At 45.4% G+C, this 285,223-nt stretch overlaps 10 protein-coding genes, 2 long non-coding RNA genes and 2 pseudogenes across 20 annotated transcripts; 10 read left to right on the forward strand and 4 right to left on the reverse strand.

Moving 5' to 3' along the window:
• Window positions 1-6,460: 6,460 nt before the first annotated feature.
• LOC117657220 (erythroblast NAD(P)(+)--arginine ADP-ribosyltransferase-like) lies at window positions 6,461-20,702 on the reverse strand. Of its 2 annotated transcripts, XM_060683260.2 has the most exons (4): window positions 20,413-20,702; window positions 19,351-19,421; window positions 7,477-8,152; window positions 6,461-7,174 (listed from the first exon to the last, which is right to left on the reverse strand). In XM_060683260.2, the coding sequence occupies exons 2-4, from the start codon at window positions 19,411-19,413 to the stop codon at window positions 7,161-7,163; spliced, it is 753 nt and encodes a 250-aa protein (XP_060539243.1). In that variant the 5' UTR covers window positions 19,414-19,421; window positions 20,413-20,702; the 3' UTR covers window positions 6,461-7,160. The 2 variants fall into 2 exon arrangements, with proteins under 2 accessions (XP_060539243.1, XP_060539242.1); XM_060683259.2 differs by lacking the exon at window positions 20,413-20,702 and having other exon boundaries at window positions 6,467-7,174; window positions 19,351-19,552.
• A 13,574-nt stretch (window positions 20,703-34,276) lies between these two features.
• Window positions 34,277-76,762, forward strand: LOC148114429 (stonustoxin subunit beta-like; annotated as a pseudogene).
• On the reverse strand, window positions 51,159-56,550 carry LOC148114430 (GTPase IMAP family member 9-like). 2 transcript variants are annotated; one of them, XM_087894317.1, is made up of 4 exons: window positions 56,454-56,550; window positions 55,676-55,812; window positions 51,911-51,965; window positions 51,159-51,784 (listed from the first exon to the last, which is right to left on the reverse strand). In XM_087894317.1, exons 1-4 carry the CDS (start codon window positions 56,548-56,550, stop codon window positions 51,159-51,161), a joined length of 915 nt encoding a protein of 304 aa, XP_087750443.1. The 2 variants fall into 2 exon arrangements, with proteins under 2 accessions (XP_087750443.1, XP_087750442.1); XM_087894316.1 differs by having other exon boundaries at window positions 52,601-55,812.
• Window positions 76,763-80,950: 4,188 nt separating the features above from the next.
• On the forward strand, window positions 80,951-95,843 carry LOC148114431 (neoverrucotoxin subunit beta-like). Its single transcript, XM_087893702.1, has 5 exons — window positions 80,951-81,214; window positions 90,119-90,251; window positions 90,706-92,123; window positions 92,647-92,826; window positions 95,691-95,843. The coding sequence occupies exons 2-5, from the start codon at window positions 90,155-90,157 to the stop codon at window positions 95,841-95,843; spliced, it is 1,848 nt and encodes a 615-aa protein (XP_087749828.1). The 5' UTR covers window positions 80,951-81,214; window positions 90,119-90,154.
• On the forward strand, window positions 94,549-101,330 carry LOC148114432 (uncharacterized). The gene is made up of 3 exons (XM_087893703.1): window positions 94,549-94,720; window positions 97,637-97,769; window positions 98,224-101,330. Exons 2-3 carry the CDS (start codon window positions 97,673-97,675, stop codon window positions 101,328-101,330), a joined length of 3,204 nt encoding a protein of 1,067 aa, XP_087749829.1. The 5' UTR covers window positions 94,549-94,720; window positions 97,637-97,672.
• A 76-nt stretch (window positions 101,331-101,406) lies between these two features.
• LOC148114433 (GTPase IMAP family member 9-like) lies at window positions 101,407-102,817 on the forward strand. Its single transcript, XM_087894338.1, has 2 exons — window positions 101,407-101,458; window positions 101,584-102,817. Exons 1-2 carry the CDS (start codon window positions 101,440-101,442, stop codon window positions 102,207-102,209), a joined length of 645 nt encoding a protein of 214 aa, XP_087750464.1. The 5' UTR covers window positions 101,407-101,439; the 3' UTR covers window positions 102,210-102,817.
• Window positions 102,818-130,622: 27,805 nt separating this feature from the next.
• Window positions 130,623-146,258, forward strand: LOC132709482 (uncharacterized). Its single transcript, XM_060683253.2, has 5 exons — window positions 130,623-130,794; window positions 139,379-139,511; window positions 139,965-143,182; window positions 143,810-143,864; window positions 143,993-146,258. The coding sequence occupies exons 2-5, from the start codon at window positions 139,415-139,417 to the stop codon at window positions 144,616-144,618; spliced, it is 3,996 nt and encodes a 1,331-aa protein (XP_060539236.2). The 5' UTR covers window positions 130,623-130,794; window positions 139,379-139,414; the 3' UTR covers window positions 144,619-146,258.
• Window positions 146,259-169,504: 23,246 nt separating this feature from the next.
• Window positions 169,505-175,156, forward strand: LOC117656363 (uncharacterized). Its single transcript, XM_087893704.1, has 5 exons — window positions 169,505-169,574; window positions 170,402-173,619; window positions 174,261-174,315; window positions 174,437-174,660; window positions 174,739-175,156. The coding sequence occupies exons 1-5, from the start codon at window positions 169,505-169,507 to the stop codon at window positions 175,060-175,062; spliced, it is 3,891 nt and encodes a 1,296-aa protein (XP_087749830.1). The 3' UTR covers window positions 175,063-175,156.
• A 17,038-nt stretch (window positions 175,157-192,194) lies between these two features.
• Window positions 192,195-201,862, forward strand: LOC117660117 (uncharacterized). Its single transcript, XM_060683238.2, has 5 exons — window positions 192,195-194,111; window positions 195,864-195,996; window positions 196,866-200,086; window positions 200,930-200,984; window positions 201,109-201,862. The coding sequence occupies exons 2-5, from the start codon at window positions 195,900-195,902 to the stop codon at window positions 201,723-201,725; spliced, it is 3,990 nt and encodes a 1,329-aa protein (XP_060539221.2). The 5' UTR covers window positions 192,195-194,111; window positions 195,864-195,899; the 3' UTR covers window positions 201,726-201,862.
• A 3,867-nt stretch (window positions 201,863-205,729) lies between these two features.
• Window positions 205,730-211,814, forward strand: LOC148114434 (uncharacterized). The gene is made up of 3 exons (XR_015734298.1): window positions 205,730-205,880; window positions 208,469-208,838; window positions 211,424-211,814. It is a non-coding gene; the product is annotated as an uncharacterized LOC148114434 (long non-coding RNA).
• On the reverse strand, window positions 205,915-233,015 carry LOC132709480 (uncharacterized). Its single transcript, XR_009620517.2, has 3 exons — window positions 232,892-233,015; window positions 208,664-208,930; window positions 205,915-206,695 (listed from the first exon to the last, which is right to left on the reverse strand). It is a non-coding gene; the product is annotated as an uncharacterized LOC132709480 (long non-coding RNA).
• LOC117658337 (GTPase IMAP family member 3-like) lies at window positions 212,592-239,889 on the forward strand. Of its 6 annotated transcripts, none has more exons than XM_060683248.2 (6): window positions 232,079-232,222; window positions 232,934-232,996; window positions 234,610-234,679; window positions 235,247-235,274; window positions 235,967-236,008; window positions 238,076-239,889. In XM_060683248.2, the coding sequence occupies exons 3-6, from the start codon at window positions 234,647-234,649 to the stop codon at window positions 238,912-238,914; spliced, it is 942 nt and encodes a 313-aa protein (XP_060539231.2). In that variant the 5' UTR covers window positions 232,079-232,222; window positions 232,934-232,996; window positions 234,610-234,646; the 3' UTR covers window positions 238,915-239,889. The 6 variants fall into 6 exon arrangements, with proteins under 6 accessions (XP_060539230.2, XP_060539234.2, XP_060539231.2 ...); XM_060683249.2 differs by having other exon boundaries at window positions 232,083-232,222; window positions 232,960-232,996; XM_087894324.1 differs by having other exon boundaries at window positions 232,107-232,222; window positions 232,960-232,996; window positions 234,569-234,679.
• A 5,593-nt stretch (window positions 239,890-245,482) lies between these two features.
• LOC132709484 (GTPase IMAP family member 7-like) lies at window positions 245,483-246,724 on the forward strand (annotated as a pseudogene). The gene is made up of 2 exons (XR_015734296.1): window positions 245,483-245,564; window positions 245,694-246,724. The product of XR_015734296.1 is annotated as a GTPase IMAP family member 7-like (transcript).
• A 22,152-nt stretch (window positions 246,725-268,876) lies between these two features.
• On the reverse strand, window positions 268,877-279,951 carry LOC148114435 (uncharacterized). Its single transcript, XM_087894318.1, has 4 exons — window positions 279,833-279,951; window positions 275,962-279,176; window positions 270,090-270,144; window positions 268,877-269,969 (listed from the first exon to the last, which is right to left on the reverse strand). The coding sequence occupies exons 1-4, from the start codon at window positions 279,927-279,929 to the stop codon at window positions 269,305-269,307; spliced, it is 4,032 nt and encodes a 1,343-aa protein (XP_087750444.1). The 5' UTR covers window positions 279,930-279,951; the 3' UTR covers window positions 268,877-269,304.
• Window positions 279,952-285,223: the final 5,272 nt, after the last annotated feature.

Below are 285,223 nucleotides of genomic sequence, written 5' to 3' on the forward strand. Positions count from 1 at the left end.
TCTTGCACTTCGCCTTGTCGGTGGGGCAAAAAAGCCAGTTTCTTGCAAAGGTATTTTGCATGTCGTGCCTGGCCTCCTTCCTAGAGACTCTCTTCCTAGATGGCCCAGTTGTCCTAGAGGAGTCCTAGAGACCTGAGGGGGCTTCGGTTCAGAAGGAGACCCCACAGAAGGAAGGGCATCCCCATAGGAGTTAAGAGGCCTGCAGTTGTGGAGACAAAAAGGGGAGTGAGAGACAGACAGGTTAATGTGGCAGCGAGTGAAATATTAATTCATTCTTATTTGATTGATAGATTGATCTGTCAAGCAAATATGACACATTTGAACGAATTTGAATCGGAAATGGAAAAAAAAATTAAAATTGACGATAGACACGTTAATGCACTTATGCACATCTCCCCATACAAACTTTTTAAATAAGGGATGAGATTCATGGAAGTTACCATATTTTTTGCACTATAAGATGCTCTGGAATTTAAGATGTACCTACCTTTTTTGGGGAGGAAAACAAGAAAAAAAATCTGCCTCTGCCTCCCAGAAATTTGCCTCCATGCAGCAAACAGCAAATAGCCTGCTTAGCTTCGGCACAGCCTGATTGAGCATGAGCAGCTGATTGGCGGTTGGATTGGCCTCTCGGAATACCGCCAATCAGCTGTTCCAGGCTGCAGGGATTGCCACTGCCCATCGCCACCTATTGCCACCTATCCATGTGCCCCATTTTCAGCCTCTGTGTGCCCTATTTTTGGCCTCCAGGCATCCCATTTTTGGCCCCTTTTTTTGGTCCTTTTTTTGCCCTTTCTTTGGTCCATTTTTCGGCCCATTTTTTGGCCCACTGTTTGACCGCTGTTTGCCCACTTTTTGCCGCTTTTCTGGCCCTTTTCCCAGCCTGTTTTAGGCCCATTTTGGACCTGTCTTTGGTCCTTTATTTGGCCCTTTGACCCTAAAGCCATTTATTCAGGGAGGGCGCAGTCTTTCTCTAGGAGAATGCTTCCTTTTGAAGTTTGGGAAAATAATTGTAGGGGGTAGCTCAGGGTAGAGGGATAGGATCCAGCTGCAGTGAGAGGAAGAGGATTTTCCTTTTTGCAAATACACACACACACACACACACACACACACACACACACATACACACAGAGTGTGTTCCCCTCACTTCCCTGAATGTAGATTATCAAAATTTGGAGGTACTCACCTCCTTTCCCAATGACCATTGAGCGCAAGACTCAAAACTTTCTTTACTACTTTTCCTCTGAATGGGCAATGTCGCGAAAACCCACCCACAGACAAAAATGGTTTGTCACCTTATCAAGATATTCCAATAAGTCTATTACTTGCCTTACATTGTCCTTCATATATCTGCCCTCAATAAATCCCGCTTGGTCCGCATGAATCACCTTTTGGATTACTGGCATCAACCTGTTGGCTAATACCTTCGCATAAATTTTATAGTCTGTGTTCAAAAGAGATATTGGTCTGTAGTTCTCTGGTTTTTTAGGACCAACTTGTTCTTTTGGTATCAAAGATATATAAGCAGTTGTCCAAGATGGGGGTATTTTACCCCCTTGTTGAATATTGCAAAATAAATCTCTAAGTTGTCCCACCATTTCAGCTTGTAAAGTTTTGTAATACACTGCAGGCAAACCATCCGTGCCAGGAGCTTTGGCTGTTTTTAGCTGTTTTATTGCTGCTGTTATCTCCTCCTCTGTTATAGGATAATTCATTCTTTCCTTTTGTTGATCAGTAATTTTTGTGACTCTCTTATCCTTTAAATATTTTTCTATAAGTCCATTCTGCACCTCTTCTTTGGCATATAGTTTAGTATAATAATCCACAAAAGCTTCTTTAATTAGTTTTTGTTGAAAGATTTCTTTCCCTCCAATATCAATACTATCAATAGTCCGTATACTTTGTTTTTTCCTCAATGTGTAAGCCAACCATCTGCCCGGTTTGTTAGCGTTGCAAAATGTATTATGCTTCGCGTATTGTAAGCTTGTTGCAACTTGTTCCGCCATAAGCATTTGAAATTGGTCTTTCAAAAGTTTTATAGCACTTCGTATTCTTTCATCTGTTGGGTTTTTAATAAGTAACTGTTCTTTATTCTTTATTTCCATTTCCAACTCAGATCTTTTCTTTTGTCGGAACAGTCTATGTTTAGAATTCATGTAGATAAGTACCCCTCTCATATAAGCTTTACTTGCGTCCCAAACAATTTCAATTGGGGTACCTTTATTCAAATTTATTTCAAAAAATTCTTTCAAATGCTTTTTAAGTTCTATTGTATTTTTTTCATATCTAAACAAGTTCTAAACATTTAATCTCCAAGAACGTCTCTCAACCTTATCCATCTCAATTTCTATCCATACAGGGCTATGGTCAGTCAGAGTTCTTGGAAAAATCTTTGTTCTTTTTGTCTTAACAAGTAGATCATTTGACAACAGGATAAAATCAATCCTAGAAAAGGATCTATGTCTATCAGAAAAGAAAGTGTAATCCAGTTCATTTGGATTATGTATTCTCCAAACATCTTTTAATTCCATATCTTCTTTCATATCAAAAAAAGTCTGTGGTAGTCTAATTCTAGACTTTGCCAAGCTCTTTTTATCTAGTTTAGAATCAATTACTCCATTCCAGTCTCCCATAATTAAAATAGATCTGTAATCCCATTGCAATATTTTAGTATGTAACATCTTATAAAAATAATCCTGTTGTTGGTTGGGAGCATAAATTCCAATCAAAAGAATTTGGCCATTTGCTGTGAGCAATTCAATTGCTACAAACCTACCATCTTCATCTGCTTCTATAACTTTCGCTGTTAATTTTTTATTTACATAAATAACCACACCATTCTTTTTCTGCGAAGTTGAAGATATATAATGTGCTCCTAGTTTTGAGTTTATCAAATATTTTTGATCTTGAGTTGTGATATGCGTTTCTTGTAAACATATTATATCATTATTAAATTGTTTCAAATATGTAAATAATTTCTTCCTTTTCTGTGCTGAATTCAACCCATTGACATTCCAAGATAGACACTTAAACATCATCAGCCTCTTTCTGGAGCGCAGAGCAAAATATTTGAAGTTCATCCGAGAGCTTCGATCTCGCTCCTCCCATAGCTCCACTCTCTTGTACGGTACTCTTAACTGCCTTCTTGTCTTGTCTTTCCTGTTGTTGTTGTTGCTTTTGTTTAAGTAGCTTGGATTGAGCTCTAGTTATACGTTGATCTTTAACTTCAGTCAACTGAATCAAATCCAAAATTGGAGAAGAATCCAACAAGGGCTCACTCAGAAAACCTCCTTCTGCACCTTGCATGTTTTCTAATTCCTGCTTAGACTGTTCTTTCAATTGCCTCTCTTCACTCTCCTTAATCTCCAAAACTGTAGATGTACGTGGAGATGGTGTTCTTTCCTTAAGAATAGTACTGTAAAAGTGTTGTGCCTTCTCCACGGTATTCAACCGATATCCTTCTCCCTTATATCTAAAAATTATCCCAGCTGGTGCGTCCCACCGGAAGGGTATCTGTAAATTTCTCAATTCCTTAACAAGAAAACCAAATTCTTTTCTAGCTTTCAGCATTTTAGGAGGTAATTCTTTAAAAATTTCAAGTCGTGAGCCCCCCACTTGTACAGAAGTGTGAAAAGATTTTTGCAGGATATCATTTCTAATTTCTCTCTCAGTAAAGTATATGACCACATCTCTAGGCAGTTGTCTTTGTCTGGCCACCCAAGAGTTCACTCTGTAAATTTTATCTATTTTATGAAATACCAAATCAGGATTAGCTTGTAAAATCTTAGCCAAGGCTTCAGAGCAAACCTGTCTCAAGTCCTGTCTCTCCTCCTCTCGAATTCCCCGAAGCCGTATGGCAAATTCCATCGCCCGGAATTGTATCATAACAATCTCATCTTCAATTCTCTGCATTTTATTGTCAACTTCATCAATTTTATAATCATTGTCTTTCATCTTAACATTAACTTCTGATTTGAATTCTTCAACTTTAAAATCAACTTTCCCAATAAATTCTGCCAGGCCAGACGCCACTTCTGATATTTTTTTGGTCACCTTATTTTGATTCTGTTTCACCATGTCTTTAACTTCATTAATTTCCTGCATAAATTCCTGATGTGATTTTTGAAGTTTATCATCTATCTCCTGTTGAGATTTTTGAAATTTCTCATCCAGAGTTTTAGAAATAAATTCTTTTAAATCTCCCACATCAAATTCTTTTTTCTGAGTTTGTAGCTGTTGAGCAGGGGGAAGTTGCGTTTGATGTTTGTGTGTGGGGGATCCCCCCCCTAATGCCTTCCCTTCCTGCTTCTTTGAAGCCATCCTGGCTCGTGATCTAGTTTTTCTAAAGAGGGAAGTTCCTTTTTCCTTTCCCTCCTGCACAAAGACTTCTAAAAAAGTCCCCCAGATTTGATCAAATAAGGGTTAAAATAAAGCAAAGTCCAATATTGAAAAGGGAAAAAATTTCCCAGTTGTTTCTCTTATAACAAGCAAGGCAGCTTAGTAGCAACTTGGAAACTTTGTAACAAAACAAAGTAACTTCACCAATCCACACTCGCTGGCTCGTTAACTCTGAAGCTAGGCGCCATGTTTTTTCAAAGCACTTTCACTCACTCGCATTTTCTCAGATTGAAAAGTCAACAAAGTGCTAATACTTGCGTTTCCAAATTTCAGGATTCAGGTAGTTTCGCTGTTTATTAAAACTGGTTCTTTCGCTTTAAGTTTCCTGCAGCCGGCTTGTTCTGCAAAAGCAGAATCGTCCCACGTCGCCCGGAGTTCCAGCAGGTTGGGAGGGAGCCACGCCTGTTCTCTCCCCAGAAACTTCCCTGGGGGGTTACAGGGGCTCAACCTGTGCCCTGCGATCTCTCCTTCTTCAATCCTGTGGATTTAGAAGTTTTCGAGCCGCTTCTTCGTTTCGAAGCGGCTCTACAGGCGGCGGGGCTGGCGGAGCTTCAAAGAGCGCCGCCGTCGCCGAAGACAAGGAAACCGGAAGTCCCTATTTAAGGAGGAATGCCGACTGAAGCAATTTGCAGGAAACAACTTCGTTCACATACCTTCGTGTCTTGTCTAGCTTATTTTATCAGCTTCCTGCAAATTGCTTCTGGGCATTCTGCCAACCATAGGAAGTTTTCAGTTATTCTTCTTTGAATTCTTGGTGGCTGTTAATGCACTTAATTAACAGCTGTTGTTATAAAAGACTGATTTAATTTATTAAACTAAGGTTTGAATGGACTTTGTGTGTGCTGCGTTCTTTGGGGTCCGTAGCTGGGGCAGAACACCATAGTTGGGGCACCCAGGTGGAACTGGGTGAGGGTGGGGGCTCTTCCTGGGCATGAGGTGTGTCAGAAGGAAAATCCATCTGGTTTGGTTCCAGGCTGGGAGAAAGATGTCGGAAACAACAGGGAGGCCGATTGGAAAGAAGGTCTGTTGATTGACGAAGAAGAATAAATTGATAAGTTTATCAGTTGATAAACTGATAAATTGAAGGTTTACCTGGGTCAGGTCTGTAACTCAGGTAAACTTTGGAGTACCTTTGTGGTTCCCAAATTGTCAAAAGAATTGGTTAGCGTTCGCTCATTCTCCCAAGCTAAGAGAGAAGCGGCGAGTGAAAATCAAGTTGCGAGGCAAGCTGCTTATGGAAAGGAGGTTCTGTTCATTTTCCAATAACAGCAACAAGGGTCCTTGGAGCCAGCTAGCAAATTAGGTTTGTTGGTGAGTGAGTTTTTATATGTTTCTGAGTTCTTTGTTTTCACTGTGTGAATATATGTGTCAAGTTTCCAAAAGATGCCCTAATTAATTCATGAGCCATGAATTCTTTTCGTGTTCTTTGGGCCGGCGACAATACTCCAATTGCGGTTATAGGTTTTCCTTTTCTTGCGTATGATATTGTGTCTGATTCTTGGGGCTAAGGGAAATATAAGTATAAATGCTTTTGGTATTCTAATTTGGCTCTAGATTCTGCCGAATCAGTTTCTGCCCTTTATCTAGTCACCCCATCTTTTCGGAGATTGCTTTGTTATGCAGCGTTTTTTGAATGGGAGTCCAGTTTAATGAACAGGGGACATTGTATCTTTTGAATGAAATGGAGTTTCCCTAAACTATGTCCACGGTCTGTCTTGGGGGAGGAAAGATGGCTGAGATTTCCTGCCTATTCTTAATTCTATTATTTTTTCTTCTCTTTTAGGAAATTATCCGTGGGGAAATATTTTATTCTGGGGAGTGGGTTCCCTTTACATTATTCCCCCCCCCTTTGAATCAGAGTCATTTCCTTCAATGGACCCAAACTAGCCTTTTCATCAACCAAACAATAGGGCCGCCTTCTGAACTCCCTGGTTAAAGCTGCAAAGTGTCCAGAAAGAAGCGAAACTGGGTGGGAGAGGAGAAGATACAAGGTAGAGCAGGAGGGTGTGTGTGTGTGTGTGTGTGTCCATCTTTTTTGCCATGTAACAAAGCAAAGCTTTCATTGCAAATTGAAGACTTTTATTGCTTGATTTCTTGATTTCTGATACAATCATCCCATATCACATTTACCTAATCCTTGATTTCTACACCCTACAGAAAGACTTCACCCTCCCCAAATACAGGTAGTCCTCAATTTACAATCTCCATGGAGCCCAAAATTTCTTTTGTTAAGTGAGACATGCATGGAGTGAGTTTTCCCCATTTTATGACCTTTCTCGCCATATTTGTTAAATGAATTCTGGCGGTTCTTAAATGAGTAATGTGGTTGGTAAGTGAATCCGACTTCCTCCTTGACTTTGCCTGTCAGAAGGTCCCAAAATGGGACACTATGACTGTGATAAATATGAGTCCGTGGCCCAGCGTCCGAATTTTGATCACATGACTCCGAGCATGCTGCAAAGATTGTAAGTGTGAAAAACGGTCATAAGTCGCAGATTTCAATGGCGTTGTAACTTTGAATGGTCACTAAATGAACAGTTGTAAATCGAAGACTAGCTGTCATTGCCTTTGTTGAGCTGCCTGAAATCTTGTCAGGAGGGCAAAAAAGGCACTTTTCAAAGGTATTTTGCACATCACACGTGGTCTCCTTCCTAGGGAAGCTCTCTTCCAAGAGAGCCAAGTTGTTCAAGGCTTCCCAGAGACTCAAGGATGGTTCAGGTCAGAAGGAGACCCCACAGAAGGAACGGCCTCCCCATAGGAGTTTAGCAATCTGCACCTGTGGAGACAAAAATAGGATGAGGGACAGCAAGGTTAATGTGGCACCAAGTGAAATATTGATTCCTATTATTTATTCATTCATTCTCAATTTTTATCCTTTGCCAAGGTGCCTTGTCCATGACCCGAATGCTTTTATTCAATAGGACTAAAAAAGAAAAATGAGAAAACCAACAAAAACCCAGCAGCTCCAAAGAGATTTGGTCCATCAGGGACTGTTTTGGTTCTCCAGCCACCTACATACAGCCGAGCTGTTCCTTGGCTCCTTTGAACCTCAAGTTCTCCACTCCTCCAGCCTCTTACCTTTCAGGACTTCACAGTTGAACCAGCTGGAAACCCCTTGGGACTCCAGTCTGATGGTGCGTCCCTTCTGGCTCTTCACGATGAACTTCTCATAAGGTGGGATGAGAATTTCCATTTCTTCTGGGAAGTATGAGAAGTCGTCAATCGGAACTCCATAACAGGTCCTGATAGAAAAGAAGGTGCCCGTGCCAAAATTTTCAGCTTCCTTTTTGACCAAGGATGAGGATGCAAACTGTCCGAAGCGGACAAGCTGTTTGATGCGGACTGTGAATTGGATGTTTTCTACCCCGCGGAAGACTTCATAGCATTTGCCTTTGTTATTCTTGGCCTGAAGAGCTTTGGTTAGGAGGAGGTGGAAGTCCTTGAAGGCATATCGGTTGTATGAGCTTCGGGATTTCCTGGCTGTTCTTGTAGCCTTATTGAAATCTTCACAGAAGTCACCATCGGCTGTGTAAGCCACAATTGCAGTGCCATAGATTTTATTGAAGTTGCCGACAGATTGGCCAAGTTTATCCCAGTGCTCTGTGGCCCTTTTCCAGGTTGTCTTATATTTTGGGGGTATGGGAAGATACCCTGGCTCCTGCAGCTTGAGCTCTCTCATGGGGTTGCAATCAATGTACTGGTCATCCACAGAATTGTTGGCCATGTCGAGGGGAATCTTTTGGAGACACAAGACCTGTCCGGGAAAAAAGAAGGTGTGGAAAAACATGAAGGAGAGAAAAGAGCCCAAGGTCTTGATAGATTTGACCATTGGCCCTGTCCATCAAAATGCCCTTTTTAGTGAGAAATATTGGGTCCTGAACTAACAAAAGAGAAGCAGTGTGATGTATTCAGTACAATGTAGTGAGACATGTACAGAGCTGTATAGTGGAGAAACAAAACAACCACTTCACAAACGCATGGCACGACATAGGAGAACAAAACCATCAGGACAAGGTTCAGCAGTCATCCACAGAATTCTTGGACATGTCGAGGGGAATCTTTTGCAGACACAACACCTGTCGAAGAAAAGAGAAAGTGTGGAAGGAGAAGAAAAGAGCCCAACAGCAGGTGAAAGCAGACTGGCTCAGGTGCCTTTTTCAACCCTCACAGGAGCACATGGAGGATTGAATCCTGTGTATTTTACTCTGCTACTTGTTGCCAACTACAGGAGTGGTGCTCATCTCCATTTCAAGACCATTGAGCCACCACTATCCAAAGATATTTACACAGTCATGTGGCCAGCATGACATCACAGAGTGCTGTTACTTTCTCACCAAAGTGCTATTTATTTATCTACTCACATACACATGCTTTCAAACTGCTAGGTTGGTAGGAGCTGAGGTGAGGATGGGAGCTCATCCCATCTTGTGGTGCTTGGGTCTCGAAACAAATTGCTATGTTCCCACTCCAAATCACCCCGAGCTTTTCAGATGTTAGCAATAATAATAATAATGTTAACAATAACAAATGAAGTAACATGTCATTCCATATAACGTAGGAATACCTGAAAAACCCAGGCGGGTTTTCAATCAACACAATGTACATGCACACTTGAAATCCCAAAATACATGAAGGCAGAAGCTTGTCCGCCTCAAGGATAAAACATACAGACACAAACCTAGGAATGTGATATATGCAGTACAATGTAACAAGACATGTACAGATCTGTACATTGGAGAAGCAAAACAACCACTTCTCAAACGCATGGCACAACATAGAAGAACAAAGCCATCAAGACGAGATTCAGCAGTCCACCTGCATTTGAAAGACAAAAGTCTCTCTTTTGAAAACAGCAAAGTCCACATTCTGGGCAGAGGGGACCCAGAGAGGTTCAAAGTCAAAGTCAAAGAGGCCATCTACATTAAGATTGAACAGCCGCAATTCAACTGAGGGGGAGTGATACCACACCACCAATTTCCTGCTTACAACACGGTCCTTTCAGCAGTTCCAAGAAGATCCACACCCATTTGCACTATTCAAGTGATCCTGAAGGTACAGAGAAACCCTCGAGTGGCCTCAAAAACTCTTAGGGCACTAAGGAACAGATGACTGCAGGGAATATAAATCCTTCCATCCTCCACCATTCAGTCAGAACTGAAGAAGCTTCTTGGATGAGAAGTGAGACATATTCAAGGAAAAACAAAGCCCAGTTGCCTTTGGAAAAAGCACCTTTGGGACAATGACAAAATGACCTATGGTCATTAGCCACGGTTATACCTATCTTTAAAAAGGGAGACCCTAGTCTAGTAGAAAATTACAGACCAATCTTACTGTGTTGCATCACCTGTAAAGTTATGGAATCAATTATAAACCTATCCATCACCCTCCATTTAGAGATAAACAACCTGCTATCTAACAAATAGTGAAAATAGGGAGGGCCCAATGAAATCTGGCACCAATTAACAGCTGTGTCCCCCAGGGCAGTGTTTTAGGACCCACGCTCTTTCTGCTCTACATCAGTGACCTAAGCGATCATATCAAAAGCAGCGGTGTCCTCTTCACTGATGACATTAAATTATTTAACACCACTGACAATGCTGCTGCTCTGCAAAGTGATCTTCCTTATGTGTCTGAATGGTTGCGCATTTGGCAACAATGGTTGCACATTTGGCAACCGTGGCCAGGGGGGCTTTTTATCAGGTCCGCCTGATTTGTCAGTTGCGTCCCTTTCTGGATTGGGACTCCTTACGCACAGTCACTCAGGCACTCGTCACTTCCCACCTGGACTACTGCAATGCTCTCTACATGGGGCTCCCCTTGAGGAGCACCCGGAGGCTTCAATTGGTGCAGAATGTGGCCGCGTGGGGGATTATGGGAGCAACGGGGCGCTCCCATGTGACACCTCTCCTGCGCGAGCTGCATTGGCTTCGGGTGGTCTTCCGGGTGCACTTCAAGATGTTGATTACCACCTTTAAAGCGCTCCATGGCATAGGGCCTGGGTATTTGCGGGACCGCCTTCTGCTGCCAATAGCCTCCCACCGGCCAGTACACTCCCACAGAGAGGGGCTCCTCAGGGTGCCGTCAGCCAGGCAATGTTGTCTGGTGACCCCCAGGGGGAGGGCTTTCTCTGTGGCAGCACTTGCCCTCTGGAATGACCTCCCCCCGGAGATACGGAGAATATCAGATCTCCAGACTTTTTACCGTGCCCTAAAAACTCTTTTGTTTCATCAAGCTGGGCTGGCGTAACCCTCCCACCCTTGGATATTTTAAATTGTAATGTGCATTGTTTAAAATTTTGGGCCAAATTTATATAATTCTTTTAATAATTTTAAATTTTGTATTGGAATGTTTTTTATTCTTGGCTGTGCACCGCCCTGAGTCCAGTAGGAGAAGGGCGGTATACAAATATAAACAAACAAAAAACAAACAAACAAACAAACAAACAAACAAACTCCAAATCTCAACTAATAAATGCTCTGTCCTGCACTTTGGCTAAAAAAATCAGAACACCAAATACAAGTTGGGTGGAAACTTGTATTTCCACCTTGTAGACGACCCTCATTCTGTCAAGGACCTTGGAGTACTCATCTCAAACAATCTAAGCCCCAGAGCTCAGTGTAGCACCATTGCCAAATAGGCATTAAGAATGGTTAACCTAATTTTGCAAAACTTCTTCTCTGGTAACATTGTATTGCTAACTAGGGCATACAAAACCTTTGCCAGACCAATTCTTGAATACAGCTCATCTGCCTGGAATCCACACTGTATATTGGACATTAACACGATTGAGCGGGTCCAGAGGTATTTCACGAGAAGAGTCCTCCACTCCACCACTCACAACAGAATCCCTTATGCCACCAGGCTTGAAATTTTGGCCTTGGACAATCTGGAACTGCACCACCTGTGGTCCAATCTAAGCATGCGACACAAATGGTCTGCTATAATGTTTTACCTGTCAATGACTTCTTCAGCTTCAACCACAATAATACAGAGGCAAACAATCAATACAAACTCAAGATAAACTGCTTCAAACTCGATTGCAGAAAATGCAACTTCAGCAACAGAGTGGTCAATGCCTGGAATGATCTACCCAACTCTATTGTTACAGCCTCAAACCCTCACAGCTTCAACCTCAAACTGTCTACCGTGGACCTCACCCCCATTCCTAAGAGGCCCATAAAGGGGGCGTACATAAGCACACCAGTGTGCCTATCGTCCCTGTCCTACTGTCCCCATTTATCTGTACTTACTCCCTTTGTTTATGTTTATCTTTATACCTATACCTGCTATCTTGTTCATGTTTGACAAATAAATAAATAAATAAATAAATAAATAAATAAATAAATAAATAAATAAATAAATCTGTTCCACTGGTTCATTCAATCAATCAATCAATCAATCAATCAATCAATCAATCAATCAGAATAGAGTTGGAAGGAACCTTGGAGGTCTTCTAGCCCAACCCCCTGCTCAGGCAGGAGACCCTACATCAAGGGTGAAATGCTGCTGGTTCAGACTGGTCCGGCCGAACTGGTAGTGACGGTGGCGCATGGTTTGGAGAACCGGTATCGGTGGCAGTGTGAGGCTCCGTCCACCTGCCCAGACATTATTACTTCCTGCTTTTAACCAGGAAGTAACCTGTTTTTGGGGGCCTCTGTGCATGCACAGAAGGTTTTGTGCATGCGCAGAGGGTCCAAGCATGTGTGAACCCCTGGTTGGCCCCACCCCCACCCTCCCGGGCCTGCCTTCACAAGCTGGCCATGGGGACTGCCGGGAAGGCCGTGTGGAAGGCAGGCAAGCAAGCATGTCAGGGCTGCCTGGCTGCATTGAAGGGAGCTAGCTTGCCTTCTGAGGTCCAGTCCCACATCCAGCCCTTGATGGGAGATGTGCCACTTCCAGCCCAGCACGACCAGTGGGTGGGTGGCTGGCCCTCAGGGGAGATGCAGCTGCTGCGCTGGGGCCAAGAGAGGCGGTGGTGGCGGCACTGCATGTGCAGCCCCGGGACATCGACCCTCTCTCCCAGAGCGCCGTTGCCGCCCCAGAGCTTGCCTTTGCCTCTGTAGCCCACTGGCCCCTCTTGCCCTTCTCTTTCTGGGCACAGCGCTTCTGCTTGTTGGGCCGCTTCCCTGAAGTTGGCAGCTCCACGGCCAGCTGCTTTGCTTTCCCCCTCTTTTTGGGAGGCTCTCAGGAGGCTTAAGCAGCGACAGCAGCGTGGGGAAGGCAGGCAATCCAGACAGTGCTGGTGCTTGTTTGGTGCAGCTGCAGGCAAGCCAAGAGACAGTGGGATGAAGAGGCTGGTGCATTGGGATAGCCTCTGCCTCTCACTTCTGCTGGTGCCACCATGCAAGCCTCCCATGAGGAAAAAGAGGGGAAAAGCGAAGCGGCTGGCTGCGGAGCTGCCAGCTTCAGGAAGTGGCCCAACAGGCAGAAGCCCCTGGCCCAGAAGGAAACAGGTGAAAGTCATTCTGTGCTGAAGCACAGGCATTCCGAGCCTTCAGCATATCCTCAGATATAGGATATGCTGATTTATAGCGAAGGCTGTTGCACAGCAGCTCCCGCAGTTCCTGGAGGAAACTGACTACCTAGACCCGTACCAATTGGGTTTCAGGTGCGGTTACAGCACGGAAACGGCATTGGTCAGCCTAGTAAATGATCTCTGGCGGACCAGGGATGGGGGTTGCTCCTCCATCCTGGTCCTTCTTGACCTCTCAGCGGCTTTCGATACCATTGACCATGGTATCTTACTGCAGCGACTTGGGAGGTTGGGGGTGGAAGGCACCGTTTTACGATGGTTCTCCTCCTACCTCTCGGGCCGCTTGCAGTTTGTGTGGATGGGGGGAGAGAGATCCACCCCGAGGCCCCTCACTTGTGGGGTGCCTCAGGGGTTGGTTCTCTCCCCTCTACTCTTTAACATCTACATGAAGCCGCTGGGTGAGATCATTCGTGGTTTCGGGGTGAGTTAACATCAATATGCTGATGATACCCAGCTTTACATCTCCACCCTGGATCACCCTGGGGATGTCCTTTCCGTGATGTCCCACTGCCTGGAAGCGGTGCAGGCCTGGATGGGAAGAAACACACTCAGACTCAACCCATCCAAGACTGAGTGGCTGTGGATACCGGCATCTTTGGATCTAGTGGCCCCATCACTAGTGATGGGAGGGGAGGTCCTTACTCCCTCTTTCCCTGCGGAAAGAGTCCGCAATCTGGGGGTCCTCCTGGACTCACGGCTATCCTTAGAAGATCATCTGATGGCCATGACCAGAGGGGCCTTCGCACAGGTACGCCTTGTGCGCCAGTTGCGCCCTTTCCTAGATCGGGATGCCCTTGCCACGGTCACTCATGCCCTTGTCACGTCTCGGTTAGACTACTGCAATGCCCTCTACCTGGGGCTGCCCTTGAGATGCACCCAGAGACTACAGTTAGTCCAGATGTGGCCGCGCAGGTTGTTATGGGGGCTTCTTGGTACTCCTGTGTGACACCTCTCCTGCGCGAGCTGCACTGGCTGCCTGTGGTTCTCCGGGTTCGTTTCAAGGTGCTGGTGCTAACCTATAAAGCCCTACATGGCTTAGGCCCAGAGTATCTGCAGGATCATCTCCTGCCATCCTCCCATCGTCCGGTGCGCTCACACATAGTGGGCCTCCTCAGGGTGCCGTCAGCCAGACAATGTTGGCTGGTGACCCCCAGGGGGAGGGCATTCTCTGTGGGAGCACCGACCCTCTGGAATGAACTGCCCACTGGCCTCAGGACAGCCCCAGACCTCCTCTCCTTCCGCTGCGAATTGAAGACGTGGCTTTTTCGCCATATGGGCTGAATCCGTAGGAGGACTTCAAATATTTTAATAATTTTAATTTGATTTTAATTAATTTTAAATTGATTTTAAGTGTTTATGTAATTTTCTGTTGTTTTTGTAAGCCGCCCTGAGTCCTATGGGAGAAGGGCGGCATATAAATTACATAAATAAAATAAAATGAAATGAAATGAAATAATGAAATAAAATAAAATAAAATAAAATAAAATAAAATAAAATAAAATAAAATAAAATAAAATAAAATAAAATAAAATAAAATAAAATGAAATGAAATGAAATAAAATAAAATAAAATAAAATAAAATAAAATAAAATAAAATAAAATAAAATATCCCAGGATTGCAATGCAGAAGGTTCGGAATGGAGCCGTTTTCATGAAAGGCAGGAAAATGGGGAAGGGGGTTTTCCTGCCTGTCATCGATTCTTCAAGCTCAGCACAGACTGAGGGAAGGATGGTAGGCAGGAATATCCCCCTTCCCAGTTTCCTGCCATTCACAGAAAGGAGTGGCTGGGAGGGGAGGGGCCGGGTGAGGCAGCAAATGATTCACCATGATCAAACTGGTTTTATAAATGGCAGACAAATGAAGGGTAATGTAAGGCAAATTGTTAACCTATTAGAGTATTTGGGAAGGAACAACCAGGTCCCCGCAGTGCTTGTGTTCTTGGATGCTGAGAAAGCCTTTGATAGATTGAATTGGCAATTTTTACTAAAACTAATAGAAAGGATGCAATTTGGAGAACAATTTGTACAATCTATTAAGGCAATATATCAAAAACAAACAGCGCAAATAATAGTTAATGGTGGTTTAACAGATGCTTTTAACATAGAAAAAGGAACAAGGCAAGGCTGTCCTTTGTCCCCGTTATTGTTTATTTTGACGCTGGAAATTTTATTAAACAAGATACGCGAGATGAATACAATTAAGGGAATTAAAATTAGACAGCATGAGTACAAGGTACGAGCATTTGCGGATGACCTGGTTGTTACCTTAACCCAACCGGTACAATCGATTACAGCCTTGATGGATATAACCTGCTTATACGGACAAGTATCTGGTTTTAAAATAAATGCAGCTAAAACAAAAATAATAGCTAAAAATATGGTTAGGAGCCAAAAAGAAGAGATAGAAAGGTTAACAGGATTTGAAGTAGTTAAGAAGGTTAAATATCTGGGGGTCTATATTATGACTGCAAATACAAAATTATATCAGCATAACTATGAACCATTATGGCACAAAATACAGAAAGAGTTAGACAACTGGAAAAAACTACAACCGTCTTTGCTGGGAAGGATAGCCGCTGTAAAAATGAATATTTTACCAAAATTTCTATTTCTTTTTCAAATGATACCAATACTTAAAAAAGATGAGAACTTGAAGGAATGGCAGAAGGGCATAAACAAATTTGTGTGGGCAGGGAAGAAACCACGAGTCAAACAAAAGATATTGCAAGATACTAGAGAAAGAGGTGGTCTTAAGATGCCCAATTTAAGATTGTATTATGAAGCTGCTGCCCTCTCAGCAATCACAGATTGGATAAACTTAACGGAGGAAAAGATATTGAATATTGAAGGATATGGTCTGGTTTATGGCTGGCATGTTTACTTAGTGTATGATAAGAAAGTAGATAAGACTTTTAAAAGTCATATATTAAGAAATGCTCTATTGCGTGTCTGGAAAAAGTATAAATATAAACTAAATGATAGGTTACCAATATAGACAGTACCCAGACACGCGATAGAGAACATAAATTTAGAACAAAAGCAAGATAAGATTACATATAAGGAACTCCTTTATAAGGAAGGAGTCAGACTACAGTTAAAATCCATGGAACAATTAAAAGAAGAAGGGATTATTAAGACTTGGTTTCAATATGGACAGCTGCTGGCCAGATGGAGAGAAGATCAAAAAATTGGTATTTTGCAGCAGGATGAGAATTTGATAAAGCAAATAAGAGATGAAGGTCAAATGCACATAAAAAGGTTGTACAATGCATTACTGGAAATAGATTCAGAAACAGACTTAGTCAAGGATTGTATGATAAAATGGGCACAAAATGTAGGTGAACCAATAATGATGGAAACATGGGAAAAGATATGGGTTAGAAATGTAAGATTTACACAAACACAAAATTTAAGGGAGAATTTTTACAAAATGTTTTATAGATGGCATTTAGACCCCAAAAAACTAGCTTGTATGTATCCAAATTTACAACCCAAGTGTTGGCGATGTGAGTGTGAAGATGCTACATATTTTCATATATGGTGGACATGTATAAAGATTAAGGCTTTTTGGATAAAAATATGGTGGATTATTCAAAATATTTTGAAGAAAAAAATTAAATTTACACCACAGTTTTTTCTGTTGGGAATAGTTACGGATTGTACTGTAATAGAGACTAAGCTGTTTTTTTTTTTTTTTTTAATTTGATTTATATGCCGCCCTTCTCCAGAGACTCAGGGCGGCTAATAATGTGTTAAGCAATAGCCTTCATCCTTTTGTATATTTATACAAAGTCAGCTTATTGCCCCCACAAACTGGGTCCTCAATTTACCTACCTTAGAAAGGATGGAAGGCTGAGTCAACCTTGAGCCTGGCGAGATTCGAACTTGCAGTAATTGCAGGCAGCTGAATGTTAATAACAGGCTATTAGCCAGCTGCGCCACCAGGCCCCTCAAAGTTCATTTTGAACTTAATAACGGCTGCCAGGTTACTGGTGGCACAGTACTGGAAGAAGGAAGATCCACCTACTATTGAGGAATGGACATTAAAAGTTGTGCATTTGGCGGAAATGGCAAAAATTTCATCATACCTTAAAGACCATTCAAATGAGAGATATATATCGGAATGGAGAAAATGGATTGATTACATACAGAAGAAGTATCCGAATAAGAAGATTCATATAGCTTATGAATGAAATAATATTAAGTAGTTTATGTTTGTTTTTTCTGAGTTATAAGGAGTTAAGGACCTAGGGAGAATATGAAATGTAATAATTTGTTAGCACATTTTAGTTCTTGGTTTGTGAATGCTATACCCTGTGCTCGTTCTGGGAAGTCTAGGGAGGGGGGTGGGGGGAGGGAGGGGAAGGGAGGGTGGGAAGGGGAGGGGGGGTTGAGGGGGGAAGGGTGGGGGGGTGAAAATGTTTGTATTTTTCATAAAACTTTTCAATAATAAAAAAATAAAGAAAATGAAATAAAAAAAAAACATGAGTGATGTGGAGCTGGCCATGCCCACCCAGTCACATGACCCCCCCACCAAGCCACTCCCACCAAACCACGCCCACAGAACCAGTAAGGAAAAATTTTGCATTTCACCCCTGCTCTATACCATCCCAGACAATTGGCTATCCGGTCTCTTCTTAAAAACCTCCAGTAATGGAGCGCCCACAACTTCTGGTGGCAACCAGTGGTTAATTGTCCTCACTGTTAAGAAGTTTCTCCTGAATTCCAGGTTGCTTCTCTCCTTGATAAATTTCCATCCATTGTTTCTTGTCTTAAAAAATAAGTGCAACCTGTTTCCAACCAGATCACTGGAATGCTGGAAATGTCGACAAACCCAAGGAACATACTGCCACATGTGGTGGACATGTGCAACAGCAAAAAAATATTGAATAAGAATTAGAAAGCGGTTAGAGGAAATAACTAAGCAACAAATAGAGCCAAAGCCAGAGCTATTCCTATTAGGCATACTTACAGGAAATTATGACAAAAAAACTCAATATCTCATACTACATGTAATAACTGCGGCCAGGACAGTCTATGCCTAAAACTGGAAAAATAAAAATATACCGTCAGAGGAAAGTGTGATAAAGAAAGTGTTAGAGTGTGCCGAAATGGATAAATTAACAATGGAAGATAGAAGAGAAACTGAATATTATCTGATATGGAATTTATGGTATGACTGATTAGACAACAGATGCAAAGATTAGGAAATCAACAAAGAAAGTGGATTCGGTATTATAGTAGGATAAGAGGTGATATAAAATGTAAAGAGTAAAAGAAAAAAGAGTAACAACTATGTATTGTATATAAATGTACATAAATGAATATATTAGTATATTAGTATATATAAGGGAACCACATGTATGTAATTACATATAAAGGGGAAAATGTATTTATACTGGATATATACTGATACTGAAGCATTGCAAAGATGATGAAAATTGTGACATAAAATGGAAAAAAACTGTTTAATAAAAGAGCCGAGGTGGCGCAGTGGTTAGAGTGCAGTACTGCAGCTACTTCAGCTGACTGCTAGTTCAGCAGATCAGCAGATCAAATCTCACCGGCTCAAGGTTGACTCAGCCTTTCATCCTTCCGAGGTGGGTAAAATAAGGACCCAGATTGTTGGGAGCAATATGCTATTTAGTATACTGTCAATTGTTGTAAGCTGCCCAGAGTCCTCGGAGAGTGGGCGGCATAAAAAATATGATTAATAAAAGAAATATGATTAATAAAAAAAATCAATTTTTAAAAAAGAAAATAAGTGGACCCCCCCTCCTTTCGGGCAGCCCCTCAAATACTGGAAGGCTGCTATCATCTCCCCCTTACTCCTTTTTTTCTCCAGACTGACCAAACCCAATTCCTGCAACTGTTCTTCCTATGTTTTAGTCTCCAGGCCTTTAATCATCATCTTCTCTGCACATTTTCCAAAGTCTCAATCTCTTTTGTGTAACACGGGGACCAAAACCGGATGCAGGCTTCCAAGCGGGGCCTTACTAAGGGTTTGCAAAACGGAACTAAGACATCCTGTGATTTTGATTCTCTGCCTCTGTTTATACAAACCCCCTTTGCATAAATACATTCGGAGCAGGAGCCATCCCAGCCTTAGAGGAGGGGTGGCCTATTGGGGGAGGGTGGAAGGAAGGGAGAAGACCCCCCCCAACATGGGTGATGTTGTGGCCTCCGTGGATCTGGAAGAACCCCCCCTCCCTAGCTTCAGCCCAGTTTAGATGGCCTCACAATGGCCCACATGAGAGAGTTTCTTTTTCACCCTCCCTCCTTTTTTAGTCCCAGCCGCAATCTTCACAACAGGAAGTGGGTTTTGTGCCAAGCGGAGAGCAGGGCGGGGGGGAGTGAAGCCCACAGGGATCCTGCAACCCCCCCCCCCCATTTAAAGAGGTGGAAAGTCCCATTCCTACCTGCAAAGGTTCCATGAGGATGGCCAACAGACACAAGCCCTGGACCGCCTGGATGGTCTTCATGGTGTCTCCTGGGAAAAGAAGAGCACGAGGGAACCACCGTGGCATGGGAAACCCACCCACGGCCTTCAGAAAACATTGAGCAAATTGAAGTCCGACCAATAAACGGGAATCTTTGGAGCTCAGGGTTGGAATGAGGGTGTCCTTGGTGCTCTCTGAGCTTGGGGGTTTTCTTGCAGATGTTTCATGACCAAACTAGGTAGCATCATCAGTGCTAGAAGGGAGGGGGTGTGAAGGGTGGAGGAGGAGAGGAGGAGGAGGAGGAAGGAAGGAAGGAAGGAAGGAAGGAAGGAAGGAAGGAAGGAAGGAAGGAAGGAAGGAAGGGTTGACTGGGAGGGTCCTCGGTGATCCTTGAGCTTAGCGGTTTTCTTGCAGATGTTTCATGACCCAACTAGATAATATCATCAGTGCTAGAAGAGAGGGGAGTTTATGATGGAAATGAGGAGGAGGAGGAGGAATAATACTGTGGGGTTGTGGGTGCTTCATCACTGGAGGTTTTTAAAGAAACGACTGGACAGCCACTTGTCCAAAATGGTATAAGGTCTCCTGCTTGAGAAGAGGGTTGGACTAGAAGACCTCCAAGGTCCCTCCTAACTCTGCCATTCTGTAATTCCAGAAGGGTGTCCTGCTTCTAATTGCCACAGCTCCTTTAGAAGTTTCCAGGAAAACAAAAAAGAGAAAAAAGACCTTGGTGGTCTTGTCTTTCACTCAAGAGCAGCATTCACACAAGACACGATGAACCCCAGCCGAGTCCAACTGAGGCTGTCTCCGCTTCCTTCCCACTTCTGAGTTTTCACCCCACTCTCGAACCAAAGGGAGGCTGAGACTTCCCCAAGTTTACTCATCTGTTAAACTTCTGCAGCATCCATCTCACTTTATGCGGCACTGAGCCAGCGTAAGAAAACACTAGAAACCCCCAAATAAAAGCATAGGTAAAAAATGTCCTTGAAACTGACAAGGTTTGTGCATTTCAGCCAAACCCACTCAGGCCCCCCAACTTACGATTTGGTGGTGGTGTCGAGTCGAGTGTTGTGCGATTCCCTTGGGCTCTGCGGAATGGTGTTCACCTCCTGCGAAGGGATGTTTTAGTTGCCCCTTCCCGGCTGAATGGCTGCCAATGATTGAGGAGCAATCTGGGTGTCCCATCCGAGAAGAAAATTTATGAGGGGGCATGAGGAGGACAGAGCAAGCAAGAAATTTTCGTTGGGACCCCTCCCCATGGTCTGAAAACAGAGAGGAAATACCTGGGCTGAGGGAAGAAGGGACCATCTGTCAAATGAAGCAGGAAGAAGAAGAAAAAAAAGAGAAAGAGGATGTATCAAAAGCCACAGAGTTGATTTTTTTCCCATTTTTTAAATTTGTCGTTCACTGCGGAAAGAGGAAGTGAAGAAGAAAGCACAGCTGTTTGATGCCAATGAAGAGTCAAGATGTGCTCTGAAGACACAAGACTCAGCCATTTATGCAAGGCCAGCAGAGAATAGCAGATTAGCTCTTCACCCTCCCATCTTCCCTATTCAGACTAGAAGATAGAATCAAGAACATAGAAGCATAGGGCTGGACTAGAAGACCTCTTGAGGTCCCTTCCAGCCCTGTGATTCTATCTTTCTGAAATCAGCAAGAAACCAAATGTAAGACCACACCTGGAATCCTGCATCCAGTTTTGATGGCCACATTACAAAAAAGATGTTGAGGCCTTAATGATATGTTACATACCCACCATCTATTAATAAAGTTTCCCTATGAAAAAAGTGTGATATATTATGTTCACTGCCTACCCACCGTCTACTAATAAAGTTTCCCTATCAAAAATGTGCTATATTATGTTCACTGCATACCCACCATCTACTAATAAAATTCTTCTTATTCTTCTGCCATATCTGCCATCGGACGTTGGCAATCATGTTGGCAGTCCTATTTTTATCAACAGCCGTATGAAAAAGTGCTGCTGAGTTTTGTCCAAACCAGTCCCTTAGGTTTTGAAGCCATGATGTTCTTCTTCTGCCTGGACCTCGTTTGCCTTCAGTCCTTCCCTGGAGGATTAAGTGAAGGATGCCGTATTTTTCTGGGTGTCGCATCACATGTCCAAAATATTCTAACTTTCACTTTTTAATGGCTTTGATGATTTCTCTTGGCCTTCCCAGGTGGCTTATCGCCTCCTCATTTGTGATTTTGTTAACCCAATTTATACATTACAGCCATCTGTAAATCCACATTTCAAATGCTTCTAGTTTCTTCAAGTGGTTTTCTGTCAGAGACCAACTCTTTACTCCGTAGAGCAGGATAGAACAGATGTAACATCTGACAAGCCTGATTTTCAGTCTTAGGCTTATGTTATGACTGCAGAAAACCTTTTTCATTTTGAAGAATGCTGTTTGAGCTTTCTCTATCCTTGTCTTTACTTCACTGATCATGTCCCAGCTCTCATGTAAATTAAAACCGAGGTACGTGATCCTTTCAACTTTTTCTAATGGTATTCCTTCCAAATTTATCAGTGGTAAATTAATGGATTGTTTGCTGATGACCATGATCTTGGTTTTTGAGGTGTTAAGCTTCAAGCCATATTTTTCAGATATTTCTGAGACTCTGTTGATGAGGAGCTGAAGGTCTTCATGCTTACTGACAAGCAGAACTGTATCATCAGCATATCTTAAATTGTTGATCTGAACACCATTTACTTTGAGGCCAGCATCAATGTTTTCCAGTGCTTCATTGAAAATTGACTCAGAGTAGATATTAAATAACAGCAGAGACAGAATATAGCCCTGTCTGACCCCTCTTGGTATTTCTGCATCATCTGAATATTTTTGGTCTAGTCTCACATTTGCTACCTGATGCCAATATAGATTCTTTATGATTAGATGTCTTTATCATCTAATCCCACTTGTTTCAGGATTTGTAATAGTTTGCTGTGTCTTATAAAATTACTAATAAAATTACCCTATCAAAAATGTGATGAAGCAGGAGAGGCGTGGCCAGCGTTGTGGTGTGACAGCGCGTTTTTTGGGGGACTCTGAAAAAACTGCTAATATCTCAGCTGATCGGGGGTCTTAATTGACCTAAGCCATCTCGGAGGGACAGCAATTAAGAGAAGCATGGATTGATTAACTGAGGGAATCCGCAAATTCCCAGGTTGATCAAAGGTAGCTTTTCAAACCAGACATCTGAGGAAATGGCCATGAACCACTACGCGGCCATGAATCTGGGGCAGTCACAACGGAGTGGTAGAATCAAGAGAAAGTGCATCATCTGGGTGAGAACCTGACTTTATAGTTAAAAGTTTTCTTTTTATACCCACTTGAAATTAATATAATATAAAGTGGAAGGGGCTAAAGCGAGGAGAGAGAGTGGGTGTGTATCAGCTCTCCATTTCTGGTACTGAAGCAGCGAAGAAAGTGAAAGCCCAAAAGAGGGAAAGGTTTTTTTTCTTTCATATGAGGTAAATGAATTGAAAATTGGACTGAGAATTGATTTCAAAGAGTGGTTTTGAAATTAAGAAGAGTTAGAAAATGAACTGATTATTTTGAGAAGGATGGAATGATTATGAATGAACTTAATTTAAGTGGAAATGGATTGGAAGAATTGAAGCTTGGAAGTGTATAGTTTTGTTATACTGCAGTGCCATCTAGTGGTAAGAAAGAAAAGACCTTAAAAAGACTTTGAGTTAGTTATAAATCTATCTTGACCTTGACAACTCTGGTTGTGCTGATAAGAGAACAGCTGTTGAAGAGAGAAAGTTGTGTGAGAAAAGAATGAAGAGATTGGAGTACGGAATTTGTTTTTACTTTTTTGGATTTTTTATTTTTTGTATTTGTCCTTTTCAGCCTTTTGAAGTACTTTGTTTTGGAGTTGGTATTTTGGATATTCTTCCTTCTTCTTGGTTTTGTTTTTTCTTTTTGTGTCTATTACAAAGGATGGAGAAAATTTTTTGTTCTTTGGTTTTTTTGTTTTCTATTTCTTTGAATGAGTGAAGCATTAAGGCAAGAAGAGCCTGAAAAAGGATAGTTTATAAAAACAAGTTTTTCTTGTTCATCTTTTGAATTTTTTTTCTTTTTCTTTTTCTTTGCTTTTTTCTTTTTTTGTTCGTGGAGTATTTTTGGATATTCTTTTTTGGGGGCAGATTAGACCCCCCCCCTTTTTTTTTTTTTTTGTAATTTGGCTTTCTATATTTTTTATTTTTCTAATATTCCCATCGGGGTGAGTTAGATATTTGGATTACAAACAGAAATCATAACTGGATTATAAATTCAGGATTTACAATGTTAAGAGATGAAGAAATTTACAGCTGCATTCAGCAAGTCCCTCTATGAAAGAATCACTAAAAACATCGGAAACAATGGATTAAAAAAATCGTATACAGTTGCTCCATGATGATTTGAAAGAAAAGCTAAAAGTAATAAAGGAGATGATTGGGGAAAATGAAGAAAGAATTCAAAAAGTAGAGGAAAAAGTGGATCTGACAGAAAAGAAAATGGAAGAATTAGAGGAAAAATTGACATCAGTGGACAAAAATCAAGAGCGAACAATCATTTCTCTGGAAATGGAGCGATCTGATTATTATTTAAGATTTCAAAACATAGAGGAAGAGAAAGGGGAAAATTTGCCAGAGTTGATGGCAGAGATGTTGGCAGAAGTGATGGAACAAACCAAGGATAAGATATTAAATGAGATGGATGAGGTTTTTAGAGTGTATACAAGATGTGCAATGAGAAATAAGCTACCAAGAGAAGTCCATGTAAGATTTCCAAAAAAAGTGATAAAAACTGTGGAATTGGGATCGTAGAAAACATCCAGGAGCATAGAAGAGTTCAGAGGCAGATGCATGAATAAATGTCTTAAATGTATTTATTCATATAATAAAGCATATTAACTATGTACAACAGAGATCAAATCTCATGAGGAACAAATGCGAAAAGAGAGAGAGAGAGAGAGAGCAAGGTGGAAAAGGTTGGAGGGGTTTTTATACTCAGGGTAAGCCCCTCCTTTCCACATAGGGGTGGAGACACTCTCTGCCTCCACTGGTGTCTGTATGACACATGTGCCAATGGCTTGCAAATACTTGACAGTTCCCCTCCTTGTGAGCCAATGGCATGCAAACACACTAATGCAATGCACAACAGATTTTACCCTGTGAGACATAACTTCCTACACAGATCTTTGTGCCTATCCGCTGGTAGAGGTTTTGTGAAAATGTCAGCTGTTTGATGTTTGGTCTGACAGTGTGTTAAAGATATAAACCCCATCTCTACTAGTTGTCTAATATTTTGATAACGGATATCAATATGTCTGGACCTTTTCCCCACTGCATAGGCTTTGGCAATGCCTATGGCTGCGGTGTTGTCTTCTGTAATTTGGATGGGCAAAGTTGGTGGTGTCCAGATGCTAGAGATTAAGGCATCAAACCATATCAGATCGTTCCCTGCCTCTGATAGGCATGCAAATTTGGCCTCAGTGGTGGAGCAGGAAACAAATTTCTGTTGCCCCATATGCCAATGGATGGGTGCCTCATTTAACAGTACCAAGAAGCCCGAAGTACTCCTATGGGTTTTGGTATCTCTGGCCCAGTCCGCATCCGCGAAGCATTCTAATTGGGTCTTGTCTCTATTCTCAGGTTCCAAACAAAGCACGTAATCTGCTGTGGTCTTGAGATACCTTAATAGCTTTTTAATGGCCAACCAGTGGAACTGGGTAGGATGTTCCACTTGTCTGGATAGCAGGTTCACAGCCAGGGCAATGTCTGGATGGCTCCAATTACTTATATATAATAATGAGCTGACCACTGACCTAAATAGAGTATTATTTTGGAACTCTGGGCTATCCTTGTGTGCCAATCCATAATAGTCGGTCTGCATTGGGATAGCCGTTGGCTTGCTATCTTCCATTTTACATTTCACCAAGAGTTCCTCTATCTTTTCCTTTTGGGAGAGAGCAAAACCTTTTGGTGTAGTGATGATTTGTACACCTAGGTACTTGTCCACATATCCTAAAGACTTTAGAGTGAACTTTTTTTGTAGGGTCCTGGCAAATATAATACTTCCCCCCTTGTCAGGCCCTATATATAAAAGATCATCGACATACACTAGGACTTTCTCCAGCCCCCCTTTGGTATCCCTTGTGAAGGTACATTTATCAGCTGGAGATGGATGGAAACCCAGTGATTTGAGAGTTTTGGTCAGGCATTTGTACCACATTCTGCCTGATTGTTTGAGGCCATACAAACTTTTCTTCAGAAGCCAGGTGTGGCCTTCCTGCTGCTGGAATCCGGGGGCACCTCTGACGTAATTTTTTTGTTTTACATGTACGTGTAAATAAGCAGTTTGCACATCAAATTGAAAAATGTGTTCCCCATGTGCTGCTGCGGTGACCAAAGCAGCCCTCACACTTTCCGGTCTCACGGTGGGGGAGTAGGTTTCATCAAAGTCCTGTAAGTAGCGCTGTGTGTAGCCTTGTGCTACTAGCCGGGCCTTATAAAGGAGTTTGTTGTTGGGCATTGGCTTGACCTTGTAGACCCAATGGGTGCCAATTGCCTTCCTCTGTTTGGGGACTTCCATGGGGATGAAGACTTTCAATTTTTTGAGACTGTCCATTTCTCGCTCCATTGCCACCCTCTACCTGCGCTGTTCTTCCTCGGGAAGCTGGAGGACATCTGTGTATGTTTTAGGGGCCATGGTAACGCTGTTGACTGAGGCCACACAGCCAATGTCCAACTTTTTGGGTGGCACCCCTTTATTGGAGCATTTTGACCATCTGGGGAATTGCCACTCACCATCACCACTGTCATACGGAGCATCGGTGTCAGAATTGGAGCTGCTGGATGAATCTTTCCAATCGAAATGAGGCAGGCCTCTGTCCCAGGCGCTGCGAAGATATGTTTTGGTGAGGCAGGAGGTGTGAAGTCACCCAGGGATTGCTTGTCCAAATCGTCAGAGTCAGGTAGGGATTCATCACCATCCAGATCTTCGCTGGTCTGTAGTTTGGAGTATGTTGGTTCATCCACTTTAGGTGGTGCTGGTAGTTCAGTGTCATTTCTAATAGGGGAATAACCGGGTTCATTGGAATGAATTCTTGGCCAATTTGACCCCTTCTCAAAGGAAGCTGATCTTGAGACAATGACAAGGTTATTTTTGTCTACAAATCTAGAGGCCTTGTTGCCGGTTGCATAACCTACAAATCTGAGCCTCCTCAATGCCTTACCCCCCTTTCTTCTGAGGTGCTTGGGAATATGGACCCAGGCATAGGAACCAAAAATTCTCAGGTGTGAGAGGCTAGGTTTTCTTCCGTGGATCAGGAAGTATGGGGTTTGGTTAATGGCACTGCTCCATGTCCTGTTGACTAGATAATTAGCCTTTTTGACTGCTTTTGCCCAAAAAACTTGGCTCATGTCAGCATCTGCAAGTAAGCAGTTCATGACATTCTGCAGCATGCCATTTCTCCTTTCTACAATGCCATTCTCTGAAGGAGTTTGAGGAGATTATTTAAAATGGAGGATACCTCTCCCCTTCATCCATTTTTCAAAAGTCCTGGATGTAAACTCAGTTCCCCTATCGCTCTGCACCTGAGCGATGCACACTTTGTGTTGCGTTTGGATCTGGTTGTAAAGATATTTGAAGTTGGTAAAGACTTCAGTTTTGTCCTTTAAAATAAATACATGGCCATAATGAGAGTAATCATTGACTACCGTTAAAAAATAACGCCCCTTGCCAAGGGAGGGTCTAAAAGGACCAACCAAATCCATGTGTACCAGCTGATAAGGGTACCTTGCACGACGGGAAGAGACCTTAGGTATAGCAGCAGTTTTAGATTTTGCTGCCTTACAGATGGCACATTCCAAATAGGTATTACAATTCTTTATCTTAAGCCCATCAGAAAAATCTTGCATTTTCCTAATAACCGGGAAGCTGGCATGGCCTAGCCTGAGGTGTAATATATGTGCACAATCCAAATGTAAAGGTTTACCCATGCACACTTTGTCAACCTTATGTATCTTATCATTACCAGTCTTGGTCTGTGCAGTAATGACAATAGGCACTGGATTAATGGTCACCTTAGACTTTCTCAGGGTTGTCTGAGGAGTTGTGATCTTAATGGGCTCAGCCTTAATGGCTTTGGATGTCCTAGGAGCCGGTTTAGGAGCTTCATTGGGATTAGGTCCAGCATCCTTGAGTTTGGACAACCTGAGGGCTGGCACAGGAGCTTTCTGCTCTATCTGGGCATTAGCTCCCTGTGCCCTCTTATTAGGTGTCTTGTGCCTTTTGACCTTTGCTTTTGGGGAAAAATAAGGCAAATTGTTGATTTTTACAATATCGCCAACAACATCCCCACTTTTGAAAATATAACCTCCACCCTTCTCAAATACAAGTTTTACATTTTTATCCTCAGTCAATTTTAAAATACTTAAAAGGTTGTTCTTGATTGAGGGAACATACAGTGCCCCAGTAACATCTCCTATACCAGGCACATTGATCACGCCTTCCACAGTTATCTCTGCCTTGTCCCCAGTGGCAACTTTTACTGAGGACTTGAGTGGGTGTAAAATCTTAAATCGTTGCTTCTTGTTAGCTGTATGCATTGATGCACCTGAATCAAGAAGCCACAGCCCCTCAGCATCCTTTACCTGGGAGGTGTGATTGTCACCTGTGACACTACAGAATTGGTATCCTTTATGACCACCTCCCCCTCTTCCACGGCCTCTTTTATTTTTATTGTGCTTAAGTCCAGCCGTGTTGGCCCTAGAGCGAGGGCACTCCCTTTTGAAGTGACCTTGTATGCCACAGTCAAAGCAGGTGGGAAGGGTATTAATCCTTTCACTTGTGTCCTGGCGCCTCCTCTGAGGCCTAGGCCTGTGGTATGCCTCCTTCATTTCTTGTTGTTCCTCATCTCTGCGCCTTAAATCTTCCTCAATAAAGCGGCCAGAAAAGTATTCTATATTTTTTTGTTCCCTAGAAACCCCTTCTAGAGAAATAATAAAGGGACTCCAGGATTTGTCTAGGGAGTTCAACATCACACTAATTAAAGTGGATTCAGGAACAGGCTCCCCCCTCTGTATAAGCTCATCCCTCGTGGCTTTAAGCGTTGCCAAATGTTCCCCCATTTTGACACCAGGTTTGAGTTTATAATTGTGAAAAATTCTTGACAATCTGCTGGTTGCAGCCATATTGTCACTATGGAACAAATTATATAGGGCAGTCCAAACTTCCTGAGCTGTGAGGCCGTCTGAAAGACTGGCATAAAGAGCTGTGTCTATAGAACTTAACAGGGTTGTGTAAGCTCTTTTATGCAGGAACTCAATTTCAGGGCTCCAAGGTAAAGGAGGTGGTCTTTTGATCATGTCCAGAGTATTTTCTCTTAAGAGAATTATCTGAATCTCTTTACACCATTTTTTAAAATTCTGACCACTTAAATGTAATTTTTCAAAATTATTTGGCAAAGTTACAAAACTATTGCCATTAAACTGCATGGGGAGTTGTTCAAAGGGCTGAAAAGAGCCTGTTGTGAATGGCATTGGGATCTCTAAGCCTGGGATCGATTGCTTAGGTCTGGCTCCTTCTTGTAGTCTTTCTGTAGTTTGAAGCAACTGGGCACGTGCAGGAAATGGAGCATGCTTCAAAGCCTTTTCTTGTTGGAGCTCTGATCTCCCTCTCTGAGCTCTGAAGTCAGGCCTGGCTGAAGCCTCAGCATAGGCCCAAAAATCAGCTGTGTGGCAGGGAAACCTTGGAGGAGCTGGAAGAAGGCCTGGAGATCTTTCAGGAGACTGGAGGCATATCAGATGAGGTGGATCTGGGACCTCGGGGTGGCTGGTGGGTGGTTGCTCCCTAATTTCCAGGGCGGCGACCAGGGTCTCTGTGGCTTCTTTGATGCTTGCTGTGGTAGGCGCAGCCTTGCAAGGGGCTTGTAGGTTCGGAGTGGTCCTCTGGGTCGCTGGAGTGCTGAACTGACTGGCTGGCGTTGTAGGCCTGGACGGTGGAGCTGGGGTAGGCCTGGCTCATGGTTCTGGCAAAGTGCCCAGGGGAGCCACCATCTTGGGGGAAGTTGGCTCCAGAAGGGAGCTGGTGGCCATTTTGTTTGGCGGGAAACTGTGTGAGGGGAGAGTCTCTCTGGCGGCAGGCGCCATCTTGGAGAGATCAGGCAGGGGAGTCCTTACCAGGATGGCAGGCATCTCTGGTGCTGCCTTCTCAGGCCTCTTTCTGGCTGCTGCCCTTGTCTTTGGGAGAGAGGCGAGCACTGCTCGGCACTCCTCTTCTGACAACTCAGCCACTTGCCTGTCCAGGCTTTCATCTTGTCCTTCTGCCCCCTTGTCTTCAGTGCTGAACAAGCCTTCTCCAGCATTGCTTGGCTCAGCCCCTGGGATCTCTTGCTGCATCTGGGTGGCCTCTGGCTGCCAGGTTGTAGCTGGATGGAAATCCCCTTCAATGTTTTCCATCGGCGATTCAGACTGGGACTGCTGTGAAGGTCTCCTCCTTTGAAGGCACATATGACACATGTGCCAATGGCTTGCAAATACTTGACAAAAACAGATATTAAAAATAACCAGAAACACTGCGTTGAAATATAAAGACAAAGAGATAATGGTGTTGAAGGAGAAAGAAGAAAGAACAAAAGAACAGGAAGAAAGAGCAATGAGAGAAGGAGCAAGAGCAAAAGAGGCAAAAGAACAAAGAGAGACAAGAGCGACAAGATCAAGTTAGTAATAAGTAAAATATGGAAGAAGAACTAAAAGCAATATTAATAAATGTTAATGGGTTGAATTCGGCGCTAAAAAGAAATAAAATTTTAAACAAACTGAATAAATTAAAGATGGATATTATGTCTACAAGAAGTACATTCAAAATTTGGAAGTAAATTGAATTCCCCTGTTAGTTATGACATAATTAACTAATAACTTAGATCCAGTGGTGAAATTCAATTTTTTTTTACTACCGGTTCTGTGGGCGTGGCTTGGTGAGCGTGGTGTGGTGTGGTGTGGCTTGGTGGCGTGGCAGGGGAAGGATACTGCAAAATCTCCATTCTCACCCCATTCCAGGGGAAGGATACTGCAAAATCCCCATTCCCACCCCACTCTGGGGCCAGCCAGAGGTGGTATTTGCGGGTTCTCCAAACTACTCAAAATTTCTGCTACTGGTTCTCCAGAACCTGCTGGATTTCACCCCTGCTTAGATCTAAACACATGATCCAAAAAAGTTGAGCCATTTATTTTAATTTAATTTTTAAATTTATTTTAAATACATGTAATGCAAATAATACACATCTAAATACAAAAAAGAAAAAAAATACAAATAATACAGTGCACCTCCATCCCCAGAGACCATTCTCTCCCCCTTATATTTCTTCTGCTATAACAGCTAAAAATATACAATATATTCTAAATGTGCCCTTATCTCCTCCAAAGCAGCATATATTCTTGAGTAGGTTTATTCCCTTTGCCTTCCACCAACATTGATTTTATAAAATCCCCCCATATTTAATTATAATTGTTTGTTTTACTCATCCCTTTTTAAAATTTAATTTCTGATGTTGATTTATCGTTTGTTACCATGCTCCAAATTTCATTATACCATTCATTTCTTTGAATATCTCAATTTTGCCCCCAGTATTTAGCTATCACTAATCTAGCTGCCATTATCAAATTCACAATCATTTCTTTTTTTGTTTCATTTATATCCTGTTGTTCCACCAGCAACAATAATGCAATTCTCGATGACATATCTAAATTTACATTCAAATGTGCTCTAATTTCTCTAAACACCATATCCCATATTTTTTGTGCACTATCACAATCCCACCACATGTGTTTATATGTTCTGACCTCTTGCACCTCCAACATATATTTGTATATTTAACCATCTATTTGATTTAGTTTACGTGTTGTTAAGTACCACCTCCATATCACTTTATATCAATTTTCCTTAATTCTAACTGACATATTCTTATATACTCTTCTATTCCAAATATTTTTCCAATCGTTGTCAATTATTTCTCCTAAATCTGATTCCCAAATTAATTGTAAACCTTTTGCCTGCTCTTCTAATTCAGTTAATATTCTTCCTTTACCTATATATTCTTCATTCACCTCACATTCTTTTATAATCATTTCAAATTTTGTCAACGGTCTATCTTTCTCCTCTAATCTTTCCTCCACTTTTATCCATTTCTCTAATTGTATTAAATTCAACCAATTTAGTTTAATATCTGTTAAAGTGTTCTTTAGTTATGTTATATTCTTTATCTTGTTCTTCCAGGCTTCCCATTTATAATTTGATTTTCTTTTAGTTTATTAATCCATTCCTTCAATTCAATCTTAGGGAATTTCTCCATTTCCACCACTGGTGTTAAAGGAGAAATTCCTGGCATCTCCATTTATTCCATAATTCTATCAAATTTTTTAAAACGGGATTTTGAATCCTACTAGCAATTTTTAAAATATCCTTTTAAACCAATATGTTTCTATAGGATTAAGGATTAATCCTATTAATTAATTAATTAAGGATCCCTTAATTCTTTCAACTCTATATCTCTCCATATTAAATCTATATTTGCTGCTATAATATCTGGGACCACCTTTAATTGATTAGCTACCCAATAATTTCTAACATTTGGAAGACCCAGCCCACCCTTTTTTAATGGTTCATACCATGATGCTTTACTTATTCTTGCTCTCTTCCATTACAATATGCCTCCACCAACCTCTGAATTTGCTTTAATTCTTGATCCGAAAATTTAATTGGGATTATCCAGAACAAAAAATTAATTTTTGGTAAAACTTTCATTTTTATCATTGCAATTCTTCTGAACCATGATTTCCTAGGATTGCAGGGGATGCAGAAAAGAGCCCCCACCAAAGGAGCTTGGCTCCCTCCCAGGAAGAATTAGATTCAGACATTCTTGGAGGGGCAGCTGGGAGGCCAAGGATGAGTCTGGGGTGGCCAGGAGGGTACTTGGAGGAAAACGATCTGGGGGGACCCGTGGAGACAATTGGAACTGCAGCAACACCGGCTAAAGCGCCAGAGAACAGGGTCCCTTCAAGCATGTGGGGAGCTGCCAGCCACTTTAGACACCAACCTCCACCATTCCTGAAACCAGGGGTGAAATCCTCCCAGTTCGCACTGGATCGTACGATCCGGTAGCGATGTTGGCGGATGGTTCAGCAATCCAGTAGCGATGGTGGAGTGAAGCTCCGCCCACCCACCTGGGTGTTGCTACTTCCTGGTTTTAACCAGGAAGTAATGTGTTTATTACCTTCTGCACATGCTCAGAAGGTTTTGCCATGTGTAGAAGGTCTGTGCGCGCATGTGAGGTGAGCGCATGAGCGGCACATGCATTTCTGAACCAGTAAGGAAGGTAAGTAGATTTCACCCCTGCCTGAAACCCCCAAAGTTCAGGACCCCAAGAATAAAAATAAAAAGGGGGTGGGGGGAGGATCAGATGGGTGAGCCTCAAGGACATTGAGGTGGGAGTTGCAAACTCCAATTCCTCCCTGTGTGTTCTGGGGGAAGGGAGTTCCTGGCAACCTCCCGGCAAGGCAGCCTCTCCTTTGGCTGATTCTGTTTCTCTTTTCAAGTAGAAATTCCCATTAAAAACCCCATTCAGTCCAGGCTGGCTTGGCGAAACAGCCATGTTTTAAGGTCACGGCGGAAGGAGCGAAGATCGGGGGCCACCCAGAGCTCCAAGGGGAGCTGGTTCCAGAGGGTAGGTGCGCCCACAGAGAAGGCTCACTCCCTAGAGGCCGTCAGATGACATTGTTTAGGCGACGGAACCCCAAGTAGGCCCTCTCTATGTGGGCGCATGGGGCGATGGGGAGCTGTTGCTGGCCGCCAAATACCCCAGGCCTAAGCCATGTAAGGCTTTATAGGTAATCACCAGCACCTTGAACCTCACCCGGAGGGCAACCGGTAACCAATGCAGGTCACGCAGGAGGGGTGTAACATGGGAGCATTGGGACACTCCCATCACTACCCGCGCAGCCACATTCTGCACCAGCTGAAGCCTCCGAGTGGCCTTCAAGGGCAACCCCATGTAGAGAACGTTGCAATAGTTGATCTGGGAGGTGACAAGTGCATGGATGACCGTGCGTAGGGCATCTTGGTCCAGGTAGGGGCACAACTGGTGCACCAGATGAATCTGGGCAAATGCCCCCCTGGTCATGGTCATGACATGGTCTTCTAAAGTCAACCATGCATCCAGGAGGATCCAGCTGCATGTAACCTCCCTGGCCGAATAAACCAGCCAGGAGGGACACGGATCCAATAAATACGTGGTGGCACTCAGTTTCCCCATGATCCTGTCCACTTCCTTGGGAGTAACAGGATTGAACTCGTCCCAAACAATCAGATTCGTCACCACCTCTCCGATTGACCCTGCACAGTCGGAGTCCAGTCCGTCCCGAATCTGAGTGATCTTGTCCATCAGAAATTGACTATACTCCTCGGCCTGTCCCTGCATAGGGTCCTCCCCCTCCCTCTGGTTCAGAAGAGAGCGGGAGATCCTAAACAGTATGGCCGGGTGATTTTCTGTGGACGCAATGAGGGCAGCAAAGTAGGAGTGCTTCGCTGCCTCCATTGCCACCAGATAAGACCATGAAAAAGATCTCAACTGGGCTCGGTCAGACTCTGAACGGCTGGACCTGCAACCGCTCCCTATGCCTCTCCTCCGGCGTTTCATCTCCCAGAGCTCCTCTGTAAACCAAGGAGCCAACCGGGATCTACATCAGGTCAGAGGCCGCAAAGGCACGACCTGGTCAAGAGCCCTGGTGGCTGCCTTTTCCCAGGCATCCACCAGGGTCTCAACCGGGGTGTGGGAACCGCTCGGGGTCCATCAGGCACCTGGGGCAGAACCAGATGGTCGGTTCTGACTCCCGGCAGTGGGGAGTGGCATAATGGAAGCCTATCTGAAGGAGATAGTGATCGGTCCATGACAGGGGGTAGATGACTGGCATACCCCCACCGAACTCACTATGCCACTGCTCCGAGATAAAAACCAGATCGGGTGTGTGTCCCCACGCATGAGTTGGGCCTTGAATTATTTGAGTCAGGTCCATGGCTGCCATGGAAGTCATGAACTCCCGGGCCGCTCCCGACGCCCCACCCAGGGATGGTAGGTAAAAGCCCCCACACCATTATGCCCCTCCCAACTTTTTTCCAGTGAGATTCCACACTGTGATGCTGCTAGAGGATCAGACTTTGTGCTGGGGGAGGGGTGGAGAGTGGGGAGAGAGAATGGGAGGGGCTAGAGACAAACCACTTTGCTCTTGTTCTTCCTTCCCTGACAACCTGCCAAGGGTGGGGGTGGGTGGCCTTGGCTGGAGCTCCAGGGTTGAAGGGCTCCTTCCAGGAGGGGTGGGGGAGGAAATGGGCAGGTGTGTCTATGTGTGTCTTGCTTTTCAATCCATCCATCCATCCATCCATCCATCCATCCATCCATCCATCCATCCATCAGAATACAACTGGAAGGGACCTTGGACCTCTTCTAGTCTAACCTCCCGCCCAAGCAGGAGACCCTACACCATTTCTGATGCATGGCAGTCCAATCCCTTCTTGAAAACCTCCAGTGATGAAGCTTCCACAACTTCCGAAGGCAACTTCTGTTCCATCGGTTGATTGTTCTGTCAGGAAATTCTTACTTATTTCCAGGTTGACTCTCTTCTTGATCAGTTTCCATCCATTATTCCTTCTCTGGCCTTCGGGTGCTTCAGAAAATAGCTTGACCCCCTTCCTCCTCTCTGTGGCAGCCCCTCAAATATTGGAAGATGCTATCCTGTCTTCCCTGGTCCTTCTTTTCACTAGATTAGCCAGGCCCAGCTCCTGCAACTGTTCATTGTATGTTTTAGCCTCCTAATCATCCTGGTTGCTCTTCTCCTCACTCTTTCTAGAATCTCAACATCTTTTTTATAGTGTGGTGATCCGTTAATGCAATTTAGGATTGTGTTGGCTTTTTTGGCTGCTGCTGCACACTGCTGGCTCATATTTAACTGGTTGTCCACTAAGACTCCAAGATCCCTCTCACAGTCACTGCTATTAAGCCTGGTTTCACCCAGTCTGTATGTGTACTTTTGATTTTTCTTGCCTAAGTGTAAGACTTTACTGTTCTCTACATTGAATTCCATTTGTTAGATAGGACTCAGGGTTCAAGTCTGTCAAGATCCATCTGGATCTTGAGCTTATCTTCTAGGGTCTACATCTACATGGAGATGTAAGTAAGTAGTGGAGTGCCACAAGGTTCCATCTTAGGCCCAGGACTCTTCAATATCTTCATAAACGACTTAGATGAGGGAATAAAAGGGGAACATATCAAATTTGCAGATGATACTAAGCTGGCAGGCATGGCCAACACCCTAGAAGATAGGCTGAAATTGTGTCTGACAGCAAAGATGACAAGGTCTCTGTCCTGGACATCTCAGGACCCATTAAGGCCAGTTTCCTTGGGGGCTGATTGATGTGAGAGGGTCAGCAGAGTATCTCCATGACATCAAGAGGTCCAAGAAACAGGCCAGAGTCACTGTTCAGTACAAAACCACCACCAGGTATGAACAGCTGACAATGAGCCACCTAGGAAGCCAAAATATCTCCCATTCAGAAGTCTTTGAGCATGGCACAGCCACCCATGTGGTCACCGTCATTCTCTATGGAACTCAGGCCTTTTTTTGTCTTTGACCGAGAGGTTCCTTCAATGGAGATGGTAAAAAATATAGAAGGAACTCTCCAAGCTACACTCAGTAAGGAAATAGCTATGACGGAACAAGCAAATAGCACTGACTATTGGGGGCGAATCACTGGCCCCCACAGAGAGGGCTCGCAACTTGGGTATCCTCCTGGATTCACGGCTGTCTTTAGAAGAGCACTTGACGGCCGTGACCGGGAGGATTTTTTATCAGGTTCGCCTGATTCGCCAGTTGCGTCCTTTTCTAGATCGGGACTCCTTACGCACAGTCACTCCTGCCCTCGTCACCGCCTGCCTGGACTATTGTAATGCTCTCTACATGGGGCTCCCCTTGAGGAGCACCCGGAGGCTCCAACTGGCGCAGAGTGCAGCCGCGCGGGTGGTAATGGGAGTGACATGGCACTCCCATGTAACACCCCTCCTGCGTGAGCTGCACTGGCTCCCGGTGGTCTTCCTGGTGTGCTTCAAGGTTTTGGTTACCACCTTTAAAGCGCTTCATGGCTCAGGACCTGGGTACTTGCGGGACCACCTACTACCACCAATAGCCTCCCACCGATCAATACGCTCCCATAGAGAGGGGCTCCTCCGGGTGCCATCGGCCAAACAATGTCAACTGGCAGAACCCAGGGGGAGAGCCTTCTCTGCGGGGACACCTACTATCTGGAACGAGCTCCCCCCAGAGATACGGAGGATCCCGGATCTGCACACCTTCCGCCACACTCTAAAGACCTTTTTATTTCACCAGGCAGGCTTGGCCTAACTTTCTCCCTCTTTTTAAACAATTTTAATAATTTTAATATTTTTTAATATTTTTAATACTCAAAGTTTAAATTTGTTTTAAATTGATTGGGGTTTTAATCTGTCTGGGCCAAACTATTTAATTCGATTTTAATTCTGCTTTTTAAATTTTGTATATATGTATTTTATTGTTGGCTGTTCACTGCCCTGAGTCCTTCGGGAGTAGGGCGGTATATAAATCAAATAAAAGTAAAAGTAAAGTAAAGTAAAATATGAAACTAAAGAAGGAGGAGAAAGAGAATGTTCTGAAGTTCAGCTGCAAGTTCCATGGAGACTTTTCTTTGGACAAAAATCCAGTCACTTTCCAAGATGCCATGAAAGTTTATAAAACTCTACCAAAATGTTAGGGAAAAATGGGGAGAACGCTGTGCCTATGAGGGTCTGGCTCTACCCGCTGACCAAGCTGGGCACCAGAGCAGCTAAGATGGTCCATGAGATTAGTGTTCGGTTGGTCTTTGATGCTGAAAAGATCTTGAAGGAACTCAATGAAATAGAGATGCAAAATAATGATCTAGCCAATGATCTCATCACTGAGACCTTCCCTGAGATCCAGAGGAAGATCCAGCAGTTCAAGGATCTCTGCAAGCAACACAGGCAGACTTTCCAGAAAGAGCTGGCCAGAATGTTGCCTTCCATCTGGGGAGGAGGGCAAGAGGAAGGTACTCTAGTGGACTTCTTGAGGTCTGTCAATCAGTCGCCCTTCAACAGTCAAAGACTCGCAAACCGGTTTGCGAGCCTCGGCGACGGCGGTGTTTTTTTAAAGACCGCCAGCCCCGCCGCCTGTAGAGCCGCCCCACGATTGAGGAGCGGCTCGAAAACTCCAAAATCTTGAAGATTGAAGGAGAAGAGATAGCAGGGTACAGGTCGAGCCCCTGTAACCCCCCAGGGAATTGTTTCTGGGGAGGAAACAGGCGTGGCTCCCTTCCAACCTGCTGAAACTCCGGGCGGCGTGGGACGTTTCTGCTAATTAGCAGAACAAGCCGGCAGCAGCAAACTTTTAAAGCGAAAGGAACTAAACTTAACAAACAGCGGAAATACCAACTTGAATCCAGAAACTTGAAAATTGCAAGTATTAGTGCTTTGTTGACTTTCTAATTCAAAAGAGAAAGTGAGTAAGTGAAAGTGATTTGAAAAAATATGGCGCCCAGCATTTGAGTTAACGAGCTAGTGAAAGTGGATTTGTGAAGCCTTCCTGCTTTGCTACAAAGTTATAAAGCTGCTACAAAGTTGCTCTATTTAAAGAAAAAATTTCTTTTTCTAAAATTTGACTTTGCTTTACTTCAGTTTCACTTGATTAAATCTGGGGGACTTTTTTAGAAGTTTCTGTGGAAGAGGGAAAGGAAAAAGAATTTCCCTCTTCAGAAAAACTAGTTTACGTGGCACGATGGCTTCAAAGAAGCAGGAAGGGAAGGCAACAGGGGGGGGATCCCCCACACACAAACATGAAACACAGCTTCCCCCCTGCTCAACAGTTACAGACTCAAAAAAGAGAATTTGATGTGGGAGATTTAAAAGAATTCATTTCTAAAACTCTGGATGATAAATTTCAAAAATCTCAACAGGAGATAGATGACAAACTTCAAAAATCACATCAGGGGATAGATGATAAACTTCAAAAATCACACCAGGAATTTATGCAGGAAATTAATGAAGTTAAAGATATGGTGAAACAGAATCAAAATAAGGTGACCAAAAAAATATCAGAAGTGGCATCTGGCCTGGCAGAATTTATTGGGAAAGTTGATTTTAAAGTTGAAGAATTTAAATCAGAAGTTAATGTAAAGATGAAAGACAATGACTATAAAATTGCTGATGTTGACAATAAAATGCAGAGAGTTGAAGATGAGATTGTTATGATACAATTCAGGGCAATGGAGTTCGCTATACGGCTTCGGGGAATTCGAGAGGAGGAAAGACAGGATTTGAGACAAGTCTGTTCTGAGGCCTTGGCTAAGATTTTACAAGTTAATCCTGATGTGGTTTTTCACAAAATAGACAAAATTTACAGAGTGAACTCTTGGGTGGCCAGACAAAGACAATTACCTAGAGATGTGGTCATATATTTTACAGAAAGAGAAATAAGAAATGATATCCTGCAAAAATCCTTTTACACTTCTGTACAAGTCGGGGGTTCACGAATTGGAATTTTTAAAGAATTACCTCCTAAAATGTTGAAAGCTAGAAAAGAATTTGGTTTTCTTGTTAAGGAATTGCAAAATCTACAGATACCCTTCCGGTGGGACGCACCAGCTGGGATAATTTTCAGATACAAGGGAGAAAGATGCCGTTTGAATACCGTGGAGAAGGCACAACACTTTTATACTACTATTCTTAAGGTAAGAACACCATCTCCACGTACATCTACAGTTTTGGAGATTAAAGAGAATGAAGAGAAGCAACCTCAACGAGAATTGCAAGAACAGTCCAAGCAGGAATTAGAAGGAGTGCAAGGTGCAGAAGGAGGTTTTTTGGATGAGCCCTTGCTGGAATCTTCTCCAATTTTGGACTCGGTTCGGATGATTGAATTTAAGGATCAACGTATAACTAGAGCTCAATCTAAGTTACTTAAACAAAAGCAACAACAACAACAGGAAAGACAAGACAAGGAGGCAGTTAAGAGTACTGCACATGAGATCGGAGCTATGGGAGGAGCGAAATCGAAGCTTTCGGATGACCTTCAAGTATTTTGCTCTGTGCTCCGAAAAGAGGCTGATGACCTTTAAGTGTTTATCTTGGAATGTTAATGGGTTGAATTCAGCACAGAAAAGGAAGAAATTATTTACATATTTGAAACAATTTAATAATGACATAATTTGTTTACAAGAAACACGTATCACAACTCAAGATCAAAAATATCTGATAAACTCCAAACTAGGAATACATTTTATATCTTCAACTTCGCAAAAAAAGAATGGTGTGGTTATCTATGTAAATAAAAAATTAACAGCTAAAGTTATAGAAACAGATGAAGATGGTAGGTTTGTAGCAATTGAATTGCTTACGGCAAAGGGCCAAATTCTTTTGATTGGAATTTATGCTCCCAATCAACAACAGGACTATTTCTACAAGATGCTACATACCAAAATACTGCAATGGGATTACAGATCTATTTTAATTATGGGAGATTGGAATGGAATAATTGATTCTAAATTAGATAAAAAGAGTTTGGCAAAGTCTAGAATCAGACTACCACAGACCTTTTTTGACATGAAAGAAGATATGGAACTAAAAGATGTTTGGAGAATATATAATCCAAAAGAACTGGACTACACTTTCTTTTCTGATAGACACAGATCCTTCTCTAGGATTGACTTTATCTTGTTGTCAGATGATTTACTTGTTAAGACAAAAAGAACAAAGATTTTTCCAAGAACTTTGACTGACCATAGCCCAGTATGGATAGAAATTGAGATGGATAAAGTTGAGAGACGTTCCTGGAGATTAAATGAGAACTTGTTTAGATATGAAAAAAATACAACAGAACTTAAAAAGCATCTGAAAGAATTTTTTGAAATAAATCTGAATAAAGGTACCCCAATTGAAATTGTCTGGGACGCAAGCAAAGCTTATATGAGAGGGGTACTTATCTACATGAACTCTAAACATAGACTGTTTCGACAAAAGAAAAGATCTGAATTGGAAATAGAAATAAAGAATAAAGAACAGTTACTTATTAAAAATCCAACAGATGAAAGAATAAGCGGTGCTATAAAACTTTTGAAAGACCAATTTCAAATGCTTATGGTGGAACAAGTTGCAACAAACTTACAATATGCGAAGCATAATACATTTTGCAACGCTAACAAACCGGGCAGATGGTTGGCTTACACATTGAGGAAAAAACAAAGTATACGGACTATAGATAGTATTGATATTGGAGGGAAAGAAATTTTTCAACAAAAATTAATTAAAGAAGCTTTTGTGGACTATTATACCAAATTATATGCCAAGGAGGAGGTGCAGAATGGACTTATAGAAAAATATTTAAACGATAAAAGAGTTACAAAAATTACTGATCAACAAAAGGAAAGAATGAATTATCCTATAACAGAGGAGGAGATAATAGTAGCAATTAAACAGTTAAAAACAGCCAAAGCTCCTGGTACGGATGGTTTGACTGCAGTGTATTACAAAACCTTGCAAGCTGAAATGGTGGAACAATTTAGAGACTTATTTTGCAATATTCAACAAGGGGGTAAAATACCCCCATCATGGACAACAGCTTACATATCTTTGATACCAAAAGAACAAGTCGGTCCTAAAAAACCAGAGAATTATAGACCAATATCTCTTTTGAATACAGATTATAAAATCTATGCAAAAGTATTAGCCAACAGGTTGATGCCAGTAATCCAAAAGGTGATTCATGAGGACCAAGCGGGATTTATCGAGGGCAGACACATGAAGGACAATGTAAGGCAAGTAATAGATTTATTGGAATATCTTGACAAGAATAAACAGATTCCTGCAATGCTGGTCTTTTTGGATGCAGAGAAGGCCTTTGACAGAGTTGATTGGAATTTTCTACTAAAGACTTTAAAAAAGATGGATTTTGGGGATCAATTTATACAAGCGATTTCAGCAATTTACCAAGAGCAAAAGGCACAGATCATCATTAATGGAAGTTTGACAACAGAGTTTAAAATTGAAAAAGGAACAAGACAGGGATGTCCGTTGTCCCCACTTTTATTTATTCTAACACTAGAAGTCTTGTTAAATACAATACGGGACTCTAATACTTTGAAAGGAATAAGGATTAGGCAAGAGGATTACAGAATAAAGGCATTTGCAGATGATCTGGTTGTTACCCTATCACAACCAATGGAATCAATAATCCTGATGAAGGACATTATACAAGACTATGGTAAAGTTTCAGGTTTTAGACTGAATCCAAAAAAGACTAAAATGATAGTTAAAAACATGACACAAGATCGTAAACATGAGCTTGAAAGGAGGGCAGGTTTTGAGACTGTACCTAAGGTAAAATATCTAGGAGTTCAGGTTGCAGAATCAAACATGAAATTGTTTCAAAATAACTATGAGGTGTTGTGGCGAGAGGTGCAGAAAGACATGGAGACTTGGAAAAAACTGCAGCTGTCTTTACTTGGAAGAATAGCAGCAGTTAAGATGAACATCTTGCCAAGATTTCTTTTTTTGTTTCAAATGATTCCGGTGCTTAAAAGTGATAAACAATTGAAAGTTTGGCAATCTGGAGTGAATAAGTTTGTCTGGAACGAGAAGAAGCCGAGAGTGAAATTGAAAATTATGCAAGATGTTCCAGAAAGAGGAGGTCTTAAACTTCCAAACCTACAGTTATATTATGATGCAGCAGCTTTAACTTTAACAAGTGATTGGTTTGGAAGGAAAAAGACTGGAATACTGAATGCAGAAAGTTTTGATCTTGAATTTGGATGGCATGCTTACTTATTTTACGACGACAAAGTAGATAAAGTATTTAAAAGTCATATACTGAGAGACTCTTTGATGAGAGTCTGGAAGAAGCACCGATTCAAATGGGATTATAAAATACCGCTATGGCTGGATCTTGGTCATACTTTGTGGAATACAAATATAATGTCACTCGGGGGGTTTTTATATAAAGAGGTTCTTTTTACAGATGCGGGTAGATGGCAGCTGAAGACATTGCAGACACTGTTGGACGAAGGGACTAATTTAACTTGGTTACAATATAATCAATTACAATTGAGATGGAAAGAGGACCAAAAAACTGGTATTATGTTGCATGAGGAAGAATTGGTTAGACATATAAGAGAGAAAGGTCCAATGCATATCAAAAGGCTTTATAATGTTTTGCTAGAAAGAGATTCAGAAACTGAATTAGTTAAAGACTGTATGATTAAGTGGGCACAGAATTTTGAAGAACCAGTGATGCTGGAAACATGGGAAAAAATTTGGGTTCAGAATGTTAAATTTACACAGTCGCAGAACCTGAGGGAAAATTTCTACAAAATGTTTTATAGATGGCATTTAGATCCCAAAAAGTTGTCATGTATGTACCCTAATGTTCAGCCAAAATGTTGGAGATGTGAATGTTTGGATGCTACGTATTATCATGTCTGGTGGACCTATAGGAAAGTTAAGGCTTTTTGGATAAAAATTTGGTGGGTCATGCAGAATGTTTTGAAGAAAAAAATTCAATTTTCTCCACAACTGTTTTTATTGGGTATAGTTAAGGGTTTTACATTGGGTGAAATAAAATTGATATTGTATATGATAACAGCGGCAAGATTGTTGATAGGTAAATACTGGAAGAATGAAGCTTTGCCCACTATTGAGGAATGGACTTTGAAGATGGCCAGTTTTGCAGAGATGGCGAAGATTTCAGCATATTTAAAAGACTGTTCACAAGAGACTTATGAGTGGGAATGGAAAAGGTGGATAGAATATGTTCAGAACAAATATCAAACTAGAAAGTATCAAATACTTTTTACTTGAAAACAATGTACTAGAAATTTTTTAAAGTAATGAGATAAAGAGAAAAATTATACAGGGGAGGGAGGGGCTCAAGTTTATATATAAGTGTTATATTAGGGTTCTTCATGATTATGAGTATATTATAGGGAAGTCTGGGGGGAGGGGAGGGTTAGGGAGGGTTAGGGAGGTTGGGAAGGTTGGGGGGGAGGTGGGGGGGAAAAAGGGGTGAAAATGTAATTGTAAAACTTTTGCAATAAAAAAAAAACAGTCAAAGACTCAGTGAATATCTGGAGATGAAGGAAAAAGAAATTAACTTTGTCAAATCTTATCTGACTATTCTAAGTGAAATACAAGTTATCTCATCTCAGAACAAGTTGGAAGAAATAGTTCTGGACCCCTAGAATGAATGCGTGGTCTCCTTTATATTTACTTCTTTACGTGAAGAGGAGCCATTTCTGTTGAGCTTACAGGGCTGGCTTCAGGAGCAATTCTTGCAAGAATCAACCAAGTCCACAAGATCCAGTCCTGGGGTGAAGAAAGGCATGACCTGGTTTGAGGACAAGGAGAGGACTCACAAGGCTCGCCAAGCTGCCAAATCCATCAAAGACTTTTTCAGTATCAATCAATCCAATGAGAAGGTCCACTTTGTTGTGGCCTCAATCCCAAATGTGGACACCCCAGGAATCTCAATATACCTTTATAAAGATGGAGAGCTGGTCAGCAAGAACTTTGAGTTGCCCTCAAAACCTTTCCTTTTCCTGATTCCTGAACTGAGACACAACGGCATTCAGCTGAAGTTTCAGCCAGCTGAACATGGAATGGCTACCATCTCCAACTATCTAGTAGAGTTCAAGATGGTAGGGGAAGAAAACTGGAAGACTGTGAGGACAGAGGATGCTGGGGAGATATTCCTGCTGAAAGATCTGTCTCCAAACACAAGTTATTTGTTCCAGTATGCTCCTTGTTGCAAACCAGGCCATGAATATCTAGTGGTCCAAGCGCACCCATAAAGACCCTTCCCACCAGCCCTCCTGAGAAATTAAGAATGGTCACTGCAGCATCTTCTTCCATCTCTGTGGCCTGGATGAGTCCCAGCATCGTTGCCTCAGGAGTTGTGGTCAAGGAATACAAGGTGGAGTCCAGAATGGTGGAGGCTGGAGCTGGAAATGACCAATGGACTGTTAAAAAGACCAAGAAAAAAACAAGTTTTTCTCCTATTAAAGGTCTGAACTCCCAGACAGTATACAGAATTTGAGTGTCAGCCATGTGTGATAATGGAGCTCTGAGTGTCCCCGGTGAGGAGCTGGAGGTCATCACATCACTGGAGGAAGAAGATGCAGAAAATATAGCTCACCAGTTTATTCAGAAAAGCTTCCTGGTGGAGGAGGGACAGCGATTAATGTTCACACTTCCTCTGGAGAAAGTCTCCTCAGATGCCTCCACCTCCTGTCTCATGTACCAGTTTGCAAAGGAGAACCTGGAAGTGCCCAATAAAGTGATCATGGTGCTGGAAGCAACAGGATGTGGGAAAACCACCCTGATCAATGGGATGATCAATTATATCCTGGGTGTCCAGTGGGAAGATAATTTCAGATTCAAACTCATTCATGAAACCACTCAGAGGATGCAAAGGGGAAGGCATTGATAGAGGCAACAGAAAAGGATTCATTTTCTTTCCAAAAGCTTTCAACCCTGAAGGTTTAGCAGCCAGGGCAAAAGTTCTGGTAGGAATTTTACAGTATCCAATTTCTATGCCAATTAATTTCAGATTTCAGATATTACTTTCTGTGAGCTTCCAGTCAGGTTTCAAGCAAGCACGTTTCCCAAAATTTTTCACAGCCATGGTTTTCCTTTAAATTACAGACTGCCCATTTCCAAGGGTTGGTTACTGAACCTGCCCTAGCTCTTACTTTAGTGCATCCAGGATTTGTGAGTCCAAGTTGACGTTAGTCAGTGTACAATATCCAGGCTTTTTTTTTTTTTTTAATTACACATAATGAGCCCTGGGACTTCTACTCATGAGACCACCAGCGCAACGTATCTTTCTTTTTTCTTTTTCTTTTTTATTGCAAAAGTTTTACAATTACATTTTCACCCCATTTCCCCCCCCCTCAACCCGCCCCAAACTCCCCAACCTCACCCTCCCTAACCCCCCCTCACCCTCCCCTCCCCCCCGGACTTCCACAGAATATGCTCACATCAAAAAAAAAAAACCCTTTATATAAAACTTGAACCCTTCCATCCCCCATATAATTTTTCATCTTCACAAAGTTAAAATATTTCTATCTTAATATAACATTTTCAATTAAAAGCTATTTGATACTTCCTGGTTTGATATTTGTTCTGCACATAATCTATCCACTTTTTCCATTCCCATTCATAAGTCTCTTGTGAACAATCTTTTAGGTATGCTGAAATCTTCGCCATCTCTGCAAAACTGGCCATCTTCAAAGTCTATTCCTCGATAGTGGGCAAAGCTTCATTTTTCCAGTATTTACCTATCAATAATCTCGCTGCTGTTATCATGTACAATATCAACTTTGTTTCACCCAATGTAAAACCCTTAACTATACCCAATAAAAACAGTTGTGGAGAAAATTGAATTTTTTTCTTCAAAACATTCTGCATGACCCACCAAATTTTTATCCAAAAAGCTTTAACTTCCTTGCAAGTCCACCAGACATGATAATATGTAGCATCTAAACAATCACATTTCCAACATTTTGGCTGAACATTAGGGTACATGCACGACAATTTCTTGGGATCTAAATGCCATCTATAAAACATTTTATAAAAATTTTCCCTCAAATTCTGCGACTGTGTGAATTTAACGTTCTGAACCCAATTTTTTTCCCACGTTTCCAACATCACTGGTTCTGCAAAATTTTGTGCCCACTTAATCATACAATCTTTAACCAATTCAGTTTCTGAATCCCTTTCTAACAAAAGCAACATATCTTTCTTTACTGGGCAACTGGGCAGCATCATTTGTGAGTCACAGTCAGGGCTTGGGTTTTGGATATCACTTTTTCTGCTATCTCTCCAAGTGAGGGAATTGCCTGAGGGGGATTGCCCCTCCCCCATGGAATTAGCAGGGAGATATGACTCCTTGGGCTTTTAGTGCCACAGAGCAAAAATCAACCTAGGAGAAGCTTTGTGTGGAGGTAAGTGAAGGGAATAGTTTCAGTCTAATTCTGAATGGTGTGTCTCTCTGTGTGTGCATGTGTATGCAGCTACTTTTAAAGTACAAGCAATACAGACATTTTGGACAAATTTCCCTCCCACCAGACAGAAATCTAAGGGGTACATAATTTGCTGTGGCAACCACTCCCAAATACAATTCTTACAATAAACTGATTACAATATAAATGAGACAAGAAAGAAAACCTTACAATGAATTTCCACCCTCCCCCATAGTCTTTCCAGCTGTCTTCTGGGGATTGAAAAGAGTCTTTTAGTCTTTACTTGTACATCTCAGAGTCCTTTCTTTCATGTCTGCTGGGTAGCATGCTTGGTGGTAAGGCTGGTCAGTCAGGCTTGGGAAGGTCTGCTCCACTCTGGTTGTTGTGATGACTTTCAGTGGAGGCTGGATTCAAACCCAATTCCTGTCTCAAACAGATGGAAGGTCTCCTCTGGAGGCAGCATCTGGATCCATGTGCTCTGCTTCCACAGAGTCCTTTGCAGAGTCCTTTGTGCAGGGCTGAAAGACATTAGAACAGGGTCCCCTCCCCCCCTTTCTGGGTAATCTTCCCAGGAAAGGCATTGTAACAGGATTAGAGATGGGGGGGGGTAGATAGCTTGCAGGCAGATTTTGAAAAGAAACAACACAACAGTATTGCAGTTACTAAACAGATAATGCAGTTTCAACAAATGGAGACACAACAGATGAGAAAGAAAAAACTGGATTCACATACTTCGGGAAAGAGATGAACAGGTAAAACAATTTAAACACATACAGTAAATGCAAGACTGAATTTTTTTCTTGTAAATGAACTTAAAACATTTCTTCATAAACTTGAGTTGTTACTTTGAGATACAGAGAGGGAAGGAGAAAAAAATTAGAAATAAAATGAAAAGTTCTCTTTACTCTGTTCTTGTTGGCCAGACAAACACAGGGCAAAGGCTCTTTCTTTCTTTCTCTCTCTCTCTCTCCCATTTTTCGTTGCTTCAACCCCCTTTTTTTTCTCTCTCTAACAATTTCAAATTCTTGTCTCTAGATATATATTTTACCGTTACAATTACCTCGAGGGCGCACAAAGACTTAGACATACACACATAAAAACAAGGAGGACAAAGAGATGAAAACAGAACATTGAGATTTACACACACACTGATCATTCCCGCCATAAATCTCAGTTAATTAGGGAAGGCACAAATCTTAAACATACATACCAAATGGTTGCATAGAAGACAGAGAAAGAGACAAACAAACAAGCAAAACAAACAAACAAAAACCCCAACATTCCTATCTATACATTTCCCTTTTCTTTTAAGTACCTTTTTTTAGCCAAATTTGTCTCCCGGTGTTATCTTTTAGCCTAACCCATTTCTACACAATTTCTGAGCTTTCCTTTAGCTCATGCCAGGTAACACTGGCATCCGCCTAGCATCCCAGGACACAATCAACTCTTCCAGGGGATTTTCACTGCCCTCGAGCTACAGCTTCCCATGATCCTTGAAATGTAAGGCTCACTTTGGCTTAGCCGGGCTATCCTCCTTCGTTTTTCAGAAAAAAAGGTTCTGAGAAGGACACAGATTCCCTTTTGTGAAATCTGTCTGGGTTTTTCGAATCCAAAAAGGGGATCCAGGAGGACCTCACTGCCCCTACAGTTAGTACCAGTACCTCCCCGTGCACACGCACCTCGGGCTGCTTTCCTTTGAATACCGGGGACTCCCTTTTCTACTTTTAATACCCTTTCACTTTCACTTGGCATTCGCTTAGTTTCCATTCCTTTTAAACACAAAGTCCCACATTCGGCAACCCCCCTTGCTTTCTCTATCCTACCGGTCATGGCTCGGTGGAGCTAGTGGTAGGCAGAGATGCAGCTAAAGGTCACTCAAAGAGGTGAAATCAGACTGTTTTCCAGATGGAATCCCACACACACACTTTCTCCTTCCCTAACAGAAGGTCCTGTGCTCTGGCAAAACCCCCATGCTCTCCAGACTGTTAGTCTTTCTGCAGTTAGGAAATACACAGAGGAAGCAAGATCCAGCTGTGATTGGGAGAAGGGCCTTCACTCACACACATGCAGGCATACACACATTTCCCATGCTTATCCATGCTTTAAAATTAAAATTTAGAGGTACTCACCTTCTTTCCAAGCAGCCTTTGAGCTCAACACTCAAAACCCCTTTAAAACCTAGTTCCAAATGGCCAAGGTCCAGGAAAACATACCCACAGACTCAATGGGTCTGCTGCTAGCAAGGGAGGCTTACCTGGGCCAGGTCCATTGGTTAGGTTAGCTTGGAGTCCCATCTGGGGTGTCAAATTGTTGGAAGAAATATCCTTCTGGGTTCAGCTCCAAGTGGGGAAAAAGACACTGGAAACATGGAGACTGCTTGGAAAGATGGTTTAATGGTGGACAGGATCACATGGTTTGAGTTCCTGAACAGAAAAGGGCTGAGATACAGCGAGTCCCCAGGTTTTATGCTTTTTCTGGCTTTGAACTTCCTGGGGCCCAGAAAGAGTATCCTGATTGGTTGTCAGACTCCCAGGGGATGGGGGTCTTAGCTAGTCTTGCTGGCTGATGTAATCTTCCCAGGTGCCATATGGTGAGTTTCTGTCCTAGATGGGTCCCATTGTGTTAGTTTCTGTTGCTATTGTGTTGCAGATTATGGCCCATTAACAAAGGTGTGTGTGGGGGAGGCAGGAAGCTGCTTTTTCTTTAAAACATTTTTCTCCATTTCTCATCCATAGAAACATAATATTCTGCTTTTTTAATATTTCCTAAAATATTTCATTCTTCTAGGAAAGGGGTGGGTGCTAACTTCCTACAACATTACAATGTTTCCCAAGTTTATCACATTTGCATGCATCAGCGCTTCCATTGTTGAAAGCCAGATGGGTATTTTGATATAAGTTGTTTATTATTATTATTATTATTATTATTATTATTATTATTATTATTATTATTATTATTATTATTATTATTATTAATTTATTTATTTGATTTGTATACCGTCCTACTCCCAAAGGACTCAGGGCGGTGAACAGCCAAACAATAAAATACATAGATACAAAAAATTTAAGAAACCAGATAAAATCAAATTAAATAGTTTTGGCCCTGACAAATTAAAACACCCCAATAATTGAAAACAGATTAAAATTTACATATTAAAAAAAGAGGGAAAAGATTAGGCCAAGCCCGCCTGGTGGAATAAAAAGGTCTTCACAGTGCGGCGGAAGGTGTGCAGGTCTGGGATCCTTCGTATCTCCGGGGGGAGCTCATTCCAGACAGTAGGTGCCCCCACAGAGAAGACCCTCCCCCTAGGGGCTGCCAGTCAACATTGTTTGGCTGACGGCACCCGGAGGAGTCCCTCTCTATGAGAACATACCGGCTGGTGGGAGGCTGTTTGTGGTAGTAGGCGGTCCCGTAAATAACCAGGTCCTAAGCCATGGAGCGCTCTAAAGGTGGTGACCAAAACCTTGAAGCGCACCCGAAGACCACCGGGAGCCAGTGCAGCTCGCGCAGGAGAGGTGTCACATGGGAGCGCCATGTTGCTCCCATAACCACCTGCGCGGCCGCACTCTGTGCCAGTTGGAGCCTCCTGGTGCTCCTCAAGGGGAGACCCATGTAGAGAGCATTATAATAGTCCAGGCGGGAAGTGACGAGGGCATGAGTGACTGTGTGTAGGGAGTCCCGATACAGAAAGGGACGCAACTGGCGAATCAGGTGAACCTGATGAAAAATCCTCCCGGTCACGGCCATCAAATGATCTTCTAATGACAGCCGTGAATCCAGGAGGACGCCCAAGTTGCGAGCCCTCTCCATGGGGGCCAGCGATTTGCCCCCAATAGTCAGCAGTGGCATCAACTGACTATATCGGGACGTCAGAAACCACAGCCACTCGGTCTTGGATGGATTGAGTCTGAGCCTGTTCCTCCCCATCCAGATCCGCACGACCTCCAGACACCAGGACATCACTTCAAGGGCATTGTTGGGGTGGTCTGGGGTGGAGATGTACAGCTGGGTGTCATCAGCGTACTGGTGGTACTTCACCCCGAAACCACGAATGATCTCACCCAGCGGCTTTACATAAATGTTGAACAAAAGGGGCGAGAGGACCGACCCTTGTGGCACCCCACATATAAGGGGCCTTGGAGTCAACCTCTGCCCCCCTGCCAACACAGACTGCAACCGGTCGGAGAGAAAGGAGGAGAACCACCGCAGTACAGTGACCCCCACCCCTAACTCTTCCAACCAGTGCAGCATGATACCATGGTCGATGGTATCAAAAGCTGCTGAGAGATCTAACAGGACCAGGACAGAGGAGCACCCTCTGTCCCGAGCCCTCCAGAGACCATCTACCAATGCGACCAATGCCATTTCCATGCTGTACCCGGGCCTGAAGCCCGACTGGAACGGATCCAGATACATCTGGATATGTCTGGATCTTGGCTTTAACCTTTTCCCATACTAGGAGTGGAACATTCCTTACATAATGTCTGTAAAAGTATCTATAGATACTCATGGTGGCATCTTGATGTCTGAAACCTAAGTTCTCTCTCCCCTCCCCCCATAATTGGTTGGAAGTGGAGAAGCTGTAATAGTTGCAAGAGCAAAATCTCCTTTGGAAGCTTGAAGGAGCCTTTGGGAGGAGAGGCTCAATTAGAGAGACTTCCTGGTCTCTGATGGAAAGGGAAACAATCAGAAGTTGGGTCTTTTGTTGATGTTCATCATGTCTTCTGTGTAATAAGGACCACAAGTGTTCTTGTACACTAGGTCATCAATCATGGTCATCAGTTTGGCCACCTGAGCCTCTCGTTCAGCTCCTTTGGCCTCGTTGTTGAAAGCCAACATCCGGTTTCCACATTCAGCAACGTATTTCTTCATATTTTCAACTTTGGAATACATAAACTTTTGTAAAGATTGACCTTCCAGGTAATCTTTGTGGGTGCACAAGAGGATTGTGTAATCCTTGGCTTTAAGGCCAAAAACCTCTTTGATCTGCTGAACCACGTTCGTCTCCTGATGGAAGGAACAGAAAGGATGCATCACGTGCAGAATGACGTGGGGACCTGGAGAGCAAAACTTCATGCACTTGCTCACTTCTGCAGCAATAGCCTTGTCTGGACGATGGGAAGAGGAAAAGTCAGGTGTATCAACAACCACAATCTTCCTGCCCTTCAGCTGTGTCTCCTCCTTTTGGCATACTTCTGTTACTGACTGAAATGAGCTCCCAGACTGAAAGACTTCCCTTCCCAGGATTGTGTTTCCTGTCGTACTTTTCCCACTTCTGCGTTCACCCACCAGGACGATCCTCCGTTCAGGCCCTGCAACCCAAAGGGGAGAGGAGAGAAAAAGGGGATTGGTCAGTAGTGTAAAGCCTGTCCCTCCATCCAGGACAGTTGCTCCCACCCCCTCCATCCCCCCCCCAACCCCAGGGACCAAGACTTTACCTGGGATGCTTCCAGACATTTCCAGACCAGTCGCACAGCACAAAAGCCGGGATTTCTGGGTGAAAAGAGAAACAGAGTCAGCCAAAGGAGAGGCTGCCTTGCAGGGAGGTTGCACAAACTCTCTTCCCCCAGAAGACACAGGGAGGAATTGCGGGGATGGTAAAAATGAGCCACCCCCTCCTCACCGCCCTTGAGGCAGACCCATCTGATCCTTCCCCTCCACCCCACTACCCCCCTTTTTATGCAGCCCTTCAATTCTTGGGATCCTGCACTTTGGGGGTTTCAGGAACGGGGGTGGGTGGTGGGGGGGTTGATGTCCAAAGTGGCTGTCAGCTCCCCACAGCTGACTGTGCTCGAAGAGACCCTGTTCTCTGGGGCTTTAGTTGCTCCTGTCGCAGCTCCACACTGTCTCCAAGGGTCCCCCCAGATCGTCTTCCTCTAGGTTACCCCCTCCCCTCCCCAGCCCATCACTCGGGAACCTCCCCTGCCCCATGGCTCTCCTCCCTGAGTGGGGAGTGGGGGACTTTGGGGGTCTTCTCATCCAACCCCCTGCTCATTTCAGACAAGTGGCTGCCCAGTCCTTTCTTAAAAATCTCCAGAGATGGAGCACCCACAACTAATATCAGGCTATTCTAATTCTCCTCCTCCTCCTCCTCCTCCTCCTCCTCCTCCTCCTCCTCCTCCAGTTACCTCAGCAGGCCTCCCCGTAGGACAGATGCAAGTGATCGCCTCACTCCATTGACTGAGCCCTCCTGGAGTCACAGCTGCACATCGGAATTGGTACTGAAGATTTAGGTGGACATCTTCCAGGATGAATTGATCCTTAGAGCCTTCAGTACTGAGACTTTTCCAATTGTCTCCTGCAATCCGATATTCCACCTGGTACCTGGAGACCGAAGCCTTCCCGATGGCTACCGGATCAATACTGATCTGGAAACTATTTGGGTGCACTTGCTCAACCTTAGGAGGGGGAGGTCTTCTAAGAGCAGCTTCCAGCTCCTGGCGTTCCTTGAGGACCTCCATGGTCAAGGTTAAACTTTTGGTTTCCATCATCTTTAATGAGTCAAAGAAATCCTTCATGTTCTCGGTGCTCATTTTCCAGGACATTTCAGAAGCAGCATTAGGGCTTCCTCCATATTCTCGGGGAGCAAAGAGGGCTGAATGGTTGAATCTGAAGTGCAGAGGGGTTCCTGACTCATCCTGAGCACACGGCAGGTCAGCTTCCTTGAGGGCCTCCAGGACAGGTGGGGTCCCCCCATCCACAAAGGTGATCAGGAGTTGGATGTTATCCTTCACGTCTTTTCCCAACATGGAGAGCATGGAATCAAAGATGCATTTCTGGGCGTGAGTTGAATGGGCAAGGAAGGCCTGGGCCACCAAGCAGATGGCATCCACGTGGTCAGTGCCCCCTGGGGTGGAGAAAAACTCCAGAAGCTGCTTCTCCACCAGTTTGTCTTGCTCTGCATCGCCAAATCCTGGCGTGTCAATGATGGTGAGAGAATAGGGGATTTGGAAACCCTTCCGATGGTTCACCACGTAGGCTGTGACTTCAGACGTCCTGCTTCCAGCTTCAATTCTTTGGGTGATTTCATGAATGAATTTGAATCGGAAGTTATCTTCCCACTGGACACCCAGAATGTAATTGATCATCCCGTTGATCAGAGTGGTTTTCCCACACCCGGTTGCTCCCATCACCAGGATGACTTTGTTGGGCATTTCCGGATTCTCCTTTCCAACCTGGTACATGAGACAGGAGCTGGAGGTATCTGAGGGGACTTTCTCCAGAGGAAGGGCAAACACTAATGGCTGTCTGTCCTCCACCAGGGAGCTTTCCTGAAGGAACTGTCGGGTTACATTATCTGTATATTCTTCCTCCAGTGATGTGGAGACCTCCACCTCCTCGCTGGGGACACTCAGAAATCCATTATCACACATGGCCAACACCCGTATTCTATACGCCATCTGGGGCTTCAAACCTTCAATGGAATAAAATTCTGTTTTTCTTCCAGTCCTTTTTTCAGTCCACTGGACACTCCCAATTCCAGCCTCCACCATTCTGTACTCCACCTTGTACTCCTTGACCACAACTCCTGAGGCAACGATGCTGGGACTCATCCAGGCCACAGAGATGACAGAAGATGCTGCAGTGACCATTTTTAATTTCTCAGGAGGGCTGGTGGGAAGGGTCTTTATGGGTGGGCACAGGTCACTGGATTTACTAAATCCAAGCTTGCAACAAGCAGCATACTGGAATTGGTACTCTGTGTTTGGAAGCAGATCTTTCAGCAGGAACATCTCCCCAGCATCCTTTGTCCTCATGGTCTTCCAGTTTTCTTCCCCTGTAATCTTGTACTCTACCAGATAGCTGGAGATGGAAGCCTTTCCATATTCAGCTGGCTGAAACTTCAGTTGAATGCTGTCGTGTCTCAGTTCACTGATCAGGAAAGGGAGAGGTTTTGAGGGCAACTCAAAGTTCTTGCTGACCAGTTCTCCATCTTCATAAAGGTATATTGAGGTTCCTGGTGTGGCCATATCTGGGAGTGAGGCCACAACAAAGCAGATCTTCTCATTGGATTGATTGATACTGAAAAAGTCTCTGATGGATTTGGCCGCTTGGCGAGCATTGCGGGTCCACACCTTGTCCTCAAACCAGGCCAGGCCTTTCTTCAGCCAAGGAGTGGACTTTGTTGACTTAAGTGATTCTGGCAAGAATTGCTCCTGAAGCCAGTTCTGAAAGCTCAACAGAAATGGCTCCTCTTCATGTAAAGAAGTGAATGTAAAGGAGACCACGTATTCATTCTGGGGGTCAAGAACTATTTCTTCCAGCTTGTTCTCAGATGAGATAACTTGCATGTCACTTAGAATAGTCAGATAAGATTTGACAAAGTTAATTTCTCTTTTCTTGGTGTCCAGAAATTCACGGAGTCTTTGGTTGTTGAAGGGTGACTGGTTGACAGACATCAAGAGGTTCACCAGGGTCTCTTCCTCTTGCCCTCCTCCCCGGATGGAAGGCAAAATTCTGGCCAACTGTTTCTGGAAAGTCTGCCTGTGTTGCCTGCACTGATCCTTGAACTGTTGGATCTTCCTCTTGATCTCAGGGAAGGTCTCAGCGATGGGATTGTTGGCTAGATCGTTGCTTTGCATCTGGATTTCATTCAGTTCCTCCAAGATCTTTTCAGCATCAAAGATCCATGCTACATTGATCTCACGTACCATCTTAGCTGCTCTGGTGTCCAGCTTGCTCAGTGGGTAGAGCCAGATCCGCACAGGCACAGCTTTCTCCCCATGTTCCCCTAACAATTTTGGGAGAGTTTCATAAACTTTCATGGCATCTTGGAAGGTCACTGGGTTTTTGTCCAAAGAAAAATCTCCATGGAACTTGCAGCTGAACTTCAGGACATTCTCTTTCTCCTCATCATTTAGCTTCATATCTGCTTGTCCTGTGATAGATATCTCCTTCTTGATTGTTACATGGAAATTTCCTTCTATATTTTTTACCATCTCCGTTGAAGAAACTTCTCGGTCAAAGACAAAGAAGGCCTGGGCTCCATAAAGGATGGCAGTGACCACATGGGTGGCTGTGCCATGCTCAAAGAGATCTGGGTGAGAGACATTCTGGATTCCTAGGTGGCTCATTGTCAGCTGTTCATACCTGGTGGTGGTTTTATATTGAATGGTGACTCTGGCCTGTTGTTTGGACTTCTTAGTATCATGAAGATACTCTGCTGATCCTCTCACATCAATCAGCCCCCCAAGGAAACTGGCTTTAATGGATCCTGAGATATCCAGGGCGGAGGCCTTGTCATCTATGCTGTCGGATGCAATGATTTCAGTTGCTGTCTTGGGCTGAGGCTTGATGGTCAGATCCTTCTGAAGAGAGCTGTAGTCCCAAAGGGTGACTCCTGCATGGATCAGAAGAAAACAGGTTCATGAATTGAACACAGTCTTCCAAAACACCTGCAGCTGGATAGAGAAGCTCCAGAGAGGTGGGGCATTAGAGGCATCTTCCTCCGGAGGGTTCTGTCATTTGTTCTTTTCCAATCATCACCAGAGAAACCTCCTACCAGTTTTGTAAAATACTGCAAAACTCTGAAGGCTTTTGACTGAGTAGAGAGGAATGGGAATTGCTATGCATCTATTGATTTCAAGAATGATCTCCATCTCTCTGGGGAAACCATATTTTCATGAAGTGTTCAGAATCGTCTGCATCACAGCTTCAGAATTAATTCTCTCCCTGAATTCACCATTTTGGGGGAACCCTAGACTTCTTTTATTAGTCATTTTCCAAACCATTTCAGTGACTTTGCTTCTGGGGAGGAAACCCACCCTGTGTTTGGTAAACAGCACCAGTGCTGCTACATCCGTGGCCAAGTGTTGGATACACATTCCCAGCTAGGAGGTCCTACTTAGCTAGCTGCTACTAGTGGGCTTTGTACCCAGGAGCTCAACTCTGTCCCTGGGCTTAGCCTGCACCTTGATGGCAGTGCCTGTTTCCCTCCCTCCCTCCGTCTAGAGACCCATCAGCCTCTCCTCCAGCTCCTACCTGGGATGAGCGCATCCTTGCGGCAGTCGTACAACGTCCCCAGCTGGAAAGGGCGGCCCAGGGCTGCTATCTCTACGGTGTCCTCTTCCTGGGCCATGCTTGACTCCTACAGTTGCTGACACTTCTGCTGCCCTACAAAAGAGGAGAAACAACTGGAGGAGGCAAATACTGATGGTTGACTTTGTGAGGGGAGAAACAGGCTCAAGCTCAACCCATCCAAGACCGAGTGGCTGTGGCTCCCGGTGTCCCGATATAGTCAGTTGGTGCCATCTCTGACTATTGGGGGCGAGTCGTTGGCCCCCACAGAGAAGGCTCGCAACTTGGGTGTCCTCCTGGATGCACGGCTGTCCTTAGAAGAACATGTGATGGCCGTGGCCAGGGGGGGCTTTCTATCAGGTTCACCTGATTCGCCAGTTGTGTCCCTTTCTAGATCGGGACTCCTTGCGCACGGTCACTCATGCCCTCGTCACCTCCCACCTACTGTAATGCTCTCTACATGGGGCTCCCCTTGAAGAGCACCCGGAGGCTCCAACTGGTCCAGAATGCGGCCACATGGGTGATTATGGGAGCGTCATAGCGCTCCCGTGTAACACCTCTCCTGAGTGAGCTGCACTGGCTCCCGGTGGTCCTCTGGGTGTGATTCAAGGTGTTGGTGACCACCTTTAGGGTGCTCCATGGCTTGGGACCTGGATATTTACGAGACCGCCTTCTGCCACTGAGAGCCTCCCACCGGCCAGTACGCTCCCACAGAGAGGGGCTCCTCTGGGTGCCGTCAGCCAAACAATGTTGACTGGCAGCCCCCAGGGGGAGAGCTTTCTCTGTGGGAGCACCTGCCCTCTGGAACGAGCTCCCCCCGGAGATACGGACAATTCCAGATTTACGTACTTTCCGCTGGCCCCTCAAAACTTTTTTATTTCATCAAGCTGGCCTGGCCTAACTCTCCAATTGTGTAATTTTAATTGAATTTTAAATGGGGATTTTAATTGTTGGGCCAAATTGTTTAATGTATTTTTAAATTGTTTTTAAATTTTGTATTCTATGTTTTTTACTTCTGGCTGTTCACCACCCTGAGTCCTTTGGGAGAAGGGTGGTATATAAATTTAAAAATTAAATTAAATAATAAATTAAATAATTAAATAATTAAATTAAATTAATAAATTAAATTAAATTAAATTAAATTAAATTAAATTAAATTAAATTAAATTAAATTAAATTAAATTAAATTAAATTAAATTAAATTAAATTAAATTAAATTAAATTAAATTAAATTAAATTAAATTAAATTAAATTAAATTAAATTAAATTAAATTGTGGGCTCAAGCCACATTCCCCCCACTGATGGTGCTCCACATTCTGGGTTGGCTGAGAAAGGAACACTCCACAGAGACCCTTGGGGTAGGAGCAGCAGGCACAGCGCACAGTTGGTGGCAGTGCAGAAGTCTTAAAGGGGCCAAAATTGGTAACTCCTCAGGCAAAGGTTATTTTAATCATGTCTTTTTAATAACAGCCTTGTCCTTCTGGTCTTACTCTTTTAGGTGGGAGTTACAATGGTCGCAGTTCCTCTCTTCACCAGGAGGGGGCGATGCAGGATTGTGACTCTATTTCCCCATAGGGAAAAGGCTGCTTTGGTTTTGGTGTTGGGGATTCTTGGGGTGGGGGGTGGGGGGAGGGTAGCCAGTGTGGTTGCACAAAGATCTCTCTGATAAACTGAAAGACAAAAAGGACAAGTACAAAAAATGGAAAAAAAGACACATAACTAAGGCAGAATATCAGCAGCCAGCCAGAATCTGCAAAGACGAAGTCAGGAAAGCAAAGGCTCAGAATGAACAAAAGACTTGCAAGAAAAGTCAAAGATAATTTTTTTAAAAAGTTTCTTTCAACATATAAATAACAAGAAAATAATCTAGGAAACAGTCGGTCCACTAAAGAGAGAAGACAGCAAGGAAGTAACAGGCAACAGAGAGAAATCAAAGCTGCTTAATTCGTTCTTTGTGCCAGTCTTCATGCAAAAAGAAACTATAGCCCAACCTACCAGAAACATAACTGTAAAGGACAGACTAGAAATAAAAGTTAAAATAAGCAAAAAAAATAGTAAGAGAACACCTTTCTGATCTTGATGAATACCAATCACCCGGACCTGACGGATTACATCCCAGAGTTCTGCAGGAGCTGGCAGATGCCATCTCAGAACCACTGTACCACATCTTTCAAAAATCCTGGAACACTTGAGAACTACCAGAGGACTGGAAAAGAGCTGATGTGGTTCCCATCTTCAAAAAAGGGGAAAAACAGAACCAGGAAACTACAGACCAATCAGCCTAACATCAATACCTGGGAAGATACTTGAAAAGATAATCAAAAAACGGATCTGCCAACATCTAGAAACGAGTGAACTAATAACTAGAAGACACCATGGGTGTGTTATCATGCCAAACCAATCTTATTTCATTCTTCAACATAATGACTAAATAAGTAGACCAGCGAAATACTGTGAACATAATATACTTGGACTTCAGCAAGGCATTCGACAAAGTAAACCACAACTTACTTCTTGGTAAGCTAGAAAAAAGTGGGATAGATAGCATCACCACCAGATGGATTCGCAACTGGCTGACAAACTGTACTCAACGAGTAGTTCTTAATGAGTTTAAGTCTACATAGAGGGAATTAAGCAGTGGGGTACCACAAGGTTCCATCCTAGGCCCATTATTCTTCAACGTCTTTATAAATGACTTAGATGAGGGAATAAAAGGGGAACATATCAAATTTGCAGATGATGCTAAGCTGGCAGGAATAGCCAACACCCTAGATGATAGGCTCAAGATCGAGATGGATTTTGATAGACTTGAACACTGGGCCCTATGTAACAAAATGAAATTCAACATAGAGAAAAGTCAAGTCTTACACTTAGGCAAGAAAAACCAAAAGTACACATACAGACTGGGTGAAACCAGGCTTAATAGCAGTTAATTGTGAAAGGAATCTTGGAGTCTTAATGGACAACCAATTAAATGTGAGCCAAAAGTGTGCAGTGGCAGCCAAAAAAGCCAATGCAATCCTAAATTGCATTAACAGAAGGATACTATCAAGATCAAGGGAGGTTCTAATACCACTCTATAAAGCCTTAGTAAGGCCACACCTAGAATATTTCATCCAAGTTTGGTCACCACAATAAAAAAGATGTTGAGACTCTAGAAAGAGTGCAGAGAAGAGCAATCAGGATGATTAGGGGACTGGAGGCTAAAACATACAATGAGCCATTGGAAGTACTCGGCAGGGCTGGTCTTGTGAGGAGAAGGACCAGGGGAGACATGAGAGCAGTGCTCCAATATTGGAGGGGCTGTCACAGAGATGAAGGGGTCAACCTTCAGATGGAAACTGATCAAAGGGAGACCTAGAAATAAGGAGAAATTTTCTCACAGTGAGAACAATTGGCCAACAGAACAAAAGTTGCCTTCAGAAGTTGTGAGAGCTTCATCACTGGAGGCTTTTGAGAAGAGCCTGGACTGCCATCTGTCAGAAACGGTGCCAAGTTTGGCAGGGGGTTGGACTAGATGACCTACAAGGGCCCTTCCAACTCTGTTATTTTATTCTGCTTTTTTGTAAGGAGAAGCCATGGCGAATTAGTCTTTGCCAGGAACAATTGTTTGCTTTGGATTACGCTCCCCCGACTTCAACTCCTGGCTTTTGCCTTGCCTCTCTGGGAAGACTGTTCTCTGCCTTTAGTCTTGGACATGGCCCTTCTCTCGTGGGAAGTCCGCTTTCAGACTCTGCTTCGCTGGGCCCTTGGAACTGCTTCTTGCCTAAGACTCTGTCTTGCCCCAAGGACTGCCTTTGTCTTGTGTCTGGACTCTGCCTTCTGGACTGGAGTTGGAACCCTGATCCTTGCCCTGTGAGTGGGCTCCTCCTCTGCGGGAGTTCTTCGTACTATAGAGGCTGTTGTTTGGGGGACGGAGGGTGGCTGCCATCAGGGTAGTGCGGAGATGGAGCCCTACCGGTCATCGGAGGGCCGTTGGCTGGACATAAAGGTCTCTCTAGACCTCTGCCTTGCCTTGACCAACTGGGTCACAACAGACGCCCTCTGCCCACCAGCCAGAAGTGTTCAGGGAAGGAGGAAGAGGAATGAAGCTGTTTCCTCTTTGGAAGGTGCAGTTGGAGCCTCCAGGCAGGAACACTCCCACCTGCGGTCTCCCTCCTGCATGGGGAGGAGGGGGGAGGGGAAAGCTCAACCCCCCCCCCAGGAGGGCCAGAATTTGGCATCTCAATGGAAAAGCTCCCGAGAGGGGAGAGAGCTCCGATTGAATGGGAGGAATAGGACGAAGGTTTCCCCTCCCTCTGCTCTGTTGCAGCTCTCTCCTTGTTTGGCTATCTAGACAAAACTCAGCAGACTTCAGAAAAAGAGCAAACCCCACTCCTCAAGTTACCTGGAATTCCCCCACCCCAAATACAGGTGCTTCTGTGCCACACCTGTTGCTACATCGCCTGTTTTTCCCTCCCTCTCCTTCCTCCGGTTGCCTTTCCTAACAAATAAGATGGGATCCTGAGGGTCTCGGCTGCTAATTCCCCTCTGATTGCCTTTCCTAATATTGGGGTCTCGGCTGTCCCACCCACCCATCAGCATCTCCCACAGATGAGGAATCGCTTGTTCTGGTGTAAAAGGAGCACTCCTTGACCTGCACTCCACCAATGCCCAGGAGGAGCCCTGCTCTCACCCCGTTTGACTCCCCTGCCCCATGAAATGCCAGTTTGGGGGTCTCCGCGCTTCTGGGGGCCTCACCTGGTTGGAGGGAATCAGGAATCCCCGGTGGCAGGTGGACGTGCTTCTCTCCTTCGCTGCTTCTCTGTCAGATCTCCTCGTCCTTTGAGCTGCTGGTGGAGTTTATGATGGAGTTTATGATGGGAACAGAGTCCAGAGATTGTAATCTCCTTTCAAGCAATTAGCATATCTTGCTGCATCGCATCAGCTCTTTCGGTTCTCCTATCCTAAAAAGGGTCCCTGAAATGGAGACCATGTTTTCTCTCCATCCTTTAAGGTCTCCTTCAGTGTCTGCTCCAGCCTGGAAGGCTGAGGGAGAGGAGGGGGGAAGGGGAGGGTCTTCCTCAAAGCAGGAGACCCCTGGGAAGCCCCTCACTTGTCCTATTCTTGGTGCCTAGTGGGGGGGGGAACAGCTGCAGCCCACTTCCTCCAATGGCTGGACCACCACTCTGCTCGTCCATCCTGGGTTCAAGGCTCAGCCTGGGAATCTTAAGGAAAGCCTCGACTTCTGCTTTCTCTTCAGTGCATTCAGAAAATTAAAGAGAAAGGACCAGGAAAGAAAACCTTTCACCCTCCTTTCCCTATTTTTCTTCTCAGGCCTCTCTCTGTACTTTTCCCTCAGGCTAATTTATTTACCTTTGCAAGCCGATGAGACTTTGGGGCAACAAAATCTTATCGCTTCAAGCCTGCCATCAGTTTGGAAATGCTTTTCATGCCAAGACTGGAAGCTTCTGGGGGCTGTGATCTCACATGATCTGCACTACAGTACTTTAGGCTTCGGATCTCTGCGAACCGAGACCTGCACGAGATCCGAGGCAAAAGGCTTTGCAAACAGAGAGGACTTCCCGTGGATCTCTTGCAGGCCTCAGTTCTCTGCGTATTGTAGTGCCAGATCACACAAGATCATTAGCACGGGCGCTACTGACCTCGCATGACCTCACACAACTTTAACCCTCTGTTGTCTGCGAACTGACGGCTCACTAGATGGTCACAAAGCAAGTGAGTCTCCACCGACCCAGTCCCTCTGGAGACCTGGCCAATGGGGGGTGGGGGAGGGATAGGCGGGACAAATGTTGCAGTGCCTCTGCAATCCTGTTCGTAAGTGTGAACGACAGCCGTGGTGTTGCAACGTTCCTAACTTTGGGACTGCGTTGTAAGTACTTCTGGGGGGGAGTTATGTCATAACTTTGAATGTCCGTGAAGTGAACTGCCGTAACTCGAGAATTACCTGTACTGTGGCCGCGCGAGGAGAGCATTTTTGGGGGCCTTTTTTTCTGTCAATCACATGATTTCCAGGTAGTGCAGGCGCCCGAGAGCCCCTCCGCTTTCCCTTTCCTGCTCTTTGGACGTGTTCACTTTCTCAGTCCGTGGGGTTGGGAGGGAGAGGGGAGGTGGAGGTGTGGGGAGGCCGTGAGTCTAATTATGGTCGCAGATGGGGTGGCCCACAGATAGGGGACTGACTGGGGCCCCCGGGGAGAACAAGCAGAGCAGAAGAGTTCCTGATTGATAGAATGGGGGAATCTCAGAACTGAAAGGGTCTCTTGAGGCTGTTGTGGAATGATGAGACCAAACAACATTCCTAGGTCAGCCAGAGACAGTTTTATTGCGCAAGGTTCAGAGCCAGTTTTGTACATGAAGCTTTGAACAACTTATGATTCTGAGACCACAGTTTTATACATTTTCAAACAAAGGATTCTGTTAACTCAGCAGTTTATATGGTCATATACATTTGTTATATTTAATTGACACTTCCTAATTACTAAAGTTTTATATTATCCTTGCCAAACAATCATAATTCTTCTGTAAATTACTGGAGCATAGATTCAAATTATCTTCTGTTGATAAACAACTTCTAGCTCATGTGGATCCCCTTGACCTAACCAACCTTTAAGCTGTATGTCATTAGAAGGTTCCTTTCTTCTGACAATTTAGAGGCCTCCTAGAGGAACCAAAAGGATTTTGGCTGACTTTGTACTTTTTCCAACCAGATGCATTTCTTGCTTTTAGAATAGAGTGAACAGAAAGTTATCCAGTGGTCATCTATCAGATCCCGCTTCATCTACATTAAGGCCATCTAGTCCAGCCCCTGCTCAGAGCCAGTATCCATCTAGGGCAGTGATGGCGAACCTTTTTCAGACTGAGTGCCCAAACTGCAACCCAAAATCCACATATTTATCTCGGAGTGCCAACATGGCAATTTACCGTATTTCTCAGTGTATAAGATGCATCCCCCCCCCCAAAAGAGGTTGGAAATGTTGGTGCATCTTATACACCGAATACAGCCATTTTGGCCTCCCAAAGCCCTGCCCCATGTGTCCTGTTTTTGCAAAAAACGGGCTCGTTTTTTGCAAAAACAGGGTGCACAGAGTCTTTGGGAGGCCTGCAGACTGCTCCTGGAGGCTGGGGAGGGTAAACCTTTTTTTTTTTTTCTTCTTTGAAGATTCTTCGAAATCTTGGTGCGTCTTATACACCAGTACGTCTTATAGTCTGAAAAATATGGTAACCTGAATACTGAGGTTTTAGTTTAGAAAAAAAACAACTCATACGTGATTAACGTCTTTTCTCTGGGGAAAAAAAACCCTCACAGTAACAGTGCTTTCAATGATACAAACAACTTTTTATTGAAATGTAAAACTTTGCATTTGGCATGCTTTTTATTAATGTGACTTTTGCTGTTGTATGCCTGCTGATAATTTTTCTAACTTTGGCTCATAGTTTGCAAGTTTGAGAGCAATACATGCAGCACTCCGTTCATCTGTAAGTCTGTTTCTGGTGTCAGATTTGATGTAATCCAAAGCTGAAAACAGCTGCTCACAAGCATAAGATGATCCAAACAAAGTAAGGAAAGCAATCCCAAGTGCTTTCATTGACTTAAACTTATTTGGCAGAGAATTCCACACTTTAAGGATTTCATTTTCAGAAATAAAGGGAACTGTGTCAGAACGAACTGTGCTGCCCTTTCTTTCCATCTTCTCAAGTGTTTCATGCAGGTCACAGAATTTATTTTTCCACATGGAGCTTTCTTGAAATTCCACTGGCTCCATTTCCAGATTTCCTAAATTTAACCAGTGTAAGCAGGAAAGATCAAGTTTTGCAAATTTCGCTTTATCTGGAGAAGTAAGAAAACGCAGGGCTGTCTCCATCGGGGGTGGGTTCTAATTTTTTTTACCATCGGTTCTGTGGGCGTGGCTTATTTTGTGGGCGTGGCTTGATGGTCATGTGACAATTATTTATGATTTAGCAGAGGTTCTGGTCTACCAGGCTTTTAACTGCTTGCAGAGCTGTACCTATCTACCCATTTATTTTTGCAGGCACTGATCTACTCATGTATTTTTGCAGGCACCGGTCTACTCATCTGTTTTCTTTTACCACTGATCAACTGTAGGGCGACCCTTTGAAGTCCCATGGCAAGAGTTTAAACAGTTTTTCCGCTCTAGCCAATCAGCTGGGACTCAGGAGGCAGAAATAGATTGGGGGTGGGGCCAAATAAAAGGTAAGAATAATGCGGGGGGCGGGGGCGCAGAACCGGTTCAGTGACATCATATCATCACTGCCACCATCGGCGGAACCGGGCGGAACCAGGAGGAACCCACCACTGGTCTCCATCTTATGGAACTGCAAAAACCTGTTACTAAAATTCACCTTTGCAGCTGCTACAATGCTAGAATATCCCTTGTAGATTTTCCGATGGCTTGTAGGATTGTCTGCAAATACTGTAGAATTTTATAAATCCATTTTTAGCTTTGGAAAATATTTCAGCTGCTGACTTTCAATGTCACTTTCAAAAATCTCCAGTTTTCTCTCAAATGTTTTGATATCATCAAACATCATTTCTGCTGTTTTCCCAAAACCTTGTAGTTGTTTGTTCAGTACATTGAAGTGTACTGTAAAATCTGTAAAAAAAGCATGAGGTTGGTAACCTAGGCCATATCAGGGAGCTGTGGATATTCCTGCCCTTTTTCATTCATAAACAGCCTAATTTCATCCAAGCAGCCTACAAATCTCTCCGGGACTCATCCTCTGCTCAGCCACCAGACATTATTGTACGTAAGTAAACAATTATACTGTGCCTGAACCTCTTCAAGAAGTGTTTGAAACTGTCGAGAATTCAGAGCACGAGCCATGATGAAATTCACCATTTTTGTGACATCTTTGAGGACATCTTCAAATTTTTTGCTGCTTTCCTTGGCACAAAGAGCTTCTTGATGTATGATACAATGGAACTGAATGACTTTATGCTTTGTTTCTTTAACAAACAACTGTATGAAACCAGATGTTGCCCCCCACCATAGAAGGTGCCCCATCACTAGTAATTGAAACCACTTTTTCTGGTCTTATGTCTTGTGATGAAAAAGCCTCCATCACAGCACTGTAGATATCCATCCCTCGTGTTCTTTCAGGCAAAGACACCAGTTTCACCAGCTCTTCTCTCATGATGTCACCAGCAGCATAACGCAAAATTACCGCTAGCCTTGCATGATTATTTACATCTGTGCTTTCATCCAAGCACATGGAGTAACAGGCTGCCTTTTGTAGGTCAGTGCAGTGCTGGGTTGCTTCCGGTTCGCACTGGTTCTCAAGAACCGGTGGTAAAAAAATTTAGTAGTTCGGAGAACCGGTAATAAGATTGGCTGGCCACGCCCCCGAACTGGTCCCCGGCCCAGTTGCCGCTTGCTTACCCCGCCCACTTCATCAGAGTCTTTATTTTTTCTTTTAAAAGCATTTTTCTACAACCTCTTCGGCTGAAAAAATGCTTTTAAAAGTTTTTTAAAAAAGCCTCTGATGATGACACGGCTCAGCTGGGATCGTCAGAGGCTTCAGAAAGCATTTTTTCTGGGTTGTAGGAAAAAAAACCCTTTAAAAGCCTCTGGCGATCCCAGCAGATTTGCCTGATCATCAGAGGCTTCTAAAAGGATTTTTTTTCTGCAATCTCTTAAGGTTGTAGAAAAAATGCTTTTAAAAGTAAACATAAAAAAAAAAAAAGTTGGCCATGCCCACCCAGTCACATTACCCCCCCCAAGCCACGCCCACAAAATAAGCCACACCCACAGAACTGGTAGTAAAAAAAATTAGAACCCACCCCTGGGTCAGTGGTGAGCTGCTGACCAACATCACTTGCCATGCACTGGACTCGATCTTTAACAGTATTTCTACAAAGTGGCACCTCAGTTCCTTTTGAACTTGCTGACCACCAGAAAGTGGGAGAAAGCAATTTCACAGAGGAGGGGATGGAGAGGGCTGTGGGATGAATTCACACCCACTCCCAGACCCCCTTGGGATCAACCAGGACACCTGCAGCCCTCCCCTGCCGCCTCAGGCATTGGAGCATGTGGGGTGGGGGGATGCTTTTCAAGGAGCCACAAAGAGGGCTGAGAGCTGGTTTCTGTCCCACAAGTAAGATTTGGTCCAGAACCAACCCCAACATGAAGGTCTTTTATTTGTTCCTTGTACTCCTTGTCTTTGCATTTTTACCAGGTAAGAAACTAAATTTCTGATGATGTAAAAATAGCTCACAACTCACCTTTCTAGACAGCTTTTATCATGTCTAAAAGCAAGATACTCTTCTCCATCTTTTCTCTGGAGGACCATTTAATCCAGAGCCTTTTAATTCCAGAACTCCAAGTTTAAAGAATGGAATTAAAGCTCCATTTTTTTAAGCTAAAACTTAATTCACACCTGTTAGTTTTGCTTTCAACAAATAGCTTTGAATAGTGTGAATGATTGACAGTGGGATCCTCCAAAGGTCTGAAAAATATGCCATTGATTTTTCTTTGGCATTTAAACTAGCTAACCAATGTAAAAAAAAAAAATGCATCAAGGAAGGACTGCAAAGCCAATTCGTACTGAACTGTATTGATATTTTTTTGTTGTTATTTGAATAAAAGGAAAATAAATCAAATAGTGGTACCTAGTGTGGAAAAAGAGATGAAATAATGGGTCATTCTCAACACTTGAATTCTCTACACTTAAAATATCTAGAAATTATTATGGTTAAGTGAGTTTTGCCACCAGCTGCTGCCTGTGTGCAGTGCCGGTAACTGCATGCAAGTAGAGAAGAAGCGGGAAGTACTTTTCGCGCCCCGAGCTCATTCGCTGGAGGAAAGAGCGAGCGCTCGGAAGAGCAGGCTCTCTTTGGGTGGGCAATCATTTGGGTTGCGTAGTTCAATAGGGAGGCTACCGAAGGGAGACCCGTTTGGAGGGATCTGGGTGGGGCGTGTCCTTCCTAATTCGGCTGTGGTTTTTTTCCTTTCCAGACCACTTCAAAGCAAGCAGTGCACAAACTTCAGCAGTTCTTGCGTTGCTGCCTGCACCGCTTGCTTGGAGCTGGTCTGGAAAGGAAAAACCACAGCCAAATAAGGCAGGATACGCCCCACCCAGATCCCTCCAAACGAGTCTCCATATGGTAGTCTCCCCACTGAAAGGCTTTCCTACTTCTCATCTGCACCGGTTCTGCACCCCCCAACCCCAAGACCAATGAGACGCTGCTGGGTGCAGGTACACTTCCCATGGCAAGTACAAGTGATCTCCTCAGTCCCTGGACTGAGCCCCAGTTGAGTCACAGCAGCACATCGGAATTTGCCTTCAATGTCTAAGGCAGGGGTCAGCAACCTGCGGCTCTGGAGCCACATGTGGCTCTTTCACCCCTCTGCTGTGGCTCCCTGTTGCTGGTCAGCTCCACAATTGATAGGGCTTTTGGTTAGGACAGGTAGAGGAAAAAGGATGCCGTGCTAGGAGGAGACTCTATGGTGGGGGAACTGGACTTCCCATTGGCAGAAGAAAAAGGATGCCACGCTAGGAGGACACTCTATGGTGGGGGAACCGGACTTCCAGTTGGCTCCAGAATTGAACCAGGGGCTTCCGGTTAGGACCTTTGTGGCTCTTTGACTGTTTAAGGTTGCCGACCCCTGGTCTACAAGAACCTCTTCTAGGGTGAACTGATTCTTAGGATGTTCTGTATGGATACTTGTCCACGTCTTATTTCCTGCAATCTGATATTCCACCTGGTATCTGGAGACCAAAGTTGTCCCATCGGCCACAGGATTAATATTAATTTGGAAATTATTTGGTTGGACTGACTCACTCTCACCAGTGTTAGGACTTCTAAGAGCAGCTTCCACCTCCGGACTGTCAAGGTTCCAACTAACAAACCCAAGCAAATCAGAACTCCAAGGCTTGAGTCTTCCTCAAAGAACTTCTTTATTGGATACACCATATTGGTACAGCAAAATGTAAAACCAGCCTTTTTTTTTTTGGTAATTTTTTTATCTTAATATTGTTACAATTGAAAATACCTAACTTGTTCTCTGTAAATATGTGTATTTGTATATATGTCATTATGTGATGTCATTGTGTCCCTTGCCATTGGTTACTACTTACCATTTGCCCCGCCTCCTCTGTATATAAGCCTTTGCTCCTGTCAGAACTCTAGCTGTCCAAAAGTGTTCCTGAGGAAGATAAGAAATAAATACTTTTGATACAAGATAAGAAATAAATACTTTTGATACTTTCAGTCTCTTATATTGGGCCTGACCAGAATAATCAAACTAGCAACAAATTGGTAGCAAGAGGATGGTTTGGTAGGCCCAACCAAACATAAAGATGCAAGAATCACAAAAAGACAAAAGAAGACCTGCCACCAGATACATAACAAAAAGAATGGCAGCTCAACTGACTCCTGACAAAAATACACCAATTGAAAACATGAAGAAACAAACGCAATTACAAGAAAATGAACTGCTAACACAATACAAACAACCACTAGCTGAAGCAGAAGAAACTTTCTCAACCCCAAACAAAGAAGGTGAAGTAAAAAGAAAAATACTAGAATTAATAGAAACAACTACAGTTGAATCAAATCTGCTTGTGAAAATCCGCAGCATGATAAACGACCACGGAACAGCAGCAGATAGCGAAAATAACAAACAAGAAAAATCCGAGGTAAGAAACTCAACCCCTGACTTTAAAAACGACACTGAAGATGGCGATAGCTTCCCGCCTTTTTCATGGCAGCCATCTTACCCACCTAATACTCCCAAAATGGCCGACCAATCACTAAAAGAATCCCAAACCTCAAACTGCAAAGCGGGAAACAAAACCTACCAAGAAGATGCCTACCTGAGTTCAGAAATAAATAAAAAACAACTATTTAAACAATACAACGCTCAACCTACTGAACTAGAAATAGATAATGCTATACAGGTGCTGACTGCAGCATTCGGGACTAAACTAAAAATACCAAACAAACAACCAGAAAATGAAAAAGAAAATTCTAAACTATCACCTACCAAAAGACAAAAAGAAATAAACTGTCTAAAGGGAGACCTAGCCACCCAAGAAAAGATGCACTGGCAATCATACTTACCTACCGAAGAACAACTTGCTGAGCGACCCGGCTTCATCACCAATGGCAGCCCACCTCGAGCTCCGCTTCCTGACCGCTTCGAAGAAAATGGCCGACAAGTCTCCGGTGGCTTCTTCTTCGATCGCCGCGACTTCGGAGACTTCCCGACGAGCAGGACAGCATCCCGGGCATTCTTCAGTCACCAGAGGCCCTCCGGTAACAAAGCCGAAGAACAGAAGGCCGACTGGGACTTCATCCCGGGAGCTGCAAGCACAGGATCCTCCCTCGTCGACTGCTGGAGAAGAATGAGGACTGAGCATGCGCAGAACGAACCTGCAGAGAAAAAAGAAGAAGACGTAAATACAAGTCAGCGCAGATCCAACTAGAACATAGAGATAAGTAAATACAGACATGCATCTACCATACCCAAGCCTTATTGCGAGTATGCTAAGGTCTTAAACCATGGACAGCTCCTGAACATAAATAACACTTCACAACACTCAGGAACACTATCTTCAGACTTTATAAAGTTAAAATTAGATGGGAGCAACTTAATGGAATGGAGCCAGTGTTTACAAATTACATATTTGAAAGAAAATGTTTTATTTTTTATTGATAATCCACCTGACAAACCTTGGACTTATGAAATAGACTGCCTCCATCATAAAGCATATTATATATTAATTGCTTCTATTTCCCCAAGTATACTTCCCAGTATTGAACATAATCTAACTGTATCTGAAACATACCAAAAATTATTCAATTTGTTCTATAGCAAAAGTGTAGCCACCACCACTAAAATTTCTAGAGATTTCTATTCTGCCAGACTAAAACATGATACATCTATGAGTGAACATATCCTGAATCTGAACGCAATCAGGGCAGATCTTATCCAAAGGGGGGAAATTATTTCTGATAACACTATGAAAAGCATTATAATCAATTCATTAGATCACAGCTGGGATAACTATATTACTCTAATTAATAACTTAAGTATAGAACAAATTACCTTAGAAAACCTTACCAATAAACTTATTACTGAAGATAGGCTTAGAAAGGAACGATATGCACAACAAAGGGAAGGTAGAAATCAAAAAAGGACAGATTTTAGAGTCAGAGACAGATACCCACATGAATGTTCAATATGTGGATCTGAAAGACATCAAAAAAGAGACTGCCCCAAGAACACAGGATACAGTGACACATATCACCATAAAGATAGGAGAATACATTTCTTAGACAGAACTTCCCCTGACTACAGATATAAACGCAGGGAGTCACCACATTCTAGACAAAGACAAATGTACAGAAATAACCCTAGGGAAAATAAGAAAGGATCTCTATATGGAATAAGAAACAGTGATACTTTAACATCAGATTCACTCAACACTTGGCTCATCGATTCTGGGGCCACATGTCACACAACTCACAATAGAAAAATATTAAACAACTTCACTGAAAAGGAATATTACATTAAAGTAGCAAACCAAAATGAAGTCCTAGTAAGAGGAATAGGAGACACGCATATAAAGGGTATAGGAAAAATAGAGGGGGTGCTATTTGTACCCGAAATTCCAAGTAATATATTGGCAACTCTAAAATTAAGCATAGAGAATGAAGTAGAGACCACATTCAAAGGTGGAAAGGTATTTATGACTAAAAACAACAGAAACATTGGTAAACTATTCACAAATGATGGACTAACATATCTACTACCACAGAGTAACGAATTAATCTACGCAAACTATCAATTAAAAAACAAAGAGGCAAAGCCAGATAGTCATAATGAGGGTAATAATAATAATGCACCAACTACTGATACTAATATGTCTGAAAATTTACACAATGAAAAACCTATACACGACAACTGTAGCCATTTACTCCACAGAAAGCTAGGACACGCAAGTTTTCCTGTCATATGAAAGATGTTAGAATGTTCCGAAGATTTAAAAATAAAAAACTGTAAAAATTATTTGGAATGCTCCGTGTGCAATTCATCCAAACTTAAAAATAAACCTAAACCCAAGAAAGCCACTCGCACCACACACTCAATTTTTCAACTAGTTCATATGGATGTAGTAGGCCCAATGAAACCTTCAATTAAATATAGAAAAAGATACTTTCTAACCATAGTCGATGACTACAGTAGATTCGGTTTTGTATACACCCTTAATCACAAAAGTGAAGTTTTCAAAAAATTTAAGGAGTTCTTTAAAATGGTAGAAACCCAACACAATATTAAAATTAAACAAATAATGATCGACAGGGGGTCAGAATTCCTATCCAACGAATTTTCAAATTGGCTAAAATCACAAGGAATATTGCACTTTAAATCTTGTCCATTCTCCCCTTTTCAAAATGGAGTATCTGAAAGGAAGAACGGTTTGCTACAAACCATGGTTAAATGTGTGTTAGACGATGCTGGTTTAAGCCAATCATTCTGGGCTGAGGCCCTTACTTACTCCAATTATACTCTAAACTGCTTATGGTCAAGTACAATCAACAAAATTCCATATGAACTCATGTATGGGAGAAAACCAAAAATTGGACATTTACACGTATTTGGTGTAACTGCTGATGTATATGTCCCCACACAATTGAGGCGCAAAGGAGAGAAAGTATCCAAAAGACTAATATTTATGGCGTACGAATCAGGGACCAAGGGATATCACTTCATTGATAAAAATAACCATTTCATTGTATCCAGATCTGCCGTGTTTCATGAACACACGAAGTGGGAGGAAGCAATGAAAAAAGAGATGGATAGTTTGAAAGAACTAAATGTATACTCACCAATAGATCTACCCACAGAGAAGTCCCCCATTGGCACTAAATGGATCTATAAAATCAAAGAGCTAGAGGATGGTAAATTCCTATATAAAGCCAGGTTAGTGGCTCAAGGCTTTGCCCAAAGATTTCCAGATGACTATGAGGACACATACTCTCCAACCATTAGATCAGAAAGTGTGAAGACAGCATTGGTATTAGCTTCCATCTTAAATCTAGAAGTATATCAATTTGATGTACAGACTGCTTATCTACATGCTGATCTTGATACAGAAATTTATGTAAAAGCGCCCCCAGGGAAGGATACAAAAAAGGGAGAAATTTGGCTATTGAATAAGAGTCTTTATGGACTAAAACAGTCTGGCAAATGGTGGTATAAATGTTTATCAAAGATACTTAATGATATGGGTTTTATAGCTACTTCATCTGATTTATGTTTTTTCACAAAAAGAAATAATAATTCTATTGAATATGTTTTGATTTATGTTGATGACATATTATATTTTGGACGTGACAAGATTAAATGTGATGATTTTGCTGAACAATTGGGCAAACATTTCAACTTAAAAATATTAGGAAAGGTAAACAAATATTTAGGAGTCCAAATTGATAAAACGGATAAGGGTTTCAAATTGTCCCAGAAAGATAAAATTATAGAACTCATACAAAAGTGCAATATGATTAACTCTAAAATTTGTGAAACTCCCATGTCAACCGATTTTTATAGAAATGTGCACAATGAACACGAGCCATTCAAAGATAACACTTTATATCGATCAATTATTGGGTCCTTATTATATATATCTAATTGGACTAGACCTGATATTACCCTTGCTGTTAATTTGTTGTCAAAACATGTAAGCAATCCTAACTTATACCATTGGGAAGGAATTAAGAGAATTTTGAGATATCTGAAATCTAGCTTTAATGTATGTCTATACCTAGAACCATTCATTTCTGAAAAACCAACGTTGACCTGCTACGCTGATGCAGACTGGGCTGCTGATTCAAAAAGCTGAAAAAGCACTTCTGGATATGTTTTTCTTATAAATGGTTGTACGGTGCACTGGTACACTGGCAAACAAAACTTAATTGCCACCTCTACAGCAGAAGCCGAGTACATTTGCCTATCCAAAGCGGTCAATAATCTAACCTGGTTCGATGATTTGTTATCTAATATATGGGATGAACCTATTTATCCAATTATCATCAATGAGGATAATAAGGCAGCAATAGATATATCAGCTTCCGAAGCAATAAGCCAAAGATCTCGACATATCAATATCAAATACAAACATGTGAGGCAATTATCAAGTATAGGATTCATTAAAGCTGTTCATTGCGATACTAATGAACAAATTGCTGACATTCTCACTAAGCCATTAGCAACCAAACAACATGTATATTTGACTTCTAAACTCAATGTACATATATAATGTTAATAATCCACTATTGGTTAGGTATTTTAGAGGGGGATTTGTTACAATTGAAAATACCTAATTTGTTCTCTGTAAATATGTGTATTTGTATATATGTCATTATGTGATGTCATTGTGTCCCTTACCATTGGTTACTACTTACCATTTGCCCCGCCTCCTCTGTATATAAGCCTTTGCTCCTGTCAGAACTCTAGCTGTCCAAAAGTGTTCCTGAGGAAGATAAGAAATAAATACTTTTGATACAAGAAAGTCTTCAGTCTCTTATATTGGGCCTGACCAGAATAATCAAACTAGCAACAAATATATTTTCTATATTTCACTAATCTCCATTTTTATGCTATTTTTATTCTCCAACCATCCATAAAATACCCCCCATTGTCATATAATATTCAGTTTGTCCTTTCTCCTTTATAGCTAGCCTTGATGTATTCATTTCTGCACATTCTAATATTTTCCTGATCACATTCTCATCTGTAGGGATCTCTTCAATTTTTCAGTTTTGTGCGAATACAATTCTAGCTGCAGTTAATATATAGATAATTAAATATGCATTCCCCTTTTTATATTATTTTCTGGTAAAATCCCCAACAAGAATATTTCTGGCTTTAAATCAATATGCTGCTTTATTATTTTTCTCAGCCATGTATGTATTTTTGTCCAATATTTTTTTGATTTTGAGCATGTCCACCACATATGATAATATGACCCACGTATCTGGTGGCACTTCCAGCATTTAGCTAACTTATCTTTAAACATCTTTGCCAACCTTGCTGGTGCAAAATGCCATCTATAAAACATCTTATACAAATTGTCTTTATATGCAGTTGACATTGTTAATTTATAGCTCCTATCCCGCAGTTTCTGCCATTTATCCAACTCTATTGTATAACCTATACAATATTGTATACCCTATGCTATCATTGCTTCTTTCACTTGTTCATCTTCCAATTTAATGCCTAATAGGTAGCTATTAGTGTATATTTAATGCCTAATAGGTAGCTAATGCCTAATAGGTAGCCTAATAGGTTTTCTTTATCAATTTTTCTTCTGTTCCTGTTATTATCTTATCTAATTCTGTTAGTTCATTATAAAAACCATATAGTTTAACATCTTTTTCATATGTAGAATGGATCTAGATACTTGTGAATACCATGCCATATCAATCCCTTGATCGTTCAATTCTTGTTTAGTTCTGAATTCCCCCTTTCATTCAAAATATCTTTGTACATAACAATATTTTCCATGTTAATAACATTTGGATGAATCAGTGCTTCCATGGTTGAAAGCCGAACTGGAATCCTCAAATAATCACTCTAACAATAATGCATTCCTAATATAATGTCTTTGAAAGCAACCGTGTATTTTGTTTTTGCCATACCACAAGAAGGCCTGCCAGCCCAACTGCAAATCATGCCTCTCCAAAGTCAGTAGCCTTGTATTCCTCAATACAATCCATTCTTTCACCCATGTGAGTACCACAGCCTGATAGTACAATTCTCAATTCGGTAGCCAGAGCCTCCTCTATTTCTCGAATCCTGTAGCATTTTTAAGCTTATTCTTGCTTTTTTCCCTTGCCGGATATATCTTCATATTACTTTATTGAGTTCCTCAAAGTATGTTTTTTTCCAATTTTATTGGAATTGTTTGAAATAAGTATAATAGTCTCGGTAATATATTCATTTTATTATAGCTATTCTTCCTATCAATGATAATTGCAGATTTTTCTATTTCTCTATTTCTTCCCCAGCTGGTAAAGGTTTTCTTCCTCATCCATTAATTGGTGTATCAGTTTTTTTTTTCTTTCTCCTTTTTCAATTTGTATGCCAGCCATCTTCCTGGCTTATTTGCATTTTCAAAGAAATTTTGTTTAGCATTTTAAATTCTTTGTGCTAATTCTTCTTTACCTATTAAATTCAACTTATGTTTTATTAGTTGCATTTGTTTTTTTTAATTCTTTTTTTTTCTGGTTCCTTTTGTAGTTCTTTCTCTAGCATCCTATATTCTTCTTCTAATATCTTTTGGTCCATAAAACCAACTCTTAAACATTTTCCACAAATTCAGTAAAATAAAAATAGAGAATGATCCCCTCCCCAAGTGTCCCAGGTCACATTAACCAATTAGGTCAGTTGGCGGGCTCTCTTGTCACTCCCTCATCTGACACCAGAGCCAACGACTGCGAGAAAAGTCTGGGTTTAGTCTAGATCACTTGGCATAGAACCTTCCCGCTCTGCTGTGACAACTGAGGACCAGTATGGCTTCTGCCAGGTCTGGTTTGAAGTTCACACTGACATTTCTTGAGGACCTCCATGGTCAAGCTTAAGCTTTTCGTTTCCAACATCCTTAATGAGTCAAACAAATCCTTCAATCCCTACTTTTTTTTCCCCAAAACATGAGTTTTGAAACAAGTTATTGGCAAAAGATTAAAATTGATCAGGTCAGGGAGCTTGATGGGTGCTTTTAATTGTTCTGAGAAGCTGGAAGCAGGACGTCTGAAGTCACAGCCTACGTGGTGAACCATCAGAAGGGTTTCCGAATTCCCTATTCTCTCACAATCATTGACACTCCAGGATTTGGAGGCACAAGAGATGCAGAGCAAAACAAATTGGTTGAGAAGCAGCTCCTGGAGTTTTTCTCCACCCCAGGGGGCATTGATCACATGGATGCCATCTGCTTGGTGGCCCAGGCCTTCCTTGCCCATTCAACTCATGCCCAGAAATGCATCTTTGATTCCATGCTCTCCATGTTGGGAAAAGATGTGAAGGATAAGATCCAATTCCTGATCACCTTTGCGGATGGGGGGACCCCACCTGTCCTGGAGGCCCTCAAGGAGGCTGACCTGCCGGGTGCTCAGGACAAGTTAGGAATCCCTCAGCACTTCACGTTCAACCATTCAGCTCTCTTTGCTCCCCGAGAATACGGAGGAAGACCTAATGCTGCTTCTGAAATGTTCTGGAAAATGAGCTCTGAGAGCATGAAGGATTTGTAGGAAATTAGCACCCACCCCTTTCCTAGAAGAATGAAATATTTTAGGAAATATTAAAAAGGCAGAATATTATGTTTCCCTGGATGAGAAATGGAGAAGCATATTTTACAGACAAAGCAGCTTCCTGCCTCCCCCCCCACACACCTTTGTTAATGGGCCATAATCTGCAACACAATAGCAACAGAAACTAACACAATGGGACCCATCTAGGACAGAAACTCACCACATGGCACCTGGGAAGATTACATCAGCCAGCAAGACTAGCTAAGACCCCCACCCCCTGGGAGTCTGACAACCAATCAGGATACTCTCTCTTCACTATTCCCGGGTGTCCCTCATGTAATAATTCAAGTACATCATTCCTTAATGATTTTGGAATTATCACTCTGTCCCCCCACAATAAACACCCTCTCAACCCTGACAGTTCTGTTTGTCTCGACTTGAATGGTTGGAATTCAGAGTCTATGTTCGTCTCAGGCCATCCTTTCCAGACCCAGTTCAAAAACCCGCGTCAAGGTTCCATCTCTTGCCATTGCTCTCGCGATGTCTGCCGCCGAGATTTGTGTGTTCTCTATGGTCTCTATTAACAAAGTAGTGGTATTTATTTATTTATTTATTTATTTATTTATTTATTTATTTAATTTATATCCTGCCCTTCTCCCCGAAGGGACTCAGGGCGGTGAACAGCCGAGAATTAAAATAACATGCAATATAAAAGTTAAAATAATTAAGATGGTAACTGGTGCCGGGTCTTCCATTGGTTCCGGAAGTGGACATCTGCTGAGTGCATCAGCGTGGTCGATGGTCTTTCCCGATCTGTACTTTAGCTGGTAGTCATAGGCTGCGAGGAATTCCATCCACCTCAGCATTCTCAGTGATAGTACGGGTGGTGGTGGTGAGTCTGTCTCCTGTGATGATCCCCAGGAGCGGCTTGTGGTCCGTGATTAATCGAATTGTCTTCCGTATAAGTATTCATGAAATCTTTTGATGCCAGCCACGGCGGCCAAGGTTTCCTTGTCGAGCTGGCTGTAGTTCTGCTCGGGCTTGGATAGTGTTCGCGAGTAGAAAGCGATGGAGGCCTCTCTGCCATTCGGCATGCAATGGCTTAGCATGGCTCCATTGCCAAAGGGGGAGGCGTCACAAATCAGTCTTAATGGCAACTTTCTGCTATACTGCACTAGTATACTGTCCAAAGTTAATAGTTTTTTTACATGCACAGGTTGGTGCCTCTCTGATTGCCTTTAACTTTCCCGGGGTGGGTCTTATTCCTGAGCCATCGATTAGGTATCCCAAAAACTCCACTTGTCTTTCTGCCAGTTGGCACTTGTCCCTTTTCACCTTTCAACCCACCTCCTGAAATCTGGTTAGTACTGCTCTTACACGCTGTTGCAGTTGTTTCTGATTGCTGGCTGATATCAACACATCGTCAAAATAGGGAACGACTCCTTCGATCCATGAGACTTTGGAACAACCCTGGGGCTACGCTTACTCCAAACTGCAATCATTTGCATTTGCATTGGCATTTATTTATTTATTTATTTTATTTGGCTTATATGCTGCCCTATCTCCAATGGACTCAGGGCGGCTCACAATAATAAAATTCACAAAGCCATAATACAAATTAAAATCTGATTAAACCCACTAAAATTTAAACCCTTAAAACCCCATCAGTCCAGGTCGGGGAACTTGAATAACCAAGTTTTTAATTCACCGCAGAAGGTGCGAAGGTCAGGAGCCAACCGGAGCTCCAAGGGGAGTTGATTCCAGAGGGTGGGCACACCCACAGAGAAGGCTCTACCCCTGGGGGCCGCCAGCTGACACTATCTAGCTGATGGCACCCTGAGCAGGCCCTCTCTATGGGCGCGGACCGGGCGATGGGATGTCATTGCTGGCTGCAGGTGGTCCACCAAATATCCTGGGCCTAAGCCATGTAGGGCTTTATAGGTCATCACCAGCACCTTGAATCTCACCCGGAGGGCAACCGGCAACCAATGCAAGTCGTGCAGGAAGGGTGTAACATGGGAATATCGGGATTCTCCCATCACAACCCACGCGGCTGCATTTTGTACCAGTTGCAGCCTCTGAGTGGCCCTCAAGGGCAGCCCCATGTAGAGAGTGTTACAGTAGTCAATACGTGAGGTGACTAATGCATGAGTGTAGGGCATAACAGTCCAAGTAGGGATGCAACTGGCGCACCAGATGGATCTGGGCGAATGCCCCCCTGGTCATGGTCGTTATATGATCTTCTAGACTCAACAGTGAGTCCAGGAGGACACCCAAGTTGCGTGCCCTATCTATAGGGGGTAAAACTTCACCCCCTATAGCCAACGATGGAACCTCTCCTATGAACTGAGATGCCGGTACCCACAGCCACTCGGTCTTGGCAGGGTTGAGTCGAAGTCTGTTTCTACCCATCCAGACCCGTACCGCTTCCAGACACCGGGCCATCATGTCAAGGGCATCACTGGACTGGTTCAGGGTGGATATAAAGAGCTGAGTATCATCAGCGTATTGATGATACCTCACCCCGAAACCACAGATGATCTCCCCCAGCGGTTTCGTATAGATGTTGAACAGAAGGGGCAAGAGAACCGACCCCTGGGGCACCCCACAAATGAGGGGCCTCAAGGTCGATCTCTGCCCCCCTGCCAATACCCCTTGCGTTCGACCTGAGAGGTAGGAGGAGAACCGCCATAAAACGGTGCCTCCCACTCCCAGCCCCTCTAGGCGACGCAGCAAGATCCCGTGGTCGACGGTATCGAAAGCCGCCAAAAGATCCAATAGGACCAAAACAGAGGAATAACTTCTGTCCTGAGCCCTCCAGAGATCATCCACCAGCGCAACCAATGCCGTCTCCGTGCTGTACCTGGGCCTGAAACTCGATTGGTACGGGTCAAGGTAATCCGCTTCATCCAGGGCCAGCGGGAGCTGACGCGCCACTACACTCTCAACAACCTTTGCTAAAAAGCGGAGGTTGAAGACTGGACGAAAATGACATAAAACAGCTGGATCCAAGGCCAGCTTCTTGAGAAGGGGCCTCACCACCACCTCCTTCAGGGCAGTCGGGAAGTTTCCCTCCCTCAAGGAAGCCATTTATCACCACCTGGATCCAGCTGCATGTCACCTCCTGGGGAGAAGGCACCGGGTTCCAGATTCACAGGAAAGAACCGCAGAGGGGTTGAATGTAAACACTAGACCATGGTGTAAGCGGGCAGAGCTTTTGGCACTGGGCTGCTTTACCTGGGCTCCTCAGAGGCATCTTTCATGTGCAGCAGCAGGTGGGGTGGCAAAGCACCTCCGAGGCTTACTTGGCTTCAGCCCAGGCCTTTCTTTTATGGAAGACTGCCGGTGGAAATAAGGAGGAAGGTGCCCAGGCTCCAACCATCCAAGTGGAGGGTGTGTTGCTCCTGGGAGTCCAGTCGTCCAGAAAACAGTGAGGAAGAGGAAGGAAGAGCCGACCAGCCATCTAACCACCATCCCACCACATGACCTGCCTGCTGGGAGGAGACTTCATAAGGGACCGGCTGGAAGGAGAAGACAGCAGAGTCCAGCTGGCCGAAGCAACTGGAGCTGCCTGAGCAAGGGAGCAGGGTGGACGGGCAGCCATAAGGACGGACTGTGGCAGGAGAAGGCTCTTGGATGGGTGGAAAAGAGGGCCAGGGGAGCCCAGACTCCAGCGACCCTTTTGGCTGGAAAAGGCTGGAAGTAGAGGCTGGACCGAACATGAGAAAGTCGACTGGAGATGCCTACAAGATGGACAGAGCTTCAGTGGCTCCCCTGTGGCACCCCCTCAACTTTTGATGAAATCCTGCAGACGCTCCTGATTTCTGACAGCATCATCGGAGTCTGGCAATCTCAGTTGTCTTGGAGAGTCCGAGGTCCACCTCTGGATCCCTCCTCTTAGACCAAACCTAACCATGGGGTGGGGAGTGGGGAGGGTCTCTAACCTTAACAAGAGAAGATAGAGGAGGGCAGTGGGAGGAAGAAGGGCCTCCTTCCTGAAGACCCCAACTCTCTCTTGGAAAAGGGGTGCAAATTGCAGGAATGCACATTCTGGGGGAGCATCTGCCAAATTCCCTATCAGCAGAAGCAGCTCTAGAGAACAGGGGGTCTCCAAACTTGCCCATTTTAAGACTTCTGGACTTCAATTCCCAGAATTCCTCAAGTAGCATAGCAGGCTCTGGACTGCTGGGAGTTGAAGTCCAGAAATCTTAAAAGTTGTCTAGTCATCTGCACAGAGGAGTGAAGGACCAAGAGAGGTCTTTGCTGCCCTCTGCTGGACGGTTGTGGAACTCATTTCTCAAACACATTTTCCCGTTTGTTTGTTTTTTCCCTGCTCCATCCACTTTCGTTTCCTGAGCGCCCTGAAGACGAAGCAGAAGACTTCCCTTGGAAGAGATCCAGCAGAGAAGCAGATCCTCCTGCCGGTGGGGATTCCCGATTCCCTCCAACCAGGTGAGACCCCCTCCCCAATTGGCATTGGGTGGGGCATGGGAGGGAAGCGGGGCGAGCGCAGGGCTCCTCCTGGGCATCGGTGGAGGGCAAGTCAAGAAGAAGCGAGTCCTGGTCTCGGGCAGAGGCTGATGGGTGGGGGGGACGGCGGAGACCCATCTCGGGAAAGGCGATCCTCAGAGGGGGATGACGGGAGCAGCGGAGACCCTCGGAGTCCCCTCTTCCTTCTTAGGCAAGGCAGCCGGAGGAGGGAGGGAAAAGCAGGCAACGGAGCCACAAGTCTGGCACAGAAGCAGCACCTGTGTTGTTGGGGGGGGGTTCCAGGTAATTTGGGGAGGGGGGATTGCTCCTTTTCTGAAGGCTGCTGAGTTCTCCCCAGGCAGCCAAAGAAAGAAAGAGCCGCCATTGAGGGTGGCAGGGAGGGTCCCCTTCGTCCCCCTCCCCCTCAATGGCAGCTCTCTCCCCTCCCGGGAGCTTTTCCATGGAGGTGCCAAATTCTGGCTCTCCTGGGGTGGGGGTGGATCAAGCTTTCTCTTCTAGTCCAATCTCCTGCTCGTCCATTTCCAACCACGGCCTCTCCAACCTCTCTTTCAAAAGCCTCCAGTGTTGGAGCCCCCACAACTTCTAGTGGCCAGCTGTTCCACTGTCCTCCCTGTTAGGAAGTTTCCCCTTCATTCCAGGCTGCTTCTCTCCTTTTTTTTTTTTTTTAATTGAAAAGTTTTACAAAAAGTTTACATATTTCCCCCCCCTTCCCTACCTCAACCTCCCCCCTCCCCCCCTCCCCTTCCCAGAACAAATTACAGGGTATAAACTTCAACAATCATAATCAATCCTAATCTAAACAATTATGACATTTCACATCTCTTGTTTCTTCAATTCCCTAATTACCCGCCTAGCTTTATTACTTAAAGACACACTAAATATCTATATAATCATTCATAACCTATCTGCAATTTCTTATTCCGATATTTATTTTGAATATAATCTATCCACCTTCTCCAATCTCTTAAATATCTTTCATTTGAATGATCCTTCAGGTACGCCAAGATTTTTGCCATTTCCGCTAGATTTATAACTTTCATTGTCCACTCTTGGATTGTAGGTAAATCTTGCTTCTTCCAATATTGTGCCACCAACAGTCTTGCTGCAGTTATTAAATTCAAAATAAATTTAGTCTCTATAACTGTACAATCCGTAACTATACCCAAAAGAAACAGCTGTGGTGTAAATTTCAACCTCTTTTTAAGAATATTTTGTAAAATCCACCAGATTTTAATCCAAAACGCTTTAACCTTTTTACATGTCCACCAAATGTGAAAATAAGTAGCATCCTCACAATTACATCTCCAACATTTTGGTTGTACATTCGGATACATACGAGATAACTTTTTTGGATCTAGATGCCATCTATAAAACATTTTATAAAAATTCTCCCTTAAACTTTGCGCTTTGGTAAATTTCACATTTGTTACCCATATTTTCTTCCACGTTTCCATCATTATTGGCTGTTCAAAATTCTGCGCCCATTTTATCATACAGTCCTTAACTAGCTCTGTTTCCGAGTCCATCTCTATCAGTATATTATACAATCTTTTTATATGCATTGGGCTTTGATCTCTAATTTCTTTAATTAAATTTTCATCACTTTGTATAACACCAGTTTTCTGGTCTTTTCTCCATCTGGCTTGTAATTGTACATATTGAAACCATGTTTGAATTATTTTCTCCTCTTTCAACACATTCACAGATTTTAATTTTAATATACCTCCCTCCATAATGAGAATATCTTTATACGTAATTACATCCTGTCTACATTCTATACTCGTATTCTCTACTGCGTGCCTGGGTGCTGTCCATATAGGTATTTTTTCATTTAACTTATATTGATATTTCTTCCAGACACACAATAAAGCATTTCTCAGTATATGACTCTTAAATGCTCTGTCCACCCTTTTTTCATACACTAAATAAGCATGCCAACCATAGACCAGATCATACCCTTCAATATTCAATATCCTTCCATTTGTTAAATTAATCCAATCACTAATTGCTGATAAAACAGCTGCTTCATAGTACAATTTTAAATTTGGCATTTTCAGTCCTCCTCTTTCTCGTATGTCCTGCATTATTTTCAATTTTATCCTTGGTTTCTTACCTTGCCATACGAACTTATTAATACCTTTCTGCCACTCTTCCAGGTTGGCATCCTTTTTTAGTATTGGTATCATTTGAAAGAGGAACAAAAACCTAGGCAACACATTCATTTTTATAACTGCTATTCTACCCAACAAGGACAATTGTAGTTTTTTCCAATTATCCATTTCAACTTGTATTTTATGCCATATCAATTCATAATTATACTTATACAATTTACCATTAGAAGATGCAATATAAACTCCTAAATACTTGACTTTTTTAACTATTTCACATCCCGTTACCCTTTGTAACTCCTCTTTTTGATTAGCTGTCATATTTTTAACTATCATCTTTGTTTTTCCAATGTTTATCTTAAACCCAGATACTTGACCATACTGTTTTATTATATCAATCAAAACCTTTGCTGATTCCACTGGATGAGTTAAGGTCATAACCAAATCATCTGCAAATGCCCGTATCTTATATTCATAATCTCTAACTTTGATTCCCTTTATCCCATCTGCATTACATATTTTATTTAACAGCAACTCCAAAGTTAATATAAATAATAATGGCGATAAGGGACATCCCTGCCTCGTGCCTTTTTCAATTTTAAAAGTTTCTGTCAAACTGCCATTAATAATTATCTGAGCTGTCTGTTCCTGATATATTGCTTTTATGGACTGCATAAAGCAATTCCCAAATTGCATCCTATTGACCACTCTCAATAAAAATTGCCAATCTAATCGATCAAAAGCTTTTTCCGCATCCAGAAATATAAGCACCGCAGGGATTTGGTTATTCCTTTCCAAATGTTCCAATATGTCAACAATTTGTCTTACATTATTTTTCATTTGTCTACCTTGTATAAAACCAGTTTGGTCAGCATGAATCGTCTTCTGCATTACTAGCATTAACCTATTTGCCAATATCTTAGCAAATATTTTATAATCTGTATTCAATAAGGATATAGGTCTATAATTTTTGGGTTGTGTCAAATCTTGATCTTCTTTTGGAATTAACGAAATAAAAGCTGTTTTCCATGAAGGTGGTACCCCTTCACCCAGCTGAATTCTATTGAATAATTCTTTAAGAGGTAAAACCATCTCCAATTGTAAATATTTATAGTACACAGCTGTTAATCCATCCGTACCAGGAGCCTTACCAGTTTTTAACTGTTTAATTGTTGAGAGGATCTCCTCCTCTGTTATTAATTGGTTTAACCGTTCTCTTTGTTCCTCTGTAACTATTGGAATATTCTGTCTATCCAGATATGTCTCTACCTCTACACCTTGTATTTTGTCTGCAGTATACAATCTTGCATAAAATTCTAAAAATGCCTTTTTAATCATATTTTGGTGATACAGTTCTCTACCTTTATACTCTATTTTCTCTATGGTACGAGATTTTTGTTTTTTCCTCAGCATGTATGCCAACCATCTACCTGGTTTATTTGCATTACAAAAAGTATTATGTTTAGCATATTGTAGATTGGTTGCCACTTGGTCTGAAAGCATCATATTAAATTGCCCACGTAATAAACTGATCTCTTCTTTAATTTTCTTATCCCCTGGGTTATCAATTAACACCCTTTCTTTTTTCTTAATCTCTTCTTCTAATTCCCTCCTTTTCTCCACTTGTTTACGCCTATAAGCATTATTCATATTTATCAGAACTCCTCTCATATATGCTTTACTAGCATCCCATACCATATCCATAGATGTTCCCTTGTTCATATTAAAAACAAAAAATTCCTTCATTAGTTTTTTACATTCTATTACATTTTTCTCATATCTGAAAAGGTTTTCATTTAACCGCCAAGATCTCCTAACTCTTTCCCCACACTCCAGTTCCATCCAAACTGGGCTGTGATCAGTTAAAATTCTGGGACAAATCTTTATCTTCTTTACCCTGGAAAAAAAATCATTTGTAATTAATATAAAATCAATTCTTGAAAAGGATTGATGTCTATCTGAAAAAAATGTAAAATCTTGTTCTCTATAATTCCTTTCACGCCAGATGTCTCTTAATTCCATATCCTCCATCATATCAAAAAAAGTCTTAGGCAGTCTAGATCGCAATTTGGTAGATTGTACTATTCTTTTCTTATCAATACTAGGGTCTAACACTCCGTTCCAATCTCCCATCAGTATACATGAATTATAATCCCAATGTAATAATTTTGTATGTATCAATTTATAAAATTTCTCTTGCTGTTGATTGGGAGCATATATCCCCAATAAGAGTGTTTTCTTTCCTTCTATCATTATCTCAATTGCCAGAAATCTTCCTTGTTGATCTGCCTCAACTAATTTAGCCGTCAAATCTCTTTTCAAGTAAATCACTATTCCATTCTTTTTTTCCGGGGCTGATGCAGCAAAATGTGTTCCCAATTTTGTATTTATTAAATATTTTTGGTCAGTTGTCCTTATATGTGTTTCCTGCAGGCATATTATTTCATTTTTAAATTGTCTCAAATGGTGAAATATTTTCTTCCTTTTTTGTGGTGAGTTTAAACCGTTAACATTCCAGGTTAAGAACCTAGAAGCCATCCTCAGAATCTCAAAGCTTGGCGAGAACCGCTTGATAATCCTCTTGGAATTTTCTTTTGGGTCTCGCCCCTCCCACAGCTTCTACACCAGTATTCACTTCTTGTGATAAAGCCTGCTCTTGTAACTTTTTTAACTCTTCAACTTTACGTTTAGTAGCTGCTCTGGTTTGTCTTTGATCTTTGCCTTCTTCTTGTTTTTCAACTATATCCCATGCTTGGACAGCACTTGAAAGTTGCAGTACCTCCTCCTGCATACTCATAGCTCCGCCTTCCGATTGCTTCTGCAGATCCTCTTTTCTTCCCTCTGTCGCCTCTCTTGCTTTTTTGCCTCCTGGCACTGGTGGTTGTCCAGCCTTTAATATATTACTATAAAAATCTCTTGCTTTGTAAATTGTATTAAGGCGATATCGCTCTCCTGCATAATCCACTGATAATCCGACTGGGACTTCCCATCTGTATTGTACCTGTCGGTTCCTCAGCTCATCTGCCAGAAAAGCATACTCTTTCTTGGATTTCAGCATTTTGGGTGGTATTTCTTTAAATACTGCAACTTCTTGTCCTGCCACTTGCAATTTATTTTTGTAGGCAGCTTGTAAAATCTCATTTCTAATCCTTCTAGTAACAAAATAAATCACAACATCTCTTGGTAATTTCCTTTGTCTAGCTACCCATGAATTAACACGATAGATCCGATCCATTTGCCATTCGAGTTCACCTCTGGACACTCCTATAAATTGTGCCAGAGCATCTTCAAAGATCTCTTTCAGATTTTCCTTCGGATTTTCTTTCAAGCCTCTTATTCTCACGGCAAATTCCATCATCTTATATTGTGTCAACAACATTTCAGCTTCTGCTTTGTCAATCTTAATTTGTGATTCCTCAACTTTACCATCTAAAATCTCATTAGCTTGAGCAACCTCATCAATTCTATCTTCTACATAACTAACATGTTTTGCCAGTCCCTGGAGTGCAAAGACTATATCTTCCCTTATATGTTGATTTCTTGTCTTAATTATGTCCTTCATTTCTTCCATTTGATCTGAGACTCCTTTAAATGCAAATGCAATGTCCTCTTTAAAACCTTCTTTGATTTCTTTCATGGCTTCCTGAAACATCTCAAGTGTTAACATTTGTGCTTGTGGTTGTAGCTGTGGTTGTAATTGAGCTTGTGTATCTGCCGGAGGCAAGAAGGTTTGCAACCTACTAGTTTGAGCTGGGGAACTTCCCGCACTCGCTGCTTTAGGCAACACCAATTTTGTCTGCTTTGAAGCCATTTTAAAATTACACAGTCTCAGGAACAGTTCTTATAGCCAGCGAGAAAAAATCAGAAAATCTTTAAGATCTTTAAATTTTAATTCCCAAAGTCCAGGATATAGGATTAAATCCAAAAATTTTTTAAGCGGAGTTGTTAACTGGTAGGCATTAATGAGTTAACAAGCCTGTAACAACTTTCTTCTTAAGTTTCACTTTCGTCTCTTTGTCTTAACGAGCCAGCGCCATCTTCCCCTCCCTTTCCGCTCCAGCTCCGCTCATATAGGCTCGAAAAGAAACGATGTTCAAAGGAATTAAAGTGTAAGTACTTGCAATTATGTAGTCTCCTGTTTTTGTTCTGCCTGCTTCAATTTTCTCTTTGTATCAATTAAAAGCAGGAGCGGACGTGGCGTTTTGCTCTGCCTTCTGGCAGAGGCGTCCCGGCTTTGGAGCTTTTCCCAGGTTCTTGGGGAGCTCGCACTTTTCGAGCCCCAGAATTAATTCTAGGGCTCTTATGGAGCTCTACCCTGCACCTGGCTGCTCATTTCCCCCTCTTCTCCTGGGGGGGAAGGTTCTTCGCTGCTAGACAGCTGATTTTTTGCTGTTCTAGCGGCTAACAAAGTCACGGGGCTAGCGCTCACCCAGGGAGCATCCTCAACGTCCTACGGAGCCGCTGGAAAACCCAGGCTGCTTCTCTCCTTGATGAGTTTCCATCCCTGGTTTCTTCTCCTGCCTTCTCCTGCTTTGGAAAATAGGTGGAAACCCCCCCTTCTTTGGGGCAGCCCCTCAAATACTGGAAAATTGTTATCATGTCTCCCCAATCCTTTTTTTTTTTAATTCATAAACATTTTGAATACAGTTTACAGGGGGAAAAAGAACAAAAAAAAAAACAGTAAGATATATACTAATAACAATAGTCATGGTGGAAACAGGATAATTGTAATTAAATTTCTCTCGATATTAGCTTTTTTGTAATCCTGTTGGTTATATTGGCATCTTTATCCTTCTAAACTGTAACTCCAGGGAGATTCTTCAGTTGACACAAGGGCTGTGACCCGAATCCAGGAGCTTCTCCTCTGCCTAAAAATGCCTGTCCAGAGGGATCCCACCTTTGATGGAGGAGTTGCCAATGTTGGCCTCCAGGAGGCTTCAGCACTGCCGCCAGCCGTGCCCTGAGACTGCTGCTCCTGCCCCACTGCTCTGGGCAGAGACCCTTCCTCAGCCGCCCCAGAAATCGGACCAGCATCAGTGGGTGGGATGTGGCGTGTGCCCACATCCTGCATCCAGTGGTGGGATTTGAACAGTTTAACAACTGGTTCTCTGCCCTAATGACCAGCTGGGTAGGCGTGGCTGGGTGGCCATGTGACTGGGTGGCCGTGGCCAACTCGAGGTCACTCACGTTGATGGGCGCTTCCCCTCGCCTGGCCTCTGGTGAGCGTGGGGAAGCTGCAACGGTCGTAAGTGTGAAAAACGGTCACAAGTCACTTTTTTCAGTGCCACTGTAACTTTGAATGGTCACTAAATGAACTGTTGTAAGTCAAGGATTACCTGTAGAAAAATACAAGAAGCTTCTTTGCTTGAAAAAAGCTGCCCTAAATACCAATCCTTAGACTAGGAATTCCTGCAACCCGGAGTTACACATCAGGCAAGGGGCCAGGGGACCTTCAGGAATTAAAGTAGTTGCAATAAAATGATAAATACCAGCAGCCAAATCTTGCTCATAAAGTGAAACCCTTTAGCAGAGAGGTCATTTAAGCTCTCCAGAAAGTGGGTGGGCAGATTTGGGCTACAAAATGCCGAGCTATAGAAACAAATTAACAAATCATATAGGGAACCCAGGTTCACGTCTCTGCCCTCCCAACTTTGCCAAGCACGGCTGGTCTAACCTCATAAGATATCCCAAGGAAATCATCCGGATTTAAGGAAAGATCACAGGCCCCCCAGAAAGGCACTAAAAAAAAAATCAGTGCCAATCTTGCATCCTGCCTCTTGGAAGTGCACCCCAAAAGGACAGTGCCAGGAACCACTAAAGCAGTGAAGGAAAAACCCCTCCCCAGATAGAAAAAGAAACCATGAGGCAGGAAAAAATTCAAACACAATACCAATAATTAAATCACAACAGTTTTAATCCTTTTAAAACTAAAACACAAGCCTTGTCTGGCTCATTGCCAGGACTCACACCCCAGGCAAGCTCAAGAGTAAATACTTGAGATAAGCCTAATTACAAAGAAACCGATTAGCCGAATAGGGAAAGCTGAATAGGGAAAATTATCCCATCAATAAACTCAGGATTAAAGGTCACCAAGCACAGAATTAAACTTCACCAAAACCCAGTTTTAGATCAAAACTCAGAAAGGGTATGTAAACTCACGTTTGAAAGTCAATCTTTCTAGCTATCCAAGAAGCCTTGCTGAACGTCACTCACCTTGGCTCCTTGTCATTAAAAGCTTCTTTCCGGCAGCTCTGCTTCATTATTCAATTATTTCTTCAAAGTGCTGATCCTTGCATCCCGGCTGGAAGAACTCCCAACAGGGGAGTATGTCCTCCCAACAGCAGTGTAAAAGGCTTAAAACAACCCTTCCCCTTTAAGAAAGTCAAGTGCCAGCAAAGTACCACCAAAGGGAAAAAAAACTCCAGAGAAGCTCAGGCTACAGTAAGTCTAGGCGTACTGCCAAGAATGTAATAAGGGTTAATGGAGAGGCAGTTTCTGTAAAAACGGCAATGAAGGTTAGGCTAGAAACAACACCAGAATGTTTCCTTCCTGTCTTCTTTACAGGATTAGCCCTGTAAAATGGGGAAAAAAACAAATGGAGATTTCTTCCAACAACCGGTTCTCCGAACTGCTTAGAAAGTTAACAACAGGTTCTAGAGAATAGGTGTGAACGGGTAGAATCCCACCCCTGCCTGCACCCCCTCAGAGAGTCATCAGTCAGTCTCGGCCTCCCCCAAATGGTTCCTCTCTCTTGCAGGGCACCAGAAGTGTCAACAACACACAGGAGCCAAGCATGGCCCTGGCCGAAGATGCCATCGAGATTCCAGCCCTGGGCCGCCCCTTCCAGCTGGGGATGCTTTATGACTGTCGCAAGGATGCCCTCATCCCAGGTAGGAGCCGGAGGAGAGGGTGAGGGGTGGCAAGAAACCTGGGAGGGAGGGAGACGGGCATTGCCATCAATGCGCAGGCTTAGTCCAAGGACGCTTGAGAGCTGGCACCTTGAGCATGCAGCCTGCTAATACCAGGTATCTCAGTAGGGCCTTCTTCCTGGGAATGTGTATCCAGCCCTTGGCCTACCAGGCAGCACTGCTGGAACTGTGTACCAAACATGGGGAGGGTTTCCAAACCAAAGTCAATGAAATGCTTTGGGAAATGATGAAACCTCCCTACTCAGTCAAAAGCCTTTGGGGGATTGTGCAAAACAGGCAAGAGGTTGCTGGACAGAACAGCTGTGGTTATCCTCTGGGAGAAATGATGACCCCTTGTCCAAGCTCTCTCTCAGCTGCAATTCTTTTGGAGGTCAGGTTTCACATTTATCTCCTTGTCGTCTTGTGTTCCATGCAGGGTTCACTCTTTGGGATCACAGCTCTCTTCAGAAGGACCTGACAACCAAGCCTCAGCCCAAGACAGCAACTGTAATCATTGCATCCAACACCATTGATGATAAGAGCTCCGCCCTGGACATCTCAGCTTCCCTCAAGGCCAGTTTCCTTGCGGGGCTGATTAAAGTGGGAGGGTCAGCAGAGTATCTTCGTGACATCAAGAAGTCCAAGCAACAGGCCAGAATCACCATTCAGTACAAAACCACCACCAGGTATGAACAGCTGACAATGAGCCACCTGGGAATCCAGAATGTCTCTCACCCAGCAGTTTTTGAGCATGGCACAGCCACCCATGTGGTCACTGCCATCCTCTATGGAGCCCAGGCCTTTTTTGTCTTTGACCAAGAAGTTCCTTCAAAGGAGATGGTAAAAAATGTAGAAAGAAGTCTCTGGGCTACACTCACGAAGGAAATATCTATTGGAGGAGAAGCAGAGGTCAAACTGACTGAGGAGGAGAAACAGAATGCGCTGAAGTTCAGGTGCAAATTCCATGGAGACTTTTCTTTGGAGAAAAATCCAGTCACTTTCCAAGATGCCATGAAAGTTTATGAAACTCTACCAAAAATGTTAGGGGAACATGAGGAGAAGGCTGTGCCTATGAGGGTCTGGCTCTACCCACTTACCAAACTGGACACCAGAGCAGCTAAGATGGTCCGTGAGATCAGCCTAGCACTGATCTTTGATGCTGAAAAGATCTTGGAGGAACTCAATGAAATCCAAATGCAAAGCAATGATCTAGCCAAGAATCCCATTGCTGAGACCTTCCCTGCGATCCAGATGAAGATCCAGCAGTTCAAGGATCTGTGCCAGCAACACAGGCAGACTTTCCAGAAAGAGCTGGCCAGAATGTTGCCTTCCATCCGGGGAGGAGGGCAGGAGGAAGGGACCCTGGTGGACCTCTTGATGTCCGTCAACCAGTCGCCCTTCAACAGCCAAAGACTCCATCAATTTCTGGACAGCAAAAAAAGAGAAATTAACTTTGTCAAATCTTATCTGACTATTCTAAATAATATAGAAGTTATCTCATCTCAGAACAAGCTGCTAGAAATAATTCTGGACCCCCAGAATGTATATGTGGTCTCCTTTATATTCACTTCTTTACATGAAGAGGAGCCATTTCTGTTGAGCTTACAGGATTGGCTTGAGGAGCAATTCTTGCAAGAATCAACCAAGTCCACAAGATCCAGTCCTGGGGTGAAGGAAGGCATGGCCTGGTTTGAAGACAAGGAGAGGACCCGCAATGCTCGCCAAGCTGCCAAATCCATCAAAGACTTTTTCAGTATCCATCAATCCAATGAGAAGGTCCGCTTTGTTGTGGCCTCAAAACCAGATGTGGATAACCCAGGAGCCTCAATATACCTTTATGAAGATGGAAAGCTGGTCAGCAAGAACTTTGAGTTGCCCTCAAAACCTTTCCCTTTCCTGATCAGTGAACTGAGACAAGACAGCATTCAATTGAAGTTTCAGCCAGCTGAATATGGGAGGGCTACAATCTCTACAATCGCTACAATTTCTACCTGTAGAAAAATACAAGAAGCTTCTTTGCTTGAAAAATGGGATTTGCCTTATCCCAGAGAGAAAAGATTGAAGAGTTGTTGGCCAAATGCAAAATGGCGGAGTCTAACCCAAAGCGTAGCCCCATACAAAGTGACTACTATGGCCACAATCACAAGGACAGCCCTGAATTCACAGATAATAAATTATAAATTTATTAGATAATAAATTATATCTGTGATTGGCTCCTTGCTATACATTAACAATTGGAGCAGGCCTGACATAGCTTTAGCTGTGAATCTATTGTCTAGGCACGTGGAAAACCCAAAGGAATTCCACTGGAATGCTGTCAAGAGGGTACTTAGATACCTCAGGGGCACGGCCGATGCTCTCCTTGTGCTGGAACCAGAGAAGGGGAAGCCGGCCCAGCTCTCCGCTTACTCAGACGCAGACTGGGATGGTAACGAGCATCTGGGCATCTCCTCCTCTGCCCATCCAAATTCAAGAAGATAACACGGCCACAATTGGGATCTCGGGGGCATACGCGGTGGGCTCTAGGTCCCACCACATAGACATCCGATACAAGAATGTCAGGCAGCTTGCCAGAATGGGGTTTGTACATATCAAACATTGTAATACAACCAATCAGTTAGCTGTCCTGTTCACAAAACCTGTGCCCATTGACCGACACAACCTTCTGTGCAAGCGTTTGTGTTTGGTCCTGTAAATGTGTACATGTCTATGACACCTGCTCGCCCCCTCACACATACTCACTGGTACCTGTCATTGGCTGGCAAGAAGGGGAATGGTTAGGTGTTTTGTGCCAGCCATGGCAGTTTCTTAAAAGGCCACCAGATGGGAGCAAAGAGGCACCTTTGATCCCACTGGTGGGTCAAGGGGCTCTGGCCCCTGCAGCCCCATTGGGGAGAGTTAATGGCCCTCCGGCCCCCTCACACACATTGGTAACAGAGGGGCCAGGGGCCCCTATAAGAACCCCTGCATAGGGGCTGCTCTTTGGCTCTTGTTCTAGCTCCCTTCGGGACTGATCCATGGGCTCAATCCAGGGATGGATGCCTCCATGCCAGGGAACTCATTTTCTCTACTTTATCTTTGAATAAAGCTATAATTGTTCACATCCCTGCATGCTGCGTTTTCCTTGGAAGTGCCCCAACAAACCATCGATCTTCGTGAGATCTCTCACACACCGCATGACCTGCCTGCTGGGAGGAGACTTCATAAGGGACCGGCTAGAAGGACAAGACATCAGAGTCCAGCTGGCCGATGCAACTGGAGCTGCCTGAGCGAGGGACCAGGGTGGATGGGCAGCCATAAGGACAGACTGTCGCAAGAGAAAGGCTCCTGGATGGGTGGGAAAGAGGGCCAGGGGAACCCGGACTCCAGCAACCCTTTCGGCTGGACCAAACACGAGAAAGTCGACTGGAGATGCCTACAAGATGGACAGAGCTTCAAGGGCTCCCCTGTGGCACCACCTCAACTTTTGATGAAATCCTGCAGACGCTCCTGAAACTCGGTGCAATTTCTTTTTTTCTTTTCATTACATTTTTATTATTTACCTATAACTATATCGAATAGGGTGTGATCGACCTGGCATTTCATCCGCCATAAAGACAAAAGTGAAAACAGGTAACGTATATACTACTTGAACATTGCTAGTATTGTACAAATGTTTTTGACCATCATCTTCATCCTAATAGGACGATGCATATATAGGATCTCGTTCCAGGTCTGCCTGGCCTAATTGTTTTGTGTTCCAACTCCACCCCCGTGCTTCTATCCATTGAGAGAATCTGTTCCATATGTCATAATATTCGGTGTTAGGATACAGGAGAGACACTCCTGATTTCTGACAGCATCATCGAAGTCTGCAAATCCTGAAGAGTCCGAGGTCCACCTCTGGATCCCTCCTCTTAGGCCAACCCTAACCCTAACCATGGGGTGGGGAGTGGGGGAGGGTCTCTAACCTTAACAATGGAAGATAGAGGGGGGTGCAGTGGGAGGAAGAACTGCCTCCTTCCAGAAGACCCCAACTCTTCTCTCTCTTGGAAAGCGGGTGCTAATTTCAGGAACACACGTTCTGGGGGGGAAATCAGCCAAATTCCCTGTGAGTAGAAGCTGCTCCAAAAGTGCCAACTTTAAGACTTCTGGACTTCAACTCCTAGGATTCCTCAGGAAGCACAGCAGGCTCTGGACTTCTGGGAGTTGAAGTCCACAAATTTTAAAAGTTGTCTAGTTGGGGAACATCTGCACAGAGGAGTGAAGGACCAAGAGAGGTCTTTGCTGCCCTCTGCTGGATGGTTGTGGAACTCATTTCTCAAACACGTTTTCCTGTTGTTTTTTTCCTTGCTCCTTCCACTTTCGTTTTCTGAGCGCCCTGAAGACGAAGCAGAAGACTTTCCTTAGAAGAGATCCAGCAGAGAAGCAGATCCTCCTGCCGGTGGGGATTCCTGATTCCCTCCAACCAGGTGAGACCCCGCCCCCAACTGGCATTGGGTGGGGCATGGGAGGGAGGCGGGGCGAGCGCAGGGCTCCTCCTGGGCATCGGTGGAGGGCAAGTCAAGAAGAAGCGAGTCCTGGTCTCGGGCAGAGGCTGATGGGTGGGGGGGACGGCGGAGACCCATCTCGGGAAAGGCGATCCTCCGAGGGGGATGACGGGAGCAGCGGAGACCCTCGGAGTCCCCTCTTCCTTCTTAGGCAAGGCAGCCGGAGGAGGGAGGGAAAAGCAGGCAACGGAGCCACAAGCCTGGCACAGAAGCAGCACCTGTGTTGTTGGGGGGGGGTTCCAGGTAATTTGGGGAGGGGGGATTGCTCCTTTTCTGAAGGCTGCTGAGTTCTCTCCGGGCAGCCAAAGAAAGAAAGAGCCGCCATTGAGTGCAGGGAGGGTCATCACTGAGATGCCAAATTCTGGCTCGCCTGGGGTGCGGGTGGGGATCAGGCTTTCTCTTCTAGTCCAATCTCCTGCTCGTCCATTTCCAACAACTGCCTGTCCAACCTCTTTTTCAAAAGCCTCCAGGGTTGGAGCACCCACAACTTCCAGTGGCCGCCTGTTCCACTGGTGAACTGTCCTCCCTGTTAGGAAGTTTCCCCTTCATTCCAGGCTGCTTCTCTCCTTGATGAGTTTCCATCCCTTGTTTCTTCTCCTGCCTTCTCCTGCTTTGGAAAATAGGTGGACCCCCCCCCCTTCTTCTTTGGGGCAGCCCCTCAAATACTGGAAGACTGTTATCATGTCTCCCCAATCCTTTTTTTTTAAAGTCATAAACATTTTGAACACAGTTTACAGAAAAAAAGAACAAAAAGAAACAGATATATACTATATACTAATAACAATAGTAATGGTGCAACAGAATAATTGTAACTAAATTTCTCTCGATATTAGCTTTTTTGTAATCCTATGGGTTATATTGGCATCTTTATCCTTCTAAACTGTAACTCCAGGGAGATTCTTCGGTTGACCCAAGGGCTGTGACCCGAATCCAGGAGCTTCTCCTCTGCCTAAAAATGCCTGTCCAGAGGGATCCCACCTTTGATGGAGGAGTTGCCAATGTTGGCCTCCAGGAGGCTTCAGCACTGCCGCCAGCCGTGCCCTGAGACTGCTGCTCCTGCCCCACTGCTCTGGGCAGAGACCCTTCCTCAGCCGCCCCAGAAATCGGACCAGCATCAGTGGGTGGGATGTGGCGTGTGCCCACATCCTGCATCCAGTGGTGGGATTTGAACAGTTTAACAACTGGTTCTCTGCCCTAATGACCAGCTGGGTAGGCGTGGCTGGGTGGCCATGTGACTGGGTGGCCGTGGCCAACTCGAGGTCACTCACGTTGATGGGCGCTTCCCCTCGCCTGGCCTCTGGTGAGCGTGGGGAAGCTGCAACGGTCGTAAGTGTGAAAAACGGTCACAAGTCACTTTTTTCAGTGCCACTGTAACTTTGAATGGTCACTAAATGAACTGTTGTAAGTCAAGGATTACCTGTAGAAAAATACAAGAAGCTTCTTTGCTTGAAAAAAGCTGCCCTAAATACCAATCCTTAGACTAGGAATTCCTGCAACCCGGAGTTACACATCAGGCAAGGGGCCAGGGGACCTTCAGGAATTAAAGTAGTTGCAATAAAATGATAAATACCAGCAGCCAAATCTTGCTCATAAAGTGAAACCCTTTAGCAGAGAGGTCATTTAAGCTCTCCAGAAAGTGGGTGGGCAGATTTGGGCTACAAAATGCCGAGCTATAGAAACAAATTAACAAATCATATAGGGAACCCAGGTTCACGTCTCTGCCCTCCCAACTTTGCCAAGCACGGCTGGTCTAACCTCATAAGATATCCCAAGGAAATCATCCGGATTTAAGGAAAGATCACAGGCCCCCCAGAAAGGCACTAAAAAAAAAATCAGTGCCAATCTTGCATCCTGCCTCTTGGAAGTGCACCCCAAAAGGACAGTGCCAGGAACCACTAAAGCAGTGAAGGAAAAACCCCTCCCCAGATAGAAAAAGAAACCATGAGGCAGGAAAAAATTCAAACACAATACCAATAATTAAATCACAACAGTTTTAATCCTTTTAAAACTAAAACACAAGCCTTGTCTGGCTCATTGCCAGGACTCACACCCCAGGCAAGCTCAAGAGTAAATACTTGAGATAAGCCTAATTACAAAGAAACCGATTAGCCGAATAGGGAAAGCTGAATAGGGAAAATTATCCCATCAATAAACTCAGGATTAAAGGTCACCAAGCACAGAATTAAACTTCACCAAAACCCAGTTTTAGATCAAAACTCAGAAAGGGTATGTAAACTCACGTTTGAAAGTCAATCTTTCTAGCTATCCAAGAAGCCTTGCTGAACGTCACTCACCTTGGCTCCTTGTCATTAAAAGCTTCTTTCCGGCAGCTCTGCTTCATTATTCAATTATTTCTTCAAAGTGCTGATCCTTGCATCCCGGCTGGAAGAACTCCCAACAGGGGAGTATGTCCTCCCAACAGCAGTGTAAAAGGCTTAAAACAACCCTTCCCCTTTAAGAAAGTCAAGTGCCAGCAAAGTACCACCAAAGGGAAAAAAAACTCCAGAGAAGCTCAGGCTACAGTAAGTCTAGGCGTACTGCCAAGAATGTAATAAGGGTTAATGGAGAGGCAGTTTCTGTAAAAACGGCAATGAAGGTTAGGCTAGAAACAACACCAGAATGTTTCCTTCCTGTCTTCTTTACAGGATTAGCCCTGTAAAATGGGGAAAAAAACAAATGGAGATTTCTTCCAACAACCGGTTCTCCGAACTGCTTAGAAAGTTAACAACAGGTTCTAGAGAATAGGTGTGAACGGGTAGAATCCCACCCCTGCCTGCACCCCCTCAGAGAGTCATCAGTCAGTCTCGGCCTCCCCCAAATGGTTCCTCTCTCTTGCAGGGCACCAGAAGTGTCAACAACACACAGGAGCCAAGCATGGCCCTGGCCGAAGATGCCATCGAGATTCCAGCCCTGGGCCGCCCCTTCCAGCTGGGGATGCTTTATGACTGTCGCAAGGATGCCCTCATCCCAGGTAGGAGCCGGAGGAGAGGGTGAGGGGTGGCAAGAAACCTGGGAGGGAGGGAGACGGGCATTGCCATCAATGCGCAGGCTTAGTCCAAGGACGCTTGAGAGCTGGCACCTTGAGCATGCAGCCTGCTAATACCAGGTATCTCAGTAGGGCCTTCTTCCTGGGAATGTGTATCCAGCCCTTGGCCTACCAGGCAGCACTGCTGGAACTGTGTACCAAACATGGGGAGGGTTTCCAAACCAAAGTCAATGAAATGCTTTGGGAAATGATGAAACCTCCCTACTCAGTCAAAAGCCTTTGGGGGATTGTGCAAAACAGGCAAGAGGTTGCTGGACAGAACAGCTGTGGTTATCCTCTGGGAGAAATGATGACCCCTTGTCCAAGCTCTCTCTCAGCTGCAATTCTTTTGGAGGTCAGGTTTCACATTTATCTCCTTGTCGTCTTGTGTTCCATGCAGGGTTCACTCTTTGGGATCACAGCTCTCTTCAGAAGGACCTGACAACCAAGCCTCAGCCCAAGACAGCAACTGTAATCATTGCATCCAACACCATTGATGATAAGAGCTCCGCCCTGGACATCTCAGCTTCCCTCAAGGCCAGTTTCCTTGCGGGGCTGATTAAAGTGGGAGGGTCAGCAGAGTATCTTCGTGACATCAAGAAGTCCAAGCAACAGGCCAGAATCACCATTCAGTACAAAACCACCACCAGGTATGAACAGCTGACAATGAGCCACCTGGGAATCCAGAATGTCTCTCACCCAGCAGTTTTTGAGCATGGCACAGCCACCCATGTGGTCACTGCCATCCTCTATGGAGCCCAGGCCTTTTTTGTCTTTGACCAAGAAGTTCCTTCAAAGGAGATGGTAAAAAATGTAGAAAGAAGTCTCTGGGCTACACTCACGAAGGAAATATCTATTGGAGGAGAAGCAGAGGTCAAACTGACTGAGGAGGAGAAACAGAATGCGCTGAAGTTCAGGTGCAAATTCCATGGAGACTTTTCTTTGGAGAAAAATCCAGTCACTTTCCAAGATGCCATGAAAGTTTATGAAACTCTACCAAAAATGTTAGGGGAACATGAGGAGAAGGCTGTGCCTATGAGGGTCTGGCTCTACCCACTTACCAAACTGGACACCAGAGCAGCTAAGATGGTCCGTGAGATCAGCCTAGCACTGATCTTTGATGCTGAAAAGATCTTGGAGGAACTCAATGAAATCCAAATGCAAAGCAATGATCTAGCCAAGAATCCCATTGCTGAGACCTTCCCTGCGATCCAGATGAAGATCCAGCAGTTCAAGGATCTGTGCCAGCAACACAGGCAGACTTTCCAGAAAGAGCTGGCCAGAATGTTGCCTTCCATCCGGGGAGGAGGGCAGGAGGAAGGGACCCTGGTGGACCTCTTGATGTCCGTCAACCAGTCGCCCTTCAACAGCCAAAGACTCCATCAATTTCTGGACAGCAAAAAAAGAGAAATTAACTTTGTCAAATCTTATCTGACTATTCTAAATAATATAGAAGTTATCTCATCTCAGAACAAGCTGCTAGAAATAATTCTGGACCCCCAGAATGTATATGTGGTCTCCTTTATATTCACTTCTTTACATGAAGAGGAGCCATTTCTGTTGAGCTTACAGGATTGGCTTGAGGAGCAATTCTTGCAAGAATCAACCAAGTCCACAAGATCCAGTCCTGGGGTGAAGGAAGGCATGGCCTGGTTTGAAGACAAGGAGAGGACCCGCAATGCTCGCCAAGCTGCCAAATCCATCAAAGACTTTTTCAGTATCCATCAATCCAATGAGAAGGTCCGCTTTGTTGTGGCCTCAAAACCAGATGTGGATAACCCAGGAGCCTCAATATACCTTTATGAAGATGGAAAGCTGGTCAGCAAGAACTTTGAGTTGCCCTCAAAACCTTTCCCTTTCCTGATCAGTGAACTGAGACAAGACAGCATTCAATTGAAGTTTCAGCCAGCTGAATATGGGAGGGCTACAATCTCCAACTATCTAGTAGAGTACAAGGTTGCAGGAGAAGAAAACTGGAAGACCGTGAGGACAGAGGATGCTGGGGAGATGTTTCTGCTGAAAGATCTGCCTCCAAACACAGAGTACCAGTTCCAGTATGCTGCTTGTTGCAAGGTAGGCCATGGTAGAACCAGTGACCTGAGCCCACCCATAAAGACCCTTCCCACCAGCCCTCCTGAGAAATTAAGAATGGTCACTGCAGCATCTTCTGTCATCTCTGTGGCCTGGATGAGTCCCAGCATAGTTGCCTCAGGAGTTGTGGTCAAGGAATACAAGGTGGAGTACAGAATGGTGGAAGCTGGAATTGGGAGTGTCCAGTGGACTGAAAAAAGGACTGGAAGAAAAACAGAGGTTTATCCCATTGAAGATCTGAAGCCCCAGACGGCGTATAGAATACAGGTGTCAGCCGTGTGTGATAATGGATTTCTGAGTGTCCCCAGTGAAGAGTTGGATGTCTCCACATCACTGGAGGAAGAAAGTGCAGAAAATGTAGCCCATCAGTTCCTTCAGAAAAGGTTCCTGGTGAAGGACAAACAGCCACTAGTTTTTGCTCTTCCTCTGGAGAAAGTCCCCTCAGATACCTCCACCTCCTGTCTCATGTACCAGCTTGGAAAGGAGAACCTGGAAGTGCCCAATAAAATGATCCTGGTGACGGGGGCAACAGGATGTGGGAAAACCACCCTGATCAATGGGATGATGAATTATATTCTGGGTGTCCAGTGGGAAGATAATTTCAGATTCAAACTCATTCATGAAACCACCCAGAGAAGCGAAGCTGGAAGCAGGACGTCTGAAGTCACAGCCTACGTGGTGAACCATCAGAAATGTTTCCGAATTCCCTATTCTCTCACAATAATTGACACTCCAGGATTTATAGGCACAAGAAATGCAAAGCAAAACAAATTAGTGGAGAAGCAGCTCCTGGAGTTTTTCTCCACCCCAGGGGGCATTGACCACGTGGATGCCATCTGCTTGGTGGCCCAGGCCTTCCTTGCCCATTCAACTCACGCCCAGAAATGCGTCTTTGATTCCATGCTCTCCGTGTTGGGAAAAGACCTGAAGGAAAACGTCCAACTCCTGATCACCTTTGCAGATTGGGGAACCCCACCTGTCCTGGAGGCCCTCAAGGAGACTGACCTGCTGTGTGCTCAGGACGAGTCGGGAATCCCTCTGCACTTCAGATTCAACCATTCAGCCTTCTTTGCTCCCCAAGAATACGGAGGAAGCCTTAATGCTGCTGCTGAAATGTTCTGGAAAATGAACACTGAGAGCATGAAGAATTTCTTTGACTCGTTAAAGATGCTGGAAACCAAAAGTTTAACCTTGACAATGGAGGTGCTCAAGAAATGTCAGGAGGTGGAAGCTCCTCTGAGAAGACCTCCCCCTCCTAAGGTTGAGCAATTGCACCCAAATAGTTTCCAGGTCAGTATTGATCAGAAGTGGGAAAAGTGTGTGGGGGGGGGAAGGATCAGATGGGTCTGCCTCAAGGGCAGTGAGGAGGGGTGGCTCGTTTTTAAACCCCCCCCCATTCCTCCCTGTGTCTTCTGAGGGAATAGAGTTGGTGCAACCTCCCTGCAAGGTAGCCTCTCCTTTGGCTGACTCTGTTTCTCTTTTCACCCAGAAATCCTGGGTTTTGTGCTGTGCGACTGGTCTGGAAATGGCTGGAAGCATCCCAGGTAAAGTCTTGGTCCCTGGGGGGTGGGGGTGGTGGAGGGGGTGGGATCAGTTGTCCTGGATGGAGGGACAGGCTTTACAGTACTGACCAATCCCCTTTTTCTCTCCCCTCCCCTTTGGGTTGCAGGGCTTGAACGGAGGATCGTCCTGGTGGGTAAATGCAGAAGTGGGAAAAGTGCGACGGGAAACACAATCCTGGGAAGCAGAGTCTTTCAGTCTGGGTGGACAGATCAGCCAGTAGTAAGAGTATGTGAAAAGGAGGAGGTGCAGCTGAAGGGCAGGAAGGTTGTGGTTGTTGATACGCCTGGCTTTTTCCGTACCCATCATCCAGGCATGGATATTGTTGCAGAAGTGAGCAAGTGCCTGAAGTTTTGCTCTCCAGGTCCCCACGTCATTCTGCACGTGATGCATCCTTTTTTTCCCTTCCATCAGGAGATGAAAGTGGTTCAGCAGATCAAAGAGGTTTTTGGCCTTAAAGCCAAGGATTACACGATCCTCTTGCTCACCCACAAAGATTACCTGGAAGATCAATCTCTAGAAAATTTTATATCTTCCAGAGATGAAAATCTGCAGAAATACGTTGCTGAATGTGGGAACCGGATGTTGGCTTTCAACAACGAGGCCGAAGGGGAGGAACAATATACTCAGGTGGCCAAACTGATGACCATGATTGATGATCTGGTAGAAATGAACAGACACGCTCCTTGTTACACAGAAGACATGATGAACGTCAACAAAAGACACAACTTCTGATTGTTTCCTTTTCCATCAGAGACCAGGAAGTCTCTCTAATTGAGCCTCTCCTCCCAAAGGCTCCTTCAAGCTTCCAAAGGAGATTTTGCTCTTGCAACTATCACAGCTTCTCCACTTCCAACCAATTATGGGGGGAGGGAAGAGGGAGAGAGAATTTAGGTTTCAGACATGAAGATGCCAGCCGTGAGGATCTATAGATACTTTCACAGATATTATGTAAGGAATGTTCCACTCCTAGTATTGGAAAAGGTTAAAGCCAAAAACTTATATCAAAATACCAATCAGGCTTTCAACAGTGGAAGCACTGATGCATCCAAATGGGATAAACTTGGGGAAAGATTGTAACATATATAGATATTTTGAATGAGAAAGGGGAACTTGAAACTAAACAGGAATTGCCAAATCAAGGGGTGAGCCTCACACGGTGGCCACACTTGCAAATACAGTCAAGATGCAAAAAAGATGTAGAGAAATATGGTTTCTATAAAGAGCCAACAATACTTGATCAGATACTATTAGGTGTGGATGAAAAATTAATAAAGAAAATATATAGCTGGCTTCCGGTCTGGCTTCCATCACCGCTAGACGGTCCTCTGAGACCGCCAGCCCCGTTGCCTGTAAAGAGCCGCCTTTACATATGAAAGGCGGCTCGAAAACTCCATTTCCTGAAGGAAATGTGAGACAGAGCCGGCGAGGGCAGGTAGAGCCCTCTGCGAAGTCCCCAGAGTTCTTTTTTTACTCTTGGGGACGAGCAGGTTGTGGCTCCCTATTTCCGCTCGCCACTGCTCCGGGCTTCAGGAGAACTCTGCCTTTTTGCAGAGCCAGGCGCTGGGACCGGACCAATCAACAAAATTAACAGATCATCTGAATAAGCAGGATGAAATTTGGATCAGGGATCCTAAACTGCAAGTATTCTAACCCCAAGACTGATTTTAAAGTTAATGAAGAGTGAAAGGAGGAAAAAGGAGAGTTTAAAATGGCGACTGGCTGAGGCTTGAGAAAAGCTGAAAGTGAAAGTCCTTCCGTTTGAATAGCTTATAACATTACAAAGTTATAAAGCTACAAAGTATCTAGCAAAAGTGCTGGTTAGAAGTGCAGAGAAAAAATTCTTATTTCTTATTTCATGTTTTTTCCTTCTTAGAGATTTGTTATTGATACTGTTTGGAGAGAAGTCTTTTTCTTTAAAAGGAAAAAGGGAAAAAATTTTTGTGTGGATTTTAAGTTTCTTTTTTTTTTTTTTGGAGATTTGATATTGATCTTGTTTGGGAAGAAGTTTTCTTGCTTTAAAAAGAGTTTGCTGGTGTGGCAGGATGGCGTTAAAACTAATAAAGCCTGACAAACAAGCAGCGGGGGGGGGGGCGTTCCCCCATTTACAATTATGTGAACAAGTTCCGAGCTTACAGATTCAGCAGAATGGCTTTAATTTAAAAGAATTTGTCCTGGAGGAAATGGCAAGATATCACGAGACTGTGAACCAGAATTTTGAAAAATTTAGGCAGGAAATTAAAGAATTGATACAACTAAAGTATGATAATTTGCAACGAAAGATTGTAACAGTGACTAATGCTTTTTCAGAAATAGTTATAAAGATGGATACAAGTATCAAGTTATTAGAGTCTAAAATGGAGGAAGTTGATGATAAGATTTATAATTTGGATAATAAAATACAAAGAATTGAAAATGATTTGATAAATATTCAAGACAATAGTTTAGAAGTAAAGTCTAAAAAGGAAGCTGGTCACGAGACTTACAATGCAGAAGATATAAAGCAAGGGATTGAAAAAGAAATCACAATGATGCAATACAGGCTCAAGGAATTTGCGGTTAGAATGAGAGGGTTACAGGAAAATAATAGTGATGATCTAAGAAAAATATCTGCTCAAGTTCTGGCCGGGATTTTAAAGGTTCATCCTGAGGAGGAATCTTGTAAGATTGACAAGGCCTATAGAGTAAATTCTTGGATTGCAAAGCAAAGGCAATTGCCTAGAGATGTGGTGATTTACTTTACAGATAAAGAAATAAGAAATGATATTGTGCAAAAAACCTTTAATTCTACTCTACAATTGTATGGAAGAAAGATCTGGATATATAAAGAGTTGCCGCCCAAGATGCTAAAAGATAGAAAGAAATTTGGATTTTTGGTGACTGAGCTGAAGAAACAAAACATCTCATTCAGGTGGGACGTTCCAGTTGGTATAATATTGAGATATCAAGGAGAAAGATATCAACTAAATACTGTTGAAAAAGCGGAAGAATTTTACTACAAGGTTCTCAAAAAGCAAAATCAACAAGAGATAGAAATTCAGGATAAGCAGAAGGAGGTGGAAGTAATGGAAAAACAACAAGTTACAGAGGTCTTTGTAGATGAGCCGCTTCTGGATTCTCCTTCAGAGGTCTTAGCTGGACTATTTATAAATACAAGAGAGGCGGCTCTGGATTCTAATGTGATGACTTATCAAGTTACAGACCAGCATGGAAATCAATCAGTTGATATACAACTCATAGAACCAGAATGGAGATTTAAGCCACAAAAGCAAAACCAACAAGATCAAGTCATAGATCAGCATGAAAACCAAACAGTTGATATACAGTTTATAGAAAGGAAATCAGGATGGAGATCTAACCCACAAAAAGTCAAGAAAAGAAGAAGCAGGTCTCACAAAAACAAAAACTTTTAAACTAAACAGCAGCGTAATGCCAGTTATCTAAGAGATGATTGAACATATGAAAAGATAGCTGAGGCAAAGTATTGGTTTATATTATCCTGAGGAGAGTGACAGACCTCTGCAGTGCTGTACTTTTGGGATGTGAAAAGGGCCTTAAATTGAATGGATTGGAATTATCTTTTTTTTGGATTCTTTGATAAATATACTACGTTTATGCTGAGCTACAAGGCAAGAGAGCTATGGGATTGGGGCACGCAGATGATCTGGCTGTTACCCTATTACGGTGGTTGGAATTAATAATTTGGATGAAAGACACCACTATAGATATTATATGGAATACAAATATAAAGTCACTTGGGTGGTTGTTTTTTTTTTTTTTAGAAGATATTTGCTATTGATGGGGGCAGATGGTAATTGAAGATACCGAACATACTGTTGGAATTAGGATGTGATGTTACCCTAACATGGGTGATGGAGCTAACAATCCAGCTGAAAGACATTACAGAAGATATCATATGGATTACAAGCTTAAAGTCTTTTTAAGAGGATTTTATTTACATAAGGGAATATTTTTTAGTGGTGTGGGCAGAAGAATAAAGATACTAAGAATTATTAAGTATGGTAGTCTTGTAGGAAAGTGGGTGGAGACAGGTTAGCTTATTGATTGTTTAGTTTAAGAAAAGGGATATTATGTTTAGATATGAATATATGTAAAAGATTTGAGTTAAGAGATATATTTATGGGGGTGGAGCAAATGGGCAGACTATGAGTTGAATAAATGTTAAATTAGGTTTTATTATATAGTCTTATAGTGGAAGGTTGCTTTGAAATGTTATATTAATATACATAAAAGATTTGATTTAGGAGATATATGTATGGGGGGGGGAGAAAAAGAGAAAAAGGGAAGATTATGAGCAGAAATTGCTAAACTGGGAGATATAATAATATTATTATGCTAAATTAGGAGTTATTATATAATGTTATAGTAGAATGTTATTTTGAAATGTATAGTATAAGGGGGATATAATAATATTATTAGAAAGTAAGGGTCAGCATAGCGGGGATGGAGTAAGGGGATGTCAAAGTATTATATAATCTGTTATGAATTTGGGTTTTATTTTGAAGAAGCCACAGGGGGAGGGGAGGGGGAGGGGGGTTAGGGAGGAGGGGGAAAAAGGGGGAAAAATTGTATTTGAAAAACTTAAAAAAAAAAAAGAAAGAAAATATATAGCTATTTATTAAGCCCTTCGTATTTCCAGATCTGATGGACTTGCTCAAAGCGGAAAAAAAATTGGATGAAAATACATTCAGGGCTAGAGAAAATTATAAAGCAACATATAGACTTAAAGCCAGAAATATTCTTGTTAGGCATTTTGCCAGAAAAATATAATAAAGGGAACATATATTTGATGCTGCATGTTTTGACGGCAGTGAGAATTGTGTTTGCCCCACATTGGAAAATGAGGAAAGTCCTTCAGATGATAATATAATCAAGAAAATATTAGATTGACTTCCGGTTTGGTTCCCGTCATCGTCAGATGGTCTTTTTTCGGACCGCCAGCCCCGTCGTCTGTAAAGAGCCGCTTCGAGAAAGGAGAAGCGGCTTGGAAAACTCCAAATCCAAAAGGAATTGCGAGGAGAGCCGGCGAGATCAGGTTGAGCCCCTGTGAAGCCCCCAGATTGCTTTTTTTTTGCTTCTGGGGGAGGAAACAGGCAAGGCTCCCTATCCAGCTCGTCGAAGCTCCGGACCTCGGGGACGATTCTACATCTGTAGAACTAGACAGCGTGACCATCCTCACAAGCGAAAACAAAGAGAATTTCCTAATTGAACAGGGTGAAATCGGGACTTAAACCTCAAAACCACAAGTATCTGTGCTGTGCTGTGCTAGCCCTGTGATTAAATTTAAGTGAGAGATTGAAAGTCTCGTGAAAATGGTGCCCGGTTTCAGTGCTAGGGAAAGCTGAAAGCGAAAGTGGATTTGCATAGTTATTTTAATATGCTACAAAGTATCACTGCTTGTAACAAGTGAAGAGAAAGGGAAATTTTCTTAAAGTAAGCCTGATTCTGACTTAATTTCATCTTTAATTTGACCAAACCTGGGGGAATTTTTTAGAGGATTCTGCGGAGGAAGAAGGGGGAAAAAGGCTTCCTTCTTTGAAAAAGTTAGACTACGTGGCAGAATGGCTTCTAAACAGTCTAAGCAAGAAACGAAGGCGGCAGGGGGGGGGATCCCCCACGCATAAGCTGCAACAACAGCCTTCTAGCCAGCAGAGCCAGAGAAAGGAGACTGATCTTGAAAGCTTGAAAGAGTTTATTGCTCAGGCTTTGATGAGGCAAGATGAAAATATGGTTGAGAAGTTTAAAAAATCTCAACAGGAAATTAAGCAGGAGATTAAAGAAATCAAAGAGGTGGTTCAAGAAAAATATGACAAGGTAACCAAAAAGTTAATGACAGTGGTGACTGGTCTGTCAGCTGCAGTTGTGCAAACTGATAAAAAAGTGGAGGAATACAAATCTGAAGTAGATGCTAAAATGAAGGAGGCTGACCATAAAATTTTTAATGTTGACAACAAAATGCAAAGGATTGAAAATGAGGTGACAATGATGCAATTCAGGTCTATGGAATTTGCTATAAGACTCAGAGGTATAAAAGAGAATACTAGAGAAGACCTGAGAAGGATCTGTGCTGATGCTTTAGCTGTGATGTTAAAAGACTAGCCCTGAAGAGATTTTTTGTAAGATGGATAAAATTTACAGAGTGAATTCTTGGGTGGCTAAACAGAGACAATTGCCTAGAGATGTGGTGATATACTTTACAGATAGAAGAATAAGAAATGATATTCTGCAAAGGTCCTTTGTTTCTGCTGTGCAAGTAATTGAGTAATTGATCCCAAAATAGATAAAAAGAGCCTTGGTACTACAGTGGTTTAAAGCACCCTGTTATTAACACAGCTGCCTGCAATTTACTGCTGGTTCGAATCTCTCCAAGGCTCAAGGTTGACTCAGCCTTCCATCCTTTCTAAGGTAGGTTAAATGAGGACCCAGTTTGTGGGGGCAATAAGCTGACTTTGTATAAATATACAAAAGTATGAAGGCTATTGCTTAACGCACTGTAAGCCGCCCTGAGTCTCCGGAGAAGGGCGGCATATAAATCAAATTAAAAAAAAAAAAAAAAAGAGTATGGCAAAGTCAAGGATTAAATTGCCACAGACTTTTTTTGATATGAAAGAAGATTTGGAACTAAAAGATATTTGGAGAATACATAACCCAAAAGATTTGGACTTTACTTTCTTTTCAGACAGGCACAGATCCTTCTCTAGGATTGATTTTATCTTATTATCATCTGATTTACTTGTAAAAACAAAACAAAAAAAAAACAAAGATTTTTCCAAGGACTCTAACTGATCATAGCCTGGTATGGATAGAAATTGAAATGGGAAAGACTGAGAGAAGATTATGGAGAATAAATGAAAATTTGTTTAGATATGAAAAAAATGTAAATGAACTTAAAAAGCAAATGAAAGAATTTTTTGAAATGAATTTGAATAAGGGTACCCCTATTGAAATTGTGTGGGATGCGAGTAAGGCATATATGAGGGGGGTACTCATTTATGTGAATTCTAAACATAGATTAAACTGACAAAAGAAAAGACTGGAAATGGAAGCAGAGATAAAGAAGAAAGAACAGCTACTTATAAAAAATCCAACAGATGAAAGAATACGAGGAGCCATAAAACTTTTGAAAGATCAATTTCAGATGCTTATGGCGGAACAAACAGCAACTAACTTACAATTTGCGAAACATAATACATTTTGCAACACTAATAAACCGGGCAGATGGCTGGCTTACACATTGAGGAAGCGTCAGAGTACACGGGTCATTGGTAGCATTGAGAGTGGAGGGAAGGAAATTTTTCAACAAAAATTAATCAAAGAAGCTTTCTTAGATTACTATATCAAATTATATGCTAAAGATGATATAAAGACTGGATTTATAGATAAATATTTAGAAGAAAGAAGAGTTATGAAAATTTCTAGTGATCAAAAGGAAAGAATGAACCAACCGATAACAGTTGAGGAGATTATTGCCGCAATTAAACAATTGAAAACAGCTAAAGCACCAGGGACGGATGGTTTAACTGCGGTGTACTATAAAACTCTACAAGCAGAAATGATTGAACATCTTAAAGATTTATTTTGTAGCATACAACGAGGGGGTAAAATACCTCCTTCATGAAAAGCAGCTTATATTTCATTGATACCGAAAGAGCAAGCAGGTCCTAATTTTAGACCAATATCTCTTCTGAACAATGATTACAAAATTTTTGCAAAAGTATTAGCCAACAGGTTAATGCCAGTTATTCAAGAGATGATTCATCATGACCAAGCAGGATTTATAGAAGGCAGTACATGAAGGATAATGTTAGGCAAAGAATAAATTCTTGAGAAGAATAAACAGATATCTGCAGTGCTGGTGTTTTTGGATGCAGAGAAGGCCTTTGATAGAGTGGATTGGAACTTTCTATTAAAGACTTTGAGAAAAATGGACTTTGGGGATCAGTTTATACAGGCGGTTTCAGCAATTTATCAACAACAAACGGCTCAAATTATTATTAATGAAAGTCTGACTACAAATTTTAGTATTGAAAAAGGAACAAGACAAGGTTGTCCGCTATCCCCATTGTTATTTATTCTAACATTAGAAGTCTTGTTGAATACAATACGGGATTCAAACTCATTACATGGCATAGCTATTAGGCATGAGGATTACAGAATAAGGGCATTTGCAGATGATCTGGTTGTTACCCTAACACAGCCGATGGAATCAATAATTCAGATGAAAGACATTATAAAAGAATATGGTATGATATCAGGATTTAGACTGAACCAGAAAAAGACTAAGATTATTGTTAAAAATATGACACAAGATCGTAAGCAGGAACTTGAAAGAAAGGCAGGCTTTGAAATAGTATCAAAAGTTAAATATTTAGGAGTTCAAGTTGCAGATTCAAATATAAAACTATTTCAAAATAATTATGAGGTATTGTGGCGAGAGATACAAAAGGATATGGAGATCTGGAAAAAACTGCAGCTGTCATTGCTTGGAAGAATAGCAGCAGTTAAGATGACCGTTTTGCCTAGATTTCTCTTTTTGTTCCAAATGATTCCAGTGCTTAAAAGTGATAAGCAATTGAGAGAATGGCAAAATGGACTGAATAAGTTTGTCTGGAATGAGAAAAAGCCGAGAGTTAAACTGAAAATTATGCAAGATGTTCCAGAAAGGGGAGGCCTTAAACTTCCAAACCTACAATTGTATTATGAAGCAGCAGCTTTGACGCAAGCAAGTGACTGGTTTGGAAGGATAAAGACTGGAATATTGAATCTAGAAAGTCATGATCTTGAATTTGGTTGGCATGCATATTTATTCTATGAGAACAAAGTGGATAAAGTATTCAAAAGCCACATACTTAGGAACTCTTTGATGAGAGTTTGGAAGAAGCACCGATTCAAATGGGATTACAAAATACCGTTATGGCTGGATCTTGGTCATATCATGTGGAATACAAATATAATGTCACTTGGGGGTTTTTTTGTTTTTTTTTTTATTGAAAAAGTTTTTCAAATACAGATTTTTCCCCCATTTTCCCCCCTCCACCCTAACCCCCCTTCCCCCTCCCCTCCCCCCATGGCTTCTCCAAAATAAAACCCAAATTAACATCAAATTATATAATACTTTACCATCCTTTTACACACACCCCACATACTAACCATTTCTTTCTAACGTTATTATTATATCCCCCCTATACTATACTATACATTTCAAAGCAACCTTCAGCTATAAAACTATATAATAAATCCTAATTTGGCATTTATTCAACTCATAATCTACCCATTTCCTCCACCCCCAAACATATATCTCTTAATTCAAATCTTTTGCATATATTTATATCTAAACATAACATCCCTTTTCCTAAACTAAACTATCAGTAGCCTAACCTATCTCCACCCACTTTCCTACAGGTCTACCATACATAATATTTTTAATATCTTTGTTCTTCTGCCCACACCACACCACTAAAGATATTTCCATATATAAATAAAATCCTCAAATGACTTTAAATTTGTAATCTATATAGTGTCTTCTGTAATGTCTTTCAACTGGATTATTAATTCCATCACCCATGTAAGGGTAATATCAGGTTCAGCTTCCAACAGTATATTCAGTATCTTCAATTACCATCTGCCCCCATCAATAATAAGTATTTTCGTATATAAAAAACCACCCGAGTGACTTTATATTTATATTCCATGTAGTATCTTCTGTAGTGTCTTTTATCTAGATTATTAATTCCAACCACCATGTTAGGGTAACAACCACATCTTCTGCATGCCCCAATTCCATAATTCTCTTGCCTTATAACTCAACATATACGTAATCCATTTTTCAAAGAGTCCAAAATAGAAAGTTCCAATCCACTCAATCAGAGGCCATCTTCCACATCCCAAAAGCACCAGCATTGCAGAGATCTGTTATTCTTCTCAAAATAGTATAAGTCAATGATTTGCCTCAGTTATATTTTCATGTATCAGCCTTCTATAAATCCCACTTATTATATTTAATCGTCTCTTAAGTAACTGGCATTAGACTGTTGTTTAGTTTAAATTTTTTTTGTTTTGTAGGACCTGCTTCTTCTTTTCTTGGCTTTTTGTGGTTTAGATCTCCATCCTAGTTGCCTTTCTAGAACTTGCATATCAGCTGATTGATTTCCATGCTGGTCTATAACTTGATAAGACATCACATTAAAATCCAAAGCCGCCTCTCTTATATTTATAGGTGATCCAGCTATAGCCTCTGAAGGAGAATCCAAAAGCGGCTCATCCAAAAGGGCCTCTGTAACTTGTTGTTTTTCCATTACCTCCATCTCCATCTGCTTAGCCTGAGTTTCAATCTCTTGTTCATTTTGCTTTTCTTTATTCCCCTCCTGTGTTCCTAACACTGATGGCATACATGGAGATGTTGGATCCATTTTAAAAACCTTGTAGTAAAATTCTTCCGCTTTTTCAACAGTATTTAGTTGATATCTTTCTCCTTGATACCTCAATATTATACCAACTGGAGCATCCCACTTAAATGGGATGTTTTGTTTCTTTAGCTCAGTCACCAAAAATCCAAAATCCTTTCTATCTTTTAACATCTTAGATGGCAGCTCTTTATATATCCAAATCTTCCTTCCGTTCATTTCCAGAGTGGAGTTAAAAGACTTTTGCACAATATCATTTCTTATTATTCTATCAGTAAAGTAAATCACTACATCTCTAGGCAACTGCCTTTGCTTTGCAACCCAAGAATTCACTCTGTAGACCTTATCAATCCTACAGGATACCTCTTCAGGACTAACCTTTAAAATCCCAGCCAGAATTTCAGCAGACATCTTTCTCGAGTCATCTCTGTTATTTTCCTGTATCCCCCTCATTCTGACCACAAATTCCATGGACCTGTATTGCATCATTGTGACTTCTTTTTCAATCCTTTGTTTTATATTGTCTGCATTGTAAATCTTGTGGTTAGCTTCCTTTATTTTAGACTTTACTTCTGAGCTATTGTCTTGAATATTTATCAAATCATTTTCAATTCTTTGTATTTTATTGTCCAAATTATAAAACTTATCAGCTTCCTTCATTTTAGACTCTAATTCTAAGTTGGTACCGTTATCCATCTTTATAACTATTTCTGAAAAAGTTTTCAAAGCTGTTACAATCTGTTGTTTCAGGTTGGCATATTTTCATTGTACCAACTCTTTAATTTCCTGCCTGAATTTTTCAAGATTCTGGTTCACAATCTCATCATGTCTTGCCATCTCCTCCAAAACAAATTCCTTTAGGTCTTTAAAGCCATTCTTCTGCATCTGCAAGCTCAAAACTTGTTCATATGATTTATAAATGGGGGAGCCCCCCCCCCGCTGCTTGTTTGTCTGGCTTTGTCAGTTTTAACGCCATCCTGCCACACAGACAAACTCTTTTTAAAGAAAAAGACTTCTCTCCAAACGGTATCAATATCAAGTCTCTAAGAAGGAAGAAACATAAAGTAGAAGTTTTTCTCTTCAATTCTAGCCAGCCCTATTATTTCAGATACTTTGTAACATATTAAACTATTCAGGCGGAAGGAATTTCGCTTTCAGCTTTCTTCTTCTCAAGCCTCAGCCAGTCGCCATTTTAAACTTTTTTTCTTCGCTTTTAAAATCACTTATAGAATTGTTAGAAATACTTGCGATTTAGGGTCCCAAATCCGGATTTCATCCTGTTTGTTTAGACAATCTGTTAGTTTTCGTTAATTGGATTGGTCCCATTGCCTGGCTCTGCAAAAAGCAGAGTTCCCCCGAAGCCCGGAGCAGCGGCGAGCTGAATAGGGAGCCACATTCTGCTTCCTCCCCAAGAGTAATAAAAAACTCTGGGGAGTTTGCAGAGGGCTCTACCTGCTCTCACCAGCTCTATCTCACGTCTCCTCAAGGAGACGGAGTTTTTCGAGCTGTCTCTCAGCTGTAGAGACGGCTCTATACGGGCAACGAGGCTGGCAGTCCCAAAAGACCGTCTGGTGGCGACGGAAGCCAAACCGGAAGCCACTCGGGGGGGGTTTATACAAAGAAGTTCTTTTTATGGATGGGGGCAGATGGCAACTAAAGACATTAGAAATACTGTTGGAAGAAGGGATTAATTTGACTTGGTTACAGTATAATCAACTTCAACTGAGATGGAAAGAAGATCAAAAAACTGGTATAATGATGCATGAAGAATTGGTTAGACATATAAAAGAGAAAGGTCCAATGCATATTAAGAGGGTTTATAATGTCTTGTTAGAAAGAGATTCGGAAAATGAACTGGTTAAAGATTGTATGATAAAATGGGCACAAAATTTTGCAGAACCAGTGATGTTGGAAACATAGGAAAAAATATGGGTCCAGAATGTTAAATTTACACAGTCGCAGAATTTGAGGGAAAATTTTTATAAAATGTTTTATAGGTGGCATTTAGATCCTAAGAAATTCTCGGCTATGTATCCTAATGTTCAACCAAAATGCTGGAGATGTGTTTGCTTAGATGCCACATATTATCATATGTGGTGGACTTGTAAGAAAGTGAAGGCTTTTTGGATAAAAATTTGGTGGGTTATGCAAAATGTTTTGAAGAAAAAACTTCAGTTTTCTCCACAACTGTTTTTATTGGGTATAGTTAAGGGTTTTACATTGGGTGAAACAAAGCTGATATTGCATATGGTGACAGCAGCGAGATTATTGATAGGTCAATACTGGAAAAATGATGCTATGCCCACTATTGAAGAATGGACTTTGAAGATGGCCAGTTTTGCAGAGATGGGGAAGATTTCAGCATATCTAAAAGACTGAACTCAAGAGACTTATGTATGGGAGTGGAAAAAGTGGATAGATTATGTGCAGAATAAATATCAAACCAGGAAATATCAGATAGCTTTTAGCTGAATGTATTATATAGGGATAGATTAATTGAGTTTTATGAAGGTATAAATAGTATGCAGGAGGTGGAGGGGATTAAGTTTCATAAAATGTATTTTTGATTAGGATTTTATTTTGTGGAAGTCTTGGGGGGGAAAGGGGAGGGTTAGGGAGGGTTGGGGAGGAAAGGGGGAGGGTTAGGGAAGGTTTGGGGGGGAATTGGGGAGAAAATGTATTTGTAAAACTTTTCAAATAAAAAAAAGATAATATTAGATTGTGTGGAAATGGATAGGTTAACATTAAGGATAAAGGATAAAGAAGATACAGAATATTTTTTTAACTTGGGATTTGTTTTATCAATGGTTAGATAATAAAAGTAGAAATTAGAAGTTGGAAGAATATTATTATATACAAGCAAACAGTATTATTATTACTATTATTATGTATATGTAACGTGACCCAGACAATACACTGTTTATTAAATACCTACATATGTTAAAGAAAAATGAATGAATGAAGATGCCAGCCGCGAGAACCAAGGACACTTCAGCAGGAGTTACCAGGCTTTTTCCTGTGCGCTGCTCCCACTATCCATGCATGGGTTAAATCCTACAGCCTTTGGCAATAACTGTGAGAAATAATTTCCCTTTCCTGCTGCCCAGACATGCTGCTGCCCAATCCCATGAGTCCCCAGTCTTCTCTCAGTTATTGGCAAATGCTGAGGTGTTTTTTTAGAGCTCATGGATTTTGATCCGTTAGTGTTTTCCCTTTCAGTTTTAGGTGCAATTAGGCTTTTAGTTTATTTTTGAGTATTGCTGCTTGCTCGGGTGGCTGCTTTCGCAGCAAAGAACAGCGAAGCGCTCATCAGCTGTGAGGTGGGAGCGGAGCTCCGGCCCCCCACGCTTTAGCGCTCAGCAGCCAGCTCACTTAAATTCGGCTTAGAGGAGACAGCGACTCCAGCGACCGGCGATTTCGGCATCTCCAGGCAATGCGCCTATCAGCTGTGAGGCGGAGACCGAGCGGAGCGCTTTGCACGCCTGGAGAGAACAAGCGGTGAGCCGTTTCGAGCTCCAGCAGTGCTAGAGGCTGTTCTGGAAACGTTGGGCTGAGCGCGGCATTTGGTAGGACCCTCGGGCCGCCATTGTGAGACCACAGCCTCCCCAGCCCTTCGGGATCCTTGCGCCACGTGCGCCCGCCATCTTGGGGGACCCTCGGGCCGCCATTTTGGAATGATCCCTTGCTGCACGCCCATTCCCAGCAGCACGAAAGGCGCTTTGCTGGCCGGGGGAGTTGAGGGGAAGCCCTTTAACCACTGAAAGCCAGCGATTTAAAGCAGTTTGGGGACCTTCGGGCCTCATTGCCAGGGGAACCTGCAGTCAGCCCATCCTACCCCAGCATCAAAGCTGCCTTTACTGGGTGACTGTTCCCAACTAGAAGCTGCAATGATGTCTGATTCTCCTTTTTCATCAGACTTGGAATTAGAAGTGAGCCCGCCTCGCAAGGGGGCCAAATCTGATAAGAAGAGGAAGAAGGCTGAGAGTTCCAGCCACAAAAGCAGGGGCCAAGGCGCCAAAGGTCAGAAAGCAGCAATGGCCATAGCTGCCGTGGAGGCTAGTCCGCCAAGAAGCATGCTGGCAGCGTCAGGAGAACCCACCCCCGGCATCTTGAGCCTGGATGAATTGGCTCTAACAACGGTGACTCCTGTTCGCAACAAGTCAAACCAAGCATTACTCCGTTCAAAGGGAGTTTCTTCATCCCTGCCAGATGTATCAAGAGTTGGTTCTTCATAGGTGCAGCAACGGGGGCCGGAGGCAACCTTCGGCAGCAGGCTTGCGTACACCAGAGGTGACTGTGCCAACTACTCAGCTGGATTTCCAGTCTATGCTGTCATCTGCATTATCGTCTCTTCTGGCTGCAGGATTGCAGCAGACCACACAGGTCCCTTTACAAACCTTGTCAGGCCAGGGGCCTCATCACCGGCAGCAGCCCCATGCTTCACAACTTCAGAATCAGGCACCTTCATCCGAAGATTCAGATCAAGCAGAGGAGGGGCCGGAGGACATGGAATTGTCAGAGGATGAGGGGCTGTTACCTGACACCCCAGCATTCACAGGTCTATTCAGACCAGTGCTTTTCAAGTTGCTACTCCATAAGGCTTGCCTTACAACTAATTTGGGAGTTCCTGGGGAAGTCAACTCTCTTTCCAATACGACAGCGGGGCCCCACGACGCACTGTTCAAATCTTCTAAGCCAGAGAAGGATTGTATCCCCTGTCCTCAGTTATTCACAGATGTCATTCAGAACCCTTGGGGTCAGCCGGCATCTTCAACGACACTCAGCAGCTTGGATAAGAAGCTGTACTGCTCAGCGCCTGAACTGGAGGACCTGTTAGCCCTGCCATCAGTAGATCATCCGGTAGCGGCCCTGTCATCTTCCTCGATGATTTCAACAGATGCGTTGGATGGCCTCAAGGCAGAGGAAAAGAGGACAGAGTGGGCCTTTCACAAATCACACCAGGCGACAGCTTGGGCAATTAGATCAGCAACGGCAACGTCCTTCTTCAACAGGGCGTCTCTCATCTGGCTGCGACAATTACAAGAAAGGCTCCCGCCAGAGGACACCAGACTACATCACAACATAAACAAGATTATAGCCGCCACGGAATACACATCCGATGCATCGCTAAATTCCGTGAAATTTGCCTCAAGAGCCCTGGCTTCGACTGTCACAGCTAGAAGACTATTCTGGTTACGCCCCTGGAAAGCAGACCTGAAGGCAAAGTGGAAGCTCGCAGCAGCTCCTTACAAGGCTCCAGACTTATTTGGGGTGGCCTTGGATCCAGTCCTGATAGAGGATAAGGACAAGAGAAAGGTACTACCATCAGTGTACAGCTGCCAGGAGTGCAGATTTACGCCGTATGGTCTCCAGCAGCCCTTTTGTCCCAATTCAGGGTCCAGGGGGCCCTCATCACAACGTCCTCAATTTCAGAGCAGTGTGCATCACCAAGACAGACAACAATTCAGAGACCGGGGCAGAAACCAACAATCCAAATGCCCTTTCCGTGGAGCAGGTTTCAAATCAGCCAGTAGGGGGAAGTGACTCGCAGGCAGTGGGCCCCATTGGAGGAAGACTTCTTCTCTTCCACTGTCCATGGGCCCAATCGACAACGGACGTGTGAGTCCAGCGCACGATGTCCTCAGGTCTCTCCATAGAATTTTCGGGACTTCCGCCCCACCGCTTCGTACGCTGTCCAGTTCCGGCTTCCAAGGAACTTAACCTCTTGATGTCACAAGAGATAACACACCTGTTAGGAATCAAGGCCACTTCTCCCGCATCTCATCAGGAAGTTACTGGCAGAAAAGGCCAGTCTACTGCTAGTGGCTCCCAAATTGGCAGAAGTCTGGTAGAGAGACCTCGAAGAGAGTGGTACGCCGACCTGGTGGCGCTGTCAGTGGACCAACTATGGGTGATACCACCTCACCAGGTGGTGCTCCGTCAGGGGGAGGTCAGCCATCCGGAGCCCCAGTGGCTTCAATTAATCATCTGGCATTTGAGTGGGTCATCTTAAAGAAGGACAATGTATCAGACAAAGTTGCCAGCACTATCCAGATGGCCAGACGACCGTCAACGTCTCGCATCTATGAGGCCTCTTGGCAGGCGTTCTGTCGTTGGAGCGCAAATCACGAGGTTGACCCCACAGCGGCGGCGGTCCAAGACATCCTCGAATTTCTGCAGGCCGGTCTAGACAAAGGTCTGGCCCCCGCTACTCTGAGAAGACAGACAGCGGCATACCAGTTGCTGGCACATCACCCACTCATCAAAGGTTTCCTGCATGGCGCCACAAACCTGTGTCCACCTACAGTACACCGGTACCCAACTTGGGACCTTACCTTAGTGTTGCAGGCTCTGATGGGGGCCCCATTCGAACCCTTGGAATCAATGGCTCTCAAGTTCCTATCTTTTAAGGTGACATTTCTCCTGTCTATCACTTCGGCCAGCAGAGTCTCAGAACTAGCGGCTCTGTCGGTTCAGAAGGATCTTTGCATCTTTAGAGACACCACAGTGATTCTGTGTCTAGACCCTGCGTTCGTGCTGAAGGTGAACACCTGGTTTCACCACGCCCAGGAGCTCATCTTACCAGACTTCTGCCCAGCTCCACACAACCACAGGGAGAAACAATGGCATACCCTCGATGTTCGTAGTGCACTTCGCCATTACATCCATAGGACCGCCTCTTTCCGTCGTACAGAGGCCCTCCTGGTATCATTCAATCCAGCCTCTATGGGCTTAAAGATTTTGGCTTCCACGGTCAGCAGATGGATCATGGCGTGCATTGCACTGGCGTATGATTTGAACTCTAGACCACTGCCCGACAAGATTATGCCTCATTCCACGCGAAGTGCGGCCACTTCTGCAGCCTGGGCAACACAGGCGTCGGTAGCAGACATTTGTAGGGTGGCGACTTGGTCTTTGTTGTCACCGTTCATTCGCCACTGCAAGATTGACGCTTTTAGCTCGGCAGAAGCGGCGTTTGGCTGCAGGTTACTTCAAAGAGTGCTGGCAGAGGAGGACTCTGGAGGCAGTCAGCTTCCCGCCCATGGGGTTTGAGCTTGGGTGTATCCCATGCATGGATAGTGGGAGCAGCGCACAGGAAAATGGACGTTGACTTACCTGAACGTCCCTTTTCTGGGCGCTGCGTACACTATCCATTCCCTCCCCAATCTTGGCTTCTTGCCTGTTTATTAGTTCCTGGTTTGTGCATTTGTTTAAATAAAGTTGGTTGTTTTCACCTAACAGCGGTGGTTTCTACGCCTTCATTCAGACTGGGGACTCATGGGATTGGGGGACGTGTCCGGGCAGCAGGGAAGGGAAATTATCTCTCTGTTATTGCCAAAGGCTGTAGGATTTAACCCATGCATGGATAGTGTACGCAGCGCCCAGAAAAGGGACATTCAGGTAAGTCAACGTCCATTTTCAGAACAATACCAGGAGACTCTATTGGACAATGGGAGCTGGTCCAATAGGGGGAGGGAAAACCTGAAGTTCAACTATGTGGCTCTGGGTGGGAATTAGCTAGATCTGGTTTTGCCCTCATCTTTGCCGATACTATGAACTCGATAAAGTTTTGCATTAAGAGATTGAATCATCTCGGCCGTCCTTGCTTTGATTGGTCAGTCAGAACGTTGAGCCCTTCTGTTCTGTGTTCCAATTCAGCCCCCACCATGTGACCTCTGAAGAACCCAAGTCTGAGATTCGTGGCCGACTCTCTCTGAGCCAATTCCCCAACTCAACTGGGCCACGCAAAAGAGCAAAGCCCCATACGTCCATGCATAGGATCTAGGCACGATGTGGAACTACCCCCCTCTGTTTCACCCTGAGATTGTCTTAGTAAATTTCCTCCTTTCTTACAAAAGAGGCTGTCTTTTTTGGGAGGGGGGGGGGTCGGGGAAACTGGGAGATTGGTCAACTCAGCATAATTGATTCCACACAATGATGCACTCACCAGGCAGATGACAAGAGGGAGACTGTCCTGACTTCCTGGAGGAGGGGGACATGGAATGAGGAGAATATACTCGAGGGCTGAGTCGGAATGCAGGTTCTCCCTGAAAGCTTTTCACTTTGGGTCCTTCTGGGTGGAAATCAGGCTCCTGCTGGGTCCTTCCCATCTCTTTAGTGTCCCTCAGCTCCACTCCAGATGTTTCTTCTCAGCCTTCCCCTTTGTGGGGTGGGGGCTCCCAAGAACGTCTGCAGTGGGTCTGAAATCCCTCCAGCTCCTTCTTATCTCAGTTTCCTTCCCAGAGACGGAGCCCCAAAGACAGGAAGGGGGGACACAGCCCTGCAGAGAAAGTGGTCAAGGGAGCCATGAAAAAAATGTTCTCCTTGAGAACCTGGGGTGGGGATGCAAATGATTGACATGAAGCCTCTCCCTCCCCCCCCCAGTGACGTTTGAGAGCCCCTATCTCAGCTGGCTGCAAGACACAACCAAACCCAGGAGCCGAGAAACTGGAAATTCCCTTCTGGGGCCACCCTAGGGCTGTTTGGGGGGGGGTGCCCAAACCCAGTGGCCCTGAATCTCTTCCCCAGGTATGCCCTAGGGATAAGGGTCCAGGTGAAGGGGGGTGAGCCAGCTCATAGCAGCCCCCACCATCACCTGGTCAGGATGGCAGAGTCTTCCAGGGACTGGTATATAGAGCGACAGTGTCCATTATCCGTGGCCCAATCATTGGGGGGGGGCTTCAGGTGGTTCCCACGTGGTCATCCCTGGCCCCTGAAAGACTCTACTGGCCACAGGGGCTCCCTCAGACAGGATGCTTGCAGGGCCCCGGGGGCATCTGAGGGACCCCTTGAGGACCCCTGTGTCAGGGTTCCCACCGATGCCCTAATAAAAGCAGGAGGCACGATTTCCCCCACCCCTTCCCACCTATGGCAGCTGGGGAGCGGGTCAGGAAAGCTTCAGGAGTTGGCACCCTGACTTGGACAGGGGCTCTGATTTTGCAGGATTTTGAGGCCAAGGAGACCGCCACACACTCCCTCAACAGAGAGCAGATTTGCCCAGTCAGGTGGACAGCCGTGTCCTGGGAAGGCAGAAGCCAAGTGTGTTTATTGGAGATAGAAGGTAGTCCAACTATTAGAACTGGTTCCTAACAGAAAAAGCCCTTTGAGAGCAGGGCCTTCAGAGGCTGGACAGCCTGTGAGATCCTAGGTGGATGCTGGCTCTGAGCAGGAGCTGGACTAGATGGCCTCAAGAGACCCTTTCAGTTCTGAGAGTCCCCCATTCTATCAATCAGGAACTCTTTTGCTCTGCTTGTTCTCCACAGGGCCCCCAGTCGGTCCCCTACCTGTGGGCTGCCCCATCTGTGACCATAATTAGACTCACGGCCTTCCCTGCACCTCCACCTCCCCTCTCCCTCCCTACCCCACGGACTGAGAAAACGAACGCGTCCAAACAGCAGGAAAGGGAAAGCGGAGGGGCTCTCGGGTGCCTGCACTGCCTGGAGATCATGTGATTGACAGACAAAAAAGCCCCCCAAAATGCTCTCCTCGCTCAGCCACAGTACAGGTAATTCTCGAGTTATGGCAGTGGCAGGCTTGAAGCAATATCTTCAGCTTGGAAAGGTAAATCGATTAGCCTGAGGGAAAAGTAGAGAGCGAGGCCTGAGGGGAAAGAGCGGGAAAGGAGGAGGGAGGGAAAAGAGAGAGATCGAGAGAAAGGGAGGGAGGCCGGGGAATGAACAAAGGAACAGAGGCAATGGAAGGAGAGACCAGCAAGCAGCAGGAGAAGACGGAGAGAGAGAGGAAGGAAGACCACCATGCCACAGCGTGACCTGCCTGTTTGGAAGGGACGACAAGACAGCAGAGTCCAGCTGACCGAAGCAACTGGAGCTGCCTGGGCGAGGGACCAGGGTGGACTGGCAGCCATCATGATGGACAGTCGCAGGAGAAGGCATCTGGGTGCCTGGAAAGGAGGGCCGGGGAACCTGGACTTTCAGGAACACACATTCTGGGGGAGCATCTGCCAACTTCCCTATGAGCAGAAGCAGTTCTACAGATCAAAGGGTCTCCAAACTTGGCAACTTTAAGACTTGAGGACTTCAACTCCCAGAATTCCTCAGGTAGCATAGCAGGCTCCGGACTTCTGGAAGTTGAAGTCCTCAAGTCTTAAAGTTGTCCAGTTGGGGAACAGCTGCAGAGTGAAGGACCAAGAGAGGTCTTTGCTTCCCTCTGCTGGACAGATGTGGAACTCATTTCTCAAACACGTTTCCTGGTGTGTTTTTTCTTGCAAAGTAAACTGACTTAAATGAATAATTAAATAGAAAGGCTGCTTGAAAAGAGCAGGTGAAAGGTATTTTTTTCTGGTCCTTCCTCTTTCGTTTTCTGAATGCACTGAAGATAAAGCAGAAGACGAGGCTTTCCTTAAGATTCCCAGGCTGAGCCTTGAACCCGGGACTGACGGGCAGAGTGGTGGTCCAGCCTTTGGAGGAAGTGGGCTGCAGCTGTTCCCCCTTACCAGAGGCAGAGGGTAGGGCAGGTGAGGGGCTTCCCAGTTTCTCCTGCTTTGAGGAAGACCCTCCCCTTCCCCCCTCCTCTCCCTCAGCCTTCCAGGCTGGAGCAGATACTGAAGGAGACCTTAAAGGATGGAGAGAAAACATGGTCTCTATTCCAGGGACCCTTTTTAGGATAGGAGAACCGGAAGAGCCGATGCGATGCAGCAGGATATGCTAATTGCTTGAAAGGAGATTACAGTCTCTGGACTCTGTTCCCATCATAAACTCCATCATAAACTCCACCAGCAGCTCAAAGGACAAGGAGATCTGGCAGAGAAGCAGCGAAGGAGAGCAGCACGTCCACCTGCCACCGGGGATTCCTGATTCCCTCCAACCAGGTGAGGCCCACAGAAGCGCAGAGTCCCCCAAACTGGCATTTCATGGGGCAGGGGAGTCAAATGGGGTGAGAGCAGGGCTCCTCCTGGGCATTGGTGGAGAGCAGGTCAAGGAGCTGCTCCTTTTACACCAGAACAAGCGATTCCTTATCTGTGGGAGATGCTGATGGGTGGGTGGGAGAGCCGAGACCCCAATATTAGGAAAGGCAATCAGAGGGGGAGTAGCAGAGGGGGATCCCTTCTTCCTTGTTAGGAAAGGCAACCGGAAGGGGGAGGGGGAGGGGGAGCCTTGGTAGTACAGTGGTTTTAAACACCCTGTTATTAACACAGCTGCCTGCAATTACTGCAGGTTCAAATCTTACCAGGCTCAAGGCTGACTCAGCCTTCCATCCTTTCTAAGGATGTATATGTAAGGATATATATATATAAAGAGCAGGGTGTGGGACAGAAGCACATGTATTTGGGGTGGGGGAATTCCAGGCAATTTGAGGAGGGGGCTTTCCTCCTTTTCTGAAGGCTGCTGAGTTCTGTCCAGGTAGCCAAACAAGGAGAGAGCTACAACAGAGCAGAGGGAGGGGAAACCTTCGTCCTATTCCTCCCATTCAATTGGAGCTCTCTCCCTCTCAGGAGCTTTTCCATTGAGATGCCAAATTCTGGCCCTCCTGGGGGGGTGTCGATCTTTCCCCCCACCCCCCAATCCAGGAGGGAGACCGTAGGTGGGTGTGTTCCTGCCCGGAGGCTCCAACTGCACCTTTCAAAGAGGAAGCAGCTTCATTCCTCTTCCTCCTTCCCTGAACGCTTCTGGCTGGTGGGCAGAGGACATCTGTTGTGACCCAGTTTGTTATGTATGGATTGGCTAGAATCTACATAAGGTTTCATGTTCTCCGCTGATTGGCTGTCCGGACCGTGGGAGATTTAACCTGCTGTCATTGGCCGCCTGGTCTGCCTGGAGCTCCTTAAAGGGTGAGCTCCGGCAGCCCAGCTGGCAGAGAGCAGTCACATTTTGCGGGAAATAAAAAGGTGCTGAATTCACTAACGACTCTCGCCTGCTGCTTTGCGCCGATCTAACACTGGTGACAAAGGACAAAGGGACTTGAGAACCTCCTTGTGAACCACGCAGCTGTCTTGAAACAAGGATCTCCAACCACCTGCATGAATGGCATTGCAAGTATCGCTGGCCCCAGCGATTTTCAATCTGCAGACGGAAGACTGGCACACATACATGGGCCATTTCAGAAGGTTCCTGGAGGCCAACGATTACCAGGACAGGCCGGACAACAGAAAGCGAGCGTTATTCCTACTGTGGCACCAAGATCTACAAAATGGCACAGATGCTGATCGCCCCAGCAGATGTGGAGACCGTCACCTGGGACACCCTGCAACGTGCCCTGGAAGACCACTATGCACCATCCGCCACCCCCACAGCCAGCCAAAATGAGTTTTATCACTGGCACCAACGAGAGGGAGAAACCATCAATGATTTTTGTGGCCAGCCTCCGGGAAATCGCTACCAGGTGCGAATTCATAAATCCCGAAGAAATGATGAAGGACCAGATCATCCTGGGGATGAAGGACCTCGCTCTACAAAAGAAACTGTAGATAAGGAGAGGGGTCTCATTCAAGGACGTTGTCCAGGGCTGCAGAATCATCAGACAACTCGGCAGCAAACATAAGGAAGACCAGCGGGGTGCACCACACATACCGGGAGCCCGACTGGTCAACCGAAGTTCCTGAGTTTGATGGCGACTGGGACGACACAGACGACACCATCCACCACGTGTACCCAGAAAAGTGGCAGAACCCCAGGGATGCGGAGAGCAGGCAGCCACGTTGCCCGGGCTGCATGGGTTTCCACACAAGGGCAGCTTGCCGTTTCTGGGACGTAACATGCCGCCAATGCCAAAGAAAGGGCCACATTGCTGAAGCCTGCAAAGCACCCCAACCCATTCCCTTTCAGCCGAAGCCTATAGCCCCATCAGGAAGACCAGGGAACCCTAGAGCTGGCCAGCAACGGAGCAGACGAAGAGAGGACCAATACCAAGCTCCCAGAGAAATCCATCACACAACCGTGGGACACACAGATGCATATGAGCAGGAGAAATACCACGCAGTCGTGACCATTGAAGGGGAACCATGCAAAATGGAGCGGGACACAGGGTCATATTTTACAATATTGTCCTGGCAAACAATCAAGAAGTTGAACCCAGCCGCAAGCAGGAAGTTCCTGAAGCCGCCAAATGTCTGCCTGAATGACTATCAAGGGAACCGGATAGAGATACTAGGCAGAATGGAGGTCAAAGTAACGTTCCACGAGTTCCAGGGCTGGCTGCCGCTCATGGTCGTTGGCAGCCACCAGACATCACTGCTGGGAGTAGAATGGGTTAAACCCCTGGGCTTGGACATCACTGGACTGCACAACGTAACCACCCATGAACTGGACCAGCTATTGGCAGAGTTTGCGGACGTCTTCGACGAGGGTCTAGGTCCGTGATGGCGAACCTATGGCACGCGTGCCACCTGTGGCATGCGGAGCCATATCTGTGGGCACACGAGGGTTGCCCTAGCTCAGCTCCAGAGTGCATGTGCACGCCAGCCAGATGATTTTCAGGCCTTCTGGGCCCACCCGAAGTCAGGAAACATGCCGTTTCCAGCCTCCGGACGGCCTCCGGGGAGGGGGGAGGCCATTTTTGCCCTCCCCAGGCTCCTAGAAAGCCTCTGGAGCATGGGGAGGGAGAAAAATGGGCCTACCTGGCCCACTGTGCCATCGCGTGCCAAAAGTGGTGGGAGCATGGGGGGGGTGTTGCACACGCATGCATGGGGGGGCAGGGCACATTGAATTATGGGGGTCGGCACGTGCACGCGAGACACCCCATCCCTCACACTCCCCACGCTTTTGGCACACAACGGCAAAAAGGTTAGCATCATTGGTCTAGGTAAATATACGGGGAAACCCATTTCATTTAACCTAGACCCCCATGTGACCCCCATCAGGCTCAAACCCCATAGGGTACCATTTGCCTTGCGGCCCAAGGTCGAGGAACAATTAGACAAGCTCATTGCCCAGGGAATCCTCGTGCCAACCGACCACGCGGTGTGGGAGACCCCCATAGTCACCCTCATGAAGCCAGATGGGTCCGTCCGCATCTGCGTGGATTACAAGTGTACACTGAACAAGGCAGCCAGAGGAGCTCCAGAAATGGTTTTAGACCCCCCACCTTTCCCTTGGAGGCCTCAAGAAGAGTGGTACCACAGGAAAGCCTATACCACTCTACTGAGCTCACTGGATGCTAAATTGTACCCTAGCATTCCAGATGGACTCACAGCTGGTGAGATTTGGGGGTTGTTGTATAGCTTGTTTAACAGTGATAGCTTGGGCTCCACCACAAGGCTTACATTAGAGTTCTACAACACCAAGCTAAGATTTGGGGCTAGCATGGCTGAGCACCTGGGAAAGTTGAAGGCACTCAGGGCAGAACTGGTGCTCAGGGACTACCCCATGACTGAGGCCAACATGATTGCAGTTATTCTGGCATCCCTGGACAAAAGTTGGGGCAATTTTATTGTCTCACTAGAGGGAACCAGGAAGGAAGCCATGACTCTGTTCTACCTCACAGGGAGGCTCAATGAGGAGGACAGGAGGCGTGGAGATGCAGGAAAATATGCCAGGGCCACAACTCAGCGCATCAACAGGAGGCACCAGAGTTCAGAGCAGGTGAACGCTCTACTCAAGTGTTTTATTTGTGGCTCTGAGGAGCATCTGAAGAAGGACTGTCCCCATTACCAGCGAGGGCCCAAGCATGGTTCCAATCAAGGAAGGGGCAGGGGGCAGAGAAGGGGGCATGGCGGGGGCAAAGGTGTTGCTAAGGGCAATTTTGTGTGTACTAGTAATCTCACCCCCGCCACCAAGGCTGATGGCCCCACTGGCCTCTGGTTACTGGACTCCGGGGCTTCATCCCACATTGCCAACATGAAGCAAGGTTTTAAGAGGTTAAGGAGAATTAACTCCTCCGTCAAGGTTGCCAATGGTGATAATGCTTTGGTTGTTAGGGAGGGCACTGTCTCTGTACCAGGGCTGGGCAATGTTGAAGGTGTGTTACATGCTCCCTCTATCGCCAATAACTTGTTGAGCATAATCAAGTTATGTGATGAAGGCAGGGTGGAGGTAGTGTTTCGTAAAAGGGGGAAGTCATGTCACTCAGAACAAAAAGGTTATTGGGAGTGTTACCATTATAAATGGTTTGCCATATTTCTCCCCCGAGAACCCAGCTACAGAGGACAGCCCATGGGGTGCCACCTCAGAAGGGGCCTGCGTGCAGAGAGAGAGAGAGAGGCCCTACAGCCAGCCCCAAAGGGTGTCTAAGGTGCATAAGACAGAGGCGGCCACTCCCAAGGGATCACAGTCAGCTCCTAGGCTGTCAGAGGGGCGCAAGGCCAAAGCAGTTGTGCCCATACTGCCTCAGCCAGCCCCACAGCCTCTCAAGGCCAATGCGGGCAAGAAACCCAAGCCCCAGCAGGCACCTAAGGCAGATAAGCCCAAGAAAGGGCCTAAGGTGCCGGCACCACCCAAGGCAACAAGAGCCAAGGGGGTGTCAGTGGGGAAGTCGCTTCATATCAAATGAGAGCGAAGAACAGGACGAAGAAGTCAACCTACCTGGTCCAAATGGGGAGGATGAGCCATCCAGTCCTGAGGGGGAAGACACGCCATCTTCACCTGACTCTTCACCTCCTGCGATGTTTCAGAGGCCCATGATGCCCAACGCCTGGGAACGAGAGCCTCCACATCCCAGTCGTGATCAGCCAGTCAGCGAGGAACCCGCAGAACAAAAGGGCGGTGAGTGGCAAGAGGTCAGGAGATCAAAGCGGTCCAACAAGCGGGTCCCACCAAGAGAATCGACATTGGGCATGTCACGTCTGTCAACAGCGTCGTGGCCACCCCAAAGGCTTTCTCTGACATCCAGGAGCTGCCCATCGAAGAACAGGAGAGATGGCAGCTCGCGATGGAACAGGAGATGGAGAGCCTGAGAAAGCTCAAGGTCTTCACCCCCCAGCAACCACCCAAGGAGAAGAAGGTCATTGGCACAAGGTGGGTTTTCAAGGCCAGACCATTTGCCAATGGCCACTACCTGTACAAGGCTCGCATAGTAGCACAGGGGTTCGCCCAGCGCTACATGGAAGACTACATAGAGACCTATTCTCCGATCGTCCTGGCAGAAAGCGTCAAGGCCACCCTCGTAACTGCAGCTGCTCTGGGAAAAGAAGTCTACCAGTTCGACATCCAGACGGCCTACTTCCACGCCAACTTGGACTGGCAGATCTACGTGAGGGCCCCTCCTGGTTACCAGCAGGAGGGGGGAAATACATGGTTGCTCCAAAAGGGATTATATGGCCTCAAGCAGTCGGGGAAACTCTGTTACGACTGCCTCAAAAAGGGTTTAGAGAGAATTGGCTTCAGGGAATCTCATGCAGATGAATGTGTTTTCACACGTGACACCAAAGGTGATACAGAACGGGTTTTGGTCTACCTCCTATACATAAGGCCTGGCAAGGAAAGGTGTGATGAATTTGCCAAGGCCCTAGGGGAAAGATATTTGGGGCGTCCTTGGGGCGGATTGACAGGTACCTGGGTGTGCACATCTTGGCCACTAAAATGGGATTTGCCTTATCCCAGAGAGAAAAGATTGAAGAGTTGTTGGCCAAATGCAAAATGGCGGAGTCTAACCCAAAGCGTAGCCCCATACAAAGTGACTACTATGGCCACAATCACAAGGACAGCCCTGAATTCACAGATAATAAATTATAAATTTATTAGATAATAAATTATATCTGTGATTGGCTCCTTGCTATACATTAACAATTGGAGCAGGCCTGACATAGCTTTAGCTGTGAATCTATTGTCTAGGCACGTGGAAAACCCAAAGGAATTCCACTGGAATGCTGTCAAGAGGGTACTTAGATACCTCAGGGGCACGGCCGATGCTCTCCTTGTGCTGGAACCAGAGAAGGGGAAGCCGGCCCAGCTCTCCGCTTACTCAGACGCAGACTGGGATGGTAACGAGCATCTGGGCATCTCCTCCTCTGCCCATCCAAATTCAAGAAGATAACACGGCCACAATTGGGATCTCGGGGGCATACGCGGTGGGCTCTAGGTCCCACCACATAGACATCCGATACAAGAATGTCAGGCAGCTTGCCAGAATGGGGTTTGTACATATCAAACATTGTAATACAACCAATCAGTTAGCTGTCCTGTTCACAAAACCTGTGCCCATTGACCGACACAACCTTCTGTGCAAGCGTTTGTGTTTGGTCCTGTAAATGTGTACATGTCTATGACACCTGCTCGCCCCCTCACACATACTCACTGGTACCTGTCATTGGCTGGCAAGAAGGGGAATGGTTAGGTGTTTTGTGCCAGCCATGGCAGTTTCTTAAAAGGCCACCAGATGGGAGCAAAGAGGCACCTTTGATCCCACTGGTGGGTCAAGGGGCTCTGGCCCCTGCAGCCCCATTGGGGAGAGTTAATGGCCCTCCGGCCCCCTCACACACATTGGTAACAGAGGGGCCAGGGGCCCCTATAAGAACCCCTGCATAGGGGCTGCTCTTTGGCTCTTGTTCTAGCTCCCTTCGGGACTGATCCATGGGCTCAATCCAGGGATGGATGCCTCCATGCCAGGGAACTCATTTTCTCTACTTTATCTTTGAATAAAGCTATAATTGTTCACATCCCTGCATGCTGCGTTTTCCTTGGAAGTGCCCCAACAAACCATCGATCTTCGTGAGATCTCTCACACACCGCATGACCTGCCTGCTGGGAGGAGACTTCATAAGGGACCGGCTAGAAGGACAAGACATCAGAGTCCAGCTGGCCGATGCAACTGGAGCTGCCTGAGCGAGGGACCAGGGTGGATGGGCAGCCATAAGGACAGACTGTCGCAAGAGAAAGGCTCCTGGATGGGTGGGAAAGAGGGCCAGGGGAACCCGGACTCCAGCAACCCTTTCGGCTGGACCAAACACGAGAAAGTCGACTGGAGATGCCTACAAGATGGACAGAGCTTCAAGGGCTCCCCTGTGGCACCACCTCAACTTTTGATGAAATCCTGCAGACGCTCCTGAAACTCGGTGCAATTTCTTTTTTTCTTTTCATTACATTTTTATTATTTACCTATAACTATATCGAATAGGGTGTGATCGACCTGGCATTTCATCCGCCATAAAGACAAAAGTGAAAACAGGTAACGTATATACTACTTGAACATTGCTAGTATTGTACAAATGTTTTTGACCATCATCTTCATCCTAATAGGACGATGCATATATAGGATCTCGTTCCAGGTCTGCCTGGCCTAATTGTTTTGTGTTCCAACTCCACCCCCGTGCTTCTATCCATTGAGAGAATCTGTTCCATATGTCATAATATTCGGTGTTAGGATACAGGAGAGACACTCCTGATTTCTGACAGCATCATCGAAGTCTGCAAATCCTGAAGAGTCCGAGGTCCACCTCTGGATCCCTCCTCTTAGGCCAACCCTAACCCTAACCATGGGGTGGGGAGTGGGGGAGGGTCTCTAACCTTAACAATGGAAGATAGAGGGGGGTGCAGTGGGAGGAAGAACTGCCTCCTTCCAGAAGACCCCAACTCTTCTCTCTCTTGGAAAGCGGGTGCTAATTTCAGGAACACACGTTCTGGGGGGGAAATCAGCCAAATTCCCTGTGAGTAGAAGCTGCTCCAAAAGTGCCAACTTTAAGACTTCTGGACTTCAACTCCTAGGATTCCTCAGGAAGCACAGCAGGCTCTGGACTTCTGGGAGTTGAAGTCCACAAATTTTAAAAGTTGTCTAGTTGGGGAACATCTGCACAGAGGAGTGAAGGACCAAGAGAGGTCTTTGCTGCCCTCTGCTGGATGGTTGTGGAACTCATTTCTCAAACACGTTTTCCTGTTGTTTTTTTCCTTGCTCCTTCCACTTTCGTTTTCTGAGCGCCCTGAAGACGAAGCAGAAGACTTTCCTTAGAAGAGATCCAGCAGAGAAGCAGATCCTCCTGCCGGTGGGGATTCCTGATTCCCTCCAACCAGGTGAGACCCCGCCCCCAACTGGCATTGGGTGGGGCATGGGAGGGAGGCGGGGCGAGCGCAGGGCTCCTCCTGGGCATCGGTGGAGGGCAAGTCAAGAAGAAGCGAGTCCTGGTCTCGGGCAGAGGCTGATGGGTGGGGGGGACGGCGGAGACCCATCTCGGGAAAGGCGATCCTCCGAGGGGGATGACGGGAGCAGCGGAGACCCTCGGAGTCCCCTCTTCCTTCTTAGGCAAGGCAGCCGGAGGAGGGAGGGAAAAGCAGGCAACGGAGCCACAAGCCTGGCACAGAAGCAGCACCTGTGTTGTTGGGGGGGGGTTCCAGGTAATTTGGGGAGGGGGGATTGCTCCTTTTCTGAAGGCTGCTGAGTTCTCTCCGGGCAGCCAAAGAAAGAAAGAGCCGCCATTGAGTGCAGGGAGGGTCATCACTGAGATGCCAAATTCTGGCTCGCCTGGGGTGCGGGTGGGGATCAGGCTTTCTCTTCTAGTCCAATCTCCTGCTCGTCCATTTCCAACAACTGCCTGTCCAACCTCTTTTTCAAAAGCCTCCAGGGTTGGAGCACCCACAACTTCCAGTGGCCGCCTGTTCCACTGGTGAACTGTCCTCCCTGTTAGGAAGTTTCCCCTTCATTCCAGGCTGCTTCTCTCCTTGATGAGTTTCCATCCCTTGTTTCTTCTCCTGCCTTCTCCTGCTTTGGAAAATAGGTGGACCCCCCCCCTTCTTCTTTGGGGCAGCCCCTCAAATACTGGAAGACTGTTATCATGTCTCCCCAATCCTTTTTTTTTAAAGTCATAAACATTTTGAACACAGTTTACAGAAAAAAAGAACAAAAAGAAACAGATATATACTATATACTAATAACAATAGTAATGGTGCAACAGAATAATTGTAACTAAATTTCTCTCGATATTAGCTTTTTTGTAATCCTATGGGTTATATTGGCATCTTTATCCTTCTAAACTGTAACTCCAGGGAGATTCTTCGGTTGACCCAAGGGCTGTGACCCGAATCCAGGAGCTTCTCCTCTGCCTAAAAATGCCTGTCCAGAGGGATCCCACCTTTGATGGAGGAGTTGCCAATGTTGGCCTCCAGGAGGCTTCAGCACTGCCGCCAGCCGTGCCCTGAGACTGCTGCTCCTGCCCCACTGCTCTGGGCAGAGACCCTTCCTCAGCCGCCCCAGAAATCGGACCAGCATCAGTGGGTGGGATGTGGCGTGTGCCCACATCCTGCATCCAGTGGTGGGATTTGAACAGTTTAACAACTGGTTCTCTGCCCTAATGACCAGCTGGGTAGGCGTGGCTGGGTGGCCATGTGACTGGGTGGCCGTGGCCAACTCGAGGTCACTCACGTTGATGGGCGCTTCCCCTCGCCTGGCCTCTGGTGAGCGTGGGGAAGCTGCAACGGTCGTAAGTGTGAAAAACGGTCACAAGTCACTTTTTTCAGTGCCACTGTAACTTTGAATGGTCACTAAATGAACTGTTGTAAGTCAAGGATTACCTGTAGAAAAATACAAGAAGCTTCTTTGCTTGAAAAAAGCTGCCCTAAATACCAATCCTTAGACTAGGAATTCCTGCAACCCGGAGTTACACATCAGGCAAGGGGCCAGGGGACCTTCAGGAATTAAAGTAGTTGCAATAAAATGATAAATACCAGCAGCCAAATCTTGCTCATAAAGTGAAACCCTTTAGCAGAGAGGTCATTTAAGCTCTCCAGAAAGTGGGTGGGCAGATTTGGGCTACAAAATGCCGAGCTATAGAAACAAATTAACAAATCATATAGGGAACCCAGGTTCACGTCTCTGCCCTCCCAACTTTGCCAAGCACGGCTGGTCTAACCTCATAAGATATCCCAAGGAAATCATCCGGATTTAAGGAAAGATCACAGGCCCCCCAGAAAGGCACTAAAAAAAAAATCAGTGCCAATCTTGCATCCTGCCTCTTGGAAGTGCACCCCAAAAGGACAGTGCCAGGAACCACTAAAGCAGTGAAGGAAAAACCCCTCCCCAGATAGAAAAAGAAACCATGAGGCAGGAAAAAATTCAAACACAATACCAATAATTAAATCACAACAGTTTTAATCCTTTTAAAACTAAAACACAAGCCTTGTCTGGCTCATTGCCAGGACTCACACCCCAGGCAAGCTCAAGAGTAAATACTTGAGATAAGCCTAATTACAAAGAAACCGATTAGCCGAATAGGGAAAGCTGAATAGGGAAAATTATCCCATCAATAAACTCAGGATTAAAGGTCACCAAGCACAGAATTAAACTTCACCAAAACCCAGTTTTAGATCAAAACTCAGAAAGGGTATGTAAACTCACGTTTGAAAGTCAATCTTTCTAGCTATCCAAGAAGCCTTGCTGAACGTCACTCACCTTGGCTCCTTGTCATTAAAAGCTTCTTTCCAGTCTGTATTGTATCTGTCGGTTTCTCAGCTCATCTGCCAGGAAAGCATACTCTTTCTTGGATTTCAACATTTTAGGTGGTATTTCTTTAAATACTGCAACTTCTTGTCCTGCCACTTGCAATTTGTTTTTATAGGCGGCTTGTAAGATCTCATTTCTAATCCTTCTGGTGACAAAGTAGATTACATCTCTTGGTAGTTTCCTTTGTCTGCCTACCCATGAATTAACACGATAGATCCGATCAATTTGCCATTCAAGTTCTCCTCTGGGCTCTCCTGTAAACTGTGCCAGAGCTTCTTCAAAAATCTCTTTCAAATTTTCCTTAGGATTTTCTTTCAAGCCTCTTATTCTCACAGCAAATTCCATCATTTTGTATTGTGTCAGCAACACTTCAGCTTCTGTTTTATCAATCTTTGTTTGTGTTTCTTCAACTTTGCCATCTAAGATCTCATTGGCTTGAACAACCTCATCAATTCTATCTTCTACATGATTAACATGCTTTGCCAGTCCCTGGAGTGCAAGAACTATATCTTCCCTTATATGTTTATTTCTTGTCTTAATTATGTCCTTCATTTCTTCCATTTGTTCTGAGACTCCTTTAAATGCAAATGCAATGTCCTCTTTAAAGCCTTCTTTAATTTCTTTCACGGCTTCTTGAAACATCTCAAGTGTTAATATTTGTGCTTGTGGTTGTGGTTGTGGTTGTAATTGAGCTTGTGTATCTGCTAGAGGCAATAAAGTTTGCAACCTGCTAGTCTGAGCAGGGGAGCTTCCCGCACTCCCTGCTTTAGGCAGCACCAATTTTGTCTGCTTTGAAGCCATTTTAAAGTCACACAGTCTCAGAATCAATTCTTAAAGTTCTTATAACCAGTGAAGAAAAATCAGAAAATCTTTAAATTTTGATTCCCAAAGTCTAAAATACAATGTTAAATCCAAAAAGTTTTAAGCAGAGTTGTTAGCTGTAAGGCGTTAATGAGTTAACAAGTCTATAGGAACTTTCTTCTTAACTTTCACTTTCGTCTCTTTGTCTTAACGAGCCAGCACCATCTTCCCCTCCCTTTCCGCTTCAGCTCCGCTCTTAAAGGCTCGAAAAGAAGCGATGTTCCAAGGAATTAAAGTATAAATACTTGCAATTATGTAGTCTCCTGTCTTTGTTCAGCCTGCTTCAGTTATCAATTTGTATCAATTAGTAGCAGGGGCGGACGTGGCGTTTTCCTCTGCCTTCTGGCAGAGTCGTCCCGGCTTTGGAGCTTTCCCAGGCTCTTGGGGAGCTCTCACCTTTCGAGCCCCAGAATTAATTCTAGGGCTCTTAGGGAGCTCTACCCTGCGCCTGGCTGCTCGCTTCCCCCTCTTCTCCTGGGGGGGAAGGTTCTTCGCCGCTAGACAGCTGGTTTTTTGCTGTTCTAGCGGCTAACAAAGTCGCGGGGCTAGCGCTCCACTGGGGAGCATCCACAACGTCCTACGGAGCTGCCGGAAGCCCTTGAGGAAGCCACTGAGGAATGCTTTATTGCGTGTCTGGAAGAAATATCAATACAAGTTAAATGAAAAGATACCTATATGGACAGTACCCAGGCACACAATAGAAAACACGAGTATAGAAAGTAGACAGGATGTATTCACATATATAGATATTCTTAACACCGAAAGAGGTATATTAAAACTAAAACCTGTGAATGTGTTGAAAGAGGAGAAAATAATTCAAACTTGGTTTCAGTATGTACAATTACAAGCCCGATGGAGAAAAGACCAGAAAATTGGTGTTATACAAAGTGATGAAAATTTAATAAAACAAATTAGAGACCAAAGTCTAATGCATATAAAAAGATTGTATAATGTTCTGATAGAGATAGACTCGGAAACAGAGCTAGTTAAGGATTGTATGATAAAATGGGCGCAGAACTTTGAACAACCAATAATGATGGAAACTTGGGAAAAAATATGGGTAACAAATGTGAAATTTACTCAAGCGCAAAATTTAAGGGAGAATTTTTATAAAATGTTTTATAGATGGCATCTAGATCCAAAAAAGTTATCTCGTATGTATCCGAATGTACAACCAAAATGTTGGAGATGTAATTGTGAGGAAGCTACTTATTTTCATATTTGGTGGACATGTAAAAAGGTTAAAGCGTTTTGGATAAAAATTTGGTGGATTTTACAAAATATTCTCAAAAAGAGGTTGAAATTTACACCACAGCTGTTTCTGCTGGGTATAGTTACGGATTGTACGGTTATAGAGACTAAATTGATTCTGAATTTAATAACTGCAGCAAGACTGTTGGTGGCACAATATTGGAAAAAGCAAGATTTACCTACAATCCAAGAATGGACTTTGAAAGTTATAAACCTAGCGGAAATGGCAAAAATTTTGGCGTATTTGAAGGAACATTCAAATGAAAGATACCTAAGGGATTGGAGAAGATGGATAGATTATATCCAAAATAAATACCGGAATAAGAAATTACAGATAGGTTATGAATGACTATATAGATATTTGGTGTGTTTTTAAATAACTAAGTTAGTAGGGAAATTAGGGAATTGAAGGAACAAGAGACGTGGAATGTTATAATTATCTAGATTAGAATTAATTATGATTGTTGAAGGTTATACCCTGTAATTTGTTCTGGGAAGAGGAGGGGGGAGGTGGGTGGTTGGGAAGGGAAGGGGGTGCAGGAGGTGGGGAAGGGGAGGAAATATGTAAACTTTTTGTAAAACTTTTCAATAAAGAAAAAAAAAAGCTTCTTTCCGGCAGCTCTGCTTCATTATTCAATTATTTCTTCAAAGTGCTGATCATTGCATCCCGGCTGAAAGAACTCCAACAGGGTAGTATTTCCTCCCAACAGCAGTGTAAAAAAGCTTAAAACAACCCTTCCCCTTCAAGAAAGTCAAGTGCCAGCAAAGTACCAGCAAATAAAAAAAAAATTAGCTCCTCAGGGACAGTAAGTCTAGGCATACTGCCAAGAATGTCAGGTTAGGCATACTGACAGCATGTAAGGTTAGGAAAAAATCCTCACAAGCCTGCACTGCCAAGTCTTTTTGTTTCAAATGTTAGATCTCTCCCTAATAAGATTGAGGAGCTGGAACTTACTATCTCTCTGCAGAAAAACATTCGGGACTGCTGTGTCATGGTCTTTACAGAGACGTGGCTTGACCCTACCATTCCAGGAGAGGCTATTGAATTACCAGGACACTCAGTTTATCGAGCGGATAGAACCATGGTCTCTGGGAAGAGCAGAGGAGGGGGACTATGTGTTTACATAAATAACAACTGGAGCACAAATGTTAAAATAATGGACACTCACTGTTCTCCTGATTTGGAATACTTGGCAGTGAAATGCCGCCCCTTTTATCTGCCTCATGAGTTTAACATCAGGATAACAACTGCAGTATATATACCTCCTGATGCTAACACGACCGCAGCCATGAGTCCCCTGCTAACTGCTATTAGCAAACAGCAACAGGCCTACCCGGATGGAGTGCTGGTGGTTGCAGGTGATTTCAATCAAGCCAACTTAAAGACTGTCCTCCCTAAGTTCTATCAGTATGTAGACTGTCCCACTAGAGGGAAAAATACCTTGGATCAGGTATATAGTTACATCATGCACGGATACAGGTCTATGCCTTTACCCCACCTGGGACAGTCAGATCATATATCTGTGTTCTTGATCCCATCATATAGACCTCTTATCAACAGAATTAGACCATCGATTAGAGAAAGACAAGTGTGGCCAGCGGGTGCATCGGAGCAACTTCAAGATTGCTTTGGGAGCACTGATTGGGCACCGTTTGAGGAGGACAATATTGACACTTACACTTCAACAGTACTGTTTTACATTAAAAGCTGCATTGATGTTGTCACTACCACCAGACAAGTACGGGTGTTCTCTAACAACAAGCCCTGGATAAATAGAAAAGTGTGTCTTTTATTAAGAGCAAGAAATGCTGCTTTCCGTTCTGGAACAGTATAGTGAGGCAAGAGCTAAACTGAAAAGGGGTATCAAGGACCCTAAAGCTACATACAGACGGAGGATTGAACATCTTTTTGTGAACTCAGACTCTGGTCGGGTATGGCAAGGTCTGCGACAAATCACAGGACAAAGCAATAGAAATAGTTTGCCTGGGAGTAGTGACTCTTTGGCTGAGCAGCTAAATCAACTCTTCAGCCGTTTTGAGGTGGACACAGGAACTACCATCATTCCAGCATTTACCACTGATGGTGCACCATTAACATCTACCATCGATAGGCAGAGAACTTCTACTGCAGATCTCTGCTGTGAGACTCACTTTCCAGAATGTTAATATCCGGAAGGCAGCTGGGCCTGATGGAATTCTGGGACGAGTTGTCAGGGACTGCGCTGCAGAGCTAGCTGGAGTGTTCACGGATATTTTCAATCTATCCCTGTCGCAGTGCTCTATCCCTACCTGCCTGAAGACATCTATTATAGTGCCAGTCCCTAAGCAGACAGTAGTGGTATCCCTTAATGATTATAGACCAGTAGCTTTAACATCTGTTGTCATGAAATGTTTTGAGAGGCTGGTGTTGAACTATATTAAGGCTAGTCTTCCATCTACTTTGGACCCATACCAATTTGCATATAGGGGTAATAGATCAACTGACGATGCTATGTCTCTTGTTGTCCATACTATATTGAATCACTTGGAACAACAGGGGGCATATGCAAGGCTGTTATTTGTGGATTATAGCTCTGCCTTTAACAACATTTTACCCAACGGGTTGTTTTTTTAAATGTCCAATTTGGGTATAAATCAGAGGATTTGTTTGTGGATAAGGGATTTTCTGACAGGTAGGCCCCAGTCAGTAGGGATGGGATCTCACTATTCCTCTACTCTGATACTAAGCACAGGAGCTCCCCAGGGTTGTGTGCTAAGCTCTTTCCTTTATTCCTTGTACACGCATGCCTGCACCCCATTGTATAACACCAACACAATTATTAAATTGGCAGATGACACAACAGTGGTGGGGCTCATTAATAAGAACAATGAGTCTGCTTACAGGAAGGAAGTACAAGGGCTGACATTGTGGTGTAATGAAAATAATCTCACACTTAACACCACAAAAACTAAAGAACTTATAATTGACTTCAGGAGGAAGAGAGATGTACATCTACCACTGTACATAAATGGTGAGGAGGTGGAGAGGGTGGGTAGTTTTAAATTTCTGGGCACTTATATCTCGGAGGACCTCTCATGGACTATGAATGCTAACATGCTTGTGAAGAAGGCACAGAAGAGGCTGTCCTTCCTGAGAATGCTCAGGAAGATAAATCTATCTCAGCATCTGATTCTGTCCTACTATCGCAGCACCATTGAGAGCGTCCTGACATACGGCATTCTTGCATGGTATGGGAGCAGCTCTGTAGCGGACAAAAAAGCTCTACACAGAATCATTAAAACTGCCCAGAATATCATCGGACTCCAGCTACCAGCCCTGGACGACATCTTCGAATCTCGCTGTTTGAGAAAGTTGCATAACATTCTCAGAGACTCTTCCCATCCTGCTTACCATCTTTTTGGACTCTTGCCTTCTGGCAGAAGATACAGAACAATTAAAACTCGGACCACACATTTTCTGAATAGTTTTTATCCCAGAGCTATAATTGCACTCAACCATGAAGTAAAGGGCTACCATCAGTGAGCTGTTGGACAGTATTGCTTGGTCTGTTGTGTGGATGTTTGGGTAGTTTAGGGGTGGGGAATTTGTGTTGGGTGGGAGTGTGTTTGGGGATTGTTATGTGTGTGGGATCTGGTCTTTGGGTGTCAAGTAAATTTTGTTGTATCTGTATACTGTGTATACACATACAATGACAATAAAGATGATGATGATGATGATGATGATGATGATGATTATTATTATTATTACTATTATTAAATAAGGGTTAATGGAGCGGCAGTTTCTGTAAGCAGGGCAATAAAGATTAGGCTAGGAACAACACCACAATGTTTCCTTCCTGCCTTCTTTACAGGATTAGCCCTGTAAAATGGGGGGGGGGAAACAAACACATGGAGATTTCTTCCAACAACCAGTTTTCCAAACTGCTTAGAAAGTTAACAACAGGTTCTAGAGAATAGGTGTGAACGGGTAGAATCCCACCCCTGCCTGCATCCCCTCAGAGAGTCCTCAGTCAGTCTCGGCCTCCCCCAGACGGTTCCTCTCTCTTGCAGGGCATCAGAAGTGTCAACAACACACAAGAACCAAGCATGGCCCTGGCAGAAGACGCCATCGAGATTCCAGCCCTGGGCCGCCCCTTCCAGCTGGGGATGTTTTATGACTGTCGCAAGGATGCCCTCATCCCAGGTAGGAGCCAGAGGAGAGGCTGAGGGGTGGCAGGAAACCTGGGAGGGAGGGAGACGGGCATTGCCATCAATGTGCAGGCTTAGTCCAAGGACGCTTGAGAGCTGGCATCTTGAGCATGCAGCCTGCTAATACCTGGTAGCTGAGTAGGGTCTTCTTCCTGGGAATGTGTATCCAGCCCTTGGCTTACCAGGCAGCACCGCTGGCCCTGTGTACCAAACATGGGGAGGGTTTCCAAACCAAACTCACTGAATTGCTTTGGAAAATGACGAAACCTCTCTACTCAGTCAAAAGCCTTTGGGGGTTTTTGCAAAACAGGCAAGAGGTTGCTGGACAGAACAGATGTGGTTATCCTCTGGGAGAATGATGACCCCTCGTTCAAGCTCTGTCTCAGCTGCAATTCTTTTGGAGGTCAGGTTTCACATTTATCTTCATGTCGTCTTGTGTTCCATGCAGGGTTCACCCTTTGGGATCACAGCTCTCTTCAGAAGGAACTAACAACCAAGCCTCAGCCCAAGACAGCAACTGTAATCATTGCATCTGACAGCATTGATGACAAGACCTCTGCCCTGGACATCTCAGGATCCCTCAAGGCCAGTTTCCTTGGAGGGCTGATTGATATGAGAGGGTCAGCAGAGTATCTCCATGACACCAAGAAGTCCAAGAAACAGGCCAGAATCACCGTTCAGTACAAAACCACCACCAGGTATGAACAGTTGACAATGAGCCACCTAGGAATCCAGAATGTCTCTCATCCAACCATCTTTGAGCAGGGCACAGCCACCCATGTGGTCACCGCCATCCTCTATGGAGCCCAGGCCTTTTTTGTCTTTGACCGAGATGATTCTTCAATGGAGATGGTAAAAAATATGGAAGGAAATCTCCATGTTACAATTAAGAAGATGATATCCGCCACAGGAGAAGCAGAGGTCAAGCTAAATGAAGAAGAGAGAGAGAATGCTTTGATCTTCAGTTGCACATTCCATGGAGACTTTTCCTTGGACAAAAATCCAGTGACTTTCCAAGATGCCATGAAAGTTTATGAAACTCTCCCAAAAATGTTAGGGGAACATGGGGAGAAGGCTGTGCCTATGAGGGTCTGGCTCTACCCGCTGACCAAACTGGACAGCAGAGCAGCTAAGATGGTCCGTGAGATCAGCCTAACATTGATCTTTGATGCTCAAGACATCTTGGAGGAACTCAACGAAATTGAGATGCAAAGCAATGACGTAGCCAACAGTGCTGACAAATTCCCTGAAATCAAGAAAAAGATCCAGAATTTCAAGAATCTGTCAAAGCAACACAGGCAGACTTTCCAAAAACAGATGGCCAGAATGTTGCCTTCTATCCGGGGAGGAGGGCAGGAGGAAGGGACCCTGGTGGACCTCTTGATGTCCATCAGGGAGTCGCCCTTCAATAGCCAAAGGCTCTGTGAATTTCTGGACACCAAGGAAAGAGAAATTAATCATGTCAACTCTTATTTGACTATTCTAAGTGAAGAAAAAGTTATCTCATCCAAGACCAAGCTAGAAAAAATAGTTCTTGACCCACAGAATTTATATGTAGTCTCCTTTATATTCACTTCTCTACATAAAACAGAGCCGTTTCTGTTGAGCCTACAGGATTGGCTTCATGATCATTTGGTGCAAGAATCCATGAAGTCGACAAGGTCCAGTCTTGGGCAGGAGGAGGACACACCCTGGTTTGAGGACAAGGAGAGGACCCGCAATGCTCGCCGAACTGCCAAATCCATCAAAGAATTTTTGAGCGTCAATCAATCCAATGAGAAGGTCCGCTTTGTTGTGGCCTCTCTCCCAGATCTGGACACACCAGGCCCTACCACGTATCTTTATGAAGATGGAGAGCTGGTCAGCAAGAACTTTGAGTTGCCCTCAAAACCTTTCCCTTTCCTGATCAGTGAACTGAGACAAGACAGCATTCAATTGAAGTTTCAGCCAGCTGAATATGGGAGGGCTACAATCTCCAACTATCTAGTAGAGTACAAGGTTGCAGGAGAAGAAACCTGGAAGACCGTGAGGACAGAGGATGCTGGGGAGATGTTTCTGCTGAAAGATCTGCCTCCAAACACAGAGTACCAGTTCCAGTATGCTGCTTGTTGCAAGGTAGGCCATGGTAGAACCAGTGACCTGAGCCCACCCATAAAGACCCTTCCCACCAGCCCTCATGAGAAATTAAGAATGGTCACTGCAGCATCTTCTGTCATCTCTGTGGCCTGGATGAGTCCCAGCATCGTTGCCTCAGGAGTTGTGGTCAAGGAATACAAGGTGGAGTACAGAATGGTGGAGGCTGGAATTGGGAGTGTCCAGTGGACTGAAAAAAGGACTGGGAGTAAAACAGAGGTTTATTCCATTGAAGGTCTGAAGCCCCAGATGGCGTATAGAATACGGGTGTCGGCCATGTGTGATAATGGAGTTCTGAGTGTCCCCAGTGAGGAGGTTGAGGTCTCCACATCCCTGGAGGAAGAAAGTGCAGACAATATAATCCGACAGTTCCTTCAGAAAAGCTCCCTGGTGGAGGACAGCCAGCCACTACTGTTCGCCCTTTCTCTGGAGAAAGTCCCCTCAGATTCCTCCAGATCCTGTTTCATGTACCAGGTTGGAAAGGAGAACCCAGAAGTGCCCAACAAAGTGATCCTGGTGATGGGAGTAAAAGGGTGTGGGAAAACCACTCTGATCAACGGGATGATCAATTATATTGTGGGTGTCCAGTGGGAAGATAATTTCAGATTCAAACTCATTCATGAAACCACCCAGAGAAGTAAAGCTGGAAGGAGGACGTCTGAAGTGACAGCCTTTGTGGTGAACCATCAGAAGGGCTTCCGAATTCCCTATTCTCTCACAATCATTGACACTCCAGGATTTGGAGGCACAAGTGGTGCAGAGCAAGATAAGCTGGTTGAGAAGCAGCTCCTGGAGTTTTTCTCCACCCCAGGGGGCATTGACCACGTGGATGCCATCTGCTTGGTGGCCCAGGCCTTCCTTGCCCATTCAACTCACGCCCAGAAATGTGTCTTTGATTCCATGCTCTCCATGTTGGGAAAAGACGTGAAGGATAACATCCAACTCCTGATCACCTTTGCAGACAGGGGGACCCCACCTGTCCTGGAGGCCCTCAAGGTGACTGACCTGCCGTGTGCTCAGGACAAGTCGGGAATCCCTCAGCACTTCAGATTTAACAATTCAGCCCTCTTTGCTCCCCGAAAATATGGAGGAAGCCCTAATGCTGCTGCTGAAATCTTCTGGAAAATGAGCACTGAGAGCATGAAGAATTTCTTTGACTCATTAAAGTTGTTGGAAACCAAAAATTCAACCTTGACCATGGAGTTCTTGAAGAAACATCAGGAACTGGAAGCTGCTCTTAGAAGACCTCCCCCTCCTAAGGTTGAGCAAGTGCACCCAAATAGTTTCCACATCAGTATTGATCCGGTAGCCATCAGGAAGGCTTCGGTCTCCAGGTACCAGGTGGAATATCGCTTTGCAGGAGAGGAAAATTGGAAAAGTCTCAGTTCCAAAGGCTCTAAGGATCAATTCATCCTGGAAGATGTCCGCCCAAATCTTCAGTACCAATTCAGATGTGCAGCTGTGACTCCGGGAGGGCTCAGTCAGTGGAGCGAGGCAATCACTTGCATCTGTCCTACGGGGAGGCCTGCTGAGGTAACCTGAGGGGGAGGAGGAGGAGGAGGAGGAGGAGAATTAGAATAGCCTGATATTAGTTGTGGATGCTCCATCTCTGGAGATTCTGAAGAAAGGACACCAAGGGTGAAATTATATAGGGCCTCCTGCTTGAGCAGGGGGTTGGACGAGAAGACCCCCAAGTCCCCCACTCCCCACTCAGGGAGGAGAGCCATGGGGCAGGGGGGTTCGCGAGTGATGGGCGGGGGAGGGGAGGGGGTAACCTAGAGGAAGAGGATCTGGGGGGACCCTTGGAGACAATGTGGCGCTGCGATAGGAGCAGCTGAAGCCCCAGAGAACAGGGTCTCTTCGAGCACGGAGTTGGCTGTGGGGAGCTGACAGCCACTTTGGACATCAACCCCTCCCACCCCCTTTTCTGAAACCCCCAAAGTGCTGGGTCCCAAGAATTGAAGGGCTGCATAAAAAGGGGGGTTGTGGTGGGGGGGAAGGATCAGATGGGTCTGCCTCAAGGGCAGTGAGGAGGGGGTGGCTCGTTTTTTACCCCCCCCCCCCCAATTCCTCCCTGTGTCTTCCGGGGGAAGAGAGTTTGTGCAACCTCCCTGCAAGGCAGCCTCTCCTTTGGCTGACTCTGTTTCTCTTTTCACCCAGAAATCCCGGCTTTTGTGCTGTGCGACTGGTCTGGAAACGGCTGGAAGCATCCAAGGTAAAGTCTTGGTCCCTGGGGGTGGGTGGGGGGGGGTGGAGGAAGTGGGAGCAGCTGTCCTGGGTGGAGGGACAGGCTTTACACTACTGACCAATCCCCTTTTTCTCTCCTCTCCCCTTTGGTTGCAGGGCCTGAACGGAGGATCGTCCTGGTGGGCAGAAGCGGAAGTGGGATAAGTGCCACGGGAAACACAATCCTGGGAAGAAAAGTTTTTAAGTCTGAGTGGTCATTTCAGTCAGAAACAGAAGTATGCCAAAAGGAGGAGGCGCAGCTGAAGGGCAGGACAGTTGTGGTTGTTGATACGCCTGGCTTTCCCTCTTCCCATCGGCCAGACAAGGCTATTGCTGAAGAAGTGAGCAAGTGCATGAAGTTTTGCTCCCCGGGTCCCCACGTCATTCTGCACGTGATGCGTCCTTTTCATTCCTTCCAGTGGGAGACGAACGTGGTTCAGCAGATCAAAGAGGTTTTTGGCCTTAAAGCCAAGGATTACACGATCCTCTTGCACACCCACAAAGATTGCTTGGAAGGTAAATCTCTACAAAGATGTATGAATTCCAAAGATGAAAATATGAAGAAATACATTGCTGAATGTGGGAACCGGATGTTGGCTTTCAACAATGAGGCCACAGGAGCTGAACGAGAGGCCCAGGTGGCCGAACTGATGACCATGATTGATGACCTAGTGTACAAGAACACCTGTGGTCCTTATTACACAGAAGACATGATGAACATCAACAAAAGACCCAACTTCTGATTGTTTCCCTTTCCATCAGAGACCAGGAAGTCTCTCTAATTGAGCCTCTCCTCCCAAAGGCTCCTTCAAGCTTCCAAAGGAGATTTTGCTGTTGCAACTATTTCAGCTTCTCCGCTTCCAACCAATTATGGGGGGAGGGAAGAGGGAGAAAGAACTTACCGTATTTTTCAGAGTATAAACATTGTATAAACATTCAGGGAAACATTGTAACGTATAAAGATATTTTAAATGAGAAAGGGGAACTTGAAACTAAACAGGAATTGCCAAATCAAGGGGTGAACCTCGCACGGTGGCCACACTTGCAAATACAGTCAAGATGCGAAAAAGATGTAGAGAAATACGGTTTCTATAAAGAGCCAACAATACTTGATCAGATACTATTAGGTGTGGATGAAAAGTTAAGAAAGAAAATATATAGCTATTTATTAACATGAACAAGTGAAAGAAATAATGATCACGTGGGCAAAAACTTTTCGGTTTACTTTAAAATTATATCAATGGCAAAAACTTTGGGATAGAAAGTATAAATTGACAATGGCAACTATGTAGAAGGAAAACCTGTATAAAATGTTCTATAGGTGACATTTCCCACCGGCAAGGCTAGCAAAGATGTTTAAAAATACGTCCACCAAATGTTGGAAATGCAACCAGATACCCCGTTCGTATTTCCAGATGTGGTGAACCTGCCCAAAGTCAAAAAGAAAAAAATTGGACGAAAATACATTCAGGGCTAGAAAAAATTAAAAAGCAACATATAGACTTCAAGTCAGAAATATTCTTGTTAGGCATTTTGCCAGAAAAATATAATAAAGGGAATATATATCTGATGCTGCATGTTTTGACGGCAGCGAGAATTGTGTTTGCCCAACATTGGAAAAATGAGGAAACTCCTTCAGATGATAATATAATGAAGAAAATATTAAGATTGTGCAGAAATGGATAGATTAACATTAAAGATAAAGGATAAAGAAGATACAGAATATTTTTTAACTTGGGATTTGTTTTATCAATGGTTAGATAATAAAAGTAGAAATTAGAAGTTGGAAGAATACTATTATATACAGGCAAACAGTATTATTATTACTATTATTATGTATATGTAAAATGACCCAGAGAATACACTGTTTATTAAATACCTACATATGTTAAAGAAAATGAATGAATGAATGAATGAAGATGCCAGCCGTGAGAACCAAGGACACTTCAGCAGGTGTTTAACAGACTGTCTCAGATCAATAACGGGAGACTCCATTGGACAATGGGAGCTGGTCCAATAGGGGGAGGGAGAACCCGAACTTCAACTTTGTGGCTCTGGGTGGGAATTAGCTAGATCTGGTTTTGCCCTCAACTTTTGCATTAAGAGATTGAATCATCTCGACCGTGCTTGCTTTGATTGGTCAGTCAGAACGTTGAGCCCTTCTGTTCTGTGTTCCAATTCAGCCCTCACCACGTGACCTCTGAAGAACCCAAGTCTGAGATTGGTGGCCGACTCTCCCTGAGCCAATTCCCCAACTCAACTGGGCCACGCAAGAGAGCAAAGGCCCCATACGTGCATGCATAGGATCTAGGCACCATGTGAAACTACCCCCCTCTTTTTCACCCTGAGATTGTCTTAGTAAATTTCCTCCGTTCTTACAAAAGAGGCTGTCTTTTTTGGGAGTGGGGGTTTGGGGAAACTGGGAGATTGGTTCAACTCAGCATAATTGATTCCACACAATGATGCACTCACAAGGCAGAAGAGAAGAGGGAGACTGCCCTGACTCCCTGGAGGAGGGGGACATGGAATGAGGAGAATATACTCGAGGGGTGAGTCAGAATGCAGGGTCTCCCCGAAAGCTTTTCACTTTGGGTCCTTCTGGGTGGAAATCAGGCTCCTGCTGGGTCCTTCCCATCTCTTTAGTGTCCCTCAGCTCCACTCCAGGTGTTTCTTCTCAGCCTTCCTGTTATAGCGCGGGAATAACGAGAGGCACAAGCAAGCAAGTGACAACAGCTCTTTAATTCAGGGTGAGACTTCAGCAAAGAACACAGGCAACAGCCCTTCTTATATATAGTTCTGAAATAACTGTTAACCAATCACAAGTATTCGTGCATTTGAATTTCCCACACAAAATAGATACATACATAACACCCCTCCATTTCCAGAGGGAACTTATTCTGTCTATTTACATATTTACATACAAAATCACGCAGGTGACCTGGGTGTGACTTCACTCTGGTTGACCTGTGCAGTTCAGTTGTTGGTGAGGCGTCGAGCCAGTCAGAGGGACCTCCCGTCTCTCCTGGGCCTGCCAATGGAACCTCCTGGATTTCTCCAGAGGCGTGGCCATCCCCAGCTGGGAGTGTCGATTTGTTGGGGCGGCGCTGGAACTCAGGCTTACCCGAAAAGTAATCCGGTTTACTCGGGCTTGAGATAGCTCTTTCAGGGAAACTTTGGAAATTAGGGTTAACAATATCGGGACTTTTACAGGCTTCACAATTCAAACATTTACGCAATTGATCTATGTGCCTTCTCCAAATTTTTCCTTGCCCTACATCCACTGTGTATGATTTCGGCCCAGTGATTCCAACAATAATTCCCCCTATCCACAGCGGACCACTAGTATAATTCCTTGCAAATACCGGGGTCCCGATCTGGAATTGTCTTAATCCTTCCTCTTCCCCCTTAAAATTATCTGTGGAATAGTTCGATGTAAGCGATCAAGAGTGCACCTAAGTTTCCGACCCATTAAAAGTTCTGCTGGGCTGCGCCCTATGGCAGTGCACGGGGTTGCATGCTGTACAGCTAAGAATTGATCAATCCTAGCCTGCCAGTCCCCCGCATCGAGTCGGGAAAGGGCTTCTTTTGTCGTTCGTACGAATCTCTCTACAAGGCCATTCGAAGCCGGATGGAACGGGGCAGATAATGCATGGCGGATGCCTAACTCGGCCAGGTAGCTTTCAAATTGAGTCGCCATGAATTGGGGCCCATTATCTGATACCAGGGTGTCTGGTAAACCGTGGGTTGCGAATAGCTTCCTGAGGACCTTAATTACCGCCTCGGAAGTGGTTGATGGCATTAAGGCTATTTCCAGCGATTTGGAAAAGGTGTCAACAATTATTAAGAAATTCTGCCCGTGGAAAGGCCCTGCAAAATAATAATAATAATAATAATAATAATAATAATAATAATAATAATAATAATAATAATAATAATAATAATAATAATAATAATAATAGAGCAGAGGGTGGTCGAGGACTCCTACAAGTAAAGCAGACCGTGGAAGAAGAAAAATGCAGCTTGAATGATTACATCCAGAAAAGTGAAGAACCAATGATTAAGGAAGTAAATAAAGGAGGCCTTTTAAAGACAACTAAAACAAAAGCAGAATATAAGAAAGAAGTAACTGAGCAGCGAGCTGAAAATTGGAAACACAAAGCTCTGCATGGCCAATACTTGAAAAGTATTGAAGGCAAAGCTGACCAGAAACTAACTTGGAACTGGTTAAGATCAGGAGTACTGAAAAAAGAAACAGAAAGCTTTATTTTGGCAGCTCAAGAACAAGCCCTAGCCACAAACTGTATGAAGGCAAAAATTCAACATGTTACCACCAACAGCAAATGCCACCTCTGCAATGAAAAAGAAGAGACAGTTGACCACCTGATCAGTGGGTGCAGCAAAATTTCACAAACTGACTACCTACAACGCCATGACCGTGTTGCTAAAATTATTCACTGGAAATTGTGCCAGAAGTTTGGATTTGAGTACAGCAAAAACCACTGGGAACATCAGGTTGAGAAAGTTTTAGAGAATGAGAAACTCAAGATCTTGTGGGACTTTAGGATTCAGACTGACAGGCACTTGGTCCACAACACACCTGACATAACAATAGTTGAAAAGAAAAAAGTATGGTTCATTGACATTGCAATACCTGGTGATGCACGAATTGAAGATAAGCAGCAAGAAAAAATCACAAAGTACCGGGACTTACAAATTGAAGTTGAGCGACTGTGGAAAAAGAAATTGTGTGTTCTCCCGATTGTAATTGGAGCCCTCGGAGCAATACCCAAAGGGCTACCCCGCTATTTAGAAATTCTAAATTTGCCAGACTTGAACATTTTGAGTCTACAAAAAACCACCTTACTCGGAACAGCTTACATCCTCCGACGATACCTTAACAGTTCCTAGGTCCTTGGTTAGGACTCGAGCTGCTGAGCGATTAACCAGCCTCAAAGGCTGTGAATCACACTAAAGATTAAATAATAATAATAATAATAATAATAATAATAATAATAATAATAATAATAATAATAATAATAATAATTTTATTTCTATACAGCCACCTCTGACGCCTCACCCGCAGATGGAAGGTTGAAATCCCCCATGACAATAAGTCTGCGGGTATCAACCGCCACCCCGGCAATGACGTCGAGTAGCAGGGTCGCTGCCACGTGGCAGGGAGCCAGGTACATAGTCAGCAAACCCATCTGCACCCCACGGCCCCACTTCACAAAAAGGGACTCACATCCGGCTATCTGAGGAACAGTGGTCTCCCTCGGACAAAGACTTTCCCTAATAATCACCGCCACTCCCCCACCCCTCCCCTGGGCCCTTGGCTGATGAAATGCACGGAAACCTGGTGGGCACATTTTGACGAGAGGGACCCCCCCCTCTTGGCCCAACCAGGTCTCCGTAATACCTGCCAGGTCCGCACCCCCCTCCAAAATAAGATCACAAATGAGGAGGGCTTTATTAACAACCGACCTGGCATTACACAACATCAGCCGCGGACCCTGGGCCTGTGACTCTGCACAACCCAGGCCACGAGTTGTGCATTGGGGGCCGGGGTGCGCAATTGCTCATAAACAGCGTGTGCGCACCCCTGACACATGATATGGCCCCCTGTGCCCGTCATACCTGCCCCTCCCACTCATTATTTCAATTTCATTGCCCTTCCTGTTGCCCCCCTGTTCCCCAGATAAATTTCCTTTCCCAACCCCTCTGCAGCAACCAATCAACCTATTGCCCCATCAATATGGATCCTCCCCCATGGTCCCTTAGGCTTTTCCTACTCTCTGACGGGAGCTACCGGGGGATCTGGTCGGGACTCCTGGAAAGGCCTGCAATTTCCAACCCACTCTATGACATCCCTGTCAAGTTGCGGCCACCACACATAACTCCGAGCCAGACTCTTCATTCTGACAATACCAGGGTGCCCCTCATGTACCAATTCCAACACACGATGCCTTAACCGTGAGGGAATAACCACCCTATCACCCCATAATAAACAGCCCCCCAACATAGACAACTCATTATTTTTGTTAAAGAACACTTGAAATTCCCCATTGTCCACCTTAGTTGGCCACCCCCTCATGACCCAGCCCATAACAGTTCGTAAGACAGTGTCTTTGGTAGATGCCCTCGCCACCTCGCTAGACGAAAGGGGCCCCAGGGATACAACATCAATCAACAAGACAGGGGCTTCCAGAGTCAAGTTTTCCAACAGTTCGGGCAAGGGGCAGCAGCTGAGGGCGTCAGCATGGCCCAGAGTCTGGCCCGGTCGGTGGATTAGGCGATACGAATAAGCGGCCAGGAAAATAGACCACCTGGTCATCCGGGGGAAGAGAGTGGCCGGGGTTGGTTTGTCGCCAGCCAAAAGTCCCAACAATGGCTGATGGTCCGTTATAAGTTCAAAAGTCCAGCCAACAAATATTTGTGAAATTTTTTGACCCCCGCCACAGCCGCTAAGGCTTCCCTGTCCAGCTGGCTGTAATTCCGTTCTGCACTGGACAGGATGCGAGAGTAATACGCAATGGGCGCCTCTAGCCCATTCGGTAGTCTATGGCTCAACACAGCACCCACTCCAAAAGGGGACGCATCACAGACCAGCACAAGCGGCAGCTCAGAGTTGTATTGGATAAGAAAACTGTCTTCTGACAAAAGTTTTTTGACAGCTTTAAATGCGGCCGCTTCAGTCTTGCCCCAAACCCAAGGAACGTTTTTTCCTAGCAACCTGTGTAATGGTTCCGCAATGGTGGCCTTGTCCCTCAGAAACATGGTATAGAAGTTCAAAAGACCCAAAAAAGCTTGCAACTCAGGCTTTGACTTCAGAGTGGGTGCATTCTGTATGGCCCTCACTTTGCTTTCTGTGGGGTGAATGCCCGAACCGTCAATTCGGTAGCCCAAAAATTCTACGGAGGGTACACAATTTTACATTTGGACTTTTTGAGTTTAAGTCCCGCTTCTCTAAACCTGGAGAGCGCTAGCCTCACTCTTTCTCCAAGCTCAGCCTCATTCTGGCCACTAACGAGGACATCATCAAAATAGGGAACAACCCCTGGGAGTCCTTGTAGTAGGTGCTCCATAGTGCTTTGGAAGAGTCCAGGTGCAATGCTAACCCCAAACTGTAGTCTAGTGCACTTGAACACACCTCTCTGTGTTACTATAGTCTGCGATTCTGCCGTAGCGACATCTACCGGCAGCTGCTGGTACGTCTGTGCAAGGTCTAATTTAGCGAATATCTTGCCAGGGCCCAGGGAATGAAGCAAATGGTGGACGATCGGGACGGGGTACGCGCTCTGTTGGAGCACCTTATTGATCGTGCATTTATAATCAGCGCAGATTCTGATTGATCCGTCTGATTTGACTGTCGTGACTATTGGGGTTTCCCATTTGGCATGATCAACAGGGACTAGCACCCCTTGCTTGATCAGTTTGTCAGGTTCTGCGTCTACTTTTGGTTTTAAGGCAAATGGTACTCGTCTTGCCTTCAACCTAATCTGGGCTACGTTAGGGTCTAGATTAAAAGAAATAGGGGTCCCCACATACGTGCCTAGCATCTCATCAAAAATGTCCTGGAACTTGTGCAGGAGACTGTCCTTTAGAGACGATCCGCCAGGGCTGTGGACGCCCGTGAAACCCATTCCGAGGGCTCAGAACCAAGCTAGGCCCAGGAGGCTTGGCAGCGGCTTGCTGACAATTGTCAGGGGAAGTTTTTTCTGGAACTCGCCATAGGGGACCCGGAACGTGCCCACGCCTTCCAGTGGAACTCTGTTTCCTTGGTAGTCGAGGAGGCGAACTCGTTGCCGTGATAGCTGACTTTTCCAGAACTTCGGTAGAAGAGATTTAGGCGTTGCCCAGGACATGATTGACATTGCAGACCCGGTGTCGATTTCCATGTCGCATGGTCTCCCTTCGATTTCTACTCTCGTGTAGACCTTTTCCTCTACAGACATGCTGGCTTGGCCGATTCTCGTGCTGTAGGTGTCCCGCTTTTGATTCTTGCGCCGTTTTCTTGCGCCGCCATCTCTGGTTGGCTGATTTGAACGTGTCGGTTCTGATTGGTTGTGATGATCACGTGGCTTGTTATTTCGTGGGAATTGAGCTCTACAGACTCCAGCCAAGTGGCCCTTCTTTTCACAACATCTGCAAATGGCATCTCGGTATTTGCAGGATTGTCTCATGAGGTCCACCGCAACTCGAGCAGTTTTCCCGGCGACGACTTTGCTCGCCCTTATTTTTGTCCGTGTGGAAGACGTCCTCATCTGACTCTTCCTCCGTACTGGTCTGCTCTTCCTCTCTATGCACAGGTGTTGACTTTGGCCCATCTTTGCCCGACTGAGGACGTTGTAGCGCTTTAGAAGCCTTGGTGGACGCTTCTTGTGCCCTAGCTTCATCTAGCGCGCCGGCTAATGTCAAATCCGGCTTCGCAAGCAGGCACCTCTGTAATCGAGTGTCTCTTATGCCACAAATTAACTGTTCAAGGAGTGCGTCGTCTAGATCCTGGTAGTTGCAATAATGCGTTGCGGCTTTTGGAAGGGCAGCCACATATGCGCTGACTGGTTCTCCTTCTCTTTGTACTTGTTGCCGGAGTTCGTAGCGTTGTACAAACTTCGAAGGAACAGGAGCGTAGTGGGCTCTCAGGTTTGCTTGTAGGACATCCCAGGGGACTGTCTAAACCGGAGTTGGTTCGCAGAGGGATTCGGCCATTTCGAAAACATCTGGCCCGCAGTGGCTCAGGAAGAGAGCTCTTTTTCGGTTCGCTGAGAGACCTTGCATCTCACTTGCTTCGAACCTGGTCAGATATGACCCCCACTTCTCTCGGGTCTGGTCGAAGTGTTTTGGCAGAACGTAGGCAGACATCACCGTATGTCTTCGTAGTCCACTCGTCACCCTGGCTGAAACTCAAAGTTCTTTTTGATTTGCTTCTTTTTTTTTTTTAATTTGATTTATATGCCGCCCTTCTCCGGAGACTCAGGGCGGCTTACAATGCGTTAAGCAATAGCCTTCATACTTTTGTATATTTATACAAAGTCAGCTTATTGCCCCCACAAACTGGGTCCTCATTTCATCTACCTTAGAAAGGATGGAAGGCTGAGTCAACCTTGAGCCTTGGAGAGATTCGAACCAGCAGTAAATTGCAGGCAGCTGTGTTAATAACAGGGTGCGTAGACCACTGTACTATCAAGGTTCTTCTTATGGCCTCAATCCCATCCTCATCGCCAATGTTGTAGCGCGGGAATAACGAGAGGCACAAGCAAGCAAGTGACAACAGCTCTTTAATTCAGGGTGAGACTTCAGCAAAGAACACAGGCAACAGCCCTTCTTATATACAGTTCTGAAATAACCGTTAACCAATCACAGGCATTCCTACATCTGAATTTCCTGCACAAAATAGATACATACATAACACTTCCCCTTTGTGGGGTGGGAGCTCCCAAGAACGTCTGCAGTGGGTCTGAAATCCCTCCAGCTCCTTCTTATCTCAGTTTCCTTCCCAGAGACGGAGCCCCAAAGACAGGAAGGGGGGACACAGCCCTGCAGAGAAAGTGGTCAAGGGAGCCATGAAAAAAATGTTCTCCTTGAGAACTTGGGGTGGGGATACAAATGATTGACATGAAGCCTCTCCCTCCCCCCCCCCAGTGAAGTTTGAGAGCCCCTATCTCAGCTGGCTGCAAGACACAACCAAACCCAGGAGCCGAGAAACTGGAAATTCCCTTCTGGGGCCACCCTAGGGCTGTTTTTTTGGGGGGGGTGCCCAAACCCAGTGGCCCTGAATCTCTTCCCCAGGTATGCCCTAGGGATAAGGGTCCAGGTGAAGGGGGGTGAGCCAGCTCATAGCGACCCCCACCATCACCTGGTCAGGATGGCAGAGTCTTCCAGGGACTGGTATATAGAGCGACAGTGTCCATTATCCGTGGCCCAATCATTGTGGGGGGCTTCAGATGGTTCCCACGTGGTCATCCCTGGCCCCTGAAAGACTCTACTGGCCACAGGGGCTCCCTCAGACAGGATGCTTGCAGGGCCCCGGGGGCATCTGAGGGACCCCTTGAGGCCCCTGTGTCAGGGTTCCCACCGATGTCCTAATAAAAGCAGGAGGTGCGATTTCCCCCACCCCTTCCCACCTATGGCAGCTGGGGAGCGGGTCAGGAAAGCTTCAGGAGTTGGCACCCTGACTTGGACAGGGGCTCTGATTCTGCAGGATTTTGAGGCCAGGGAGACCCCCACACACTCCCTCAACAGAGAGCAGATTTGCCCAGTCAGGTGGACAGCCATGTCCTGGGAAGGCAGAAGCCAAGTGTGTTTATTGGATATAGAAGGTAGTCCAACTATTAGAACCGGTTCCTAACAGAAAAAGCCCTTTGAGAGCAGGGCCTTCAGAGGCTGGACAGCCTGTGAGATCCTAGGTGGATGCTGGCTCTGTGCAGGGGCTGGACTAGATGGCCTCAAGAGACCCTTTCAGTTCTGAGAGTCCCCCATTCTATCAATCAGGAACTCTTTTGCTCTGCTTGTTCTCCACAGGGCCCCCAGTCGGTCCCCTACCTGTGGGCTGCCCCATCTACGACCATAATTAGACTCACGGCCTTCCCTGCACCTCCACCTCCCCTCTCCCTCCCTACCCCACGGACTGAGAAAGCGAACGCGTCCAAACAGCAGGAAAGGGAAAGCGGAGGGGCTCTCGGGTGCCTGCACTGCCTGGAGATCATGTGATTGACAGACAAAAAAGCCCCCCAAAATGCTCTCCTCGCTCAGCCACAGTACAGGTAATTCTCGAGTTATGGCAGTGGCAGGCTTGAAGCAATATCTTCAGCTTGGAAAGGTAAATCAATTAGCCTGAGGGAAAAGTAGAGAGCGAGGCCTGAGGGGAAAGAGCGGGAAAGGAGGAGGGAGGGAAAAGAGAGAGATCGAGAGAAAGGGAGGGAGGCCGGGGAATGAACAAAGGAACAGAGGCAATGGAAGGAGAGACCAGCAAGCAGCAGGAGAAGACGGAGAGAGAGAGGAAGGAAGACCACCATGCCACAGCGTGACCTGCCTGTTTGGAAGGGACGACAAGACAGCAGAGTCCAGCTGACCGAAGCAACTGGAGCTGCCTGGGCGAGGGACCAGGGTGGACTGGCAGCCATCATGATGGACAGTCGCAGGAGAAGGCATCTGGGTGCCTGGAAAGGAGGGCCGGGGAACCTGGACTTTCAGGAACACACATTCTGGGGGAGCATCTGCCAACTTCCCTATGAGCAGAAGCAGTTCTACAGATCAAAGGGTCTCCAAACTTGGCAACTTTAAGACTTGAGGACTTCAACTCCCAGAATTCCTCAGGTAGCATAGCAGGCTCTGGACTTCTGGGAGTTGAAGTCCTCAAGTCTTAAAGTTGTCCAGTTGGGGAACAGCTGCAGAGTGAAGGACCAAGAGATGTCTTTGCTTCCCTCTGCTGGACAGATGTGGAACTCATTTCTCAAACACATTTCCTGGTGTTTTTTTTCTTGCAAAGTAAACTGACTTATGAATAATTAAATAGAAAGGCTGCTTGAAAAGAGCAGGTGAAAGGTATTTTTTTCTGGTCCTTCCTCTTTCGTTTTCTGAACGCCCTGAAGATAAAGCAGAAGACGAGGCTTTCCTTAAGATTCCCAGGCTGAGCCTTGAACCCGGGACTGACGGGCAGAGTGGTGGTCCAGCCATTGGAGGAAGTGGGCTGCAGCTGTTCCCCCTTACCAGAGGCAGAGGGTAGGGCAGGTGAGGGGCTTCCCAGTTTCTCCTGCTTTGAGGAAGACCCTCCCCTTTCCCCCTCCTCTCCCTCAGCCTTCCAGGCTGGAGCAGATACTGAAGGAGACCTTAAAGGATGGAGAGAAAACATGGTCTCTATTCCAGGGACCCTTTTTAGGATAGGAGAACCGGAAGAGCCGATGCGATGCAGCAGGATATGCTAATTGCTTGAAAGGAGATTACAGTCTCTGGACTCTGTTCCCATCATAAACTCCATCATAAACTCCACCAGCAGCTCAAAGGATGAGGAGATCTGGCAGAGAAGCAGCGAAGGAGAGCAGCGTGTCCACCTGCCACCGGGGATTCCTGATTCCCTCCAACCAGGTGAGGCCCACAGAAGCGCAGAGTCCCCCAAACTGGCATTTCATGGGGCAGGGGAGTCAAATGGGGTGAGAGCAGGGCTCCTCCTGGGCATTGGTGGAGAGCAGGTCAAGGAGCTGCTCCTTTTATATATGCCAAATTCTGGCCCTCCTGGGGGGGTGTCGATCTTTCCCCTCACCCCCCAATCCAGGAGGGAGACCGTAGGTGGGTGTGTTCCTGCCCGGAGACTCCAACTGCACCTTTCAAAGAGGAAGCAGCTTCATTTCTCTTCCTCCTTCCCTGAACGCTTCTGGCTGGTGGGCAGAGGACATCTGTTGTGACCCAGTTTGTTATGTATGGATTGGCTAGAATCTACATAAGGTTTCATGTTCTCCGCTGATTGGCTGTCCGGACCGTGGGAGATTTAACCTGCTGTCATTGGCCGCCTGGTCTGCCTGGAGCTCCTTAAAGGGTGAGCTCCGGCAGCCCAGCTGGCAGAGAGCAGTCACATTTTGCGGGAAATAAAAAGGTGCTGAATTCACTAACGACTCTCGCCTGCTGCTTTGCGCCAATCTAACACTGGCGACAAAGGACAAAGGGACTTGAGAACCTCCTTGTGAACCACGCAGCTGTCTTGAAACAAGGATCTCCAACCACCTGCATGAATGGCATTGCAAGTATCGCTGGCCCCAGCGATTTTCAATCTGCAGACGGAAGACTGGCACACATACATGGGCCATTTCAGAAGGTTCCTGGAGGCCAACGATTACCAGGACAGGCCGGACAACAGAAAGCGAGCGTTATTCCTACTGTGGCACCAAGATCTACAAAATGGCACAGATGCTGATCGCCCCAGCAGATGTGGAGACCGTCACCTGGGACACCCTGCAACGTGCCCTGGAAGACCACTATGCACCATCCGCCACCCCCACAGCCAGCCAAAATGAGTTTTATCACTGGCACCAACGAGAGGGAGAAACCATCAATGATTTTTGTGGCCAGCCTCCGGGAAATCGCTACCAGGTGCGAGTTCATAAATCCCGAAGAAATGATGAAGGACCAGATCATCCTGGGGATGAAGGACCTCGCTCTACAAAAGAAACTGTAGATAAGGAGAGGGGTCTCATTCAAGGACGTTGTCCAGGGCTGCAGAATCATCAGACAACTCGGCAGCAAACATAAGGAAGACCAGCGGGGTGCACCACACATACCGGGAGCCCGACTGGTCAACCGAAGTTCCTGAGTTTGATGGCGACTGGGACGACACAGACGACACCATCCACCACGTGTACCCAGAAAAGTGGCAGAACCCCAGGGATGCGGAGAGCAGGCAGCCACGTTGCCCGGGCTGCATGGGTTTCCACACAAGGGCAGCTTGCCGTTTCTGGGACGTAACATGCCGCCAATGCCAAAGAAAGGGCCACATTGCTGAAGCCTGCAAAGCACCCCAACCCATTCCCTTTCAGCCGAAGCCTATAGCCCCATCAGGAAGACCAGGGAACCCTAGAGCTGGCCAGCAACGGAGCAGACGAAGAGAGGACCAATACCAAGCTCCCAGAGAAATCCATCACACAACCGTGGGACACACAGATGCATATGAGCAGGAGAAATACCACGCAGTCGTGACCATTGAAGGGGAACCATGCAAAATGGAGCGGGACACAGGGTCATATTTTACAATATTGTCCTGGCAAACAATCAAGAAGTTGAACCCAGCCGCAAGCAGGAAGTTCCTGAAGCCGCCAAATGTCTGCCTGAATGACTATCAAGGGAACCGGATAGAGATACTAGGCAGAATGGAGGTCAAAGTAACGTTCCACGAGTTCCAGGGCTGGCTGCCGCTCATGGTCGTTGGCAGCCACCAGACATCACTGCTGGGAGTAGAATGGGTTAAACCCCTGGGCTTGGACATCACTGGACTGCACAACGTAACCACCCATGAACTGGACCAGCTATTGGCAGAGTTTGCGGACGTCTTCGACGAGGGTCTAGGTCCGTGATGGCGAACCTATGGCACGCGTGCCACCTGTGGCATGCGGAGCCATATCTGTGGGCACACGAGGGTTGCCCTAGCTCAGCTCCAGAGTGCATGTGCACGCCAGCCAGATGATTTTCAGGCCTTCTGGGCCCACCCGAAGTCAGGAAACATGCCGTTTCCAGCCTCCGGACGGCCTCCGGGGAGGGGGGAGGCCATTTTTGCCCTCCCCAGGCTCCTAGAAAGCCTCTGGAGCATGGGGAGGGAGAAAAATGGGCCTACCTGGCCCACTGTGCCATCGCGTGCCAAAAGTGGTGGGAGCATGGGGGGGGTGTTGCACACGCATGCATGGGGGGGCAGGGCACATTGAATTATGGGGGTCGGCACGTGCACGCGAGACACCCCATCCCTCACACTCCCCACGCTTTTGGCACACAACGGCAAAAAGGTTAGCATCATTGGTCTAGGTAAATATACGGGGAAACCCATTTCATTTAACCTAGACCCCCATGTGACCCCCATCAGGCTCAAACCCCATAGGGTACCATTTGCCTTGCGGCCCAAGGTCGAGGAACAATTAGACAAGCTCATTGCCCAGGGAATCCTCGTGCCAACCGACCACGCGGTGTGGGAGACCCCCATAGTCACCCTCATGAAGCCAGATGGGTCCGTCCGCATCTGCGTGGATTACAAGTGTACACTGAACAAGGCAGCCAGAGGAGCTCCAGAAATGGTTTTAGACCCCCCACCTTTCCCTTGGAGGCCTCAAGAAGAGTGGTACCACAGGAAAGCCTATACCACTCTACTGAGCTCACTGGATGCTAAATTGTACCCTAGCATTCCAGATGGACTCACAGCTGGTGAGATTTGGGGGTTGTTGTATAGCTTGTTTAACAGTGATAGCTTGGGCTCCACCACAAGGCTTACATTAGAGTTCTACAACACCAAGCTAAGATTTGGGGCTAGCATGGCTGAGCACCTGGGAAAGTTGAAGGCACTCAGGGCAGAACTGGTGCTCAGGGACTACCCCATGACTGAGGCCAACATGATTGCAGTTATTCTGGCATCCCTGGACAAAAGTTGGGGCAATTTTATTGTCTCACTAGAGGGAACCAGGAAGGAAGCCATGACTCTGTTCTACCTCACAGGGAGGCTCAATGAGGAGGACAGGAGGCGTGGAGATGCAGGAAAATATGCCAGGGCCACAACTCAGCGCATCAACAGGAGGCACCAGAGTTCAGAGCAGGTGAACGCTCTACTCAAGTGTTTTATTTGTGGCTCTGAGGAGCATCTGAAGAAGGACTGTACCCATTACCAGCGAGGGCCCAAGCATGGTTCCAATCAAGGAAGGGGCAGGGGGCAGAGAAGGGGGCATGGCGGGGGCAAAGGTGTTGCTAAGGGCAATTTTGTATGTACTAGTAATCTCACCCCCGCCACCAAGGCTGATGGCCCCACTGGCCTCTGGTTACTGGACTCCGGGGCTTCATCCCACATTGCCAACATGAAGCAAGGTTTTAAGAGGTTAAGGAGAATTAACTCCTCCGTCAAGGTTGCCAATGGTGATAATGCTTTGGTTGTTAGGGAGGGCACTGTCTCTGTACCAGGGCTGGGCAATGTTGAAGGTGTGTTACATGCTCCCTCTATCGCCAATAACTTGTTGAGCATAATCAAGTTATGTGATGAAGGCAGGGTGGAGGTAGTGTTTCGTAAAAGGGGGAAGTCATGTCACTCAGAACAAAAAGGTAATTGGGAGTGTTACCATTATAAATGGTTTGCCATATTTCTCCCCCGAGAACCCAGCTACAGAGGACAGCCCATGGGGTGCCACCTCAGAAGGGGCCTGCGTGCAGAGAGAGAGAGAGAGGCCCTACAGCCAGCCCCAAAGGGTGTCTAAGGTGCATAAGACAGAGGCGGCCACTCCCAAGGGATCACAGTCAGCTCCTAGGCTGTCAGAGGGGCGCAAGGCCAAAGCAGTTGTGCCCATACTGCCTCAGCCAGCCCCACAGCCTCTCAAGGCCAATGCGGGCAAGAAACCCAAGCCCCAGCAGGCACCTAAGGCAGATAAGCCCAAGAAAGGGCCTAAGGTGCCGGCACCACCCAAGGCAACAAGAGCCAAGGGGGTGTCAGTGGGGAAGTCGCTTCATATCAAATGAGAGCGAAGAACAGGACGAAGAAGTCAACCTACCTGGTCCAAATGGGGAGGATGAGCCATCCAGTCCTGAGGGGGAAGACACGCCATCTTCACCTGACTCTTCACCTCCTGCGATGTTTCAGAGGCCCATGATGCCCAACGCCTGGGAACGAGAGCCTCCACATCCCAGTCGTGATCAGCCAGTCAGCGAGGAACCCGCAGAACAAAAGGGCGGTGAGTGGCAAGAGGTCAGGAGATCAAAGCGGTCCAACAAGCGGGTCCCACCAAGAGAATCGACATTGGGCATGTCACGTCTGTCAACAGCGTCGTGGCCACCCCAAAGGCTTTCTCTGACATCCAGGAGCTGCCCATCGAAGAACAGGAGAGATGGCAGCTCGCGATGGAACAGGAGATGGAGAGCCTGAGAAAGCTCAAGGTCTTCACCCCCCAGCAACCACCCAAGGAGAAGGTCATTGGCACAAGGTGGGTTTTCAAGGCCAGACCATTTGCCAATGGCCACTACCTGTACAAGGCTCGCATAGTAGCACAGGGGTTCGCCCAGCGCTACATGGAAGACTACATAGAGACCTATTCTCCGATCGTCCTGGCAGAAAGCGTCAAGGCCACCCTCGTAACTGCAGCTGCTCTGGGAAAAGAAGTCTACCAGTTCGACATCCAGACGGCCTACTTCCACGCCAACTTGGACTGGCAGATCTACGTGAGGGCCCCTCCTGGTTACCAGCAGGAGGGGGGAAATACATGGTTGCTCCAAAAGGGATTATATGGCCTCAAGCAGTCGGGGAAACTCTGTTACGACTGCCTTAAAAAGGGTTTAGAGAGAATTGGCTTCAGGGAATCTCATGCAGATGAATGTGTTTTCACACGTGACACCAAAGGTGATACAGAACGGGTTTTGGTCTACCTCCTATACATAAGGCCTGGCAAGGAAAGGTGTGATGAATTTGCCAAGGCCCTAGGGGAAAGATATTTGGGGCGTCCTTGGGGCGGATTGACAGGTACCTGGGTGTGCACATCTTGGCCACTAAAATGGGATTTGCCTTATCCCAGAGAGAAAAGATTGAAGAGTTGTTGGCCAAATGCAAAATGGCGGAGTCTAACCCAAAGCGTAGCCCCATACAAAGTGACTACTATGGCCACAATCACAAGGACAGCCCTGAATTCACAGATAATAAATTATAAATTTATTAGATAATAAATTATATCTGTGATTGGCTCCTTGCTATACATTAACAATTGGAGCAGGCCTGACATAGCTTTAGCTGTGAATCTATTGTCTAGGCACGTGGAAAACCCAAAGGAATTCCACTGGAATGCTGTTAAGAGGGTACTTAGATACCTCAGGGGCACGGCCGATGCTCTCCTTGTGCTGGAACCAGAGAAGGGGAAGCCGGCCCAGCTCTCCGCTTACTCAGACGCAGACTGGGATGGTAACGAGCATCTGGGCATCTCCTCCTCTGCCCATCCAAATTCAAGAAGATAACACGGCCACAATTGGGATCTCGGGGGCATACGCGGTGGGCTCTAGGTCCCACCACATAGACATCCGATACAAGAATGTCAGGCAGCTTGCCAGAATGGGGTTTGTACATATCAAACATTGTAATACAACCAATCAGTTAGCTGTCCTGTTCACAAAACCTGTGCCCATTGACCGACACAACCTTCTGTGCAAGCGTTTGTGTTTGGTCCTGTAAATGTGTACATGTCTATGACACCTGCTCGCCCCCTCACACATACTCACTGGTACCTGTCATTGGCTGGCAAGAAGGGGAATGGTTAGGTGTTTTGTGCCAGCCATGGCAGTTTCTTAAAAGGCCACCAGATGGGAGCAAAGAGGCACCTTTGATCCCACTGGTGGGTCAAGGGGCTCTGGCCCCTGCAGCCCCATTGGGGAGAGTTAATGGCCCTCCGGCCCCCTCACACACATTGGTAACAGAGGGGCCAGGGGCCCCTATAAGAACCCCTGCATAGGGGCTGCTCTTTGGCTCTTGTTCTAGCTCCCTTCGGGACTGATCCATGGGCTCAATCCAGGGATGGATGCCTCCATGCCAGGGAACTCATTTTCTCTACTTTATCTTTGAATAAAGCTATAATTGTTCACATCCCTGCATGCTGCGTTTTCCTTGGAAGTGCCCCAACAAACCATCGATCTTCGTGAGATCTCTCACACACCGCATGACCTGCCTGCTGGGAGGAGACTTCATAAGGGACCGGCTAGAAGGACAAGACAGCAGAGTCCAGCTGGCCAATGCAACTGGAGCTGCCTGAGCGAGGGACCAGGGTGGATGGGCAGCCATAAGGACAGACTGTCGCAAGAGAAAGGCTCCTGGATGGGTGGGAAAGAGGGCCAGGGGAACCCGGACTCCAGCAACCCTTTCGGCTGGACCAAACACGAGAAAGTCGACTGGAGATGCCTACAAGATGGACAGAGCTTCAAGGGCTCCCCTGTGGCACCACCTCAACTTTTGATGAAATCCTGCAGACGCTCCTGAAACTCGGTGCAATTTCTTTTTTTCTTTTCATTACATTTTTATTATTTACCTATAACTATATCGAATAGGGTGTGATCGACCTGGCATTTCATCCGCCATAAAGACAAAAGTGAAAACAGGTAACGTATATACTACTTGAACATTGCTAGTATTGTACAAATGTTTTTGACCATCATCTTCATCCTAATAGGACGATGCATATATAGGATCTCGTTCCAGGTCTGCCTGGCCTAATTGTTTTGTGTTCCAACTCCACCCCCGTGCTTCTATCCATTGAGAGAATCTGTTCCATATGTCATAATATTCGGTGTTAGGATACAGGAGAGACACTCCTGATTTCTGACAGCATCATCGAAGTCTGCAAATCCTGAAGAGTCCGAGGTCCACCTCTGGATCCCTCCTCTTAGGCCAACCCTAACCCTAACCATGGGGTGGGGAGTGGGGGAGGGTCTCTAACCTTAACAATGGAAGATAGAGGGGGGTGCAGTGGGAGGAAGAACTGCCTCCTTCCAGAAGACCCCAACTCTTCTCTCTCTTGGAAAGCGGGTGCTAATTTCAGGAACACACGTTCTGGGGGGGAAATCAGCCAAATTCCCTGTGAGTAGAAGCTGCTCCAAAAGTGCCAACTTTAAGACTTCTGGACTTCAACTCCTAGGATTCCTCAGGAAGCACAGCAGGCTCTGGACTTCTGGGAGTTGAAGTCCACAAATTTTAAAAGTTGTCTAGTTGGGGAACATCTGCACAGAGGAGTGAAGGACCAAGAGAGGTCTTTGCTGCCCTCTGCTGGATGGTTGTGGAACTCATTTCTCAAACACGTTTTCCTGTTGTTTTTTTCCTTGCTCCTTCCACTTTCGTTTTCTGAGCGCCCTGAAGACGAAGCAGAAGACTTTCCTTAGAAGAGATCCAGCAGAGAAGCAGATCCTCCTGCCGGTGGGGATTCCCGATTCCCTCCAACCAGGTGAGACCCCCTCCCCAACTGGCATTGGGTGGGGCATGGGAGGGAAGCGGGGCGAGCGCAGGGCTCCTCCTGGGCATCGGTGGAGGGCAAGTCAAGAAGAAGCGAGTCCTGGTCTCGGGCAGAGGCTGATGGGTGGCGGGGACGGCGGAGACCCGTCTCGGGAAAGGCGATCCTCAGAAGGGGATGACGGGAGAAGCGGAGACCCTCGGAGTCCCCTCTTCCTTCTTAGGCAAGGCAGCCGGAGGAGGGAGGGAAAAGCAGGCAACGGAGCCACAAGTCTGGCACAGAAGCAGCACCTGTGTTGTTGGGGGGGGGGGGAGATTCCAGGTAATTTAGGGAGGGGGGATTGCTCCTTTTCTGAAGCCAAAGAAAGAAAGAGCCGCAATTGAGTGCAGGGAAGGTCCCCTTCGTCCCCTTCCCCCTCCCCCTCAATGGCAGCTCCCTCCCCTCCCGGGAGCTTTTCCATGGAGGTGCTACATTCTGGCTCTCCTGGGGTGGGGGTGGGGATCAAGCTTTCTCTTCTAGTCCAAGCTCCTGCTCGTCCATTTCCAACAACTGCCTCTCCAACCTCTCTTTCAAAAGCCTCCAGGGTTGGAGCACCCACAACTTCCAGTGGCCGCCTGTTCCACTGGTGAACTGTCCTCCCTGTTAGGAAGTTTCCCCTTCATTCCAGGCTGCTTCTCTCCTTGATGAGTTTCCATCCCTTGTTTCTTCTCCTGCCTTCTCCTGCTTTGGAAAATAGGTGGACCCCCCCCCCTTCTTCTTTGGGGCAGCCCCTCAAATACTGGAAGACTGTTATCATGTCTCCCCAATCCTTTTTTTTTAAAGTCATAAACATTTTGAACACAGTTTACAGAAAAAAAGAACAAAAAGAAACAGATATATACTATATACTAATAACAATAGTAATGGTGCAACAGAATAATTGTAACTAAATTTCTCTCGATATTAGCTTTTTTGTAATCCTATGGGTTATATTGGCATCTTTATCCTTCTAAACTGTAACTCCAGGGAGATTCTTCGGTTGACCCAAGGGCTGTGACCCTAATCCAGGAGCTTCTCCTCTGCCTAAAAATGCCTGTCCAGAGGGATCCCACCTTTGATGGAGGAGTTGCCAATGTTGGCCTCCAGGAGGCTTCAGCACTGCCGCCAGCCGTGCCCTGAGACTGCTGCTCCTGCCCCACTGCTCTGGGCAGAGACCCTTCCTCAGCCGCCCCAGAAATCGGTCCAGCATCAGTGGGTGGGATGTGGCGTGTGCCCACATCCTGCATCCAGTGGTGGGATTTGAACAGTTTAACAACTGGTTCTCTGCCCTAATGACCAGCTGGGTAGGCGTGGCTGGGTGGCCATGTGACTGGGTGGCCGTGGCCAACTCGAGGTCACTCACGTTGATGGGCGCTTCCCCTCGCCTGGCCTCTGGTGAGCGTGGGGAAGCTGCAACGGTCGTAAGTGTGAAAAACGGTCACAAGTCACTTTTTTCAGTGCCACTGTAACTTTGAATGGTCACTAAATGAACTGTTGTAAGTCAAGGATTACCTGTAGAAAAATACAAGAAGCTTCTTTGCTTGAAAAAAGCTGCCCTAAATACCAATCCTTAGACTAGGAATTCCTGCAACCCGGAGTTACACATCAGGCAAGGGGCCAGGGGACCTTCAGGAATTAAAGTAGTTGCAATAAAATGATAAATACCAGCAGCCAAATCTTGCTCATAAAGTGAAACCCTTTAGCAGAGAGGTCATTTAAGCTCTCCAGAAAGTGGGTGGGCAGATTTGGGCTACAAAATGCCGAGCTATAGAAACAAATTAACAAATCATATAGGGAACCCAGGTTCACGTCTCTGCCCTCCCAACTTTGCCAAGCACGGCTGGTCTAACCTCATAAGATATCCCAAGGAAATCATCCGGATTTAAGGAAAGATCACAGGCCCCCCAGAAAGGCACTAAAAAAAAAATCAGTGCCAATCTTGCATCCTGCCTCTTGGAAGTACACCCCAAAAGGACAGTGCCAGGAACCACTAAAGCAGTGAAGGAAAAACCCCTCCCCAGATAGAAAAAGAAACCATGAGGCAGGAAAAAATTCAAACACAATACCAATAATTAAATCACAACAGTTTTAATCCTTTTAAAACTAAAACACAAACCTTGTCTGGCTGATTGCCAGAACTCACACCCCAGGCAAGCTCAAGAGTAAATACTTGAGATAAGCCTAATTACAAAGAAACCGATTAGCCCTAGAATGTATCAAAAAAGCAAACACAGTAGCTTGTTAAACCACTTACCAGAACAAATAGACCCAGGAACTAGCTAGCCAGATTTCTGAACCCTGCTTCTTTCCAGGAACAGAGAATAACCTTTTTCCTTCCAGGCAAAGCTGAATAGGGAAAATTATCCCATCAATAAACTCAGGATTAAAGGTCACCAAGCACAGAATTAAACTTCACCAAAACCCAGTTTTAGATCAAAATTCAGAAAGGGTATGTAAACTCACGTTTGAAAGTCAATCTTTCTAGCTATCCAAGAAGCCTTGCTGAACGTCACTCACCTTGGCTCCTTGTCATTAAAAGCTTCTTTCCAGTCTGTATTGTATCTGTCGGTTTCTCAGCTCATCTGCCAGGAAAGCATACTCTTTCTTGGATTTCAACATTTTAGGTGGTATTTCTTTAAATACTGCAACTTCTTGTCCTGCCACTTGCAATTTGTTTTTATAGGCGGCTTGTAAGATCTCATTTCTAATCCTTCTGGTGACAAAGTAGATTACATCTCTTGGTAGTTTCCTTTGTCTGCCTACCCATGAATTAACACGATAGATCCGATCAATTTGCCATTCAAGTTCTCCTCTGGGCTCTCCTGTAAACTGTGCCAGAGCTTCTTCAAAAATCTCTTTCAAATTTTCCTTAGGATTTTCTTTCAAGCCTCTTATTCTCACAGCAAATTCCATCATTTTGTATTGTGTCAGCAACACTTCAGCTTCTGTTTTATCAATCTTTGTTTGTGTTTCTTCAACTTTGCCATCTAAGATCTCATTGGCTTGAACAACCTCATCAATTCTATCTTCTACATGATTAACATGCTTTGCCAGTCCCTGGAGTGCAAGAACTATATCTTCCCTTATATGTTTATTTCTTGTCTTAATTATGTCCTTCATTTCTTCCATTTGTTCTGAGACTCCTTTAAATGCAAATGCAATGTCCTCTTTAAAGCCTTCTTTAATTTCTTTCACGGCTTCTTGAAACATCTCAAGTGTTAATATTTGTGCTTGTGGTTGTGGTTGTGGTTGTAATTGAGCTTGTGTATCTGCTAGAGGCAATAAAGTTTGCAACCTGCTAGTCTGAGCAGGGGAGCTTCCCGCACTCCCTGCTTTAGGCAGCACCAATTTTGTCTGCTTTGAAGCCATTTTAAAGTCACACAGTCTCAGAATCAATTCTTAAAGTTCTTATAACCAGTGAAGAAAAATCAGAAAATCTTTAAATTTTGATTCCCAAAGTCTAAAATACAATGTTAAATCCAAAAAGTTTTAAGCAGAGTTGTTAGCTGTAAGGCGTTAATGAGTTAACAAGTCTATAGGAACTTTCTTCTTAACTTTCACTTTCGTCTCTTTGTCTTAACGAGCCAGCACCATCTTCCCCTCCCTTTCCGCTTCAGCTCCGCTCTTAAAGGCTCGAAAAGAAGCGATGTTCCAAGGAATTAAAGTATAAATACTTGCAATTATGTAGTCTCCTGTCTTTGTTCAGCCTGCTTCAGTTATCAATTTGTATCAATTAGTAGCAGGGGCGGACGTGGCGTTTTCCTCTGCCTTCTGGCAGAGTCGTCCCGGCTTTGGAGCTTTCCCAGGCTCTTGGGGAGCTCTCACCTTTCGAGCCCCAGAATTAATTCTAGGGCTCTTAGGGAGCTCTACCCTGCGCCTGGCTGCTCGCTTCCCCCTCTTCTCCTGGGGGGGAAGGTTCTTCGCCGCTAGACAGCTGGTTTTTTGCTGTTCTAGCGGCTAACAAAGTCGCGGGGCTAGCGCTCCACTGGGGAGCATCCACAACGTCCTACGGAGCTGCCGGAAGCCCTTGAGGAAGCCACTGAGGAATGCTTTATTGCGTGTCTGGAAGAAATATCAATACAAGTTAAATGAAAAGATACCTATATGGACAGTACCCAGGCACACAATAGAAAACACGAGTATAGAAAGTAGACAGGATGTATTCACATATATAGATATTCTTAACACCGAAAGAGGTATATTAAAACTAAAACCTGTGAATGTGTTGAAAGAGGAGAAAATAATTCAAACTTGGTTTCAGTATGTACAATTACAAGCCCGATGGAGAAAAGACCAGAAAATTGGTGTTATACAAAGTGATGAAAATTTAATAAAACAAATTAGAGACCAAAGTCTAATGCATATAAAAAGATTGTATAATGTTCTGATAGAGATAGACTCGGAAACAGAGCTAGTTAAGGATTGTATGATAAAATGGGCGCAGAACTTTGAACAACCAATAATGATGGAAACTTGGGAAAAAATATGGGTAACAAATGTGAAATTTACTCAAGCGCAAAATTTAAGGGAGAATTTTTATAAAATGTTTTATAGATGGCACCTAGATCCAAAAAAGTTATCTCGTATGTATCCGAATGTACAACCAAAATGTTGGAGATGTAATTGTGAGGAAGCTACTTATTTTCATATTTGGTGGACATGTAAAAAGGTTAAAGCGTTTTGGATAAAAATTTGGTGGATTTTACAAAATATTCTCAAAAAGAGGTTGAAATTTACACCACAGCTGTTTCTGCTGGGTATAGTTACGGATTGTACGGTTATAGAGACTAAATTGATTCTGAATTTAATAACTGCAGCAAGACTGTTGGTGGCACAATATTGGAAAAAGCAAGATTTACCTACAATCCAAGAATGGACTTTGAAAGTTATAAACCTAGCGGAAATGGCAAAAATTTTGGCGTATTTGAAGGAACATTCAAATGAAAGATACCTAAGGGATTGGAGAAGATGGATAGATTATATCCAAAATAAATACCAGAATAAGAAATTACAGATAGGTTATGAATGACTATATAGATATTTGGTGTGTTTTTAAATAACTAAGTTAGTAGGGAAATTAGGGAATTGAAGGAACAAGAGACGTGGAATGTTATAATTATCTAGATTAGAATTAATTATGATTGTTGAAGGTTATACCCTGTAATTTGTTCTGGGAAGAGGAGGGGGGAGGTGGGTGGTTGGGAAGGGAAGGGGGTGCAGGAGGTGGGGAAGGGGAGGAAATATGTAAACTTTTTGTAAAACTTTTCAATAAAGAAAAAAAAAAGCTTCTTTCCGGCAGCTCTGCTTCATTATTCAATTATTTCTTCAAAGTGCTGATCATTGCATCCCGGCTGAAAGAACTCCAACAGGGTAGTATTTCCTCCCAACAGCAGTGTAAAAAAGCTTAAAACAACCCTTCCCCTTCAAGAAAGTCAAGTGCCAGCAAAGTACCAGCAAATAAAAAAAAATTAGCCCCTCAGGGACAGTAAGTCTAGGCATACTGCCAAGAATGTCAGGTTAGGCATACTGACAGCATGTAAGGTTAGGAAAAAATCCTCACAAGCCTGCACTGCCAAGTCTTTTTGTTTCAAATGTTAGATCTCTCCCTAATAAGATTGAGGAGCTGGAACTTACTATCTCTCTGCAGAAAAACATTCGGGACTGCTGTGTCATGGTCTTTACAGAGACGTGGCTTGACCCTACCATTCCAGGAGAGGCTATTGAATTACCAGGACACTCAGTTTATCGAGCGGATAGAACCATGGTCTCTGGGAAGAGCAGAGGAGGGGGACTATGTGTTTACATAAATAACAACTGGAGCACAAATGTTAAAATAATGGACACTCACTGTTCTCCTGATTTGGAATACTTGGCAGTGAAATGCCGCCCCTTTTATCTGCCTCATGAGTTTAACATCAGGATAACAACTGCAGTATATATACCTCCTGATGCTAACACGACCGCAGCCATGAGTCCCTTGCTAACTGCTATTAGCAAACAGCAACAGGCCTACCCGGATGGAGTGCTGGTGGTTGCAGGTGATTTCAATCAAGCCAACTTAAAGACTGTCCTCCCTAAGTTCTATCAGTATGTAGACTGTCCCACTAGAGGGAAAAATACCTTGGATCAGGTATATAGTTACATCATGCACGGATACAGGTCTATGCCTTTACCCCACCTGGGACAGTCAGATCATATATCTGTGTTCTTGATCCCATCATATAGACCTCTTATCAACAGAATTAGACCATCGATTAGAGAAAGACAAGTGTGGCCAGCGGGTGCATCGGAGCAACTTCAAGATTGCTTTGGGAGCACTGATTGGGCACCGTTTGAGGAGGACAATATTGACACTTACACTTCAACAGTACTGTTTTACATTAAAAGCTGCATTGATGTTGTCACTACCATCAGACAAGTACGGGTGTTCTCTAACAACAAGCCCTGGATAAATAGAAAAGTGTGTCTTTTATTAAGAGCAAGAAATGCTGCTTTCCGTTCTGGAACAGTATAGTGAGGCAAGAGCTAAACTGAAAAGGGGTATCAAGGACCCTAAAGCTACATACAGACGGAGGATTGAACATCTTTTTGTGAACTCAGACTCTGGTCGGGTATGGCAAGGTCTGCGACAAATCACAGGACAAAGCAATAGAAATAGTTTGCCTGGGAGTAGTGACTCTTTGGCTGAGCAGCTAAATCAACTCTTCAGCCGTTTTGAGGTGGACACAGGAACTACCATCATTCCAGCATTTACCACTGATGGTGCACCATTAACATCTACCATCGTTCAAGCTCTGTCTCAGCTGCAATTCTTTTGGAGGTCAGGTTTCACATTTATCTTCATGTCGTCTTGTGTTCCATGCAGGGTTCACCCTTTGGGATCACAGCTCTCTTCAGAAGGAACTAACAACCAAGCCTCAGCCCAAGACAGCAACTGTAATCATTGCATCTGACAGCATTGATGACAAGACCTCTGCCCTGGACATCTCAGGATCCCTCAAGGCCAGTTTCCTTGGAGGGCTGATTGATATGAGAGGGTCAGCAGAGTATCTCCATGACACCAAGAAGTCCAAGAAACAGGCCAGAGTCACCGTTCAGTACAAAACCACCACCAGGTATGAACAGTTGACAATGAGCCACCTAGGAATCCAGAATGTCTCTCATCCAACCATCTTTGAGCAGGGCACAGCCACCCATGTGGTCACCGCCATCCTCTATGGAGCCCAGGCCTTCTTTGTCTTTGACCGAGATGATTCTTCAATGGAGATGGTAAAAAATATGGAAGGAAATCTCCATGTTACAATTAAGAAGATGATATCCGCCACAGGAGAAGCAGAGGTCAAGCTAAATGAAGAAGAGAGAGAGAATGCTTTGATCTTCAGTTGCACATTCCATGGAGACTTTTCCTTGGACAAAAATCCAGTGACTTTCCAAGATGCCATGAAAGTTTATGAAACTCTCCCAAAAATGTTAGGGGAACATGGGGAGAAGGCTGTGCCTATGAGGGTCTGGCTCTACCCGCTGACCAAACTGGACAGCAGAGCAGCTAAGATGGTCCGTGAGATCAGCCTAACATTGATCTTTGATGCTCAAGACATCTTGGAGGAACTCAACGAAATTGAGATGCAAAGCAATGACGTAGCCAACAGTGCTGACAAATTCCCTGAAATCAAGAAAAAGATCCAGAATTTCAAGAATCTGTTAAAGCAACACAGGCAGACTTTCCAAAAACAGATGGCCAGAATGTTGCCTTCTATCCGGGGAGGAGGGCAGGAGGAAGGGACCCTGGTGGACCTCTTGATGTCCATCAGGGAGTCGCCCTTCAATAGCCAAAGGCTCTGTGAATTTCTGGACACCAAGGAAAGAGAAATTAATCATGTCAACTCTTATTTGACTATTCTAAGTGAAGAAAAAGTTATCTCATCCAAGACCAAGCTGGAAAAAATAGTTCTTGACCCACAGAATTTATATGTAGTCTCCTTTATATTCACTTCTCTACATAAAACAGAGCCGTTTCTGTTGAGCCTACAGGATTGGCTTCATGATCATTTGGTGCAAGAATCCATGAAGTCGACAAGGTCCAGTCTTGGGCAGGAGGAGGACACACCCTGGTTTGAAGACAAGGAGAGGACCCGCAATGCTCGCCGAACTGCCAAATCCATCAAAGACTTTTTGAGCGTCAATCAATCCAATGAGAAGGTCCGCTTTGTTGTGGCCTCTCTCCCAGATCTGGACACACCAGGCCCTACCACGTATCTTTATGAAGAGGGAGAGCTGGTCAGCAAGAACTTTGAGTTGCCATCAAAACCTCTCACATTCCTGATCAGTGAACTGAGACATGACAGCATTCAACTGAAGTTTCAGCCAGCTGAATATGGAAAGGCTTCCATCTCCAACTATCTGGTAGAGTACAAGATTACAGGGGAAGAAAACTGGAAGACCGTGAGGACAAAGGATGCTGGGGAGATGTTCCTGCTGAAAGATCTGTCTCCAAATGTAGCCTACCTGTTCCAGTATGCTGCTTGTTGCAAGGTAGGCCTTAGTAAATCCAGTGAGCTGAGCCCACCCATAAAGACCCTTCCCACCAGCCCTCCTGAGGAATTAAGAATGATCACTGCAGCATCTTCAGTCATCTCTGTGGCCTGGATGAGTCCCAGCATCATTGCCTCAGGAATTGCGGTCAAGGAGTACAAGGTGGAGTACAGAATGGTGGAGGCTGGAATTGGGAGTGTCCAGTGGACTGAAAAAAGGACTGGGAGTAAAATAGAGGTTTATTCCATTGAAGGTCTGAATCCCCAGATGGCGTATAGAATACGGGTGTTGGCCGTGTGTGATAATGGAGTTCTGGGTGTCCCCAGTGAGGAGGTTGAGGTCTCCACATCCCTGGAGGAAGAAAGTGCAGACAATATAATCCGACAGTTCCTTCAGGAAAGCTCCCTGGTGGAGGACAGGCAGCCATTAGTGTTCGCCCTTCCTCTGAAGAAAGTCCCCTCAGATTCCTCCAGATCCTGTTTCATGTACCAGGTTGGAAAGGAGAACCCAGAAGTGCCCAACAAAGTGATCCTGGTGATGGGAGCAACAGGGTGTGGGAAAACCACTCTGATCAACGGGATGATCAATTATATTCTGGGTGTCCAGTGGGAAGATAATTTCAGATTCAAACTCATTCATGAAACCACCCAGAGAAGCGAAGCTGGAAGGAGGACGTCTGAAGTCACAGCCTACGTGGTGAACCATCAGAAGGGCTTCCGAATTCCCTATTCTCTCACAATCATTGACACTCCAGGATTTGGAGGCACAAGAGATGCAGAGCAAAACAAATTGGTGGAGAAGCAGCTCCTGGAGTTTTTCTCCACCCCAGGGGGCAGTGACCACGTGGATGCCATCTGCTTGGTGGCCCAGGCCTTCCTTGCCCATTCAACTCACACCCAGAAATGCATCTTTGATTCCATGCTCTCCGTGTTGGGAAAAGACGTGAAGGATAACATCCAACTCCTGATCACCTTCTCAGATGGGGGGACCCCACCTGTCCTGGAGGCCCTCAAGGAGACTGACCTGCCAGGTGCTCAGGACGAGTCGGGAATCCCTCTGCACTTCAGATTCAACAATTCAGCTGTCTTTGCTCCCCGAGAATATGGAGGAAGCCATAATGGTGCTGCTAAAATGTTATGGAAAATGAGCATTGAGAGCATGAAGGATTTCTTTGACTCATTAAAGATGTTGGAAACCAAAAATTCAACCTTGACCATGGAGTTCTTGAAGAAACATCAGGAACTGGAAGCTGCTCTTAGAAGACCTCCCCCTCCTAAGGTTGAGCAAGTGCACCCAAATAGTTTCCAGATCAGTATTGATCCGGTAGCCATCGGGAAGGCTTCGGTCTCCAGGTACCAGGTGGAATATCGCTTTGCAGGAGAGGAAAATTGGAAAAGTCTCAGTTCCAAAGGCCCAAAGGATCAATTCACCCTGGAAGATGTCCGCCCAAATCTTCAGTACCAATTCAGATGTGCAGCTGTGACTCCGGGAGGGCTCAGTCAGTGGAGTGAGGCGATCACTTGCATCTGTCCTACGGGGAGGCCTGCTGAGGTAACTGGTGGAGGAGGAGGAGGAAGAGGGGGAGGAGGAGGAGGAGGAGGAGGAGAATTAGAATAGCCTGATATTAGTTGTGGATGCTCCATCTCTGGAGATTCTGAAGAAAGGAAACCAAGGGTGAAATTATATAGGGCCTCCTGCTTGAGCAGGGGGTTAGATGAGAAGACCCCCAAAGTCCCCCACTCCCCACTCAGGGAGGAGAGCCATGGGGCAGGGGGGTTCGCGAGTGATGGGCGGGGGAGGGGAGGGGGTAACCTAGAGGAAGAGGATCTGGGGGGACCCTTGGAGACAATGTGGAGCTGCGACAGGAGCAACTAAGGCCCCAGAGAACAGGGTCTCTTCGAGCATGAAGTTGGCTGTGGGGAGCTGACAGCCACTTTGGACATCAACCCCCCCCCGTTCCTGAAACCCCCAAAGTGCAGGGTCCCAAGAATTGAAGGGCTGCATAAAAAGGGGGGTAGTGGTGTGGGGGGGGAAAGGATCAGATGGGTCTGCCTCAAGGGCAGTGAGGAGGGGGTGGCTCATTTTTAACCCCCCCCCAATTCCTCCCTGTGTCTTCTGGGGGAAGAGAGTTTGTGCAACCTCCCTGCAAGGCAGCCTCTCCTTTGGCTGACTCTGTTTCTCTTTTCACCCAGAAATCCCGGCTTTTGTGCTGTGCGACTGCTCTGGAAACGGCTGGAAGCATCCAAGGTAAAGTCTTGGTCCCTGGGGGGTGGGGGGGGTGGAGGGGGGGGGGAGCATCTGTCCTGGGTGGAGGGACAGGCTTTACTGACCAATCCCCCTTTTCTCTCCTCTCCCCTTTGGGTTGCAGGGCCTGAACGGAGGATCGTCCTGGTGGGCAATTGGAGAAGTGGGAAAAGTGCGACGGGAAACACAATCCTGGGAAGGGAAGTCTTTCAGTCTAGGCAGTCACTTCTGCCAGTAACACAAAACTGCCAAAAGGAGGAGGCGCAGCTGAAGGGCAGGAAGGTTGTGGTTGTTGATACGCCTGGATTTTCCTCTTCCCATCGTCCAGACAAGGATACTGCTGCAGAAGTGAGAAAGTGCATGAAGTTTTGCTCTCCAGGTCCCCACGTCATTCTGCACGTGATGCATCCTTTTTTTTCCTTCCAGTGGGAGACGAACGTGGTTCAGCAGATCAAAGAGGTTTTTGGCCTTAAAGCCAAGGATTACACGATCCTTTTGCTCACCCAGAAAGATCGCCTGGAAGGTAAATCTCTACAAAGTTTTATGTATTCCAGAGGGGAAAATCTGAAGAAATACATTATTGAATGTGGGAACCGGATGTTGGCTTTCAACAACTGGGCCACAGGAGCTGAACGAGAGGCTCAGGTGGCTGAACTGATGACCATGATTGATGACCTAGTGTACAAGAACACCTGTGCTCCTTATTACACAGAAGACATGATGAACATCAACAAAAGACCCAACTTCTGATTGTTTCCATCAGAGACCAGGAAGTCTCTCTGATTGAGCCTCTCCTCCCAAAGGCCCCTTCAAGCTTCCAAAGGAGATTTTGCTGTTGCAACTATTATATAGCTTCTCAGCTTCCAATGAATTATGGGGGGAGGGGAGAGAGAACTTAGGTTTCAGACATGAAGATCCCAGCTGTGAGTATCTATAGATACTTTCACAGACATTATGTAAGGAATGCTCCACTCCTAGCAGTGGTGGGATTCAATTTTTTTAACAACCGGTTCTGTGGGCGTGGCTTAGCTGGGGGTGTGGCTTAGTGGTCATGTGACCGGGTGGGCGTGGCTAGCTGGTCATGTGACACCCCCCATGGGCGTGGCTAGCTGGTCATGTGACCGGGTGGGCATGGCTATGTGTATAGGGACTACTCAGAGGGTTGAAAAAAGTCATTTCTGACTGGTCCTCACACTTTTGACTGGTCCTCGCACTTATGACCATCCTCACATTTATGCCCGTTGCGGCATTCTTAACAACCGTGTCACTCATTTCACAACTGCTTCTCTTCATCATGGTGACAAGATAGGGCAAAAATGTAAAATGTGAGGACAGTCATAAGTTCAAGGACTGGTCAAAAGTGTGAGGACCAGTAAAAAATAACTTTTTCAGCCCTCTGAGTAGTCCATAGGCATAAAAGGATACAGCAATAGAGAGGGATGAAGGAAGGGAAGGGAAATTAGAGTAGGAGTGAGGGTAAGAGAGGGAGGAAGAGAGGAGGAGAAGGAGAAAGGAAGAGGAAGTAGGGAGGAGAAGAAGAGGGGGAGGAAGAGAAAGTAAGAAGGAAAGAAAAGAGAGAGGTGGTAGGTTTGAGGAGAAAGATTGCTGTACTATAAAAAAGATGAAAGGAAAGAAAGCCAACCCCAAACAAATATAAAGATATTAAGATAAAGAATGAATTGTTAAACTTTAAAGAATAAAAGAGAACAAATATGAATAAATAGCAATAATTAGAAACACACATACAAACATACAATGTATTTTCTTTGTTCAAAGAAAATACATTGTATGTTTGTATGCGTGTAATACTCTGTTCAATTTGGCCGGTTCACAAATTTAAACAGTGTTTAGTCATTTCAATTAAATTTACAATTTCTATATTTTCTTTTTGCCATATTTATTCCTCATCTATTTTTTTAAAAAAAACAATATTACCCTTCATCCTCATCTCTAATCTTAATCAAATTCAGTTTTTCCCTTCTATTCTATATTATACCCCTTCCCATTGTCATCTATTTTTATATCCATCCTCACATTGGTTAATTATGTAATTATGTAATACAGTTGTTTAATACAAATTCAACATTTTAATATAAATCAATTAGTTATATAACTATCTTTTTTGTATATTAATCAATATGAACATGAATATTCCAATTATTTCCATGCAATCCAATTTCTTATAAATCAATTAATTATATTTACCAATAATAATAAACCAAATAATTTCCCTCATATATTTCTCCAAACCACAACTTAACCATTTCTGCTTTCAACACAATATACAATTAATAGTAACTCAATTATTACAATTCCCTAGTTAAATAGAGTTTTTTTCTTTTGTGTTTTAAAATCCTGAACTCTCCTCTTTTGCCCTAAATTTCCCATTGTTTGCAGTTTTGCACCTACCTTTTTTGGTGAGGAAAAAGAAATCGCTCTCTGCCTCATTTTGTCACGTTGCAGCAAAGACCCTGTTTTACTTTCAGTTTTGCTTTTTCAGCATAGCTAGGGGGACAAAAACCTGCTCCAGCACTCTTTGCAACAGATGACAGTCGGGAGGCCGATCTAATCAATTTGTGCTAATTAACCGATGCTGAAGCTGAAAGGGGCTGTTTTTCTTGCTGTTTGCTTGCAAGGAGGTAAGTGCTGCGAGGCACAGGCCAAAGGGTGGGAGCCATCCTCCTTGCCACTTAGCCCCCCCGTCACTCCCTTTTGCCTCTACCGCCCCCTTGCCACCCCCCTTGCCTCTTACCGCCCCCTAAGGCATCCCACTGCCCCCCAGGGGGTGGTACCGCCCACTTTGGCAACCACTGGCGTAACTACTTAAGAACCGGTTCTACCAAAGTAGAATCCCACCACTGGGTTTACCCATTTATTTTTGCAGGCGTAGGTCTACTCATTTGTTTTCTTTTAACACTGATCAGCTGTAGGGCGGCCCTTTGAAGCCCCGCGGCAGCTGCGAGGCCAAAAAAATTATAAAAAACACCGAACCGTTTGTTAAATTGCTGGCTCACCCACCACCCAGTGGTGCGGAGGGGCGGGGTAAGGGGTGGGGCGAGCCAGCAATTTAACAAACGGTTCGGCCGAACCTCCTAGAACCGGCAGAATCCCACCACTGACTCCTAGTATGGGAAAAGGTTAAAGCCAAAAACATATATCTTAGGACCCGGGTACTTGCGAGACCAACTTCTGCCATCAATAGCCTCCCACCGGCCAGTCCGCTCACACAGAGAGGGACTCCTCAGGGTGCTGTCGGCTAAGCAATGTCAGCTGGTGACACCCAGGGGGAAAAGCCTTCTCTGTGGGACCCCTGCCCTGTGGAATGAACTGCCCCCGGAAATACACAAGATCTCCGACCTCCGTGTGTTTTGCTGTGCCCTTAAGACCCTACTGTTTCGCCAGGCAGGGCTAACTATGTAATTATTTTATATTATTTATATTTTATATTTAAATTGGGGGTTTTAATCTGGGCCGAAATTGTGTAATATTTTTAATAATTTTAAATTTTGATATTTGTGTATTCTTTGTTTTTAATAGGCTGTACACTGCCCAGAGTCCTTCGAGAGAGGGGCGGTATAGAAATAAAATAATAATAATAATAATAATAATAATAATAATAATAATAATAATAATAATAATAATAATAATAATAATAATAATATTGCAGGATCGTGCTGAGGATTTTGTGCAATTCCTGCATGATAAAGTCACTCGGATTCAGGATGGCTTGGACTCCGATTGGATGAGTCCACGGGAGGAGACGAGGGCAGGTCTTGAGAATGTTATCTGGGAGGAGTTTGATCCTGTGGCTCCCGAGGATGTGGACAGGGTTCTGGGTAAGATTAGTGCCACCACGTGTTTATTGGACCCGTGTCCCTCCTGGTTGGTATTGGCCTCCCAGGAGGTTACACGAGGCTGGCTCCAGGGGATTATAACTCCTTCTCTGAGCGAGGGTGCCTTTCCTGCCACCTTGAAAGAGGCGGTAGTGAGGCCCCTCCTCAAGAAGCCTTCCCTGGACCCGGCTGAATTAGCCAACTACCGTCCGGTCTCCAACCTTCGTTTTGTGGCGAAGGTTGTTGAGACCGTGGTGGCACGACAGCTTCCCCGACACCTGGATGAAGCTATCTATCTGGACCTGTGCCAGTCGGGCTTCAGGCAGGGGTACAGCACAGAAACGGCATTGGTCGCGTTGGTGGATGATCTCTGGAGGGCTCGGGACAGGGGTTGCTCCTCTGTCCTAGTCCTATTAGATCTCTCAGCGACCATGATATCATGCTGCGGCGGTTGAGGGGGTTAGGAATAGGGGGCACCGTTCTGTGGTGGTTCTCCTCCTTCCTCTCTGACCGCTCGCAGTTTGTGTTGGCAGGGGGACAGAGGTCAACCTCGAGGCATCTCGCATGGGGAGTGCCGCAAGGGTCGGTCCTCTCGCCCCTCCTGTTCAACATTTATGTGAAGCCGCTGGGTGAGATCATCCATAGTTTTGGGGTGAAGTGTCATCTGTACGCTGATGACACTCAGCTGTACATCTCCACCCCAGACCACCCCAACGATGCCCTTGATGTGATGTCTCGCTGCCTGGAGGCTGTGCGGGTCTGGATGGGCAGGAACAGGCTCAGACTCAACCCTTCCAAGACCGAGTGGTTGTGGCTTCCGGCGTCCCGATATAGTCAGCAGGTGCCATCGCTGACTATTGGGGGTGAATCTTTGCCCCCCACAGAGAGGGCTCGCAATCTGGGTGTCCTCCTGGATGCACGGCTGTCTTTAGAAGAGCATATGACGGCCGTGGCCAGGGGGGCCTTTTATCAGGTCCGCCTGATTCGCCAGTTGCAGCCCTTTCTGGACCGGGATACCCTGCGCACAGTCACTCACGCCCTTGTTACCTCCCGGTTGGACTACTGTAATGCTCTCTACATGGGGCTCCCCTTGAAGAGCACTCGGAGGCTCCAACTGGTCCAGAATGCGGCTGCGTGGGTGGTTATGGGTGCAACCCATTGCGCCCACATGACACCCCTCCTGCGCGAGCTGCACTGGCTCCCAGTGGTCTTCCGGGTGCGATTCAAGGTGTTGGTCACCACCTTTAAAGTGCTCCATGGCACAGGACCCGGGTACCTTCGAGACTGTCTTCTGCCACCAATAGCCTCCCACCGGCCAGTCCGCTCCCACAGAGAGGGTCTCCTCAGGGTGCCATTGGCCAAGTCATGTCGGCTGGCGACACCCAGGGAGAGGGCCTTCTCTGTGGGAGCCCCAGCCCTGTGGAATGAACTGCCCCCGGAAATTCGCAAGATTTCTGACCTCCGGGTATTTCGCTGCGCACTTAAGACCCTATTGTTCCGCCAGGCTGGGTTAGCAACATAATTTTAAATTGGATGTTTTAAATTTTTGGGGTTTTAAATTAAGCCAAATTTATTTAATACTTTTAAATTATTTTAAATTGATGTCTATTCTGTTTTTAAATAGGCTGTACACCGCCCTGAGTCCTTCGGGAGAAGGGCGGTATAGAAATAAAATTATTATTATTATTATTATTATTATTATTATTATTATTATTATTATTATTATTATTATTATTATTATTATTATTATTATTATTATTATTATATATCAAAATACCAGTCTGGCTTTCAACAATGGAAGCACTGATGCATGCAAATGGGATAAACTTGGGAAACATTGTAACGTATAAAGATATTTTAAATGAGGAAGGGGAACTTGAAACTAAACAGGAATTGCCAAATCAAGGGGTGGACCTCGCATGGTGGCCACACTTGCAAATACAGTCAAGATGCGAAAAAGATGTAGAGAAATATGGTTTCTATAAAGAGCCAACAATACTTGATCAGATACTATTAGGTGTGGATGAAAAGTTAAGAAAGAGACTTCCGGTTGACGAGCTGCAGCGACATGGTGCTGAGTGAGTGATCGTTACTCCTCAACACCGCTTGTCACCGTGTTTTGGGGATCCTTTCGGGGGAGCGGGACCTGGAGAGCCCTGCAGACAATAGAGAGAGCCGGGTGAGTGAGAAAGCGAAGCGCAAACGCTTCTCGCAAGACCGGGCAGGTCTGTCAAACCAACACGCGTGAGTCAGCCATTCAATGGCAGACCTGAAGCTCTAGTAGCCGGCAACAAGATGGGAAGCAAGGAAGATCAGAGGCTGCAGTGTCGAAATTGAAACATGCTTTTCCTGCCTATGCGAAATTGGACATCAAAAGAAGGGGTCGGCGGAGTCGGGCGTGAAGGGCTCAGAGAGGAAAAGAGTGGCGACTGCGATTAGAGAAGCAGATTCAAAGACTACAGAGCTCGACAAGCCGGCGCAGAGAACGAAAGATTGATGACGCGAGACCAACTGCGTAAAAAGAGGTTTGGCAGGCACAGCGAGTAAGAAGAATAAAGAATAAAGAATCCAGGAAAAAAACTTTTTTTTTTCGTTGCCTATAGCAGTAAACTAGTGGAGGGTGAAGCAAGTTGGAGATTTGACTCTACCTGACTGTACCAGAGAACAGGAAGTGCACCCGTTATAGAGATCTGATAGAGCAACAATTGAAAGGACTGGCATAGAGACAATCTAGCAGTGAGAACTACCATAGAGCACTGACTTTGATTAATGAATGGGAAAAAGAAAGGCTTGGAGAAGATTGGAGGCTGAGTAATAAAGAACATTACACTTTCTAAAAGGAAAAAAAAAAGGAAACCGAGGGGTTTGATATTTTCTTTTTTCTTTGATAATCCTTTCTTTAATATTCTGACTTTTTATATATTAATATTAATACTAATAAGAACTATTAATTTTTATATCAATTAATTTTTGATCTTTTCTCATATATAATATATATTCTTATACAGCCTATTAGATTTATATTTAACTATTTAATTATATTTACTCGCATTTACAGTACCTTTTTATATTAACTTATTTATATATAGCTATATAAGATTTTGTATCTGAAATTAACTTTAAGAATTAAGTTGGACACAGAAAATTAAGTTATAGATTATAATTGTACTTTATTCAGGAAGTAGTGTGATTTAAGTTATTAAGAAAGGCTAGATAATCATTGTGTGTTAGGAGGACTTGAATTAATTATTTGCAAGTATAATCAATTTCTATTAACTAATTAATTATTAACTGCTAAATTAATTAAGTACAAACTAACTATAAACCGTAAATTAATTTCTATTACTAATATTGCAAACTAAGTGATACTTTTCTAAGATATTGATTGGACATAGACTGTTAAATCGATATTGATTGATAAATAGACTTTTCCCATATCTGAAAATCAGAAAAGGCATTAGTAATATAAAACAACAGATAATATTAGACAAAAGAGGCGGCAGCCAGTGAATGATAATCTGGAGAAACATTGAGAGAATAATTAGAGAGCAAAAAATAATCCTGAAAGAAATGACAAGCATGTCATCAACGATTCTGAAAACTGGAAAAAAGACACCCTCTAATCCCACCATAACTATGACCTCCCCAGCTACTCAGAAATCAACGGAAGGGCTATCCAAAATGGAAAAATCCATAGCAACACCAACATTGCAAACCATGCAATCAACATTGACGCTAATTCAAGAAACTATGATGGCTATGCAGGAAAAAATGTCAAACAATCATACTGAATTAAAAACAGATATTCATGCACTGGACCAGAAGATGAACGAGATTCAAGTCTCAATATTTAACAACAAACAAAGGATCCAGAAGGCGGAACTAAGAATAAAACAAAACGAGAAGAAACTAGATACGGTGGACCAGACGTTGATGATGCAAAACAGGGACCTAGAGGATTCGTTAATTCAATTAGAGATGGACAGGGCATCGTTTTACCTACGTTTCCAAAATGTTGTAGAAGACAAAGAGGAGGACCTGGGAGAGAAGATGGCAGAACTGATTGCGGAAGTACTCCAACAAGACAAGCAAGAGATCATTAGAGAGTTGGACGACGTCTACAGAGTACAAACAAATTACGCAAGGAGGAATAGGCTCCCTAGGGAAGTCCACGTTAGGTTCGCGAGAAAAAAAGTGAAAGACATCCTGTACAATATGGCAAGAGAAGAACAAATAACATACAGAGGAAAAGAAGTGATAATCTTAAAACAGGTGCCAAAAAGAGTGAGGGAGGTGAGAAAGGACTATAGATTTTTAGCTGTGCAACTGAATAAAAGGAATATATTATTTAGATGGCTCCTGCCAGAAGGGATGCTAATCACCTGGCAGGGGAGAAAAATAAAAATAGACAGTTTGAGTACAGCGCAAGATTTCCTCGACCAGCAGAGAGGTGCAGAAGAAGAACAAAGCAGCAAAGAGAAAATAGAGGCAACAAATCTAGAAGAGGAAACCTCACACCAATGGAATACCAAGGAAGGAACTGCGGAGGAGAAGAAGATAGAAGAAGAAGCCAAGGGGAAAAAAACAAGACCAGTAAGAGCCGTAAGAACAAATAGGAACTAAGAACCGGACAAGGAAAATAGGAATGAACGATCTGAAACTAATATCAATAAATGTTAACGGATTAAATGACCGTAAAAAGAGGAAGTTAATACTTACAAAATTAGTAAAACAAAATGTAGATATAATTTGCCTATAGGAGGTTCACATAAAAAAGGATGAGGGTAAATGTCTAGAATACACAAAATATGGTAAAACATTCACTTCACTAGCAGAGAAAAAAAGAGGGGGGTAGTAATTTATGTAAAAAAAGGAATTGAAGCAGAACTAAAATACAATGATACAAAGGGTAGAACTCTTATGATTGAAGTTACGAGAGGTAATTCCAAAATGTTATTAGTGGGTATTTATGTTCCAAATAAAAAACAGGGAGAATACTTTAAAAAACTTCACGAGCAATTAGGAAAAATGGAATATAACGAAATTTGTATAATAGGTGATTTTAATGGCATTGTGGATTCGGATAAAGACCATAAAAGTAGTAAAACTAATAAAAATAAAAGGGTAAATCTACCAAGAGCTTTTTTTGACTTAGCTGATGAATTGAATTTAATTGACACATGGCGAACCCTACACCCAAATGATAGGCAGTATACATTTTACTCCAACCTGCAAAAGTCATGGTCGAGAATAGACATGGCATGGGTCACCAGGAAGCTTGGATTAGAAATAGGAACGGCAGAAATCAGCCCAAATACTTGGGCAGATCATAACCCCCTAGAAATAAAGTAGAAGAGCACAAAGAGAAAGGAACAACAGAGATGGAGGTTTAACGCGAAACTATTGAGTGATAAAGAGTGTGTAGAAAAACTGAAAGAAGAAGTAAAGTCCTTTTTTAAAGAAAACGAAAACCAAGGAACATCCCATGCAATAGTATGGGATACAATGAAGGCCTATCTAAGAGGGGTTGTGATATCTTATAATGCATATAAAAACAAAGAAAAAAGAAAATCCCTGGAAGATCTTTTAAACCACTTAGGAGAAGCGGAAAGGAAACTCCAAGAAAACCCTGGAGATAAAGTAGCAAAAGATAATTGGCTGATGTGGAGGCATAAATTGAATATCTTAGATCAAGAGGAGCTAGCACAAAAAATAAAAAGAACAAAACAATATTATTTTGAGAATGCCAACAAGTTGGGCAGGTGGCTGGCCTATAAATTAAAAAAGGAAAATGAAAAAGGGACAATTCAAATATTACAAGACGCTGAGGATAACTTCTTAAATAAAGAAGAAGCTAAATTAGAAAGAGCGAGGGAATACTATGAAGCCCTATACAAAGAAGAGGAGGTCTCAGAAGAAAAAGTAGAGCAATACCTGGTAAACGCTGAGCTTCCACAAATAATGGAGGAAGAGAGGGAAATGCTCAATGGAAAGATAACAATTGAAGAACTTAAAACAGCCCTTTCTAAACTCAAAAATAATAAATCGCCAGGCCCGGGTGGATTCCCAGGGGAAATATATAAAAAATTAGAAGAAACATTACAACCAAAATTAGTGGAAATTTTCAATGAGGCTTTGATGGGTTCAAAAATCCCAGACTCGTGGAGGGAAGTGCATGTCACACTTTTGCCAAAAGAAGGTGCCGACCTAAAACAAATTCAAAACTACAGGCCAATTTCCCTTCTAAACACTGACTACAAATTATTTATAAGCATAATGGCGGAAAGAACCAAAAAAATATTAAACTCCTGGATACACAAAGATCAAAACGGATTCCTCCCGGGGAGGCAAATTAAGGACAATTTGAGAATTGTGTTGGATATTCTAGAATATTATGAAGAACACCCGGAAAAGCAGATGGCCTTAGTCTTTTGGGATGCCCAAAAGGCATTCGATAATTTAAATTGGAATTTCATGACTAAACAAATTAAAATAATGGGATTTGGAACAAAGTTTGAAAAGATGATAAAAACTATTTATGATAATCAAAGGGCGAGTATCTTAGTAAATGGGGACAGGAAAAGAGCATTCCAGATCGGGAAGGGGGTAAGGCAAGGATGCCCCCTATCACCACTATTATTTATTTTGGCCCTAGAAGTCCTGCTACGAAAAATCAGAAATAATGAGGAAATTAAAGGCCTAAAGATTAGGAAAGAGGTTTACAAAATGCAAGCATTTGCGGACGATGTGGCCCTAATATTAGAAGACCCATTAGAATCCGGACAAAAAGTATTAGAGGAATTGGGCAAATACAGAGAGGTGGCAGGCTTCAAATTGAATAAAACTAAAACCAAAATATTAACTAAGAATGTAACCGAGGTGCAGAAGAAAGAGTTAGAAGAAACGTTGGGATTACAGGTTGTCAAAAAAATAAAATATCTAGGAATCTGGATAACCATAAGGTGTTCATCCCTAAAGGAAGATAATTATACCCCGTTAATTTAAAAAATGAAACAAGATCTGGATAGATGGAAGAAAATTAAATTGTCACTTATAGGCAAGATAGCCGCGATTAAGATGAACATCCTCCCCAAAGTCTTATTTTTATATCAAAATATACCAGTGAATTTAGATAAAAAAAATTTTTCTCAGAATTAAACAAAAACATTAGGGAATTTGTATGGGAGGGGAAAAAGCCGAGGATTTCACTTAAAATTTTACAGGGAAAAAGGAATATGGGAGGATTTGGACTCCCTGATTGGGAAACATACTATAGGACAGCCAAGCTAGTATGGATAAGGGAGTGGGCCACTCTGGAAAATAAAAGAATTCTAACCTTAGAAGGCCCCGACTTACAGAGAGGGTATGGGACACAGAGAAGAAAAAGAAAACATATTTCCATAGACATAAAATCAGGGACTCTCTAATACAAACATGGATTGGAATCGGGCAGCGATACTATACTGAAGTCCCAAAATGGCTCTCCCCGATGGAGGCTCTGATTTACCCAAATAGGTGGGGAATGGGGAAAATGTGTAGATACAAAGACATTTTAGATGGAGGAGGAAACCTCAAATCAAATGACGCCCTGAGAGACCAAGGTATAAACCTAGACTGGTGGACCTATCTACAAATAAAATCAAGATACCAGAAAGATAAGGAAGAATATGGTTTAGAACTAGGATACAACGGACTAGATAAAATCTTGATGGGAACGGAAAAAAAAGTTTTGGCTAAATTATATAATTACTTATTAGATGAGGACAGAGCTGAAGACACAGCTAAAAATCAATTGAGAGTATGAGAGAAAAACATTGGACATAGCTTAAATTTTAATGAATGGGAAGAGGCATGGAATAAAAATTACAAATTGACCAGAGCTGTGATGTATAAGGAAAACCAATACAAAATGCTCCACAGGTGGTATCTAACACCTGCTAGATTAGCAAAGATGTTCCCCAATATGCATCCAAACTGCTGGAAATGTGGCTATGGTCAGGGCACCTTCTTTCACATGTGGTGGACATGCCCCGAAGCGAAAAGATATTGGAGCAGAATTCGGAGATGGTTACAAGAAATAATTGGAGAAGATATTGAATTGACACCGGAAATATTTCTCCTGGGAATAGTAAAGAAAGGGGTATGGAAAGAAAAAGATTCACCTAATAATTCACATAACTACAGCTGCTAGACTTGCCTACGCACAATACTGGGAAGAGAAAGCCCTGCCACCAGAAGAACTTATAATTAAGAAAATACTGGAGTGCGCAGAGATGAGTAAACTAACCCATGAAATAAACAATGATGAGAAAACACTGTGTGGGAAAGGTGGTATGAATGGATGAATGATAAAATGATAAAATCAAAGAAGGAGTAAATGGTGTGTTAAATAAACAGCAACAAACAGCATAAGTGACACCAAGTATATACTATGTATATATGTATAAACACTGCATATCCGATGTTAATAGAAATGTTATTTTATGTATGTATATAAAATTCAATAAAGTATTTTTTAAAAAAGAAAAGTTAAGAAAGAAAATATATAGCTATTTATTAAGCCCTTTGTATTTCCATATTTATTTATTTTTTAAATTTGATTTACATGCCGCCCTTCTCCGGAGACTCAGGGCGGCTTAGAGTGCGTTAAGCAATAGCCTTCATCCTTTTGTATATTTTATACAAAGTCAGCTTATTGCCCCCACAATCTGGGTCCTCAATTTACCTACCTTAGAAAGGATGGAAGGCTGAGTCAACCTTGAGCCTTGGCGAGATTCGAACCCTGCAGTAATTGCAGGCAGCTGGCAACTTAAGTGCTACTTTAAAAGCACTTAGTCCACTGCGCCAGCAGGCTCTTGTTATGTGGTGGACCTGCCCCCCGCCCCAAAATGGATGAAAATACATTCAGGGCTAGAGAAAATTATAGAGCAACATATAGACTTAAAGACAGAAATATTCTTGTTAGGCATTTTGCCAGAAAAATATAATAAAGGGAACATATATTTGATGCTGCATGTTTTGACGGCAGCGAGAATTGTGTTTGCCCCACATTGGAAAAATGAGGAAAGTCCTTCAGATGATAATATAATGAAGAAAATATTAGATTGTGCAGAAATGGATAGATTAACATTAAGGATACAGGATGAAGAAGATACAGAATATTTTTTACCTTGGGATTTGTTTTATCACTGGTTAGATAATAAAAGTAGAAATTAGAAGTTGGAAGAATACTATTATATACAAGCAAACAGTATTATTATTACTATTATTATGTATATGTAATGTGACCCAGACAATACACTGTTTATTAAATACCGTATTTTTCGGTGTATAAGATGCACCTTTTTACCCCCAAAAAGGGGGTGAAAATCTGGGTGCGTCTTTTACGCCGAATGTAGCCCCGCCCACCCACTGGCCCCCACCCTTGGGAGGTTGTCGGCCTCTGTGCATCACATTTTCCGGCGTTTTCCTCCCCGATTCTCCAGTGCAATTTGCAGAGCCGCGCACCCTCCTCCTTCTTGGTGGCTAAAGGGGAAGAAGAAAACTCTGGGCATGTTGAGAAAGCACCTTCTGTTGCTGGAAGAAGGTCGAAGTTGGTTCCCCTCCTCCCCTTTCTTTCTTTCTTAAACTGAACTGCCCTGCTTTTCTGACTTGTTGATAAATGATCCTGGGAGAAAGCAGCCGCCGCCGCTGATCCGTTCCAGGTGGTCAAAATGCCAAGTGGCTGGGTGGAGCTGAGACATTTCTCCTTCACACCGCCCCCCCCCCCAGCTGCTCAGTGCAGTTCAGTTTAAGAGAGCAGAGGGGGGGAACCAACCTCGACTGCAGCTGGAGTCCCTCTGGGCATGAAGACCGGTTGGGAGGAGAAGGTGGCTGAGGAGGGAGGAGGGCAGGCACAAGGCGCAAGGATGGGGGGGTGGGGGGAGGAGACTGCAGGAGAAGCAGCCCTTCTCCCCTTCTTCCAGCAACAAGAACGTGTGTGTTCTCAATGTGCCCAGAATTTTCTTCTTCTCCCAGGACCTGCCTGGAAGCAGCTCCAGCAGTTCTGACGGCTGCCTTCATAACTTTCTTTCTTTCTTTCTTTTATTAGATTTATACACCGCCCTACTCCCAAAGGACTCAGGGTGGTGAACAGGCACAGAATAAAATACATAATACAAAAGTTAAAACCATCAATAAAACCAAATTAAATAATTAAAATCCCAATAATTTAAAAACAAATTAAAAATTTCAATTTAAAAAATTTAAAAGAAACAGGGAAGAGGTTAGGCCAGGCCAGCTTGCTGAAATAGTAAGGTCTTAAGAGCACGGCGGAAAGTGCGCAGATCCGGGATCCGCCGTATCTCCAGGGGGAGCTCGTTCCAGATAGTGGGTGCCCCCACAGAGAAGGCCCTCCCCCTGGGGGCCGCCAGCCAACACTGTTTGGCCAATGGCACCCGGAGGAGCCCCTCTTTGTGAGAGCGTACCGGCCGGTGGGAGGCTGTTTGTGGTAGAAGGCGGTCCCGTAAATAACCAGGTCCTAAGCCATGGAGCGCTCTAAAGGTGGTAACCAAAACCTTGAAGCGCACCCGGAAGACCACCGGGAGCCAGTGCAGCTTGTGCAGGAGAGGTGTCACACGGGAGTGCCATGTCGCTCCCTTAACTACCCGCGCGGCCGCACTCTGCGCCAGTTGGAGCCTCCGGGTGCTCCTCAAGGGGAGCTCCCTGTAGAGAGCGTTACAGTAGTCCAGGCGGGAAGTGACGAGGGCATGAGTGACTGTGTGTAGGGAGTCCCGATCCAGAAATGGATGCAACTGATGGATCAGGCGAACCTGATGAAAAATCCTCCCGGTCACGGCCGTCAAATGCTCTTCTAAAGACAGCCGTGAATCCAGGAGGATGCCCAAGTTGCGAGCCCTCTCCGTGGGGGCCAATGATTCACCCCCAATAGTCAGCGATGGCGCCAGCTGACTATATCGGGACATCGGAAACCACAGCCACTCGGTCTTGGATGGGTTGAGCCTGAGCCTGTTCCTCCCCATCCAGATCCGCATGGCCTCCAGACACCGGGACATCACTCCAAGGGCATCGTTGTGCGAGGACTGGAGATCTCCACCCCCTGTAGCAGCAGGCTTCTCCTTAACCTCCTGAGATTTCTGCCCCCATGAAAATCATCCCCCACCCCACCCTACCCAGTCCAGGTAAATAGATAGGATTTGTTTTAAACTGATAAAAAGATCTGTGCTACTCATTATCAAAATCCAAATGGAAGTGAGGACACCGCTGATCCTGATGCTGATAGGCAGAGGCAGAATTCTTTTTTTCTTGTTTTCCTCCCCCAAAATTAAGGTGCGTTTTATAGTCCGGAAAATACAGTACCTACATATGTTAAAGAAAAAATGAATGAATGAATGAATGAATGAATGAATGAATGAATGAATGAATGAATGAATGAATGAATGAATGAATAAAATAAAGATGCCAGCCATGAGAACCAAGGACACTTCAACAGGTGTTTACCAGACTTTCTCAGAACAATACCAGGAGACTCCATTGGACAATGGGAGCTGGTCCAATAGGGGGAGGGAGAACCTGAACTTCAACTATGTGGCTCTGGGTGGGAATTAGCTAGATCTGGTTTTGCCCTCATCTTTGCCAATACGATGAACTCGATAAACTTTTGCATTAAGAGATTGAATCATCTCGACCGTGCTTGCTTTGATTGGTCAGTCAGAACGTTGAGCCCTTCAGTTCTGTGTTCCAATTCAGCCCTCACCACGTGACCTCTGAAGAACCCAAGTATGAGATTCGTGGCCGACTCTCCCTGAGCCAATTCCCCAACTCAACTGGGCCACGCAAGAGAGCAAAGCCCCATACGTGCATGCATAGGACCTAGGCACTGTTAGAATTGTTCATGGATCGAGCCCAATGACTTCAATACACAAGCACGTGTAGTTTCAACAAACATTTATTTACATGACATCTTGTCCTTACAGGTGAGCAGCTGGAAGTGGCTCCGGATCTCCTGGATGGACTTTAAGTACCCATGGGGCGGAGCTAAGGTAAGGAGGGGTCAGTGGGTATAAAGGTCTCTGGGTAGTCCTTGCCCCATGGCATGAGGACGAGGTCAGATATTTATACCTAACAGGCACCGTGTGGAACTACCCCCCTCTGTTTCACCCTGAGACTGTCTTAGTAAATTTCCTCCTTTCTTACAAAAGAGGCTGTCTTTTTTGGGAGGGGGGATCAGGGAAACTGGGAGATTGGTCAACTCAGCATAATTGATTCCACACAATGATGCCCTCACCAGGCAGATGACAAGAGGGAGACTGTCCTGACTTCCTGGAGGAGGGGGACATGGAATGAGGAGAATATACTCGAGGGCTGAGTCGGAATGCAGGGTCTCCCCGAAAACTCTTCACTTTGGGTCCTTCTGGGTGGAAATCAGGCTCCTGCTGGGTCCTTCCCATCTCTTTAGTGTCCCTCAGCTCCACTCCAGATGTTTCTTCTCAGCCTTCCCCTTTGTGGGGTGGGGGCTCCCAAGAACGTCTGCAGTGGGTCTGAAATCCCTCCAGCTCCTCCTTATCTCAGTTTCCTCCCCAGAGACGGAGCCCCAAAGACAGGAAGTGGGGACACAGCCCTGCAGAGAAGGAGGTCAAGGAAGCCATGAAAAAAAATGTTCTCCTTGAAAACTGGGGGTGGGGATGCAGGTAGACTCCCCCCCCACACACACCCTGTGATGCTTGAGAGCCCCAATTCCAGCTGGCTTAATGGCCCTACCAAACCCAGGAAGCAGACCTTCCCTCCTGGGGCCACTCCTCAGCTCTTTTCCAGCCCCCAACCTGGAACCCCAATGGGCCTTGAATCCCCTCTCCAGGTGTGCCCTGGGGATAAGGGCCAAGATGAGGGGGGACCCAGCTCATAACAGAAACCCCCCCATCATCTGACCAGGACTGCAGTAGCACCCACCCCTCTCTATATAGATATAGGGAAAGTTAAAGAGACCTGTGGGGAAAGTAGAGAGGGAGAAGCCTGAGGGAAAGGTAGAGAAATTAACCTGAGAAAGACAGAGACAAATTCATGGTGGATTGGATTTAAATCAAGTCGATTTAAATCACTTGTGTAAAGGCTTAATTTAAATCAATTTAAATCGTAATTTTTAAAGAGCAACTGTCATCTCTGTCCCGCAGAGGCTCCTCCTCTGACTCGCTGTTGACCGACCGACTGTCCCGTTTACTTCAATGGGACGGCTGGGGATGCGACAGGGACCCAACAAGGTGAGGGACGTGGGGGGCAGCAGGTGAGGGGATGCCCGCTTACAGGCGCTGCCAGGATGGATCTGAAAAGACAGGCGCTCTTTCAATGCAAGGACTCGTTCTTGCTGGTAGTGAGAAGCTTTAATATTGATAAATAAACAAATCCTGATATATATAAATATATAATCGTTATATGCAAAACAAAATGGAGCGTGCATAGTTTCTAAAATGCTTAAATGCATAAATGCATGTAAGTGGAAAAATTATAAGCTGTCTGTAAAAACATGTAACAGGAAATAGCTAACACCCCAAAGAGCCAGCTGCAACGGCAAGCAGGGAAGAAAAGAGGCAATAAAGTTGATGCTAAGTAAAAGTTGGTTAAAACGGTGAAGCTTTAAACAGGAAAAGTGGAGGGGGAGGAGATGGGTCTGTGGAGGGGGACAAAAAGGCTGACATGTGCCTTGAGGCACGTCCACTCTGCTTGCTCACCTCATTGCAAATACGTTAATAACATTCTTTGCTACTTTCAAGTTATTGTCTCGGGTAGTTCCATATGCGAATGGGAGCTGTTTATCACAATATTATTATTTGCAAACATGGGGAAATGAAGGTTCCCTATTTATCTTGCAGAGCTTGGATTCCTTGAATGAGTTTAAGGAAAAATGCAGATATTTCGGAATATACAGCCTCCTGCTGCATAATTAAGCTCCATTTCATGCTGAATAAACTAAATTATTCATGTATCTTAAATAGAAAACTATTTTAAATAGATTTTTTTTACCCCAAAAGCATTTTGTTAAAATAAATACGATAGAAATAAAAAATCTGATTTAAATTTTAAAAAATCTGATTTAATTTTTTTAAAAATCAATTTTTTTAAAAAAATCATCGATTTTTATCCACCCTGGAAAATTAGACTGAGGAAAAAATAGAGAAATTAGCCTGAGAAAAAAATAGATAAATTAGCCCGAGGGAAAAATAGATAAATTAGACTGAGAAAAAAATAGATAAATTAGACTGAGGGAAAAATAGATAAATTAGCCTGAGGGAAAAATAGATAAATTAGCCTGAAAAAAAAAATAGATAAATTAGACTGAAGGAAAAATAGAGAAATTAGTCTGAGGGAAAAATAGATAAATTAGACTGAGGGAAAAATAGAGATATTAGCCTGAGAAAAAAATAGATAAATTAGACTGAGGGAAAAATAGAGAAATTAGCCTGAGGGAAAAATAGAGAAATTAGCCTGAAGGGAAAGATAGGGAAAGGAGGAGGAAGGAAAAAGAGAGAGATCGAGAGAAAGGGAGGGAGGCAGGGGAATTAACAAAGGAGAGAAGCAATGGAAGGAGAGACCTGCAAGCAGCAGAAGAAAACACTGAGGGAGAGGAAGGAAGAGCCGACCAGCCATCTGACCACCATCCCACCTCATGACCTGCCTGCTGGGAGGAGACTTCATAAGGGACCGGCTGGAAGGACAAGACAGCAGAGTCCAGCTGGCTGAAGCAACTGGAGCTGCCTGAGCGAGGGACCAGGGTGGACGGGCAGCCATAACAATGGACTGTGGCAGGAGAAGGCTCCTGGATGGGTGGAAAAGAGGGCCAGGGCAACCCGGACTCCAGTGACCCTTTCGGCTGGAAAAGGCTGGAAGCCAAGGCTGGACCGAACATGAGAAAGTCGACTGGAGATGCCTACAAGATGGACACAGCTTCAAGGGCTCCCCGGTGGCACCACCTCAACTTTTGATGAAATCCTGCAGACACTCCTGAAACTCGGTGCAATTTCTTTTTTTCTTTTCATTACATTTTTATTATTTACCTATAACTATATCAAATACAGTGTGATCGACCTGGCATTTCATCCGCCATAAAGACCAAAGTGAAAACAGGTAACGTATATACTACTTGAACATTGCTAGTATTGTACAAATGCTTTTGACCATCATCTTCATCCTAATAAGATGATACATATATAGGATCTCGTTCCAGGTCTGCCTAGCCTAATTTTTTCGTGTTCCAACTCCACCCTCGTGCTTCCACCCATTGAGAGAATCTGTTCCATATACCATAATATTCGGTGTTAGGATATAGGAGAGACACTCCTGATTTCTGACAGCATCATCGAAGTCTGCAAATCCTGGAGAGTCCGAGGTCCACCTCTGGATCCCTCCTCTTAGGCCAACCCTAACCCTAACCATGGGGTGGGGAGTGGGGAGGGTCTCTAACCTTAACAAGAGAAGATAGGGGATGCAGTGGGAGGAAGAACTGCCTCCTTCCAGAAGACCCCAACTCTTCTCCCTCTTGGAAAGGGGGTGCAAATTTCAGGAACACACATTCTGGAGGGAAATCAGCCAAATTCCTTGTGAGTAGAAGCAGCTCTACAGAGCAGGGGGTCCCCAAACTTGGCCACTTTAAGACTTGTGGACTTCAACTCCCAGAATTCTTCAAATAGCATAGCAGGCTCTGGACTGCTGGGAGTTGAAGTCCAGAAATCTTAAAAGTTGTCTAGTCATCTGCACAGAGGAGTGAAGGACCAAGAGAGGTCTTTGCTGCCCTCTGCTGGACGGTTGTGGAACTCATTTCTCAAACACATTTTCCCGTTTGTTTGTTTTTTCCCTGCTCCATCCACTTTCGTTTCCTGAGCGCCCTGAAGACGAAGCAGAAGACTTCCCTTGGAAGAGATCCAGCAGAGAAGCAGATCCTCCTGCCGGTGGGGATTCCCGATTCCCTCCAACCAGGTGAGACCCCCTCCCCAACTGGCATTGGGTGGGGCATGGGAGGGGAGCGGGGCGAGCGCAGGGCTCCTCCTGGGCATCGGTGGAGGGCAAGTCAAGAAGAAGCGAGTCCTGGTCTCGGGCAGAGGCTGATGGGTGGGGGGGGGGACGGCGGAGACCCATCTCGGGAAAGGCGATCCTCAGAGGGGGATCCGGGGAGCAGCGGAGACACTCGGGGTCCCCTCTTCCTTCTTAGGCAAGGCAGCCGGAGGAGGGAGGGGAAAGCAGGCAACGGAGCCACAAGTCTGGCACAGAAGCAGCACCTGTGTTGTTGGGGGGGGGGATTCCAGGTAATTTGGGGAGGGGGGATTGCTCCTTTTCTGAAGGCTGCTGAGTTCTCTCCGGGCAGCCAGAGAAAGAAAGAGCCGCAATTGAGGGTGGCAGGGAGGGTCCCCTTCGTCCCCCTCCCCCTCAATGGCAGCTCTCTCCCCTCCCGGGAGCTTTTCCATGGAGGTGCCAAATTCTGGCTCTCCCGGGGTGCGGGTGGGGATCAGGCTTGGTCTTCTATTCCAATCTCCTGCTCGTCCATTTCCAACAACTGCCTCTCCAACCTCTTCTTCAAAAGCCTCCAGTGTTGGAGCCCCCACAACTTCCAGTGGCCGCCTGTTCCACTGTCCTCCCTGTTAGGAAGTTTCCCCTTCATTCCAGGCTGCTTCTCTTGATGAGTTTCCATCCCTTGTTTCTTGTCCTGCCTTCTTCTGCTTTTGGAAAATAGGTGGAAACCCCCCCCTTCTTTGGGGCAGCCCCTCAAATACTGAAATGCTGCTGTCATGTCACCCCCAGTCCTTCTTTTCTCCAGACTGGCCAAAGCCAATTCCTGCAACCATTCTTCATAAGTTTTCGTCTCCAGCCCTTCAATCGTCTTAGTTGCTCTTCTTTGCACTTTTTCCAAAATAGTTTCGATTTCCCTTCTTGTAAAGCCCTCCCTTTATCTCCCTGCAGCTCCCTCACCCTATTGTGTATTGTGTATGGCAGAGTGGCATCTCATCTGTCAAGGATATCTGGTGTGGCAGGATGGCAGTCCTAATGTGTTTCGCCTCTCATCCAGTTCGGAACTAAAGAAGCTGCTTGATCAGAATCGAAATGTCTTCAAGGATGTGGCCAGGGGGCGTGGCCAGCTCAACGTCACTCATCGAGGCTCCATTTTTGGCCGTGGTGGTCTCTTGCAAACCTCTCCAGCAAACATGGAGCTCCATTTTCGCTGTCAGAGGGCTGCAGGAGGCCATTGCAGCTGAAAATGAAGCCTTGGAGGGCCGTGTGGGGCCCCAAGCTCTGTTTTTGCTGGCAGAGGCACCGTGGGCTGGTCCTTTACTGTTTCCAGGGTGGCCCTGTGGGCCAGATCTAAGCACCCCGTGACTTTGCCACCCGTGATCTAAAGGGAAAAGGGGCCCTGTCTGCTTTGGGATTGTGGACCTCAAAGCTCCCCAATAAGTCTAGGGAGATTCTTCAGTGACACAAAAATGCCTGTCCAGAGGGATCCCACCTTTGATGGAGAAGTTGCCAATGTTGGCCTCCAGGAGGCTTCAGCACTGCCACCAGCCGTGCCCTGAGACTGCTGCTCCTGCCCCACTGCTCTGGGCAGAGACCCTTCCTTAGCCACCCCAGAAATCGGACCAACATCAGTTGGTAGAATGTGGCATGTGCCCACATCCTGCATCCCCTAGGAGAGTCATCGGTCAGTCTCGGCGTCCCCCAGATGGTTCCTCTCTCTTGCAGGGCACCAGAAGTGTCAACAACCCACAAGAACCAAGCATGGCCCTGGCAGAGGACGCCATCGAGATTCCAGCCCTGGGCCGTCCCTTCCAGCTGGGGATGCTTTACGACTGCCGCAAGGATGCCCTCATCCCAGGTAAGAGCCGGAGGAGAGGCTGAGGGGTGGCAGGAAACCTGGGAGGGAGGGAGACGGGCTTAGCCATCAATGCACAAGCTTAGCCCAGGAACACTTGAGAGCTGGCATCCTAAACACGCGGCCTGCTAGTACCAGTTAGTGTCAACCCTGAAGCTGACTTGACAGAGGCCATTTTGAGACTTCGGTGCTGACACACTGGAGCTAAGGAATAGGGAGAGGGGAATAAAGATCTTGGGGTAAGTGTATTCAAAACAAAATACTTTCTTTTGGGAACCAAGGACATTCCTGCCGGTGTTCAGAAGGAGGGGACTGAGATCACTTAGCAACTAGAATGTGTCCTGATTGGACCATGTGACTGATTGTTTTGGGAAAGTGACAAAACTTCTACTTTTAAAGTTTATAAGGGGTTTTCACCACCTGTGCCAGTATGACATATCCAATAAACTTATTCTTTGAGGGATCTACCTGCCTCAGAGGTTTGTTTGTGATGGGTAGGTTGGTTGGAACCCTGATAGCTAGCTGAGTAGGGTCTTCTGCCTGGGAATGTGCATCCAGCCCTTGGCCTACCACGCAGCAGGGCTGTCCCTGTGTACCAAACATGGCGGGGGGGGGGGGTTGTTCCAAAGCTAACTCACTGAAATGCTGTGGAAATTGACAAAACCTCTACTTAGTCAAAAGCCTTTGGGGGTTTTTCAGTATTTTGCAAAACAGGCAAGAGGTTCCTGAAGTGTTTGCTGGATAGATGAGGTTCTCCTCTGGGAGAAATGAAGACCCCTTGTCTGAGTTCTCTGGGGCTTCTCTATCCAGCTGCAAGTCTTTTGGAAGTCAGGTTTCACATTTATCTTCATGTCGTCTCCTGTTCTATGCAGGGTTCACCCTTTGGGATTACAGCTATCTTCAGAAGGACCTGAACATAAACCTTCAGCCCAAGACAAAATCAGAAATCATTTCTTCGGACAGCATTGATGACAAGGCCTTTGCCCTGGACATCTCAGCTTCCCTCAAGGCCAGTTTCATTGCGGGGCTGATTAAAGTGGGAGGGTCAGCAGAGTATCTTCATGACAAAAAGAAGTCCAAGAAACAGGCCAGAGTCACCGTTCAGTACAAAACCACCACCAGGTATGAACAGCTGACAATGAACTACCTAGGAAGGCAGAATGTCTCTTACCCAGCTGTCTTTGAGCATGGCACAGCCACCCATGTGGTCACCGCCATCCTCTATGGAGCCCAGGCCTTCTTTGTCTTTGACCGAGAAGTTTCTTCAAAGGAGATGGTAAAAAATATAGAGGGAAACCTCCAGGCTACACTCACGAAGGAAATATCTATTGGAGGAGAAGCAGAGGACCAACTGACTGAGGAGGAGAAAGAGAATGCTCTGAAGTTCAGGTGCAAATTCCATGGAGACTTTTCTTTGGAGAGAAATCCAGTCACTTTCCAAGATGCCATGAAAGTTTATGAATCTCTACCAAAAATATTAAGAGAACGTGGGCAGAAGATTGTGCCTGTGCAGGTCTGGCTCTACCCACTGAGCAAGCTGGACCCCAGAGCAGCTAAACTGGTCCGTGAGATCAGCCTAGCATTGATCTTTGATGCTGAAAAGATCTTGGAGGAACTCAACGAAATTGAGATGCAAATCAACGATCTAGCCAAGAATCCCATTGCTGAGACCTTCCCTGAGATCCAGAGGAAGATCCAACTGTTCAAGGATCTGTGCAAGCAACACAGGCAGACTTTCCAGAAAAAGCTGGCCAGAGAGTTGCCTTCCATCCGGGGAGGAGGGCAGGAGGAAGGGACCCTGCTAGACATCTTGACATCTGTCAATCAGTCGCCCTTCAACAGCCAAAAACTCTTTGAATTTCTGGACACCAAGGAAAGAGAAATTAACTTTATCAAATCTTATCTGACTATTCTCAATAATATAGAAGTTATCTCATCTCAGAACAATCTGGAAGAAATAGTTCTTGACCTCCAGAATGTATATGTGGTCTCCTTTACATTCACTTCTTTACATAAAGAGGAACAATTTCTCTTGAGATTACAGGATTGGCTTCAGGAGCAATTCTTGAAAGAATTAGGTAACTTGACAACGTTTTTTCTCCCGCAGGAGGAAGACACGGCCTGGTTTGAGGACAAGGAGTGGACTCGCAGTGCTCGCCAAGCTGCCAAATCCATCAAAGACTTTTTCAGTATCAATCAATCCAATGAGGAAGTCCACTTTGTCGTGGCCTCTCTCCCAGATCTGGACACACCAGGGCCTACCATGTATCTTTATGAAGAGGGCGAGCTGGTCAGCAAGAATTTTGAGTTGCCCTCAAAACCTCTCCCTTTCCTGATCAGTGAACTAAGACATGACAGCATTCAACTGAAGTTTCAGCCAGCTGAATATGGGAGGGCTACAATCTCCAGTTATCTGGTAGAGTACAAGGTTGCAGGAGAAGAAACCTGGAAGACCGTGAGGACAGAGGATGCTGGGGAGATATTCCTGCTGAAAGATCTACCTCCAAACACAGAGTACCAGTTCCAGTATGCTGCTTGTTGCAAGGTAGGCCATGGTAGAACCAGTGACCTGAGCCCATCCATAAAGACCCTTCCCATCAGCCCTCCTAAGGAATTAAGAATGGTCACTGCGGCATCTTCTGTCATCTCTGTGGCCTGGATAAGTCCCAGCATCATTGCCTCAGGAGTTGTGGTCAAGGAGTACAAGGTGGAGTACAGAATGGTGAAGGCTGGAATTGGGAGTGTCCAGTGGACTGAAAAAAGGACTGGGAGTAAAACAGAGGTTTATTCCATTGAAGGTCTGAAGCCCCAGACGGCGTATAGAATACGGGTGTCAGCCATGTGTGATAATGGAGTTCTGGGTGTCCCCAGTGAGGAGTTGGAGGTCTCCACATCACTGGAGGGAGAAAGTGCAGACAATGTAGCCACCCAGTTCCTTCAGAAAAGCTCCCTGGTGGAGGACACACAGCCACTAGTTTTCGCCCTTCCTCTGGAGGAAGTCCCCTCAGATGCCTCCACCTTCTCTCTGATGTACCATTTTGGAAAGGAGAACCTGGAAGTGCCCAACAAAGTCATCCTGGTGATGGGAGAAACAGGGTGTGGGAAAACTACTCTGATCAATGGGATGATGAATTACATCCTGGGTGTCCAGTGGGAAGATAATTTCAGATTCAAACTCATTCATGAAACCACTCAGAGGAGAGAAGCTGGAAGGAGGACATCTGAAGTTACAGCCTACGTGGTGAACCATCAGAAGGGTTTCCAAATTCCCTATTCTCTCACAATCATTGACACTCCAGTATTTGGAGGCACAAGTGGTGCAGAGCAAGACAAACTGGTGGAGAAGCAGCTCCTGGAGTTTTTCTCCACCCCAGGGGGCACTGACCACGTGGATGCCATCTGCTTGGTGGCCCAGGCCTTCCTTGCCCATTCAACTCACACCCAGAAATGCATCTTTGATTCCATGCTCTCCGTGTTGGGAAAAGACCTGAAGGAAAACGTCCAACTTCTGATCACCTTTGCAGATTGGGGAACCCCACCTGTCCTGGAGGCCCTCAAGGAGACTGACCTGCCTTGTGCTCAGGACGAGTCGGGAATCCCTCTGCACTTCAGATTTAACAATTCAGCCCTCTTTGCTCCCCGAAAATATGGAGGAAGCCCTAATGCTGCTGCTGAAATGTTATGGAAAATGAGCATCGAGAACATGAAGGATTTCTTTGACTCATTAAAGATGATGGAAACCAAAAGTTTAACCTTGACCATGGAGGTCCTCAAGGAATGTCAGGAGCTGGAAGCTGCTCTTAGAAGTCCTCCCCCTCCTAAGGTTGAGCAAGTGCACCCAAATAGTTTCCAGATCAGTATTGATCCGGTAGCCATCGGGAAGGCTTCGGTCTCCAGGTACCAGGTGGAATATCGGATTGCAGGAGACAATTGGAAAAGTCTCAATACTGAAGGCCCAAAGGATCAATTCACCCTGGAAGATGTCCACCTAAACCTTCAGTACCAATTCCGATGTGCAGCTGTGACTCCGGGAGGGCTCAGTCAATGGAGTGAGGCGATCACTTGCATCTGTCCTACGGGGAGGCCTGCTGAGGTAACTTGAGGGGGGGAGGAGGAGGGGGAGAGGGAGGAGGAGGGGGAGGGGGAGGAGGAAGAGGAAGAGAATTAGAATAGCCTGATATTAGTTGTGGGTGCTTCATCTCTGGAGATTTTTAAGAAAGGACTGGGCAGCCACTTGTCTGAAATGATATAGGGCCTCCTGCTTGAGTAGGGTTGGCTGAGAAGACCCCAAAGTCCTCCACCTTCCACTCAGGAAGGAGAGCCATGGGGCAGAGGAAGTTCCCAAGGGGCAGAATTGAGTGATGGTGGGGGAGGGCACAGGTGCAAACCAGCATTCTCAGCAGAGGCTTCTTGCCCAGATTAGAGAGGATGTAGGAAAGAGCCCTCACTGAAGGAGCCTCCCACCCCCCAGAAAGGATTCAATTCAGACCACCTTGGAGGAGCAGGTGGGAGGCCAAGGAGGAGGCTGGGGTGGCCAGGAGGGAACTTGGGGGAAGATGATCTGGGGGGACCCTTGGAGACAATGTGGAGGTGCGGCAGGAGCAGCTGAAGCCCCAGAGAACAGGTATCTTTGAGCACGGAGTCAGCTGTGGGGAGCTGACAGCCACTTCGGACATCAACCCCCGCCTCCCGCCCCCCGTTCCTGAAACCCCCAAAGTGCAGAGTCCCAAGAATGGAAGGGCTGCATAAAAAGGGGGGTGGCATGGGGGGAAGGATCAGATGGGTCTGCATCAAGGGCTGTGAGGAGGGGGTGGCTCATTTTTACCCCCCTCCCCGCCTCCAATCCTCCCTGTGTCTTCTGCAGTAGGAGAGATCCTGGCAACCGCCCCGCAAGGCAGCCTCTCCTTTGGCTGACTCTGTTTCTCTTTTCACCCAGAAATCCCGGCTTTTGTGCTGTGCGACTGGTCTGGAAACGGCTGGAAGCATCCCAGGTAAAGTCTTGGTCCCTGGGGGGTGGGGGGGTGGAGGGGGTGGGAGCAACTGTCCTGGGTGGAGGGACAGGCTTTACACTACTGACCAATCCCCTTTTTCTCTCCTCTCCCCTTTGGGTTGCAGGGCCTGAACGGAGGATCGTTCTGGTGGGCAGAAGCGGAAGTGGGATAAGTGCCACGGGAAACACAATCCTGGGAAGGAAAGTCTTGCAGTCTGAGTGGTCATTTCAGTCAGTAACAGAAGCATGCCAAAAGGAGGAGGCGCAGCTGAAGGGCAGGAAGGTTGTGGTTGTTGATACGCCTGGCTTTTCCTCTTCCCATCGGCCAGACAAGGCTATTGCTGAAGAAGTGAGAAAGTGCATGAAGTTTTGCTCCCCGGGTCCCCACGTCATTCTGCACGTGATCCATCCTTCCCATTCCTTCCAGTGGGAGACGGGTGTGGCCCAGCAGATCAAAGAGGTTTTTGGCCTGAAAGCCAAGGATTACATGATCCTCTTGTTCACCCGCAAAGATGACCTGGAAAGTGAATCTCTAGGAAGTTTTATATCTGTCCAAGGGGAAAAATATATTGCTGAATGTGGGAACCGGAAGTTGGCTTTCAACAACAAAGCCGAAGGGGAAGAACGAGAGGCTCAGGTGGCCGAACTGATGGCCATGATTGATGATCTGGTGGAAATGAACAAATATGCTCCTTGCTACAGAGAAGACATGATGAACGTCAACAAAAGACACAACTTCTGATTGTTTCCTTTTGCATCAGAGACCAGGAAGTCCCTCTGCCTGGTCATCTGCTCCCAAGGTGGCATCTCTGCCCAAGGCCCCTGTCAAGTTTTTGCTGTTGCGATACAATGTACTTGATAAAGTTTTGCATGAAGAGATTGGATCGTCTCGACCGTGTTTGCTTTGGTTGGGTTCGTCAGTCGTAACATTGAACCCTTCTGTTCTGTGTTCTAATCCAGCCCCCACCATGTGACCTCTGAAGAACCCCGTCAGAGATTCATGGCCTAGTCTCCCTGAGCCAGTTCCTCCTCTTAGAGAACCTGGTTTCTCCCCTCAGATGAGGAGACTTCAAGCGCATGAGAAAATCCATTCCCCTCACCCCCACCCCCACCCCAGTATCAACTGGCCCCATAGCCTCATCCTCTCCCATCCGGGACCCCGTCCCTTCAGAAGCACAGACTCTATGGGGCTTCCCCATCTGTCAATCCTTTGAGGTACATCAGGCTGGGAAGCCACCAACCCCAGAAATATTAGAGTTCAACTTTACCCTAACCCTAACCCTAACCCTAACTTTATGGGTATAAGTTATACTAGCAGAAATCTTGAAAGCATCTCCCTTCGCTCCTTCTGACACCAAAGAGCATCAAGGCAGGACAACCCTGAAGTTCTTTCTCACCCTTAACTGTTTCCCTGGGGTGAATTCGTGTTTCCTTAACAGCTGCCACATATTATCCGCAAGGCTGTTTCTGTACTGCTCTACACCACCTTCCGTTGGCCAACGTGGACTCATTAGAGAGAACATTTCTCTTTCAACCAAAGAACTTCTAGTTAAATCTCCATTCTTAGAAAAGAGTCTGTGTCTTTTGGGGGGCACCAGGGAGACCGGCAAGCTTGATCCACTCAGCATAATTGATTCCACACAATGATGCCCTCACCAGGCAGAAGAGAAGGGGGAGACTGTCCTGACTTCCTGGAGGAGGGGGACATGGAATGAGGAGAATATACTCGAGGGCTGAGTCGGAATGCAGGGTCTCCCCGAAAACTCTTCACTTTGGGTCCTTCTGGGTGGAAATCAGGCTCCTGCTGGGTCCTTCCCATCTCTTTAGTGTCCCTCAGCTCCACTCCAGGTGTTTCTTCTCAGCCTTCCCCTTTGTGGGGTGGGGGCTCCCAAGAACATCTGCAGTGGGTCTGAAATCCCTCCAGCTCCTCCTTATCTCAGTTTCCTTCCCAGAGACGGAGCCCCCCAAAGGGAAGGGGGGGACACAGCCCTGCAGAGAAGGAGGTCAAGGAAGCCATGAAAAAAAATATGTTCTCCTTGAGGACTGGGGGTGGGGATGCAAATGATTGACAGGTAGGAACCCCCCCCCCCCCGGTGATGCTTGAAAGCCCCAATTCTATCTGGCTGAAAGGCCCAACCAAACCCTGGAAGCAGACCTTCCCTCCTGGGGCCACTCCTCAGCTCTTTTTGGAAAGGAAGAGAGGGAGGCCTGAGACAGAAAACCCAGGGGGCGTAGTTAATACTAACAGCTGTATAACATACTCAAGGTAAAGAAATCTCGCCTTTGAAATTGTATCTGTGTAGGAAAGGGGGGGGTATGTTTTTTCCCCTTTTCTGTTGAACCTTTTTCCCCCCCCCTGCTTATCCCTTCTGCCTGAGAAGAAAGGGGCACAGTGGCATCCCATCTCTCCCTCTCCCCACCCTCTCTGTCTCTCCTCCAATCTATCGCACACTCTCACACACACACACTCTCTCACATACACTCACTCACATACACACACTCTCTGTCTCTCCTCCAATCTCTGTCTCTTACACACACACTCTCTCTCATCCAATCTCTCTCACACATATACTCTCACACACACACTCACAGACACACACACACACACACTCTGTCTCTCATCCAATCTCACATACACACACTCTCTGTGTCTCATCCAATCTCTGTCTCTTACACACACACTCTCTCATACAATCACTCACACACACACACACACACTCTGTCTCTCATCCAATCTCACATACACACACTCTCTGTCTCTCCTCCAATCTCTGTCTCTTACACACACACTCTCATCCAATCTCTCTCACACATATACTCTCACACACACACTCACAGACACACACACACACACACTCTGTCTCTCATCCAATCTCACATACACACACTCTCTCACATACACTCACTCACATACACACACTCTCTGTCTCTCCTCCAATCTCTCTCACACATATACTCTCACACACACACTCTCACAGACACACACACACACACTCTGTCTCTCATCCAATCTCACATACACACACTCTCTGTGTCTCTCTCATCCAATCTCTGTCTCTTACACACACACTCTCTCACATACAATCACTCACACACACACACATACACTCTGTCTCTCTCATCCAATCTCTCTCTCTCTCTCACACATACTCTCACACAGACACACACACACACATTCACTCTCTGCCTCTCATCCAATCTCACACACACACACACACACACACACACTCTCTCTCACATACAATCACTCACACACACACACATACACTCTGTCTCTCTCATCCAATCTCTCTCTCACACACACACACACACTCACTCTCTCTCTCTCTCTCTCATCCAATCTCTCTCTCTCTCATACACACACTTTACAAGGCAGAGCAATGAGCAATAGCCAGAAACTAATCAATCTAGAACTAAGGAAGATCTCCCGATGGGGAGACTGATTAATCAATGGGATTAATTAGTCTCCAGGAGCTGTGGGTGCTTCTTCATTACTGGAGGTTTCTAAGAGGAAATTGAACAACATTTGTTTTTCCCCAGAAGGGGATTGGCCCAAAAGACCTTTAAGGTCCCACTCCGAGATTCTGTTCTTGGCATCCTCGTGTGCGAGTGTGTAAACTTTCCAGTGATTTGCCTTTGCCTTTTACTTTGGGTTTATCCTAATTAACGCGTTGGAGGGCGTCCTTGTCAAAGGATCAATCCTATGAAATGTGTTTTTGGAACTCCTGGCTGCTGCCAAGAGATGATGAACTGCTGGACACTCAATTTGTTTTCCTTTTCCTTGGAGTCAAGGGGGGGGGGGAACCCTCTACAGGGAACCAATTCGGTCTCGTGTTTATGGCCACAGGCTGCAAAGCTGGCGAATTGTGACTTCAGATCCTGCTTTGGGCATGAGGGCCGGCTGAGTGATTTTAGGCTAGTTATTTTCCCCCTCAACCCTAGGAGGGAGGCATTGGGAAACCCTGTCTGTATCTGTTGCCAGAGAAAAAGCCGTTGGCCCCACCTAGGCAGTTGCTTGCAACATGCCTTCCGTAGCATAGGTTACAACAGGGGAGAAGCCCCACATTTAATTTATTTCAGGAAAACGTCATGGCAATTTTTCCTCCTGTTCTCTGCTTTGAAGGCTGTTCTAGGCCCCTACAAGGCAACAGTTTTGTATGGGGAAAGGGGGAGGCCGTCTTTTCCCTCCACGGCTCTCCTCCAGCTTTCTTGCTAGGCTGCCCCCAAGAGTGACTTATACGTCATCTGCCTGAGTCGACTGGCAGTCCAGGCATGGCTCACTGCTGGTCAGTGACCCCCTGTGCTTTATTTCTTCAAATCCTGAAATGCGTCACGTTTCTTGAGTTACATTTCCCCCCCTTAACATGGCATCAAATCAGGGTGAAAGGGGAGAAGGGGAGGAGAAAGTAACATTTGACAATCTTTGATAGAGCCTCCATGAACAAGTATAGTCTATCTGACACAGGACCAACAATCAATCAATCTACCTTCCTTCCTTCCTTCCTTCCTTCCTTCCATCTTTTCTTTTCTTTTTTCTTTTCTTTCTTTCTTCATCCTTTAGCTGTGGAAGCAATCCAGAAAATGATGACTGTATTCGCTGTGTAAGACGTACCAACATTTCCACTCTCTTTTTTGGGGGGGGGGGTAGTGCGTCTTATAGTCCAAAAAGTACGGAATGTCCAGTATTTCGCTGGTCTACTAATTTAGTCACTATGTTGAAGAATGAAATAAGGTTGGTTTGGCATGATCTGTTTTTAACACACCCATGCTGGCTGCTAGTTATTACTTTACTCGTTTTTTCTCAACAGGCCTCACAGCCTAATTCTCTACCAGTTCGACAAGTGTCCCTTTGGAAGCGCAGACTCGTTGGGGCTTCCCCATCTGTCAGTCCTTCAAGGTAAATCAGGCTAGGATGCCAATAACACAAGAAATATTAGAGTTTGACTTTATTGGTATAGAATAGATTATAGTCGCAGAATCTTCCCTTCGCTCCTTCTGACACCAAAGAGCATCAAGGCAGGGCAGCCTTGAGGTTCTTTCTCACCCCTTCCTGTATTCCTGGAGTGAATCAATTTTTTCCTATCAGCTGCCACAAAGTTTCTGCATTTCTGTAATTATCTACGCCAAGGGTCCCCAACTCACAGGCCGTGGACGGACACCGGGCCATGGCCCACCAGGAACCAGGCTGCACAAGTGAGCAAGGCTCCATCTGTGCATGTGCAGAATCCAAGCAGCGTGTGAAACCATGGCCACCTTGTCCGTGGAAAAAACAGCCTCCATGGAATCGGTCCCTGATGGGAATCGTTGCTGTGCACCACTTTCCACAGACAACACCTGAACTCCCTAGTGAAGGCATCTCTCTTACAACCGTAGATCTTCTTATTAAATCTCCTCCTTTTTTTACAAAAGAAGCTCTGTCTTTTGGAGGTGGGTCAGGTGGATTGATGAGGCTCGGCATAACCAGCTCTGTGCCGCTATGAACTCAAAAGGCAGGGGATGGGTGTGCTGTCATCCTGAGGAGGGGGACATGGAATTCAGTAGCTTGTACTCCAAGGTGGGTCAGAACGAGGTTCTCTCCTGAAGCTTTTCACGCTGGGTCCAGGAAAGAGGTCCTTTTGGGTGGAAATCAGGCTCATGCTGGGTCCTTCCCATCTCTTAGCATCCTTCAACTCCACTCCAGATGTTTCTCTCCACTAACTCGCTTCGGGTTTCCTGGTCAAGCAAGAGGAAGAAGGACACGTGTCCAGCAGCCAAATTTGCAGCAGGAAGTTCGGGTCTGTCTCCTGAACAAATTTGGGGAGGACGATGCTCCACCCGGTTCCCATTGGGGATGATGGACCACATCTTGTTTGGCCATTCCTCTTCCACACCCTCTCCCCTTCCTCCCCCAATGTGGACCCCTCCCTTCTCTGGGTCCTTAAGAGATGCTCTCCACCCTTCCAGACATCCGAGCAACTGGCCCATGTTTCTAGGTGACCCCAGAACTTCCACCTGACACCCCAATATCCCTCCAGGAGGCAAGGCTTTGCTAGCATCTGATTTTTGGTGTATGTGTGTGTTCGGTCTATTTTCTGGAACCCCTACCAAAGAAAATTGAAACTTTTCTCAGCTACCCCTATCCACTCCCTTCTCCTAAAAGTGCAAGTGTCCACCTGATCCTCTAAATTCTGTAAGGTAGGGGCTCCCCAGAAATTCTGCGATGGGTCTGAAAACCCCTCAGTTCCTCCTCATCTTAGTTTCCTTCAGATGGTTCCCACGTGGCCACAGCTGACTTCTGAAAGACACTGCTGGCCACAAAGGCTCCGTCTGTGGATTAGATGGCCTCAAGGGTCCCTCCCAGATCTAAGATTCCCCAAGTCTACCATCAGGGGGTCTTCAGTTCTGCTTGCTGGCCCCCCAGTATCTCCCCTCACTGTGGCCCGTCCCATCTGCGACTCTTGATGTTGAGACTCTAGAAAGAGTGCAGAGAAGAGCAACAAAGATGATGAGGGGACTGGAGGCTAAAACATACGAAGAACGGTTGCAGGAACTGGGTATGTCTGGTTTAATGAAAAGAAGGACTAGGGGAGACAGGATAGCAGCCTTCCAATATCTCAGGGGCTGCCCCAAAGAAGAGGGAGTCAAGCTCTTCTCCAAAGCAGCTGAGGGCAGGACAAGAAGCAATGGGTGGAAACTAATCAAGGAGAGAAGCAATTTAGAACTAAGGAGAAATTTCCTGACAGTGAGAACAATTAATCAGTGGAACAACTTGCCTGCAGAAGTTATGAATGCTCCAACACTGGAAATGTTTAAGAAGACGTGGGATAACCATTTGTCTGAAGTGGTGTTTAGGGTTTCCTGCCTGGGCAGGGGGTTGGGCTAGAAGACCTCCAAGGTCCCTTCCAACTCTGTTATTCTATTTCTATTTCATCCCCCACTTCTGGAGCCCATAGCTGCATTCCCCCACCCGTCCCCTGCCAATCCCAAGGACCGAGAAAGGAGCTGCCTCTAAACAACAACAAAGCGAAAGTGAAAGTACTCGGGGTCACCTGACCTGCCTGGAAATCACGTGATTCGGGAAAAGTCCTGAAAGGACCCTCCACCCAACCACAATAAGCAGGTGCGATTTGGACTCTAAAGAGGGTGTTTCTCCCCTTATCTTTTAAAGCAGAAGGACCTCTACCATTTCAGACAAATGGCTGTCCAGTTTTTTCTTAACAACTCCAGTGATGGTGTGCCCACAGCTTCCGGTGGCATGCTGTTCCACTGGTTAATTGTCCTCACTGTTAGGAAGTTTCTCCTCAGTTCCAGGTTGCTTCTCTCCTCTGTTAGTTTCCATCCATTGTTTCTTATCTTGCTTTCTGGTGCTTTGGAGAATAAATGGACTCCCATCTTCTTTGTGGCAGCCCCCCAAATATTGGAAGACTGCTCTCCCATCCCCCCTGGTCCTCCTTTTCTCTAGACTGGCCTTAACCAAATTCTGCAACTGTTCTTTATATGTTACAGGTTCCAGGCCTTGAATCGTCTTAGCTGCTCTTCTCTGCATCTTTTCCAAAGTCTCAGCATCTTTTTTGTAATGTGGTGACCAAAACTGGATGCAGGATTCCAGGTGCTGCCTTACTAAGGCTTTACAAAGCAGTACTGAGACTTCCCGTGATTTTGATTCTATACCTCTATTTATACAACCAAGGATCGTGTTACCTTTTTCAGCTGCTGTGAGATGCAGTCTCGCAGTCACGGCTTGGAAGGGTTTTACAATCTCTGTCCTCTGTTCCCATCATAAACCCCGTCAGCAGTTCAAAGGACGGACAGATTGCGCAGCCACGGAGAGCAGGAGATCCACCTGCCACCATGGATTCCTGATCTCTCCAACCAGGTAAGGACCCCCAGAAGCACCGTGACCCCCCAGTTGGCATTTGCTGGGCCAGTGGAGGAGAGTGGGGCGAGAGCAGGGCTGTTCCTGGGTACCTAGTGGAAAGCAGGTGGGTCTTAGACTGGGCTGCTCGCTGCTTTTATATGAGAGCAAGCGGTCCCTCCTCTTTTGGAAACTCTCGGGGTGGATAGGACACCAGAGTCCCTCAATGCTGGACGGAAAAGCAGGAGATTTAGCCACGGGGTGAAACAGAAGCATTTGTCTTCTTGGGGACGGGGATATTCTAGGAAATTTGGGGAGAAGTGTTGCTCCTTTTCGGAAGGCTGCCAAGTTCTGTGCAGGCAGCCAAACAAGGCGAGAGCTGGAATGGGAGGGAGGGAAGATGGGGATACCTTCTTCCAAATCCCACACACTATTATGACTCTTAATCCCACCTCCCAGCTCTGATTTTTTTCCAGTGAGATTCTACCCTGTGATCCTTCCAGAGGATCAGACTTTGCTCTCTGTGCTGGGGGAGGGGTGGGTGGGGAGGGAGAGAGAATGGGAGGGGCTAGAGACAAACCACTTTGCTCTTGTTCCTCCTCCCCTGAAAGCCTCTCACGAGCGGCAAGGGGGGAGGGGCTTAGCTGAAGCTTCAATGTTGATGGGCTCCTTCCTGGAGGGGCAAAGGAGGAAGTGGGCAGGCATGTCCATGAGTGTCTTCCTAATCAGTCAATCAATCAATCAATCAATCAGAATAGAGATGGAAGGGACCTTGGAGGTCTTCTAGCCTAACCGCCTGCTCAAGCAGGAGACTCTATACCAGCCCAGACAACTGGCTCTCCAATCAGTTTTTAAAAACCTCCAATGTTGGAGCACCCAGAAGTTCTGGTGGCAAGCTGTTCCACTGTTTAATTCTATCTCTCTATCATCCAACCATCATCTATCCATCCATCCATCCATCCATCCATCCATCCATCCATCCATCCATCCATCCATCCATCCATCCATCCATCTATCTATCTATCTATCTATCTATCTATCTATCTATCTATCTATCTATCTATCTATCTATCTATCTATCTATCTATCAGAATAGAGCTGGAAGGGACTTTGGAGATCTTCTACCATGTTTCACTGAAAATAGGACCTACCCCGAAAATAAGCCCTAACCCGCTTTTCACGTCTGTTTCACTGAATATAAGCCCTACTCATAAAATAAGCCCTACTTATGAGCCTGTGCAGCCAGTCCCCCTCCCATTATGTCTGGTTGCTGCCGACATGAGGCGGGGGTGTGTGTGCTATGGCCATGAAGCAAGGCAGTGGGGGTGGGAGGTGGAGGACAAAGCCCCAACTTGGCTGCCCGGCTTGCAAGTCCTGATGCTGGTGGAGTGAGGTGGTGGCGGCCAAAGCAGCTCCTTCCTTGTCTCACCTGCCGGCCAGCAGGGTGCCTCCGCTGCCATTCCTGTTCCATCACCAGTTGCCTTTCCCCCTGCTTTCCAACTCCCACCCAGTTCCCCTCGCTTCCCCAAAGCATCCCTTCATTAACCTGCTATCCACCTCCGTTCTCCACTGCCGCATGCAGGGCAACCAAAGAAGACCATGGGACTACCGGTAAAAAATTTCAATCAGACCTTCCGACTTCACGAGATCTTTTTTTTTTCACAAGAAGTTGGAAGGTCTGATTGATCTTTTTTTTTTTTTAGTCCCACAGTCTCATTGCCCTGCGTGTGGGGGTGGAGAACGGAGCTGGAAAGCAGGTTAGTGAAGGGATGCTTTGGGGAAATGAGGGGAGCTGGGTGGGAATTGGAAAGCAGGGGGAAAGGCAAACCTCCCAAGACAAAGCAGAGGCATGGAGGAAAGGCAGGCAATCTGGACACGCCATACGGGCCGCAGGAAAACCAAGTGGTAGTGGACCAGAGCGGCATCTGGCCATGGGTGCCTCATCTTTGCCTCTCTCGATTTGCCTGCAGCCTGAGTGGTGCATCAGCTGCCTTCCACTCCATGCCTTCCAAGGCCAGTCCCTTGGTCAGAGTGCACTGACCAAGGGACCGGCCGGCTGCAGCTTCTGCCGGATACCGTCAGTTTCCTTGCATTTTCTGGCTCTTGTGTGCATGCTGGGGGGAGGGGTGTGCCCAGCTGGGCTAATCACCCTGAAATCCTGTTTCCCCCCAAAATAATCCCTAGGACTTATTTTGGGACCTAAACAAAAAAACCCAAAAGACTGGGTCTTATTTTTGGAGAAACGTGGTAATTCAATCCCCTGCTCAAGCAAGAGACCCTACACCATCCCAGACAAATGGTATCCACTCTCTTCTTAAAACCCTCCAGTGATGGAACATTCACAACTTCTGGTGGCATGCTGTTCCACTGGTTAATTGTCCTCACTGTTAGGAAGTTTCTCCTCAGTTCCAGGTTGTTTCTCTCCTCTGTTAGTTTCCATCCATTGTTTCTTATCTTGCCTTCTGGTGCTTTGGAGAATAAGTGGACCCCCTCTTCTTTGTGGCAACCCCCCAAATACTGGAAGACTGCTCTCCCATCCCCCCTGGTCCTCCTTTTTTCTAGAGTGGCCTTAACCAAATTCTGCAACTGTTCTTTATATGTTACAGGTTCCAGGCCTTGAATCGTCTTAGTTGCTCTTCTCTGCACCTTTTCCAAAGTCTCAACATCTTTTTTGTAATGTGGTGACCAAAACTGGATGCAGGATTCCAGGTGCTGCCTTACTAAGGCTTTACAAAGCAGTACTGAGACTTCCCGTGATTTTGATTCTATACCTCTATTTATACAACCAAGGATCGTGTTACCTTTTTCAGCTGCTGTGAGATGCAGTCTCGCAGTCACGGCTTGGAAGGGTTTTACAATCTCTGCCCTCTGTTCCCATCATAAACCCCGTCAGCAGTTCAAAGGACGGAGAGATTGAGCAGCCACGGAGAGCAGGAGATCCACCTGCCACCACGGATTCCTGATCTCTCCAACCAGGGAAGGACCCCCAGAATCACCGTTAACCCCCAGTTGGCATTTGCTGGGCCAGTGGAGGAGAGTGGGGTGACAGCAGGGCTGCTCCTGGGTACTTGGATGGAGCATCCACAACTTCTGGTGGCAAGCTGTTCCACTGGTTAATTGTCCTCACTGTTAGGAAGTTTCTCCTTAGTTTCAGGTTGCTTCTTTCCTGGATTAGTTTCCATCCATTGTTTCCTGTCCTGCCTTCTGGTGCTTTGGAGAATAAGTGGACTCCCGTCTTCTTTGTGGCAGCCCCCCAAATACTGGAAGGCTGTTATCATGTGCCTCCTAGTCTTTCTTTTCTCTAGACTGGCCAAACCCAAATCCTCCAACCGTCCTTCGTATGTTTTAGTCTCCAGGCCTTTAATTACCTTAGTTGCTCTTTATCCCAAAGGTGCTTTTTTCAAGAGGCAACCGGACTTTCTGGTTTTTCTTTGAAGAAGTTTTGCTTCTCACTCAAGAAGCTTCTTCAGCTCAGTTCTTAGTTGCTCTTCTCTGCACTTTTCCCAAAGTCTCAACACCTTTTTTGGGATGGAGTGTTCCTTGCTCAGCCAACCCAGAATGTGGACCACCATCAGTGGAGGGAATGTGGCTTGTGTCCACATCCTGCATCTCCTGACAGAAGCAATCATCAATTTTTGCCTCCTCCAGATGTTTCTTCTCTCTTGTAGGGCAGCAGAAGTGTCGGCAACTGTAGGAGCCAAGCATGGCCCTGGAAGAGGACACCATAGAGATAGAGGCCGCCCCTTCCAGCTGGGGTCCTTGTACGACTGCCACAAGGATGTGCTCATCCCAGGTAGGAACTGGAGGAGAGGCTGATGGGTCTCTAGACGGAGGGAGGGAGGGTGGGAAGGAAGGAAGGAAGGAAAGAGGGAGGGAGGGAGGGAGACGGGCACAGCCATCAATGCACAGGCTCAGCCCAGGGACAGAGTTGAGCTCCTGGGCACACGGCCCACTAGTAGCAGCAAGCTAAGTAAGACCTTCTAGCTGGGAATATGTATCCAACCCTTTGCCAAGGATGCAGCAGGACTGGCACTGATTACCAAACACAGGGTGGGTTTCCTCCCCAGAAGCAAAGTCACTGAAATGGTTTGAAAAACAGCTAATAAAAGAAGTCGAGGGTCCCCCAGAATGGTGAATTCAGGGATAGAATTACTTCTGAAATTGTGGTGCAGGTGATTCTGAACCCTTCATGAAAATACGGTTTCTCCAGGGAGTTGGAGACCTTTCTTGAAATCAATAGCTGCATAGTTCCAAAGGCACTTTTTCAGGAGGCAACTGGACTTTTTGGTTTTTCTTTGGAAGACGTTTTGCTTCTCATCCAAAAAGATTCTTCAGCTCTGACTGGATGGTGGGGAATGGAAGGATTGATGCTCCTTGCAGACAGCTGGTCATTTGCATCCTTTTAGAGGGCCCTTGGAGCACTTGGAGGTCCATCTGTGTCCTCAGGGTCACCTGGTTCCTGCAGTCCGTGTGGAAATTGGGATCGTAGAAACACCCAGGAGCATAGAAGAGTCCAAAGGCAGATGCATGAATAAATGTGATAAATGTATTTATTCATATAACAAAACATATTAACTATATACAAAGGCTGTCTTAATATCCATTAGGATGGGGGCACACAGCGTGTGTGACTACCCCTATCAAAGATCATGTCTCTTGGAGAACAAACGTAAAAGAGAGCTTGGTGGAAAGGTTAGAGGGGGGTTTATACTCAGTGTAAGCCCCTCCTCTCCACATAGGGGTGGGGGCACTTTCTGCCTCCACTAGTGTCTGTATGATATATGTGCCAATGGCTTGCAAATACTTGACAGTTCCCCTCCTTGCGAGCCAATGGCATGCAAACATACAAATGCAATGCACAACAGATTTTACCCTGTGAGACATAACTTTTTACACAGATCTTTGTGCCTATCTGCTGGTAGAGGTTTTGTGAAAATATCAGCTGTTTGATATTTGTTCTGACAATGTGATAAAGATATAAACCCCATCTCTACTAGTTGCCTAACATTTTGATAGCAGATATCAATATGTCTGGACCTTTTTCCCACTGCATAGGCTTTGGCAATGCCTATGGCCCCGGTGTTGTCTTCTATAATTTGGATGGGCAAAGTCAGTGGTGTCCAGATGCTAGAAATTAAGGCATCAAACCATATCAGATCGTTCCCTGCCTCTGATAAGCATGCATATTCGGCCTCAGCGGTGGAGCACGAAACAAATTTCTGTTGCCCCACATGCCAATGGATGGGTGCCTCATTTAATAGTACCAAGAAGCCCAAAGTACTCCTACGTGTCACGGTATCTCCGGCCCAGTCCGCATCCGCGAAGCATTTTAATTGGGCCTTGTCTCTATTCTCAGGTTCCAAGCGAAGCACGTAATCTGCTGTGGTCTTGAGATACCTTAATAGCTTTTTAATGGCCAACCAGTGGAACTGGGTAGGATGTTCCACTTGTCTAGATAGCAGGTTTACGGCCAGGGCAATATCTGGACGGCTCCAGTTACTTATATATAGTAATGAGCCGATCACTGACCTAAATAGAGTATTATTTTGGAACTCTGGGCTATCCTTGTGTGCCAATCCATAATAGTCGGTCTGCATTGGGATAGCCGTTGGCTTGCTATCTTCCATTTTACATTTCACCAAGAGTTCCTCTATCTTTTCCTTTTGGGAGAGAGCAAAACCTTTTGGTGTAGTGATGATTTGTACGCCTAGGTACTTGTCCACATATCCTAAAGACTTTAGAGTGAACTTTTTTTGTAGGGTCCTGGCAAATATAATACTTCCCCCCTTGTCAGGCCCTAAATATAAAAGATCATCGACATACACTAGGACTTTCTCCAGCCTCCCTTTGGTATCCCTTGTGAAGGTACATTTACCAGCTGGAGATGGATGGAAACCCAGTGATTTAAGAGTTTTAGTCAGGCATTTGTACCACAGTCTGCCTGATTGTTTGAGGCCGTACAAACTTTTCTTCAGAAGCCAGGTGTGGCCTTCCTGCTGTTGAAATCCAGGGGCACCTCTGATGTAAATTTCATGAGCCTTGGTAGTACTAGGGTTTAAGGCACCCTGTTATTAAGCTGCTTAAGACCAGCTGCCTGCAATTACTGCAGGGTTCGAATCTCGCCAAGGCTCAAGGTTGACTCAGCCTTCCATCCTTTCTAAGGTAGGTGAAATGAGGACCCAGTTTGTGGGGGCAATAAGCTGACTTTGTATAAATATACAAAAAGGATGAAGGCTATTGCTGAGCACATTGTAAGCCGCCCTGAGTCTTCGGAGAAGGGCGGCATATAAATCAAATAAAAAAAAAAAAAAAAAAAAAAAATCTGCAAGTAGGCAGTTCATGACATTCTGCAGCACGCCATTTCTCCTTTCTACAATGCCATTCTCGGATGGAGTTCGAGGGGATGATTTAAAATGGAGGATACCTCTCTCCTTCATCCACTTTTCAAAAATCTTGGATGTAAACTCAGTCCCCCTATCACTCTGCACCTGAGCGATGCACACCTTGTGTTGCATTTGGATCTGGTTGTAAAGATATTTGAAGTTGGTAAAGACTTCAGTTTTCTCCTTTAAAATAAATACATGGCCATAACGAGAGTAATCATCTACTACCGTTAAAAAATAACGCCCCCTACCAAGGGAGGGTCTAAAAGGACCAACCAAATCCATGTGTACCAGCTGATAAGGGTACCTTGCATGACGGGAAGAGACCTTAGGTATAGCAGCAGTTTTAGATTTTGCTGCCTTACAGATGGCACATTCCAAATAGGTATTACAATTCTTTATCTTAAGCCCATCAGAAAAATCTTGCATTTTCTTAATAACCGGGAAGCTGGCATGGCCGAGCCTGCGGTGTAATATATGAGCACAATCCAAATGCAAAGGTTTACCCATGCATACTTTGTCAACCTTATGTATCTTACCATTACAAGCCTTGGTCTGTTCAGTAATGAGAGTAGGCACTGGATTAATGGTCACCTTAGAGTTCCTCAGGGTTGGCTGAGGAGTTGTGACCTTAATGGGCTCAGCCTTAATGGCTTTGGATGTCCTAGGAGCTGGTTTAAAAGCTTCATTGGTTTTAGGTCCAGGGTCCTTGAGTTTGGACAACCTGGGGCTGGCACAGAAGCTTTCTGCTCTATCTGGGCGTTAGCTCCCTGAGCCCTCTTGTTAGGTTTCTTGTGCCTTTTGACCTGTGCTTTTGGGGAAAAATAAGGCAAATTGCTGATTTTTACAATATCGCCAACAACACCCCCATTTTTGAAAACATAACCTCCACCCTTCTCAAAAACCAGTTTTACATTTTTATCCTCAGTCAATTTTAAGATGCTTAAAAGGTTGTTCTTGATTGAGGGAACATACAGTGCCACTGTGACATCTCCTATACCAGGCACATTGATCACGCCTTCCCCAGTTACCTCTGCCTTGTCCCCAGTGGCAACTTTTACTGAGGACTTGAGTGGGTGTAAAACCTTAAATTGTTGCTTCGTGTTGGCTATATGCGTTGATGCACCTGAATCAAGAAGCCACAGCCCCTCAGCATCCTTTACCTGGGAGGTGTGATTGTCACTAGTGACACTACAGAATTGGTATCCTTTATGACCACCTCCCCCTCTTCCACGGCCTCTTTTATTTTTATTGTGCTTAAGTCCAGCCGTGTTGGCCCTAGAGCGAGGGCACTCCCTTTTAAAGTGACCTTGCATGCCACAGTCAAAGCAGGTGGGAAGGGTATTAATCCTTTCACTTGTGTCCTGGCGCCTCCTCTGAGGCCTAGGCCTGTGATATGCCTCCTTCATTTCTTGTTGTTCCTCATCTCTGCGCCTTAAATCTTCCTCAATAAAGTGGCCAGAAAAGTATTCTATATTTCTTTGTTCCCTAGAAACCTTCTAGAGAAATAATAAAGGGACTCCAGGATTTGTCTAGGGAGTTCAACATCACACTAATTAAAGTGGATTCAGAAACAGGCTCCCCCCTCTGTATAAGCTCATCCCTCGTGGCTTTAAGCGTTGCCAAATGTTCCCCCATTTTGACACCAGGTTTGAGTTTATAGTTGTGGAAGATTCTTGACAATCTGCTGGTTGCAGCCATATTGTCACTATGGAACAAATTATATAGGGCAGTCCAAACTTCCTGAGCTGTGAGGCCGTCTGAAAGACTGGCATACAGAGCTGTGTCTATAGAACTTAACAGGGTTGTGTAAGCTCTTTTATGCAGGAACTCAATTTCAGGGCTCCAAGGTAAAGGGGGTGGTCTTTTGATCATGCCCAGAGTATTTTCTCTTAAGAGAATTATCTGAATCTCTTTACACCATTTTTTAAAATTCTGACCACTTAAATGTAATTTTTCAAAATTATTTGGCAAAGTTACAAAATTATTGCCATTAAACTGCATGGGGAGTTGTTCAAATGGCTGAAAAGAGCCTGTTGTGAATGGCATTGGGATCCCTAAGCCTGGGATCAATTGCTTAGGTCTGGCTCCTTTTTGTAGTCCTTCTGTAGTTTGAAGCAACTGGGCACGTGCAGGAAATGGAGCATGCTCCAAAGCCTTTTCTTGTTGGAGCTCCGATCTCCCTCTCTGAGCTCTGAAGTCAGGTCTGGCTGGAGCTTCAGGGTAGGCCCGAACATCATCTGGGTGGCAGGGAAACCTTGGAGGAGTGGGAAGAAGGCCTGGAGATCTTTCTGGAGACTGGAGGCCCATCAGATGAGGTCCATGGGCTGGGTAGGCCTGGAAATGTCTCTGGATCTCCTCTTCTCCATCAGAGGAGCAGGATTGCAGCTCCGGACCATCCCAGCAGGACCGGAAAGGTGCGGAGGCCTCAGCCTGGGCCTCCCTGGAGCATTCAGTGAATGGTGAGCGCCTCTGCAGTGGGGGGTGGGAGGCTGCAGGTCCATCTGGGTTGCTCCGGGGGTGGGAGGTTGGATTTGGGGCCCTCCTTGAGTGGGCAGCTGGGTCTGGGGCCTCGGGGGGGCCAGTGGGTGGTTGCTCCATAAGTTGCAGGGCAGCGACCAGGGCCTCTATGGCCCCTTTGATGTTTGCCGTGGCAGGCGGGCCTGGCAAGGGGCTTGTGGGTTCGGAGTGGTCCTCTGGGCCGCTGGAAGGCTGAACTGACTGGCTGGCGTTGTAGGCCTGGGCTGTGGGGCTGGGGATGGCCTGGCTCATGGTTCTGGCAAAGTGCCCAGGGGAGCAGCCATCTTGGAGGAAGTTGCCTCCGGAAGTGGCCTGGTGGCCATTTTGTTTGGTGGGAAACTGGGTGGGGGGGCAGTCTCTCTGGCGGCAGGCGCCATTTTGGAGAGATCAGGCAGGGGAATCCTTACCGGAATGGCAGGCATCTCTGGTGCTGCCTCCTCAGGCCTCTTTCTGGCTGCTGCCCTTGTCTTCAGGAGGGAGGCGAGCGCTGCTCGGCACTCCTCTTCTGACATCTCAGCCACTTGCCTGTCCAGGCTTTCATCTGGTCCTTCTGCCCCCTCTTCGTCAGTGCTGAAGAAGCCTTCTCCAACATTGCCTGGCTCGGCCCCTGGGATCTCTTGCTGCATCTGGGTGGCCTCTGGCTGCCAGGGTGTAGCTGGATGGAAACCCCCTTCGATGTTTTCCATCGTTGATTCAGACTGGGGCTGCTGTGAAGTTCTCCTCCGTTGAAGGCCTCTGGTCACAACAGGGGAGCTTCTCTCACAGGTTATTTTGGAGGGCATCTCGCCTTTTCAACAGCTCCTGGAGTGGAGTTCTGCTACCATTCCTCTGCTACCATTCTGTGGAAATTGGGATCGTAGAAACACCCAGGAGCATAGAAGAGTCCAAAGGCAGATGCATGAATAAATGTGATAAATGTATTTATTCATATAACAAAACATATTAACTATGTACAAAGGCTGTCTTAATATCCATTAGGGTAGGGGGCACACAGCGTGTGTGACTACCCTTATCAAAGACCTTGTCTCATGGAGAACAAACGTAAAAGAGAGCATGGTGGAGAGGTTAGAGGGGGTTTTATACTCAGTGTAAGCCCCTCCTCTCCACATAGGGGTGGGGGCACTTTCTGCCTCCACTAGTGTCTGTATGATATATGTGCCAATGGCTTGCAAATACTTGACAGGAGCACTATGACTCCCAGAGTCCCCCAGTCAGGATGCTTTCAGAGGGAAGCACTACAACTCCCAGAATCCCCCCGTCAGGATGCTTTCAGAGGGGAGCACTATGACTCCCAGAATCCCCCAGTCAGGATGCTTTCAGAGGGGAGCACTACAACTCCCAAAATCCCCCAGTCAGGATGCTTTCAGAGGGGACCACTACAACTCCCAGAATCCCCCCGTCAGGATGCTTTCAGAGGGGAGCACTACAACTCCCAGAATCCCCCAGTCAGGATGCTTTCAGAGGGGACCACTACAACTCCCAGAAACCCCCAGTCAGGATGCTTTCAGAGGGGAGCACTATAACTCCCAGAATCCCCCAGTCAGGATGCTTTCAGAGGGGAGCACTACAACTCCCAGAATCCCCCAGTCAGGATGCTTTCAGAGGGGACCACTACAACTCCCAGAATCCCCCAGTCAGGATGCTTTCAGAGGGGTGCACTACACCTCCCAGAATCCCCCAGTCAGGATGCTTTCAGAGGGAAGCACTACACCTCCCAGAATCCCCCAGTCAGGATGCTTTCAGAGGGACGCACTACAACTCCCAGAATCCCCCAGTCAGGATGCTTTCAGAGGGGAGAACTACAACTCCCAAAATCCACCGGTCAGGATGCTTTAAGAGGGAAGCACAGAATCTTCCACCCGGAATGCTTTAAGAGGGGAGCACTTCAATTCCCAGAATCCCCCAACTGGTAATCTTTAAGAGGGGAGGACTTGAAATCCCATAATCCCCCAGTCAGGATGCTTTAAGAGAGAAGCACTACAACTCCCATAATCCCCCAGTCAGGATGCTTTAAGAGAGAAGCACTACAACTCCAGATAACATCTTGAATGGAAAAGTCAAAGAGTCAACACAAAAGGAATACATCAGGAGGGTCCGCAAAATACTAAAATCAAAGCTGAATGCTGGAAACATAATTAAAGCCATTAATACATGGTCAATTCCAGTGATACACTATTCAGCTGGAATCATCAACTGGACTTTGGCTGAACTGGAAAACTTGGACCGGAAAATGCGCAAACCTTTGAATATGCACCACGCTTTACATCCACGAAGTGACATCGACAGGTTGTACCTGCCAAGAAAAATAGGGGGCAGAGGACTATTGTAAATCCATCAAACTGTAGAAGAAGAAAAATGAAGTTTGAATGATTATGTGAACCAAAGTACAGAAAAATTGCTGCAGGCTGTGAAAATGGAGATTATAAAAACAACAGAAACAACAAAACAAAACTGGCTATGTAGCTAACTTTAAAAGCCGCTACAAAAATATAGGCCACCAAATAAAGACTGAATGCACCAATTACCACATCAAACAAGAAGAAAACCTTCTGCGCACGAAATCCAATCACGCTTTTTATAATTTTGTAAACAACAAACTTAAAGACTCGAGATCCATCCCACCCCTAAAAGGACCTAACTGTAAAGAATGCAATGATGAAGCAGTTAAAGCAAACCTCTTTAACACATTCTTTGGCTCAGTCTTTGTTAACAGCAATGGCTCATGCCCAACATTTCCTAGTCGTACCACTAATGACTACAACGATCTAACACAAATAGATTTCACAGAAGATAACGTTGAAAAGGCACTACGTAGACTGAAACCATCTCTATCCATTGGACCTGATGGACTATGTGCATACTTCTTAAAAAAGCATAATCTTTGAAAAATCTTTCAGGACCAGTTCCCTACCCAACCTATGGTCACTACCCACGGTCATCCCTATCTTCAAAAAGGGAGACCCCAGCCTAGTCAACAATTACAGACCAATCTCTTTATGCTGCATCACTTGCAAAGTCATGGAATCAATCATTAACCAATCCATTACCCTCACCTAGAAACAAACAACCTACTCTCTAATAAACAATTTGGTTTCAGAAAAAAATTATCCTGTATTCTACAAATTCTACACTACAAAAACATGGACTACAAATCTCGATCAGGGCAAAGCAATAGATGCAATTTACATAGACTTCTGTAAAGCCTTTGTTTCAGTGGTACGTGACAAACTACTTCTAAAACTAAAACTAACATTTGCTAGACCAATTCTCGAATACAGCTCATCTATCTGGAACCCGCACTGCATATCGGACATTAATACAATTGAGCATGTCCAGAAATATTTCACGAGAAGAGTCCTCCACTCCTCCGCTCGCAACAAAATACCTTATGCCACCAGACTTGAAATTCTGGGTTTAGAAAATTTAGAACTACGCCGCCTTCGGTATGACCTAAGCATAGCTCATAAAATCATCTGCTACAATATCCTACTTGTCAATGACTACTTCAGCTTCAACCACAACAACACACGAGCACACAATAGATACAAACTTAAAGTGAACCGCTCCAAACTCGATTTCAGAAAATATGACTTTAGTAACAGAGTTGTTAATGCCTGGAATGCACTACCAGACTCTGTGGTCTCATCCCAAAACCCCCAAAATTTTAACCTTAGACTGGCTACTGTTGACCTCACCTCATTCCTAAGAGGTCTGTAAGGGGCGTGCATAAGAGCACCAGCGTGCCTACCGTCCCTGTCCTAATGTCCCCTTTAATTGTATTCATTTTATGTATTCAATTCATGCTTATATATATTATCTAATATATACTCTACAAAATAAAAAAATAAAAAAAATATCAAAGATAGAATATAAGAAAAAACAGTTGGATGACAGATTAAATAGATAGAAAACCAAAGCTTTGCATGGACAGCACTTGAAAAACATTGAAGGAAAATATGATGGCAACTTTACATGGGCATGGCTTAAGATGGGAACCATCAAGAAAGAAACGGAAGGTTTAATACTCGCTGCTCACGAACAAGTACAACAAACTAATGCCATGAAAGCAAAGATACAAAAATCCACCGACAATCCAAACTGCCGATTTTGCAGCAACAAAGTCGAAACTGTTTCACATTTAATATGTGAATGCAGCAAAATCGCAAAAACTGATTACAAAGCTAGACACGACCCAGTTGCTAAATTAATCCACTGGACATTATGTAAAAAATATGACTTTCCTGTATCCAAAACATCATGGGAACATAAAGTGGAAAAAGATATAGAAAATGAGAAGATGAAGATCTTGTGGGACTTTTGAATACAGACGGGTCGTCATTTGGAACACAACACGCCAGATATCACAGTTGTCAAAAACCGAAACGTACAATTTATTGATATCACAGTACCAGGAGATGCCAGAATCGAAGAAAAAGAACTGGGAAAAAAATCACGAAATATCGCGACCTGGCCATCGAAACTACGTGGCTATGGATGAAACATGTCACAGTGATACCCGTTGTCATTGGGGCACTTGGTACCATGTCCAAGAATTTTATAAGATACATCAACAAATTGCAGCTTCCTGCAATCACACCAGCGGAACTGCAGAAAACTGAGCTACTTGGAACGTTGTACATCTTAAGAAGATACTTGGTTTATACCTAGGACGCTGGCAGCAACCCCTATCAGCCATTAGCACCAGTCAGTGGTATATTGTGATGCATTTTTGAATGTTCAGTTGACTGAGTTTCATGTTTAATGAATAAAGCAAATAATAATAATATTAAATTTAGTAGCAGGAACAGTATATATTCAGGCAGGCGGTCTAGGATTCCTTTGACTATTTTGCTGGAAATAAGAAAATAAAAGAGACATTTGATTAAAATGAACTCCCGTTAAAACGAACTCTGCATGTTTCTCTGTCACTTTATTTTCAAGAAACCTACTGAATTTTCCATCACGCAAAGCAGTAAGAGAGGTGGAGTTAGCTTCCTCAGACGGATCACGGGGCAATCGTCCTAACTCTGAGTGGTCTTGAGTCGCCGTAAGCGAGTAGGTGGCAATATAAATTTTCCAATAAAGAAAGAGAACTTGGGGACTTCCGGGTTTGTCTGCCACCGGCGAAGACGGTCGCTTCTGAAGGACCGCCAGCCCAGCCGTCTGTAGAGCCGCTCCGAGTGAGGGGAGCGGCTTGAAAACTCCTAAATCCTGAGGATTTGTGGAGAAGAGGGAAGCAAGAGGCAGGTCGAGCCCCTGTGAACCCCCAGAAGTCTGCTACTGGGGAGGAAACGGGCGCGGCTCCCTTTCAACTTGCGGAGACTCCGGACGGCGTGGGACGACTCTGCTTGTCAGAGCAAGCCGGCTGCAGCAAACATTCAAATCGATGAAAAATAATTTTACTACAAAACAACCTCAACCCCCAAACCAAGAAACTGCAAGTAACTTTTTGTTTCTGAACTTTTGATTTGGGAAAAGGCTAGAGTGAGCGGAACGGCTTGAAAAAAAATGGCGCCGTTCCAGCGTTAACGAGCTGAAAGGGAGAGTGATCTTGCAAAGCTATTTGAACAAGCTACATTGTAGCACTGCTTGTAGCAAGTGAACAGAGAAGAGTGGAAGAAAAAATTCCTTTTAACATAAACCTGAGCTTGCTTCAGCTTACTTAACTTCTAATTTGGTTAAATCTGGGGGACTTTTTCAAAGGACTTTGTGGAGGAGCAAAGGAAAAAAGACTTCCTTTTTTTAGAAAAGTTAATTTACGTGGCAGAATGGCTTCAAAGAAACAGGAAGGAAAGGCTGTAGGGGAGGGATCTCCCACTCATAAGCCGGAACAGCAGCCCCCTCCCAGCCAGCAGGGTGAGGGAAAGGACTTTGATGTTCAAAATTTGAAGGACTTTATTACCCAGGCTCTGGATGATAAATTTCAAAAATCACAACAGGAAATGAAGAAAGAAATTAATGAATTTAAAGAGGCAATGAAAGAGAATTATGACAAGGTGTCTGACAAATTGACAAATGTGGTTTCTGATCTGGCAGAAACCATCAGCAAAGTGGATTCCAAACTGGAAGAATTTAAATCAGAAGTAAATGTTAAAATGAAGGATACTGATTCTAAAATTGTTGATGTGGATAATAAAGTGCAGAGAGTTGAAAATGAGATTACAATGTTACAGTTTCGATCCATGGAATTTGCTATTAGGCTTCGAGGAATAAAAGAAAATGATAGGCAAGATTTGAGACAGATTTGTTCAGATGCCTTGGCTGTATTGTTAAAAATTGATCCAGCAGACGTGGTCTATAAAATAGATAAAATTTATAGAGTAAATTCATGGGTGGCTAGACAAAGAAAATTACCCAGAGATGTGGTGATATATTTTACAGACAGAAGAATAAGAAATGATATTTTGCAAAGATCCTTTCTTTCCTCTGTGCAAGTGGAGGGAGCTCAAATTGGAGTCTATAAGGAACTGCCACCTAAGATGTTAAAAGATCGAAAAGAATATAGGTTTCTAGTGAATGAATTGCAAAAACAAGAAATACCATTCCGGTGGGATGCCCCAACTGGTATAATTCTGAAATACAATGGAGAAGGACACCGATTGAATACTTTTCAGAAGGCGGAATATTTTTACTATAATATTCTTAAAGAAAGATCATCATCCCCACGTACATCTACAATGCTGGAGATAAAAAGTGATAAGGAAAAGCAATTTCAGCATGAGCGGGAACAACAGTCCAAGCAGACGGAATTAGTGGAAATGCAGGGAGCTGTAGGAGGAGGAGGCCTTATGGAGGAATCCCTGCTAGAATCTTCACCAATTTTGTCAACAAGAGATGCTGCTTTGGATCCAGCTCGGATACCTGAAGTTAAGGACCAACGTATAACTCGTGCAGTCTCCAAGCAAATAAAAGAAAAACAACAACAAGCAAGCCAACATAAAGGGGGAGCCAAAAGCACCACACAAAGTGAAGCTATGGGGGGAGCAAAGCCGAAGACCTCAGAAGAAGCGAGGCAAGGCAGCTCATCGCTTCAGAAAGGTCAAGATGACAATTAGGCTTTTATCTTGGAATGTTAACGGATTAAACTCACCACAAAAAAGGAACAAGTTATTTACATATCTGAGACAATTTAATAATGACATAATTTGTCTACAAGAAACTCATATTCGAACTCAAGATCACAAATACCTGATAAACTCTAAATTAGGAATACATTTTATAGCTTCAAACTCGGAAAAAAAGAATGGTGTGGTTATTTATGTAAATAAAAGATTGTCTGCTAAAATTATAGAAGCAGATGAAGGTGGTAGGTTTATTGCAATTGAATTGTATACAGCAATTGGCCAAATTCTTTTGATTGGAATTTATGCTCCGAACCAACAACAGGATCATTTTTATAAGACTTTACATAATAAAATATTGCAATGGGATTATAGATCTATTTTAATAATGGGAGATTGGAATGGAGTAATTGATTCTAAACTAGATAAAAAGAGTTTGGCGAAAGTAAGGATCAGACTACCACAGACTTTTTTTGATATGAAAGAAGATTTGGAATTAAAAGATATCTGGAGAATTTACAACCCAAAAGAATTGGACTATACTTTTTTTTCTGACAGACATAGATCTTTTTCCAGGATTGACTTTATCTTGTTATCAGATGATTTACTTGTTAAAACAAAAAGAACAAAGATATTTCCAAGAACTTTAACTGATCATAGTTCTGTATGGATAGAAATTGAGATGGGAAAAACTGAGAGAAGGTCATGGAGATTAAATGAAAATTTGTTTAGATATGAAAAAAATATAACAGAACTTAAAAAACAGATGAAAGAATTTTTTGAGATGAACTTGAATAAGGGTACCCCAATCGAAATTGTATGGGATGCGAGTAAAGCGTATATGAGAGGGGTACTCATTTATATGAATTCTAAACATAAACAGAATCGACAAAAGAAAAGACTTGAATTGGAAGTAGAAATAAAGAATAAGGAACAGCTACTCATTAAAAACCCAACAGATGAAAGAATATCTGGTGCTATAAAACTTTTGAAAGATCAATTTCAAATGCTCTTGGCGGAGCAAGCTGCAACAAATTTACAATATGCGAAGCATAATACGTTTTGTAATGCTAATAAACCGGGAAGATGGTTGGCCTATACCTTAAGGAAGAAGCAGAGTATACGGACTATTGAGAGTATTGACATTGGAGGGAAAGAAATTTCTCAACAAAAATTGATTAAAGAAGTCTTTGTAGAATATTATACTAAATTATATGCCAAAGATGATATACAGAATGGACTTATAGAAAAATATCTAGAAGAGAAAAGAGTCTCAAAAATTACTAGTCAACAAAAAGAAAGAATGAACTATCCTATAACAGTTGAGGAAATAATTGCAGCAATTAAACAATTGAAAACAGCTAAAGCTCCTGGAACAGATGGATTGACTGCAGTGTATTATAAAACTTTACAAGCAGAAATGGTGGAACAACTTAGAGACTTATTTTGCAATATACAACAAGGGGGTAAAATACCCCCATCATGGAAATCAGCATATATTACTTTGATACCAAAAGAACATGTAGGTCCTAAAAAACCGGAAAATTATAGACCAATATCTCTTTTAAATAATGACTATAAAATTTACGCAAAAGTATTAGCCAACAGATTGATGCCAGTAATTCAAGAGGTGATTCATGATGATCAAGCGGGATTTATCGAGGGCAGATATATGAAGGATAATGTAAGGCAAGTAATAAATTTACTGGAATATCTTGAGAAGAATAAACAGATCCCTGCAGTGCTGGTTTTTTTGGATGCAGAGAAGGCCTTTGATAGAGTGGATTGGAATTTTCTAGTAAAAACTTTGAAAAAGATGGACTTTGGGGACCAATTTATACAGGCGATTTCGGCAATTTATCAAGAGCAAAAGGCACAGATTATTATTAATGGAAGTTTGACAACAGAGTTTAAAATTGAAAAAGGAACAAGACAGGGATGCCCGTTGTCCCCACTTTTATTTATTTTAACACTAGAAGTCTTGTTAAATACAATACGGGACTCTAATATCTTGAAAGGTATAAAGATTAGGCAAGAGGATTACAGAATAAAGGCATTTGCAGATGATCTGGTTGTTACCCTATCACAACCAATGGAATCAATAATCTTGATGAAGGACATTATACAAGATTATGGTAAAGTTTCAGGTTTCAGATTGAATCCAAAAAAGACTAAAATGATAGTTAAAAACATGACACAAGATCGCAAACATGAGCTTGAAAGGAGGGCAGGTTTTGAGACTGTACCTAAGGTAAAATATCTAGGAGTTCAGGTTGCAGAATCAAACATGAAATTGTTTCAAAATAACTATGAGGTGTTGTGGCGAGAGGTGCAGAAAGATATGGAGACTTGGAAAAAACTGCAGCTGTCTTTACTTGGAAGAATAGCAGCAGTTAAGATGAATATTTTGCCAAGATTTCTTTTTTTGTTTCAAATGATTCCGGTGCTTAAAAGTGATAAACAATTGAAAGTTTGGCAATCTGGAGTGAATAAGTTTGTCTGGAACGAGAAGAAGCCGAGAGTGAAATTGAAAATTATGCAAGATGTTCCAGAAAGAGGAGGTCTTAAACTTCCAAACCTACAGCTATATTATGATGCAGCAGCTTTAACCTTAACAAGTGATTGGTTTGGAAGTAAAAAGGCTGGAATATTGAATGCAGAAAGTTTTGATCTTGAATTTGGATGGCACGCTTACTTATTTTATGATGACAAAGTTGATAAAATATTTAAAAGTCATATACTTAGAGACTCTTTGATGAGAGTTTGGAAGAAGCACCGACTTAAATGGGATTATAAAATACCGCTATGGCTGGATCTTGGTCATACTTTGTGGAATACAAATATAATGTCACTCGGGGGGTTTTTATACAAAGAGGTTCTTTTTACAGATGCGGGCAGATGGCAGCTGAAGACTTTGCAGACACTGTTGGACGAAGGGATTAATTTAACTTGGTTACAATATAATCAATTACAATTGAGATGGAAAGAGGACCAAAAAACTGGTATTATGTTGCATGAGGAAGAATTGGTTAGACATATAAGAGAGAAAGGTCCAATGCATATTAAAAGGCTTTATAATGTTTTGCTAGAAAGGGACTCAGAAACTGAATTAGTTAAAGACTGTATGATTAAGTGGGCACAAAATTTTGAAGAACCAGTGATGTTGGAAACATGGGAAAAAATTTGGGTCCAGAATGTTAAATTTACACAGTCGCAGAATTTGAGGGAAAATTTTTACAAAATGTTTTATAGATGGCATCTAGACCCTAAGAAACTGTCGTGTATGTATCCTAATGTTCAGCCAAAATGTTGGAGGTGTGATTGTACAGATGCTACATATTTTCATATTTGGTGGACCTGTAAGAAAGTTAAGGCTTTTTGGATAAAAATTTGGTGGGTTATGCAGAATGTTTTGAAGAAAAAAATTCAATTTTCTCCACAATTGTTTTTATTGGGTATAGCTAAGGGTTTTACAGTGGATGAAACAAAGTTGATTTTGTATATGATTACAGCAGCGAGATTGTTGATAGGTAAATATTGGAAAAATGCAGCTTTGCCCACCGTTCAAGAATGGACTTTGAAGATGGCCAGTTTCGCTGAGATGGCGAAGATTTCAGCATATTTAAAAGACCGCTCACAAGAGACTTATGAATGTGAATGGAAAAAATGGATAGATTATGTGCAGAACAAATATCAAACTAGGAAGTATCAAATAGCTTTTTATTGATAGTATTATATTACATTAAGATAGAAATATTTGAACTATGTGAAGATGAAAAATGATATGGGGGTTGGGGGGGTTTAAAGTTCAAGGGGTTTTTTTTTTTATATAAAGGGGATAATGATGGGGAACACTCTATGGAAGTCCGGGGGGGAGGGGAGGGATAGGGGGGGTTAGGGAGGATGGGATGGGGAGTTTGGGGTCGGTTAGGGGGGTGAAAACGGGGTGAAAATGTAATTGTAAAACTTTTACAATAAAAAAAAAAAAAAAAAAAAAGAAAGAGAACTTGGGATAGGCCTCGTCGCAGCGAATTTTGAAGCGGAGACGGGGATGGACGCGCAAAGGAGTCTTTTGCTCATGAGGAGAAAAAGAGAGGGCAAAAGGGGGATATTTCAAGAGAGTTATGTCAGAGGTGGGCATCACATTCTGTAACAACTGTTCACCCAGAATGCAAAAATGTGAGTGTCAACCCCACTGCGCCGTGCCTCACAGCTTGGGGCTGTCATTCAGGCAGGACCGGAGAGCTGATCTGGCGACGCTCAGAAGTATGTCTGGTCACCCAGCCTAGGTGTCAGAAACCTGCCGCCACCGCTGTGATTGCCACCAAAGCTTGTGCCGCCGCTGCACAGCTGAGAGGCAGACCCTGGAAACAGCTGACGTTCGGGGTCTTGCCTACGCAGAGCCAAGCCAAGCCAAGCCAAGCCAAGCCTTGGCTGGTCTGATGAGCCAAGAGGAAAGTCTTAGTACCGCTTTGTAAAGTCTTAGTAAGGCCACACCTGGAATGCTGCATCCAGTTTTGGTCACCACAAAAAAAGAAGAAGAAGTTGAGACTTTGGAAAAAGTGCAAAGAAGAGCAACTAAGATGGTTCAAGGTTTGGAGTCTAAAACCTATGAAGGACAGTCGCAGGATTTGGGTTTGGCCAGCCTGGAGAAGAGGACTAAGGCGGGACAGGATAGCAGTCTTCCAGTATTTGAGGGACTGACCCAGAGAGGAGTGGGTCAAATTATTCTCCAAAGCACCAGAAGGCAGGACAGGAAACAGTGGCTGGAAACTAATCCAGAAGAGAAGCAACCTGGAATGAAGGAGAAACTTCCTAATAGTGAGGACAATTAACCAGTGGAACAGCTTGCCACCAGAAGTTGTGGGTGCCTCTATCACTCGTGTCAGGGCTGCCTATGCAGGGGTGAAATGCTCCTGGTTCGGACCGGATCACCTGATCCACTAGCGATGGAGGCGGGTGATTCGGAGAAGCGGTAGCAAAAATCCCTGCTCCCCGCCATGCCCAGCTGGGCCACATAATCATCATAGGGTTTTTTTTTTTACTTTTAAAAGCATTTTTTCTACAACCTCTTCGGCCAAAAAAATGCTTTTAAAAGTAAAAAAAAAAAAAGCCTCTGATGATCAGGCAACTCAGCTGGGATCGTCAGAGCCTTTTGAAAGCATTTTTTTACAACCTCTTCGCCGAAGAGGTTGTAGAAAAAATGGTTTTAAAAGTAAAAAAAAAAAAAAGTTGGCCACGCCCACCCAGTCACATTAGCCCCCCCCAAGCCACGCCCACAGAACCAGTAGTAACAAATTTTACATTTCACCACTGTGCCTATGGCAGCTGGGGCGGGGTGGGGGGTGGGGATCGATTGCGATGGCCTCCTGAAGAGCTCTGCCAAGGAAAATGGAGCTCGGGAGGGCCGCCTGATTTTGCTGGCAGAGGCACCGCGGACCAGTCCTTTGCCGTTTCCAGGGCGGATCGGTGGGCCGGATCTAAGCACCCTGCAGGCCGGATCTGGCCCTTGGCCCTTGAATTTGACAGCCCCTGCTCTGGGTGTTTTCAGATGACAGCACTTCATTTAGTGACCATTCAGTCACCCCAGCACTGAAAAAAAGTGGCTTATGATCACGTTTTTCATACTTAATGACCGTTGCCACATTCCCCCCCCCCACGGTCACATAATTGAAATTCAGATGCTTGGCAACTGATTCATCTTTACGACGGTCACAGCATGTGTCCTCCCCTTGGGTCAGGTGATCTCCTTTGGTGATCTCCTGGCGAGCCCAGTCACTGGGGAAAGCCGGATTCGCTTAACGAATCCATGGGACTCACTGAACAACTGGAGTAATTCGCATAGGAACCGTGGCAAGAAAAACGAGGCAAAATTCACCAAACAAATGTCTCGCGTAGCGACCGAAATATTGGGCTCCGTTTTGGTCGTAAATGGAGGACTACCTCTCTACCTTTCCTAAGACCTTCCCCAGGTATTGATGTCAGGCTGGCCGGTCTGCAGGTTTCTGTATCTATTCCCCCCCCCCCCTTATTTTTGGAAGATGGGAATGCTCCAGGAATTTCCCGGGGCTCCGGGATCTTTGAAAGAGACGGTTCAACAGTTCATCCAGCTCTGAAACAACCTGGAAAGATACGAACCCCTGGCCTAATCGGTCTCTGCTAATGTTGCAGTCATAGAAACCACAAATAAACCTCCTTCCTTCCTTCCTTCCTTCCTTCCTTCCTTCCTTCCTTCCTTCCTTCCTTCCTTCCTTCCTTCCTTCCTTCCTTCCTTCCTTCCATTATTTATTCATTCATTTAATTAATTTTATTTAATTGTATGTATGTATGTATGTATGTATGTATGTATGTATGTATGTATGTATGCATGCCAGCCATCCAGGGAAGTGTTGACTCTTCCTGATCTCCTCATTTGGTTCAGCTCCTTGACTCACTGTTGAGTCTGGAAGCTGCCTGGGTTGCCCACGTTTCTCATTAGGCTCTCCTGCCCAATGGAGGGAATGTGCAGAGGGAAGACTGGGAGCCCCTCAAATCCTCTTGGGAATGAACAACCAAGGGGTGTGTGTGTGTGTGTGTGTCTGAGAGAGAGAAAAAGAAAGAGAGAAAGAGAAAATGAGAAGAGAGAGAGAATAAGAGACAGAGAAAGAATAAGAGAGAAAAAGACACAGAGGTAGAGAGAATGATGAGAGAGAGAGAAGGAGGGAGAGAAAGTAAGAGAAAGGGGGAGAGAGAGAGAATGAGAAGAGAGGGAGAGAGAGAATGAGAGGGAAAGAAAGAAAGAAAGAATAAGAGAAAGAATAAGAGAGAGAGGAAGGGAGAAAGAATGAGAGAGAGAGAGAGAGAGAGGGAGAGAAAGAGAGTATAAGAGGAAGAGAGAATAAGAGAAAGGAGAGAAAATAAGAGAAAGTGAAAGAGAGAAAGAAAATAAGAAAGAGAGAATAAGAGAAAGAGAGGAAGAGGAAGAGAAAGAATGAGAAGAGAGATAAAAAGAGAGAGAGAGAGACGGACTGGACGGAAGGACAGCCGCCATCTCGCAAGGAGAGCTCAACGCATTAGTCCTGCTGCACAACCGGCTGTTGTGATCAAACGCTCCGGGGTTGTGTGACTCCCTCCCGGTTGCCGGGAAGAACGGACTAGGCAGGTCTCCAAGTGTCCAGCGGTCCAAGCCAGGAGAAAACGGGGAGGGGCGGCATCCCCCAGAGACCTTTGAGCCCCTCCCCTCCACTGGGCGGGATGAACTGTGGCTGCGCCAGTGCAGCCCGCCCCACACCCCGCACCCCACGACACAGCAATACACAAGCGGGGGGGAGGAGCGAAGTGGAACTAAGCCCCCTGCCCGACCGGGGACGCTCCGAGGCGCAGCAGCTGGCGATCCTGCGAGGCGCGTGGGGAGATCCAGAGCCAGACGGGGGTCGCGCGCAGGTTTCCCGCAGCAGGGCAGGTGGGAATGGTGGGGGGAGGTGAGGAGGGGGTCCGCCCGGGGAGAAGACGCTCCCGGGATCTCCCGGGATCCCAAGGCGAACAGCATCCCGAGAGACGCGCAAACAAGGGCGCAGTCTTCCCCGCAGACCCCTCCCCGAGATTTCGAAGAAGAGGCTCGGACGGGGTGCCTCTCGGGGATGGTGGTCCGCGGAGACCCCTTCCCTCCCGCTCTTTGCCTTCCTCCCCCACCCCTACATCGCCTTCTCGGCCAGGAGTTGCGACCCCCGCCCTTCCTCCTCCCAGGACTTTCGCTTTCTGTTCCGTCGGTCAGCTGTTCCCACCGCTCGGCTGTTCTGTTTTTCGGGGGGGGAGGGGGCATGGAGGACGGAGGGGAACTGCCCTCCCCCTTTTAAAGGGCGGCGCAGAAACTCCCGGAGCTTTTTCGGCCCGAGTGGGGAGGGGGAAGCGGTTTGGAGCGTCTCTCGGAAGCGGAGGGAGAGGCATAGCCAATCCAGTGGGGAACCAAAACAAACCCCGCCGCCCGAAGCTTGCACAAAGAGAGTGACGCAGCGCACCATTTACTGCTAAGACAAGTCTGGAAGGACAAGTCCCCCAATCTTCCCCAAACGCCTGCTTCCCCTCTTCGCGTGCTTTGTCTCCTCCCCCCCCCCTTTCCTTTAAAAGTTACCTTTTGCCCTGGTTTCTTCATACCATTTGCATTTCGCCCTAGCGCATTCTACACCTGTGTTCCACCAGAATTCCTGCGGCCCTTGGATTGCGTTCCATGAGCCTGGTAAGCTGAGACAAGCAGCTAGGGCAGGGCTGTCGAACTCCGGCCCGTGGAGCTGCTCCGCAAAGAGCGAAGGACTGGCCTGCGGGGTATCTGCGCACGGCCCTCCCAGGCCCCGTTTCCGCTGTGATGGCCTCCTGCAGCCCTCTGCCAGCGAAAATGGAGCTCGGGGAGGCTGCGCATGGTCTGCCTGGGCTCCGTTTTCAGCCGCGAAGGCTTCCTGCAGCCCCTGCCAGCAAAAACTTAACCCGGGCGTGCCACACACAGCCTCCCCGAGCTCCATTTCCGCTGGCAAAGGGCTGCAGGAAGCCTTCGAGGACGCAAAATGGAGCCTCGAGTGATGTCGAGCTGGCAATGCCCACTCCTGCCACGCCCATCTCGGCCATGTTCCCCACCTCCCAGGTAAAACACAACCCTGATGTGGCCCTCAATGAAATCGAGTTTGAAGCCTCTGGACTAATGGGCAAGATTGGGCGGTTAAAACTCTCTCATTAACCGAAAATGTAACGGAAACCTCACAGAAGATTAGCCGGTTTTCACCAACTCCGACTTGCTTTTTAGAACAACCGAACTTTTTCCGTCCTTCCAGCCTGGGCCTTTTCCCCCTGAGTGTCCCAATGTGCTATTGACCTTCTAAGCCAGGGGTGTCAAACTCGATTTCATTGAGGGCCACATCAGGGTTGTGTTTGGTCTTGGGGGAGGGGGGAGGGAAGCATGGCCATGGGGTATGGCCATCTAGACATCACTTGGGGTGGGGGTGGGGGTGCGCCGGTGGCCTGGAGTGGGGGGGAGGATCCAGTGGTGAAATCTAAAATTTGTTACTACCGGTTCTGTGGGCATGGCTTGGTGGGGGGTTAATGTGACTGGGTGGGCGTGGCCAATTTTTTATTTATGTTTTTACTTTTAAAACCATTTTTTCTACAACCTCTTCAGCGAAAAAATGCTTTCAAAAGGCTCTGACAATCCCAGCTGAGTTGCCTGATTGGCAGAGGCTTTTTTTCTTCTAAATGCCTCTGACGATCAGGCGACTCAGCTTGGATCGTCAGAGGCATTTAAAAGGAAAAAAGCCTCTGAGGATCGCGTGGCTCAGCTGGGCAATGGGGGAGGCAGGGATTTTTGCTACCGGTTCTCCGAACCACCGGCCTCTATCGCTACCAGATCAGGCGATCTGGTCCAAACCAGGAGCATTTTGCCCCTGGGAGGATCCATTGTGACAGCCTCCTTCAGTGCTCTGCCAGCAAAAACAGAGCTTCGGAAGGCCATGGGCGGCCCTCCTGAGCTCCGCTTTCGGCTGCGACAGCCTCCTGCAGCTCTCTGCCAGGAAAATGGAGCTCAGGGGGCTGTCGCAGCCAAAAACGGAGCTCAGGAGGGCCGTGCGTGTGTCTGGAGTTCCTGCGGGCCAGATCTAAGCACCTCGGTCTGGGTCAGCCAGGGGGACGCAATTAAAGTGAGAAACCTGGCACCTTTTTGGTGCAAGATGGCCCAGGGGGCGTCGCTAGAAAATGCAGGGAAAGCTCCCTTTTTCTCCTCCCCCCCAAATGGGGCCTTGGGCAGTCCCTCCCTCACCTCAAGAAGGGGGTCTCTCTCCCCCCATCTTTTCTCTTCTATCCCCGCAGTCCGGGCTGACGGGATTGGCATCAGCAGCAGCTGGAAATGGCGTTGCAACAGCTTTGGAGCTTCGTTCTGGTAAGTGTGAGAAGTGTGTGTGTGTGTGTGTTTTGGGAAAGGCCCTCTGCTCTGGGCGTGGCAGAATTTGGGGGCTGGGCAAACATCCAGCCCCCGTTTCCCCCCCTCCCCATCATACGCCAGACCAGCCCTGTCTGATTTTCTAATAATGAGGGGCAAGCAAGGCTCTGAAGCTAAACTGTGCAGTGCCCCCCAAAAGAAAGGATGCCTCCCCCTGCCCCATTTCCCTCCTCCCCCTTTTCCCCTCCCCCTTCCCTCCCTGCCACTCCTTTCCTTCCTTGGTGGTGGGTCCCTTCAGAGCATCTCACCCCCCCCCCCAGCCCCTTAGCAGGAGGCGGGAGATTTCTCCAGAGCAGCTTCAGGGCAGTGTGTTGAATGGGGTTGGGGAACCAGGGTGCCATTTCTGGGCACAAAGAGCAGAGGCAGGGGGCCGAAGGGGCTGTCTCTCTCAGGGCAGAAAGGGGAGGGGCTCCCTGTGCCCCACTGGACACGCCAAGGTGCTGGAGGGGGGGAAGGCAGGGGAGGGGAGAGTCACTTCTGACCCGTGTTTTCTTTCCACTCTTCCAGGGAGCTGAGGATGAGGAGGAAACCCCAGGTAAGCAAGGAGGGCACCATGCCTGGCTTATGGGGGCGTGGGGGGGGGGGCTGAAGAGCAGTGAAGAGGATTGGGGGCCCGGAGGCTAAAACATACAAAGAACATACATACGGTTGCAGGAATTGGGTCTGGCCCAGTCTAGAGAACTAAGGGTGGAGGGACTAAGGACTAAGGTGAGGGGGCAGACAGGACAGCACCCTTCCAGGATTTGAAGGGCTGCCCTGAACAGCACTGATGACGTTCCCTAGTTGGGTCATGAAACTTTGGCAAGAAAACAACCAAACTCCGCACCAAAGACCTCCCTGTTGCCCTCCTCTTCCTCCTCCTCTTCTCCACAACCCAACTCTCTTCTAGCACTGATGACGTTCCCTAGCTGGCCATGAAACCTGCAAGAAAACCATCCAGCTCAGAGAGCACCAAGGATCCCACAGTTCTCCTCCTCCTCCTCCTCTTCCTCTTCCTCTTCCTCCTCTGGAAATCCACTCCCTTTTAACACTGACGATGTTCCCTTGTTGGGTCATGAAACATCTATTCTCTATTTTATTCTATTATTCTGCATTCTGTTCTGTTCTGTTCTTCTATTCTATCCTATCCTATGAGACACACACCCTGACATCCCCTCCCCTCCCCCCACCCCTCCCGGCTTCTATCCAGTTCCAGATTCCGTGATTGATGCTCTTCCTTGTCTGTAGGGAAAGGTCCGGATGAAGACTTCGAAGAGCTGACGATGGAAGGTAATTCTTGTCATCTCCTTGACTTAGGAAGGGTCTCTTAGCAGCTGTTTTGTGTGATAGTGGATATCCCACTCCCCCCCCCCCGGAAAAAAGTTTCTGAGACTCCTGAAATTACACTGTGATGAGCCGGGAGGAGGCACAGAAGCAATACAGCCAGAGAGCAGTTCCAACTCCCCTTTATTACTCCGACTTGTCCCCCAAGCGTCCCCGCGTTTCCTGCAAGTCCTGGAGCAAAGCTCTCCCATGGACCCCCCCACCCCCCTGACAGCCTCTGGCAGCCGGTAGTCCAGCAAGCCAAGTTAGCAAGGCAAAAACCGAGGCAGGAAGTCCAGCCAGGCAGGCAAACTCGGCAAGGCACACAAGACAAAGCACAGCAAAATCTGGACGTCAGCAACGGATTCAATGCTTGTTCCCTTCCCACAACGTCTCTTTAAGTCTTATTCCCCACGGAGCTACTCTGGAAACAGTGAAGGACCAGCCCGCCGTGCCTCTGCCAGAGAAAACAGTGCTTGGGAGGGCCTCGTGCCCCTCCCCAAGCTCCCTTTCCGCTGGCAGAGGGCTGCAGGAGGCCGCCGCAGCTAAAAACGAATGTGGAGCTGGCCACGCCCCCACTGCCCCTCCCCCCAGCCCCTCGAGGTCAAACACAACCCTGATGTGGCCCTCAAAAAAAAATTGAATTTGACACTCCTGGTTTACAGAGTCAGCCTCTTGCCTCTCCCCCCCCCCCCACCTCCCAACGATCTGGGTCCTCCTTTGACTGACCTCGGAAGGACGGAAGGCTGAGTCGATCTTGAGCCGGTCCGGATCGAACTGCGGGCGTTATGGTGCAGTACTGCATTCTAACCACCACGAGACACGGGGGCGCAGTAGAGGCTCTCGAGCACGGGGCTGGATTAGAAGACCTCCCAGGTCCCTTCCAACTCTTGTTTTTCTGTATTCTGGGATGGCCTGTTGGGACATTGTTCGGACATTAAATTTAGTGGCTGGAAGAGTCAACTTTACCCTGGGCTGGAAAACGCAGGTGTGGTGGACTACTTGGAGAGTCCTGGCTCCTGCCTGAGTCAATCTGTGCTGTGATTGGTTGCCTTAAGGATAGAGGAGGCTTTTCCTTCCTTCCCCCCTCGCCACCTTTATTCTGCGTGTTCCGTATGCTATTCCCCTTTATCTTGTCTGCGGCGAATATCAATGGAAAATATATTTATTTACACAAAAATGCACGCGCAGGACCGAGCAGCCCATGCACACACACACACACACACACACACACACACACACACACACACACACATGCACTCCACACATGGAGCCTCCTCCTCTGCATTGGGGGAGTCCCACATGAAAAGGCACAAACCGAAATGACGATTGGGTCTTGAAAGCACACGTATACTCACTTATGGATTGCCTCAAAGTAGGAGCGAGGGACGACGTGAATCTCACGATGTAGATCTGGGTCCGGTGGCATTCTCAATTCAGAGCCTTCAGAGAGGCTGCTCTGTGTGTGTGTGTGTGTGTGTGTGTGTGTGTGTGAGAGAGAGAGAGAGAGAGAGAGAGAGAGAGAGAGAGAGAGAGAGCACTCTGCTCCGGGACTTGCCATAAATATGGGAGCGTTTGGGGGAAAGTTGGAGCATTAAAGGGGAGTTTGAACTCTTAGCTGGCTGTGTGGTCTTCATGTCTTGTCCCGGGTCATCACACCTGGCCCAGAATTCTCATCACGCACCACATATCAGCAGCCCTGAGCCTCTTTTGGGTCAATCTCAGTTTGCTTAGACCCAGCTTTGCTCATGGAGAGGGAGGGGGGCTGGACACAGTGGCTGTATTCAGCTGCTAAAGTGGGGTTCGCACGTTGTGGGAATCTGCATGGCTGAGCAGCCCATTTTAGCAACTCTGGGAGATTCACACACACACACACACAAACCATCATTGAATCACTTCAGGGCACGGATGACTCTTTTCCGAAATCAGCTGGTTCAATGATGCCCCAACATGGATTATGCCCCCCCCCTTTCTTCCTGGGCTCGTGAGAAATGTTTTGATTCCTCTTTATAATATTGTCTTCCAAACCCACAGGGGTGGACAACGAACTCCGGCTGATCCTGGTTGGAAAATCCGGAGGCGGGAAGAGTGCCACGGGCAATACCATCCTCGGCCGGAGGGAGTTCGAGTCCATCTTGGCGGCAAAAACCATCACCCTGAAGTGCCAAAGGGGGCAGGGAAGCTGGAAGGGCAGGAAGATCTCCGTGGTCGACACGCCCGCCATGTTTGATTCTGAAGATTATGATGAAATTGTGCACGATGAGATCAGGGATTGTGTCAAACTCTCCCGGCCTGGCCCCCATGCCCTGATTTTTGTAACCCAGGTGGGGCGCTTCACCGCAGAAGACGTGGCTGCGGCAAAGTGTGTCCAGCAAATTTTTGGGGCTGAGTCCACCAGTCACATGATCCTCCTCTTCACCTGCGTGGAGGATTTGGGCGGGGAGCCCCTGCAGGAGTACGTCCAACAGTCCGACAACTGGAATCTGCGGGAACTGATCCAGCGGTGCGGGAACCGCTTCTGCGGGTTCAACAACAAGTCCAAGGGAGCCGAGCGGGAGACGCAGGTCTCGGAGCTGATGGAAATGGTGGAGAGAACCGTTTATGAGAACGGGGGGAGATTCTACATGAACCACCTGTATGAGGTGCCCAACTTATGGGACGCACACATCCAGATGTTGAGTGAGCAGAATCAACTGGCAGAGGGAATCAAATACATCCTCTTGATCTCTCTAGAAAAGTTCATTTCAGTGGGTCAATTCCTGTTATCATTCTTAGATGATGACATGAATGCAGACAGAGGTCCCCCTCAACTTACAACCAGTACTTCTCTGACCGTTCCGAGTTCTAACGGCCCTGAAAAAACAGACTTATGATCATTTTTCACCCTTACGACCATTGCAACATCCCCAGGATCATGCAATCAAAACGCGGGTGTGTGGCAACTGACTCATCTTTATGATGGTTACAACGTCCCGGGCTCACAGGATCCCCTTTGGCGAATCCAGTCGGCAAAATCCAGGGGGATTCACTGAACAACTGTGTTACTAACTTCACCCCTGCACCAATTCGCTTAAGAGCGGTTGCAGGCAAGGTTATAAAATGGGCCAAGCTCACTTAACCGTCTGCTGAACAACAGAAATGGGTTCATTTGGTTCAGCTGTGGTTGTAAGTTGAGGTCTTCCTGCATCGGAACTTCACCGTTCCTCCAAATCCAGAAATGATGTGATTTTTTAAATTCTGCCTTTCTTCGCTAGAGAAATAAACAATTGCAGAGCTGGTGTCCTCTCCACTTCTCTTTTGCCTTTGACTGCTGAAATGTGTGGGGGGGGCGGAGGGGGGATCAGCCAGGGGTCTTCCTCTTTGAAGACCCTCCTCCACCTTCTCAACGGCAGCAGGACCCTGCCCCATAGCCTCTCAAGGCCAGCCTGGCCTAATGTACAATTATGATGATAATATTGATAGAATAAATCTGAAAAGAAATTGAAAGAAAGTATATAATTATGTATAAGAAAAGTACATTTTATATTATGTGTATAAAAATAAAACTGAAAAAACTTATTAAAAGAGAATATATATGATTAAAAATGGAGAAAATAGAATTTGAGGGCAAAAGAAGATATTGTTTATTGAAATAAGAATAGAAATGTTAAGATTTGATTAAAAATATGGAAAAAACACTTTGGCAGAAATTGTAACTAAGTAAAATATATTTGGATATGATAAGTTGTATATGATATGATATGATATGATGATATGATATGATATGATCAATACTGTGTTTCATGAAATATGTAGGTGTGTATTAGGGGAGAAAAAAACGAATAAAACTTGATTCAAAAAACCAAAAATTTCAAGCTGTGTCAATTTATCAAGCCCGATCACATAGTTTCATAGCGGAGCACGGGTATTCACCTAGTTTAATATAAACGAGGGTATTATTATTATTAGAAATATATGTTTGTTAAACATAACAAATATGATGGATAATATTTAATAAAAGATATTATTGTGTATTTAAACTATGGAGATTGGCATATAAACAACAGAATTACTGATTAAACAAAAAATAAAAGGTGATAATTCAATATGCATATGTATGCTAAATGTGACAAATATGATTAATAATGCCTTAGTTGTATTATATAGAATATGGTGATTAATATAAAGGCAATCTATTGAAATATATAAGGCTGTATGTATGTTGCACGACTTCTTCTGCGGCTGCTTGCAGCCGGATTCAATGTGGTGCTTCACGCCGGTGTTGCTGCTCGCGGCAGGATGCCACACTGTGCCTTGCGCTGGTGCCACATCTCATGGCAGGACCCCGTGTAGCACATCACTAACCCTAACCCTAACTGTTGCGAACCGGTAGTAAAGGTAAGTAGAACTCACTCCTGGACTAGGAGTGGCCAATTTTGGGACTGGACTAATTTTTGAGTCCCGTATTGTATTTAACAAGACTTCCAATTAACACTAGAAGTCTTGTTAAATACAATACGGGACTCTAATACTTTGAAAGGAATAAGGATTAGGCAAGAGGATTACAGAATAAAGGCATTTGCAGATGATCTGGTTGTTACCCTATCACAACCAATGGAATCAATAATCCTGATGAAGGACATTATACAAGACTATGGTAAAGTTTCAGGTTTTAGACTGAATCCAAAAAAGACTAAAATGATAGTTAAAAACATGACACAAGATCGTAAACATGAGCTTGAAAGGAGGGCAGGTTTTGAGACTGTACCTAAGGTAAAATATCTAGGAGTTCAGGTTGCAGAATCAAACATGAAATTGTTTCAAAATAACTATGAGGTGTTGTGGCGAGAGGTGCAGAAAGACATGGAGACTTGGAAAAAACTGCAGCTGTCTTTACTTGGAAGAATAGCAGCAGTTAAGATGAACATTTTGCCAAGATTTCTTTTTTTGTTTCAAATGATTCCGGTGCTTAAAAGTGATAAACAATTGAAAGTTTGGCAATCTGGAGTGAATAAGTTTGTCTGGAACGAGAAGAAGCCGAGAGTGAAATTGAAAATTATGCAAGATGTTCCAGAAAGAGGAGGTCTTAAACTTCCAAACCTACAGTTATATTATGATGCAGCAGCTTTAACTTTAACAAGTGATTGGTTTGGAAGGAAAAAGACTGGAATACTGAATGCAGAAAGTTTTGATCTTGAATTTGGATGGCATGCTTACTTATTTTACGACGACAAAGTAGATAAAGTATTTAAAAGTCATATACTGAGAGATTCTTTGATGAGAGTCTGGAAGAAGCACCGATTCAAATGGGATTATAAAATACCGCTATGGTTGGATCTTGGTCATACTTTGTGGAATACAAATATAATGTCACTCGGGGGGGTTTTATATAAAGAGGTTCTTTTTACAGATGCGGGTAGATGGCAGCTGAAGACATTGCAGACACTGTTGGACGAAGGGACTAATTTAACTTGGTTACAATATAATCAATTACAATTGAGATGGAAAGAGGACCAAAAAACTGGTATTATGTTGCATGAGGAAGAATTGGTTAGACATATAAGAGAGAAAGGTCCAATGCATATCAAAAGGCTTTATAATGTTTTGCTAGAAAGAGATTCAGAAACTGAATTAGTTAAAGACTGTATGATTAAGTGGGCACAGAATTTTGAAGAACCAGTGATGCTGGAAACCTGGGAAAAAATTTGGGTTCAGAATGTTAAATTTACACAGTCGCAGAACCTGAGGGAAAATTTCTACAAAATGTTTTATAGATGGCATTTAGATCCCAAAAAGTTGTCATGTATGTACCCTAATGTTCAGCCAAAATGTTGGAGATGTGAATGTTTGGATGCTACGTATTATCATGTCTGGTGGACCTGTAGGAAAGTTAAGGCTTTTTGGATAAAAATTTGGTGGGTCATGCAGAATGTTTTGAAGAAAAAAATTCAATTTTCTCCACAACTGTTTTTATTGGGTATAGTTAAGGGTTTTACATTGGGTGAAACAAAATTGATATTGTATATGATAACAGCGGCAAGATTGTTGATAGGTAAATACTGGAAAAATGAAGCTTTGCCCACTATCGACGAATGGACTTTGAAGATGGCCAGTTTTGCAGAGATGGCGAAGATTTCAGCATATTTAAAAGACTGTTCACAAGAGACTTATGAGTGGGAATGGAAAAGGTGGATAGAATATGTTCAGAACAAATATCAAACTAGAAAGTATCAAATAGCTTTTACTTGAAAACAATGTAGTAGAAATTTTTTAAAGTAATGAGATAAAGAAAAAAATTATACAGGGGAGGGAGGGGCTCAAGTTTATATATAAGTGTTATATTAGGGTTCTTCATGATTATGAGTATATTATAGGGAAGTCTGGGGGGAGGGGAGGGTTAGGGAGGGTTAGGGAGGTTGGGAAGGTTGGGGGGGAGGTGGGGGGGAAAAAGGGGTGAAAATGTAATTGTAAAACTTTTGCAATAAAAAAAAAAAGAATTTCTTTGACTCATTAAATACAGTGGAAACAAAAAATTTAACCTTGACAATGGATGTCCTCAAGAGACGTCAGGAGCTGGAAGCTGCTCTTAGAAGACCTCCCTCTCTTAATATTGAGCCAATCCAACCAAATTGTTTCCAGATCAGTATTGATCCACTGACTTATGGGATGTCCCCAGTCTCAAGGTACCTGGTGGAATATCGGATTGCAGGAGAAAAGAATTGGAAAAGTCTTCTAACAGATGTTCCAAAGGATAAATTCACCTTAGAAGATGTGCATTTAAATCTTCCATACCAATTCCGATGCACTGCTGTGACTCAACTAACTCTTGGTCAATGGAACGAGGAGATCACTTGTGTCTATCCTTCGGTAAATGTTTTGCCTGTCCAGTCATGTTCCAACTCTGAGGAAGGGATGGTGCTCATCTCTGTTTCTTAGCTGAGGGAGCCAGCATTATCCAAAGATGCTTCTGTGGTCATGTGACCAGCACGACTATATGCCAAGGTGCATGGAGTGCTGTTACATTCCCATCTAAGTGGTACCTATTTATCTACTTGCCTTTGCATGATTTTGAACTGCTAGATGGGCAGGAGCTGGATCAAGGAAACGGGAGCTCATCCCGTCTCATGATACTCCGGTCTCGCAACTGGGATGTCAGCTTTCCAGCTGACAACTCAGCATCTTTAATCACAGAGCCATTGTGCTCCCCGTCTTCCTCAGAGAGGCCCTCAAAGGTAACTTGAGGACAGAGGAGGAGGAGGAGGAATGACTGGGGACGCTCGGAGCTGGGTGGTTTGCTTTCAGACGTTTCATGACCCAACTAGATAACATCCTCAGTGCTAGAAAGGAGTGAGGTTTGCAGAAAGGAGGAGGAGGAGGAGGAGGACGATGACAGAGTGTGCAGTATTTTTGTAAGAACTTCAGCCACAGGTTCCACAACCTCCCAGTTGTCTTGCTGATAGAAAATATAGCACATGGAATATTGCTGCAGTAACTGGTTAATCTTCTCTGCCTGTCCCTTCGGAGTTGGATGATGGGCAGATGACATATGAAGTTCAATAGTTAATAACTGCAAGAGGGCCATTCAAAATTTGGAAATAAATTGATTTCCCCTGTTGGTTATGACATAATTAACTAATAACGTAGATCTAAAAAGACATAATCCAAAAAGTTGATCCATTTCTTGGTCCTTTGTGAGATGCTTGCAAGGAATGAGAAGGGCCAATTTGTAAATAAACCCACTGCTACCATTATGATAATATATCTCTGCACTGAAGGAAGATCCTTGATTAAATCTAAGGAAATCATGCCCCGGGATTAGGAGATTTGCCTAGTGGTTGCAACCACCATCTAACTGGCTTTCCAGACGTTTATTTCACCCTCCAACAGGCATGGCAAAAGGATACATAATCCATAAATTCTCTGGGGATGTTGAGCCAACAAAATTCTCTGAGGGTTCTTTGTGGGGTTGTTAATAAGCACCACCCTTTCCCTGTCTTGCTGTGGACCCTGGTGCTTGGCATCCTCTTTCTACTGCATCTTAATCCAATCAAAGGGTTCAACAAGTTGCCTTCCTTCTCAGACCCTTTCATGTTGGTCTGCCTGATGGCCTCACTGTTATGGCCGGTGATTGGAGAACCTCACAACAGCTGAGACCTAAAAGTGAAAGTGAAACAAAGACACCTCCCCCCCTCTTTCCTAAAAAAAGTATAAATATCATTCTGTCTCCATCCCATCCTGTAAATTCTGAAGGGCTCCCAAGAACTTCTTTGCTGGGTCTGAAAACCCTGCAGCTCTTCATCTTAATCCGAAGATGAGGCTTTGTGCCGCTGATCCACCTGTGCAGGAACCGCTTCTGCAGGTTCAACAATGAGGCCGTGGGAGCTGAACAGGAGAGGCAGGTCTCCGAATTGATAGAGATGGTGGAGAGAACCGTTTTCAAGAATGGAGCTGCTACATGCTCCAGCTTTACTCGGAGCGCAGCCTTGGGAACAGTGCTTAGTAAGACTGGTGGGACCACTCTGGAGTAAATTAGAATGCCGCAAGAATATCTCTCTCTCTCCCTCCCTCCCTCCCTCCTTCCCTCCCTCCCTCTATCTATCATCTATCATCTAACTAATTTATATGCTGCTCATCTTTTGGCATAAATAAATAAATCAGCATTTCAGGGGGCAGATCGAATCCAAGTCACCTATTCTGAGGGAGGAATGTGGAGGGCTTGAGCTTCATTTGGGGGCTCCCTGCTGCAGAGAAAGGGGAAAGGGAACCTGGACAGTGAAAAATAATCCAGGGAGATAGCAGTTTGGGGGAGAGTTGCTTTGCTCCTCTCTCCAGGAGGATGGGTTTAAGGGCTCCCTCTCTCCTGCATGATCCTTTGAAGGCTCTCCGCTCTTCAATCTCTTCTGAGTTTGTGTGTGGAACTTGGGTGGAAGAAATAACAATTTATTCCATCCTTAAATCAGCCGGTGGGAAGGCCCAAACTTCAAGATTCCTTCCTCAGGTTTACCAGGAACTGAGGTGACCTTCTCAAAATGTGGAGGGGCCCTTGCATCCTACTCCCCACTCATAAAAAGGGGCAAGGGAGTGGGGCTGAGGGAGGGCATGGGTGCAAACCAGCATTTTCAGCAGAGGTTGTTCTCCCGGGATTGCAGGGGATGCAGGAAAGAGCCCCCATCAATGGAGCTTCCCACCCCTCAGGAAGGATTAGATTCAGACATCCTTGGAGTGCAGCTGGGAGACCAAGGAGGAGTCTGTGGTGGCCAGGGGGGAACCTGGAGGACCCTTGGAGACAATCTGAAGCTGCAGCAGGATCAGCTGAAGCCCCAGAGAACAGGGTCTCTTCGAGCATGGAGGCAGCTGTGGGGAGCTGCCAGCCACTCTGGACATCAACCCCCACCATTCCTGAAACCCCCAAACAATTGAAGGGCTGCATCAAAGGGTGGGGTGGAGACCGCCTCTCCTTTGGCTGATTCTGTTTCTCTTTTCACACAGAAATCCCAGGTTTTGTGCGGTGCGACTGGTCCGGAAATGACTGCAAGCATCCAAGGTAAAGCCTTGGCCCCTGGGGGTGGATAGGTGGGGGTGAGAACTATTGTCCTGGGTGGAGGAAGAGGCTATGATGGCTTTATGCTGCTGACCAATCCCCTTCTTTTCTCCTCTCCCCTTTGGGTTGTAGAGCCTGAAAGGAGCATCATCCTTGTGGGTAAAACCGGAAATGGGAAAAGTGTGACAGGAAACACAATTCTCGGAAGCCACGTCTTTCAGTTTAGACTGTCATATATGTCAGAAACAAAAGCATGCCAAAAGGAGGAGGTGCAGCTGAACGGCAGGAAGGTTGTGGTTGTTGATACGCCTGACTTTTTCGATACCAGCTGTCCACAGGAGTTCATTGCTGCAGAAGTGAGCAAGTGCATGAAACTTTGCTCCCCCAGGTCCCCACGTCATTCTGCACATCATGCGTTCTCATCGTTTCTCCCAGGAGGAGAAGGACATAGCTCACCTGATCAAAAAGATTTTTGGCCTTAAAGCCAAGGATTACACGATCCTCTTGTTCACCCGCAAAGATTACCTGGAAGGTGAATCTGTTGAAAATGTCATACCTGTCATAGATGAAAACCTGAAGGAATATATTGCTGAATGTGGGAATCGGTTCCTGGCTTTCAACAACAGGGCCGAAGAGGCGGAACGAGAGGCTCAGGTGGCCAAATTGATGACCATGATTGATGATCTGGTGCACACAAACAGATATGCTCCTTGTTACACAGAAGAAATGATGAACGTCAACAAACGACACAACTTCTGATTGTTTCCCTTTCCAACAGGGATCAAAATGTCTCTCTAACTGAGCCTTTGCTCCCAAGATGGCAACTCTGCCAAAGGCCACTATCAAGCGTCAAAAGGTGTTTTTGCTGTTGCAACTATTATCGCTTCTCAGCTTCCAACAAATTATGGGGATAGGGAAGAGGGAGATAAAATTGAGGTTTCAGATATTAAGATGACAGCTGTGGGAACCAAGGACACTTCAGCAAGTGTTTACCAGACTTTCTCACAACAATACCAGGAGACACCATTGGACAATGGGACCCGATCTAATAGCGGGAGGCAGAACCTGAACTTTAACTGTATGGTTCTGGGTGGGAATTAGCTAGATCTGGTTTTGCCCTCATCTTTGCCGATCCGATGTGCTCGATAAAGTTTTGCATTAGATTGTGCCTCGACTGTGCTTGCTTTGATTGGTCAGTCAGAACATTGAATCCTTCTGTTCTGTGTTCAAATCCAGCCCTCGCCATGTGACCTCTGAAGAACCCCAGTCAGAGATTCGTGGCCAAGTCTCCCTGAGCCAATTCCTTTTCTTAGAGAACCTGGTTTCTCCCCTCAGATGAGGAGACTTCAAGCCCATGAGAAAATCCACACACACACACACACCTCAGTATCAACTGGCCCCATAGCCTAATCTCTACCATCCTGGACCCATGTCCCTTCGGAAGCACAGACTCTTTGGGGCTTCCCCATCCTTTGAGGAACATCAGACTGGGAAGCCACCAACACAAGAAATATTAGAGTTCGACTTTATGGGTATAAATGACAGCAGCAGAATCTTGAAAAGAACTCCCCTTCGCTCCCACAGGCAGCAAAGAGCATCAAGAGAGGGCAGCCTTGAGGTTCTTTCTCACCCCTTCCTGTTTTCCTGGGGTGAATCCATGTTTTCCTAACAGTTGCACATATTTTCTGCAAGGCCATCTCTGTAATTACCTATACCTGGGGTCCTCAACTCATGGGCTATGGACCAGCACCAGGGAGTGGCCCACCAGGAACCATCTGTGTAACTATGGCCACCTTGTCCGTGTACAAACTGCCCTCCATGGAATCAGTCCCTGGTGTCCAAAAGGTTGGGGGTCATTGCTTTACACCACCTTCCAGGGGCAAAATCTGGATCCGCTCGGGGAGGGGGGGGATTTGTTTCAACCTGAGGTCTTCTTATCAAATCCCCTCCTATTTTACAAAAGAGGCTGTGTCTTTTGTGGGTGGGTCAGGGGGACTGGTGAGGCTCAGCATAACCAGCTCTGTGCTGCAATGAACTCAAAAGGCAGAGGAGAAGAGGGACATTGTACTATCACCCTGAGGGGGGAGACATGGAATTCAGTAGTTTATACTCCAAGGGTGGGTCAGACCCTCATGCAGGGTGTCCCTTGAAGCTTTTCACGCTGGATCCAGGAAGGGGGTCCTTCTTGGTGGAAATCAGGCTCCTGCTTGGTCCTTCCCATCTCTTAGCATCCTTCAACTCCATTCCAGATGCTTCTCTTCACCGACTTGCTTCGGGTCTCCTGGTCAAACAAGAGGAAGAAGGTCATGTGTCCAGCAGCCAAAAATGCAGCAGGAAGGTCAAATCCATCTCCCGAACAAATCTGGCTGCTGGATATGTGTCCTTCCTCTTGCTTGACCAGGGGACCCGAAGTAAGTCGGTGACGAGAGGACGATGCTCCATCTGGTTCTCATTGGTGATGATGGACCACATCTTGTTTACTGTACCTTGCCTCTTCCATGCCTTCCCATTCCTCCCCCAAGGTGGACCCTCCCCCTTCTTTGGGTCCTAAAAAGCTGCCCTCCACCCTCCCAGACATCAGAGCGACTGGCCCATGTTTCTAGGTGATCCCAGAACTTCCTTCTGACCCCAATATCCCTCCAACAACCAAGATTTGCTACCATCTGACTTCCTTGAGGGGAGGGGGGATTTATTGGTCTATTTTCAGGAACCCCTACCAAAAATATTGAAACTTTTCTCAGCTGAGCCCCCTACCCACTCCCCTCTCCTAAAAGTGCAAATGTCACTCTGTGTCCATCTAATCCTCTCAATTATGTAGAATAATGCCCCCCCCCAGCAGCCCGAGTTTAAAGACGGCTGCTTAAAATTTGGCAGGGGGAGAGGAAACAGCTGTCCAAAAGCAACCCCCATTGCGGTCAGCACATTTCTAGCGAAACTGCTGAAAACTGGCTATGCTGAGAATGGACAGTGGTCATGGGTTCCAGGAAGGGTCAATGCCAACCGGAGTCCACTTCTTCAACTCGCCTCACTCAGCCACAGTACAGGTAATCCTCAAGTTACGACAGGTCACTTAGCAATCATTCAAAGTTATGACATAACTCCCCCCGCCCAGTATTTAGGACACAGTCCCGAAATTACGAATGTTGCAACACCACACAGTTGAAGTAAATTCACTTATGAATAATCTCAGAGGCACTGCAACATTCGTCTTGCCTATTCCCCACCCCCCTCCCCAGACGGGTCTTCACAGGAACTGGGCCTGGGGAGACTCACTTTGCGATGACCCTGTGAGCCATCCGTTCCTCTTCCTGCTTCGAAGCGTTCATGGAGAATAGAGGCCTAAAGTAGTGCAAGATCACATGAAATCAGTAGAGCGGGCGGACGACCGATCTCGCGTGATTGCCCACGACAGTGCTTTAGGCCTCTGTTCTCTGAGAACCAAAACCTGCACGAGATCTGTGGCAAAAGGCTTTGCAAAGGGAGGGAAGGCCTCTCTGTTTGCAAAGCCTTTTGCCACAGATCTCATGCAGGCCTCGGTTGGCAGAGAACAGAGGTCTAAAATATTGTACCACGTGTTCATGCGAGATCACGGCCCCCAGAAGCTTCAAGTCTTGGCACAAAAAGTGTTTGCAAGCCTAGGGCAGCATTGAAGTGATGTGATTTCGCTGCCCCAAAGTCTCGTCTGCTTGCAAAGGTTTTTCGCACCGAGATTGCAAGCAGGCAACGAAACAGCGGCAGGGAGGCTGGAGAGGAGACAGCTTGCTACACCTTCACAAGGAAAGTGACCCACCACAGCAGGATGGGGTGGGGAGCAATTGTGGGGACCTCAGGAGAGGGAGCATGAGGTAACTCACTGGGTCGGAGGAGGCCTTGGGTAGTCTGAAGCAGGTGGCCTCTTCTATCGCTAGCTCCCCATGGCCTTCCCCATCCTGAGATATCTCCTGTATACTTGAACAACCCAAGGCCTGAAGGAAAGGAAGAGAGAGAAGCTAGATAGAAAATGTAGAGAAGGAGGTCTGAGGGAAAAGTAGAGAAAGAGGCCTTAGGGGGAAAAGCAGAAAAGGGGGCCTGAGAAAAAATAGAAAAAGGGGCTGGAGGGGAAAAGTAGAGAAAGGGGCCTGAGGGAAAAGTAGAAAAAGGGGCCTAAGAGAAAAGATAAAGAGGCCTGAGGGAAAAGTAGAGAAAGGGGCCTAAGAGAAAAGATAGAGAAAGAGGCCTGAGGGAAAAGTAGAGAAAGGGGTCTGAGGGTGTAGGATATGAGAAAGTTTAAAAATAAAATAGTATGTAGGTATACAGGTTAGAAATGCATATAAGTGAAGATTCAATTTTGCTCAGGCAGGGGGTTGGACTGGATGACCTGCAGGGTCCCTTCCAGCTCTGCTACTCTGTTAAATTTGTTAAGACATTATTCTGCTTTAAAACAGTTGGAGAACATGCTTTCAGCATTTTCTCTAACATATGTAACAATGTTGTGTTAGAATAGATCTTCTTTTGTTTGAGGCCCCTTAGGCAAGGCAATAGAGATAAGAAAGAGCCATGCTGCAAAATATTCTATGGGTAGTTATAGGGAGGTGTTGATGAACATGTAATTAGAGAAAGAGATGATGTTCTCTCTAAAAGGCGCTTCGGATTAGCCGTGATCGGTCACTGGATCCGATGGAGGAGGGGCATGGGGGGGGCGGGATAGGGAACTATAAAATGTAACTCTTTGAAACTTTAGATGTGGCTTCCTGGCTCAAACTCCTTGTTGAGATCTGCTGGGATACCACCCTATTTTGCAAAATTGTTTTTATTATTTTCTTTTAATAAAGTCTGTTTGTTTTCATCGACCCATGCTTGTTGGTTGAATTCATTTCCAACACCTCCAAGGGGCAAGACTTTGCTGGCATCTGATTTCCGGGGGGTGGGGGGGTGTTGGTTTATTTTCTGGAGCCCCTACCAAAGAAAATTAACACTTTTTTCAGTTTCTCACCCTACCCTCTCCTCACTTCTAAAAGAGCAAATGACACTCTGTCTCCCCCCATCCCCTAAATTCTCTAGGCTGGAGGCTCTCCAGAAGTTCTGTGATGGGTCTGCAAACCCCTCAGCTTCTCCTCATGTCAGTTTCCTTCAAAGAGACGGAGCCCCAAAGTCACTGGGTGGGGGGTGGGGTGGGCACAGCCATAGGAAAAAAAAATCTCCTTGAGAATTGGAGATGCAAGTAAGTACTTCAGGCCACTGTTTTCTGCAAATTGAGACCTGCGTGAGATCTGTGGCAAAATGGAGGAAAGGCCTCTCCGTTTGCTAAGCCTTTTACCATAGATTTTCTGCAGGCCGGGGTTTGCAGAGAATAGAGGCCTAAAGTTCTATAGTACAAGATCAACAAGCTTCAAGCCTTGGCGCAAAAAGCATTTGTTTGCAAGCCGATGGCAGGCGTGAAGCGATGTGATTTCGCTGCCCCAGAGTCTTGTCTTCTTGCAAAGGCTTTTCGGACCAAGATTGCAAGCAGACAAAGAAACAGCAGGGAGGCTGGAGAGGAAACAGATTGCCACATCTTCACAAGGAAAATGACCCGGCTGTGGGGGGGAGCAATTGTGAGGACCCCAGAAGAGGGAACATGAGGTAACTCACTGGGTCGGAGGAGGCCTTGGGTGGGGCAAGCCTGAGGGAAAGGGAGAGAAATTAGCCTGAGGAAAAGGGAGAGAAATTAGCCTGAGGGAAAGGGAGAGAAATTAGCCTGAGGAAAAGGGAGAGAAATTAGCCTGAGGGAAAGATAGAGTAATTAGCCTGAGGAAAAGGGAGAGAAATTAGCCTGAGAGAAAGAGAGAAATTAGCCTGAGGAAAAGGGAGAGAAATTAGCCTGAGGGAAAGATAGAGAAATTAGCTTGAGGGAAATACGGTACCTTCGAGACCGTCTTCTGCCACCAATAGCCTCCCACCGACCAGTCCATTCCCACAGAGAGGGTCTCCTCAGGGTGCCATCAGCCAAGTTATGTCGGCTGGTGACACCCAGGGGGAGGGCCTTCTCTGTGGGAGCCCCAGCCCTGTGGAATGAACTGCCCCCGGAAATACGTAAGATCTCCGACCTCCGGGTGTTTCGCTGCACACTGAAGACCCTGTTGTTCCACCAGGCAGGGCTATCAACATAATAATTTTAAATTGGGGTATTTTAAATTTTTGGGGTTTTAAATCGGCCAAATCTATTTAATTATTTTAATTTTTAATCATTGTTGTGTCTTGTGTTTTTAAATTGGCTGTACACCGCCCTGAGTCCTTCGGGAGAAGGGCGGTATAGAAATAAAATTATTATTATTATTATTATTATTATTATTATTATTATTATTATTATTATTATTATTATTATTATTATTATTTATTGGTTAATCTTTAGTGAGATTCACAGCCTTTGAGGCTGGTTAATAGCTCAGCAGCTCGAGTCCTAACCAAGGGCCTAGGAACTGTTAAGGTATCGTCGGAGGATGTAAGCTGTTCCGAGTAAGGTGGTTTTTTGTAGAGTCAAAATGTTCAAGTCCGGCAAATTTAGAATTTCTAAATAGCGGGGTAGCCCTTTGGGTATTGCTCCGAGGGCTCCAATTACAATCGGGACAACACACGATTTCTTTTTCCACAGTCGCTCAACTTCAATTTGTAAGTCCCGGTACTTTGTGATTTTTTCTTGCTGCTTATCTTCAATTCGTGCATCACCAGGTATTGCAATGTCAATGAACCATACTTTTTTCTTTTCAGCTATTGTTATGTCAGGTGTGTTGTGGACCAAGTGCCTGTCAGTCTGAATCCTAAAGTCCCACAAGATCTTGAGTTTCTCATTCTCTAAAACTTTCTCAACCTGATGTTCCCAGTGGTTTTTGCTGTACTCAAATCCAAACTTCTGGCACAATTTCCAGTGAATGATTTTAGCAACACGGTCATGGCGTTGTAGGTAGTCAGTTTGTGAAATTTTGCTGCACCCACTGATCAGGTGGTCAACTGTCTCTTCTTTTTCATTGCAGAGGCGGCATTTGCTGTTGGTGGTAACATGTTGAATTTTTGCCTTCATACAGTTTGTAGCTAGGGCTTGTTCTTGAGCTCCCAAAATAAAGCTTTTATTATTATTATTATTATTATTATTATTATTATTATTATTATTATTATTATTATTATTATTATTATTATTATTATTATTATTATTATTATTATTATTAGAGAAATTAGCCTGAGGGAAAGAAAGAGAAATTAGCCTGAGGGAAAGAGAGAAATTAGCCTGAGGAAAAGGTAGAAAAATTAACCTGAGGAAAAGGTAGAGAAATTAACCTGAGGAAAAGGGAGAGAAATTAGCCTGAGGGAAAGGTAGAGAAATTAGCCTGAGGAAAAGGGAGAGAAATTAGCTTGAGGGAAAGGTAGAGAAATTAGCCTGAGGAAAAGGGAGAGAAATTAGCCCGAGGGAAAGAAAGAGAAATTAGCCTGAGGGAAAGAAATTAGCCTGAGGAAAAAGGAGAGAAATTAGCCTGAGAGAAAGATAGAGAAATTAGACTGAGGGAAATAGAGAAATTAGACTGATGGAAAGAAAGAGAAATTAGCCTGAGGGAAAGAGAGAAATTAGCCTGAGGAAAAGGTAGAAAAATTAACCTGAGGAAAAGGGAGAGAAATTAGCCTGAGGGAAAGAGAGACAAATTAGCCTGAGGGAAAGGGCGAGAAATTAGCCTGAGGGAAAGGGAGAGAAATTAGCCTGAGGGAAAGAGAGAAATTAGCCTGAGGGAGAGAGAGAAATTAGCCTGAGGGAAAGGTAGAGAAATTAACCTGAGGAAAAGGGAGAGAAATTAACCTGAGGGAAAGGTAGAGAAATTAACCTGAGGAAAAGGGAGAGAAATTAGCCTGAGGGAAAGGGAGAGAAATTAACCTGAGGGAAAGGGAGAGAAATTAACCTGAGGAAAAGGGAGAGAAATTAGCATGAGGGAAAGATAGAGAAATTAGCTTGAGGGAAATAGAGAAATTAGCCTGAGGAAAAGGTAGAAAAATTAACCTGAGGAAAAGGGAGAGAAATTAGCCTGAGGGAAGGAGAAAAATTAGCTTGAGGGAAAGGTAGAGAAATTAGCCTGAGGAAAAGGGAGAGAAATTAGCCTGAGGAAAAGGGAGAGAAATTAGCCTGAGGAAAAGGGAGAAAAATTAACATGAGGAAAAGGGAGAGAAATTAGCCTGAGGGAAAGAGAGAGAAATTAGCTGAGGGAAAGGGAGAGAAATTAGCCTGAGGGAAAGGTAGAGAAATTAGCCTGAGAAAAGGGAGAGAAATTAGCCTGAGGGAAAGGGAGAGAAATTAGCCTGAGGGAAAGAGAGAAATTAGCCTGAGGGAGAGAGAGAAATTAGCCTGAGGGAAAGGTAGAGAAATTAACCTGAGGAAAAGGGAGAGAAATTAACCTGAGGGAAAGGTAGAGAAATTAACCTGAGGAAAAGGGAGAGAAATTAGCCTGAGGGAAAGGGAGAGAAATTAACCTGAGGGAAAGGGAGAGAAATTAACCTGAGGAAAAGGGAGAGAAATTAGCATGAGGGAAAGATAGAGAAATTAGCTTGAGGGAAATAGAGAAATTAGCCTGAGGAAAAGGTAGAAAAATTAACCTGAGGAAAAGGGAGAGAAATTTGCCTGAGGGAAAGAGAGAGAAATTAGCTGAGGGAAAGGTAGAGAAATTACCCTGAGGGAAAGGGAGAGAAATTAGTCTGAGAAAAGGGAGAGAAATTAGCCTGAGGGAAAGGGAGAGAAATTAGCCTGAGGGAAAGGGAGAGAAATTAGCCTGAGGGAAAGAGAGAAATTAGCCTGAGGGAAAGGTAGAGAAATTAGCCTGAGGGAAAGGGAGAGAAATTAGCCTGAGGGAAAGAGAGAAATTAGCCTGAGGGAGAGAGAGAAATTAGCCTGAGGGAAAGGTAGAGAAATTAACCTGAGGAAAAGGGAGAGAAATTAACCTGAGGGAAAGGTAGAGAAATTAACCTGAGGAAAAGGGAGAGAAATTAGCCTGAGGGAAAGGGAGAGAAATTAACCTGAGGGAAAGGGAGAGAAATTAACCTGAGGAAAAGGGAGAGAAATTAGCATGAGGGAAAGATAGAGAAATTAGCTTGAGGGAAATAGAGAAATTAGCCTGAGCAAAAGGTAGAAAAATTAACCTGAGGAAAAGGGAGAGAAATTAGCCTGAGGGAAGGAGAAAAATTAGCTTGAGGGAAAGGTAGAGAAATTAGCCTGAGGAAAAGGGAGAGAAATTAGCCTGAGGAAAAGGTAGAAAAATTAACCTGAGGAAAAGGGAGAGAAATTAGCCTGAGGGAAAGAGAGAGAAATTAGCTGAGGGAAAGGGAGAGAAATTAGCCTGAGGGAAAGGGAGAGAAATTAGTCTGAGAAAAGGGAGAGAAATTAGCCTGAGGGAAAGGGAGAGAAATTAGCCTGAGGGAAAGGGAGAGAAATTAGCCTGAGGGAAAGAGAGAAATTAGCCTGAGGGAAAGGTAGAGAAATTAACCTGAGGAAAAGGGAGAGAAATTAGCCTGAGGGAAAGGGAGAGAAATTAGCCCGAGGAAAAGGGAGAGAAATCAACCTGAGGAAAAGGTAGAGAAATTAGCCTGAGGGAAAGGGAGAGAAATTAGCCTGAGGGAAAGATGGAGAAATTAGCTTGAGGGAAATAGAGAAATTAGCCTGAGGAAAAGGTAGAAAAATTAACCTGAGGAAAAGGGAGAGAAATTTGCCTGAGGGAAAGAGAGAAATTAGCCTGAGGGAAAGGTAGAGAAATTAACCTGAGGAAAAGGGAGAGAAATTAGCCTGAGGGAAAGGGAGAGAAATTAGCCTGAGGGAAAGATGGAGAAATTAGCTTGAGGGAAATAGATAAATTAGCCTGAGGAAAAGGTAGAAAAATTAACCTGAGGAAAAGGGAGAGAAATTTGCCTGAGGGAAAGAGAGAGAAATTAGCTGAGGGAAAGGTAGAGAAATTAGCCTGAGGGAAGAAGAAAAATTAGCTTGAGGGAAAGGTAGAGAAATTAACCTGAGGAAAAGGGAGAGAAATTAGCCTGAGGCTGAGGGAAAGGGAGAGAAATTAGCTTGAGGAAAAGGTAGAGAAATTAGCCTGAGGAAAAGGGAGAGAAATTAGCCTGAGGAAAAGGGAGAGAAATTAGCCTGAGGAAAAGGTAGAAAAATTAACATGAGGAAAAGGGAGAGAAATTAGCCTGAGGGAAAGAGAGAGAAATTAGCTGAGGGAAAGGGAGAGAAATTAGCCTGAGGGAAAGGTAGAGAAATTAGCCTGAGAAAAGGGAGAGAAATTAGCCTGAGGGAAAGGGAGAGAAATTAGCCTGAGGGAAAGAGAGAAATTAGCCTGAGGGAGAGAGAGAAATTAGCCTGAGGGAAAGGTAGAGAAATTAACCTGAGGAAAAGGGAGAGAAATTAACCTGAGGGAAAGGTAGAGAAATTAACCTGAGGAAAAGGGAGAGAAATTAGCCTGAGGGAAAGGGAGAGAAATTAACCTGAGGGAAAGGGAGAGAAATTAACCTGAGGAAAAGGGAGAGAAATTAGCATGAGGGAAAGATAGAGAAATTAGCTTGAGGGAAATAGAGAAATTAGCCTGAGCAAAAGGTAGAAAAATTAACCTGAGGAAAAGGGAGAGAAATTAGCCTGAGGGAAGGAGAAAAATTAGCTTGAGGGAAAGGTAGAGAAATTAGCCTGAGGAAAAGGGAGAGAAATTACCCTGAGGAAAAGGGAGAGAAATTAGCCTGAGGAAAAGGTAGAAAAATTAACCTGAGGAAAAGGGAGAGAAATTAGCCTGAGGGAAAGAGAGAGAAATTAGCTGAGGGAAAGGGAGAGAAATTAGCCTGAGGGAAAGGGAGAGAAATTAGTCTGAGAAAAGGGAGAGAAATTAGCCTGAGGGAAAGGGAGAGAAATTAGCCTGAGGGAAAGGGAGAGAAATTAGCCTGAGGGAAAGAGAGAAATTAGCCTGAGGGAAAGGTAGAGAAATTAGCCTGAGGGAAAGGGAGAGAAATTAGCCTGAGGGAAAGAGAGAAATTAGCCTGAGGGAGAGAGAGAAATTAGCCTGAGGGAAAGGTAGAGAAATTAACCTGAGGAAAAGGGAGAGAAATTAACCTGAGGGAAAGGTAGAGAAATTAACCTGAGGAAAAGGGAGAGAAATTAGCCTGAGGGAAAGGGAGAGAAATTAACCTGAGGGAAAGGGAGAGAAATTAACCTGAGGAAAAGGGAGAGAAATTAGCATGAGGGAAAGATAGAGAAATTAGCTTGAGGGAAATAGAGAAATTAGCCTGAGGAAAAGGTAGAAAAATTAACCTGAGGAAAAGGGAGAGAAATTAGCCTGAGGGAAGGAGAAAAATTAGCTTGAGGGAAAGGTAGAGAAATTAGCCTGAGGAAAAGGGAGAGAAATTAGCCTGAGGAAAAGGTAGAAAAATTAACCTGAGGAAAAGGGAGAGAAATTAGCCTGAGGGAAAGAGAGAGAAATTAGCTGAGGGAAAGGGAGAGAAATTAGCCTGAGGGAAAGGGAGAGAAATTAGTCTGAGAAAAGGGAGAGAAATTAGCCTGAGGGAAAGGGAGAGAAATTAGCCTGAGGGAAAGGGAGAGAAATTAGCCTGAGGGAAAGAGAGAAATTAGCCTGAGGGAAAGGTAGAGAAATTAACCTGAGGAAAAGGGAGAGAAATTAGCCTGAGGGAAAGGGAGAGAAATTAGCCCGAGGAAAAGGGAGAGAAATTAACCTGAGGAAAAGGTAGAGAAATTAGCCTGAGGGAAAGGGAGAGAAATTAGCCTGAGGGAAAGATGGAGAAATTAGCTTGAGGGAAATAGAGAAATTAGCCTGAGGAAAAGGTAGAAAAATTAACCTGAGGAAAAGGGAGAGAAATTTGCCTGAGGGTAAGAGAGAAATTAGCCTGAGGGAAAGGTAGAGAAATTAACCTGAGGAAAAGGGAGAGAAATTAGCCTGAGGGAAAGGGAGAGAAATTAGCCTGAGGGAAAGATGGAGAAATTAGCTTGAGGGAAATAGATAAATTAGCCTGAGGAAAAGGTAGAAAAATTAACCTGAGGAAAAGGGAGAGAAATTTGCCTGAGGGAAAGAGAGAGAAATTAGCTGAGGGAAAGGTAGAGAAATTAGCCTGAGGGAAGAAGAAAAATTAGCTTGAGGGAAAGGTAGAGAAATTAACCTGAGGAAAAGGGAGAGAAATTAGCCTGAGGCTGAGGGAAAGGGAGAGAAATTAGCTTGAGGAAAAGGTAGAGAAATTAGCCTGAGGAAAAGGGAGAGAAATTAGCCTGAGGAAAAGGGAGAGAAATTAGCCTGAGGGAAAGATAGAGAAATTAGCCTGAGGGAAATAGAGAAATTAGCCGGAGGAAAAGGTAGAAAAATTAACCTGAGGAAAAGGAAGAGAAATTTGCCTGAGGGAAAGAGAGAAATTAGCCTGAGGAAAAGGTAGAGAAATTAACCTGAAGAAAAGGGAGAGAAATTAGCCTGAGGGAAAGGGAGAGAAATTAGCCTGAGGGAAAGGGAGAGAAATTAACCTGAGGAAAAGGGAGAGAAATTAGCCTGAGGGAAAGATAGAGAAATTAGCTTGAGGGAAATAGAGAAATTAGCCTGAGGAAAAGGTAGAAAAATTAACCTGAGGAAAAGGGAGAGAAATTTGCCTGAGGCTGAGGAAAAGGTAGAGAAATTAGCCTGAGGAAAAGGGAGAGAAATTAGCCTGAGGGAAAGGGAGAGAAATTAGCCTGAGGGAAAGGGAGAGAAATTAACCTGAGGAAAAGGGAGAGAAATTAGCTGAGGGAAAAGTAGAGAAATTAGCCTGAGGGAAGGAGAAAAATTAGCTTGAGGGAAAGGTAGAGAAATTAACCTGAGGAAAAGGGAGAGAAATTAGCCTGAGGCTGAGGAAAAGGTAGAGAAATTAGCCTGAGGAAAAGGGAGAGAAATTAGCTTGAGGAAAAGGGAGAGAAATTAGCCTGAGGAAAAGGGAGAGAAATTAGCCTGAGGAAAAGGGAGAGAAATTAGCCTGAGGAAAAGGTTGAAAAATTAACCTGAGGAAAAGGGAGAGAAATTTGCCTGAGGGAAAGGGAGAGAAATTAGCCTGAGGAAAAGGTTGAAAAATTAACCTGAGGAAAAGGGAGAGAAATTTGCCTGAGGCTGAGGAAAAGGTAGAGAAATTAGCCTGAGGAAAAGGGAGAGAAATTAGCCTGAGGGAAAGGGAGAGAAATTAACCTGAGGAAAAGGGAGAGAAATTAGCCTGAGAGAAAGAGAGAAATTAGCCTGAGGAAAAGGGAGAGAAATTAGCCTGAGGGAAAGGGAGAGAAATTAGCCTGAGGGAAAGATGGAGAAATTAGCTTGAGGGAAATAGATAAATTAGCCTGAGGAAAAGGTAGAAAAATTAACCTGAGGAAAAGGGAGAGAAATTTGCCTGAGGGAAAGAGAGAGAAATTCGCTGAGGGAAAGGTAGAGAAATTAGCCTGAGGGAAGAAGAAAAATTAGCTTGAGGGAAAGGTAGAGAAATTAACCTGAGGAAAAGGGAGAGAAATTAGCCTGAGGCTGAGGGAAAGGGAGAGAAATTAGCTTGAGGAAAAGGTAGAGAAATTAGCCTGAGGAAAAGGGAGAGAAATTAGCCTGAGGAAAAGGGAGAGAAATTAACCTGAGGAAAAGGGAGAGAAATTAGCCTGAGGGAAAGGGAGAGAAATTAGCCTGAGGGAAAGATGGAGAAATTAGCTTGAGGGAAATAGATAAATTAGCCTGAGGAAAAGGTAGAAAAATTAACCTGAGGAAAAGGGAGAGAAATTTGCCTGAGGGAAAGAGAGAGAAATTAGCTGAGGGAAAGGTAGAGAAATTAGCCTGAGGGAAGAAGAAAAATTAGCTTGAGGGAAAGGTAGAGAAATTAACCTGAGGAAAAGGGAGAGAAATTAGCCTGAGGCTGAGGGAAAGGGAGAGAAATTAGCTTGAGGAAAAGGTAGAGAAATTAGCCTGAGGAAAAGGGAGAGAAATTAGCCTGAGGAAAAGGGAGAGAAATTAGCCTGAGGGAAAGATAGAGAAATTAGCCTGAGGGAAATAGAGAAATTAGCCGGAGGAAAAGGTAGAAAAATTAACCTGAGGAAAAGGAAGAGAAATTTGCCTGAGGGAAAGAGAGAAATTAGCCTGAGGAAAAGGTAGAGAAATTAACCTGAAGAAAAGGGAGAGAAATTAGCCTGAGGGAAAGGGAGAGAAATTAGCCTGAGGGAAAGGGAGAGAAATTAACCTGAGGAAAAGGGAGAGAAATTAGCCTGAGGGAAAGATAGAGAAATTAGCTTGAGGGAAATAGAGAAATTAGCCTGAGGAAAAGGTAGAAAAATTAACCTGAGGAAAAGGGAGAGAAATTTGCCTGAGGCTGAGGAAAAGGTAGAGAAATTAGCCTGAGGAAAAGGGAGAGAAATTAGCCTGAGGGAAAGGGAGAGAAATTAGCCTGAGGGAAAGGGAGAGAAATTAACCTGAGGAAAAGGGAGAGAAATTAGCTGAGGGAAAAGTAGAGAAATTAGCCTGAGGGAAGGAGAAAAATTAGCTTGAGGGAAAGGTAGAGAAATTAACCTGAGGAAAAGGGAGAGAAATTAGCCTGAGGCTGAGGAAAAGGTAGAGAAATTAGCCTGAGGAAAAGGGAGAGAAATTAGCTTGAGGAAAAGGGAGAGAAATTAGCCTGAGGAAAAGGGAGAGAAATTAGCCTGAGGAAAAGGGAGAGAAATTAGCCTGAGGAAAAGGTTGAAAAATTAACCTGAGGAAAAGGGAGAGAAATTAGCCTGAGGGAAAGGGAGAGAAATTAACCTGAGGAAAAGGGAGAGAAATTCGCCTGAGGGAAAGATGGAGAAATTAGCTTGAGGGAAATAGAGAAATTAGCCTGAGGAAAAGGTAGAAAAATTAACCTGAGGAAAAGGGAGAGAAATTTGCCTGAGGGAAAGAGAGAAATTAGCCTGAGGGAAAGAGAGAAATTAGCCTGACGGAAAGGTAGAGAAATTAACCTGAGGAAAAGGGAGAGAAATTAGCCTGAGGGAAAGGGAGAGAAATTAGCCTGAGGGAAAGATGGAGAAATTAGCTTGAGGGAAGAAGAAAAATTAGCTTGAGGGAAAGGTAGAGAAATTAACCTGAGGAAAAGGGAGAGAAATTAGCCTGAGGCTGAGGGAAAGGGAGAGAAATTAGCTTGAGGAAAAGGTAGAGAAATTAAGCTGAGGGAAAGATAGAGAAATTAGCCTGAGGAAAAGGGTGAGAAATTAGCTTGAGGGAAAGGTAGAGAAATTAGCCTGAGGAAAAGGGAGAGAAATTAGCCTGAGGGAAAGGGAGAGAAATTAGCCTGAGGGAAAGATGGAGAAATTAGCTTGAGGGAAATAGATAAATTAGCCTGAGGAAAAGGTAGAAAAATTAACCTGAGGAAAAGGGAGAGAAATTTGCCTGAGGGAAAGAGAGAGAAATTAGCTGAGGGAAAGGTAGAGAAATTAGCCTGAGGGAAGAAGAAAAATTAGCTTGAGGGAAAGGTAGAGAAATTAACCTGAGGAAAAGGGAGAGAAATTAGCCTGAGGCTGAGGGAAAGGGAGAGAAATTAGCTTGAGGAAAAGGTAGAGAAATTAGCCTGAGGAAAAGGGAGAGAAATTAGCCTAAGGAAAAGGGAGAGAAATTAGCCTGAGGGAAAGATAGAGAAATTAGCCTGAGGGAAATAGAGAAATTAGCCGGAGGAAAAGGTAGAAAAATTAACCTGAGGAAAAGGGAGAGAAATTTGCCTGAGGGAAAGAGAGAAATTAGCCTGAGGAAAAGGTAGAGAAATTAACCTGAGGAAAAGGGAGAGAAATTAGCCTGAGGGAAAGGGAGAGAAATTAGCCTGAGGGAAAGGGAGAGAAATTAACCTGAGGAAAAGGGAGAGAAATTAGCCTGAGGGAAAGATAGAGAAATTAGCTTGAGGGAAATAGAGAAATTAGCCTGAGGAAAAGGTAGAAAAATTAACCTGAGGAAAAGGGAGAGAAATTAGCCTGAGGGAAGGAGAAAAATTAGCTTGAGGGAAAGGTAGAGAAATTAACCTGAGGAAAAGGGAGAGAAATTAGCCTGAGGCTGAGGAAAAGGTAGAGAAATTAGCCTGAGGAAAAGGGAGAGAAATTAGCTTGAGGAAAAGGGAGAGAAATTAGCCTGAGGAAAAGGGAGAGAAATTAGCCTGAGGAAAAGGGAGAGAAATTAGCCTGAGGAAAAGGTTGAAAAATTAACCTGAGGAAAAGGGAGAGAAATTAGCCTGAGGGAAAGAGAGAGAAATTTGCCTGAGGGAAAGAGAGAAATTAGCCTGAGGGAAAGGTAGAGAAATTAACCTGAGGAAAAGGGAGAGAAATTAGCCTGAGGGAAAGGGAGAGAAATTAGCCTGAGGGAAAGGGAGAGAAATTAACCTGAGGAAAAGGGAGAGAAATTAGCCTGAGGGAAAGATGGAGAAATTAGCTTGAGGGAAATCGAGAAATTAGCCTGAGGAAAAGGTAGAAAAATTAACCTGAGGAAAAGGGAGAGAAATTTGCCTGAGGGAAAGAGAGAAATTAGCCTGAGGGAAAGAGAGAAATTAGCCTGAGGGAAAGGTAGAGAAATTAACCTGAGGAAAAGGGAGAGAAATTAGCCTGAGGGAAAGGGAGAGAAATTAGCCTGAGGGAAAGATGGAGAAATTAGCTTGAGGGAAGAAGAAAAATTAGCTTGAGGGAAAGGTAGAGAAATTAACCTGAGGAAAAGGGAGAGAAATTAGCCTGAGGCTGAGGAAAAGGGAGAGAAATTAGCCTGAGGAAAAGGGAGAGAAATTAGCTTGAGGAAAAGGGAGAGAAATTAGCCTGAGGAAAAGGGAGAGAAATTAGCCTGAGGGAAAGGGAGAGAAATTAACCTGAGGAAAAGGGAGAGAAATTAGCCTGAGAGAAAGAGAGAAATTAGCCTGAGGAAAAGGGAGAGAAATTAGCCTGAGGGAAAGGGAGAGAAATTAGCCTGAGGGAAAGATGGAGAAATTAGCTTGAGGGAAATAGATAAATTAGCCTGAGGAAAAGGTAGAAAAATTAACCTGAGGAAAAGGGAGAGAAATTTGCCTGAGGGAAAGAGAGAGAAATTAGCTGAGGGAAAGGTAGAGAAATTAGCCTGAGGGAAGAAGAAAAATTAGCTTGAGGGAAAGGTAGAGAAATTAACCTGAGGAAAAGGGAGAGAAATTAGCCTGAGGCTGAGGGAAAGGGAGAGAAATTAGCTTGAGGAAAAGGTAGAGAAATTAGCCTGAGGAAAAGGGAGAGAAATTAGCCTGAGGAAAAGGGAGAGAAATTAGCCTGAGGGAAAGATAGAGAAATTAGCCTGAGGGAAATAGAGAAATTAGCCGGAGGAAAAGGTAGAAAAATTAACCTGAGGAAAAGGGAGAGAAATTTGCCTGAGGGAAAGAGAGAAATTAGCCTGAGGAAAAGGTAGAGAAATTAGCCTGAGGAAAAGGGAGAGAAATTAGCTTGAGGGAAAGGTAGAGAAATTAGCCTGAGGAAAAGGGAGAGAAATTAGCCTGAGGGAAAGGGAGAGAAATTAACCTGAGGAAAAGGGAGAGAAATTAGCCTGAGAGAAAGAGAGAAATTAGCCTGAGGAAAAGGGAGAGAAATTAGCCTGAGGGAAAGATAGAGAAATTAGCTTGAGGGAAATACGGTACCTTCGAGACCGTCTTCTGCCACCAATAGCGTCTCACCGACCAGTCCGTTAGAGAAATTAGCCTGTGGAAAAGGGAGAGAAATTAGCCTGAGGGAAAGGGAGTGAAATTAACCTGAGGAAAAGGGAGAGAAATTAGCATGAGGGAAAGAGAGAGAAATTAACCTGAGGAAAAGGGAGAGAAATTAAGCTGAGGGAAAGATAGAGAAATTACCCTGAGGAAAAAGGTAGAGAAATTAGCGCGCGAGAGAGAGAGAGTTGAAGTAGGGCCTACTGGCCATCTGACCACCATCCCTCAGCATGACCCACCTGCTGGGAGGAGAACTGCACATGGGACCGGCTGGACGGACAAGACAGCAAAGTCCAGCTGACACTGGCAAGTGGAGGTGCCTGAGCGAGGGACCAGGGTGGACTGGCATCCATAACGACAGCCTGTCGTAGACGAAGGCATTTGGTTGCCTGGAAAAGACAGGTGCTTTGTATAGAGTGGTGCAAAGTGATGGTGGCTTTTGTAGGCAGGGGTGTGTATGGGGAACATAGCCCAAAACACCCATTGTGACTTAAGAGCCAAAGGGAGAGATGGCCTGTTTTGCATTGGGTTGTTTCCTGGCCTTTTTATCCTCAGTCACGTGATCTCCTGGCAGTGCAGGTGCCCGAGATACCTTTCACTTTCACTTCCCTTTCCTACTGTTTAGATGCATCTGCTTTCTCAGTGCCTGGAATTGGGAAGGGGAGGTGGGGGGAGGTCGCAGGTCTAGTTACGGTTGCAGATGAGGTAGTCCACAGGCAGGGGACACACTCGGGGCCCTGGGGAGAACAAGCAGAGCAGAAGATTTCCTGATTGTTAGAATTGGGAAATCTCAGAACTGGAAGGGTCTCTTGAGGCCATCTAGTACAGCCGCTGCTCAGATCAATTACCCACCTAGAGCCTTTCAGATCTTCACAAGGTCTTCTGTAGCTCTTCTCAAGGTCAACGTTCCTCCTGCTCTCCAACAACTTTTAAGGTTAGGAACCCATTCTAAGGGTTGGACTACCTTCAAAATCCAAACAACGCAATTAGCATCTGCCTTCCTGGGACATGGCCGCCCACCTGACTGGGCAAATCTTCTCTCTGTTTGGGGGAGGGGGATCCCCTGGCCTCAAAATCCTGCAGATCCACTGCCCAAGTCAGGTGTTCTCAAGGGGTTACTCAAATACTCCCCAGGATCTTGGAAGCATCCTGTCTGCGGGACCCTTGTGGCCAGCAGGTGTGACCATGCGAGAACCATCTGAAGCCACCCCAGTGACTGGGTCAGGGACAGTGGACACTTGTCACTCTATATAAAGTGGGATGGGTGATGGAGGGGTCTGCTGTGAATTGGTTCACCTCGCCCCTTGCCCCTTATCCCTGGGGCACACCTGGAGAGGGGATTCAGGGTCTACTTGAATTGGGCACCCCCCAAAAGAGAGCTCTAAGGTGGTCCCAGAAGGGAATGTCCAGTTCCTCAGTTCCTGGGTTTGGTTGGGCATTGCAGCCAGTAGGGATAGGTGGTCTCAAACGTCATAGAGTAGGTCTACATGTCAGTCATGTGGATGAGGGAATAGAAGATAAATTTACCAAATTTGCAGATGATACTAAGCTGGCAGGAATAGCCAACACCCAAGATGATAGGCTCGAGATCCAGATGGATATTGACAGACTTAAACTCTGGGCCCTATCTAAACAAATGAAATTCAACGTAGAGAAAAGTAAAGCCCTACACTTAGGCAAAAAACCCCAAAGTACACAGATAGTCTGGGTGAAACCAGGCTTAATAGAATTACAACTGTGAGAGGGTTCTTGGAGTCTTAATGGACAATCAATTAAATATATGTGTGGTGGCAGCCAAAAAAGCCAATGCAATTCTAAGTATACAACAGAGGGATACAATCAAGATCAAGTGAGGTACTAATACTACTCTATAAAGCCTTAGTAAGACTACACCTAGAATATTTCATCCAGTTTTGGTCACCACGCTATAAAAAAAAAGATGTTGAGACTCTAGAAAGATTACAGAGAAGAGCAACCAAGAGGATTAGGGGACTGGAGGCAAAAACATACAATGAATGGTTACAGAAACTGGGCATGGCCAGTCTGGTGAAGAGAAGGACCAAGGGAGACAGGATAGCAGTCTTCCAATATTTGAGGGGCTGCCACAGAGAGGAAGGGATTAAGCTATTTTCCAAGGCACCTGAAGGCCAATAAAAGAATAACAGATGGAAACTGATCAAGGAGAGATTCAACCTGGAAATAAGGAGAAATTTTCTGACAGTGAGAGCCATCAACCAATGGAACAGAAGTTGCCTTCAGAAGTTGTGGGAGCTTCATCACTGGCAGCTTTCAAGAAGAGCTTTCTTCTTGAAAGCTTGAAAGCCATTTGCCATCATTTGCATCCCCATCCCCAGTCTCAAGGATATATATCTTTTCATGGCTCTGATGATGGGCTACTTTGAATCAAGGGTGAAATGTTCCCGGTTCGGACCGGCTCGGGCGAGTAGGTAGTGATGGCGGCGGGCAGTTCGGAGAACCGGTAGCAAAAATCCCTGCCCCCGCCCCCCATGCCCAGCTGAGCCGTGCGATCATCAAAGCCTTTTTTTTTCTTTTAAATGGCTCTGACGAGCCAAGCTCTGATGATCTCAGCTGAGTTGCCTGCTAATCGGTAGCAAAAATCCCTTTCCCCCCCCCTCAGCTTGCTTACCTTAGCTGCTGAGCAATGCCTTGCTGTAATCCCTGCAATCCATTGCATCAGCAAGCAACTGAATCTCCCTGCCTGCAATCAAGCAGGCAGGGAGTTGTGGACTTCAACTCCCAGAATCTCTCAGCCAGCAAAGCAAAGCTGGCTGAGGAATTCTGGGAGTTGAAGTCTACAAGTCTTAAAGTTGCCAAAGTTGGAGACCCCTGTTCTATTGGGTAAGTTTTTTCCCCCTTTGGGAATTTTAAAAAAATAGTTAATTGCGGGTTTTTTTAGTTGTTCTTTTTTTAGACCTAGCCATTTAAAGCTTAGGAAGTTTTAAATTTAGCTGCTTTTATATAAAAATAAAAATAAAATAATATTTGTGCAGCTTTCTGAGATTTTGTGTGTTTCTGTAGTGTTTCACTCTAACTACACAAACACACAAAATCTCACAAAGCTGTATGTGGAATTTTGTGTGTAAGGTGTGAAAGTTGGTTTTTTGGGGCTTTTTGTGGCTGTGTGAGGTTCCTGCTTGTTGCAGGGGCCATTTTGGGTCTAGCACAGCTGCTTTTACATTGTGGGTGAACCAGTTGTGTTGTGTTGTATTGTGTGTGTGTAAAGTGTGAAAGTTGTTTTTTGGGGCTTTTTGTTGCTGTGTGAGCTTCCTGCTTGTTGCAGGGGCCATTTTAGGTCTAGCACAGCTGCTTTTATATTGTGGGTGAGCCAGTTGTGTTGTGTTGTGTTTTGTAGGTTAAAAAAGGGCAAAGAAGTGACATTGACTTGGCCACGCCCTCCTGACCAAGCCACGCCCTCCCAGTCACCTTACCACCAAGCCCTGCCCACTAATTAAGCCACACCCACAGAACCAGTAATAAAATTTAGATTTCACCCCTGCTTTGAATGCTTGCATGGTGCTAGCCTTCTCCAGCTTTGAGGCTCCATCTCTGGGGAGGAAACTGAGATGAGGAAGCTGCAAGGTGAAAGCGGAGTGAAATCCAGCAGATTCTGACAGGTTCTGGAGAACATGTAGCGGAAATTTTGAGTAGTTCAGAGAACCGGCAAATACCACCTCTGGCTGGCCCCAGGAGTGAGGAGGGAATGGGGATTTTGCAATATCCTTCCACTAGAGTGGGGTGGGAATGGAGATTTTGCAGTATCCTTCCTCTGCCATGCCCACCAAGCCACGCCCACAGAAGCGGTAGTAAAAAAATTTGGATTTCACCACTGCTAGAAAGGGAAGACTGAGTAGAAACATCTGGAGTGGTATCAATTCAGCTGAGTGGATACCCCCCCCTCCCCAAAGAGACAGAGCCTTGTTTTTAAGAAAGGAAGAGATTTAATAAGATCTTTGGGTGAAACAGGAATGGCCTCCATCCTGAGTCCACATTGATTACTGGAAGGTGTTTGGCCAGGTCCACCACATATGGTAATACGAGCCCGGTATCTGGTTGCATTTCCAACGTTTGGCGGACATGTTTTTAAACATCTTTGCTAGCCTTGCCAGTGGCAAATGTGACCTGTAGAACATTTTATACAGGTTTTCCTTGTACGTAGTTGCCATTGTCAATTTATAGTTTCTTTTTTTAAATTTTCAAAAAACCTTTATTAAAACTTAAAATATTAAAATACAAATACATCTGTAACAAAAATACATCCATGATAGTTGTACAATTCAACATCGTTCTAACAGTATACAAATCTTAACTCTATTCATATATTCTCAGATATTCCTTCCTGATCACATATATGTAAACACAAATTATGTTTCATTTTGATCTCTATATTTCCTATTTTTATTTTCTATCCATTGATACCAGTTTTCCTAAGTTGAGTAATATTCTGAGTCTTCCTTATTATTTAATTCTATAGTAGGTTTGTCCATTTCTGCACATTCAAAAAATTTTCTGGATTATTACACAATCTATCGATGTAATGGACATTTTCCAGGCTTCTGCGAGTAACAATTCTCAATGCTGTAATAATATGAATGATCAAATATTAATTTTTTTTAGGATATTTTCCTTTAATGATCCCCAGAAGAAACAGTTCAGGCTTCAATTCTATTTGGCAATGCGTAATTTTATTTATTTATTTATTTATTTATTTATTTATTTATTTATTTATTTATTTATTTATTTATTTATTATTCAAATTTCTATACCGCCCTTCTCCTTTCGGACTCAGGGTGGTGAACAGCCAAAATAAAACATTTATACATAAAGTACAATTAAAAATAAATTTAAAATAATTAAATTTGGCCCATAGTTTAAAATTTGTCAATTTAAAATCCATATCAAAATTTAAAATCAACCATAAAATCATAAAATCAAGAGAGACCGGCTAACTGAAAGAGATGAGTTTTAACCATTTTTGTATTTTAATCCAGTATTTTTTTATTTCTGGGCAAAGCCACCATACATGAAAAAAGGTACCTTGTGCTTTTTTACATTTCCAGCAATTAGGATTTAGATTGGGGTATGTTTTTGCAAGTCTTGTTGGGGCTAAGTGCCACCAATAGAACATTTTATACTGGTTTTCTTTATATGCAGCAGATTTTGTTAATGTATAATTTTTCTTCCAAATTTTTTCCCAATCTTCTAACTCAATATTACATCCCACATTTTTGGCCCATGCTATCATTGGCCCCTTTACAATTTCCTCTTCCAAATCAAAATTTAATTAATAATTATATATTTTAGATAGTAATTTCTCTTTTGGGCCTGTTAATAATTTGTCTAGTTATGTTAAATTTGGTTCAAATCCAAATTCCTCTAAATCTTTTTTGTATCTTGATTGTAGTTGGAGTCTATAAGTCTATAGGCCATCAGTCTATAATTATTCCCTGCTCCTTTAATTCTTGGTTGGATTTTAATCTCCCCTCATTATCCAAAATTTCGTTATATTTTACTATTTTACCAATGTCTAATATGTTAGGTTATATCATTGCCTCCATAGTGAATTACAGTTTCTATCCCAAAGTTTATCTATCTAATTTATCTAATTCCATAGCATACCCCACAAAAATTTGCCCATGTTATCATTGTTTCTTTCACTTACCTTTCCTGGCTAATTTTTGGCTTTAACCTTTTCCCATACTAGGAGTGGAGCATTCCTTACATAATGTCTTTGAAAGTATCTATAGATCCTCATGGCTGGGATCTTCATGTCTGAAACCTAAATTCTATCTCCCTCTTCCCTCCCCCCATAATTCATTGGAAGCTGAGAAGCTATATAATAGTTGCAATAGCAAAAAAGCCTTTTGAAGCTTCAGAGTGGCCTTTGGCAGAGCTGTCACCTTGGGAGCAGAGCAGTAGTCGGTTTCAATTTCGGCTGCTACCGGTTCCCTCGTGGGTGTGGGCACGCGCACGCAACACTTCTGTGCATGTGCAGAGACGTCTGGGTGGGTGGGCGGAGCCTCCGCAACCCACCACTGGAGCAGAGGCTGAATTAGAGAGACTTTCTGGTCCCTGATGGAAAGGGAGGCAATCTGAAATCATGTCTTTTGTTGACTTTCATCATGTCTTCTGTGTAACAAGGAGCGTATCTGTTCTTTTCCACCAGATCATCAATCATGGTCATCATTTCGGCCACCTGAGCCTCTCGTTCCACTCCTTCTGCCTCGTTGTTGAAAGCCAGGCACCGGTTCCCGCATTCAGCAATATATTCCTTCACTTTTTTATCTCTGGAAGATATAAAATTTTCTAGAGATCGACCTTCCAGGCCATCTTTGCAGGTGAACAAGAGGATCGTGTAATCCTTGGCTTTAAGGCCAAAAATCTCTTTGACCTGCTGGGCCACATCCGTCTCCTCCTGGGAGAAACGCAAAGGATCCGCCACATGCAGAATGACATGGGGACCCGGGCAGCAAAACTTCACGCACTTGCTCACTTCTGCAGCAGTATCCTTGTCTGGACGATAGGTATGGAAAAAGCCAGGCGTATCAACAACCACAACCTTCCTGCCCTTCAGCTGCGTCTCCTCCTTCTGGCAGGTTTGTGTTACTGACCGAGATGACAGCCCAAACGCAAAGATTTTGCTTCCCAGGATTGTGTTTCCCGTCGCACTTTTCCCATTTCCCCATTTGCCCACCAGGACGATCCTTCGTTCAGGTCCTGCAACCCAAAAGAGAGAAGAGAGAAAGAGGGGACAGGTCAACAGCATATGGCCATCATAGCCTTCCACCCAGGACAGTATCTTCCACCCCACCCCAACCCCAGAGGCCAAGACTTTACCTCGGATGCTTCCAGCCATTTCCAGACAAGTGGCACAGCACAAAACTCGGGATTTCTGCGTGAAAAGAGAAACAGAGTCAGTCAAAGGAGAGGCTGCCTTGCAGGGAGGTTGCAGGAACTCCCCTCCCCCAGAAGACACATGGAGGAATTGGAGGGGGGGTTAAAAATGAGCCATCCCCTAAACACTGCCCATCTGATCCTTCCACCCATGCTACCCCCTTTTTATGCAGGACATTCTTGAGACCCTGCACTTTGGGAGTTTCACGAATGGGGGGGTGTTGATGTCAGAAGTGGCTGGCAGCTCCCCACAGCCGGCTCATGCTTGAAGAGACCCTGTTCTATGGGGCTTTAGTTGCTGCTGCTGCAGCTCCAGATGGTGTCCAAGGGTCACCCCAGATTGTCTTCCTCCAGGTCCCCCACTGCCACACTGGCCAACCTCTCGGGAACCTCCCTTGCCCCATGGCTCTTCTCCCTCAGTGGGGAGTGGGGGACATCGGGGGTCCTCTTGTCCAACCCCCTGCTCAAACAGGAGACCCTATTTCCATGATGGCGATCCTATAGCAACGCATGTCACAGGTGGCACACTGAGCACCATTGGTGGCACGCGAGCCATTGCCCTAGGTCACCTCCACCATGCATGCCCCAGCTGATTTTCACCACCCCTCCCCTCCCAGGAATCTCCATGCACCCATTTTGGATGCCAGGTAAGTACTGGGCTCGCACAGAGGCTCTGGGAGGGTGAAAAACAGGCCTCCCGGAAGTCTGGAAACAGGCTGTTTCCAGCCTCCAGAAGGCCTCCAGAGGGTTGGGGGAGGCCGTTTTTGCCCTCTCCAGGCTCCAGAAAAGCCTCTTTTCGCCTCTGGAGGCTTCAAGGAGGCCTGCTAGGCCCAAAACGGGGCATGGGGGAGGGTTGTGTGTGCATGCACGGCAGGGGGGGGCAGGGGAGTGGGGGGGGGCAGGTGGTAAACGTATGCTGTTATGTAAATAGGTTTGTTTGGCGGGAAGTTTGAATTAACTGACCCTCAGCTGATTGGCTGACCACTACTGTTGTAAGGTATATAAAGGGAGCTGGCTCCCAGGTTGAGTTGCTGAAGTCTCACCATATAATAAAGGGCTGTTGTCACGAACTACTCTGGCTTGCTGCGTCCTCATTCACCCAACTTAACATTGGCGACGAAGGTGGGATTTTGAGGCCAGAAGCAGAGGAGAGCTGAAGCCACGTTCGGAGAGGGGACCTGAGACCGCAACCGAATCCAGCCAGGCGAGCGAGCGGAGCACAGGAGAATCCCCGCAACGATGTCTGCCTACACCCCGCCAGCGCCTTTCGACCCCAAGGAAGAGAAGTGGGGATCCTACATGTCTCGGTTCGAGTGCTTCATGGTGGCAAACGACATGCAAGGGCTACCGGACGTTAGGAAGAAAGCCCTGTTCCTGACCCACTGCGGGCCAAGGGTCTTCGACACAGCCGAAGTATTGTCGGAGCCGAATTCGGTCCACAACATTTCCTGGTCGACGCTACAGACCCTGCTGAAAGACCACTATGCACCAACGCCATCGAAGTACGTCCAACGCTATGATTTCCGGCAACGGCTACAGCAGGAGGGCGAATTGATCAGCGAGTACATTGCTGCCCTGCGTAAGGCCGCAACCCAATGTGAGTACCGAGACCTGGATGAGATGCTCCTAGAGCAACTAATTTGCGGAGTGAGAGATAGCCGACTCCAGCGAAGGCTGCTTGCGAGGTCAAACCTGACCCTACTCATCGCGTTAGACGAGGCCAGGGCACAAGAGTTGTCAACAAAGGCTGCAGAGAGACTAAAGAGCTCCCACTTAACCAGAACAACGCAAAAGACGGCACCAGTGCACCGAGAGGCCACGAGCTCCGCGAGCGAAGGGGAGTCTGAAGAAGAGGTCTACCGCACCGAGCAGTCCCGCACAGCCCGCAGGGAGTCCAGAGACGGATGCGCCAGCTGCGGAGGGTCCCGCTCACGACAAAACTGTAAGTTCAGGGACGCCATTTGCCGTTCCTGTGAAAAAAGGGGCCACATCGCTCGGGTCTGCAGATCCAAGGCACACCAGAGCTACAAACCACGTGGCCAACCCTTCCAATCAGAGCCGGCACCACACCGAAGGCCCAACAGAGATGGCGGAAACCGGAAGGGCGCGAAATTTGAAGATGCTGGGGCCTACACCATCTGCATCGCAGAGACCTGCACCTCGCCCGGAGAAAAGACCTACACCACAGTCGAGATCGAGGGACGGGAGTGCCAGATGGAGATCGACACGGGATCACTGATATCCATCATGTCGTGGGAATCCCTAAAGAAAATCATCCCCAGCGCACGCAAGCGACAGCTCCAGCCACAGCAACGCAGATTGAAGGACTACCAGGGGAACCGCATACCCGTCGAAGGAAGAGGCGAGTTCCAAGTTCAGTACGGGGAGTTTACCGAGAAACTGCCCCTCACCATAGTCAGCGACAACCTCCCAAGCCTCCTGGGCATGGATTGGTTTAGAGCCCTAGGCATGGGATTCACCGGAGTGAGAAACGTTAGGAGCACCCTGAAGGAAGACCTGATGCAGGAGTTCCAGGACGTGTTCGACGAAAGGCTGGGCAAATATGTGGGGACCCCGATTTCGTTTAACCTCAACCCCAATATTGCGCCCATCCGCTTAAAGCCTAGGCGGGTACCGTTCGCCCTGAAGCCCAAAATTGACATTGAACTGGACAAATTAATCAAACAAGGGGTGCTTGTTCCAGTCGACCACGCCAAATGGGAGACCCCAATTGTTACGCTGGTAAAGCCGGACAGATCAGTGCGCATATGCGCTGATTACAAATGCACAATTAATAAGGCCCTGCAGCAAAGCGCCTATCCAGTGCCCATCGTTCACCATTTGTTGCATTCCCTGGGCCCCGGCAAGATCTTCGCAAAACTCGACCTTGCGCAGGCGTACCAGCAACTGCCGGTAGATGGCGCTACCGCAGAGGCACAGACTATCGTAACCCACAGAAGGGCCTTCAAGTGCACCCGCTTGCAATTCGGAGTAAGCGTAGCCCCCGGACTTTTCCAAAGTACCATGAAGCGGCTACTACAAGGGATCCCCGGGGTGGTGCCCTATTTTGATGACGTGCTCATTACCGCCGACAATGAGCAGCAATTAAGAGAAAGACTGAGGGGAGTCCTAAGGAAATTCAGGGACGCAGGACTCAGAGTAAAATGAAATAAATGCATGATCGCAGTTCCCTCAGTCGAATTCCTAGGGTACAGGGTAGATGGCACCAGCATACACCCCACAGAAAGCAAGATCAGGGCAATCAGAGAAGCACCCACCCCCAAAGACAAGGCAGAGTTACAGGCCTTCCTGGGACTATTAAACTTTTATGCCATCTTCCTTAAAGACAAGGCAACAGTGGCAGAACCCCTACATAGACTGTTAACCAAGAAAGCCACATGGAAATGGGGGAAGGCTGAAGACAGGGCATTCGCCGGCATCAAAAAACTGTTATCAGCTGAAAGCTTTTTAATACAATACAATGCAATGCTTCCCCTTGTTCTAGCATGTGACGCGTCCCCGTTTGGGGTGGGAGCCGTCCTGAGCCACAGACTCCCGAATGGCCTAGAGGCGCCCATTGCGTACTACTCCCGGACTCTATCAAGCGCCAAGCGAAATTATAGCCAGCTCGACAAAGAGGCCCTCGCTGCCGTTTCAGGAGTAAAGAAATTCCACGAGTACTTGTTCGGGAGGGACTTTGAACTAATCACCGACCATCGACCGCTCCTGGGTCTCCTCGTGGGAGATCGACCAACCCCGGCAGCACTATCGCCCAGGATGACACGCTGGGCCATCTTCCTCGCAGCATACTCCTATCGCCTGGTACATCGACCAGGGGCGGACATGGGCAATGCGGACGCACTCAGCCGATGCCCACTACCTGACGGCCTAGAAGACCCCACACCAGGCATCCCCATCCTGCTGATAGACGTTTTGGACTCTGGGCCCATAACATCAGCCGAGGTTGCCAGAGCCTCAACCAAAGACCACATGATCCGGACAGTTGCAAGTTGGGTCATGAGGGGGTGGCCGGAAAAGATTGGGAGCGGGGAATTTAAACCGTTCGCGGGAAAACGGGACGAGCTGACAATGCAAGGGGGGTGTTTGCTATGGGGCGATCGGGTTGTTATTCCTTTACGTTTACGGGAAAAGGTTTTAACATTGTTGCATGAGGGGCACCCTGGGATTGTAAGAATGAAGGGGCTAGCCAGGAGCTACGACTGGTGGCCCAGCATGGACACAGATATTACCGAGTGGGTGGGGAGATGCCAGCCCTGCCAAGAGTCCAGATCAGATCCACCAACGGCGCCCGTAAGGGAGTGGGAAAGGCCCCAGGGACCCTGGTCCAGGATACACATTGATTTTGCAGGCCCATTTCACGGACAAACCTTCATGGTCGTTGTAGACGCATTCTCCAAATGGTTGGAGATTAAGCTAATGAAGGCCACTACCACCGACGCAACCATCAGGGAGCTGAGACAGTTATTCGCCACCCATGGGTTACCGGACATCCTAGTGTCAGATAACGGGCCACAATTCACCGCGACACAATTCGAGGGCTATTTAGCAGGACTAGGGATCAGACATGTCCTTTCAGCCCCGTTTCATCCGGCCAGTAACGGACAGGCAGAGAGATTTGTAAGGTCAGCAAAGGAGGCCCTTTCACGCTTAAGCCCCGGAGACTGGCAGGAAAGGATAGATAAGTTTTTAATAGCGCAGCACTCCACACCCTGTACAGCCACGGGCCGAAGCCCAGCGGAACTATTAATGGGACGGAAACTCCGAGGAATACTAGATAGGCTCAACCCCAATTACTCTCCAGAAGTTTTCAAGGGGGGGGAGAGGAAGCTTAGAGAATTCACCATAGGAACACCGGTTCACGCTAGAAACTATGGACAGGGCCCACTCTGGGAAGCCGGGACAATCACAGAAATCACGGGGCCCAAATCATACAGGGTAGATATGGGGGACAGGAGAGTTTGGCACAGATACATTGACCAGCTAAGAAAACGGGTAACCACAGACACCGACGACAAGTTAGATGACCCCATCTCTGACCATGACTACCAGCCAGAAGCACAAAACACAAGCCCGAGTAGAGCGGAGGACTTAGCTGAGGATTCTGGTATCCAGCGCCGCCCCATCGAGGTAGTCCAAACAGCCGGAGAAGTCGCCGCCCACGAGGAGGTCCCGGAGGCCTCATTGGCGGAGCAGGGAGAAACAGAAAGTCCCTCCGACCTGCTCGACGCCGCCCCTCCGACTGAACTGCGCAGGTCAAATAGGACTCGTACACACCCTAGTCACCTGAGAGACTTTGTATGTAAATAACACCCCAAGTGACTTCTGGGAGGGGAGGAGTGTTATGTAAATAGGTTTGTTTGGCGGGAAGTTTGAATTAACTGACCCTCAGCTGATTGGCTGACCACTACTGTTGTAAGGTATATAAAGGGAGTGGCTCCCAGGTTGAGTTGCTGGAGTCTCACCATATAATAAAGGGCTGTTGTCACGAACTACTCTGGCTTGCTGCGTCCTCATTCACCCAACTTAACATATGCATTGTGGGGCAGGGTGCATGGGAGGCATTGCATCATGGGTCTGGGCATGGCCGGGCGTGCATGCTATCGTACGTGTGCACTTTCGGCACCTGAGCAAAGAAAGGTTAGCCACCAATGCCCTATATCATTTCAGACAAGAAACTACCCAGTCTTTTCTTAAATATCTCCAGAGGTGGAGTACCCACAACTGGTATCAGGTTATTCTAATTTTCCTCCACCTCCTCCTCCTCCTCCCTCTTCCAAGGAAGGTGTCAAGTTACCTCAGCAGGCCTCCCCGTAGGACAGATGCAAGTGATCGCCTCACTCCATTGACTGAGCCCTACTGGAGTCACAGCTGCACATCGGAATTGGTACTGAAGATTTAGGTGGACATCTTCCAGGGTGAATTGATCCTTAGGGTTCTTTGCATCGAGACTTTTCCAATTATCTCCTGTAATCCGATATTCCACCTGGTACCTGGAGACTGAAGGTTTCCCGATGGCTACTGGAGCAATACTGATCTGGAAACTATTTGGGTGCACTTGCTCAATCTTAGGAGGGGGAGGTCTTCTAAGAGCGGCTTCCAGCTCCTGACGTTTCTTGAGGACCTCCATGGTCAAGGTTAAACTTTTGGTTTCCAATATCTTTAACCAGTCAAAGAAATCCTTCATGCTCTCAGTGCTCATTTTCCAGAACATTTCTCCAGCAGCATTATGGCTTCTTCCATTTTCTTGGTTAACAAAAAGAGCAGAATGGTTGAACTTGAAGTGCAGAGGGGTTCCCAAGTCATTCTGAGCACACGACAAGTCAGCCTCTCTGAGGGCCTCCAGGACAGGTGGGGTCCCCTCATCTGCAAAGCTGATCAGGAGTTGGATGTTATCCTTCACGTCTTTTCCCAACATGGAGAGCATGGAATCAAAGATGCATTTCTGGGCATGAATTGAATGGGCAAGGAAGGCCTGGGCCACCAAGCAGATGGCATCCACGTGGTCAATGCCCCCTGGGGTGGAGAAAAACTCCAGCAGCTGTTTCTCCACCAATTTGTCTTGCTCTGCATCTCTTGTGCCTCCAAATACTGGAGTATCAATTATTGTGAGAGAATAGGGAATTCGGAAACCCTTCTGATGGTTCACCACGTAGGCTGTGACTTCAGACGTCCTGCTTCCAGCTCCGCTTTTCTGGGTGGTTTCATGAATGAGTTTGAATCTGAAATTATCTCTGCATTGGACACCCAGGATATAATTGATCATCCCGTTGATGAGAGTGGTTTTCCCACATCCTGTTGCTCCCATTATAAGGATCACTTTATTGGGCACTTCTGGATTCTTCTTTCCAAGCTGGTAACCGAGACAGGAGGTGGAGGCATCTGAGGAGATTTTCTCCAGATGAAGGGCAAACACTAATGGCTGTTTGTCCTCCACCAGGTAGCTTTTCTGAAGGAACTGGTGTGCTACCTTGTCTGCACTTTCTTTCTCCAGTATTGTGGAGACCTTCATCTCCTTGCTGGGGACACTCAGAACCCCATTGTCACACACGGCTGACACCCGTATTCTGTATGCCGTCTGGGGCCTAAGGCCTTCAATGCTGTAAAATTCTGTTTTATTCCCAGTCCTTTTTTCAATCCATTGGTCATTTCCATATTCAACCTCCACCATTCTGTACTCCAATTTATACTCTATGACCACAACTCCAGAGGCAATGATGCTGGGACTCATCCAGGCCACAGAGATGACAGAAGGTGCTGCAGTGACCATTCTTAATTTCTCAGGAGGACTGGTGGGAAGGGTCTTTATGGGTGGGCTCAGGACACTGGATATAGTAAGGCCTGGCTTGCAACAAGCAGCATATTGGAACCGGTACTCTGTGTTTGGAAGCAAATCTTTCAGCAGAAACATCTCCCTGGTGTCCTCTGTCCTCACGGTCTTCCAGTTTTCTTCCCCTGCAATCTTGTACTCTACCAGATAGTTGGTGATTGTAGACTTTCCATATTCAGCTGGTTGAAACTTCAGTTGAATGCTGTTGTGTCTCAGTTCAGTTATGAGGAAAGGGAGAGGTTTTGAGGGCAACTCAAAATTCTTGCTGACCAGCTCTCCATCTTCATAAAGGTACATTGAGGCTCCTGGTGTGGCCAGATCTGGGAGTGAGGCCACAACAATGCGGACCTTCTCATTGGATTGATTGATACTGAAAAAGTCTTTGATGGATTTGGCAGCTCGGCGAGCATTGCGGGTCCTCTCCTTGTCCTCAAACCAGGCTGTGTCTTCCTCCTGCCCTGACTTTGTGGACTTAGCTGATTCTTGCGAGAATTGCTCCTGAAGCCACTTCTGTAAGCTCAACAGAAATGGCTCCTTTTTATGTAAAGAGGTGAATATAAAGGAGACCACATATACATTCTGGGGGTCAAGAACGATTTCTTCCAACTTATTCTGAGATGAGATAACTTCTATATTATTTAAAATGGTCAGATAAGATTTGATAAAGTTAATTTCTCTTTTCTTGCTGTCTAGAAATTCACAGAGTCTTTGGCCATTGAAGGGTGACTCTTTAATGGAGATCAAGATGTCCCCCAGGGTCCCTTCCTCCTTTCTTCCTCCCCGGATGGAAGGCAACATTCTGGCCAGCTGTTTCTGGAAAATCTGCCTGTGTTGCTTGCACAGATCCTTGAACTGCTGGATCTTCCTCTTGATCTCAGGGAAGGTCTCAGCGATGGGATTCTTGGCTAGATCGTTGCTTTGCATCTGGATTTCATTGAGTTCCTCCAAGATCTTTTCAGCATCAAAGATCAACATTAGGCTGATCTCACGGACTATCTTAGCTGCTCTGGTGTCCAGTTTGGTCAGTGGGTAGAGCCAGACCCTCATAGGCACAGCATTCTCCCCGTGTTCCCCTAACAATTTTGGGAGAGTTTCATAAGCTGTGATGGCATCTTGCAAAGTCACTGGATTTTTCTCCAAAGAAAAGTCTCCATGGAACTTGCAACTAAACTTCAGAGCATTCTCTTTCTCCTTCTCAGTCAGTTTGATCTCTGCTTCTCCTGTGATGGATATCAGCTTCTGGACTGTAAGCTGGAGACTTCCTTGAATATGTTTCACTGTCTCTGTTGAAGAAACTTCTCGGTCAAAGACAAAGAAGGCCTGGGCTCCGTAGAGGATGGCAGTGACCACATGGGTGGCTGTGCCCTGCTCAAAGACAGCTGGGTAAGAGACATTCTGGATTCCTAGGTGGCTCATTGTCAGCTGTTCATACTTGGTGGTGGTTTTGTACTGAACGGTGACTCTGGCCTGTTGCTTGGACTTCTTGGTGTCATGAAGATACTTGGCTGACCCTCCCACTTCAACCAGCCCACCCAGGAAACTGGCCTTGAGGGAGGCTGAGATGTCCAGGGCAGAGGCTTTATCATCTATGCTGTCAGAAACAATGATTTCAGATTCTGTCTTGGGCTGAGGCTTGATGGTCAGGTCCTTCTGAAGAGAGCTGTAGTCCCAAAGGGTGACTCCTGCATGGAACAGAAGGAAACATGGACATGAATTGAACACCATCTTCCAAACACCTGAAGCTGGATAGAGGACCTCCAGAGAGGTGGGAGAAAGGAGACATCATTTCCCTTAGAAGTTTCCTTCATTTGTTCTATCCAGCCATCCCCAGAGAAGCTTCCTTCCCATTTTGCAAAATACCACAAAGTCCAGAGGCTTTTGACAGAGTAGAGATTAAAAGTAATTTTTATAAACCTCTTGATTGCCAGAAAGATCTCCAAGCTCCCTGGAGGAACCATGTCTTTCATCAGGGGCTCAGAGGCTTCTTCTCTCTCCGGGCCTTTTCCCCCCTGAGAAAAGCACCAGGACCATAACCTGAGAATAACACCCCTCAGCCCTCTGGTTTTTGCTTTTTTCAACCATTTTCCAAATCATTTCACAGACTTTGGTTTGGAAACCTACCCTCTGATTGGTAGGCAAGGTTGGCCGTGCTCTGTGGCTGGCCAAGGGATGGATGTGCATTCCCAGCTAGCAGCTCCTACTTAGTTAGCTGCTACTAGTAGGCCATGTGCCCAGGAGCTGAACTCAGTCCCTAGGCTGAGCCTGCGCATCTCTGGCAGTGCCCATCTCCTTCCCGCCTTCCCTCCTGAGACCCATCAACCTCTCCTCCAGCTCCTACCTGGGATGAGGGCATCCTTGTGACAGTCATAAAGCATCCCCAGTTGGAAGGGGCGGCCCAGGGCTGGGGTCTCAATGGCATCTTCTCTCTGGGCCATGCTCGGTTCCTGTGTGTCGCTGACTCTTCTACTGACCTGCAAGAGACAAAAACCATCCATAGGAGGCCATGACTGACAGTTGTCTCTATGTGTTGAGCCCCTCCCCCCTCTCCAACACTGAAAGCAGTTCCAAAAAAGGGCCGTTGGGTTCATGGGCCAAAGACCACTCCTGTAAAGAGTTTGGGGAAGGCGATTTCTGTCAGGGAATTGCACCGCTGGTGTCCAAATGGAGTCAGAGACACTGACACTGAACGTGGTTTCGTGTAAATGAATATCACGTCGGTAAATAAGAGAGGCAACCAGGAGTATCGTTTGGTAAATCAACACAGCAGGAACATTATGAAGTAAATCTCATAGAGCAGACAGCAGTAATCTCTGATTTTGGGGCACTGGGGACCATTTTCATGGAAGACAATTTTTCCATGGACCAGGGGAGAGTGTGTAGGAGGATGGTTTCACACGCTGCCTAGTTTCCGCAAACGCACAGATGAAACTTTGCTCACTTTTGCAGACTAGTTGTTATTAGGCTGTGGACCGGTATTGATCCACACCCGGGGGCTGGGGACCACTGCCATACAGGACACACTGAGCATAATGGTGGGAAACAAGGAACCCCCCACTTTCTGTCCTTACTACACGTTAGTCTGTGTGCAACTTGGCATGCAGCTAAACCCACCTATCCTCCAATAAAACAGACTTTGTGCGTAGATCTGAATGCTTTATTGGAAGAACAGTATATACAGATTGTATGTTAGGGCATATTGTCCCTCCGGCCACTAGATGGGGCTAGAGAGCAACAACGGTGTATAAAAGTTATATGTTGCGGCATGACACCCCCTTTTCACTCAAGGCAACCAATCATAGCTCAGATTGCCTCATGCAGTAGCCAACTCACTTTACTCCAGAGTTCCCCGATCTCTGTTGGCATTGGACATGCAGGCACCAGAGATGCCATGTTGAGTTGCCAGGAGCACAACCCCCTCAATTGGGCTACCCAGTGGTAGGTTGCTACCGGTTCGCCCCGGATTGGGCAAACCGGTAACGGTGGCAGGAAGCTCCACTCACCCGCCTGGATGTCTCTGCGCATGCACAGAAGCTTCTACACATGCACAGAAGTGTTGTGTGCGCCTACAAGCGCGTGCGCACCCACAAGCGAACCGGTAGCAACGGGGTTTGAAACCCACTAATGGCACTAGCATTCCATCGTGCCAGCACTAGTGATGACATGAGAGTCGTGTGGGCTCTAGAGTTGCTGGGAGTGCACACTCCCCCCTCTCGTGCTAGGATCATAGCATCACACGGGCACTATCGTCTCCGTGAGCGTACACATCCCCACTCGCGCTAGCATCACAGTTGAGCAACTAAGATGATCAAAGCCCTGAAGACTAAAACATACGAAAAATGAAGGAATTGTTTATGGCCAGTCTAGAGAAAAGAAGGACTAGGGGTGACATGATAGCAGCCTTCCAGTATTTGAGGGGCTGCCCCAAAGAAGAGGGGGTCCACTTGTTTTCCAAAGCACCCAAAGGCTGGACGAGAAACAAGGGATGGAAACTAATCCAGGGGAGAAGCAACCTGGAATGAAGGAGAACTTTCCTAACAGGGGAGACAATTAACCAGTGGAACTGCTGGCCACCAGAAGTTCCATCACTGGAGATTTTTAAGCAGAGGCTGAACAGTTATTTGTCTGAACTAGAAGATCACCAAGGTCCCTCTATTCTGATGGATCGATGCAGTTCCTCTCTTCACCAGGAGAGGGCGAGACAAGGTTGGGACTCTGCTTCTCCATAGGGAAAAGGCTGCCCCAGTTTTAGTGTTCAGGATTTTGGGGAGGGGGGCTGGAGAGGGTAGTCCTTTCCTTACCCTAAAATCAAGGCTGCCTACTGAGCATCTCTTAATATTTTTTTATTGGGGGGAATAACCCCCCCCCCCAAAGAATGCACTCACAGGCACAAGCATGTACACACCTGCAAACTTCCTCCTTTCCCCTTCCTGGATGGGATGCCCCCTTCAGCCAAGCCCCCTCCCCATCCCCTGTCCACCCACAAAAGGCTGTCTAGGAAGGAGGAAGGAGAGCGAAGCCCCAATTCCTACCATTCTTCCTCCCACCCCCCTTGCAAGGAGGGCAAACCCTGATCCCTCCAGGGGTCTTCAAACTGTTCCTGGGGGAGGACTTGGGTGGAGGGGAGAGATGGGATTGGGAGTCCTAAGGGCAAGGGGAGCTTTAGAAAAAGGTCTCCCTTCCCTGCTCCCCGATTCTAGCTCTGCCTGGACAGAACTCCTCAGAAACTTCAGAAAAGGAGCAAGCCCCTTCCCCAAATGATCTGGGATATCCCTTCCCCCTCAACAACATAGCTGCTTCTGTGTCACACCTATTGCTAAGTCACCTGCCATTCCCTTCCACTCCCTCCTGCCTCCAGATGCCTTTCCAACAAGGAAAACAGTGATCCTGACCACATTCAGCCTGTCCCATTCCTAAAGTTAGGATCTCAGCTGTCATCTCCTCCTCCCTCCCTCCTCCCTTCTCTGCTTGCCTTTCTTCAGAGGAGGGTCTCAGCTCTCCCACTCAACCATTAGTGTCCCCCAGAAAGGAAGGAGCATTCACCCTCGGGTCAAAGGAGAAGCTCCTTGTCCTAATTCCCACCAGAGGCCCAGAAGAAGATCTTCCCTTGCCCCACTCTCCTCGGCTGCCCCTAACTTGGGGGTCTCATGCCTGTGGGGAGGGATCTCACCTGTTTGGAAGGATCAGGAAACCCCAGCAGAGGGTGGATCTGTTGCTCTCCTTCGCTGCTTCTCTGCTCGATCTCTCCGTCCTTTTAACTGCTGGCGATGGGAACAGAGTCCAACAATTTAATGACCATTGGAAGCAGCCAAAAATTCTTGGCTGCAAGACGGCATCTCTCTAAGTCTTCTGGGGTTTCCTTTACATCCATCAGTATATCCATTCATCAATCTATCACCATCTCCTGCAGAAGGGTCAATTACACTGTCAAAGAGTGCAGGGGAGTGAAATCACATGGTCCACAAGGTGTGTGTGTGTGTGTGTGTCTCTCTCTCTGTGTGTGTGTGTCTGTGTGTGTGTGTGTGTGTCTGTGTGTCTGTGTGTGTGTGCGTTTGTGAGCCGAAGGGTACTTAGAAACTTTGCCAGCTCTTGAGGACGTTCAGTGTCAAAGTTCTCAGAGAAGCTCAGAAGATCCAAAAAAGAACAAATATCTAATTTTACGGAACCGCAGGATTCCTCAAGACTGACCCATTTCTCTGCTGCCCCATGGCAGGGAAGCCGTGTTTGTCCCACAGACGTAGCACCTGTTTGCTGACCCCTCGGTCAAGCCAGCTTCCCTAAATAACATCCAGCTCTAATTTTGGTTTCCAGGATCAGCTGAAGATTTCTAGAAACTGCTGCAGCTTTCTCTTTCGTTTTCAACTTTCTCTTTTGGAGTTGCTCTCAGGGGAGGAGAAAAGCCAGGTGGTCTGGCTGACCTTGGAAAAAGCCAAGGACGGAGACACATGAAGGCTTTCAGAGCAGTACAAACACAGAGTAGGCTAAACCTGGCTCAGAAACAGGGAGATGGACCTTGGAGTCCTAGTGGACAACTATTTAGACATGAGCCAGCCATGTGCAGCAGCTGCCAAAAAAGCCAACACAGTTCTGGGCTGCATAAACAGAGGGATAGAATGAAGATCACGTGAAGTGTTAATACCACTTTATAAGGCCTTGGTAAGGCCACACTTAGAATCCTGCATCCAGTTTTGGTCGCCACGATGTAAAAAAGATGTGGAGACTCTGGAAAGAGTGCAGAGAAGAGCAGCAAAGAGGATTAGGGGACTGGAGGTTAAAACATATGAAGAACAGTTGCTGGAACTGGGTATGTCTACTCTGATGAAAAGAAGAATTGGGATAGCCGTGTTCCGATATTTGAGGGGCTGCCCCAAAGAAGAGGGAGTCAAGCTATTCTCCAAAGCGCCTGAGGGCAGGACAAGAAGCAATGGGTGGAAACTAATCAAGGAGAGAAGCAATCTAGAACTAATGAGAAATTTCCTAACAGTCAAAACAATTAATCAGTGGAACAATTTGGAGAGCACTCTTGGATATTTGGGGGGGGGGGAAAAGAAATAATTATATGGAAATTCCTCATTGGGCGTCAGCATTAGAAATGTACACAAATCCAAATTTGACAAAACGAGGGGGAGGTGTCACCTATAAAGATATTTTTAATGAGAAAGGAGAATTAAAAGCGAGAAATTTATTTATTATTTATTTATTTTATTTGTGTGATTTATATGCCGCCCTTTCTCCACGGACTCAGGGCGGCTCACAACAGTAAAAAGCACCATCACAGTTAAAATCTTTTAACTGTTGTTTCAGCAAGCCAGACTGGCCTAATACGAATTTTAAAATGGGTGTGTGTGTATTTTAATTCACGAGCCAAGTTTTATATATTCGATTATAATTGGTTTTAAATTTTATAATTCTATGTGTTTTAATATGGCTATACACCTCCCTGAGTCCTTCGGGAGAAGGGCGGTATAGAAATCTAATAAACTTGAAACTTAAAATGCCAGAAATTGACATTTAAAGTTAAAAGATTTAAAAACCATTAACCCCCAACCCCCATCAGTCCAGGCTGCGGAACAACCAGGTTTTCAAATCGCAGTGGAACGAGCAAAGGTCAGGGGCCATCTGGAGCTCCAACGGAAGTTGGTTCCAAAGGGTGGGTGCACCCACAGAGAAGGCTCTCTCCTTGTGGGCCACCCGCCAGCACTGTCTGGCCTGAGGAGGCCCTGTCTGTGGGAACACATCGGGCGATTGGGAACTGCTGCTGGTTGCAGGGGGTCCGACAAATATCCCGGACCTAGGCCATGTAGGGCTTTGTAGGTAATCACCAACACCTTGAACCTCACCCGAAGGGCAACCGGTAACCAATGCAGGTCGCGCAGGAGGGGTGTAACATGGGAGTGTCGGGACACTCCAATCACAACCTGCGCGGCTGCATTTTGCACCAGCTGAAGCCTTCGAGTGGTTTTCAAGGGCAGCCCTAGGTAGAGAGCATTGCAGTAGTCCAGACGGGAGGTGACCAGCGCATGAGTAATAGTGCGTAGGGCATCTTGGTCCAAGTAAGGGCGCAACTGATGCACAAGGCGGATGCACAAGGCAAATGCCCCCCTGGTCACGGTTGCTACATGATCTTCCAGAGACAACCGTGAGTCTAGGAGGACACCCAAGTTGTGAGCCCTATCCACAGGGGGTAACACCTCACCCCTGATGGTCAACGATGGAATCTCTCGATCGGACC

This window comes from Pantherophis guttatus, chromosome 4 (assembly GCF_059756535.1).
Source record: "Pantherophis guttatus breed Tessera chromosome 4, ASM5975653v1, whole genome shotgun sequence".
Lineage (NCBI taxonomy): Eukaryota > Metazoa > Chordata > Lepidosauria > Squamata > Colubridae > Pantherophis > Pantherophis guttatus.

Excerpts from the sequence above, each read along its gene's own strand:
- LOC117658337 (XM_060683247.2), top strand. The coding sequence starts at position 234,647 with ATGGCGTTGCAACAGCTTTGGAGCTTCGTTCTG. Across the intron at positions 235,275-235,966 it reads GGATGAGGAGGAAACCCCAG|GGAAAGGTCCGGATGAAGAC; the intron begins GTAAGCAAGGAG and ends CCTTGTCTGTAG. Across the intron at positions 236,009-238,075 it reads CGAAGAGCTGACGATGGAAG|GGGTGGACAACGAACTCCGG; the intron begins GTAATTCTTGTC and ends CCAAACCCACAG.
- LOC117656363 (XM_087893704.1), top strand. The coding sequence starts at position 169,505 with ATGAGTCCCTTGCTAACTGCTATTAGCAAACAGCAACAGGCCTACCCG. Across the intron at positions 173,620-174,260 it reads CTACGGGGAGGCCTGCTGAG|AAATCCCGGCTTTTGTGCTG; the intron begins GTAACTGGTGGA and ends CTTTTCACCCAG. Across the intron at positions 174,661-174,738 it reads ACAAGGATACTGCTGCAGAA|TGGGAGACGAACGTGGTTCA; the intron begins GTGAGAAAGTGC and ends TTTTCCTTCCAG.
- LOC148114435 (XM_087894318.1), bottom strand. The coding sequence starts at position 279,929 with ATGGCCCAGAGAGAAGATGCCATTGAGACCCCAGCCCTGGGCCGCCCC. Across the intron at positions 279,177-279,832 it reads CAAGGATGCCCTCATCCCAG|GAGTCACCCTTTGGGACTAC; the intron begins GTAGGAGCTGGA and ends TGTTCCATGCAG. Across the intron at positions 270,145-275,961 it reads CTACGGGGAGGCCTGCTGAG|AAATCCCGAGTTTTGTGCTG; the intron begins GTAACTTGACAC and ends CTTTTCACGCAG.
- LOC148114431 (XM_087893702.1), top strand. The coding sequence starts at position 90,155 with ATGGCCCTGGCCGAAGATGCCATCGAGATTCCAGCCCTGGGCCGCCCC. Across the intron at positions 90,252-90,705 it reads CAAGGATGCCCTCATCCCAG|GGTTCACTCTTTGGGATCAC; the intron begins GTAGGAGCCGGA and ends TGTTCCATGCAG. Across the intron at positions 92,124-92,646 it reads TTTATGAAGATGGAAAGCTG|AGAAGGGGAAGCCGGCCCAG; the intron begins GTCAGCAAGAAC and ends TGCTGGAACCAG.
- LOC148114430 (XM_087894316.1), bottom strand. The coding sequence starts at position 56,550 with ATGGCCCAGGAAGAGGACACCGTAGAGATAGCAGCCCTGGGCCGCCCT. Across the intron at positions 55,813-56,453 it reads CAAGGATGCGCTCATCCCAG|GAGTCACCCTTTGGGACTAC; the intron begins GTAGGAGCTGGA and ends TGATCCATGCAG. Across the intron at positions 51,785-51,910 it reads AATGTCTGGAAGCATCCCAG|GGCCTGAACGGAGGATCGTC; the intron begins GTAAAGTCTTGG and ends TTTGGGTTGCAG.
- LOC117657220 (XM_060683259.2), bottom strand. The coding sequence starts at position 19,458 with ATGCCACGGTGGTTCCCTCGTGCTCTTCTTTTCCCAGGAGACACCATG. Across the intron at positions 8,153-19,350 it reads TCCTCATGGAACCTTTGCAG|GTCTTGTGTCTCCAAAAGAT; the intron begins GTAGGAATGGGA and ends TTTCCCGGACAG.
- LOC148114432 (XM_087893703.1), top strand. The coding sequence starts at position 97,673 with ATGGCCCTGGCCGAAGATGCCATCGAGATTCCAGCCCTGGGCCGCCCC. Across the intron at positions 97,770-98,223 it reads CAAGGATGCCCTCATCCCAG|GGTTCACTCTTTGGGATCAC; the intron begins GTAGGAGCCGGA and ends TGTTCCATGCAG.
- LOC117660117 (XM_060683238.2), top strand. The coding sequence starts at position 195,900 with ATGGCCCTGGCAGAGGACGCCATCGAGATTCCAGCCCTGGGCCGTCCC. Across the intron at positions 195,997-196,865 it reads CAAGGATGCCCTCATCCCAG|GGTTCACCCTTTGGGATTAC; the intron begins GTAAGAGCCGGA and ends TGTTCTATGCAG. Across the intron at positions 200,985-201,108 it reads AACGGCTGGAAGCATCCCAG|GGCCTGAACGGAGGATCGTT; the intron begins GTAAAGTCTTGG and ends TTTGGGTTGCAG.
- LOC132709482 (XM_060683253.2), top strand. The coding sequence starts at position 139,415 with ATGGCCCTGGCAGAAGACGCCATCGAGATTCCAGCCCTGGGCCGCCCC. Across the intron at positions 139,512-139,964 it reads CAAGGATGCCCTCATCCCAG|GGTTCACCCTTTGGGATCAC; the intron begins GTAGGAGCCAGA and ends TGTTCCATGCAG. Across the intron at positions 143,183-143,809 it reads CTACGGGGAGGCCTGCTGAG|AAATCCCGGCTTTTGTGCTG; the intron begins GTAACCTGAGGG and ends CTTTTCACCCAG.